General features: G+C 45.8%; 3 protein-coding genes across 4 annotated transcripts; 2 read left to right on the forward strand and 1 right to left on the reverse strand.

Annotated features, from left to right (window-relative positions):
- The first annotated feature begins 6913 nt into the window (after positions 1-6913).
- Positions 6914-199409, forward strand: PIEZO1 (piezo type mechanosensitive ion channel component 1 (Er blood group)). Of its 2 annotated transcripts, none has more exons than XM_066583095.1 (51): positions 6914-7869; positions 69386-69481; positions 95631-95753; positions 96436-96478; positions 97683-97851; positions 100578-100758; positions 102250-102463; positions 118841-119012; positions 120418-120528; positions 121612-121702; positions 127843-127940; positions 139782-140042; positions 140967-141078; positions 141164-141342; positions 141943-142091; positions 143191-143367; positions 146863-146951; positions 150327-150487; positions 150681-150857; positions 151180-151305; positions 152196-152396; positions 153496-153700; positions 153791-153895; positions 155266-155419; positions 156743-156986; positions 158313-158409; positions 159264-159432; positions 160736-160825; positions 161959-162035; positions 164884-164961; positions 166970-167070; positions 168050-168179; positions 168996-169073; positions 170172-170344; positions 172479-172615; positions 172690-172884; positions 173203-173461; positions 173556-173744; positions 176071-176245; positions 177200-177305; positions 178679-178826; positions 178909-179123; positions 179229-179387; positions 179652-179799; positions 185023-185211; positions 185319-185411; positions 186964-187136; positions 188323-188445; positions 188524-188603; positions 190177-190372; positions 198414-199409. In XM_066583095.1, exons 1-51 carry the CDS (start codon positions 7806-7808, stop codon positions 198661-198663), a joined length of 7530 nt encoding a protein of 2509 aa, XP_066439192.1. In that variant the 5' UTR covers positions 6914-7805; the 3' UTR covers positions 198664-199409. The 2 variants fall into 2 exon arrangements, with proteins under 2 accessions (XP_066439192.1, XP_066439193.1); XM_066583096.1 differs by having other exon boundaries at positions 168999-169073.
- Positions 199410-240401: 40992 nt separating this feature from the next.
- On the reverse strand, positions 240402-257644 carry CTU2 (cytosolic thiouridylase subunit 2). The gene is made up of 15 exons (XM_066583125.1): positions 257558-257644; positions 257332-257406; positions 255819-255897; positions 251620-251679; positions 251101-251161; positions 250800-250909; positions 248163-248464; positions 246934-247069; positions 246716-246847; positions 245679-245770; positions 244035-244135; positions 243291-243438; positions 243115-243181; positions 241482-241540; positions 240402-240608 (listed from the first exon to the last, which is right to left on the reverse strand). Exons 1-15 carry the CDS (start codon positions 257614-257616, stop codon positions 240548-240550), a joined length of 1542 nt encoding a protein of 513 aa, XP_066439222.1. The 5' UTR covers positions 257617-257644; the 3' UTR covers positions 240402-240547.
- A 426-nt stretch (positions 257645-258070) lies between these two features.
- On the forward strand, positions 258071-273707 carry RNF166 (ring finger protein 166). The gene is made up of 6 exons (XM_066582485.1): positions 258071-258290; positions 267467-267623; positions 268314-268426; positions 269272-269386; positions 271379-271486; positions 273407-273707. The coding sequence occupies exons 1-6, from the start codon at positions 258124-258126 to the stop codon at positions 273470-273472; spliced, it is 726 nt and encodes a 241-aa protein (XP_066438582.1). The 5' UTR covers positions 258071-258123; the 3' UTR covers positions 273473-273707.
- The last annotated feature ends 14651 nt before the right edge of the window (positions 273708-288358 follow it).

Here is a 288358-nt window from a genome sequence, read left to right on the forward strand (position 1 = left end):
TACAGCAGTACTGAGCAGTGCAGATGTGAGTGCAGTAGCTTTTGAGCAGCCTCTATCTGGAGAGATAAAGACTGAATCTCCACAAGGGACAAGTCTTCTACACCACAAGAGCCGCCCGTCTGTAGAGTAGTCCCCACCGCAGCCGGCCACGGCTCAAACTGTTCATCCTATTAGGAAAGGTTTTATAAATTCTTAGATCAGAATGTCAAAGTTTATACAATCCTGCACTTCTTGTATGGATGTCGGTCCTGTCTGACTGCTATTTGGCGTCAGGAAAGAATTGTTTTGTGTTCACTGTCTCACACTTTGTAGTTTTCTCTAAATCAGTGGTGGGGGGGGGGGGGGGGGACCAAGTCCTAAATAGACATTCCTACTGTTCCCTCCATCCACGTCATTTCCTGACCCTAGGTGACCTCAATGGCCATGCGTCTTCTTCACAAACTAACTGCACTTTGATGTCACCCAAGTACCGTGCATCGTTGGCTGTCCGTGTTGCCTATTGGCTCCTCCCAGCAGCGAAGACGGACACATCGACTTCTACAGACATCTGTGAGTCCACCTTCAGCTGAGAGGAGCCGACAGGAAAGTGGAATCCCCAACACAGGTATGAAAGCACCCTAAGGGGAGCTCCACACAAGCGATCGCGATTTTGCTGCGAGAAAATCGCTTCTTTGCTCCCATGATTTTTTAGCGCCAGCGGTGCTTTTTTTTAGAATAATATCGCTGCCGCCTGCGATAAAACCGCATACATTTCTTATCAATAGTACTTTCTAATGTTAAATTCACAACGCAAGTTTGTGTGTTGCGATGCGATAAAAAAGAAGCTCCCTAGGGAAACATGGGAGATGAAGAAAAATCGCACATCGCGGAAAAATACTGCGTGCTGCGATTTCTTGTTCTCTCAACATCGCATCAATGAAAACATCGCTAGTGGGAAGGAAACCACTGGAAATCATTGGTTTCATAAATCTGTTTTTTACTCACTCTCACATCGCGCAATTTTATCGTCCGTGTGAAACCACCGTAAGGCCTTCAAAACTCAATGTGCAAAATAAGTAGATACATTGCGCCACATTGGGCCAAGAGGTCTCCTGCGGTGGCTTTCCTCCTTCATTACACCACAGCAGGTCAGCAGTAGCAAGGTTGTGTCATATGGGTGCACTTAAAGGGGTTGTCCCGCGGCGAAACGTTTTTTTTTTTTATTCAATAGGCCCCTCGTTTGGCGCGAGACAAACCCAAGGGATGGGTTAAAAAAAAAAAAGGGTTTAGTACTTACCCGAATCCCCGCGCTGCGGCGACTTCTTACTTACCTTACCAAGATGGCCGCCGGGATCTTCACCCACGATGCACCGCGGGTCTTCTCCCATGGTGCACCGTGGGCTCTGTGCGGTCCATTGTCGATTCCAGCCTTCTGATTGGCTGGAATCGGCACACGTGACGGGGCGGAGCTACGAGGAGCCGCTCTCCGGCACGAGCAGCCCCATTCACCAGGGAGAAGACCGGACTGCGCAAGCGCGTCTAATCGAGCGATTAGACGCTGAAATTAGACGGCACCATGGAGACGTGGACGCTAGCAACGGAGCAGGTAAGTGAATAACTTCTGTATGGCTCATAATTAATGCACGATGTACATTACAAAGTGCATTAATATGGCCATACAGAAGTGCTGAACCCCACTTGCTTTCGCGGGACAACCCCTTTAATAAGACATTCAAACACAAGTATATATACTGTGCATTGGAATGTGTGTATATACAGTATATATATATATATTAGTGGTAGGACTGTTAACTGGAAACAAATGTATCTCTCTGTTCCAGATGGCAGGCAGCAGACCTAGTATACATATATGAAGAGCCTGTAATTGTGGCGGTGTAGTCTGGTGTTCTGCGCTCATACATTACAGCGTCAGCACACTTTACATCTGCACTTCTACAATGAATCACAGGGGAAATGATTTCACCTTTTTTAGGGAAATGTAGCTGTCCCCTCCGCGTTCTGCAGGGCTTGTCAAAACACGAAAATCTATTCTGAAGGGACAAACTAATATCTGTACATTCTGGGAATATAATAGGAGTTGTTAAAGGCAAGAACTTTTTTAATCGAAATTAACTAATGTCGGCACTTCCAATGTCGGCCCTGGTATAGTGTCCTTTGCGCAGCATAAATAGAAATGCCGCGGATGAAGGCTGAGTTCACACGGGGCAGAATTGCTGTGCAGACTTTCCGCCTGCAATCTTAAGCCCAAGCCTAAGCAGCAAAGTGGACGCGATTTGCAAAAACCTCGTCCACACCCTGCGGACAGCCCGCTGCGGCCGAGCCGCGCTGAAACTGACATGCCATGTGGGATTCAAATCCGTGGCATGTCACTTGTATCGCGGTTTTCGAGAGATTCCCGCAGTGGAATACAGGTGGATAAGCCGCTTTAAACTCGCTGCGGGTTTTGAAGCTGCCTTTCCTCTGCGGAAATCTCACAGAATGTCCATGCGGTCCCGCTGCGGACATTCCGTGAGATTTCCACCCCGTGTGAACCCAGCTTTGGAATTCACAGCGTTTTTCAAAAACACTGCAGATTCGTTGCCGATTTTTAAAAAATCCCCTGCAAATGGCTTCTGCTGTAAAGGCTGTGGAATTTGCACAGCACAAAAAATTCTGCAGCGCTTGCAGTCCATGTGAAAGTGGCCTTTCGGCTCACACACGCAGGCGGACGCACTTTTGGCGAGTGGAAATCACACCGTTTTCACAGCGTGTGTATGTGAATATTAAGGCTGAATGCACACGGACGGATTTGTATTGCGGAATGCAAATACCTGCCATAAGCATGCAATGTGAAAGCGGGTTTTCATGCCCACGAGTGGAAATCGATTGTCATTTTCCACGCGCAGGTGGAAAATCGCAGCATGCTCTATTTTGAGCCGGATTCCATGCGGAAGTGAATGGAAGCTGTCCAACCAGCGGTCCTTCCGCAATCATCATTGCGGGATCCGCGTCATCGCCTAGCCACGGCACGGCATTCTCTGTACTGCACATGTGCGTCGGCCAGCACTTCTGCAGCACAGAGAAGAGGAATCCGGACAGGTACGCAGAGGTCGCCAACCGAGCACGGCACCAGAATCCGCTGCGGGATCCCACATGTGGAATCCGACCCGCCCGTGTGCATTCGGCCTTAGTGTGGTTTTGGTGCATCTGCGTTTTCTACGTAAGTGTTACATCCATATTCACTGTGTTTATCACGCAAAATTGACATCACTATTTTTTTCCTCGCTGCGTCCTGGTAAAATGTATACAAATGCAGTGAATACACATGCGACTGCATGTTTGCTGCATTTCTGCATAATCCCATGGACTTCTATCACTGTTACGGACCAAATTAGGACCTGCTGCAATTTGTTCTACATTTATAAAATACGCTTGTAACAAATGCTCATCTAAATACCCCAACTCTGTCCGTAAAAAGAACAAAAGCAATATGGACTGAAAATGTGAATGAGCCTCAGGGTAGGTCATCAATAGTTTATTGCTGGGGACCCGCCGATCAGGATTGCTGAAGATCGCCCAGCCCGCTGGACGTGCATCATAGTACACGGGACTAGAAGTGTCCTAGCTGGCTTCACTCCCATTGAAACCAATAGAAGCTGAAGCAGCTACTACACTTCTGGCCCCTCCACCTCCGGCACCAGTTATGGGCGCAGAAATATAATAGCCACTATACCTCCCATTGATTTCAATGGGAGTGAAGCCAGCAAGGCTACTTCTGGTCCCATGTTGTATGGCGCACATTTGGCTTGCTGCATTGATAGTGCAGCGGGTGATCAGGTGATAACCAGGGATCCTAAGCGGCTGGTCCCCAGAGATTAACTATTGATGATCTCTCCCGAGAATAGGTTATCACTAATATTTGTCCGGAAAATTAACCCCTTAGTGACGGCCCTATAGTGTTTTTACGGAGGAGGGACAGCGGCATTTAAATTACCGAACGATGTTTTTTTTTTCACTTCTCATCACTTAGAATTTTTTAAAAGTTTTTTCTGTACATTATGTGGTATAATAAAAAGTACTATTGAAAACTACAACTCGTCTCGCAAAAAACAAGCCTTCATACAGCGACGTCGATGGATAAATAAAGGAGTTATGATTTTTTAAAAGGGAGGAGGAAAAAACGAAAATGGAAAAAAGCAAAAAAGCTCCGTCATTAAAGGGTTAAAGGGGTTCTTCCACTTCTCACTTTTTTTTCCGGACAGCTCCGTACATTGTGCAATGACCAGAGTTGGTATTGCAACCTGAATCCAATTCACTTCAATAAGACTCAGCCTGCAGTACTATCCCAGACCACTGTACAAAGTACGGAGCTGTCTGCAAACAGCCAGAAGTGGGAGAACCCTCTTAATGAATTGAGTGGAGGTTATCGCAACCAAACATCATTCTATACACTCCTGAACATAGAAATTGCGGCTTGTTCTTGGAGTTGTAGTTTTACTGCTGAGGAGTGTCTATGTGAGGATCAGTGATTAGTTCATAGACATCTATGTCACAGACTAGTTCACTAGTGTCCGTTCTTGTGTTCGGTTTCCCCGGACTCTCCGCTCATAGCCATGTATTGTCCCCACATTTGGGCGAGTGCCAACCTCCTGACAGTCCTTGTGCCTCTCATCTGATTGTTCTGTGTGGGGGCACAGGAAGGGGGCACGGGCATGGGACAAGTACTGTTACTGTGGCATCATGGGGCCTTTGATGTGTTGTGTACTGAGAACTTGAGCACACTCTTGTAATATATGCAAGCCAAACAAATCTGATGCCAAGAGTTTGATGTGGACGCCCATTGTCCTGCCAGCTATTGACAAACGTAGGTAATATCCCAAACCGTAGCAGTGCGGACCGGGCTGTGTCATACACTCACCATGTCTTGGAATGTGCTGTTTGTATGTGTTCCTATGTCACCCTTAGGGCTTATTCACACGGGCGTATATATACGCTGCCCCTCTGATGCATTGGCTTACAATGCATTAGTGCACTGAGGCGTATGTGCCAGGCCCTTTCTCCAGCGATAGACGACAATAGGAGTCTCTAATGTTAAAAACGCACCGCACAAACATTGCAAGTGAGAAATCGGAGGCTCCATAGGGAAACATGGGGGAGAAAAAAAGGCTCATCGCAGCAAGATAGCACATGCCGCGATTTTTTTTCACGCCTCATCGCATGAGGGAAGACATCCTGCATGTGAAGGAATACATTTAAAAACCTGGGCTTCATATTCAGCGATTTTACGCGCTCTCACATCGGCAAAAAAATCGAACGATTTTATCACCCGTGTAAAACCGGCCTTAGGATATGTTTACACGGCAGAATTCACCGCAGGATTTTCTACGTGAATTCTGATGCGTTTTTCGCCATGCGCGATTTAGCCATTTCAGTGGCAGAATCCACATACGGAATTCGGACGTGTAAGCCAGCGGTTTTGCGTCAAGAAGTGACGGCACTACTTGACACCGAAATTCAATTTTTTGCGCTTCAAATTCTGCTTGTGGATTTTTCCCGTTGATAGGGATTTCATGTAAATGCTCAAAATCTGTCACAAAGATCCAGATTTTAACACGGTTTTTAGAGGTGAAACACGCAAAAAACTCAGCGGTGAATTCCGCCATGTGGATATACCCTGAGCGTATTTTCACAAATAGTGGACTTTCTGCAATGGAAAAATCCACCCCAGACAGTGCGGCTCGTGTGCTTTGCAGCACTTTTTCCACTATGGAAGGACACCTGCACACGGGCATATCAGCGCTCGTCAAATTTGCGCGCACAATATGTAGAGAATAGATCCCATTGATTTCAATAGGTTTGTTCACATTTCCGTATTTTGCGAGTGCATTTCGGCTGTGCAAAAAAAAAAGCAGCATGATCTACTTTTCTTCGCATTTGCTCGCCCTCCCCATTGATTTCTATGGAAACCAAAAGTCTTCTTAGAAGTCAATGAGGAGGGTGAGCAAATGCACGCGCAATATGTAAGGAGATGCGTAATTCCGTTGGCGAGAGAACACATCCGGAACTCAGACTAATTGGAGATTTCAAGCGGTGCGTGCAAATGAATATGCCCTGCAGGCGGAAAAAGTACAGTGCAATAGACCGATATGCGTAAATCCGTTGAGGCGCACGCAATTACACTTCCGCTCGTGTGAAAGAGCCCTAAACGACTAGATGCTGCAGAATAGCTTGTCAGTGTATAAAGGCACGAGATTATTGCAGTCACTTCTAAGATCTCATCACAGGTTCCGTTTGGAGTCTCCGTCTCAGATTTCCATGATAACCCAGAAGAAGTAGCGCAGCATGTAGCACTGTTTCATCCTGTAAAATGCCAGAGGGCATAGTTGAATGCCCGCATTATCACCCTTGGAAGTTGCTGTACAGACTGTTCTGCAGGCTCCCATAGAAATGAATGGGGATGTGTTTGCACAACCCGGAGCTGTGAGTCTGCTGCAGGTCTGCATGCCAACTTCCAGGGGTGACAGCGCGGGCGTTGGAAGGCGGGTAAGTATAAACATCACCACCCTGGGAACCTGCCCTAGTTTATGGTGCTTGTGGCCGATGACATGTTCCCTTTAATAACTAGAACTACAGTAAAAAGTTACTTGTGTAATAAAGTACATTACTGCAGGCGGGTTAGACAGTTGTGCTCCATTACCTGACAGTCAAGTAGTTAAGTATGTATCATAAGTACATGAGGGCATCACTAGATATTGTTATCAGTACTGAACACACCACCAATCAGTCCCAGTGCAGCAGGTGTGAAATATAACTGGATGGACACTAGAGGGCGCTGTTTGCGAACTTTCTTTTGCTATTTTTGGGGCATGAAATGATCAAAAAAAGTGAAAGAAAAAAAAAAAACAAATAGCCTGACTGGAGCCAAGAGCTGCACACAGCCAGTGACGCAAGGGGCACGGACTGAGACGGCAGCTGGGAGCCAGGTATCCTGGTGACACTGGCACACACAGCATGGGACACTGCATGCCTGGGCACACAGCTGCAGAACCAGGGGTGCAAGCTATAGGAGGAATACCAGCAGATCAAGGAAGACTGGGGAGTCAAGAGAAAGTACAGCAGGTGGCACAGGGGCATTATTGATATTACTGAAGATAGAAGATGCCAATTAGTGGGATGCTACCTTTGGTGTTGGTCTGCTGACACCCTCCTTACACTCAGCCAACGTAAAGCACATGCTGGCAGCAGACTCTGGTAATTCCAAACTGTGTGTGATGAGAGCAGAGGGTGGGGAGTGGGGCAGAGCCTGTGACTTGTGGCTGCTGGCACTGGGGGATCCTGCACACAGCAGCAGCAGGGCAGTGCCCCCTGCACCCCTCACCCTGCAGGGCTGGGACTACTATGTGGGTGTTGTCACAGCCTTTATTTGGAAGGAAGTAGGGGAGAGTTTAGGTAGGAAATGTTAAGGGAGGAGACTGGTCCTGTATAAAGGCAGTGAGTAAGACTTGTGGGGAGTTGTTAGAAGAGGGGGAGCCCCAGTACTGCTGGTGAAGAACTTGGGGGAGTGACCAGGACAAGACTCACAAGCTACACAACTGCTTGAAGGATCCTCATCAGATCTGGAGAAGGAGGTGCTCTCACTGCCCTGGAGGTGACCTGCCCCCTCACCCAATGAGGACAAGTGCCACACAAGCTGCCCTGGGCTTCAGCACTTGGATGGGGACTTGCTTCTGAGTGACACATGGCCTGACAGGGGCCCAACCTCCCCTGTGCTGATCCTCCACGTGGGACTAAACTTCACACTTCCATTGACTTCTGGAAGTGTGGCCATGGAGCTACAGGTCCTGTGTGGAGCTTTATTCTGGGTCCTACTGCCCCTCTCTCTGCTAGCAGGTAATGATCCCCTTCCTGTGCCTGGATTGCTTCTAGTGGTAACATATGTGTCCTTTGTTATGGCTGATAGTATGTTACTGAAGTGGTTACTATGTAACTGTCATTTAGCTGGAGCTGACACTGACTATGTACTCAAAGGGCTGAGCATAGAAATGGGACTAGCTTACTGTTGACTGTTTGTATTCTTGTTTGTTTTATTTACCTTTTAGTTTTTTATTTATTGTTTACTTATTGTATTGCTTGTTTTGCTTTAGTCCCGCACTGACAATGTCATGTATGCAAGAAACGGACATGTAAAAACGGGTTTTAAATCGTATGAGCGACAAATGTTTTGATCCGTTTTTCACTGTAAGCTGTTTTTCTTGCTTATATTTTAAGGGCTCGTTCACACAAGTAGATTTGCACAGTGTATCACACACATCACACATTGAAGAGATCCCATTGATTTGCAATGGGTTCGTTCACATGGGCAGATTTTTTTCACTCTATACTCGGTCACGAGAAAGAAAATGCAGCGGGTCCCATTGTTCTAATGCGCATTAGGCCAGGAAATAGGCCATTGAAGTGAATGGGCCGGCGCAAATAACCTGCGGAATCAATTGGCCCTTTTCTATATTTTTCTTTTTGCGTGTGTAAATACTCTACATATTTATGTGCAGAAAAACCCCGCAGGAGCAGCTAAAAAATACAGGCAATTGGGAAATTTTTTTTTCTGTTTTTTTTTTTCTGTTGCGTATGTGTGCTGCTTATTTGCGCATCTGAAACCCTCCTCCCTCCACGTGAACGAGCCCTCAGGCTGGCGTCACACAGCCAGGAAACGGTGCGGAACGGCAGAAGAAATCCCACCGTGTTTACAGTACAGCATTTCAGAAATCTTCACCCCGGATGGGAATTTTCCGTGACGAATCTACAGCATTTTTTTTGTAAACCGCTGCGGATTCTAAGTTCTCGGCATGTCTCGTTGTGCTGCGCGGTAATACTGCGGAATGGAACTCTTTGAAATACAATGGTTGAATTCCGCAAATTTAAACGCAGCCAAATCTGCAACATTAGGGTGCGGATGTCCTGCGGGTATCCCCTGCGATGAGTCTGCGCAGTGTGAAGGGGGCCTTAAACTCTCTGTTTTCCTTTTGAGGCATTCGACCACAACAGTCGTATACGTTAAACATATGGAAGCGTAAAGCAGACGTTTCATGACGTTTTCCATTGACTGCAATGTTAAAAAACAAAAAGTGTTTCCATACTTTTTTTTTGTGGTGTAGAACAGTGTAGTTGGCCGTGTTTTTCAATCCAGTGGAAATGTATGCCCTGCTAAAAGTAGTCAAATGTATGTATTGAAATGGGATTACCCCACTATAGCGCGGGGGGCCGTTAAACACTACATTTTCTTCCGTTTCTTGGAGTTTCACAGATGTCCATGTGGCCGCGTGAAAGGGCCCTGATTTGGATGACCGTTCCAGAGTTGGGGTTGTGCAGCAGTCACCTGGGGGTAACATTTGCCACTTGGGTAGCAGCAGCTGTAACTATAGGGACCTCTCACACGACACCGCAGATCACACCCAAATCCGTTGCTGCGGAATGCCACACCAAAACCCACGGGCAGCCTGCGGATTCTGGCCTGGAATATGCCGTGACTTGCGGAGCGTGGTGCATGTACATGCGTATTTCTAGCTACTTTCTTATGTATCGTGTAGGAATGGCTGACCTTTTATGTTTTGATGTCTGTAGCCGACCGCAGCTGATTAATGACTATCTGGCACAGTGTTTTGGTTGGTAACAGATGATGGGACTTGTAGTTTCACACCTGCATTGCAAATTACAACATGATTTGCTTCAGGGATTTACTTGGACTCGTAGTTTATATATCTATACCTTCTACTGTAAAACAGCAGCGCAGGCTGAGGGTTGTAGTTCTACCACTGCTGGGGATCCACATACTATAACTCTTACTCCAGGCTCACACGAGTGTATCTCACAACATGCCTGCTGTGAGAGATACATACGCGGTACGCAGCCAGTACGGAATGACCTTGCATACTGGCTGCGTGACAACCATCACCATGTACTAACTTGGCGTGTATTCGTGCGTAATACATGCCAAGATGGTATATGCTGCGTTTTTTCTTGTGCGTCTATTTTGCACAATTCGTGTATGTACCTACATAACTTCTGCGTATGTCTATAGCCTGTATTGGTGCGGATTAGGGCTCATTCACGTGTGTATATTTATGCAGTGTATGTTAGCTGCCCCCCAAAAAATGCAGCATGTTCTCTTTCGGTGCGGGTCACGCACCAATTAGCCCATTTTAAACTTAATTGCCCATTGAAATGATTGCATGTTTTTTTTTTTGCCTGCGCATGTAAAATACACACGTGCATACGCCTGTGTTATTCCGTCCGTATGCGTGTTGTACTCACCAGAATAGGACATGCTGCGTCTTTTTTCATACGTACGGGGAAAAAAACATAGGTTTGAGTGGCCAATAGAAATCAATGGGCTTTCAGTGCCCTTATTCTAATCTCCCAATGTGAAGACAAAGCAGATGTGCCCCACCGGGTAATAATGAGATGATAGAGCCGCCGCTGGCCTGGAGGTACTTGAAGTGGTAGTAAGTTTTCTATAGTGCCAACATATTCTGTAGCGCTGTACAAAACAGAGATTGTATGTACAGTATATTAGGGGTGCGGCCCCTAATCAAAAGAGCTTGTAATCTAGTGGGACATATGGGGTGATACAATACACTTGTAAATGAATGTAACGTATGTGAATTTCATGTTTTCCGTCATTCGGTAAGTCCCCGGCCTCATACGTAAACTTGTGAGCAGCGGCTGCCATGTGTGATCGCTCACATCTATGGAATGTATGTCCCAGCTGATGCGGCGCTGTGCAGGCAAAGGCTTGAATTGAACCAGTAATCCATAAAATAACAATAATTGGCCTCGGGGGAAATTGAACTGCTGGTGAGTCTCACTTCATTATTATGAGGATTGTCTCACACCTCTATGACACCCCATGAACAGGGATTGGCACTCTGCAGATGTGGTGTGACTGTCCCGGCTATCTGTACGGGGCTCGCAGGAACCCAGCTGCGTACCGCCGAAAACGGGCCGCTTCACATAAAGGGAACTGGTTTTTAGTAGCAGAAATTTCTGCGACAAATGTGCTGCGTGTAAATCTACTTTAGGCCGCTTACACACGAAATTTGTGCGTTGTGAGACGCATGAATATGAACCCAATTCTTTCGGCATGCTCTATCTTTACTCGTTCTTTGGAAACCATCGCCCACTGTTTTCAATGGGACAGGGAGACCCAATCCGTTGTGTGCGAGGTGCACACGAGTGCAGTGCCAGGGTTCTCATTGAAAACAACTTGAAACACTTAGGGCGTCCTGCACACTTGCGTTTTTCTTGCGCGGTTTTTTTTTTCACGCGATTGTCAATGGGACTTTCTAATGTTAAAAACGTATCACAAGTTTGTGCTTTGCAATTTTTGTGCGATGCTTTTTTAACATTAGAAAGTCCCATTGACAATCGCGTAAAAAAAAATGCGCAAGAAAAACGCAAGCGTGCAGGAGCCTTTACTGATCCTCCGACAGGGCTGAAAGCCACCCTGGGGGATCTCCACCTTACAGAAGTGATGGGAGGTGTTTTTGACAGAAAAACCCCTCTCTTCCGCGGGTACATCATAGTTCACGATATTGCGCCAAGTTGCACGGACCAATATCGCTCTCGGCCGTGTGTAGGTAACCTGAGGGTACGATCACATATAGAGGATATCCGCCAGATTTCTGCATTACAAATTGCTGCAATATTTGCACCGTTGGTGTGGATTTCTGCCTGCATTCAGCTGTGGATCTGCAGCACGTGAGGGTCTTCTTCTCCCCTCCAAATACTGATCGCTGCCTGCACCATGAGCGCAGCGCACCGCGTCACCCAGGAACCGCTGCTGCTGGTCAGGAGATGCACAAGTGGGTTGGTTGCCACCGGAAGAAAGCTGGCAGCACTCGGTAGCAGTTGCCGCGTGACTCTGTGCGCTAGGCTCTTGGTGTTAGCGGTGCTCCCTATTCGGACATGAGAGGAGCGCAGCATTTCCGCTACATGTTAACGTACCCTAAAGGGGTTTTCCCGTCAAAAATGATTTTTGCCTTTCCACAGGAATGACTGATCGCTGGGGGTCCCACCACGGGGAGTACAAGCGCTTTCCTGTTTTCCAGCAGTTCTGTTGAAATGAATGGAGCAGTAAGAGTGGTTTCACATCTGCGACTGAACCTCCCATCGGTCCAACACAGATGTGAACCCATCGTGTAGCATGGATGTCTGGAGCGCTGATGTGTTGCAGCCCTGGAGTATTGGGATTCCTCTAATGCTGTTCAGTGCGGTTTTGACCATGTATAGCCATGCGGCCCCAGCTGATTTGTTATCTCACCTGCAAAAAGCCTCTTGTGCCCTAAATGACTGCATGCTAAAATGTTCCTGCGCTCGGACGGCCGGTGCTTTGTCACCACAAAGCCGGAGCTCATTCATTGTCCATGAGCTGGAATCCCCATACAATAGTGATGAGGCCGGGGCTCCGCAGTGACATATCAGCCACTATGTATCACTCTACAGTTAGGGTGGGTGTCTGATCGCACCCCGAGAGAAAGCCTATAAGGCCCTTTTATACACAACGATTAGTGCTCAAAATGTGCTCAAAAGCCATCTTTTGAGCGATAATCGCTGCTTGTAAATGTGTCCCCATTGTGCACTTACCGTGTATTGTTCATCCATCGCAACGTTCAGCTTCACTTAAAATCCGTCGTCCCTGATAAGAGGGACCTGCACACTAAGTCCCACTGGAGAGCAAAAGATGTGTATTTAGACAACAGACCACCTGCTGTTCTCTAAATACATGCAAATGAACCTAGTTAACTGCCATAGCCAATGCGAAATGATCACTGAAAACTGTCCGTTTCGGATGAATTTTGAGTGATCGTCTGTGTGTATAAATGGGGCTTTAGGGGTCCGTTGGCTACAAAGAGCGTCTCTTGCATTGAGGATATACAGATGCAGCAAACGTTAACTTGGCATTTAGCCCCTTATGATTGAGTTAGCACGATGCGCCAGCCATGTGCACCATTGTAGATTTGTATGGTGCTGTAGGGGATGGAACACTACGGTTTCCCATGCAGATGACAGCTAATCCTATGTGGGTATACGGACGTCGTAGAGCGGGTCAGTTCAGTTAGCTAACAGCATCATGTTCACTGCTGGACCCTCGTATTAATGTTACACTCAAGGCCCGCGGTCAGAAGCTGGCCCACCACGTCACTTTATGTGGCCCGCCACTGACCCAACTGCCACTTCAATCAGCTGATCGGCAGAGGATCGCAAGGGTTTGCCATTGATTTGTATGGGAAACTTCACATCCCATTCGCATGCACATCACACGCGCCATGTCTTTAAAGGTCCCGAGGAATAAAGCGCCAAAAAATAGAACATACTTCGAGGTTTTATATCGCGCCAAAACAATGGAGTTCATATTTGTGCGTCTCGGAACACACAAACTCGTGCAAGATTCTTACCTGTGAATGTAGCATACAAAATCCTTTAGGCCGGGGGCACATGCTGTGTATCTGCAACCATATCTGCATATGTAACCTGCAGATTGGTTTCACAGATTTCACTCCTCTGCATTGAAGGATGTGGAATCCATGGTGAAATTTCCCAGTAGGTCAGTGGAAATGTCCTGCAGTTTGTGGATGGGATTTGTGGATTTTTCAAGCAGGCGACTGCGATATCGGGCCGTGAACCCCAGCCTGATAACGCGCTCACTGTGGAAGCATTTTTGGGTCATTAGTAAACCACTGGCTCCACTGTGTAACCACCCTGCAAACCTGGAGTTGCGCTATTTCCCCTTTTGTTTCAGGTTTGCCATACGTGTTTCTTTGTTTTGCAATATCAGATCCTGTGCCAGATCCGCCCGGCTTACCTGTCGTGTGACCGCTAGATCCGTCATCTTACGAGGAGCGCTGTCATCCAGTTTCTTTATAGTTGGATGACTCAACATGAATATATAAGGGAATTGTGTAAGTAACAACTTCCTGCCATACGCTTGGAATCAAGGGACGTCCTTGTAGTTGATCCGGGCAGCCGCTGATATCCATACTCCCTGTGTGGCTTCCCTTTATTACTTGCAGCCCCCTTCCCCGTTCAGCCTTGCATCGGGCGTTACAGGTACAGTCACACCTCATAGTAGCGGCTGGAAGTTATGTGCTTTTTTTTTTGTTTTTGCAGTTTCGGAAGTTTTCCCATGAAGGCAGTTGTAGTTATAAGGCCTTGTTCACAAGGTAAAGTTAAACAATCCCAGCGCGCCATTGTGTAGAGGAAGTAAAGCAAATAGGAATGCGAATACCTCCGTGTTGTGCTGACGGTGCGACACGTATCAGTAGCTGCTGCCTCCTCCACACAGACCATAGTGGATAGCCAAGGTACAGGAAAAAGGGAGGATGCTTCAGCGATGAGCCCGGGGTCAGAGGAACGGAATAATTATAGTAACGCGTTTCAGTGCCGAAATTAGTATCTTCTTCTGCTAGCAGCGCCATGCCAGGCTTTATGAGGCTGATGAAGATGCCAATTCAGCATTGAAACGCATCCCTATAATAAAGTACTTCAGTTCACCTGACCGTGGTCTCCGTACTGAAGCTACGCCGATCATCCTCTGCTTTTCCACATCTTCACCCTTGCTGCAAATCTAAATCTCCACGGGCGGAGATCCACAAATCAAGCCGCCCATAGGGAAGCATTGGCCGCCCACACTTCATTTACCACCTGCGGACTTTTTGCAGATGCCACACACAGATAATAAATCACAGCATTCTCCATTTTACCGTGGATTACGTGCGGATGCGCTCTATTCCTCTCTATGGGAGATTATCATCCGCAGTGAATCCGCAAATACATTTGCGGATTCACTCCGGATTTGAAGGTTAAACTCAATAAGGTAGGTGGAGAAAAGGCTGGGATTGTGGGTTTGCAGATTTTTTTCTTATGCACGATCTGCAGTGCATCCATGTACATCCGCGTGGAAAAAAAACGCAATCTGCGATCACCTGCAAGCAATAAAAAATCAATTTAATAATGACTCGCAGTGCATCCACTGCAGAAATCGGCATGAAAAATCCGCGCGTGCCGTAGACATGAGGTCTTAGGCCTCATGTCCACGGCGAAAATCAGATGCGCTGCAGATTTGTAACGCGTATTTGGGCTGCGGATGCACTGTCATTATCTTTTATTTTTCATGCGGGAGATCAATTGAGCTATGTGCTCTATGAGCTCCCGCACGCGTCATCCGCACTAAAATGGAGCATGTCCATTTTTTTTCATGCTCCAGAAATTTTTTAATTACCATCTGCGGGTATTTATCTACCCGCGGGTGGTCAATGCATTCCTATGGGGCGCAGATCTGCATGCAGGAAAAATGCTGCGGATTTTAATTCTTATTTTCTCCGTGGACATGAGGCCCAAGAATTAAAATCCGCAGCGTTTTTCCTGCACGCGGATCCGCGCCCCATAGGAATGCATTGACCACCCGCGGGTAGATAAATACCCGCAGATGGTAATTAAAAAATTTCTGGAGCATGAAAAAAAATGGCCATGCTCCATTTTAGTGCGGATGACGCGTGCGGGAGCTCATAGAGCACATAGCTACATTGATCTCCCGCATGAAAAATAAAAGACAATTACAGTGCATCCGCACAGCATCCGCAGCCCAAATCCGCATTACAAATCCACAGCGGATCTGATTTTCCCCGTGGACATGAGGCCTTGGAGTCCTGCTGCAGCTTAGGCATCCGGCACACTGGTGTGTTTGGGTCCATGTTAATTCACAGACCCATTTCAGCCTGTGAGGCTGTGCACAATGCCGAACCAACGGCCCACATATAAAGGATGAGAATTAGGACGTGTGGATTTTGCTGCGTCCATGGAGGCTAGGGGGAAAAAAGCGCTGCAGAAAATCTAAAAGAATTGACATGCTGCATATTCTAAAACTGCGCCGCAGCTGCATATCCGCACTGCGGCAGTGTGGAAAAATTCCGCCCTGTGAGAACAGCTTTTTGGCAAAACACATTTACACTGCAGACGCAGCAGTTTTGCCGCAGTGCGGATATGCAACGGCAAACCGCAGCATAACTGCACTGTGTGAACCCAGCCTCAAACTGACAGATCCAATGTCAAAAAAATTTAATGAGGACCTGGCAATTCTAAGCCCATGTGAACGAGCCCTTGGGGTAGGTTCACACGGGGACGTTTCTCAGCACGAAAATCCATTCATTGCGGATTTCATCCCTTAATTTTCAATCCCATCCACAATACTTGTGCTGTAAATGCTGGGGAGTTTGCACAGTTTATTTCACTGCAGAGAATCTGCACCACCTCCGCCCCGTGGGAACATACTCTCAGGGCGGTGCTTTCACACGTGGTGGATCTTGGTGTAGATTGTATAACAGCCGGGTGCTCCGTGCAGAAAACAGCTGGATGCAGAAGACAAGTGGGGACACCCTGCTTGTCTTCTGCATCCTCCGTTCTGAGCGCTTGGCTGTTATACAGCCGAGCGCTCGGAGCAGGGAACAGGTGGATGCAGAAGACAAGCGGAGACACCCCACTCGTCTTCTGCGTTCTCTGCTGGCAGTGCAAGGTGATCGCTCATCTTGAATGATCGTCTTGCGCTGTAAATGACACAACGATGATCGCTCAAAAGTCGCTTGAACTACATTTTTTTTTAGCTATAATCGTTGTGTCTTAAAGGGGTTGTCCCGCGCCGAAACGGGTTTTTTTTTTTTTCAACCCCCCCCCCGTTCGGCGCGAGACAACCCCGATGCAGGGAGGTAAAGAAAGCTCACCGGAGCGCTTACCTGAATCCCCGCGCTCCGGTGACTTCTCTACTCACCGCTGAAGATGGCCTCTTCCTCCGTGGACCGCAGCTCTTCTGTGCGGTCCATTGCCGATTCCAGCCTCCTGATTGGCTGGAATCGGCACGTGACGGGGCGGAGCTACACGGAGCCCCATAGAAGACTGCAGAAGACCCGGACTGCGCAAGCGCGGCTAATTTGGCCATCGGAGGGCGAAAATTAGTCGGCACCATGGAGACGAGGACGCCAGCAACGGAACAGGTAAGTATAAAACTTTTTATAACTTCTGCATGGCTCATAATTAATGCACAATGTACATTACAAAGTGCATTATTATGGCCATGCAGAAGTGTACAGACCCACTTGCTGCCTCGGGACAACCCCTTTAAAGGGGTTTACCCATCTTAAGTGTATTGCTATATTTAAGGAAAGACATTCCTTCCCGACTCCAATCAGAATAATCCCCAGATCACCGACCCTTCTGAAGTAATCAGCGCTATAACATGTAATATTATATCGCTCATGAAAGGCGCCCACCCCCTTTTGTACGTTTTATTAAATTTGCCATCACCACGTCCTCAGGCAGAGAGTTCCATCACTGACCAGTTACTTACCTCCTTACATTCTCCTACAGACCAAGCATTCTCATTCTATATACCAAACTTTTATCCGGATCAGTATCAAATGCTTTGGTACAGTCCAGATACACAATATCCAGTGACTCTCCCCGGTCCAGTCTAGAAGCCGATCAGGTTGGTTTGACAGGAGCGATCTCTCGTATACCTCCGCTGATACGGAGTTATGCAGCTTTTTACCTTGAGGTCCTCCAGAATAAGTTCTCTTAGAAACATTTCAAGCATTTTACCCACAATCAAAGTAAGATTTAGCAGCTTGTAGTTTCCAGGTTCACTTTTTGACCTGTTTTATGAATATTAAACCACTTTAGGTGATGTGCGAATCCAGTAGAACAGACCCCATCACTATAGAGTCCCTAAGGGTCCACAAGGGTCTGTGTATCACATTACTTAGTTTCCCTAAATCCCAGGGCTGTATGCCATCAGGACATGGCAATTTGTCTATTTTAATCTTTTTAAGATAACTCTGCACTTCTTCCTGGCTTAGACTGGTGACATTTACGCCTCCTGCACACGGGCCGATCGGACCCCACATGCAGGATTCCCACAGCAGAGTTCAACCTGGTGACCCCTGCGTACCTGTCTGGCCGCTTCTCTCTGCACTGCGGATGTGCCGTCCGGCACTCTGTCATGTATGCGCAATAGCCGCCGGCGCTAGGCGATGAAGCAGATCCCGCAATACTTCCGCAGTTCTCACTGTGGAAGTGCCGCTGGGCGGACGGCTTCCATTGACTTCAATGGAAGCCGTTTGTGCGTAGCCTGCACAGAATTGTAGCATTCTGCGATTCCTTCTCCACGAGCAGAAAATCGCAATCGATTTCCGCACGTGGAGATGAAATCACGATTTGCCATAGTATGCTATGGGGCGAATTTGCTACGGACTCCGCAATGCAAAACCACCCGTGTGCAGGAGGTCTTAGTGGTCTCATCATGAATGGGGCCATGCTACAACTGTCTGTACAATGGGTGGCTGGGACACCGCTGTGTAGTCTAACTCAGTGACTTCATATTACTATGTATCCCCCTAGCTGTAGGACTGGGCTACACTGAGAATTTTTGGAACGCTACCGATTGCTTTTTAACCAATGAATCAAACTTGCAGTCTACAAAGTTTCACTTACATCAGTGTATTTCTTTGCACCTTAACTGGAACCCAATAGTTAATATCAGTCCGTTGCACTACAAAAAGAGTCTCGGTGCGGCGCAGGTCTTACCCAACCCATTCCTACTAAAACCACAAGGTCTGCTAACAGATTTTATATACTCTTAATATAGCTCTCACTTTCCTAAACATCCACCATACTGACAAATGTTGGTGGGCCCGAGTCCTACTGCGTCACATAGGCGCTGACATAGCGGTTTAGTTTTCCATGCCATTCATATTTATCACTGACACAAATGGCGAAGCTTCCATCGCCAGCCTTTGCTTCTGCTAATTTGTTGCAGAACTTCTGTGGGAGGAAATAATCTCCTTTTACTACTACTTGGATACAAGTGCACTTCAACTCCCCATTTGAAGTAAAACTTTTTCCAAGAAGTGAAAAGTTCAAGAAGTCCCTAGCTGAAACTGAACTCTCTATTGGTGATGTAGGAGTTATCGGTCTCTGATCAAACCGCAGGGAGAAGGCAAACAGACTGCGTGTTTTGGGGGTAAAGTGACCACATGAATATTCAGTGCAGTCCATGAAATCTGCAGTTTGTGGTCACAGGTGTTTTTATGCCCTATTTTTGACTTTTTGTCCCGGAAGAGCCACTTTTGCTAGTCGGAGACAAAAACATTGCCAGCGAGCTATTGTTTTTCTAGGCATAGTGATAAGTAAAGTCATACAACACCACATATTTCAGTTTCTTGGCGTGACAACAGATATTGGAGTAAAAGCAGGTCTTCCATCTAAGCTGTTGGTGCAATGAGTGCTTCGATGACAGCGGTCTCTCCCGTCTCCACCATAAATGCATCTGCTGGGGTCTATTGAGTATGTAGGTTTATTTCAATGGGCATTATCAAAGAAGACTATTGTCCTTGGGGTAAAAAAAAGGATCATGCTTGTTGAAATCCTGATTCTGTCTTAGAACTTTTACCATTGGGGAGAAGTGGAAGACCTCTCATACGCGTTAAAGGGGTAAAAGGCCAGCTTAAAGGGGTGTCTGATTAGTAAAAACTTGGTGGTGGTGGGGGGGGGGGGGGGAGAAAGACCATCCCCTCTCCCTTCAAAAAAGGCTCAAAACTCAATAGTTCATACACTTCTTTCTGCTCCTCTGCCACTGTTCCTGTAAAGGCGTTGTGCCAACATGTGCTGTACAACCCCTCCCTGAGTGCCAGGCCCAGGGCACACAGCTGATTGCCCCGGGTTCTGCTCTTGGCACCCCCAGCTAATAACTTGTTTTGCCAGGGAAAACTGTCCGTTCAAGCATTTCACGGCTGCTGCAGGGAAAACGTAGTTTTGCAGAATGGAAGAAGACCTGCCAGAACAGGAGCCACTCTTACTAAGCGGCTCTCTGTTCTGGGTCATAGAGGGGGTCCCCAGTGAGGAAGCCGGCTCTGATGACCGGATGCCATACTTTAGCATATAAACAGGGGTTGTGCTCTTGGTCCGACCACCTTATGACTTTCAGGTCCTAGAAATAGACTATAAAAATAATACAAAATCTTGAGAGTCCGCTAGCAGGAGCGGTTATAACTGAACAGGCGGCAGTAATGTTAACCCAAGCCCTGGAGTAGATAACAGCTCAGTCCGGAGCCACCATGTCTTTGCCCTTAGCATTATGTTTGTTTTATTAGTACACGTTTTAGACTTTCATTCCCAGCTAATTTAGTCCCTTATTAAGTATTGTGCGGCTTCTATGTAAAGATGGTAGCGTTTTAACGTGATTACAGTCTTATTGCAAATGTTCTTCCCGATCTGAACCCCCTCACAACTCCCGTTTAATGACACTCCGATGCATAAATTTGATCTCAATGGGGAAAAAAAAATTTTTTAAATTAATTTATGAAAACTGCCTTGACAGTAATGCCGCCTGCACAGGAACAGGTCGGATTCTACAAGTGGATTTCCACCGTGGAGATCCGGTGATTCATCACGGAAACAAATTGCGAGCGTTTGAGGACGATCGCAGATGTGATTGTTTTTTTGCATGGATGTATGTGGGTGCACAGCGGAAAAAAGATTGCAAGCAGGCGATTACATCAGAAAGTTGCCCGACCCCCTGGAAAAACCCATCTATACAGAAGGTTAATGCCCAGACAACATTCTCTTGTGCGCTTGTGGTGGTGACCGCTTAGAACCGCCTTCAGGACGCCATACTGCTCTCTCGGCTTGGGAGAGCAACGAACCTGCCCATACTGAATCCCCTGGCTACTGCAATCGGCAACGGTGTGTTCTTCTCCTGCATTGTCTTTCCCCGCATTCCTGCTTCCTTTTAATTTATTTTATGTGGTCTCCTAGCAGCCTGCGAATTATCCGCCTACAAATCCACGTCCATCCGCAATGTAACTGTGGATGCCCTGCGATTCGAACGCTCCCATAGAGAATAATGGGGCTTGTCCGCGCGGAATCCTCACTAAAATAGAGCATGCTGAGATTTTTCTTTTTTGCCCATTCCGTAGCTTCTGCTTGAAGCTACGGAAGTTAATGCCTTCCAGTGGGCGAATATTACAGCGGATTGCCTGCGTGGGTGCCGATCACAGATTCCTTAATGCAAATGCGTTTGTGTGCAGGCGGCCTAAGACGTCCTTGTGTCCCAGCCAATCACAGCTCAGTTTTCATTTCTCAAGCTGCTGAGAAGAAAAGCGTGTAAACAGCGGAGTGTGTCCGTGCAAGTTTCACACTAAGTCCTCAGAAATCCACCATCAGAGCAAGCGGAGAATCCGGCGTCCCTCTGCCGCTATGGAAGATTCTGCGCAAACGTTTACATGGTTATGCCTACTGATTGCAATTGTTAATGGCCCTGAAACCGGACGACAAAGCACGGTGATGTTCTTTCTGCGAGAGTACGTAACTGTAATGGAGACCGACCGTTTCATGGAGTCTTTGGTGTTTAGTCAGGAAGCTGCCGTCCACCTTTTGAACGCAGTTAACAAACGTAATGTCAAAATCTGGTGGAAGGAAAACCCACCCGTCTACGTGGAGCGTATGTGCGACTCCCCCAAGGTCGATGTGTTTTGCGCTATAACCTGTACGCCCCTTCTCCTTCCATGAGGAAATAATCCCGGGGATTTCGGACCTGGACCCTATAGATACGGCTTCTGCTGCAGCCGGAACAGAAAAATCCCAGGTTTCATCTTCCAACAGGGTGGGGCGCCCCCCATTATCACAATGAAGTCAGGGTTTGTTCAGTAGGCGACTACCAAACAGATGGATTGGCCGTGCCGGTGGTGACAATAGTGAACTTCTTCTTTGGGCTCCGCGTTCCCAGGACCTTACGCCTCTTGAGTTATGGGGAGGTTCAGATCATTTGTAATAACCCTGTATGTATAATTTGTATTACAGGAAGGCGAAGGATTACACTGTAAGTTTTCCATGTATTGACCCCCTAGTTGTAATTATGGAACTGTTTATGCAACAATTCCCTAAAATGTTTCTGTTATCGGAATCTCTTCCTGGAGTCGGAGTGATCCTATAATAAAGCGAGGGTGAGGTGGGAACATTATGTCCGTGCGGCTTCCAAATACTGAACTGCGCCCTGTATTTGCCAACAGTCAGTCAATATGTAACATTGTGTTCATTTAGTTGCTAATATATAATATACACAATTTAAAGGAGTTAGCTGCAGCTGCCCCTCGATAATCATAACTTGCTAATACCCCCACCAGTCCCAAGAACAGGGGTTTTGTGTCTTCCGTCATTCTCACTGTAGGGTTACTGTACCCCCCCTATCCCCCGCAGTGAGAAGGTAACTGAACGGAGCGCTGGTCACACAAGCATGCTGTCGCTCCCTTCACTTTCAGTGGGGCTGGGGAGATACCCAAGAGCTTGCTGCTCTGTTTCCCTCAGTCCCATTGAAATGAATGGAGTGCCTACCATGCATGCTCGGCCAACACTCCCTTCATTCTAATGTCACCATGGGGGGAAGGAGCAACCCTACAGTGACGGGCAGATGGGGACACGGGACCTCCGTTCTTGAGATGGGCAGAGGTCTCAGTGATGAGAACCTCACCAATCCTATGAATAGAGGATAACTTGTAATCTTAGTACATCTCCTTTAATGTAACCTACCATGTTATTTTTAAGGCACAAAATCCCGGAAGCAAATGGAAACCTGCCAAAATGTTGACCTATTTTGGGGTTTTAAGATGTAAAACCCAAATAGGATCCCCGATATAGATAAAAACGAGATGTGAGCAGAGCCTAGCACGGTTCGCCATATTATTCCTTCCGGTAGAAGTACCAGAAACAAACAGAAAGTCACCGAAATGATGGCAGACGGACCGGGAACAAATCCACTTTTATTATTTTTTGCTGTATAATGGCACCTCTCAGGGGACGTAGTTTTGCAGCAGCTTGAGAGCCGTGGATTGGGGAACCCTGTGGTACAGAGATAATAGTTGTAACACACGCCAGTTATAAGTCTGATATAGTATCCCGATACCAGACGTGTCCAATGTGACTCCGCATCCAGAGGTTTTTGTCGCTCCTCTTGTTCGCAGTCACATACCACATTACCTCTGCAGCATTTCAGATGGACGCTGAGGTTATCACCAACTTGAAGCGTTGACGTGGCTGAGGGTGGCTGTGAAGAAGAGGCTGATGCCTTGCTTGGCATGGGGGCAGCCTCACACATGGCAGGATGCCACTAGTAGGAATTCCCAGATGTGCAGTGAAGACGAGGGCCACTTAATCAGGCAAATATGCCATTTGATATCCATAAACCTAGCAGCTTGTTATAAGAGGGCGGCAGAACGTGTAATCCAGCAGCAGAGAACCGCAATGTGGTGCAGACTTCATCAGTAATATGTTGCAAACGATGTTGCAATTGTAGTAAGGCCAACCTGTAGGGCTGCCAACGCTGCTTCTGCAAAGGCCGTTTCCCAGCTTTGTCTTTCATTCACGGTTATGCAGTGAAACAGTCAGCATTACAATGCTTAATGTAAAGTTTAGTATAATAACTTAAAGGGGTTGTACCAAGATTGCAGGTTAACCCCTAACTTGCTGTACGGTGGGAGTCTCACTGTTGAGAACCCCGCCATTCTCAAGAACGGGGCTTCTGTGTCCCCCATGATCCTCACAGTGGGGTTACTGCACTTCCAAGATCTGTTCCCCCTGGATTGCCTCATGTGAATGACATGGTAGTGCATATGCATGACCACCACTCCATCCACTTCTGTGGGACAGAGAGAGATTCACGCATGTGCACCACTTCATTCATATGGGGCTGAGACCAGCTTAGCAAGCAGTGACAGAACTTGGACAAGCGCGTCAGTTGGCTCTATCTAGCAGTCCGTGGGGGTTGCAGCAGGCGGACCCCCAGTGATCAAGTTCGACATGCCCCTATAACATGCCAACAGTTTTTAGAAAGTGCAATTACACTTAAAGCATGCATAGCATAAACTTAACTTGTTTCCTTCATATTTTCATCATCGGATAGATAAGGGCATTCTAGATGGAAATGGGGGGATTTTTTTGCTGTTAGTCTCCTTTGTTTCTAATTGTCAATTAGAAAAGCTCAGTTCCCACTGCAGTAGCCCAGCCTGGCATTGCAAGCACAGTTTGCTCCCACTGCAATAGGAACTTGGCCTGCAATGCCAACTGTGACCACTGCAATGGAAATGGAGCTGTCTGCTTCCTGCAGAACGGAGCTCAGTGCACAAGTGCAGGAAAACAACTGAACGATGGGGGTCCCTTACAATGGACTCCAGTAGACCTACTATTGATGTTCCACCTTGAGGACAGGTTCTCAGAAGTTTATAACTGGACAACCCCTTTAAGGAATCTCATTCATACAATGTGGTAAAAATCCATGTGAAAATGATATGATTTTAAATCCGCAACTTGTCAATTATTTGCAATTCAATCGTAGTGTGCGAATTAACCCTTACAAAGGCATGCAATGTGAAGAAGAAGTAAAGCCCTATTTACACGGGACGATTATCACTCAAAATACATTCAAACGATGTCTTTTGAGCGATAATTGTTGCGTGTAAATGCTACCAACATTTGCTTTTCGGCTGGACAATGATTTTATGTTGAGTTTAAAATCCATGGTTCTGCCGGCCAGCTGATAGCAGGGACCGCACGCTGTGATTCTCCACGGGAGCACTGATATCATTGTATTCAGCTGCCATCCTGCAGCAGAACAATGGAGCTGTATGCAGATTACAGACCACCTACTGTTATCTGTATACAGCAAAGGCAGCCTCATTTACATGCAAATGAAGCTATTCGGCTACTAATGGGCATTAGTGCCTATTAGCAGCTTATGCAAAATGATCGCTCAAACTGTCATTCTCCCTATCTTTGAACAAATTTTGAGCGATGATCTTTGCGTGTAAACGGGGCTTAACCCTTCCCACCGATGGGCTGTAACTGTATAGGTATGAATAATACCCATACAGTGGAGCAAGCAGTATGTAGTAACCGTGCCATAGTAATTATCCAGGCTCCTGCGCACGGCGAGCACAGAGGCTGTAGAGCTTCATGTGGAGTCCCTGGAGGACCCGCTTGCCCGAGATTTGGAACTACTTGCACAGGAATCGGCCCCTTGTTTTACTGCAAACGGTTTGTAGGGTCCTCGGTGGGAGACCCCGGGGTTCGCGCTGCAGGACAGGATGCAGGTGTCCGGTTTCTTTTCCATGTAAAATAAGAGGAAATGATACTGTTTGAGAAGCGGGTTTTGTATCACATTGTGGGAAGATAGAATTCCTTCAGTAACACCCCACAAGATGTAGTCTGAGTCAGACCAAGTGAGTCAGAGGGTGCCATGCAGAGAGGAAGCAGACCCTTAAAGGGAAACGACCATTACTGGGTCACTGCTTACTGACTCTGAGAACAGGGCTGCTATCTGATTTCTGTGGAATGAGATTTGCACATAAATTATATTGTTAAAGAAGGAAGTGAAGAAACCGGCTTACACTGGAAGATCAAGAAAACTAGGATGATGATGATAAAAAATGTATATTTAACACAAAAACTTGATTTATTTATTTTTCTGATAGAACATTCCCTTTTAAACCGTAGGGTTTTTTTTCAATATAACTCCTCAGTTTCTCCCCAATAGGTAGATCAATCATCAGAAATAGAAGTTTATATCTGGGGGCAAGGAAAGAAACTAAACTTATGTAGCCACTTTTCGGGCTTCTGTCCACAGGTGGTTTGGATTCTGCATGCGGGATCACACAGCTGAATTCGCCCCTGCCCATGGCCGATGTGCCTACTTACCCATCCTGGTCTTCCTTTTTCTGTACTGTGGATGTGTGCAGAGGCACCGACCGGCAGACATGCGCAGTAGAGGTGTTTTGCTTTTTTTTTTTTCAAACTCCAGCTTTCCCGTGGAATCCGTGACCCGTCCGCAGTGTCAATTGCTGATCAAACAGCTTCCATTGACTTAATTGGAAGCTGTCCATGTGGGAACCGCACTGAAATGGAGCATGCTGGGATTGGATTTCCACACCCAAAGGTCCGCAAATCAAATCTGCATGCTTTAATTCAGTTGCGGACACCCATGTTTCCCTATGCAATTCAAATCCGTTAATGGGGCTGTCTGAGCTAAAAAAAAAAAAAATTAAAAATTTAAATCCACTATTACAGGGCAGGAAAATGTAAGAAAAATATAAGTTCTACTAATCAGTCGGCACCACTCCAGTCTTCTCCAGCTTTTTCTTCCGTGCTACAACACTGTCATGTCCATATACATACGTTACTGCTGCAGTCAGCCACGTGTCCTGGGGGTGTCCAGCTCAACACCGCTGGTCGGCTGCAGTGCCCGCTGGAGAGGAGTGATGCAGTGGTGCTGGACCTGTGGAGGATTGGACTGGGGAATAGAGCTGTTGTTTTGGAACATTTTCTGTGCTTTGTGATTTATTGATTATTTTTTTACCAACCTCTTGAACCAGTGGATGGGTGCTTTACCTTCTCTCTTAGGAAAACGTGCCTATGGCCATAATGTTTCTTAGATGTCATATAGGCAGGGACGTCACCCAATAGCTCCCAATATCATAGCCTCCAGAACTCTGCTTTGAGGGAGGTTGGGCATTGTTTTCAGTGGTAGTCCCACCTTAAAGAGTCCAGGAAAGTGCTGAATGGTCTTAGTTGCTGTTTCCATTGAAATTGCCAGGACTTGGGGCATAATCTGAGCTAGGGCCAACATCTAAGGATCACACAGCGTGGTCTGCAATGACTTTACCCTGAGGAGACTCTGGGCGAGATATAAAAGTGACCTATTAGTTACATTACTGTAATATACCTCCATGCCTCTACGCTGCTCTTTAGTTGTCTTTTGACCCTATTGTAACTGAAACCCCAGCACTCCTCTTCCGATGTCACCGGTCTGGTTTGCTGACACATTTCTCTTCTCACTTTCTGCTTCTACTTGTACGTTTTGGACATTTTATATACGCTGATTCATTTTTTCGCTGTTGCTAAGTTTAATGCTTTGGATACATCTCTGTTTAGCCTTTGTATCTAAGCAACATAAGGCCAGGTTCACAGAGCAGTTTTGTCCTACGCATGCTGGGAAAAGCTCTTGACGTACACTAATGTGTCCATGGCCTACCGTTCTTTTGGTAGCAGTCTGGCCGATTTATATAAGAACGACAGCTCACTAATGACGAAGACGTGTATACAGTAAAAAGGAAGCGCACATATTTAACACGGTAGCTTATGGGCAACGAATGCCGTGTATTCGTAAAGCGTCTACATCATGAGCCTTTCAGAAAGATTTCGGGACATATCTGGTAAACAGATGCTGCTATAGCCTGTGGGGAATGAATGCATTAAATCAGCGCTCCACAACCTTTTTCCACTTGCAGCACACTTTGTAGGAATTGTGCTTTATCTTGTAGCACCCGTGCAAACAAAATCTCTATTTCTTCTCTCTCTCCTTCTTTCTTTATCTCTTTCCTGCTCTCTCCCCTGTCTTTCTCTATATTCTATCTCTCCTTCTGTCTCCTACACCCTCTGTATCTTTCTCTCTTTCTGCCCTACACTCTTACCCTCTCTCTCCTTAACTCTTACCTTCTTTCTTTCTCTCCTTTACACTCTTACCTTCTCTCTCTCTCCCCCCTACACTCTCTCTTACCTTCTCTCTCTCTCCCCTACACTCTCTCTTACCTTCTCTCTCTCTCCCCTACACTCTCTCTTACCTTCTCTCTCTCTCTCCTACACTCTCTTACCTTCTCTCTCTCTCCTACACTCTCTTACCTTCTCTCTCTCTCCCTCTCCTACACTCTCTTACCTTCTTTCTCTCTCTCTCTCTCCCCTACACTCTTACCTTCTCTCTCTCTCCCCCCTACACTCTCTCTTACCTTCTCTCTCTCTCCCTCTCCTACACTCTTACCTTCTCTCTCTCCTACACTCTCTCTTACCTTCTCTCTCTCTCCCCCTACACTCTCTCTTACCTTCTCTCTCTCTCCCTCTCCTACACTCTTACCTTCTCTCTCTCCTACACTCTCTCTTACCTTCTCTCTCTCCCCTACACTCTCTCTTACCTTCTCTCTCTCTCCCTCTCCTACACTCTTACCTTCTCTCTCTCCCTCTCCTACACTCTTACCTTCTTTGTCTCTCTCCCCTACACTCTCTCTTACCTTCTCTCTCTCCCCTACACTCTCTTACCTTCTTTCTCTCTCTCTCTCTCCCCTACACTCTTACCTTCTCTCTCTCTCCCCTATACTCTTACCTTCTCTCTCTCTCCCCTATACTCTTACCTTCTCTCTCTCTCTCCTACACTCTCTTACCTTCTCTCTCTCCCTCTCCTCTACACTCTTACTTTCTTTCTCTCTCTCCTACACTCTCTTACCTTCTTTCTCTCTCTCTCTCTATCTCTCTCTCCTATCTTCATTATCCTTCTCTCTTTTCCACGACACCCGTAAGGTCACTCTCACACAGCACGCTTTTTACAACTATTAGTGTGGCGTTTGAAATGCTGCACTAATCGCGATACAACGCCTCTATTGATTTGAATGGAGCGTCACGGACCCGCTCTTGGACACGCGCAATGTTCGAGCGCTGTCTGCTTTATTTCCATGTGTTTGACTGCTTTTTAAAGCCCCTCACCATCCATCACAATGATGGGGTGCATTTAAAAAACACTGCCAAACGCTGTACGGTGTGTTCAAAAATACTACTGGAAATCATGGTAAAATGCTGCGACTTCGAACACAGCGTTTTGTGAACGCATGTGTGTGAGCCCTTAGGCTGGGGACACACGGGGCCGATTTTCAGCAGAATAGCCGCAGCGGTCACATGGTGGGGAGCGCAATATGGGTTCGTGATTCACGGCCCCATAAACACTCGCCAGTGTGAAGTTAGCCTAAGGCCAGCTGTACATGACCGGGTCAGATTCCACTTACGGGATTCTGCAGCAAAATCCAACCATGACCCCGGTTGGCGACCCCCTTGTACCGCAGTAAAAAATTTTTAAAATATATATTTCCTGCGCCATCACAAGGCGATAAGGTGTGCACCCGTGGCCCTTCCCATAATTTCGGATTGGACGGCCTCCATTGACTTCAATGGAGGCTGTCCACGCGGAGTCCACAGGAAAATAGAGCATGCTGCGATATTGTTCTTCCGTGAGTGTGAAGAAAAAAACAAAAGTACATGCTTTTCAATGCGTGTGATTTGCTGCGGATCCCCTGGAATCCGATTGTGTGAAGCCGGCCTAAACGTTTCTCGCGGTACACGAGGGTGTCACGGCGCCCTTGTTGGGAATTACTGCATCAAACGGATGCTTAATCCACGGCGGAAATGTGAGTGTCAAATCTCCAGTGGTTCCATTAGTAGCATAGTGGAGGAAAGGGGTTGTCCCGCGCCGAAACGGGTTTTTTTTTTTTCAATAGCCCCCCCCCCCCCCGTTCGGCGCGGGACAAACCCGATGCAGGGGTTAAAAAAGAAAACCAGATAGTGCTTACCTGAATCCCCGCGCTCCGGTGACTTCTTACTTACCTTGTGAAGATGGCCGCCGGGATCTTCACCCTCGGTGGACCGCAGGTCTTCTGTGCGGTCCATTGCCGATTCCAGCCTCCTGATTGGCTGGAATCGGCACGTGACGGGGCGGAGCTACGAGGAGCCCTCTCCGGCACGAGCGGCCCCATTCAGAAAAGAAGAAGACCGGACTGCGCAAGCGTGTCTAATCCGGCGATTGGACGCTGAAAATTAGACGGCACCATGGAGACGGGGACGCTAGCAACGGAACAGGTAAGTGAATAACTTCTGTATGGCTCATAATTAATGCACGATGTACATTACAAAGTGCATTAATATGGCCATACAGAAGTGTATAACCCCACTTTGTTTCGCGGGACAACCCCTTTACTGCAAAAATGGCAGAAAGTACATCCTGTGTGGATTTACCTAAGGCTACTCTCACACACATTGTCGATGGTTTTTTTTCTTAAACTATGTTGCGAGGAAGAAAAATCACGGCATGCTCAATAATTTTTTTTTTCTGTAGCCCATGTTTTCCTATGGAGCCTCCTTGTTTATCGCATCTCATGAACCACTGATTTTCGTGCAATAGGATACATTTCCCTACCCCTCAAACAAGCCCAAGCTGCATTCCCTGAAGAAAAAAGGAATACTTACCCAGCAGGCTCGGTCTGGGTCCTCCTGCTGCTCTCTGGAGCTCTTTGGGGCGTCCTGCAGTCCTCATTCGCCCACAGAAGATCACTTCATGGTTGCGGGATTCAAAAGTCCTGCCTCCAGGAAGCGATGGCTTTGATTGATTAACTGAGTAGCGCTGGATGAACCAATCAATGTAGCACTCGATGAACCAATGCAAAGGCTGTGATTGGTTCATCCAGTTCTGCATTGATTGGCTGAGCAGAGTTTGAAGAACCAATCACATTGTGGAGGCTGGATTTATGAATTGGCCAATCAATACCGCCGCTTAGCCAGTTCATGGAAGGCCCTGACACCAGTGTATGATGTCCACTTGACATGGCAACCCATCAGTCCTCCTCGATTTCATCTACTGCAGCTGGAGGCCGCGGTCAGTCACGGGATGGCGCCTGACTCTCTTCTGACCCGCACCATCCACAGGATGTAAGTTTTCATCCTGGTGCGTTGAGTGTCCCCCAGTCAGGACTTATGTCCTGTAGCATTAGGGGGTTAATATTAACAATTTTCCCCTGATGAAGTGAGAATTACAGCAGATACTGCACAGGATGCCTGGAGTATGAGGTGCAGTTAATAACATGGCGTACAGTGTTGGGGGTCATTCACACAGATGTAAATACGGGATAAAACGCCTTGATTTCAATGGGGTTTTATCATGTTTTTATTTTTCACGCAACTTTCGGTCACATGAAAAAATACGCAGCATTTCCTATTTTAATGCATATTATGCACCAGAATAGACCATTGAAGTGAATGGAGCTGCACATGATAAATGCGTATTTGCGCATGAAATTAATGTCCTTTCTTGCGCTTCTTCTGTGCCCATATTTGCGTATATAAAAAAGAAAGCAAGCAGGGACGAAGTACGCATGGCTGTGTATTCATGGACCGTAGTAAACGTATGCCCGTGTGAATGAGCCCTAAGGCTGCCTGCACACGGGCAGAAATTCCGCGGCGGGATTTACCGCATGAAATCTCGCACGGCAAACAAATCGCGTCATGTTCTATTTCCACTCTGCGCTGGCGGCCCGGCAGCCGGCACATGAAGGAGCCAGGGCCGCGGAAGCGGGTGTGTGTCACGCTGCTCTCTGCAGACGCTTGGGTCGGGTCCCGCTGCGAGAATTCTCGCTGCCGGATCCGACCCGGCCGTCTCCAGGCGGCCTAAGGCAGAGGAAAACTCCCCTGTGATATAGTTAACAAATGGGAAAGTGGTGGATGGCAGTATGATTATATGTACATGACCTTTCGGTACAGTAAGGTGGCGTTACACGGGGCAACTATCGTCCAGATACTTGCTCAATACAGCGAATCTCAGCAACAGTTGTTTTGTGTAAACATGGCCACCAACCGGGTGATTGGCGGAAATTCGTTAACTGGTCTGTTTGTTTCAGCTCATATAAAAATAGTCATAGCAAGAGATAGAATGTAGAACCTCATTATGATGTCACAATGGAATGTAGAATTGCATTATGATGTCATAATGTATTCATAGCAAAAGTTAGAATATAGAACTTCATTAGATGTTATAATATATTCATAGCAAGAGATAGCATGTAGAACCTCATTATGATGTCATAATGGAATGTAGAACTCAATTATGATGTCATAATGTATTCATAGCAAGAGTTAGAATGTAGAACTTCATTCTGATGTCATAATGTATTCATAACAAAAGTTAGACTATAGAACTTCGTTATGATGTCATAATGTATTCATAGCAAAAGTTAGAATATAGAACTTCGTTATGATGTCATAATGTATTTATAGCAAAAGTTAGAATATAGAACTTCATTAGATGTCATAATATATTCATAACAAGAGATAGAATGTAGAACCTCATTATGATGTCATAATGGAATGTAGAACTCAATTATGATGTCATAATATATTCATAGCAAGAGATAGAATGTAGAACTAAAAAAAAAATAAAGTAGTTATTATCGCTGGTTGATTATAATCGTCTGGTGTGAACAGGTGGTTATTGCCCTTCAGGACTGGCCAACAACTTTGCAGGGAGGTGTGTGCTTCTTCAGCATGCCCCTCCCACCAGACCATGATTGGCTCCAGACTCTTTTTGGACATTTTGTCCTTCCACTTAATTCTCATCGGATTTCAAAAACACGTAAATACGTGTGAGTGATCCTCAACTGAACAGTCCTTGCTGGTCTACGATGATACACTTGCTTCTATGGTCTGGCCTTCAGCGGAACACTTGGTGTTGCGGTCTCACACAGCAGCGAGTGTTCACTCAAAGACCGCTCTCATGTATTTGTGTGCCTTCAGAGGACTCGACAACCAATGAGCAAGTTTTGGGGAAGGATCAAAATTTAAAATTCACGCTCATGCCCCCTATCTAGTCAACAAATGATATTGCAGCCCGTGTAATAAAGTTTTTGTCCTTCCATATGTATCTGACAGATAACCGCGGCATTCTCCATTAGGCTCGTTATGTATGGAGATAATCTACTCTAGAAGCATAGCTGCGGAAACAAAAAATTGGATGTTTCCCAGATCCCTGCAGACGGCTGCACTATGTGCCTTTGTCCATAGTATATATTATATGGCACAAGTTTTGGTTTTCTTCAAAGCAACATAGTGGCTGACCTAAGCAACCTATAGGCATCCAGTTGCATAGATCTGGGCAGACCTTCTAGGTGCCACTCTTCAAATGTTCCCACTCAGCGTGTAGCTTGCTTTGTTCTTGGTCTTCTCTGATGGGATCTGAACTTCCATGAGGACATTCCTCTGCCACATTCTGCTTCACAGGAATACATAAGATCTGTTGGATTATATATTGGCTCATGTAATAAAAAGCCGATCCTGCCCCTTATCTGCTGGGAGACTCTTATCGCAAAGAAATTTCAAGAATTATACCCTGAGACGGTTCTTGTTTGGAGCGTTACAGGAGAACTGGATTTCCTAGATTCCAGCTTGTTGCTGTACACATTCGCATACTGGGTCATACACTGTAGGTCACTGCTGACACCGAGGTGTGATTACAGGTCATTAACCTATTCATATTGCCATACTTATCGCATAGTCATGTCAAAAGTGTATTCTCCAAGGAAGAGGCCTCTTGCTCCTTCATTGGGAAGGAAATCTAGTTATCTCTACAGGCATGGAATACTGAAATAAAACATTTACATTAGAGGCTCTCTTTCAAAATGTCCATCTCATTTACGCTGGTTTCACACATTGTAAGAGAGAAAAATCGCGGGTTGCTAAATATTAACGCAATTTGGGATGTTTTGTAGCCCATGTTACCTTATGGAGCCTCCCTTTCTGTTGCAGCGCACAAAAATGTGGTTTTCATGCGGCGCAATGCAACTTTTACAGTAGGAAAGCCCTAAAATAAGCCCTAGCTGCATAGGAAAACAAATACATCACCTAACAGCCGCTGTTCACTCCGCCGTGTCTTTTCTGCAGCTCCTCTGCATTTGCTTGTAGTTTTCTCTCAGCACTTCCTGATCAGCGGTTCTAATTCCCTGCCTCCAGGAAGCACCGTCTGTGACTGGTTCTCGAGCGCCGCTGCTCAGCCAATCAGAACCAGCGCTCGACTAACCAATCACAGCCATCCATTGAATGACTGTGATTGGCTGTGATGAACCAATCACAGCCATCCATTGAATGGCTGTGATTGGTTCAACAAACGCTGGCTCTGATTGGCTGAACAGCAGCTGTTAGATGATGTATTTGTTTTTTTGCTTTATGCAGCTAAAGCTTATATTTCAAAATTGCGATATCACCACGAGAAAATGCAGCGATATCGCACAGACCACTGATGCGGCAATATGGCGTTGCCCGTGTGACAGAGGCCTTAGAGTTCACAAGGAAGCGTCTCTATCGTTGGTATCTCACTCCTTGCTGCTATTTATCCTACGAGTTCAGATAAATGCTGGAGATGCTCCGGTGGCAAAAGAACCTTGAAACACATTTTTTGAGATTAATGAAATATTAACTGTTTTGGAACCAAACTACATTCCTTCTTGAAAATACTTCAAGTCTTTCAGTATTATGGAGCTGTTGCTTGTAGGCATTACAAGTCTAGCCCCTACTGATAAGACCGTAGTCTTGCATGTTTTAGTAGCAGCAAAGGCGTTGAATGTGAAATTTTGGAAAATCTCTCTGCTATGGGTGAGCTTAAGTGGAAATGTCCGCGGGGAAATTATATTAAATAGCCGCGGATGGTATTTTAAGTGATTTGTGGATTTCACTTGGGTGAAAAAAAACACAACCTGCTCCATTTTAGTGCGGATAATGTGTGCAGGAGCTCATACAGCTCATATCTCAATTGATCTCCCGCATTAAAAAAAAAAAAGACAAATATAGTGGATCTGCAGCAGAAATCCGCGTGGGCCTGATTTTCCCCATGGACATGAGGCCTAAGATGGTTTTTTTCGACGGAACAATTACCATTCAAAAAATAGTTTAAATGCACGAAAGTGATCGATAATCGTTCAATGTAATTGCGAGTCAACGACCAAACAACAAACAGTAACTGTTCACTTTTCACTCATTGTTCATTTTCTGCAGGTGTAAAAAGCATCGTTGGCTCGTTCACTTCTTGTTTGGGTTAAATACCGATCATTGAGTCCTTCTCAGTAACATAAATAGCGAATGTGAAAGACTGAACGATTGCTCGTTGAATGAGCCAACGATGTATCTGCCTGTCTAAACACCCTACACGAGTGAACAAACAATCTCTGATGTTGCTCATCTAAAAGGACCCTAAGGCCCCCTGTCCACGGGCGTTGCTGTATCCCGCAGCGGGGCTCCACCACAGGAGCCGCCGTCCAGGAGCCGCAGACGGATCTCCGCTGTCAGCCTAATCTGACAGATAGGCTGACCACGGAGAATCGGGGCAATTTGCAGCATGCTGCGAATTGCCAGCCCTGAGTGGAGAATCGCGGTGATTCTCTGCTCGTGGACACGGGGCCGGCGCTTTCCATAGCAACGCTATGGAAAGCTTCAGACGGCGTTATTTGCTGGCGATTTACCGCTGGTGAAATCAATGCTGTGGACAGGGCGCCTTACCGGCTAGGTTAGCAATACTTGCACATTGGAGGATACATTAGCAAGTACTCATGGGAACTATGCAAAATATACTGTTCATTGGGGAAGGGGATACAGTCACTACTTTATTCTTCTAACTATACATAAGCTCATTGAGTGCCTAGATATTGGAGGTATTCCATATTTGTAAGCAGCTTATCACCTTGTTCTGTTTATGGGAGTCTTTTCAGCTACTATTATCTTTTGATGAGACTTATGTAACATTATTTAACATTGTTACATTGTAACAATCCTTTCTTGCTCAAAATTTATTTATTTAATTATTTTTTAGAGCACATTCTCCATAATATTGTCTGGCGTCTGGCAACGTCACCCCGATGTAGTGCTAAGTAATTGCTCCTGAGGTCTGGCACTGGTCCTAGGGTTTAGTTATAGGAAAGACTTGAAGCTCTGGACACTTGTATGCTACAGGAGTGCTGTATGCCCAAAATGGGCAATGGAAGGGGTAGAATGTTAGAGTCACATACAGCATTGGCAGCACTTTTTTCCTTTGTGACTGCTGATGTTTTTTAGTGTCAACGGTTTTTATTGAAAGTTTCCACAAAGTAATAAAGGTATACAACCTTCTTAATTCCTCATGCAGGGGGACGATTATCACTGAATACAATACTGGGAAGAAGTAACAAAAGGAGTATAATAAGGGGTCGTCAAGGATCCATATCAATCTCTAATTTTAGTCTACTGGATGTTGAGAGTTGGTTTCTGGTGGGGTGGTTAGGTAGAAGATAAGCTATAATGTAGTCTTGGGACCTGAAAATGGTCAATCCAGGGCTGCCATGTATTTAGGAAATTGGAAGGGAGTCCATTCTGATATCAAGGATCCTTTCATAGAGCATGATTGTGGAAATTCTATTGGTCACCTCAGGAAAAGAGGCTCGGGGTTTTCCATTTTGAAGCGCTATGGATCCTTGCGGCCATACATATGACCTGAATAAGCCGATGGGCTCTGAATTTAAGCTTCGGTTTCACTACAACTAGATGTTATTTAAACTCTACAGGAAATTGTTTAAAAGTCAATATATGCACAACTCCTGGAAGTCTTTTACTGGTGCTGTATGGTAATCCTAAGGCTGTGTTCACCTCGGACGGATTTACTGTAAATTCTCGCGGATTGGTTGCACTGACAGTCCGCGAAAATTCCGCTGGAAAACTGCAGTTGCAGGTTTTGGCCTGCATTTCAACTGTGGCCATCTCTTCCCATAGAGAGGAGAGAGGCCGCTGTGAAAAAAAAAAAAAATTGACATGCTGCGTCTTTAATTTGCACGCCGCATGGCCGTTCCCGCTCAGTTTGGCTGCAATGGATTGGCCACAGCATGTGGTCCACTTTGCTGGCTAATCCCGGGATTAGGAGCCGCATGCGGAATTTTCGTGCGGACAATCCACATGGAAATTCCGCAGCAAATCCGCCCTGTGTTAACCCAGCCTAAGGGTCCTTTTACACAGGCAGATATAATATGTCCATGTTAACAGCCACTGAACAACAATGTGCATGTCGGTCAGCACTTGTTCCCTCCAGATCATCTGCTGTATGGAGGCGGCTGATGGTTAACACAATTGTTTGTCCCCCTACGGCTGTCATTGATTAGCCACAGCATTTTCATGCTCACTTAAATGACGCGATGAACAAACGTTTGCTTGTTCATCAGCTGATCATTCGACCTTTTACACGGTCCGCTTGTTGGTTGAATGGCCATTTGCAAGAATCGTCAGCCCATGTAAAAGGACCTTTTAGGCATGGATGCACTACATGATGACGCATGGGCCCCTGGAACATGGATTCCTATTTTGTGTTGTGGCCCCTGTAAGAGAGAGCATAAACCTCAATTGCAAAACTGAAGAGAAGCATGAGGAGCGGAAATCCGCTTTCCGTGTCTCTCTGTCCATGGGACTGCTGCTATGACTGAAGTAAGGAGGACATACTCAATGTGGCCTTCTTCTACGATAGATGTGGCCTTCTAGTGTCTGCTACGATACATGTATGGAACCATTCAACAGTGCAGTCTTTGGCTGGCACTATCATTGCAGGACCGTGTTAGTGAATGGTGGAGTTCCGATTCAGTGCCGATAGAGTGCAAATTACTAGTAAGACCATAACCCAATGAGAAGACAATGCAAAAATCATCAATGCGTGGGTTAGAATTTGGTGCAATCTCCTCGTTGGAACTATGTTCATTCCAGGGACTTTGAGCTGCTGTGTCCATGGAATCTGTGCAGCAGTGCATGGAGGCTGTACACTACTTATTATGGAGCCTGAAGACCTTTGATGCTACTGTATATTCTCCGATTACGCTAGGATTTTTTCATTAACTATACTTACTGTCCCTGTTCTGCGCCGATCTGCATCCCAGACTAACTGTCACATGACCTGGTTCTTATGCATTTTATACTCTTCTGCCAACGTATTGTCAGTTTCTGTGATCCTCCGTTCCTGTCTGTGGTTTCTTACTTCCTAATTGAATCTTCATTAGAAACTGACCAAAGCTTGCACAGTCCCATCTTCCGTGCTTACAACTGTGCATGCTCCCTCTAGAAGTGCCGGACTCAGACATTAAGTTTGTAAATATATTCAACATGCAATGAGAGGAATATGTTCACCAAAAGGAAGTAACCAACGCATATCGAAGGACATACAGAGCTGAACTGGCCATTATTTTAAAATAAGTTGCAGCCTTGGAAAAGCCCTTTTAAATAGTAGCCCTGTTACAGTATACTGTTACGTCTGAGCCAGACACAAAATCGCCTTGACCAGATTGGACGCAATAGTTATGCAAAAGGATAGATATACACACTATTAAAAAATTCAGCCTAAAAGCAGGACAATCGCCCTGACAAAGGTAACCCTGTGTCCATAACTTGGGGGCAAGCTAGACTGACCATGCATGGGGGGGAAAGGGGGTGACAACTGATAGATGTACAGAACAAGAGTCACAACAGTACTAGGAAGCAAATGTTACAACACCAAATAATAAGTATAAACTTCAGGGACTTATCTGAAAATTAGATGATACCAAGAGGATGTGGACCTGACCAGAATTGCACCACGCAGAGGAATAACCGGTGCCCTCTGAGAGGAGGGGTCAGAATAAATGCACTACAATAATGGTTGATTGGCCAGCTGAGAGAATCACCTTCTTGCCAACCAATCACACCCCACCAGCACATGCGCCCAGCACTGAATGACCGGGCGCATGTGCTGGCACCATGATCACATGGGCCGGGGCTGATGTAGAGACATCACCTTGAACCTTTCTTCGTATTGCGGCTGGAGGGCTGCAATACGTAACAAAGCAGAACCGTAAAATGGGCTTGTGGATCGGAGAATCCTCTCTGGATGACGTCTTCCGTATGTCCTATTAAGGGGGGCAAATGCAAATAACAAAGTGCATATTTATTGAATGTCCAGCATTTTGTTTTTGCCTTTTTTGGGATATTTCTGTAATGAGGGGAGGCGAGGGAGAGCCAACCTGTTTGACATCATTGGAATGTAGATGCTCGGTCCTTCCAGTCTCCGTCCTCCCACCTCCGTAATCTCCGCACCTTATCAGGTTTGTAAACTTTAAGGTATGCCAGGCTGTGAAAGTAGAGAACGCACATAGAAGCCCCCTCTACAGTTGGAGCAGACTTCATAGCGCTTATGTTGTGATTTTTGTACATCTGTATAATGCAGGCGGCAGCTGTTTTTTGGAAATGTATGAGAAAAGCATGCCAAGTGCCGGAGTAAATTACATCCCGTCGCTTTTCTGCCATGGGTAATATTTATCAAAGTTCTTAACAAGGCAAAGAATTTTGCAACCTCTCTCAGTAATGTAGGAGCCGGTCACATATTCTCAGGCACCAATGACAATCTGCGTTGTACTGTATGTGCTAACAGTAGGTCAATAGAGACATATCAATCTCATGACTACTAAGCCATAGGCTAGGGCGGTGGGGTACGTGTGCAATATGACAGCATGTGATATATGAGCACATCCACTTCAAGCCGTAATATTTCACACGGCAACACCTTAGGTTGCTTTTCTAATGTGCCATTGGTTCATACTGTGCAATAATAACCTTAGTTGTGGGTGAAAAGGCACTTTAAGGGTTTCTTGGCAAGACTGAGTTTTTCCACCCTGCACAAAAAATCCATGTTACAATTGGCCAATATGCTCAACTGAAGCTAAAGACTAATTTGTTTAACCCTATTGACATTAATTAATAATTCCCATTAAATCACCGAAGGAAGATTTCTTGTTCTTCCTATATATATACGTGAGTTACCTTGGTTAGTTATCCCTATCTATGTTAGACTCCTGGCCTTTTTTTTTCTCAGATGGTCATGTGATATTAATTCTGACCAGCTCAGATTTACTTGGGTTTATGCTGTCTAGTCAGTTTCACAGTCTGTGTAATGTTGATACATGAATCCTACAACAAAAATTGCCCGGAGAAGGATACAGGCACTCCTGTCACAGTTACTTTTAATCACACAGCTTCTGTCATACAGTTATAATAAAGGAGATCAGAGCTCATCCCCCTGACTGTATACCTATGGTCTGTAGCTTATTTAGGTAAATATAGAAGGTAATGATAATTAAACTGTACCCCCAGCAGACAGAAATAGTATAGCCTCTAGCTTATGTTATACTGATGCATTGTGGGATGGATTTGAAAGTGAAAGTGGCTGTTAAGTATCAGACAAGGGGCTGCACTGCATGCAAGTGACTGCAGTATACAGAGAAGACCTCCAGAGTGTGACAGACAATCAGGTGAGGGGGGGCAGAGATGGAAAAATGGGTGTTCGCCAGACTGGCCCTTTAAAACTAGTTTGTTTGTTTTTTTGTCCCCCAGTGTAAAGATTTAGTTTGGTTCCCACTTTGCCCCCACGGTGTGGTACGGATCCCTGGTCATCAGTTGATTGTTTTGCCCGCTGGCAGTGCAGCAGGGCCAGACATCATCATCGCGGTTGGAGCAAAAAGTCTAAGAGGTGGCTTCACTCCTGTTGAAATCAGTGGGAGCGAAACCACCTATTACACTTCCAGCTCCGAGTTGGAGCTTATTTAGATAGGTATAGTTTCCGTCCGTGTGCCGTCTATTTCACGGACGGCACACGGACCCATTAGACTAGGAGGCTCTTCACACGAGTGCTTCTTCACAAGGACTGATGGATAGTGTGAAAGAAAAATAACAGCATGTCCAATTCTCATCTGTATCATAGATACAATATAACGCATATACTTTTACACACATGACAGGGATACCTGTGCTGCCACTGGAGCTCCATGTGGGCAGCCTGAACAGTGCAGAAGATCCCATATGGGTGCATTTACATGGGCAAAAAAATCATGCGAGTTTTTTCTTGTGTTAAAGGGGTTGTCCCGCGAAAGCAAGTGGGGGTATACACTTCTGTATGGCCATATTAATGCACTTTGTAATATACATCGTGCATTAAATATGAGCCATACAGAAGTTATTCACTTACCTGTTCCGTTGCTAGCGTCCTCGTCTCCATGGTGCCGTCTAATTTCAGCGTCTAATCTCCCGATTAGACGCGCTTGCGCAGTCCGGTCTTCTCCCTTCTGAATGGGGCCGCTCGTGCTGGAGAGCTGCTCCTCGTAGCTCCGCCCATCTTGTGTGCCGATTCCAGCCAATCAGGAGGCTGGAATCGGCAATGGAACGCACAGAGCCCACGGTGCACCATGGGAGAAGACCTGCGGTCCACCGTGGGTGAAGATCCCGGCGGCCATCTTCGCAAGGTAAGTAAGAAGTCACCGGAGCGCGGGGATTCGGGTAAGTACTATCCGGGGTTTTTTTTTAACCCCTGCATCGGGTTTGCCTCGCGCCGAACGGGGGGGGCTATTGAAAAAAAAAAAAACCGTTTCGGCGCGGGACAACCCCTTTAAGGCACACAAAACGAGCTTAAAAATAGAAACCATTATTTGCAGGGAAGGTTCGGTTACTTATGATGACAAAACGCGTCCATTATTATCCTTATAAAGTTTTTTTATATTTGTCGACAGTTTTCTACTGCAAGAGCATAAATTACCTGGACTAAGCATGGGAAAAAAACTCGCATCAGAGATTTTCGATGGTCCCCAGATTAGACTGCTCATAAATGACTCATAAATTCAGTGGACAAAGTTGAGTCTTGTGCCTGATCTGTGCTTATTCTACTTGCCAAGAACTTTCTTGGCAACCATAAGGCAGACAACTACTCTGAATTAGTTGAGGACATGCTCTCCGGTTTTAAAAATCCTGGCTGTAATATGAGCATTGAGATCCACTACCTTCACTGTCACTTGGATTGCTTTCCAGAAAACCTTAGTAACTTCTGCGAAGAGCAAGAAGATAGATTCACCTGAGACCTAAAAACTGTGGGAGACAGAAACCAGCCATGTCCATGTAAGAGGGGTGAGGAGTGCCGCACTCCCCTATTACCAATAACAACGGCTCAGCCCATCTGATCAGCAACTGCTTTGACCATGCTAAGCTCCATCCCTGTTAGACAGGGCAGGGTGGAAGTTAGAAGAGACAAAGCTACCTGCCAAATTCACGTGCACTGAAGCACCAGAAATTGACTGCTGAGGAGAGAAGCCCTGCCCAAGCCCCAAACATGCCGGAAGATTCCCGGCACCCTATCAGTGTACTATTAAATTGTGTGCTTTACCACAGCTGAGCAGCAGTAGAGAGCGCAGGGACTAAAGTAAAATTAGAGCTGTGGTCACTGTACTGAGGAACTGAAGGCTGTTGACTGCAAGAGCAGTTGCAGAAAAGACTACGAGAAGGCTAAGTGGGACCAAGTGTTGGATGGGAGACCTGAAGCATGGTCTGCAGAGCTGCTGCAAGAGAGAGAGAGAGAGAGGAGAATCTTATAGCTCTAACTTGGAGAGGGGTGATCAGAATTGATGAGGAGACTGAGCAGGGTGTGGAGAGGGATACCGCTGAAACTATTATTTCAGCTGGTATCTCACTTGGATAACCCAGCAAGAGTATGCAGAAGACAGCGCTCCAGCTGTCTTCTGTATACCCCGCTTCGAGCGCTCAGCTGCATTCCAGCTGAGTGCTCCGTTAACACAGCAGGAGTATGCAGAAGACCGCTCTCCAGCTGTCTTCTGTATACCCCGCTCAGAGTGCTCAGCTGTATTCCAGCTGAGCGCTCCATGAACACAGCAGAAGTATGCAAAAGACAGCGCTCCAGCTGTGTTCTGCATACCCTGCTCGGAGCACTCAGTTGTATACCAGATGAGCGCTCCAAGAAGACAACAGCTGTATGCAGACGATAGCAGTCCTGCTTGTCTTCTGTATACAGCGTGAGCCTTCATTTACACACTTATGCAAAGTGAAGGCTCAAAACTGTCATTCAAACTACCGTTTGAGCAAATTTTGAGCGGTCATCTTGCCGTGTAAATGCACACAACAATTGTCGCTAAAAAGATGTCTTTTGAGCGATAATAATTGTGTCTAAATGGGCCCTAAATCTGTTTTGCCCTCTTATCTCTTCTCCTGACACGTCTCGCTCTCTGGTGGGAACGTTCTGTAAACTCCAAAACAAGATTCTTGTGTCTCGGAAGCAGATTATCACATTGTGGGGATCATGGACAGACGCATATATCGCTAGCAGCTGTTCGTATTTACACATAGTCCAAGCCTGGTGGATTATGAAAGGAAGGCGCTGGACAAATGTGCAGCGTCGTGTGCGGATTCACTATTTACACGAGATAAAACTGTCACCACGGGAAGAAGCAATGATACAGAAACAGAACAAATCCCAATATGAGGGATACGTGCAGCTTTCATCTGTTTGCCACGCTGCCCCAATCACCCAGTATTCTAGATGGCTTCCTGTGTTAAAGGGGTATTCTGTACACAAACATGTTAAAATCTAATGTATGTCATCACAATAAGTCATTTTTTAATAGGTTCACTGTACCTGTTTTGGCTGCTTTCTTTACTTTTTATGTCACATGAGCCTCCGCTTGAAAAATATCTCCACTTCCTCTGACGTCTTGTCCACATTTGCTACTTCCTGCCCTGTCCATATCTTCCAATGTCCTGTGAGCAGTGCATGATGGGAGGACAGGAGCGGAAGAACAGCGCTGTATTGCTCATGTGCAGTTCGGGTGCCGGAAGGTCCAGTTTGCCTTCAGCAGACTTTCTGGCACTCTGAGTGGCAGGGTTTTTGTTGGCTTGCTCCATAAGTCACTGGCTGCCATTTGTAGCAAGGATACTTTGAATATTGAAGTTTTGGTGATGACGAAGAGGTGTGTAGTGGCCCGAAGTCTATAGATCTGGCCCCTCTATAATTGTCATACATGTCATGTCTTCTATGTGGATGCACTGTGCAAAGTGTCTTGTCTGCTGTTATGTGTATTGCACAGCTGCAGCATGGAAAAGGTTAATGTCTGAAAGTGGCTGGGATATGTCTGGAAAAAGTAACAAGTCTGTCTCGTCACATGATGTTTGTACATTACAAATATGAGTGATGGAGAGTTGGGTGTGGTCCTTCTACTTCAACGGCTGAGAGAGGAGTGAGAGTGCCGGCCACATGGGAGTACTTTCAACCCTCATGTAGTGAAGTTACCCGCCGGAGAATCATCGAGGTGAAAGGAACGGTGGCGTCACGCGTGACAACTCATCTAGTCCACTACACTTATTCAGGTAACCTCCACCTGGCGTTGCTTGAAAGAGGCCAAGAGGTGCCTTAGCCGAAGTTCCATGCATCCCCCCGGAGAGGAGTCTGGTAGAGCCACCGTGACAAGTGCCATCTCTAACCCCGCCAGCTCCTTAGCGTAGGCCTCGTGTCTTGGTCGCCATGGGGCACTACAGGTGCACTGTTTCTCCTAGTGGTGAGCGTTTGTTAATGCACAGTGTTTTTTCAATATGTCACTGGTGGAGGTATGGTAGCGGAGGATGATGTGGGTACCCACAGCCCATATGCATTGTTAATTGTTAAAAAACTTCATAAAGACTCAATATAGCACAAGAGGTCCTTAGATCTTCCTGGCAGCGAGGACCCTATGAACGTGCAGACGTTTTACCAGCAGTTGACCCTTCTTCAAGAAATCTATTGTTTTTGGGTGGATTTGATGGTCCATCACTACGATCAACAAAGGTCAAGCTTGGAAAGTATTCAGTTTTGGCTTCGATATCTTCGTCGATTGTTGTGCATAATGATTGTTAGCAAACGACCGGCGTTGCCATCTACTACTATCTGATTGGCCTCGGGTAGATTTGCAATTGTTTAACCTGTTGTTTAAGCTTTGTGTTCTCTGTGCAGATTATGTTTGCCGAGGCATTGTTCATTCAGTGAGAATGTGCTTTATGTCAACCACAGGAGTGTTTATCCTCCGCATGTTCGGCGTTTACATTTCATGGCTGATGACTTCATAATGGAGCTACAGATAGAGCTAAGGCCGATCTCACGGTACCGGATATGTATTGCAGATTCCGCAATTGGCGTCCGCTCAGCAGTAAAGCACAGCATGGAAAGGCACGCATATTCGATTTTTTTTTTTTTTTTTTTTTTTTTTCCCTTCACTTTTGGGGTACGAATTGTGTATACCGCGAGCAGAAGAAATATCACAGCATGCTCTATTTTACCGCAGAATCCGCACGGATGGCCTCCATTGATGTCAGTGGAGGCGGCCGACCCGCACCCATTGCGTATGCGCTGCCGATACCTAAGTCAACACTAAATGACGGCGTGGGAAATGCAAACAAACAATTAAAAACTGTACTGCACATTACCGCCTGCCTACAGTACCTTACCATATGCAGGTCACTGGCCAAGCTAGCAGCTGGAATCCGCTACGGCCCCACTACATGCGGAATCCGATCTGTTCATGAGAGCCTGGCCAATGCCACTGTCACACGAGCGTTTTTTATGGCGTTTAGCGCGGTTTTGAAATGCCCATTTAAAATGCTGTAAAACGCCTCCATTCAACCGGGCTTCTCAGGCGAGCATTTGAGCGCAGCGTTTCCATGGCCGCACTTATTAAACGCTGTCTGCTGTTTTAGTGCGTCACAGCAGTTGTTTTTTTTTTTTGTTTTTTTTAAAAAGCACCACATCACCCATAGCAATGATGGGCGCAGTAAAAACGCTGTTGAACATGTTTGAAAACACCGTTCAAAAATGCTGTAAAAGCCTCGTTTAATAACGCTCTGTTTTTACTAGCGCCTGTGTGAGACTTGAAGGGCTCATTCACACGGGCGTATTTTCTCCGTGTATTACGCATGGCTAATACGCGGTGAATAGACTCGGTGAAGGTAAACTGATTTCCATTCCATTCACACTCATGTATAGTCATTGCGTATGTCACACGTGTAAGAAAAATCGCAGCATGCACTATTGTATCGCGTATTATGCTCTTAAGAGCCCTTTTGTCCTCCCCGGCCCGCAGTCAGTGTGCCCAGCAGCACTCTCCTCCCCAGCCCCGTGGCCAGTGTGCCCGGCAGCACTCCCCTCCCTGCCGCCCTCCAAAAGATGCCTATGTCCGGCAACTAAGGCGCCCTGTCCACGGGCGTTAAGAAGTCCCGCGGCAGATCTCCACCGTGGGAGCCACCGCCGAATCTCCGCTGGTCAGCCCTATCTGATACGGGAGCAGGAGCCACCGTCGAATCTCCGCTGGTCAGCTCTATCTGATAGATAGGCTGGCCGCGGAGAATCAGGGCAATTCTCGGCACGCTGCGAATTGCCCGCCGCGAGCGGAGAATTGCAATGATTCTCCGCTTGTGGACAGGGGCCGGTGCTTTCCATAGCAATGCTATGGAAAGTGTCGGCCGGCGTGAAGACACATCCGTGGACAGGGGGCCTAACTGTGGGGACAGTAACTGTTGGGACGGCACAACACACACCTGGATCCAATCAGCAGCTAGGGGCATGACCAGGGCGTTACTTCCAGCTAAACCCGGTCAATCCCTAGCTTCCGGTGGAGACAAGATACACCTGTACTGTATAATATGCAATATGGGTGCGTATGATATACAATGCCATTGCAAGTACTAGAGTAGCAGTTGCATTTTCACGCATGTTGCTAGAAAACTTGCTGATGAATAAAAAAAACTGGAAAAATATAATTCTAGGCTTTTTTTCCTGCTTGCTCTTTTTTTTTATTTGCACGCTTAACATACGCTGTATGTATGCAGGTATACGTGTGCTAAAACACACGAATGTGATCATACGCAGGAAACCTTGACGGGAAACACAATTGCTGTGATGTTTTACGCATATGCTCTTGTGAGCAATTCTTAATATCTCATTTCAACAAGGCGACGGTTGTCTTATGTAATGCGGCTAGGGGTTATTTTCGGGGTAGGCCTAATATGTCAAGCCTCCCTGAAAATCCCAAAAATTCATGGTAGGTCTTATTTTCAAGGAAACGTGGTACAAGTGCTTATTGCACTGGATTATATAGAGTTGCTGACAGTATTTTGTGTGTTTTACCATGTAGACAGTGGCCAGGGTCAGTAAACTCAGGGATTATTCACACGGGCGAGAATCACACTCGAGTATTGTGCATTGCAAGGCGCACAAATATGAACTCCATTCTTTTGAACGGACTTATTCACACGAGCGGTTTTTGTTTTTACCTTGCAGCAATGGGAAAAAATCGCAGCATGTTCTATCTTGTGGAGTTCCCGTGGAACGCCTCGCCCATTTTTTACCGTGGATGCCAGTACAGTGTTTCCAATTGAAATCGATGGGAAACACTAGCGATCCTCTGACGCACATGAAACACACGCCTGAGGATCGCAGTTTCACAGTAGGGATGTTTTTGAATCAAAAACTCGTATCGGAACACACATCGGCAAGCGCAATATTGAACCGAGTTTCTCTGTCCGATTTCGCACTTGTCCGTGTGACTTCAGCCTCCTGCAGTAACCTTATTTGGCTCCTTAGTAAATGTCTTCTCTGACTTCTTTTCTACAGAACTTGTCTCTACCTCCAACGCCCCACATATAGTACTATTCACCCTTCCTCTCTCGTATCTCTGTAATCTTGACCGCATCCTTCTTATCTCTTACGATAGTTGGTTGTCTTCCAGGCTTTTGTTTATCTTCTTCCCCTTTGCATACTTGTTGGCAGCAATCGGTTTTCTTCATCGCTCACACGTTGGCTATCAGGTGCTTTCTTAGGACGTGTTTTGTAATAGTTCCCTTTTACATTGTTCTAATTTCCTTTTTAGTCAACACTGTGCAGTAATTAAGCCTCTTCCCCTCCTTCCGCTCGCTTATCAGCCTGCTCCGATCCATGCAATGGAATGAAACGTTTTACCTACACAAGCCCTGACCAACGTACATGATGGGCCATGGGTGCACCTCCGACGTAGAACCCGGCCGGGGCAATGCCTCATGGCTGCAGATACATGACTGGCAGCCTCCTCTTGGCAAGGGATTCCCTTGGCTGTTAATCCCATTGCTGATGCTTGGAGTTGCCAAGAAAACACTTAACACATTCAGCACTGCGGAGTGATGTGTTTCTGCAGACCTCCGCGAATGAGAACGTCTCTAGGTCGAAAATAAATCCTTATGGTGTAGAATACATGATGGCGGGTCAGAGCCGCACTTACCATCGCTTTTTTATTTCCAACCTATTAAAAGGGGTGTATAAAATAATAAAAAGGGGCAGGTTTTTTTTCTTCCAGAAACGGCGCCACTCTTAAAGCTTCCTTGGAGTCACTTCAGCTGTAATATCAGAGATAGCCCATGAATGAGAGTGCTGCTGTTTTTGGAAGAAAGCCATATTTTTCTAAACTTCTTAATCCCTTGACCCCCTTCCTGCTCCACAGCGTAAAACGTTTACAGAGGGAGAGCGCTCTGTAACGTCATCAGTCCTCCACCATGTAGTTGCGGAGTGCCAGTGAGCTGCCGTGGCAACCAAATTCTAGTCCATGGTGTCAGGATCTGCCATGGCGTGTAATTGCTATGATAAACCATAATGCATTGCAGTACAGAAGCACTGCAGTGTATTACCAGAGCGATCACAGCATCGCAGGTTCAAGTAAAAAATAAAAGCCGTGCAAAGAAAAATAGCTCCTTTTTGTGCACTTTCTCCTCATAGTTAAAAAAAAAAAAAGTTTGGTATTGTCGCATCTGACAACACTTGTACAATAAGGCAAACGCTATAAAAAAAAAAAACTGAGCCCAAATTATTTTTTTGTTTATTTTGCCTCCCAAAAAAACTCAGTAAGTCATATCTACCCAAAATGGTACAAATGAAGGCTACAGCTCGTCACCTGAAAAACAAGGCCTCCCAGAACTCTATCGATCGAAAAACAAAACTAGATTTTAGGAAAAACCTAAAAATCAATAACTAATACCTACAGAAAAAATGTATCACGTCATTTATGTTTCACTATAAAAAAATTGCGGTTTTTTTTCCCTGCCCTCCAAAAAAAAATTAATAAAACGCAAAAAATCATAGCAATCAAAACTACCGCTTGCCACGAGAAAAACAAGGCCATGTTGACAAATTTAAAAAAAGATGAAGATCTCAATAATTTGTTGCATGCTCAGGTTCAAAAGAGGCCGCGTCACTAAGGGGTTAATATCGCCATGAGCTACAGATCAGGCTTGATAACTTTTCATTACCTTTTTTGCGCCAACTACTAGAAGGAATGGCCGACTGTACGTCTACATAGAAGTAAATGCACGGTGGTCATGGCAGTTTAAAGCTATGCCAGTCTTTGCTTTCTATTGACCCCTGTGTCGTGGTTTCTAGTCCTCGGTGATGACCTTGAAGTTCTAGTGTTCCTCTCCAGCTGCTGGGATATACCCTTGGATCATCTGCCTTCTACTGCTGTGACAGCAAGCTTTACATGATCAGCCGGTTACAGATTGATGTCTCATGCTCTTCTTTCTACACCAGCTACCATGGAGTGACTATAAGATCCTAGCTGCTCTGTTACTTGGTCAGGTATAATATTTATCACTTGTGTCAAATCACAAATGGAAAATGGAATTTCAGTGCTATCGCCCAAAGGCATAGCCACACCCTGCCACTTTATTAGAGACTCCTGCTTTGGATCACCTTTGGACTTGAGAATTACAACAGTTCATCGTGGCATACATTCCACTAAATGTTGAACTCGTTCTACAGGATTATCGGCCCCTACGGACAGGAAGCTTTTTATAGTTACAGCAAATTAGATGGAGGTGCTGACATGTTCTGACCAGCTGATAAGTAGGGGTCATCGCTTTATGCTGTTTGCACCAAATTCTGACCTCCTGTCAGCACGGTGCAACAGAAATCTGGATTCATCTGTCCTGGCGATGTTTTTGCACTGATACAATCTTGCACCCTTTTGCCCACTGCAGTCTCATGTTTGTTTCTCTTAGACATAATGGCACTGCATCTTGACATCCTCCTCTGACCCCTTTCACTGACGGGTTGTTTACGCCAACAAGATCACCTGTTGCTGGATATTTTCCTTGATCACACCATTCTCTGCATACTCTCCATTAAATAAGAAAACTCCACAAGGTTGGCAGTGAAATCCTGACGTCGGCTAATCTAGGACACATGACCAGACTTGTTGGAAGTGTCTCTGATCGATGGATTTTCCCATCTAATGTGGATTCACACTGAAACTGATCCATGGAAAACTTTGCGCTTGAATTTATCCTGCACTGCACGGTCTAATTTTCATACAGGGAAGCTTTAGGCCTCATGTCCACTTGCAAATTATTATTTAAAATCCGCAGCGTTTTTTCTGCAAACGGATCCGCGCCCCATAGGGATGCATTAGACACCTGCAGGTAGTTAAATACCTGCGGATGTCATTTTTCCCTGCAGACGCGGATCCGCGTGCAGGAAAAAATCCGGACCATGCTCCATTTGGTGCGGGTCTCCCGCAGGCTTCTATTGAAGCCTATGGAAGCCGTCCGTATCCGCAGGAGACCTAAAATCAGAATATACTCACCTGCTGCGGGCCGTGCGTGTCTTCCCTTCTTCCCGGCTGGACCTTTTTGCTTCAACCCGGCGGATGTGCCCAGCGCATGCGTGCGGCACGCAGCCGGCGTGCCGAGCACATCCGCCGGGCCGAAGAAAGAAGATCCGGCCGCGAAGAAGGGAAGACACACATGGCTCGCAGCAGGTGAGTATATTCTAATTTCAGCTCTCATGTCCGCGGGGCAGGAGGGACCCGCTGCAGATTCTCCATGGAGAATCCGTAGCAGGCCTGATTTTCCCCGTGGACATGAGGCCTTAATCATTAAAGGGCTGGGGGCTCTGATAAAGTGGCCATTCAGCCGGATATTTTGTAACTTACTTAGTGCATACACCAGCTTTTGGCATTGGGGTCCATTCAGACAGACTTATTTTCACTGACTTTTTTTGGCTATTCACATGGACCTATGGTCTGTCTGAAAAAGAAATTGCTGCATGTCTTCTCATCCATCCCAATCATTGTCGTATGAATTCTGGCTTGGCTTTCAATTCCCAGTCATTGTTACAAGGCTTGTATAAAGAGTCTAACATTGACTTGCAGGAATGCTGCCTTCCAGTAAGTGGCACTGCAGAAGTATTGTTCCATCTTCATTATTTGCATATTACCCAGAGGAGCATGAATGGCCTTATAAGTTTCCTCACTCACTCACCTTCTAGGCGCTCTCCCTAAGGAGAAAAGATAGCATTCCTGACCCACATCACAAGCCTCTTGCCAGCCAAACCAGAAACCTACTGTGACGCCCTGAAACAGCTGTCTGTGTATGGATTCTGGCTTGGCTTTCAATTCCCAGTCATTGTTACAAGACTTGTATAAAGAGTCTAACGTTGACTTGCAGGAATGCTGCCTTCCAATAGGTGGCGCTGAGAGCTATGGTTCCATCTCCCTTATTGGCTTGTCATCCATTTTCATTGGCAAGAGTGGGAAATGTAGTGAATGAGGCTCCTTGAGGACGGACGGCATCTATGTGCTCTTTGATGATTTTTGTGTGTGAAATCATCAGACCGCACATCGCCGTGTGAATGCAGCCTTAGGCCATTCTCACACATAGCGTCGGCAAAACACCACGATTGTACCGTTGTTTACAGTGCGTTTTTAACACATCCCATTATTGTGATGAGGTGCATTGAAAAGCACGGAAACGCGGCAAAATAGAGCAGAGAGAATTCAAAAATCGCAGCAATAGAAAACACTGCATTCTAACACATGTCTGCAAGTCCCCATTGAAATAAATGAGAGCGTTCTACTGCGATTACCACAGTGTTCAAAACGCCTCGTGAAAAAGTGCATGCATGAGAGGGGCCTTCGTGTCCCCCCCACATCATGTATTATCAAGTGCAAAACTAAAATAAACTTTAATCTTCTCTTGTAATCAAATGAGGCTACAAGTTTAACCCTTTGCAATCCAATTTTGGATTCAGGGTTTCCTAGGGAGTTTTCTCTTTCTGCCATTATACAATGGCGCCATCTGCTGTCTACAGCCAGTACTGCGGTATGGGACATGCTGGAGAAGCCCTGACAACAGAGCCACCAGTAATATACAGTAAGAATACCCTGCCGCACGTCTTCCGACATTGGGGCTGTACAGCCTTCAATCAGAATGTCTTCAGACATCAGACAGTGGATTGGAAAGGGTTAAGGTACACAATAGTAATTATCTCCATATTTGTTAACTTCAGCGCCTCCTTGATGAACTGAACATCGCTGAATAAATGGAAATTATATCAACTAATGGCTTCCTGAGCATAGTACTAATCTCTATAGATCAGGTTACTGTCTTGTATATTTCTGTCTGACTGCTATAAGGGTGACTACCCACTAGCGTTTGCCATTTTTTGTGCGTGAAAAACGCAGCGATTTCGCAGTTGCGCATTTGCGTTTTTCCGGTGTTTTTCATTGCGTTTTTCTGGCTGTAATTTCGCAGCACATCACTGCTTGAAGCGTTGAGTTTTTGCAGCCCTCCATTGACAATCATGGGTGCATTAAGAGAAAAATAAGGAGACATATGCAACTGACAGTTCCTATGTGAAAAAAACCCACGAAACGGAAAAAACAACGCAGATGGACAAGAACACATTATATACCAATGGCTCTGCACAAAAAAAACGCAAAACGCAATTTGGCATCGCAGGAAAAAAAAAACGGTGACTACCAACTAGCGTTTTTTTCTGCTGCGAATTTGCTGCTATTTTTTCTTCCAATTGTCAATGGGACTTCCTAATGTTAAAACCGCGACGCAACGCAACTTTGTGTTTTTAACATTAGAAAGTCCCATTGACAATTGGAAGAAAAAATAGCAGCAAATTCGCAGCAGAAAAAAAACGCTAGTGGGTAGTCACCCTTAAAGGGATTGTCCAGTTGCAAATTATCGATAGGTCATCAATAGTATATCAGTGGGGGCTTCCCGCCCGGGACCCCGACCAATTGACTGTTTGCCATGTCTAGCTAATTTCTGCAGGAAGTAGAGAGCTGTATTCCCACTGCAGTGGCCAGGCTTGGTATTACAGGCATTCAAGTGACTGGGAACTTTTCCTGTAATACCAAGCCTGGCCACTGCATTGGGGATGGCGTTTTCTGCTTCCTGCAGAAATCAGCCTTGTATATGAGTACAGAGAACAGCTGATCAGCGGAGATCCGATCCCAGGCAATGGACTCTCGCTAATCTAATATTGATAGGCCATCAATAGTTTACTACTGGACAACCCCATTTAAAACCAAGTACTTCTTACATCTGCTTTATGTTCCCCATCTGGCATTGTGTATTCAGCCATACTGGTTTGCGAGGTTACCAAAAGTCTGTCAATGGGCACTTTTAACCAGTGACTGTTTAAAGGCAGTCTGTCAGCTCAAACATGGTGCCCAAACTGCAGGCGTCACGTTATAGAGCCGGAGGAGCTGAGCAGTTAGATATATAGATTAATGGGGAAAGATTCATTATAGCTTGTATTGTATTCCATTAGCCACTGCTATGACTTGTATCTCTGCTCATTCTGCGATGAACAGTCCAATGGGCGGAGCTATCAGTGATTGACAGCTATGTGTGAATGACTACATAGACAGGTAGCTGTCAGTCACAGATAGGACCCCCTTTAGTGAGCGCACCACCGCTGCAGCATTTCAGAATAAAACCTACACAGGCGCAATGTGCATACCTGTCCCGTGGTTTGGGCAGTATGCACCTGTCGACAGGTTCTCCCAAGATATGAACTTATCCACAGGATAGGGGATAAGTGTCTGATCGGTGAGAGTCTGACCACTCGAACCCCCACTAATCATGAGAGCAGGGGTCCCTTGTCTCCCTCTTTTGAATTGAAGTAATGCTGGAGCTTATGTGCTGCTGCTCCTTTCAGCTCTTTTGGGCTGTGGAAAGTTACTGAGCGCTGAACTCGGCTTGTTGGCTTATTAATTCATATCTTGGGTTAACCCATTTAAGCCTGTAATATACACTTTGTAGGAAAAAAAACATCCCCCAGAAGGAGCTGACATTTAGCATGCAGTTACATCTCAGGCAGATATGCAAATGATTTGGGTTGTGGTGTGATTTAGATGAATGGTCTTGCCATCTGAGGCCCTAAAATAGGTTCTCCCCTGGGCCTATAAAAGGCTCTTGGAGGCTCCTTGTGTGTAGTGACCTCTTCCGCTTGTGTAGAGCTTGTTGGCCGCCAGACGCCTCTACGATGCAGAGAAGAGATTTCACCCCGTTACCAGAGTCTGAGAGGGGCGCATTATTGGGATGTGAGAAGCTGGATGGTCGTATCCATGAATTGTCCCCCACCGGGCCATTCTGACCAGACTGTTAGGAGGTGTTGGGACCAGTGGATGTGTGAGGGCACACAAGGTGACTGGGCTCAGGACGCCCAACAGACCACCAGTAGAGAGGATTGCCTGATCGTCCAACAAGCACCAGCAGCTCCAACTGTTTTGTTGCCTGACATCCAGAGACAAGTGGCGCCATCGTTACACCCTGGTGTCTGTTGGAACTATTTCAAGGTGCTTGGCTAAAGGATGTTTGGTCTCACAGTGCCCATTACGTCTACGGCATTTGACACCCACCATTGGCTCTGTCTGCAGTGGTGTCATGAACAACAAAACTGGACGCTACGGTTGTGTTGGAACTGGGTTGTCTTTAATGATGAATCCAGGTTTAGTTTGGGCGCTGACGACAGCCGTGTTCGTGTCTGGAGACCTCGGGGTGAGCGCCTCAATTCTGCCTTTGCTGTGGTAGTGAATCGCATACGGCAGTCGGTACGAGGGACAATGACAGCTCAGCGATATGTTCAGGACATCCTGCAGCCACATTTTTTGTATCTTTCAGCATGATAATGCTTAGCTCCACACACAAAGTGGTCACAGGAATGTCCCCACAACATTGTCACACTTCTGTGGCCGCCCAGTCACCAGGTTTATCACCAATGGAACATGTATATGACCATCTGGGATGCCAACTTCCACAGCCCATGAGTTTGCACCATCTAGAAACTCAGTAACAGCAAATGTGGAGCAATATTGTTCAGGATACCATACGGAACCTGTTTGCCTCTATTGCCCGCCCATATCACATCTTGTATACAAGCCAGAGGTGGTACAACAGGGTACTAGAGCCTCCATGCCCACCGTATCACATCTTGTATCCAAGCTAGAGGCAGTACAACAGGGTACTAGAGCCTCCATGCCCGCCCATATCACATCTTGTAACCAAGCTAGAGGCGGTACAACAGGGTACTAGAGCCTCCATGCCCGCCCATATCACATCTTGTAACCAAGCTAGAGGCAGTACAACAAGGTACTAGAGCCTCCATGCCCGCCCATATCACATCTTGTAACCAAGCTAGAGGCGGTACAACAGGGTACTAGAGCCTCCATGCCCGCCCATATCACATCTTGTAACCAAGCTAGAGGCAGTACAACAAGGTACTAGAGCCTCCATGCCCGCCCGTATCACATCTTGTAACCAAGCTAGAGGCGGTACAACAGGGTACTAGAGCCTCCATGCCCACCTGTATCACATCTTGTATCCAAGCTAGATGTGGTACATCAGGATGCTAGAGCTTCCATGCCTGTCTGTATCACATCTTGTAACCAAGCTAGAGGCGATACAACAGGGTACTAGAGCCTCCATGCCTGCCCGTATCACATCTTGTATACAAGCTAGAGGCGGTGCAACAGGGTGCTAGAGCCTCCATGCCCACCCGTATCACATCTTATATCCAAGCTAGAGGTGGTACAACAGGGTACTAGAGCCTCCATGCCTGCCCGTATCACATCTTCTATACAAGCTAGAGGCAGTACAACAGGGTACTAGAGCCTCCATGCCTGCCCGTATCACATCTTGTATCCAAGCTAGAGGCAGTACAACAGGGTACTAGAGCCTCCATGCCTGCCCGTATCACATCTTCTATACAAGCTAGCGGCGGTGCAACAGGGTACTAGAGCCTCCCTTTAAGGGGTGAGTTCTCCACAATAAATGACCCTTTTGCTCTGATATTGTAATCACTTGCTTACGTTACAATCACACAGAGGAAGTTTCATTCCATTCCGACAACTTCTAGGGGAGTGATTTGCTTTTGACGATGAGCGCATATTGGGTCAAAAATTTATTGCGGTCCGCTTTTAAGTAGCGAAGTTTTGACAAAGCGACTTCAAAAAGTTTCTGCACCCCTGGTATAACACAGTAAAAATCCAGTTTTGCATCCCGGCTCATCAGGGGGTTGACTGACAGTGTGGTCACGCACATGATTGTATGTTGGAGGCTGTATCATTAGAGGAGTATACTGCTATAGTGCTGTAATACATTCTGCGTGGTGATCACAGGGTTCAGCTGCACTTTGCAATATGAGGATATGAAGGAGTTAAGATATACGTTTTGCCCAGGATTATACCTTCAGCGTGGTTTCTGCAAAAATGTTCTACTGCCTGATGTCATACAATAGATGTATCAGGGTCCAGGGTGGTGTTCGTTGGGTGGGGTCTAGTGCTAATGGCATGTTGCCCCCTGACAAATAGGAATTTTCCATCTTCCTGTCCAACACCAGGAAAAGATCCTATAGAACAGTGCCGCCTCTGTGGGGAGGGGGGCGAGTGTCACGCTGCGTTTCCGTGTTTTTAATGTGTTTTGTGAATTAGGGGTTAAATACTAAAGACACAGATTTACTTTCCTAGTTCAGATGTGAAACATAAAGGCGATGGGTAGGGATGATTCTTAGGTGCGGAGCGCGTGAGCTTGCACAAACTGGATGTGTTCGCTGTGGAGGACGACGCGGTCCCTTGGCGTTCTGCAGGACAGATCCTCAGTGTTCTGCATGTAGGATTCCTCTAACAGACCCCTTAGTGTTTGTTGCAAGGTACAGTGCAGAAGGCAGTACAGTAAACCCCTTTAATCGGACCGCTTTAAAAGGCTCTGATAAAGGAAACAATTGTCTGACCATTGGAAATTCTGGATTTTCAGGTCCGTATATGAAAGGCAATCTACTGTATAAGCAAAACAGTTTTGTGACCACCGGAGTAGCCTAGAACAGAATATACAGTAGAACCTCAACTAACGTCATGAATCCGTCTGGAAGCAATGGACTTTAGTAGAAATCAATGTTAGTTGAGGACATTATTTCCATAGGAATTAATGTAAATCCAATTAATTGGTTCTAGATGTTCTAAAAAAACACACCAAACCCCATTTAATAGAGAAAAAAGCTGGTCTTTAATACCAAAAACAATAACAATATTGAATGAATATAAAACGCAACTGTAAAGAATAAATTAACATTTAACAGGTTTTTGGACATTTAGCATACAGTGCATTGACATAGGACTGCAGGGTCATCATTATAGCAGTACGTATCACTGTGTTATCTGTAGTTTGACATAGGACTGCAGGGACATCATTATAGCAGTACGTATCACTGTGTTATCTGTGGTTTGACATAGGACTGCAGGGACATCAACCTAGGTTTGTTTATGGAGGGTAAGGAAGCTTTGCGTTACCCTGAACTCTCCTGCATTCAGAGTCATAAAGAATGAAGTCAACTACTTTGTGACTTTATTGTGGGAACCGGGATTGGACGGGTCAGTGAAGCTGAATCCTTTTATAATGAAAGTTTTGCAAGTCTCGGCTTTTCAAATTCCTCATCTCTGCGGTCAGTGAATGGGAATATCCTTGTTTTACACCCAGAGGCTGAAAACCCATAGACAAGCTGAGTCCCCTGAGAATGAAGACAACTCTCATACTGGCACTTTATTTCCGTTGTTCGACTCGATATGTTGCAGATCCAGCTGATCCCGCACATGCCAGCCACAAACAATCTCTGATGGACCCAATTGATTATAATGAGGTCCATTAAACTTCCAGCATCCCCCCTGGTAGTGTTGAGTAAATCAATCCCTGATAAAAGGTCACAGTTAACCCGAACGATGGTGTTGGTTCCTGTTCTCCTGTGACTTATTGGTTAGCACTGTTTCTTTGCAGTGCTGGGGTCCTAGGATCAAATCTGACAACATCTGCATGGAGTTTGTGTGTTCTTCCTGTGTTTCATAATAATTACCTTTTATTTAACTCCATGCAGATGTTGTTGTCCATAGTATTATTTATTTCCATATGTTAATACATAGTGGGGCTCCTTTTGGCCCTAATGACATCGGATACTCTCCGTGGTATACTTTCTACTAACATCTGATACAGTTCAGCTGGTATTTCCCTCCATCCATCCTGCAAACATCTGTCGAGTTCTCCCAAAGAAGACGAATCAGTCCATCTACAGGGCTGCAAGGATCATCATCATTGGATAGTTGAGCAATAGAAGAACATTTTATGGAGTGACGAATCACGCTATTCCATCTTCAAATCAGATGGACGTACCTGGGTGTGGAGGACGCCTGGGGAACGCCTTTTGCCTGAGTGTGTTGGGCCGACAGTTAAGTATGGTCTTGGTCTGTTTGTTGGAGGGTAAGAGAACCATGAACATATAGGTGGACCATTCTAGACCATAATGTGCTACCGACAATTTGACAATACTCTGGGAATGGTCAGCCATACTTCCAACAAGACAATGTACCTTGTCACAAATCCAATGCTGTTTTACGTTGGTTTAAGGAAATCGATGTACCACTATTGGACTGGTCTGAACCCTACTGAACATCTTTGGGATGAACTGGAACATCGGGTCAGAAAATATAAACAGTGTCCATCTTTTTTGAGAAAATGCACTAGATATTTGTAGGATGAATGGAGGGAAATACCAGTGTATCAGACATTAGTAGAACCTATTCCACAAAGTGTCCAATGTCATTAGGGCCAAAGTAGCTCCACTAAGTATTAACCTATGGAAATAAATACTACGTTTGATTCTTGCTCCGATGTCCAACTACTTTTGGTAGGATAGTATATGGCTGAGTGGAAATAGCCCCCCTTAGCAGTTATTCCCCACAGTGGCAGCTAAGCCTGCAGCCCTGGTAGTTATGTCCGTGTCTCCGCACATTTTACATTGTATTCTCCCAAAGAAAACAAACAAACTGGATAAGCCAAAAATAATTCTTTATGCTTAAATACACAGACACCCTGCATTCTAATAGCAGGCCTCCTGCAAACCTCCCCCCATCTTCCCTTCAGCCCACGCACACTGTGATTTCTACTGTCTATATCATTTCCTGGCAGGATGGTATGAAGAAATCATTTGGGATTTGTGTGTTATACTTTTTTTTGTGCATGTATTTATTTCTGTAGTCCTCCTATCTTTGTGTCTCTTCCCCCGTGGCCGCTGCATTGTGGGTTCTAGCAGCCGGACAATCTGTGAACCAAACAAACTTTTACCGGATTAAAGAGGCTGTCAGCTACTTTTGAGCCCTATAAGTTACGTTTATGGGCTCAAAGTAGCTGGCAGGCTGAGTCTGGGGATATAGGTTGTATGCTAACCTTCCCCACCGTCTACCCACCTTGGCAATGGTGGGGAAGAGAAGTATAAAATGTAAATCCCCGGACTCCGCATTTCAGCTACTATGAGCCCATGAGCTTAGCATATAGGGCACATAGTAGCTGACAGATTCCCTTCAACCCTTTCCAATCCAATTTGTATCCGGGTTTTCCTAGGGGGCTTACTCTTTTACTGCTGTTATACAACAACGCTATATGCTAGCTAAAGCCAGTACTACATGAGGTGACATGTTGGATAGGCTCTGACCGCAGAGAGGCTGGCAATATACAGTAAGAGAACCCTGACGGACGTCTTCCAACATAGGAGCCGTACAGCCTTAAATCATAATGTCTTCAGAGGTCAGACAGTGGATTGGAAAGGGTTAAAGGGGTTATCCGAACTTTGAAAATTCAAGGTCTAGCCGCAGCTCTGGCCATCGATGTCCGATCCGTGTGGGGCCGAATCCCGGCACCCTCGCTGATCAGCTGTTTGAAGGGGCTGCGATCTCTGTTTACATTTGATGTATGACCTTTTTTGTACTCGACGCTCTCGATCAGTATCAAATGTTGTTTTTTTATCGGTGTACTGTATCTAGAATAATAAATGCAGATACATTTGTCTTAAAATAGCTCAATGTCTTTTTTTTATGTCTACAACATCTATGTTTTTATTAGTGTTGAACAAACCAAAACACTTGAACCCTGTTTTGGGTTGAACTTTGCTAAATAAATCTTGTGTGGTACGTCCTGGCTGAACCAGCGAAAATTCCTCCTCTTCCTCCATGCTAAATGTGCCTTGCAGTATCGGGATCCTAGGTTCAAATCTGACCAAGGAAAACATCTGCATGGATGTGTGTGTGTGGTGGTGGTGGTGGTGGTGGGGGGGGGGGGGGGGTTTCTACAAATGGTCATACAAACTCCATGCAGATGTTGTCCTTGGTCAGATTTGAACCTAGGACGACAGTGCTGGAAAGCAACAGTGCTTACCACTGAGCTACCATGATTTTTTTTCCTCAGGATGGAATCTCCCCCTTCCTCCATCCTCTTCTTCTTCCGCTATCCTTTTCTTCTTCTTCCTCTTCCTTCCTTCTCCCAGTAGAACTAGTCATATATTCACTTAAAGCTCTACTCATTCTGGCCTTAGGAGTCCGGTGGGCGGTCCTTCTCCGCTAACTCTGCAGACTTTTGCAGGGAAGCTATGAGTCACGGAGTTGGACCGCCCCCTGGACTTGTAAGGCCTGAATATGCGGAGGTTTAAATGAATACATCAGAAATTCTACTAAATCTTTTCCCACAAATATAAATCCATCCACTCCCCCCCCCCCCCCCCCCTCCGCTACACCTTATAACATTCTGCCCGCAGAGGACTGTATTTGCAGCCCGACGGGTTCCCTTTAAGATCTTTGCTGTACAAGTTGACCATATTTATGCCAATCAATATATTTTATTCGGCATTGTATCCTGACATTTACACTTCACTTCCTGTTTATTTTTCCATGCGTGGTTCCAGTTTTTGACTTAGGAAATGAATAATTGATGAAGTCTTTTTTTTTTTCTATTAATTTCAGCTGTCCTATCAGTATAATATTTATTTTGATTTAGTTCCAGTGGCAATTTTGAATGCATTTTGTGCCAAAGATCAGCATGGGAATAGGTTTCATTTCAATGAAATCCAGAGTCTTAGAATTGGATTATGGAAACTGCTCCCTTTAATCTTGAACAAGGGAGGAAATCTACAGAAGCCTCCCGACAGACCAATATCTATATATGACATTCTATATTCTTTGCAACAAAGCGTCAGGACCGCTCTATTAGTGGGGTCTCATAGACTGCTCTGGCCCTATTTACAGCAGCCTTGGTGTTTGCATTGTTAAGGTCACAGAGCATGTGTGCAACACTCTGCCATAGTTGTCAATGAGTCTCGGCCAGTCTATTGTGTCCTAGAGGCCGCTGTACAGAACAGGGAGTGTTGCCCATTAAAGCGACCCTCTGGTCTTGTAACAACAAAGCTGGCCGCACCACTTCTCGAACTACCTGTTGAACATTCTGCATATTATGCATCGCTAGTCTACAACACTACATACCGATCTGACTGGCCAACACTGTTCACTTGAGCAGCACTAGCCAATCAAAGCATCGTGTAGTGTCTTAGACTAATGATGTGTACAAGTGCACAGTATGTATCCGGTAGTCAGAGAAGCGATGCGCGGCTATCTTTGTTTGTCCCGGATCGGAGGGTCGGTTTAACCCCTTAGTGACGGAGCTTTTTTGCTTTTTTTCCATTTTTGTTTTTTCCTACTCCCTTTTAAAAATCGTAGTTCCTTTATTTATCCATCGACGTCGCTGTATGAGGGCTTGTTGTTTTTTGCGGGATGAGTTGTATTTTTTAATGGCACTATTTATTGTACCATATAATGTACTGAAAAACTTTTAAAAAATTCTAAGCGGAGAGAAATGGAAAAAAAACCCCGACATTCCACCATCTTTCGGTGCGTCCTGTTTCTACGGTGCACAAACTGCAACAAAAACGACCTGATATTTTTATTCTATGGGTCAGTACGATTACTACGATACCAAACTTATATGGTATTTTTTTTGCTGTAGTACTTGCATCTTTTTTTTTTAGATATTTAATTTTTTTAAATTATTTTCCGCGGTCATATTGTGCGCGCAATAACTTTTTATTTTCGTCGACGTAGTTGAGCAAGGACTCATTTTTTTGCGGAATGTTCTGTAGTTTCCGATAGTATCAATTCGGAATACATACGACTTTTTGATCGCTTTTTTTATTGCGTTTTTTCTGGGAGACAGGGTAACTAAAAAAGGGTATTTCTGGCGTTCTTTATTTTTTTTTTTTCGGACGACGTTCAACGTGCAGGAAAAATAATGCGCTACTTTGATAGATCGGACTTTTACGGACGCAGCGATACCAAAAACATATTTTTATTTTTTTATTTAGATTTTTTAATAATAGATATGGCAAAAGGGGGTTGATTTAAACTTTTATAACTTTTTTTTTTTACCATTAAAAAAAACTTTATAGATTTTTTTTATTCTTTTAATATTTATTTAATTAATTTAACATGCGATGCTTTGATCGCTCCTGCAGTATGATGTAATGCTATAGCATTACGTCATACTGCTACTTCACAGGCAGCCTATGAAGCTACCCCACGGGCATGGGTTGATAGGCAGTCTGTTAAGGCATGCCATGCCCCCGGCTGCCATGACACCTGCACGGCTCCCTCGATCTTACTGCGGGGGGGGGGGGGGGGTGCGGGACCCCCAAACAGCGTTCGGGGCATTAAAGGGTTAATAGCCGCGATCAGCCGAACGTGGCTATTGCCCGCGGGTGTCAGCTGTAATAAGTAGCTGACACCCGCGCTGTATGGAGGGAGATAGCGGCGCCTGAGAAAGACCATAGACACTTTGGTCGAAACGTCGCTCTTTTTGTGGAATACGATTAAAGAATGTATTCTGTCATTTAACGACTGGTAAGGAGATTCATTCCTACGTGCTGCCTCTCATCTTGATAATACTTATATTTTCTACGGGTGTCTGGAGTCCGACATCCAGTTTGGCGTGCACTGGACTGTTTTATTACTCCCGCAGCAATCGCTGGTTTGTTTATGCTGCAGATCCACTTCTGTATTTACTGATCTCCCTCCATACACGTCCTGCGACAGCAGGACGTAGAAAGACGATAGCGCCGTCACTAAGGGGTTAAGCCTATCAACAGTTTGAGTGAAACATGCAAGATATTGGGCCTGTTTATTATTACTATCTAAAAAGTTACACAATGCAAACTTAAAGGGAACCTGCCTACTACTGCAACATGCAGTCCAAACTGCAGGCATCAAGTTATAGGAGTTGAGCAGATTGATATATAATTTTATGGGGAAAGATTCAGTAGAACTTAAATTTTATTCATTTATATCTCTGCTCATTCTGAGCTTAGGGGTCCAATGGGTGGAGCTAAGCTCTAAATAAACAGGGGAGGTGGGAGGAAGGGACTTACATAGTAACATAGTTTGTAAGGCCGAATGAAGACAATGTCCATCTAGTCCAGCCTGTCTAGCCTCCTGTTTTGTTGATCCAGAGGAAGGCAAAGAACCCCAAAAGCAGAAGCCAATTAGCCCTTTTGGGGAAAAAATTCCTTCCCGACTCCCTAATGGCAATCAGACTGTTCCCTGGATCAACCCCTAATAGTTCCTACCTGCCTGTATACCCGGATTAACAAATAACCTTAGATTTATAGCCTATAATATCCTTCCTCTTCAGAAAGACATCAAGTCCCCTTTTAAACTCCTCTACGGATTTTGCCATCACCACGTCCTCAGGCAGAGAGTTCCACAGTCTAACTGCTCTAACACTAAAGAACCCCTTTCTGTGTTGGTGATGAAACCTGCTTTCCTCTAAACGTAGCGGATGCCCTCTTGTTACCGTTGCAGTCTTGGGTGTAAACAGATCATGGCAGAGATCCTTGTATCGTCCCCTCATGTATTTATACATGGTTATTTGGTCGCCTCTTAACCTTCTTTTTTCTAGAGTAAATAATCCCAATTTTTCTAGCCTCTCTGGGTATTCCAGTCCCTTCATTCCATGTATTAGTTTAGTTGCTCTTCTTTGAACCCCCTCCAATACCGTAACATCTTTCCTGAGCACCGGTGACCAGAACTGTACGCAGTATTCCGTGTGAGGCCTGACAAGTGCCTTATAAGGGACTTGTTATTTGTATAGTGCCAACGTATTCCGCAGTGCTTTCAGGTAATTTATTTATTACATGCCACTCCCCCAGCAAGCTGGGTATTCATTTTACATGCATGCGACATCCCGACACAAAAACCTCGTAGCGACTGTTTCCCCTAAAATAAGCCCTAGCTGCATTTTAAACAAGAACAATACATTACCTAACAGGCGCTGTCCGTCGACAACACTTCTCCTCCGAAGCTCTGCTGCACTTGTTTGTAGTCTTCAGCCGCTGCTTCCTGGATAGTGGGTTCATGAATCCCGCCTCCAGGAAACACTGGTCTGATTGGCTGAGCCACAGCGCTTGAGAACCAATCAATGCAGCGCTCAATGAACCAATCACAGCCGTTCAATGTGTGTCGCCCGTGTGAAAGAGGCCTCGCTCTGAGACCACGAAACGAGTTGTCATGTTAATTCTTTTTAGTTTTTCCTTTTTCCTCCCACAAAATATGTTTCAAAATCCACACGTGAAAAAAAACTATGAAGCGGATTTTCATAGCTTTCAATACAATGCTAAAATGATGCGGATTTCTTTGCCACAGATTTGGGCGTGAACTCTACGCAGCAACATTCTGCCATATGAACAAGACCTACACCTGTGCACAAGATTAAAGTCGCTGATTTGGGCACCATTAGAGGGTTCAGCTGACCATCTTATTCATGTGGGAGCCTCCCAACACTCTTCTGGCAGAAATAAGGAATAGGCATGTTGGGTCTGGCAGCGCCATATCCCCCTGACCCCATTGAAATAAATATCCATCTTTATGATGGAGTTGGGACAAATAGCTGTCAAACAAGAATGTGCATGACCAACTCAAACCCAAGTAGTATTTGTTCATATAAGGCAGTTATCGGCTTTATTTATTGTCATCCCTGCTTTGAGCCCGAAGTTGTCCTAAATTAGCATTCACATGTGGTCAGCACTATCTCATAGCAATCTTCAGAATTCTTACTTTTTAGGAGTCTAAAGCTGAATGAGGACTTTAATTAGGTGCACAGCTGCCTCGTCTAAAATTATCTGTAAGAAAAACAATATCTCGTAAACAGCCGGGCTGCCAGCGTCACCGGTTCCCAAAAAGTTCTGTTTTGTTTTCCTCAATATGTGTCTGTTTTGTGGTTGCAGACATCCTCGGAGTTGATAACCCAGTCCCACATCACCATCCTTCCTCTGTGTTTGATGCCTTTCTTGGTAGTTTTCAGAACATTAATGTTTGTCTTTACTAAACAAGGGATGATAAAAAGGAGAGATCTGTAACTAGGCATTTTTTTTCACCTGGGGCAAAGATTCCCTGTGGTCTCCCCCCCCCCCCCCCCCCCCCCATCTACACACAGACGCACACCTAGGACTTGACTAAATGTCTCTCCCTATAGACTGTAATGTAGCATACATACTGCTGTGCCACACACATTCATAGTACTACACACATGTATAGTTTTGTTGTATGGTACACACATTCATTGCTCATACAGTACATACAAGCATACAGTACAGATACGTATAATTAAATGTATTAAACATGCTTGCCTCTCCTGCAGAGTTGTTACATCCCAGCAGTGGTGATCAGAGGACAGAGTCTCTCTGCATACCCTCCCTTCCCTCCTATGGGTGTCCTGAGAGAGCTACTGCCTGGATCAAGTTACAACAGCTTGTAACTTAGGCCCCCTGTCCACGGGCGTTGCGGGAGACGCTGCCCGGGAGCAGGAGCCGGCAGGTGGATCTCCTCGCTCAGCCCGCTCTGACGAATAGGCTGACCATGGAGAATCGCGGCAAATCGCAGCAGGGGGGAAGCATTCTCCAAGCAACGCTATAGAGACCTTTCACTGCGTTCCCCGCGGCCGGATTATCGCCGCGGGGAATGCAATTTAAACTCGCCCGTGGACAGGGGGCCTTAAGGACTCCTGCACACGGGCGACAAAGTCGCACAATTTTGTCGCGTTGCTGCAATGCTACAAATCACATGTATGTGAAGCCCATCCTTTCTTATGGGTTCCTTCACAAATGCGATGTTTTGTAGCATGCAACAACCCAACACATAAACCTTGCGGGTCCGGCAATATGCCCGCGATACGCAAAGTTTTGTAGCCCATGCTTCTCTATGGAGCCTTCCTCTCTGTTACATCGCATCGCAAGAAAACGCGATTTTCATGCGGTGCAATGCAACTTTGACAGTAGGAAATTCCACTGTCAAAGCTTAACCTAAGCCCTAGCTGCAGAAAAACAAATTTAAAAAGACACATCCATCTCCTTCAAAGTGCCCTCCGACGTCGCAGCAGCTTCTCCCCGGGTCCCGGAACTGCTTCTCTTCTTTATCTTCTGGCCGGGGATTGAAAAATCCCCGGCTCCTAGAAGGGCTGGCTGTGATTGGCTGACTCTTAGCCAATCACAGCCAGTGCTCGATGAGTGGCTGTGATTGGATAAGAAAAATCCGAAAATCCTAGCAGTATTGCTGCGAGAAGACACAGTAATATTGCATGGACCAGCGATGCGATATCGCTGCGATTTTCTCGCGGCAATGTCTTGTCGCCCCTGGGTACTCCTTTATTTATCAGTCAATGTATTTTTGAATTTAAAGACTTTTTGTAATTTTCTTTTTTTGAATTGGTGAAGGATATCAGGAGGGCAGACAGCAGAGCACAGAAATCTTCTATTACAGAGTAATAATCAAAGAAGGGTGTCAGCAGCACTCAGGTAAATGCCAACAAACAATTGGCTGGAGCTTCAAAGTTTGCAGCCCGAACCAGCAGACGGATCCAAAGTCTGCAAAGTAGCAATCCAGAAGACAAAGGGTGTCCCGCTACAGTAAGGGGTACGAAAATAGCTTTATTCCTCCATATACAGATACAAAATCGGCAACATTTCAGCTCGTTTCAGCCTGGAGGCTTGAGAAAAGCTCCTGCATATGAGCTGAAACTTTGCCGTTTTTGTATCTGTATATGGAGGAATAAAGCTATCTTTGTACCCCTTACTGCTGCGGGACACCCTTTGTCTTCTATTACACAGGGCTGTAATTCACTATGGTTGAGTTTCCTGCTCTAATCTGTAGTGAGGAGGAATTCGACCAGCAGCTACTCAGAGAGAGAATGAGAAAGAGATAGCTGTGTAGTATTGAGTGGGCGTGATAATGCTACACAGCCTCTGAAAGAGAAGAGAGGTAGCTGAGCTTGTGCTCCTTCATGAGACAGACCAGCTGATCAGTGCTAGGAACCCTTGAATATAGGAGAGCCTACAAACCAAGTATGAGGTTTTCTAAGTGCATGAAAAGGAAAACACAATGCAAATAAACAGATAAGTGCATCATTTTTACAGGGCTGTAATTCACTATGGTTGAGTTTCCTGCTCTAATCTGTAGTGAGGAGGAATTCGACCAGCAGCTACTCAGAGAGAGAATGAGAAAGAGATAGCTGTGTAGTATTGAGTGGGCGTGATAATGCTACACAGCCTCTGAAAGAGAAGAGAGGTAGCTGAGCTTGTGCTCCTTCATGAGACAGACCAGCTGATCAGTGCTAGGAACCCTTGAATATAGGAGAGCCTACAAACCAAGTATGAGGTTTTCTAAGTGCATGAAAAGGAAAACACAATGCAAATAAACAGATAAGTGCATCATTTTTTGCAGTGACTTAGTAAAATGTATGTATTGTATTTTCATGCACAAAGGCTTCCATAGCATTTAAAGGTGCACAAGCAGAAGAGGAAAGGGAAAGGCAGGGTCTCCGAAAACATGTTTATCCTTCACTACTAACTACACCTCTACCTGACTGTGTCCAGGAAAGGTCTGAATGCTTTCCTGAGATTAGAAAAAAAAAGGGGCTATATGTACCCACAGGCTATGTCTTGTATTGCACTTTAGGCCCTTTAACATGGCTGAAAAATCCCGTGGCCAGCTGTAGTCTTAACAGTGTGAGAGAAAAAGATTTCCTGCGCTACTAATGTGCCTGACGTTTGGATATGGTAAAATAACTTACTTCACAGGGGGGACATGAATACCCCCATATCCCCCAGTCCAGGTTAGCTGATATATGATTGCTTGCAGGATCTAGGAGTCTTTTCCTGTCATTTATTCCAGTACAAGCATACAGTTAGGGGTTAGAAGCACTACAATGTACAATATGACATACGTAAAAGAAAATTGTTTCTTATAAGGTAAAAAGGTAGCTAGACAACGCGTTTCGGGGCTATATTAGTCCCTTTCTCAAGCCTAATGGAACGTTCATCCAAACTTACTAATATAGGAGTAGAGGCATCGGGTATAGCCGGGGCGGGCAATTATGAACGCTCTATTAGGCTTGAGAAAGGGACTAATGTAGCCCTGAACCGCCTTGCCAAGCTACTTTTTATGCTGGAATCCCCATATTCTCCCAACAGATACCACAGCAACTACAGGAGGTTCCTTCACAGTACATACAAATATACTGGAATTGTAGGTCCTGGCCAGAAGACGCCATAGTAAAAGATGATCTTTCTTTTTTCATCCAAATGTAGCATAATCCATACAACGAACAAAATATATGATGTGGATAACATGTTATGTGTATGAGTGCGATTAATTTTCAAATATGTGCTGAAGTGTAACTTCAAAAAAGCCCCATAATGCTTGGCGTTACTAAGCACAAATAATAACTAGTATTTTATATTGTTGTAGAAGTATTGAATTCTATTTTATGCCGTCGTGTCGTGTGCTTAATATTTGTGCCATGTGTATAGCAAGAAGTATATGTGCCGAAGACAGGCATTGTAATGAAGTTTTACTAAAGGGGTCTCGGACGCTAAGCATGCAGCTTTGTCATAATTAACTTTTGTAATATTTTACTAAAAGAGAAGTATCACTCACTGCAGATTTATGATTGTTAACCTTGTGGGGGTTGCCACACGATATTACCTCTTGCATTGGAACAATAAAATAAAAGGACTACTAAAAAATGTTGTTTGTGTTGTTTCAATGTTGACTTCTTCAGTGCACCGCCTATAATTTGGATTCACTGACTGATGAGGCTTCGATACCCCTTGAGCATCACTTAAATCAGCTGATCTGTAGCTAATTTAAATGTAACGATTGTTGCACAAAATTCATTGAAATGAACACATATACACAATAATCGTTACGTCTAAACGCGAAGCCATCGTGCACTATTCGTTTTACTTTTCATTTGTCGCTCACTTTCAGCTTGCATGAAAATCATTGCTAGTTTGCTCACTTCTCGTTACGTCACATAGAATGTGAAGCACTGAGCAAGAAGATAGCGATTCTCAGCAGTGATCTGCCTGTCTACACATTCTGCACAAGCGAGAACAACTAGCGGTGACGTCACCCGCCCGTGCGCTCGTTTACACGAGAGTCGATCCATGTAAATGGGGCATTACTCTATCATTGCAGTCCGTGCTTCCACTTATTCTCTACTCTTCACCAGTGCTCAGTAACCTGTGGCTTCCGCAAAACCACTGTACCGCTCTCAGCACTCCTCGATAGGCCCAGGATGTCAGGGCATGATGGGAGTTGTAGTTTTGCAGTGCTGGTTGAACATGTTTGGCTTGCATATTGTTGCATACAGAGAAATTAACTGTCTTTTATCTTTTTTTCCACAGCCTGCCTATTTCGTTACAACTTATTGTCCCTGATCTACTTGTTATTCCTGCTACTGCTACCATGGTTCTGTGGTCCAACTGCATACAGCATGAGAGGTAACACAACGCCTTATACATATATATCATTAGTATTGTCTCCTTTTTTCCCAGCCTCGTTCTCTGTACAATGTAAACGTATAGAATTTTCCAATATACTGTTTCATTTTTACATGTTTATAAGATCTACATGGATTCCTGCAACTTCATTGTTTCCTTCCAGAGGATGAGAATGTGTTGTGGTGATGTGATGATCACAGGGGTGGCCGGCTCATTACAAGACAGACCTCTGATACTGTAATGTACCGTATCGGCGCTGCTCCTGTGTGTCCATCACTTGGGAAGTCAGCCGGGAGTTTTCTACGGCTGTAACAACGCTGCTCTATAGATAAGGTGTTAGGAACCCATTGTTACATTTGATTCCTTTAGACCGGGGGTGTCAAATTCATTTTTACCGAGGGTCACATCAACATCATGGTTTACTTCAAAGGGCCGTTTACATGGGCGTATTCGCACTCCGTATTACGTGCATATTTTTTTACACACGTAGTAATTACAGCTTAATCCCCATTGATTTGCATCGGGGCATTCAGACATGTGTTTCACAGCATGTTTTATTTTCACAATTGCATAAATACACATGATACATACATATGTAGGGCGGCTTCACAGGAGCATAATTTGCTGCATGCCGCCCACATCAGACAGTCCCATGGCACCTGGCAAGTTCGCAAGCTGCCAATCGCCATGCAGTATCTGCGCGCATAGATAGAATATGCTCCGATCTTTATTGCACGTGTATTTCGCGCAATATATGTGAGCAGCAACATGGGAGCCTACGGCAGATTGGTAAAGCATATAGCGCATGAAAACCCGCGTGCGTAATACACTGTCACCACACGTTCATGTGAAGGAGCACTAAGGCAAGAGAAATCTATGAGACCGTCTTGATTTATTTTTTTTGTGCACGAGAAAAATGTATTGAGATGAAATCTTGTAGATATGATACCTTTTAATGACTATCAAAAAGACATGATGATACAGCAAGCTTTCGAACCTCCATAGGGTTCTTCCTCAGGTTTAATGGAATGTAGATATCTCATATTCTTCAATGATGCATGAAGCCACCTGAGATGTTGCTGCCTCTTTTGGGTGTCAAAGATGGTTATAAACTTGTACTTCCAAATTCTTCTAAGATGTTGAGATTTGAAGTTGCCTTTTAATATTGTGACCTTCATATGTTCAATGTTGTGTCCGTGACTAGAAAAGTAGTCGGCCACAGGTAATTCTGTCTTTCTTTCTTTAACCCCTTGAGTGGCGGGTTTCCTACCACCCTGTCGTGCCCACCAGGGCAGGTTTTTTAAAATGGTCTAATCATTGAATTTCAACTAATTTTTCAGTTGCGTCTCAAGAGCCATAACTTTTTCATTTTTCCATTGACACAGCCATATAAGGGCTTGTTTTTTGCGGGACAAGTTGTGATTTTTTTAAACAGGGGGGAGGAAAAAAAGAAATGGGGGAAAAAAGAAAAAAAGGGGCCATGTCATTAAGGGGTTAAATAATGTATGAACTGCCTTCTCTGGGTCATTACGTCGCATGGATACCACATGTGTGATTATATTTTTGATTTTTTTACAAAGTAAAGGGAGACAAGTGTTTTTATTATTTTTTTTATAATTTTTTAACTTTTTTTTTTTCTTTTGTCCCTTTTAGGGGACTTCCACAGGGACCCATCAGGACCCCTGATCACATTCCGGGGGTCCGATGGTGACAGCCCTTTACATGCTGCAGTGACAGCCCTTTACATGCTGCAGTCACATAGACTGCAGCATGTAAAGGGTTAACACAGCAGAGATCGGAGGTTTTCTCTGATCTCTGCTGTAAGAGCTAGTACCTAGCTGTCCCCTGACAGCCAAGCACCAGCTATCCCTGCCACAGAGACCATCGGCTTGCTTCTGACAAGCCGATGGTCTCTATGGCAACCTGTAAACAAACCAGTGCAGGAGATTGCCGGCATGTCGGCAATATCTTCTGCTGGTTTTTCAAAGCCCTTGCTTTGTTCTCTGTGGGTCTGTGCAGGCAGAGCACAATGTCACAGCTTGTGGCATTGTGCTCTGCAGCTCCCATAGTGATACATAGCCCGGAAATCTTCCGAGCTATGTCGCTATGAGCAGTGGAGCTCGGCCTGGAAAATTTCCGGGCGTGCCACTCAAGGGGTTGATTGTGTGGCGGTGAGACCTCATTCTCGCTTTAAGGTTTTGTCCTGTTTCTCCAACATAAAGGCCCGCCCACAGGACATCTACTGTACCTGATCAGGCACACAACAGCGGGCATGGAACATGTGAATGTCCCCGGGATCTTATAGTCCCGTAGTTTGTTGGATTTTTATCTTGTCTGTGGTTGCGTGTAACACAGAAGCGGAGGGTCCGGGAATATGCTTATCAGACGGTCATCCTTGTGTAGGGTATGGTGGAGTTTCTTTGCGGTTTTCCTTAGTATCTCTAGCTGCGGATTGTAGTTCACTACAAGAGGTACACGATTGTTTCCTTCCTTCTCAGTGTATTGGTGTAGTTGATTCCTGGGTATCCTGGTGGGTCTGGTGATTTGGTCATCAACTGAGGTGGGATGGTAGCCCTGATTTATAAATGTTCTTTTAAGATAGTATAAACCTTCATCCCTGCTGGGCTAGTGCAGATCTAGTTGGATCTGATGGCCTGGCTGTAAGCAATGGACTTTTTGATGTGCTTAGGATGGGAATGGTCCCATCTGAGGAATGTGGGCTGATTTAAATAGGTTTTCGGTATAGGGGTGCCTGTATTAAGTTGTTTTTTATTATTTTAATCGTGGTGTTCAAAAAGTTGATTTCTGTATACGAGTAGCTTAAAGGGGTTGTCCCGCGCCGAAACGGGTTTTTTTTTTTTTTTTAAACCCCCCCCCCGTTCGGCGCGAGACAACCCCGATGCAGGGGTTAAAAAAACAAACCGCTCAGCGCTTACCTGAATCCCGGCGGTCCGGCGTCTTCATACTTACCTGCTGAGGATGGCCGCCGGGGTCTGCTCCCTCTGTGGACCGCAGCTCTTCTGTGCGGTCCATTGCCGATTCCAGCCTCCTGATTGGCTGGAATCGGCACGTGACGGGGCGGAGCTACACGGAGCCGGCATTCTGCACGAGCGGCTCCATTGAAGAGAGCAGAAGACCCGGACTGCGCAAGCGCGGCTAATTTGGCCATCGGAGGGCGAAAATTAGTCGGCTCCATGGGAACGAGGACGCCAGCAACGGAGCAGGTAAGTATAAAACTTTTTATAACTTCTGTATGGCTCATAATTAATGCACAATGTACATTACAAAGTGCATTAATATGGCCATACAGAAGTGTATAACCCCACTTGCTGCCGCGGGACAACCCCTTTAATGTCAGGTTTATAGTGGGTGAAAAGCATTGAATCTCCCATGGAATTTTATTAGCTCTTATTCTGAGTTGGTCCGGATGATTATGATGTCATCAATGTAGCGGATGTCTGCCAATGGTTTGCTCGGGCAGGAGGCCAGGAAATCACTGTCTAGTTTTGCCATGAAAAGGTTGGCATATTGCGATGCCATTTTACTGCCGTGTGTGTGTGGATGAATCTTGTGAGTTGTAACACAGATTCAGAGGCAAACCCATTGGCCTTGGGGTGTGCCTGGCAGGCGGTCAGTCCATCTTCGTGTGGGATGTTGAAATATAAGGATTCCACATCCATGGCGGTCAGCATGGCGCCCTTGGGGAGGAGACCTTTGGTTGACAGTATGTTCAGTAGGTCCGTGGTGTCCTGCAAGTAGCTGGTTGTATTTCTCACCAGTGGTTTGAGGACACTTCTACAAATCCTGAGATCCTTTCAGTGAGGGTTCCTACACCTGAGATAATTGGCCTCCCTGGGTTGCCAGCTTTATGTAGTTTAGGAAGCATGTAGAATATTGTAATCCTGAGGTTCTCCGGTATCGGGTCCAAAATTTTGGTGGAGCCCCCAGACAGGCTTCCGATGACCCTTCTCATTTCCCTCATATATTTTTGAGCCTGGTCTTGATCCAGTTTGGTGTAGTATCTGGTGTCCGTCAGCTGTCTATCTGCCTCTTTTATGAGGACTGTAGCACCACCTTTATCTGCAGGCTTAATGGTGATCTCCTTGTTGTTTTTGAGGGTGTAGATGGCTCTTGATATTGATATTAAATGCTTCCATTTTCTGCTTATCCAGTTCATCTAATCACTTGCCAAATCTTCAGTACATAGCAGTGTACTCCTGCATGGTGGCTCCCAGAATTTGCAAGTATTACAGTCATGACCCTGATATTTGTTTCTCTTAGGGCTAATGCCCACAGACGAATTTCTGCCGCATTCCCTGCAGTGGAATAACGCAGCTATTAGGTTCTGTTGAACCTAATGGCTTTTCTGCCTGTCAGTGCCCACATGCGTGATTCTGCTGCAGATTTCCGCTGCGGGAAAAAAATCGTGGCATGTTCTATTTCGCAGCAGCGGAGGTCTCCATTAATTTAGTATTCTTGGATACTGCGGAAAAACGCGCGTTTTTCTGCGGTCACCAGTGGGGACTTTTTGTTTTCCACAGCGGTACTCCCGCGGCGTAAATCCGCGGGCGTATCTCGCTCCGTCCGTGGGCATGAGCCCTTAGACTGGATTTGTCTCATGTATTACACTCATTCACACTATATTGAGACTGATTGTTTTTTTTAATTCATTGCTACTATAATGTATTTCACTGTATATCAATAAAGGTTACTTTTTAAGGAAACCCAATTGTGAGTTTCAGTTTATGACAAAGGCTGTTTTGGGATTGGTTACAATTTAACCCTAGTGGGCCCTTGAGCCCCCCAAATTTTTGTTCGTATCCAGTATAGTAGACGGCACCACATGTGTAAAGGAGTCTATATTTGTCCAAAGTGGGATTGCACCCAGGAAGGGGGTGTCCAATGAGATTTCTTCTTGGCCCCTAAGTTCTTCTGTGTTTGGCTGCTCAAAAGCCCTGTGACCTCTTTGTCATGGAAGAACTCTTTCAGTCTTAGTCTCCTGAAATATTCCTCTATGTCACTGCAGAGTTCTGTTTTATCAAGCGGTTTAATAGGACAGAATGGAAGTCCCCCCCGGAGAAGACACTCAGCTCCACATTAGGGGGTTGTGAAAGGACAGATTGACAACACAGCTGATTCTACCTGTGTCCTTTTGGGGGTTCTGTTCTATCCTGACAGACTCAAGTCCTCTGTAAGCGTGTTGCTTAAAGGGGTTGCAGCGTCCTGTAGGGTGACCCCGGACACATGGCATACGCTGAGGAGCTGTGAGGACAAGATGCTGGCTTGTCACGCTGGCACTTACCAGGCTCCCTCCCGGAGGTACACACACAGACAAGGCCAGAGCAGAGCTGGGCCTCTTTCGGACAACCCTAGAATAGGGATGCCCAATAGATGGTTGAACAGGGATTGCGGTTGTCATAGGTGACGCCTCCGTTCCGATATGCACCGGCATTAGTCTCGGCAGAGAATAAATGAGCTGCAGACAGTAATAGAGTACCTCAGGTCCCTGAGAATGGTTAGGGCCTGGAATAACTTTAGTGGGTAACAACTCCAACAATGCATGGCAAAAATAGGCCGTATTCCAAGTGCAGGTAGAGTTATGGATATATACGGACAGACTTGAAGATTAGTACCTCCATACAGCTATCCCAGACTTCAGGACGCCCGTGTGCATGACAATTGTGGACTCGTACCTCCACCCAGTGTTCCCAGACTTCGGGACGCTGGAGTGTAAACAATTAAAGGAACGAAAGAGTACTTCTGCATGCTTGAAAAAGACCTCATTGAGCGTCGAAACGTCGCCGCTTTAACATGTTTTTTGCTGAGAAATAAAGAAGTTGGATTGATTTAAGTTCCAGTGTGCTGATCCTACCTGCTATTGCCCTAAATGTTCCTTGTGGCTGTGCGCCTCTATGCACTATGATGGCGTTTCTCCCCTTCCACCTCTTTTGTACCGAGCTTCCTACCTTGGAGGGTGGCTAGGATGCCCGGGTAAAGCTGTCAGAGCTGTGCCACCCACTGGCGTAACTATAGAGGATGCAGGGGATGTGGTTGCACACGGGCCCAGGAACCTTAGGGGGCCCATAAGGCCTCTCCTCTCCATATAGGGAGCCCAGTACTATGAATAAAGCATTATAGTTGGGGGCCCTGTTACAGATTTCGCATTGGGGCCCAGGAGCTTCAAGGTACGCCTCTGGTGCCACCACCTGTGAGTTGCTGAACAGAGCGGAGTTGAAGTGCGTGCTCGAGCTCAGAATCCAAGATGGCGCCCACTACCTGTGCTGGTGCCGCCTCTTCCAAGTGCCGGCTGCATACTCTGGGCAGAATGGAAAGCCGGTCCTTCTACAACCGGACCTCGTTATGAGCCAGATTCAGCCTACGGCCCTTGAATTTGACACATGTGCTTTAGACCAGGGGTCCCCAACTCCAGTCCTCAGGGACCACCAACAGGTCATGTTTTCAGGATATCCTATGGTAAGAACACCTGTGGCAATGTGTGAGGCACCGACAATAATTACATCACCTGTGCAACACTGAGGAAATCCTGAAAACATGATCTGTTGGCGGTCCCTGAGGACTGGAGTTGGGGAACACTGCTTTAGACGGTTCATTGACATAATGCAATTGGTTCCTGATTTTTTTCATCGTTTCCTCTTTGGACAGTAGCAAAACACTTCCAGATATCTATTGCTTATAACAAACAAATGTGCATTGATACCATCTGTCCGTATAAGACTGCCAAAAGAGGAAACGTTCACAGATTCATTTTTATTTCTTAAAGTTGTCTACTAATAATAGAATCTTCCTCTTTTATAAGAAAGCATCAAGACAAACCAACACTTGTGTTAACCCCTTGAGTGGCACGCCCGGAAATTTTCCGGGACGAGCTCCACTGCTCATAGTGACATAGCCCGGAAGATTTCCAGGCTATGTATCACTACGGGAGCTGCAGAGCACAATACCACAAGCTGTGACAGTGTGCTCTGCCTGCACAGACCCACACAGAGCAGTTCAGGACTTTGAAAAACCAGTAGAAGATATTGCCGATGTGCCGGCAATCTCCTGGTTTGTTTACAGGTTGCCATAGAGACCATCGGCTTGTCGGAAGCAAGCAGATGGTCTCTGTGGCAGGGAGAGCTGGTTGTTAGCTGTCAGAGGACAGCTAGGTACCAGCTCTTACAGCAGAGATCAGAGAAAACCTCCGATCTCTGCTGTGTTAACCCCTTACATGCTGCAGTCTATGTGACTGCAGCATGTAAAGGGCTGTCACTGCAGCATGTAAAGGGCTGTCACCATCGGACCCCCGGAATGTGATCAGGGGTCCTGATGGGTCCCTGTGGAAGTCCCCTAAAGGGACAAAAAAAAAAAAAAATTATAAAAAAAATTATAAAAACACTTGTCTCCCTTTACTTTGTAAAAAAAAAAATCAAAAATACAATCACACATGTGGTATCCATGCGTCGTAATGACCCAGAGAAGGAAGTTAATACATTATTTAACCCCTTAATGACATGGCCCCTTTTTTTCTTTTTTCCCCATTTCTTTTTTTCCTCCCCCCTGTTTAAAAAAATCACAACCTCCTCCCGCAAAAAACAAGCCCTTATATGGCCATGTCAATGGAAAAATGAAAAAGTTATGGCTCTTGAGACGCAACTGCAAAATTAGTTGAAATTCAATGATTAGACGATTTTAAAAAACCTGCCCTGGTGGGCACGACAGGGTGGTAGGAAACCCGCCACTCAAGGGGTTAAAGGAGTTTTCCTGACTCAGACATTAATGATATATCCACAGGATAAGTGGAGGTACCATTTCTCGGACCCCTTGTCCCTTATTGTACATTAAAGGGGTTTTCCAGGTCAGATATGATTTTTTTTTTCAAGGGGCTATATATGCCCATCAGTTGACCACAAACAAAGCCTATTAAATTTTTTCAAGAGCTCATGAGCCGTCATCGGCGAAAGCAATGAAAATTCAAGGGTGGTGGGTCATGTGATGGAACCCCGAAAATGTCTGGAGTAGATAGTAGACCCACATTATGTAAAGTTTTATTGTACCAAATTCTGGTAAGTGGTAACATTCCCTCTTAAGTGGCTGGCCACGTCCAGGGGGAAAGTGAATAGAACTGCGGCTGCTCGCGTTCCGCTCTCTCCATTGACATCTCTGAGAGTTGAACAGCTGAGTAAACTTGCTACCTCTGATTCAGTCTCTGCCCTGATGCTGCCACGTCTGCCCATCTCTGCTTGCAGATTGAGGCTCATGGGACTTTCATCTCCACCAGCGATGGAGGTCTCCTCCTTGGGACTACCACTTATCACATATTCATGACCTATCCTGTGGATAAACCAAAGCAGAGAGCTGCAGGAGAAACTTCAACTTGTTGTAGTTGCCCCACTTAACGGTGATGACCTATCATGTGGCTTCTAGGACATTTATGTGATATCACAGTGTAACATCCAATGATGGGGCTGCCAATTTTTTTTTTTTTTTTTCCGTTGTCCTTTAGTATTATAAATTCAGGGAAGAGAAAAAAAATGACCTACCTATTTCCCTATTTTATTTTTCGGGTTAAGAAAGTTTGGAGCAAAATAAAAGCAAAAAAGTCACTGGTGAACATCGCTTTGGTCAAACCTCAGTTAACACGGTACTTATATTAGGGACCTGGCAGGACGGCCTTATGTCATACGAGGTCACATGCAGATCTCCATGCAGTGAGGTAGGAGTTGATTAGTAGCTGTCATCCCCCTGTGAAAGACGACTTCTCGCTACCTTTAATTTTCTACGTTCCTTTGTTTAGTCAATGTTCTTGCTTCTTTTTATACCTTCTGTTTCTCATTTGCAGTCTCTTCGCTCGTTCTATATACGTCTGTCTCCTCATTTGTGGCCGCAGATTCTCTCTGTCTTTATTACTCTCTCTTTTTATCTCTTCTATTCGCCACTCTCTCTTTTTCTCTCTTTTGTGTGTCTTTGTTTTCGTGGTTCTCAAGTGATGTTTTTTGTCTTTCTGGTTTTATCAGACACTCTTTGGATAGTCCTCCCCTGTCACTGTGCCTATTCTCTACGCTGTGCATCGCGCCCCTCTAGTCTGCTTCTCGCCCTCTCTCGCTCTCCTCCTCTTCTGTCCGCTCTGCCAAGCTGCTTCTTCATATAAACCTTTCCTTGTTTGATTTCTTCTCCGCTTTCCTCTCCCGTGTCCTGCAGCTTTCACAGTTTATCTTGAGTAAATACGACTTTCTTCTTTGCCTACATCAAGATATGACCCTGTATGATCTTTTCCCACTTCTGGGAGACGCTCTTTTACTTGGCTCTACACTTGCACTTGGCCTGCTACTATCCCACCGAGATTTAACAAGATCTTATGAATAAAGTTGACCGTTTCATCTCCTGCACAGCCATGATTTACCACATAAATTCATAGACTCAAACGAGCGGTAAAATTCATGAGCATTCCACCCAAAAATATTTAGACATGGCGCTATAGTCGGCGTCTGGGCATAAATATAGCTGCAGGTCATTTTGTTCTCATCTTTGGCCTATATTACTTCCTCCCTTAGGAGGAATGCATCATCCCGTCTGCGCTGTCATGTGGGAGAACGGAAGCGGCAACGACAGCAGTTGACTTTTAGCCTCTCGACCCTGACCGTAGCGGAGAGGGCCAACAATGCCGGCTTTCTTACTGCTGATTGGAACATCTTTGTGGTTCGCGTGTTGCTGTACGGGTTGGTATTTACAATGATTGCTTTAGTTTGGCATCAGACAAGCAAAGCAAGATTCACTCAATGGTGAAAAGTTCTGCAACTTGTATAACACTTCTCCTTTCAATCCGTCATCATTTTTAAGGTGTCTGTTGGTTGTTTTTTTTTTTTGTTTTTTTTTTCAATAGGATGAAAGCTCCTAAATCTCTAGGCAACATCTACATGTAGCGAAATTATGGATTTTAACTCAGATTCACCACAACTTATACCCACTCATGTGAAAATCCGCAGCATAGATAGACATGCCGTGGATTTACACCCCGCACCGCGGAAGGGCTTGCCAACCTAACTTTTTTTTTTTTTTAGCAACTTACCCGAAAATCAAGGGCAGCCAACCTTTTTACGGACGCACTGGAAAACCATAATTATGTTTATAGGTCAGATGCTGATATGAACTCATTGCAAGCATTTAGTGTGAGCTGTAATAGTAATAATCTGCTTAAGTACCACAGGTCTCAAAAAACTCACGGACACATTGAATATCTTTTCACGGACACTGGAAAAAGTGCCTGATTTTACGGTCTGCCCATGAATTCCTGGACGGTTGGCAGCTCTGACTGCAGATCAATTTATGCCGTGGATTTTTTTCAGCAGCATGTGGATGACATTTCTTGAAATCTCATCCAGACTGTATGATGTACAACACATGACTTAGATCAACCCTGGCAACTGCAACCATCTCGGCTACTCAGTCTTGTACAAACTTTCCTCTCGGAACTACCAGTTGAGCGTAGATCACACCACAACACAGTCCATACACCCCAAACTCTGGGGTGACCTGCCAAGTGACCTGCATGCTAACACCCACATTGTTCTGTACTGTCACACGTTTTTTTTATTTCCCCTGCATAAAGGCTTATTCATACGAATGCATTCACCCTGCATATTACAGGTGTAAAATGTAATGCCCATTGCATAAATGTGCACATAAATATGCTTACGTCTGTGTGAAGCTGGGTTATAACAGTTCTTGGGACGTTTCTATGGAGCCTTAAGCTAAATTATACAATGACTATGCTTTATATATACTCATTGTCAGATCCATACCCCCCCAGAAAAAGCTGTCGGAATGGAATGAAACTTCCTCTGTGTGATTGTAACGTTGATATAAGTAAGAGATTACAATATCAGAGCGAAAGGAGAATTTATTGTGTAGGGAGGCTCTAGTAGGCTCTTGTACTCAGATATGAAATGTGATACGGGTGGGCATGGAGGCTCTGGTATCCTGTTATACCACCACTAGCTTGGATACAAGATGTGATACGGGGGGCATGGAGGCTCTAGTACCCTGTTGTACCGCCTCTAGCTTGGATATAAGATGTGGTATGGGTGGGCATGGAGGCTCTTGTACCCTGTTAGACCACCTCTAGCTTGTATACAAGATGTGATACAGGTGGGCATGGGGGGTCTAGTACCCCGTTATACTGCTTCTAGCTTGGATACAAGATGTGATATGGGCAGGCATGGAGGCTCTAGTACCCTGTTGTTCCGCCTCTAGCTCAAATGTAGCATGTGATACGGGCTGGCATGGAAGTTCTAGTACCCTGTGGTACCACCTCTAGCTTGGATACAAGATGTGATATGAGTGGGCATCGAGACTCTAGTACCCTGTTATACCGCCTCTAGCTTAGATATAAGATATGATCCAGGTGGGCATGGAGGCTCTAGTACCCGGTTGTTCCACCTCTAGCTCAAAAACAAGATGTGATACGGGCGGGCATGTAGGCTCTAGTACCCTGTTGTACTGCCTCTAGCTTGGATACAAGATGTGATACCGCCAAACATGGACAATGTTGTGGAAACATTCCTATGACCCCCTTGTGTGTGCGGTCGGGCATTATTCTGTTGGAAAATGCTTCTTGGAAGCCGCCATGAGAGGAACACATGTGGCTGCAGGATGTCCTGAACATATTGCTGAGCTGTCATTGTCCCTCATACCACTACTAGGGTTGACCGACTGTCATATGCGATGGCCCCCCAGACCATCACACCAGCAGGGGGCAGTGTGCTGCTCCACAGCAAAGGCAGGATTGAGGCGCTCACCCCTAGTTCCACTGGTCCCAACACTTAATAGTCTGGCCAGAACGGCCCAGGTGCCGGACATTTTGTCCAATAATGCGCCCCTCTTAGACTTTGTTAACTGGGAGAAATCTCTTCTCTGTGTTGTAGAGGCGTCTCATGGTCAACAAGCTCTACACAAGCCGGAATAGAGGTCACTACACACAAGGAGCCTCCGAGAGCCTTTAGATTTAGAAGTATCAGCTGATGCCACATTAACAATATCACAGTATTCTTTACTGACTAGTAGTGGCAGCCAATATCACAGCCTCCCATTCTGCATAACATCGTCCAATACACAGCATTAGGGGGAGGTCGTTCTGTGCAGCCATTGTCACACAGCATTAGGGGGAGGTCATTCTGTGCAGCCATTGTCACACAGCATTAGGAGGAGGTCATTCTGTGCAGCCATTGTCACACAGCATTAGGGGGAGGTCATTCTGTGCAGCCATTGTCACACAGCATTAGGGGGAGGTCATTCTGTGCAGCCATTGTCACACAGCATTAGGAGGAGGTCATTCTGTGCAGCCATTGTCACACAGCATTAGGGGGAGGTCATTCTGTGCAGCCATTGTCACACATCATTAGGGGGAGGTCATTCTGTGCAGCCATTGTCACACAGCATTAGGGGGAGGTCATTCTGTGCAGCCATTGTCACACAGCATTAGGGGGAGGTCATTCTGTGCAGCCATTGTCACACAGCATTAGGAGGAGGTCATTCTGTGCAGCCATTGTCACACAGCATTAGGAGGAGGTCATTCTGTGCAGCCATTGTCACACAGCATTAGGGGGAGGTCATTCTGTGCAGCCATTGTCACACAGCATTAGGGGGAGGTCATTCTGTGCAGCCATTGTCACACAGCATTAGGGGGAGGTCATTCTGTGCAGCCATTGTCACACAGCATTAGGGGGAGGTCACTCTGTGCAGCCATTGTCACACAGCATTAGGGGGAGGTCATTCTGTGCAGCCATTGTCACACAGCATTAGGGGGAGGTCATTCTGTGCAGCCATTGTCACACAGCATTAGGGGGAGGTCACTCTGTGCAGCCATTGTCAAACAGCATTAGGGGGAGGTCATTCTGTGCAGCCATTGTCACACAGCATTAGGGGGAGGTCATTCTGTGCAGCCATTGTCACACAGCATTAGGGGGAGGTCATTCTGTGCAGCCATTGTCAAACAGCATTAGGGGGAGGTCATTCTGTGCAGCCATTGTCACACAGCATTAGGGGGAGGTCATTCTGTGCAGCCATTGTCACACAGCATTAGGAGGAGGTCATTCTGTGCAGCCATTGTCACACAGCATTAGGGGGAGGTCACTCTGTGCAGCCATTGTCACACAGCATTAGGGGGAGGTCATTCTGTGCAGCCATTGTCACACAGCATTAGGGGGAGGTCATTCTGTGCAGCCATTGTCACACAGCATTAGGGGGAGGTCATTCTGTGCAGCCATTGTCACACAGCATTAGGGGGAGGTCACTCTGTGCAGCCATTGTCACTTGTCCTCCTCGTTTTCTTGCAGTGAAGGCTCCAGGGATGCACTAATTCATGAGACGCAGGTTTTGTTTCTTACCATTTGTTTCACATGAAAATCTTCCCATAAAGAGATATTGTGCTTTCCCTCTCCTGCCATTCAAGAACTGTACTATGGGTTATCCATTAATAGTGGTGCAAGAGCTCAGAGAGTGAGTATTAGAGGACCAGAAATAAATGTGAAAAGCCTTAGTGGCCAGAAAAGTTGCATCACTATATTACTATTACATCATTATGTCCCTTCCCGTCTATATTATACAGTATATTTAGGTAAGGTCCACCTTAATTCATGTTATAGACATCACCAATTCTGCAAATGGTTGTAGGGCCAAAGAGTGCTCTACAGACCACCATAAGAATGGGTATTTAGGGACTCGGTGGGGATCCTTTGCTGATGGATCTTCATTGATGTCATCTTTAACCCCTTCATGACGCGACCCTTTTTTTCCCCCCATTTTCGTTTTTTCATCCCCCTTTTTAAAAAATTATAACTCCTTTATTTATCCATCGACGTTGCTGTATGAGAGCTTGTTTGTTGCGGGACAAGTTGTAGTTTTCAATGGTGCTATTTAAAGTACCATATAATGTACTGAAAAACTTTAAAAAAAAATTCTAAGTGGAGTAAAAGGAAAAAATAACGACATTCCGCCACAGTGCAACAAAAACGACATGATATCTTTATTCTATGGGTTGGTACGATTACTACGATACCAAATGTGTATAGTTTGTTTTTTTTACTATACTACTCTTTTTATTTTTTCAAAGACATTTATTTTTTTTCAATTAGTTTCTGCGGTCATTTTGTGCACGCAATAACTTTTTAATTTTTCTGTCGACGTATTTCAGCGAGGGCTAATTTTTTGCGGGATGTTCTGTATTTTCCATTAGTACTAATTTGGAATGCGTACAACTTTTTGATCGCTTCTTATTGCAGTTTTTTTGGTAGACAGGGTGACTGAAAAGGTGCATTTCTGGCGTTCTTTATTTATTTTTTCGGATGACGTTCACCGTGCGCGGAAAATAATGCACTACTTTGATAGATCGGACTTTTACGAATGCGGCGATACCAAATACTTATTTTTTTTTAATTACAGATATGGCAAAAGGGGGGTGATTCAAACTTTATTCCTTTTTTTTTTTAACAAATAAAAAACTTTATTGATCCTTTTTTTAACTTAACTTTTAAGTCCTCCTGGGGGACTAGAATATGCGATACTTTGATCGCTTCTGCAGTATGACGTAATGCTGTAGCATTACGTCATACTGCATTCTGACAGGCAGCCTATCAAGCCACCCCACGGGGATGGCTTGATAGGCAGTCTCTTAAGGCAGCCTTGGCCCCCGGCAGCCATGACACCTGCACGGCTCCCCCAATCTCACTGCGGGGGGAGGGGGGCATACGAGGCCCCCGAGCAACGTTCGGGGGCTTTAAATGCCGCTGTCAGAATTGACAGCGCCATTTAAAGGGTTAATAGCCGCGGCCTCTCTGCATACATACCCCGACGCTCCAGGTCGTAAATGTACGTCTTGGAGCAGGAAGGAGTTAAAGGGCTTGTCCGACCTATTCAAATATTATATCAAGTTCCCCATGTCTAAAAATGGCAAACCAATTTGTATTCTTCTCTCCCGGCTCCCCGCTCTATCCAGAGCCACCACCTCGGGTCTTCCCTATGACGTATTTATTACAGGCTGCAGCAGCCTGTGTATGGGACATCACAGGCAGCTGCAGCAAATCACAGAGCTCCGAGACCAATTACTGAGCTCTGTGATAGGCTGTAGTAACCTGTCACATCCATACAAACGCTGCTGCAGCCTGTAATTTTGCCCTCCAATGAAATCGTTTTGATTTAGTGCGGTCTAGGACTGTTTTGTTCGGGATCTTGGTGGTCCAAGGAATTCGTAGGAGTTTCCTCCAGCACCAGAGTTTGAAGGCATCAGTCTTCCTCCGGTTTGTTTTCCTCAGTCTCCGACTTTCGCAGCCATAAGTTGTGATTGGGAAGATGACTCCTCTTTATTACTTTTGTGAAAAGTTCTGTGGGAACTAATCACATGTTGTTTTACATGGACGTCCAGTCATCTGAATGGCTGCCATGTGATTTTAATGGCCAGACAAGATTTATTCAGCGAAAATCGTTGCTTACTAGGGTTGCCACAAGCCGAATCAATGGTGATATGTGATCGTTGTCCACAGTTTCCATATTTTGAAAGGTCTGCTTTCCGGCCCCTGCGGACAGGAAGCTTCATGTAGTTGCCGCAAATTAGATGGAGGTACTGACCTGTTCTGACCAGCTGACAGGAAAGGGTCATCGATTCATGCTGCTGCACCAAATTCTGACCTCCCAGCAGCGTGATGGAACAGAGATCTGGCGTCTTCTGACCAGGTTATGTTTTTCGACTGCTCTAGTTTTGCTTTTTTGCCCCTGGAGTCTCGCTTTTCTGTTCCTCTTGGACAATAATAATGCTGGAACTCGTCTACTGTTACAGCCCATCCGTGCAAAGGAATGACGAGTTGTGCGTTTGGATACATTAGTTGTAGCACTAGCGTTGTATTTCGTTGCAATTTGCTTGACTGTGCAGCGCCTGTTCATCAAAACTATTTTTGACATCCTCCTCTGACCCCTTTCAGTGACAAGTTGTTTCTGTCCACCGGATCCCCTTTCGCTGGATGTTTTCCCTAATCACACCATTCTCAGTATACTCTCCACACCACTAGATGAGAAATCCCACCAGGTTGGCAGTGAAATCCCGACCCCGGCTAGTCTAGCACCGATGACCGGGCCTCATTGGAAGTCGCTCAGTGGATTTCCCAATCTAATGTGAATTCACACTGAAACTGATCCACGGAAAACTTCTCCCTTTATTTTATGCTGCTCTCCGGGGACTCCTTTCCATAAGGGAATCGTGAAATGGTCATATCTCTAATAAATTGGTAATTCAGTGTATATGTATCAGTAACGAGGGGTCATTGGTGTTATAACGTTGGATGACCAGCGCTTTTCTTTCTTTCTCTATATTGCTGGAACTAGTCCTCTATGATTCCATAGATAAAGCAACTGACAAGCTAAACCTGAGGCGACACAACTTTTGGAAGGGAGCGAGGGAACCTCTAACACACTTTATTCTATATTGGGAAGCTATATGATAGGACTTGCATCAGCGGGGAGCCCGACATCTGCAATATTAGTTATGGCAGCTGTAAGCTCGGGCGTGCTATAGGCTAAAGCATTTATCCTCCAGCTCCTAATAAATGTATCCGATGCCCCGGCCAGGGAATACACACACATACCGCCGTCTGCTAGGAAACATGACATGCCCTTACTCCCTCCCCGCTGGGATTTTGGCTGCAGGCAAGGGAGTTATGTGTAACTTAATGAGCAGTTGGATCCGACCTCCAGGGACTTTATGTCAAGACCCCAGTCCCAGTCCTCTAAAATAAGAAAATCTGTGTGTGATGACAGTTGCCATCTTCGTTAGTTGGTGAATGACGCCGATCCGCCTTCCTGCCGACACTTGAGAAGGCGATCATGTCTCCATATCGTGGCAGTGAAAGCGGAGATAGTGAAGTATAGTTGCTCAATATCATAATTGGCATCTGTCAGTAATATTATGGGGATTTACGAAGAGCTAGTAAGGCAATGCTAAAAGCCGTAGCCACCATCCAGGCCTTAGTGGTCATTGCCAAGCAGTATTGGTGGTTACGGCGGACCCTGATACTTTTTCTCATTAGTTTTTATTCTTGCCCTCTACTGTGTTCATGTGTAGTTGTCTTGGGTTAACCACATTTGGAAGTTCACAAACCACAGATATTGCTGGTATTCTTAAAGAGAAGTCAATTGTGCTTTACTATTAAGGCCCCCTTCACATGAGCGCATGCACAGTCGTGGAATGAACAATGCTTCTTCGAGCGCGCGTTCACGTATTTTACTGTAGTTTGTGCCCGGCAAACAAAGCTGCACCGATTGAAAAAGCTAATTAGTCTAATTGCTTCCAGATGTGTTCTTTTTCTTGCACAATTACGCAATGCTTCACACATATCCAAGCGTCTTTTGCATGCATTTGCGAATTATCATTGACTTCTATGGGGACTTTTGGTGCACAAATGCTCAGGAAAATAGAGTATGCGGGGGTGTTTTGGTGTTTGGTTTGAAGCAACCGAAACGCGCAGGTATTTCGTGCATGTGAACGAACCCTTTGAAATCAATAGATTCTATGATATGCATATTTCACGTGCAAATGTTGGTGGTTTTAGCGCACACAAATGAACAGGTGATTTCCAGCTATTAAGTCTTGAGCTTAAGTAGCTGTGAAATTGCTCGCTCACGCGATCGGGAGCTGCGTGGTGCGTGTTATCCAGCTCCCATAGGAGTCTATAGAAACTCCTGCACAGCACGCACCAAAGATGGGTCAGGTCTAGAGATGAGCGAGCGTACTTGGAAAAGCACTACTCGCTCGAGTAATTTGCTTTATCCGAGTATCGCTGTGCTCGTCCCTGAAGATTCGGGTGCCGCTGCGGCTGACAGGTGAGTCGCAGTGGGGAGCAGGGGAGAGCGGGCGGGAGAGAGGGAGAGAAAGATCTCCCCTCCGTTCCTCCCCGCTCTCCCCTGCAGCTCCCCGCTCCGTGCCGGCACCCGAATCTTCAGGGACGAGCACAGCGATACTCGGATAAAGCAAATTACTCGAGCGAGTGGTGCTTTTCCGAGTACGCTCGCTCATCTCTAGTCAGGTCCTATCTTTTCTCGCACCACGGACTTTAGATGCAAGTTTTGCAATCACATGTGCTATCTTTGCGGGGGTTATATTCCTTCATCTGAATATTTCTAAAGACAGCTTTGAGCAATTATTTTGCTTTAAAAATAATTGGTATTCAAGTAGCTTCTTAACTACTTAAATGCCAATAATGTATGATAATGAAGCCTTCACTGAGCACAGGCTAATAGCCCAAGGGTCAGTGAAGGCTTAAGATCCAATGTTCTCCACGGGGGGGGGGGGGGGGGGGAGGTGAAAAGAGCCGTAAATGCGGGTGCCCCGCGCCCATTTACACGCACCGATTATCGCTAAAACGATCGCCGATGAGTGAAGTTTTAGCGATAATCATCCAGTGTAAATGGTCCTTTACAGCAGCACAAACCTGATTGAGCTGTTCTTGTACCGGGGGGGGGGGGGGGGAGTTAATCATTTCCCGGAGACCATTTTTAGCCATGGTATCTACATGTCATATTATGTAGTCATTCGTCGGCACTAAGACTTTGTTATGATTTGCTACTTTTAGAGAGATGCCCACCATGATTGGACACTTTGCCTTTCTTTGTTCTACTTTGAACTTCTTGCCGATTCTAAATTTAAAGGTGTACTCTAAAAGGTATAAAACTGCACAGCCAACAGATGATCAGTGATAAATCATTAAATTAATTCTGATTGGATCTTTATTGCAGACTTAAAAATCATTGTTCATCTGCTGCAAATTCTTTCATGTGAATGGGCATAGTAACGATTTGCTGACTTGTAAGAAGTGGCAGAAGGGTTGACTAGAGGCGGGGTAATGATGCAATAAATGATCAAAACTACCCAATTGTTACATGCTCCTTCCAATTTGTCTTACGGGCACATTCACACGGGCGTGTACACAATTGTGCCACAATGCACAAATCGTGCGCGGTTTCCTGGCCCCTTTTGTGAAGGCGGCCTCAGTGTGTTGGTCTGAGATGTACATGATACGTCTGTTGGCTGAATAAACGCTCAAAAATGCAAATTCAACCTATAGTCTTTCAGTGTTATCATGGCCGCCGACAGGGAGACGAGCCAGAAGTCATTAGTGGCTGTAGCTTACCAAAAATAGTTGCTGATTGATTAAAAGTCACCTAGTGTAAAGTCACAGTTGTTCATATTTAAACAACTTGTGAACAAACTTGCATGGAGATTCCTCTATAAACAATGTCAGCAAACAACTAATGAGCAATCAGCGCTGCGTGTAAAGCAAACACATGACTATTGTTTGAACTCTTCAACAACTTTTTTGAGCTCCCAGCTGCTCTGTGCAAAGATACCTTCAGGTTTACATTAGACAACCATCATCCGAATAGTCGCTCAAAGTAGTCATGAAAGTGAGTTGTTGGCACCAGAATTACTCTGCTTTTACAGAGCGCCATTGTTGTTCACTTGTTAATTTTCGGGGTCGCGGAGCGCACATCTCGCCGCAAAGTTATTACCGACTGGTTGAAAGACGAATGATTATCTGTTTGCACCAGATGATAATTAATCAGCCAGCGACTATTTTCAGGTGAGTTGCAATACAGCGAATATCAACTAGCGAATAAATTTGCGCTAATCACCCTGCTGGTGGCCGTGTTTACGCGGAAGAACCGTCACTTACACGTCATTATCCGGACGATAGTTGTGCTTTATGAAGCTACTCTTAGACTCAGAATTCTTTGGATATATGAGAATTGGTACCACTAAAGAAATTTCTGCTTCTTCCATAAAATGAATCTCCTTTCAATCAGCACTCAAGCCTAAAATGGTACAGGGGCCACGAAATGGCATTTAACCCTTTCAAATCTGCCGTCTAAAGACATTATGATTTAAGGCTGTACAGCTCTGATGTTAGAAGACGTCCGTCGGGGTTCTCTTACTGTATATTACCAGCCTCTCTGCTGTCGGAGCCTATCCAATGTGTCACCTCATGCAGTACTGGCTTTAGCCAGCAGATAGTGCCGTTTTATAATGGCAGAAAAAGAGTAAGCCCCCTAGGAAAACTAGGATATAAATTGGATTGGAAAGGGTTAACTATTTTCAAAGATTGCAGGTTACAGTCATTGTCCCCTGCTTGCAGCACATGCATGCTCTCCATTAAAGTCTATGGGGATACAGACAAACATGAGCGCTCAGCTGTTCCCACATCACATATTAATTATAATGGTGTGTGACTACATGAGCTCTCTTCTGTATGCAGGGAACACAGGACCCCCAGGTGGTCTTACAGATTGTCTGGTTATTGGATGATTTTTTAACTATAGCTGTGAATGTGTTAAAATAACTTACCTGTCCTCTTCCTGGCGATCCAGCTCTGAAGCTCTGCTGTCCTCCTAGTCTTTGTCTAGTAATGGATACCCCCTGACCACTGCAGCCAAGGAGAGGCAACCGCATTTAGGAGCCATTCTCCTTGCTCTGATCCAGGAAGCTGACCGCTGTGGCCTCTGATTGGCTGCAGTGGTCAGCTGGTAGCCATTGAGAGAGGACGCTAAGAACCGCTGCTTTTGTTATTTATTTTAACACATTTGCAACCATAGATAAAAAATTGTACAACTATCAGACAACTCCTTAAAGGTGCCAATACCCCATTTAATAGTTGTCAACAGGTATTTCTTCTGATGGCCTTGAATGCTCAGTTCAGCCGAGCGGAAAAAGTCACAGCCAAACGGATATGGCAGTGGCTTATCCACAGAGATTGGGTTTTAAAATTAATAAGCTTGATTGATCTTTTCCCTAACATTATAGTATATGTCGCAAAAAAGTCAGAAGGCACTCATGCATATATGAGACCCACCCAGTCCCACTGAAATTGGCGTGTTTGGATAATATTACATGCCAAATAGGACATGCTGCATTTTTTTCATGTGCGTAATAAGAACACAGGTGTGAGTGGCCCAATAGAATTCAGTGGGCTTTAAGCACAATGTATCACACTCGTGAAGAATAGATGTGTAATAAGTGGGACCCATACGCCAATGTGAGCGAACCCCTAAAGGGGTTTTCTAGGGAGAATACTATTGATGACCTATCCTCAGTTAATCGGCTGGAGTCCATCGCTTGGGCCCTCGACCGACCAGCTGATTGTGCGCCCGCTGACAGCACGCAAATACACAGGGATCGGAGCAGAAGTCTCTGCTTTCATCTCCGTGAAGTGGCCGGCACTTGTAACTGCAACTGAAATCAGCGAGAGCTGTGCCTGCAGTTACAAGCAGAGACTTCCACTCCAACCTCTGTGTAACAGCAGGCGCACAATCAGCTGATCGGTTGGGGTCATCAATAGTATTCTCCCTGGAAAACCCCTTTACCGAATCCCATCCACATCCAAGTTTCAAACCTAGATCAACCTTGACATCAGATTCACCAGCCAGACAAAGCGAGCACCAAATAGAGTATATGTGGGCCAAAGCTACAAAAGTATCACATAAAAACACTGGCAGTCCTCTTGTTCTTCTTAGAAGAATGTATCAACCCTTCGATGAACATCATAGATCAAAATCACGGGAGAGAAAAGGACCAAAACTCCAACTACGAGAGAAAGAAAGGAGAACATTAAAACAAGAACTGATTTAAATAACTTACATGGTATGTATTCAATAAGTTGTAACATGTCGAATCCGCACCCAAGGATCCATAGAGAGGACGGGCAAAGGAACTCTTTCAGGATCTGATGCCACAAGATCTGATGTGAAAATCAATATATTAAAGAATTCAATTTATGTATCAATTCTATCTTCATAACTTTTTCTAATCTATTCCCCCTCCCCCCTCCCCCGAAGTGAGGAACATTATAGAAACTCTCAAATCATTAACATTCAGAAAAGTGTTTTGTGTTATGATTATTGATTCCCTTTCTACATTGTAAGCTGGTTTCCCCCAATATAACTTCTTACGGGGGTAATGTTTCCCTTTTAGAAGCTGGAAGACTTACTATTACTCTATGAGATAGTAAATCCCTTCCTGCACCCGTATTTACTGTGGCACCATCCAGCTGTCATCACCAGCAGGTTCCCTTCACAGACATAACCCAAAGTACTGACTGGGGTTTTATGCTTTACTTAAAATACAGCTTTCTGCGGCCCTGAGGCCCAGCTCTACATTCCTGCCTCCACCAAGACTCCGCACCTCTGGCCTTTGTAAATATGCAAGCAAGAGCATCGCTCTATAGCACGCTTGTAGCAGGTCTGGCCTTTACAGTTGTGAGGTGCACATTACTGGCACATGATATCTGCAGGCTAGTGAGAAGTGAACCTTTGAAAAGTTTGGTTCTTTTGCAAAAAAGTTAGTTTCAGGCTAAATTATTTCTAACCGAACTGGAAGTTCACCAAAACTCCTAAAACTAGTGTATAACCCTGTCTAAAAGCCATAAAATACATGTATAATACTGTGAGAGTGCTGTAGAGGGCTTTTATGGCTTTTAGACCGCGTTATACAGCAGTGTTGAGTGAACCGAACTAGTAGAACCATTTTGGAAAAAACTTTGCTAAAAGCTCAGTTCGGGGTTGACTGTTTTAACAAAGTTAGACCTGAAACGGGGTTCTACTGGTTCTGTTTGCTCAACACTACTGGAGACTTCGGTTTATAGGCTTTTCTATTCTAAAATCAATCCAGCTCATGTTCATTGTCTGCACCCAGCGTCTATCATGGGAAAGGAAAGTGGAGTCCCAGCCGGGGACAGATCTGTCCTGTGATGGAAATGAATGGCACAGCATGAACCCTAGTGACTATAAATAAGGCTGGGTTCACACGGGCGTATTCCCGTCGGAAATCTCGCGGTTTGGCCGCAGCAAAAACCGCGAGATTTCCGCCGGGAGAACCGCAGCGGCTTTGAAGCGGCCCGGCCGCATGCTTTTCCGTTGCGGCCAGCGCTCCCATAGAGGAGAGCGCGGCCGCAACGTAAATAAGCAAAAAAAGGAAAGTAAACAGACATGCTCAATCTTTTGAAACCGCGGTGGCCGCAGCCGCGGTTTCAACCGGATTTACCGCAGCAGATTAGCCGTCCCGTGTGGACGAGATTTCTGAGAAACCTCGAGCGGTTTTGCCGCGGGCGGATCTGCTGCGGCAAAACCGCGGCAAATCCGCCCTGTGTGAACCCAGCCTAATGGCGTCCGCCAGGCTTCCGTCATGCCGTGCTCGATGATATGGCGCAGGGCCCCAAAGCAGTCGCGTGGTTTGCCTCTATAGTAGGTACACCCTTGCTTCCGAAGTACAGGAGCACTGTATCCATTGGGCTTCGTTAACCCAATGGTGGCCTAAAGAGTGTCCGTTTGGCCTCTGCCCACCTGGTATGTGTTGGTATGCCATGAAAAAATACCATGGACTGGCATAGCAGATTGCGGTTTCACATAATTGGGTATATCTTGTTCAAGGCAGCACAACTCAAAAGTGGATATGTGGGTGCAGTATCTTGTAGGGTAACCTCTTCCCATACAGTCCAATCCGAAGTGCAAAGAGATTGAGCAGCGCTGGAAAGAAGATGCGTCAACAATTTTATTGAATCCACAGATCAAGTAATACCACTGATGTACAGTCATTTATGAGGGTGCAACAGTCATTTATGAGGGTGCAACTGTTTAGGTAAGGTTAGCCTTCAACAGGCATATATTAGCCCAACAGGTTAAAGGGGTTGTCCAATTGTAAATTTATGATAGCTTATCCTTAGGCCATCAGTAGTTTACAACTATCCTATCCTTACCCTCTAATATCCATCAATATTAGATTGGCGGGGGGGGGGGGGGGTCTGCCACTCGTATCTCGTATGATCAGCTGTTAGCTGACCTGTTAGGTTCATGCACTGAGCTGATTTTTGCAGAAGGCAAAGAGCTCCGTTCCCACTGCAGTGGACAGGCTTGGTATTACAGGCAAAGTTTTCACTCACTTCAATGGAAACTTTGCCTGCAATACCAAGCCTGGCCACTGCAGTGGGAACGGAGTTGCCTGCTTACTGCAAAAATCTGCTCCGCGCACAATCACACTGGCCTGGCAGATCGGTGGGAATTTTGAGCCGTAGACTCCTTCTGATCTATGATTTATGGCCTATCCCTAGATAGCCCATTTATAGTTTAGAAGTGGACAATCCCTTTTTAGATACTTTTTATATTACAAGAGTTGTTATCTTTGAGATTTGAACCAGCCTTCAGAAAGTCCCAGCAACATGCGTGTTTGACAGCACTTAAAAGACAACTTCTTAGATATTAGTGGTACAATCCTAAGGCTATATTTACATGAGTCCGATATGGGTCTGCGGAAATGTGACCTGTATTGCACTCATTTATCCTGCGACTTTCATGCTTCTGCAGTGTGATTCTGCATTAAAAACCCATGATTTACATTGCAATACATCTGTATTTACACCCGCATTGAAAAAACTTGATGTTGTTCAAGGAGATTAAATGGAAAAAAAAGCATCGTAGCACAATCGCTCAAAAATAGGACATGCTGCAGTTTTTTCAATCTCACGTGATCTGTGCGAGCGAAAAATCCCACATTTAAATTAACCCATTGAAAATAATGATTATTTAAATGTACAAATTCTGTGCTTCTCGCACTCGCACAGAGCTCGCACGTCATCGCCCATGTAAATGCTAAGGGCACACACAACATATCTTTGGCCTATTGTTTTCTAGATACAGACCTATCTAGTAATAGAAGATACTTTTGTCATCCGGACATCTCGCTGGGTGATTTTGGTTTGGCAGCGGGTTCTCTGCTTTTGGCTCAGTTATCTTTTAGTATACTTTATTATTCTTCGCATATATTTTTATTGGCTTTTCATCTTTTTGACACCCAATTCACCTTCCCTTTTAGTTTATTTTTTTCCCCCATTTTTATTAGCATCTTGACTTTATTTTATTTTGTGTCATGGGTAAACCAGAAGATCTTGATTCATTTCTCGTAGAAGACTCTTGTCTTCGCTAAATATTTGTGTTTGCTTTTGGCTCGCAGAACTTTTTTGCTGAAGAAAGCAGCTTTTGTATTGTTTATCACACAGAGCCCCGTCGGTTGGCAATGCTGACTAATCGTCATGTGAGTGAAAAAATAAAATCATCCACTTATGCAATTTGCAGACCGCATCCAGTTGTGCAGATTGAGCAATGTTCATACAATTTTTTTTTTTAATCTCTTTACAAATCCCATAATTCAGCCGGACGCCGGAGCATTACTGGAAATACAAGCTGTTGATTTATTTCCACAGAGTTGATACTTTTTTGCGACTTATTGCTCTTTCACACTGTTAGGCTGGGTTCACACTCAGCGGTTTTGCCGCAGCAGATCCGCCCGCGGCCGCTAATCTCGGAATTAGCCAGCCATGTGGACGAGATTTCTCAGAAACCTCGTCCACACGGGACGGCAAATCCGCTGCGGTAAATCCGGCTGAAACCGCGGCTGCGGCCGCCACAGCCGCGGTTTCAAATGAAGCAGCATGTCCATTTACTTTTTTTTTTTTTGTTTATTTACGTCGCAGACGCGCTCTTCTCTATGGGAGTGCCGGCCGCAACGGAAAAGCATGCGGCCGAGCCGCTTCAAAGCCGCTGCGTTCTTAGCGGGGCTATCCCCTAACGGACCCGGCACATATATTACATGGACAGCCATTCATTCCTCCTGTGATATCAGCTTAGCGAAACTTCTTACTACCAGCTAAATGGGACCCCTCTGTTAACCCCGGCACAGGGGTTCTTGCCCGATATTCGAGACATGTAAAGGGCCCTAAAGCTGATGATCAATGTATTCTTTTTGCCAGCTCATGACAAAAGCAATACAGGGAGGGCTCCAGTCCCAGGGTGATGTATTGTATGGGTTATGTGCTTGGATATAGATGTTCTACATGTTATTTCTCTATGGCCTTCTGTTTTTTGACTTATTGTAACTTTTTACTTGACTGCAAAAGTATCTGTACCATCCATCTGGTCCAAATAGTGAAAGGGTAGCGCTATGTTGGCCCGTCTTGTCGCACTGATCTAACAGATTGCATAATGTCCAGTTTGACTAGTTGCATAATACAGTAGTTGCCCCATTTTCAGTATTCTAGCCTTGGTGATATGTGTTGCTTTTCCCCTCCAGGTCATACAGGTCGGCTGTTGAAATCTCTTCTGGCCATCAGCATCATCTTCCTGTGTTCACACTTCATATTCCAACTCTGCCTCCATACAGTCCCGGGACTGGATGACCTACTAGGACACAACTGTACGTACTCAAAGCATCCTGGATGGGGGTGATATGTTATGGGTAAAGGTGCTCTTAGACGGAACGATTATCAATCAAATGAGCGAAAGTGCACGTGATCATTCAGTCTGAGCTCGGGCCAATGACCCAACGCTAATGGTTCGCTTTTTTGCTCATTGTCCATTGTATACAGACATAAAAACTATTGTTGGCTCGTTGACTAATCATTGGGTTTACACAGCGCTCGTTCAGTCCTTCTCAGTCACTTATACAGCCAATGTGAAAGACTGAACGATTCCGAATTTCTTGTTTGAACTAGCCAACAATGTATCTGCCTGTCTGAACAGAGTGAACCAACCAACAATGGCGTTATGTGCTCGTTCGCTCACTAAAACGATAAATCGGCTCATCTGAGAGGGCCCTAAAGTTGGTGATTGCAGATGTGGGATTTTCCATCTCGATGGTTAAATAATTGGAGGGTGAATAAAGAGCTGGGGAATGCATTTAAGATCTTGGAAAATGTTAATGCAATGATCTGTTTCCACACCTCTTCAGCAGATGGTAGGGCTTCCATTGCATTGCCGGGGTGTCAGTGATGTCTCATTATGTATGGGAAGCTCTATAATTAAAAGATATTGGACTGCAACTATAAATATCACTCTGTTTGGTTGCCTAAACCTTATTCTTGTTTTTACTTATTTAGGTAGTGACTGGGAAGTTCTGGCTCGCCATGTAGGTGTCACCAGGTACGTGCGCATTATCTATTTGTCCATACACAATTTATAATGTAGCTTCGCTATTGCAACCATAACACTGTGGTAAATGGAACCAGACACGCCACTTTGATGGCTCCTGTACCTGCTCATCCCTGACAGCTGTGCTTCAAAGGAAAAGGAGCATGCATGGTCTTATAAGCCTCCTCACTCATCCCTCCCGACTCAAAGAAACTTGTCACAACTTGTAGTTCCAACTCCACCTCCAAAGTGGTCTCCTCATACTTTAGCTCATCTAAACCCTTTGCCTGTTTATCAGTGGCACAACACTTGCAAACCCAAGTTTGGAAATCTCCAGCTTTCTCATCTGTGACCCAACCCATCTTTCCCTAATTAATGTGGATGCCTCCTCCTTCCGGGCACAGAATGTAGATGGGAATTGGCGCATGCACAGATATATATTAAAAAAGATATTACAATCTATTGCATATCCACAGGGTATGCCATATATGTCTGATAGATGTGGGTCACACTTTTAGGACCAACACCCATCGCCAGAACGGTGGTTCCCCATTCCAGCTTATTACTGAGGCTACTGGTGTCCAGGATTAAGATGCTCATATAACTTCAACAACTATTGGATGAACGATTATCCATCCGACAGCTGCTTCCATCAGCTCCCCAATACAAGCAAACACCTGGCTTGGCCGAGCATTCGTGTGTTAAGGGAGATAAGCCACAGCCAGACAGCTCTGGTACCAGCTTACCTCCTAAAGAACAAAAGGATTGGGTGTTGAAATTCATCATCCCCTATCCTTCTTCTTTCCCTGACATCATCTATCACATATCAGAGAGTCATCCATTTCTGCCTTTATCGACTAAAATCGAATGTGTATGGGAGCCTTTGCAGGAACGGCATATAACGAGTAGTTCGACTGATTTCATTATCCGGCCACCTCGGGACAGGCTGGTATACCCATGCAAATACCCCTTTTAAACTCTCTGCCCACAACAAAGTGTTCCCGATGAGCATGCCTGGGTTCACCGCAGTATACTGCAAGGGCTAGATGAAGAAGTCTTTGGATCATGCCGAAGACCTCCTCTACATAAGTCAGATCCCCAGAAAAGAACAGTCTTGATTAATCCTGATTCAGGCGGGTATAGTATTCCTTAAGGCCTCCATGACGTAATGGTTTTTTTTGGTTAAACAATCCATTTTTTTTGTGCTTTCTTCTAGGTTGGATATCTACGACGTCTCCAATACAGTGCGGATGGTGGCCCCAGATTTCGGCATGTTCTTGGTGTCCGCTATATGCCTTGGCCTATGCAATCGCCTATTGCGGCAACCACAGAATAACCAAACCCCACGTGAGCGGCTGAGCAGATCAACAGAACTCATCGAGCAGGTGGGATCTGGGGGGAAACCGGACAAAATAGAAGTTAAAGGGCTGGCAATGTCGTCTTGTTGCTGTGTGTCTATTACGCCCGCGCACTTCCTCTAACCTCACTTCTCCAGGGGTTTTTATACCAACCTTTCCATAATATATAATTTTCTACACCCCCATGTCCTGATTTATTAACCATCCTCTGTTCTCGGCAGCTGCAGCTTGTCTACACCAGGATCGGGTTATATGTGGGATTATTCAGCAGGCACGGTGTAACACAACGGTTTACTTTCAGTTGTCCCTCGCTGTTATATTTATTTTCATGTCATATTTCATTTTTGGCTACTCGCTTCTCTCCTATCAGCCCCCCCTTCTGTTTCCCTTCCCCTGTACTTTCCATTGCCCCCACCCTCTGTGCATGTGCTGAGATGTCCGGCAGGACTCCCAGGCTTGTTTTCTTTTTCTTTGCCCAATCTCTTTATTTACATTGATGTTGGCAGCACAAGGCGGGCGCAGCCAGCTGTGCCAGCTCTATGACCTCCCTTATCGTCATCAACCCTTCACCCGGGCTGTTCGGTATGAGCAGATGTTCTGATGTTTAGGCACGATCTAATCTACAATGAAGGCCGTATTTTATTTTTATGTATATATTATTATTTTGTGTATATATTTCTTTTTATGCCTAAAAGCCTGCTCTGGGGTATAATGGTATGGCGATTTGGCTCCTTCCTCGCTGGGTCAGGACTTGGAGTTCTAAAGAGACGCCAGAGTGGAATTAGAGCCGTGAGCGGCAGATGTGCATTGTGTGACTAAAGGGTGCTGGAAATTCACTTAGTTCCAGGGGAAGCCAAGAACTGCAGAGATTACTAACCCTTCACCGGTTATGCTGTGGATTAGCCGTTATCATTGTCCTTTACTGTGAAGAATGGAAGCTGCTTTGGTTCAGACTTGTTAGTCTTAAGAATGTTGGCATAGGATGCCATCTAGAAATGTGTAGGTACATGTTGTGGTATTGACTTTTTGGCCTAGGGTTTACTGAATAGTTTCTTAGATACATACTCAAAACTCTGCCCTTTGTGTTCCTTAATTTGGACAATCCCTACTTGTTACGAGGGCCCTTTAAAAAGAAATCTATCACAAAATAGTCTGCAGCGATCAGCTGCAATTCCTGGGGGAATCTGGAAATAAGTGTTGGATATTGCTGTAGTGCCCCCACTGGGGAAATTAATTATTACATAGTGTCCGTTAAAAGGCTATGTACATGTTTTGTACTTTTTTTCTGTTAATCAGTGTGTCTTTGGAAATGCAGAGTTTTTGTAATTGGTTTTCATAAAAAATGTCTGATTGTTTGATGTCTATGCTTGCATTGTTTTCTAAGGCACTGCAGACTGGAGGACTGAAATCTTAGCAAATTCTGTCCAAGTAAACTGGCGGGTTGTTTCGCATCTCCTACCCTAGCCTGCTCCCCTGTTTGGAAAGACATTGAATGCATATTCACATGAACTATTACAGAGGGCTGTATGACAGTGCTGGGGGATAGGAGGGGAGAACAGCACAGAGAAAGCTACTATTACAGAGGGCTGTAATTTACTCTGGGTGAATTTTCTGCTCTTATCAACAGAGAGCAGGGAACAGGACCAGTAGCTACTGAGAGAAAGGATGAGATATAGCTGTGTAGTATTGAGCGGGCATGGTTGTGCTACACAGCCTCTGAAAGAGGGGAGGGGGAGCTGAGCTTATGTGCATTAATGAGAGAGATCAGCTGATCACTGGTACACTCTGAAGCCAGAAATGTGAATAGAGCAGAGCCTGCAAACCAAGTATGAGGCTTTCTAAGTGCATGATAAGGAAAATTAAATGCAAAAAATGTCTACGTGCATCATTTTTTTTCTGTAGGGATTTGGTAAGATACATGTGTAATTAATTTTTCATGCACAAAGGCTTTTATAGCCTTTACATAAATGGTTTGCATGCGTAATGCAAAACTGATGCTTTAGAGCAGGCATCTTTATTTGTAAGGCCCTGTTCACATCACAGATATAAAAAACCATACATATACCACTGTATAGTCCATAGATTAGCCACAATGGTAAAAAAAATAATATATGTGTGTGTATATATACACATAATGTAATAAAGTATGCTGATGCTTATCACCATGATTGAAGGCTAAAGAACACTCCTTTGGTCTGTATCAGTGGATGGGACATATACCTATGTTCTAGAGGAGGTTCTCTCTGCAGGACCCTCATCTCTTAGACAGAGTAAAGAGAACTTAAAGGGGCTCTCCAGGACTTTTACTACTGAGGATTTATTGTCAGAATGGGTCATCAATAGTTGATCATCAGGGGTTCACTGCTTGGGATCAGCGCTGGACGCAGATAGGGCTTGCCTTATTGCAGCAGCCTGGTTTGGTACTACAGGCACAGCTCCCAGTTAATTCTGCAATACCAAACTGGGTGCTGCAATGTTGACAACACCATCTGCTGCCAGTGCTGTCCACACCGACAGTGAGCACGGGGTCAGCTGATCGGCGAGGATCCCTGCCAATCAACTATTGATGAACTATCCTGATAACAGGTCCTCATTAGTAAAAGTCTCAGAGAACCAGGATCCTGCAGAGAGAACCCCCTCTGTTAGCTGAAAATTACCATATAGGGAAAATAGGTTTTCTAAACCAGACAACCCTTTTACAACATCTGTGCTGATAACTATAGCATGCCCAAACCTTCTCATTCTCCTAACAGGTAGAAGAGGAACATGAGGCAGAAGCGACTGGAGATGGAGACACTGAGGATGAGGAGGATAATGAGGACATTCAGGTGTCTCCGCAGGATGGGGTGCTGGCCTCGCGGATTAAGGAGGCTGCCCACAAACTACTGGAAGCTGTGGGGAAAACACTGGCTCTGCTGCTGCTGGCACTGGCAGGTAAAGAGGCGCCACTGCATGCCATGCAAGGCATATTATATTAGTGCCTGTTTTAGTCATAGGAAACTTTTAAACAGAAGTTTCTACAGCGAGCTATGAAGCATAAAGGGCAGTCATGAACCGTTGTCCCTCTGACTCGGCCACCGCCAGGGTGGGCAATATTCCATCCAAGGTGAGCAGCCGTCTGACCCCCATACAAGTATAATGCAGCGTCCTATTCTGATTACTAAGAAATGTGCACAAGAAAAGTTGCAAATTCTTGTGCAAATCTAGATTTGAGCAAACATTTGCGACCGTTTGGATTTTTCGGGCTGGCATAGCCACTTAAGTTAAGCTTGGGTGGGTGGGGCTTGTTTGGAGGAGGCGTGGCTACATAGACCAACAGATCTATGTATAATTTACACCAAAACTGGCCATAGAGGTGGCGTTGGAAATGTCAGGCTTAGTACACTTACCCCATAGGGTACTATAGTGAGGTGCATGGGAGAACTAATTGGAAAAGATTTAGGTTACTAATATGAGGTGCATGGGGGTTACTTACAATTAAACTTTACTCACAGGGGGTGTTTTGGATTTAGTAAAAAACGTACCAAAAACCACATCTGCAAAACCGCACACATTTTTCCTGTTTTTGGTGCGTTTTTTCCAAATCTTCCCATGTGAATATAGCCTTTAAGGTGAGCCACATGTAGTTTTCACTTTAAAGGGGTCGCCCAGTTGTAAACTATGATGGTCTATCCTCAGGATAGGTCATCAATAGTAGATTGGAGAGGGCTCTGTAGACCGGCACTCAGCTGATCTCTGGGCCGGTGCACTCATTCGCTGAGCTGATTTCTGCAGGACATAAACAACTTTTCCATTCCCTCCTCAGTGGCCAGACTTTATTACTTGATATTGAATTCACTTTTTTTTTTAATTAGATATTTTTTATTGAACATTTCCAACTCTTCTTTTACATATTTCAAATATATTATCAGTCATCATTGTGATATTGCATTCACTTTAATGGGAACTTGTTCTGCAGTACCGATTCTGGCCACTGCATGGAGAACAGAGCTGTCTGCTTCCTGCAAAAATCAGCTTATGCACGAGTGCAGACTGGTGGGGGGTCCTAATCCATGGAACCCCACGGTCTACTATTGATGACTTATCCTGAGTTTAGGCCATGAGTAGTTTACAACTGGACAACTGCTTTAATGACCCATATGCCTCACATTAAGAGCAAGTAACCCATCCTACACCTCACATTATTATACCTAATATTTGTTGAAATAAAATTAGATACTTAACTTATTAATTAGTCTTTCATTTGGCTACAAACCCTGCAAGGTTTTTTTTTTTATCTCCTGCAATTTATTATGCCTTGGGCCCGGGGCTTTGGTTTTCCGCTCCTTGGCTCAGCTTACTGTAGGTCTGTGTCTTTCTTTCATATGTAACACAAATTAAGATGTAAATGCAGTACTAATGTGTCCTGTTTTCTTTTTCTTACAGGCATCACTGTGCCTTCCGGTTTTTCGGCTGTCTATTACCTAGTCTTTGTTGCCCTCTGCACTTGGTGGGCATGCCACTTCCCCATCAACTACGTGGGTCTGAACACCCTCAGTGTCATGGTTGGCTTTTTCGCAGGAGGTCACATAATCTGTCTATACGGTTACCAGTCTCCATTCATTCAGAATATTTTCCCTCCGGTGGAGCTGTGGGCCAGGTACGCCACTCACTATGATTACTGTATATTTTAGCTAATGATAACATATAGACTTTGATACATTTGCATTAAGCTTCTTTGACTAAGATAGTGCACACACTAATTTTTCTCCTTTTAAGGCCGGGAGGCCTAATGTGGGAAACTTGCAGCGGATTCCGGCTGTGAGCCCGGCCGGTGATCCAGTGTATCTACCTTAACTGAACTGCGGTTGACCGCGGAGGCTCGCAGGCGGTCATGCGCAGTACAGGTTTTTCTTAGTTTATTTGTATTTCCCGCGCCGTCTCTTAACAATGACGCAAGTACCCACAGCCATACACAATTTTAATTGTGTATGGGCTTTGGGTTGGATGCCTCCAATAACATCAATAGCAGCCGTCCGTGCAGATTCCGTGGCAAAATAGTTTTCCGCAGTTTTCCTTCCACCCGCGAAATACGCAATCCGTATCCGCGAGTGTGAACGAAATATTGAAAATGCATGCCTTTTTAATGCCCATGTATTACCGCAAATCGTCCGCACGGATGGTGATGTTAGAATCGGCAATTCAAATCCGCTTGTGTGAGCTGGGCCTGAGGGTGAGTTCACACCCTCTAAAAATTGTTTTTAAAAAACAATTAACATGACAGATACAATATAAATGAAGTGGATTCCAGAAGTGCCCCACAGCCAAAATCCCAGTGGTCGCCCTTTATGGTGGCAGATCGTACCACTGAGGACAGCAGGACTTGTGTCTGCTTCTCCTCCGCACACTTTCCTTGACTAACTGAAGACTAACGGAAACCCCTGACATAATCCTACAGAGTAGTAAAAAGCGCTTCATAAGCGCTTCATATGTCAGGGGTTTCCCTCACAGTTGCCAAAAACGCCACTGTAACAGAAACTCTGAACGGAAAGGAACAGAAGCATTCACTTGCATTAGTAAAACGGGCCGCTGAAGACGGGCCCATCTAGCGATAGCCACAAGGAGCCGAAAATGGCCGATGGAGCAGGAGCGCTCCGAAGTAATAGTGCAGGTACTCTTTAAGGACTGTAACTATCCATGAATGAAGGAATGAACCCATAGTAAGAACCTTTCTTATTTAGCGCAGTCATAGTCAGTTATAATATGTCCTTCTAAAGTGATATGCAGAGAAAATATTATGGCATCTTCATATGAACTTGTTACTGTGTTTGCGGGTTGTGGAAGGAAATCATTATACCAAGAGGAAACCAACATTGTGATAAGTAGAGTGCACAATCTTCAACACATTGGGGACATCTTGCAAATTAAATCAAAGGTTCCTAAGGGGTTTTGCTAAGATGCCAATCTCTATTCATAAGTCCTATTAGGGCATATGAACATCGGAGAGCGGGGTACCCAGCTTGAGACCCTCCTCTAAAAGCCATTCCTATTCTGGGCAACCTTGTGCTGTCCTTGTATTACAAAATAAGCTTTTTGCTGGATCGGGGAGATCATGTGTTCGACCATACTCTGAAAGGGGTGTTCGCTGATAAGACAACCCCTTTTAATGTTCTTCTATAAACAATCTCCAATAGAGCTAACACAAAGAGCATAAAAATGGCGTTCATTGTGGGGGTGACTTGCTAGTTTCCAGTACGGCTTAGTATAAGTCGGCAGAGAGATTTAGAATAACATCCATCAGTAAGACCAAAAACCACAATGCATGGGCCAAACGTGTCTAACCTGGAGAAAAATAAATGTTCTATTCTGCCCAAATTCACACGGACGTCTTTTGAAAGCTCCTGACGATCATTTGGCTGACAGCTGCCTCTTGTAACTCACTTATAAACTTTAGCGGGTTTTAAAGGGATTGTCAGCTTTGGACAATCCCATTCTTATTTCTGATATTGATTTGGGTTTGCGATCAGTTCTAACCTCTGGTAAATCTGGCCAATTTTTTGATGCATCGTGAAAAATCAGCAACCGAAAACGGTTGCCAATTTCACATTTTGACGGTGCAAATTTTTTCACACCCCCTAAAATTGGTCATGTGAATGAAAGCATTGGAATCTATACACTAAATAGCCACGTAAAAACCCTCGTGTGAATGAGGCCTGAGTGTTTGATTCCCCTGCAGCAGCACGTCAAGGTAAAATTAAAGGCTATATATATATTTTCACTCATTGATGAGGAGGACAGAGAGCAGAGGAAGCTACTATTACAGAGGGCTGGAATTTCCTCTGTGTGAACTTTCTCTTAGCAGTGAGGGGGAACAACCAGCAGCAACTCAGAGAGAGTATGAGATATAAGGAGAAATAGCTGTGTAGTATTGAGTGGGTGTGGTTATACTACACAGCCTCTGACAGAGGAAAGGGGAGGGTGTGCTGAGTTGGCATGCTTTCATGAGGGAGCAGCTGATCAGTGCTGGGAACACCCAAGAGCTAGAAACTTGAATGTAGGAGAGCCTGCAAACCAAGTGCGATGCTTTCTAAATGTATGTCAAGGAAAACTGAATGCAATAAAACAGATAAATATATCATTTTTCCCTGTGTGGACGTAGTAACATATCTGTGTACTGATTTTTCATGAACAAAGGTTTCCATAGCCTTTAAGCATTATACAGATCAATTGAAAGCATGGATGTCTGTGTAACACCTGAATGTGCTGGGCCTTCTAGAAAAAGGTGCTTTTTGTAGCTGCTCCCTAATTTCCCTAATGCAGAAAATGGGTTTTCTAAATCAGATTTTTAGGTTTTGTGCTTTTCATACTTTTTATACTACAGTTTTCAGGTTGCTTCTTTGCTTAGGCAGCAAATTGGTGAAGCCGTGAAATGAGCCTTTGTGGCTCATTTCTACCATCCATGACCTTTACCTGGAGTTCTATAGTTCAGAGAAATGGCCTTTAATGTCTCTACCCTTTGGATTACTGCTTCCCCCATGTTTACTCATGGTTTTCATGTATCTTTCACTACACTAGGCTATGCAGAAAGATATGTTGACCCATCACAATGAGGGGCAATTAGGATGTTGACTTATTCTTTGTCTGATAATCCCTTTCATTATAAGCTGGTTTCACAGTATGTGTATGGAATAGAAGACCTTCACACTGTTGACTTCATGTTGACACTTTGGGCTGCTCGTAGTTTGCAAACCTGTAGGAGGCGCATATAAAGCGTGCCCACCCTTTCAGGTGACTTTGCAGAATACGCAGCCGTGTGTATGAGGAACAATACTATTGATGGCCATTATATGACTTTTATCCTGCATTTATCACCACTTTTCCGCTCTACAAGCTGCACCTCAAATTCTTAGCCAGTAGACTAGTTGCTATAATGTTGTTATGGCTGCTGGTTGCGGTCGATGGATTCCCCTCGCTCCTGACAATCATGGCCAGCAGCATCTCCTCTTGTGTCTGTGCCGCAGACACTGCACCATCACTGTCATTGTGCCACCCGTAGGGTCTGCATGGGTGGCCAGTCCATCTCTTAAAGGGCTAGCGCACACTCTGCTTTCTAATCCGGATTTTCCTCTGGTACTTGAGGCATCCTCCCCCACTGCAGAGTGCCTGAGCAGCAGGTTCTGTTTGTTCCTACAAAGGTATTACGGATTTCTGTGTGACTCTTGGTTTTACCCTGTGCCTGTTAACCTAGAGCTAAGACTAGATCCCGCTTGGAGGGATTAAAGTGTGAAAACCAGGGAACCTCTAGATACAGCTATCAGGTGTAGCCCAAAGCCTGCACATTGAGAAGCGATGTAAGGAGGGGTGAAAGTTGCCACTGTTTAATGTTAAATATAATGGTGTTTTTTATTATTGTACTGTATCTTTAAGAGGGAGTGGACTGAAAGAACCTGTGTAAGTAGGAAAGGACAGAAGTGGAGAAGTGCTGAGGTTGTAGACTGGTGTGGTATGGAAGTCTTGCTGGGTAGACCATAATAGTCTACTGGACTGAAACCCTCCCGGGATGATTCTGGACATTTGCAAACTATTTCTTGCAAATTTTCCAGTAGAACAGACTATAATACAAGTCACTGTTGTACAACATTGATTTCTCTGCTCCTCCCCCTTTCTCATTCGGCCCATTGCAATGGGTAAAGAGACTTTCGTTCAGATTGATTAATTAACTATTTCAAAACCAGTTCGTCACCTGAACCTGTGTGGCAGGAACTGGGCCACGATTAATTAATGACACAGCTGCAAACCCATGTAGAAGACAGGACTTTAATCCTGTAGCTGAGAAAACTCAGAGAATGCAGCACCCTATAGAGATCCTGCTACCCTATCATTATCATATACACTGACCGCATGGAAGACATTATAGAGAAGTACTGAGCAGTGTAGATGTGAATGCAGTAACAGTGCGAAGATAAAACACTTAGCTACTGCAGTGAATGTATATCTCTGCTTCTTGTTCACTCCACTGCTCTACAAACCTCCCTCTCTACATGCTGCCCATAGACATTTATAATCTGATTTGTCAGTGAACTGTTAATTCGACTTGTCTATCAAAATCGTGTTTGGCAGTTTGACAGAGCAAAAGGGGGGAGGGGGGGAGTATCGGGGGAGAAAGAAACCTATTTTTTCTGATTAGATATATTACAAAGTTTATTCTTGTATGTACTATTTATTTATGTGAAGCTTGTTGGAAGCGCAGTGCCTACGGCAAGACCAGGATATGGTGAAAATGTCTGTGTTGTTCCTACTAGTAGTTTTTTGTTCATTGGCTGATTTGTCATTAATCTACTGAGAGAACTGCATGTATACAGTAACTACTTCAGCCAGTATACATGCTATAAGTGCTAATATTAAGAGGAGGACAGACAGCCCAGTAGTTGTCTACTGAACTCCTGACCACATTTACCAACATGACTTATGGGGGCTGATCAGTTTTAATCAATTTACCGTGGGAAATCCTCCCTGAGGTCAGAGATGATGCGTTGCCAGACCACTTGGCCATTGCCAGCCCTCACTGGTTTCTTCTCTCATCAGTAGTGAGGACAAGGGACAGCGCACCACAAATAAAGGCATTTTTATAAATGTTCTTTACATTTTAATGAGGTCCATTTCTGGAGAGGACGACCATATGGGGGGGGGGGGGAGGGGGGTCTCTGAATTTAATGCTTTACTATGTGTCCAATAGCCAGAAATATTTCACCACTAATACATGGGTTATTTTCAAGGAAATGAAAAGTGCAGCACACTTCATATACTGCAAACCGCTCACAGTATGTGATAATTACTACATAAATGCATATACTGCAAACCAATCACAGTATGTGATAATTACGGCATAAATGTATATACTGTAAACCAATCACATAGCGTCATAAATATTGAACTAATCCGTGATGATTAGTAGTTCATTTCTTTTCAAACTAACATGAGATGTTTTAGTTCCCCCTGTTGTAAAGTAATATCGTATCACTAGGATATGCCATCACTTCCTGATTGGTTGGGGGTCCAATCATCACAAGAGCAAAGGGCCCCCATATATCTTCAACAGCCATCAGATAAATGAACATTCGTACCACAGCTGTTTTTCCCGGCTCTCCCATACACGTCTGTTTAGGTAGTTAAAGGGATTATCCCAAAATCTAAAGTTTTCCCGTATTCACGGCATAGGGAATAACTATATGACCATTGAGGTCTCACTGTATAGACCTCCATCAATCTTGAGAATAGGGGTTCTTTGTCCCCCTCTCCTCCTCACTGTAGTCTTACGGCAACCCCCGCAGTGGGGAGGAGACTGAATGGAGCGGCGGTTGTGCATTCGCGGTGCCACTCAATTCACTTTCAATGGGACTGCGGAGATGGCAGAGTTCAAGCACTTGGCAATTTCTATTAGCTCAACATACTGCTAGTGTTCGAGTCAGGACTAACTCCTAGGGTGACGTCACGTTTTCTTGGCCCAGTGGTTTGCCATTACCTTCCCCAAATCCCCTTCAGGCCACAGCCAAACAGCTTTGGCGGCGGCTTATCTTTCAAGAAACTAAACGATCAGCTGATGGACAGCGGTGCCAAGTGGCGGACTACCATCCATCAACTACTGATGACCTATCCAGGGGGTAGGTCATCAGTGAAAAAATGAGCAGACAGTCCCTTTAAATCCTATCCTTAATTCCGCATCGAAATCTGCAGGTAGCCCTATAGATTTTGGTGCAAAATTCTGCAATGGCTTTTTTAAAGGGCTTATACCAGAATCTCACAGAATAGGAGATAACTTGCTGGTCGCTGGGGGTCTCACCGCTGAGACCTCCGCCGGTCTAAAGAACAAGGAGCCCGTGTCCCCCTCTGCCTGTCACTGCAGGGTCGTTTCACCCCCTTCAGTGTCATCAGAGGGAATGAAGCACTAGGTGATCAGGCGTGGTCTGTGCTCCATTCATTTCAGTCGGACTGACAGAAATACCCGAGACCTTGCTGCTCGACTGTCTCTGGCAGTTCATTGAACGTGAATGGAGTGCAAGTGCACTTTCTTGTCCATCACTCCATTCACACGCCTCTCTACTGCGGGGGGTTCAGTAAACCCACTGGGAGGAGGAGAGGAGACACAGAACCCCCATTTTTGAGATCGGCAGGGGTCTCAGTCGTCTGAGACCCCCACTGCTCAGCAAGATATCCCCTACCCTGTGGCTGGCAGATAACCTATCATTCCAGTACAACACATTTTAAGCTGCGTCTTGCAGTGTGTCCTGGCAGAACCATTCTGCTTGTATAAAGCCCCCTTAGGGTCCCATCAGTAAGACCCCCATTGATTGGCAAGTAACGGAATACCTGAACAATGAAATGGTCAAGTCTGTCACATACAGCTGCATTGTCTGCATATAGAAAATGACATTAGAAATTGTGTGAAAAATTAGTCCAAGGAAATATTCTTAGAATCCCTTTTATGGGAAATCTTACTTTTTACATGTAGCTTTTCCCACTGAAGTCAGAAATCTGGAAAAAAAGACACAATCACATAAAGTTGGCTTCAAAATGTGAGCTTTCCCTTATACGGGTAAGTCGGTGCCTATTGTTACATGTTCCGCTCCGTAGATAGTCCGGCTGTAAAGCATTATATACACTGGGAAACAGATTGATAAAAGCATAGCTGTCTTCTCTGAGCAGCAGCCTAATTACTGTCTGCTGTACTGTATCACACGCACCACTGCATTACTTCCGGGATATTCCGCCCAGATGTTACATATCATGGACAATGGGGATCGCTCAGTTGCTTTTATTCTACTGCGCAGCATAGAGGAAACCAAGAAAAGAATTAAGTGTCCAGGGGAAAGTCTGTGTCCGACTATTAATGTAGTAGTAATGACTCAAGTGGTTTATTTGTGTTCTTTTGGGGAATGAGGCTATATTTTTTTTATACAGAAGTCCAGCTTCTTAAAAGAATGATTACAAAATACCACAAATGCTGATGTGTGGCAGTGGAACCACTAATGATGCTCGATTCAAGTGCTGATTAAAGGAGGATCGGTTCTTTTTTTCTATTACAGACTTTCTGCGAATCGCCCCTTTTTTCTTCTCTGCACAGAGGTTAAAAATTTGTCTACCTGCAGCCACCACTAGGGGGAGCTTAGTAGCTTTCTGAAGACAGTTATACAATAATAAATCTGTCTTCATCAAGCTCCCCTGGTGGTGACTGCAAGCACACAGGATTACGTGATTTTAATTCTATGTCCATGTGAAGGAAAGCAGTAAATTTGGATCTTTGGATGAAAGAGAAAAAAAAGCTACAGCTCCAGTAAGCCTGATTACAAAATCCAATTGTCACAGCCACCTAAAGCCGACTGTGAACAGAAATTTGACTTGAGTTTTTTAGCAACATTTTCTGTGCATAGCAATGGAACCGTGTAATGAGGCTGCATTCTGCTGCTGATTAACCCCCTAAGGATCAGAGAGTTTTGGTCTTAAAGGACCAGACAGCTTTTAGCTATTTTATGGTCCTATTTTTGTTTTTCTTGAGAGCTGAAAAAATGATTTTTGCTTCACTCTTTTATGACATGTAGGGTTGTTTTTTAATACATTTTTCACTGAATAATAAACACATTATATTTATACTAAACATTTGGAACTTTTTATATGTAACTTGCATAGTCTTGAATTACTAGATAGATATGGCAACAGTTTAGGTTGGCATGTCAGGTGGGTTTTTTTTGTTTATATATATATTATATGTATATAATTTTTTTTTTACTTAATTTGCATTGTGCTCTGTATTTTTTTTCTTCTTTTTACAGGGAAAAACATGCCCTAGTGTGACAATTAGTCAGTGGCAGGGCGGGACTGAGGTTTGCTAAGACCCTGAAGCTCTGCCTTGCCAGAGGTTGGTGGCAATCACGTGATTGCCATGTCCCATATAGTAAAGACCACTGCTGCTTCCTCTATTCTCTACATAGTGCTTATTCAGCACTATGTAACCTGCAAAAGAAAAGGCAAAACTGGTTTTAATCTTCTTCCGTCTTCTCCTCAGGGTCCTCAGCTGTCTCTTCACCTGCTTCTGCATTACAGGAGCTTTAATGCTGTGCCCTATTTTTATTATTGGGTGGGATTAAAGCCCTGGACCAAGAGCTGTATATTTATGGTCCTTAATTGGTTAGAGGAAGATCTTTCCATATTTTGTACCTTTTGAGGATACAATTTCATGGAGTTTAAGTGTAATGAAATTAATTTTAGTAGTAAAAAATATCTCCAATACGTAATTTAGCAGGATCAAGTAATAAAGCTTTATGGGAAAAGAGGCGTTGGAATCCCTAATGGTTATGACTTTGTTCATATATCTGTCCTAAGAAATTAGAGTGGAACATGTAGACTTTTCACACGCTGGTGCGATGTGAAGACTCGCTGCTCATTGTAACATTACACTGACATGCTGTAAAGGGGTTGTGTGATCACCATTCGTGTAGCGTAGGAGGCCTCCGATTTTATTAAATGAATGCTAAAACAGACTGGCTTATACAATCCCTGAAATATGCAGACCTGTTTCCACACTATGATTGAAGCTCAAAAATTCTTAAACTGCTTATGTTGGGCGTTTATTGGTAGCATTGGACAGAATTCAACATGTAAAAAGTAGAGGGGCACTAAACCAAAAATTGCAGCATGTGAGACATTCACACAAAGCAATGTTAAAGTGGACTTTTCAAAAACTAGCTAAAGGCAGGGAATGGACTAAAATAATGAACTATGCAGTATTCACCCATTAAATGTCCCACCGCTGCAGCCCTGTAAGCTCCTGCAGCAATCACATGCTGTTCATTACTTGCAAGGATTTAGTGGTCATGTTTACATGAAGAGCATGTAACAGCTGAGGCTCGACAAGTGGTCATAAATAGCTACACCTCCAAGTGGAAGAATGTCTCAAGTGGGGTACCACAAGGCTCTGTCCGGGGCCTAGTGTTCAACAATTTTTTAAATGATCTAGAGGAGAGAATTGAGGGGAAACTGATCAAATTTGTTAATGACACAAAGTTAGGAGGGATAGCTAGCACTAGGGAAAAAAAGAGAAGTTTCAAAAAGATCTAAACTAGCTTGCACAGTGGGCAGTGACTAACAGATGGTATTTAACAAGGAGAAATGCAAAGTCCTCCATCTGGGCAAGAAAAATGAAAAAAGCCCATACAGAATGGGCGGAATTAAGCTATGCAGCAGCACATGTGAAAAAGACTTGGGTATACTAATAGATCATAGACTGAACATGAGTCAACAGTGTGATGCAGCAGCCAAAAAGGCAAATGCCATTCTGGGATGTACTGAGAGAAGCATACAGTCTAGATCTCTTGAGGTAATTATCCCCCTCTACTCTTCCTTAGTCAGACCTCATCTGGAATACTGTGTTCAGTTCTGGGCCCCCACTTTAAAAAAGACATAGACAAACTGGAGCAAGTTCAGAGAAGAGTCACCAGGATGGTGAGCGGTCTGCGAATCATGTCCTCTGAGGAACGGTTAAAGGATCTGGGAATATTTAACTTGCAAAAAAGAGGGCTGAGAGGAGACTTAATAGCGATCTACAAATATCTGAAGTGCTCTCACAGTGCAGAGGGATCAGCCCTATTCTCATCTGCACAAGGAAAGACTAGAAGCAATGGGATGAGACTGAAAGGGAGGAGACACAAATTAGATATTAGACCATGCGGGTGATCAATGAGGGGAACAGGTTACCACGGGAAGTGATGAGTTCCCCTTCAATGGAAGTCTTCAAACAAAGGCTGGACAGACATCTGTCTGGGATGACTTAGTGAATTCTGCACTGAGCAGGGGGTTGGACCCGATGACCCTGGAGGTCTCTTCCAACTCTACCATTCTGTAATTCTATGACATGAATGATGATCATAAAGAGTATGGGGGAGATTTTTATGGGTTTATTGTCTGTCATCACATTAAAATGCAGTACACTCACTGGAAAACATGGATCAAATAACTGCATTCAACTGCACAGGAAATGTGTATCTTTCAAGATTTGGTACCATAATTAATATATAACCTTGATCTCAATGGGAATATGTCACATTGACTGCGTAGTCTGATGTATCTGCAGCATGTTATAGAGCAAGAGGAGCTGAGAAGATTGATATGTAGGTTTGTGGGAAAATGTTCAATATAACGACCCTTTTACATGGAATGATTATTATTTAGATTCTTGCTGGATTTGCTTAGAGCCTTGTGTGGCGCAGGAATGCAGCTCTCACATGGGACTTGAAGGTTGTGAGTTCAATCCCTGCGTGGTTAAGGTAGCCGACTCAAGGTTGACTCAGCCTTCCATCTTTAGGGCTAATTCCCGTGGGCGGATTTCCGCCGTGTGACACGTGGCAAAAAATCCGTGGCGTTGCCCTGCAGCTATTAGGTTCTATTGAACCTAATAGTGCAATGCTCACGGTGCAGAATTCCGCCCCATGAATTCACCCGTACTCACCCGCGGCATGTTTTATTTGTAGCACAGCGGAAGATGGCGTGAAAACTCTTCCCCGTCTACCACCGGCCACGTCATGTGACGCTGTAAGCGTGTCATATGACGCGCCGCCCGCGTCATGCGCTCTACTGCGCATGCGCGCTGGAGCGTCATGCGGGACGTCAGGCGGCGGATCCGGAGGTAAGTATGGGGTCTCTGGGGGGGCGCCGTGATGGGCTCCGCTGCGGAATTCCGCTTGCGGAGCCCGTCACGGCCGTGGGCACTAGGCCTTATGCAGTTGGTGAAATGAGTACCCAGCGCTGCCGAATAAGTTGGCCTATACAAATAACAAGTTTTATTTTTTTGTTTATCTTTCAATCACTGGTGGGACCGCCCAGTGGGCTCATAAACGCGCAATGTGCAGTAATTTCTATATACCCCTCTGGGGCTTACGGATGTCATAGAGCCGTATACCCCTCTAGGGACCTCTATAATTTTATCAGGTCAGTCACTCTCGCTGCGGCGGCCCCGGCCTGCTCATGTTACATCGGATATAACATTTCCCTTGCAGCAGATCGCCAGGAGTTTTAATTACATGACATATTGTGTAATTGGAGAATATGTGAAAGTAATAAAAACATACAAAAGGATCTGTATTAAGACCCAGGTGTGGATGACACACATGGAATGTTACTCATAAAAGGTCTACTTTTAACATATTTTCAGTAAGCCGTCTGTAGATATTTGTGTACAATATGAAGACGTCTTCAGAATGACGTCTCTTGTGTGTTAGTGCCAGTAGAAGTCTCTGATACTTGGAGCGGACCCGCTGCTATCTAGCTGTTACTTACAGTGTATGGCGGTATTATTAGGGCACACTACTTCATTTTTACTCGGCTACACTGGAGCTCTATGGTAGTATTATTTGGATACGGGACTTGTCTACTTTATGGTAATCTATAAAGGTTATTTTGATTGTTCCTCTGTTTGTACAGCTGTAATATATGAGGGGTTTACAATTTTACGCCTTTTCACCTTTACCCTGCTTCTCCCGAGCAGGGAGGGCATCCCATGTAATGTTTGGACCAGGGAGCTCCTCGGACTTTGATCTTCCCCGTCTATTGTTAAATACCATTAAAAGCATGAACTAAACCTTTAATCTCATATTATAAATGAGCCTGTTAGGAGTGGAAGATACTTCTCCGCCACCAGTCTCCTAAACGTTATATAGTACCTTCTCAGACCTTTACTTGTACAGTTTGTGGAGCCGAACTCGTCGGACAGTTACGTTTCATAGTTATCTGGCAGGGAACGAAGAGTATATATCACTCATAAGGATAACGCCAATATAGTGAAGTGCTGTAATTAACCTGCCAAAAGAGGTAATAAATATGTCTACAGTAACGTAACCCAGGGCCAAGGTAGATGCTCCAACTGAAGTATAACCCTGGCTGGAACCTTCGGTAGCCGCTTATATTTAACGCTATCTGACATGATGATTATGTTCCTTGAACACACATACAGTATACAGCACTTGCACTCGACCTTCCATTGTGACATGCAGGGATAGGCTCTCTTGGTACCCAGGTTTCAAAATGTATCCCCTTATCCTTGGTACTTGATGTGCACCATGGTAGCATTTTTGGTTGACCCTGTGGTATGTCAGCATGTGTAATGATGTTTGTGTTTATCACCCATACCGTGCAAAAGTTTTAGGCGGTTGTTAATTGACAAAATAAACTTTTTAAACTTCTATTACTGAAATCATTCTCACTTTTTAAAGCATTTTTTCACAAAGTGCAAAGTGACTGAACAAAACAGAAATGTAAATCCCATCAATATTTAGTGTGAACGTCCTTTGCCTTCAAAACAGCATCAATATTTCTACACTTTCACACCGTTTTTGATTAAGTTAGGCACGGAGGTTGTTCCAAACATCTCGAAGTACTAACCAGAGATTTTCTGTGGATCTAGACTTGCTCAAATCCTTCTCACTCTTCATGTAATCTGGGACAGACTGGATGACGTTGAGGTTAGGGCTCTGTCATCACTTCCAGGACTCCTTGTTCTTCTTTGCAATGAAGACAGTTGTTAATGACATTGGCCTTGTTTCTCAATTGAAGGCAGTACTTAATGGCACATTTCAGTAACTTGGCCTTGTTTCATCGTGAAGATTTGGCTTTTTGGCTGCAATTCTTCAATGAAGACCACTTCTGGACAGACTTCTCTGAACAGTAGATGGGTGTACCTGGGTTGCACTGGTTTCTGCCAGTTCTGAGCTGATGCCACTGCTGGACAGCTTCTGATTTTGAACGGAAGTAAGCATGATGTGTCTTTCATCTGCTGCACTTTGTTTGCTTGGCCGACCACTACATCTATGGTCCTCAATGTTGGTCATTTGTTTGTAATTTTGAAAAGTGCTTGAACAGCACATCTTGAAACTCCAGTCTGCTTTGAAATCTTTGCCTGATAGATACATTGTTGATGCTGTATAACTACCTTGTATCTTATTATTGTGCTCAGTCTTTCCATGATATATGACCTGTGACATGAAACTGTCTTCCACAACCTCACCTTTGCAGCAGTGTTTGGCTGTTCCTTACCCAGTTTTAAACTTCATACACAGCTGTTTTCTGTTTCAGCTAATGACTGTGTTTCAACCTACATGAACATGATCATCATTATAACCCGTTTGGTTTAATAGGTTTATCTTAAACCTAACTACAATTCTTCAAAATCCCCGACTTTGTGCAAGTGTAGCTAGAAGAATTGATGCTGTCTTGAAGGCAAAGGACGGTCACACCAAATATTAATTTGATTTAATTTCCTTTTTGTTCATTTACTTTCTATTTTGTTGATTGACCAAAAAACTATAAAGTATTTAATTTTTGAAAGCATTCTCAGGACTCAGTCAGACGAGCGTTTTTTTGTGTGCACCTATGTTTGCCAAAAAAAAAGCGCTCCACACATTATCAAAATGCGCGTGACCATAGCTCCTCGCCCATTGCTTTCAATAGGGCCAGCACTGCTGCCGCCGCCCCATTGTGAGCAATGGGATGCAGGCGACCCCCCGCAGTGATTTTCGGGGAAGGGTTTGAAATATAAGCCCTTCCCTGAAAATCATACCTAGGTGTAGGGGGAAAAAAAGCATTAATCACCTAGCAGCGCTGTCCGGGCTCCAGAGCGTCTTCTCAATTGCATGCCGGCACTGATCTAAAGCACTCTCTTGTGGCCGGGGATTTAAAAATCCCCGAATCTTGAAAGTGCTGGTCTGATTGGCTGAGCTCTCAGCCAATCACAAGCAGCGCTCAGCCATTCCTTGAATGACAGCTGAGTGCTGCCTGTGATTGGTCACAGTGCTCAGCCAATCAGAGGCAGCGCTCAGCCATTCATTTAATTCAGTGATGAGGGAACTCCCCGTGGGGATTCAATACTGAGATAAGTGAATGGGAGGCTGGGAGAGGCGAGGGCCTGTGCTATGGGTGTTTTAGGTTTACTAAATACAGTTATATATTACAATTATACTTTTTTGTTATTTAAACTATAAATATCGCGAATTTATGGATTTTTTCTCGAAGTGACACACCACCCGCGTTATGCTCGGCTTTTTGACGAATTTTGGCACACCGTGCTCTAAAGGTTTCCCATCACTGGTATATGATCTCCAAGACAGCTCACAGGCAGGTGTATCTCTTAGGACACTGGGAAGCTGTCATATTGTTCATTGCCTAAAGGCTGCCATAAATTACTGCATACAGTGTACAGACAGCAGCTTCTTTCATTTTTTCCTGCGATTTAACTTCTACGGGCAATTTAAGCAAATTTAATAATAATACATGCGGAAATAAGCGATGCAATAAATACAGGCAGTCCTGATGTTCCCTCGCTGTGATATTTAATAGCCGTCATTGGTGAGGCTGAACAGATGAGAGAAAAATGAGTTATGAGATTCAGTTGGGAATTGGCGTCTTTATTGCTCTCTCCCTGGGGTTTGTCAAGTTTAGCTGCCAATTTATAAACTTTGTGCAGAAAGTGGGTGAGTTTGCCAATGGCATTAGATACAGTAGGATTCATTTCAAGTGTGTAGATTGTGAAAGACCAGAAAGTTCTGTGCACATGGTTGTATTATTTCTCTGTGCCAGAGCCGTATACTTAGCTGGAAGGATGCTTTGGAATAGACTTTCCTGATCTCAAAAGATGCAGTCCTTAACACTAATGTCAATGTCATTAATGTATGGCACCTATATAGAGCCTTGAGGCAGTGCCGGCCTTGGTTTAGTTGGCACCCTGTGCAGAGTTTTCTTTTTGACAACCCCATCCTCATAACGAAAAAAAAAGTATATTTTTCACTTGTAGGCAATCTCTCCTGTATTTTGCTTCTTCAGAATAGCAGCTAGATACAGTAACAGCCTACTCATACCAGAATACCCCAGTGAATAAGTACAGAACCAGAATCTGGTTCATAACCTAAATACAGCACCAGAACCAAGCTCAATGCTTAAATACAATACTAGAACGAATCTCCTAACACAAATGAAGCACCAGAACCAAGCACAATGTATAAATATAATACTAGAACCAAGTACATAAGATGAATACAGCACCAGAACCAAGCTCATAACATGAATGCAGCACCAGAATCAAGCGCAATACTTAAATACAATACTAAAACCAATCTCATAACATGAATGAAGCACCAGAACCTGCACAACATATAAATATAATACTAGAACCAAGTTCATAACATAAATACAGCACCAGAACCAAGCTCATAACATCAATGCAGCACCAGAATCAAGCACAATACTTAAATACAATACTAGAACCAATCTCATAACATGAATGCAGCACAAGAACCAAGCTCTGTTCATAAATACAGTAGCAGAAGTAAGTGATTCTGCTGTGGGTGCAACAATGGGCTGCCAATGGCACCTTGGAACATCAAAGAAGAAGAGATGGCGCCAGGAAGGGGATGATTCATATAGTTCCACAAGATGCTGCAGCATGGAGAAAAATCATCTCCATCAGCCCACCACCACCACCGGGTGGCTGGAGTCCTGTCTGACTGCACGGGTCACACATAGCTTAGGTCAGCCATGCCTCAAGGAGTTCCCAGGTATTGGATTACCTGACCCAAATTATTTTTGTAACATTGGATATCATCAGGGGCGTAACTATAGAGGATGCAGGGGATGCGGTTGCACCCGGGCCCAGGAGCCCCAGGGGGCCCAAAGGCCTCTCTTCTCCATATAGTGAACCCAGTACTATGAGTAAAGCATTATAGTTGGGGACCCTGTTACAAGTTTTGCATCGGGGCCCGGGAACTTCAAGTTACGCCTCTGGCTATCATTATTCATATCTATGAGCGCCGTCACTTTAGCCATTAAGACAACTGTTGGTCTGTGCATTTTCTTCCAACTCACATGCTTGCTTTACATAGAGGGCTACCTCTCTTAGTCTATGACTAGATGTTTCTGTGATGGCTAGTTGGACACTTTATTGATGTTGATCTTTTTCCTGTGTCCCTGTGGTTGATACATTCCTGGATTTATCTTGTTGCAGGCTTTTTGGTCTTAAAGACTTTATTGTCCACTCCAATTGCACGGGTAGTGTCGATGATCTCATTCTCAACCAGACTCATGACTGGCCAGTATATGTCAATCCAGGAATATTGCTGCTTCTATACTATGCCGTAATTTCTCTACTGAAGCTGAAGAACCCCAACACAGAAAGGGTAGGTGGCCAGAACGGTTGTATTAATAATATGTTGGTATACTTGTACAGGGGGAAGTCAAAAAGATGGATCCATCGTTCTATCACAATGCTAATGTCTTTATATTGACCAAACAATAGTGTACTTGAATAGGAATCATGGATGCGCTGCACAGTGGTCATAGTGCATGTACCCCTGGGGGCCATGGATTTCAATTTAGTGTCGTGGCCCCTGTAAGCCTTTGTTCTTGCAGGGCGGAAATCTCGGGGCTTGGCTGCAGCGAAAAGCTGCAATATTTCCGTGGAATAAGCACAGCTTCAAAACCCATGGCCTTTAGCCGTGGGTTTTGGAGCAGCTGCATCTCCGCTGCAGCCATCTCTCCCCATAGAGAGGGGAGAGGCCACTGCGGAAATGAAAAAAGAATTGACTTGCCGCGTCTTTGTTTTCCACGCAGCATGTCCGTTTCAATGCGGCTTGGCCGCAGTGTGTGGACGAAATTTTTGCAAAATCTCGTCCACTTTGCTGGCTAATCCCGGGATTAGGGGCCGTGGGCGGAATTGCTGTTCGGACATTCCGCACGGAAATTCCGTGGCAATTTTATCCCTTGTGAACCCAGCCTAACAGAGAGTAAAACCCAATTACAAAGTTGAAGAGTAACATGTGAGAAGCAAAAATCCGCTTTCCACGTCTCTCTAAGTCCCGCGGGACCGCTGCTATGACTGAAGTAAGGAAAGCGTACTCAGCGCTGCTTCCTTCTGCTCCGATACATGCACGGAGCCATTCAACAGTGCCGTCCAGGGCTGATGCTATCATTGCGGGACCAGCTTAGTGATCAGCAAAGCATCGATTCAGTGCAGAGGCAATGCAAATTACTAGTAAGACCACGAGCCAATCAGAAGGCAAGGCAAATCTTAGCGTGAACGTATGTGTTGGAATTTGGCGCGATCGCTTTGTAGTACTTGTGTTCAGTCTAGAGATTTTCAACACAGATCAATACCTGAAACTCCTGTAGACGACGATGGATGACTTCCTGGATGATCTTCCCCGATCACAGCAGAAGGATGACACTTCCAGTACGTTTTCCTTACTTCAACCATAGCAGCGGTCCTACGGGACTTAGAGATGGATTCCTGCTTCTCACATGCTACTCCTAAACTTTGCAGTTGGGTTTTACTCTCTATGCTGTACAGGGGCCACAACAGAAGATTGAAATCTATGTTCCGGGGGCCCCGTGCGCCCAACCATCACCCATGCCTTCCTATGCAATTATTATTTCAATATGGAAGACCAGTATTGAGATATAATGCTGGAACGATCTTCATGACCACACCTTGTAATGTCTAGTGAGATCGGGCAGAACATGATCTGTAACAAGTCCAGCTAGTCTAAACATGGACTAATAATGGCCACATCTTGTATTCCTCAGAAAGCAGATGGGGAAAGAGGGGCCCTGGAAAAGGCTGCATGCAAAGACCTGGAAATGGCAGAAGCAGAGTCATGGTCCAAAGAAAGAGATAGTGCGGGCGAGGAGACAAAGGTAACCTAATCTGATGCCAGTGGAATTTTTGGCTTGGGGAACTAGAAGTTGACTTGAGTACATAGTTTTTTTTTACTATGGTGAAGAACATCACTACCAGCAGCCATACTTACTGGTATGTGATACACGGGCAGGTATAGACACCACATCCCAACAGCATACAGACAGGGGAATATGCCTTGTATCTTTGTATCGGTCTACCAATATGGCCGCTGGCACTGATCTTTTTAACTTGATATGCCCTTTTCCTGTGATAGAAGATTAAGCTTCAGTCTGCTGATGGGGGAATGATATCAAGAAATCAATCAATCAAAGGAATTCCAAAAAGACACATTTTTGACTTAGAAGTTTAAGAGGTTGTCTAGTTGTAAGTTGTTGAGGGCCTATCCTTAGAACATAACAAAAATCCCAAAGACTGGTGGCATGGCGCAGCGCTCCACAAATTATGTGAATAGTTAAAGAAACAACTGGATGAAAATGTATCCTTTAATTAATATACCAGACAACCAGCACAAAAAAAAGCATTTCGGGCAAAACTCCCTTGATCAGTTTAGCTGGATTAAATACAGTTGGAGACCTAGGCAGGGAGAGGTCCTAACTGTGGAAGATGACACCGGGATGTCAGTGGGAAACTCAGGGACAAGGGGCTGTCAGGAGAAATGACTCATTGATCACCCGTTTGTCAGACTGCTGATTTCTGCAGGAAGTAGACAGCTCTATTCCCACTGCAGTGGCCAGGTTTGGTATTACACATAAATCTCCAATTCACTTCCGTGGGAGTTTTGCCTATAATACCAAGCCTGGCCACTGCAGTGATAACATTGGCTGCAGTGATTGCATTGGTCCAGCAAAGAGCTGATAGATGGAGCTCCCGAGCGGTGGACGCTACTGATCCACTATTTATGGCCTTTTCTTCGGATAGGCCATCAATTTATTTACAACTGGACAACCTCATTAAAAATAAAATTAATTTTTATTGGGTTTTAATATCTACCAACAATACTTGTCATCTGTATGTTGTTGGATATGAATCTAGTTGGAGACGTACAGCTTGTATCTCATGTGTTTGCTTCTATTAAACAGCCCATGTTGTCACGGAGCAGTGAGGCTGCAGAGACTGATCCACAAGGTTGCACAGTCCACATCATCCAGCCCGGGTCCGGACAGACTCCCGGTATGTAATCTTTGTTTCTATAAACTTTAACCCTTTCCAATCCGCTGTCTGACGTCCGGCAGGGTATTCTTACTGTATATTACTGGCCGCTCTGTTGTCAAGGGCCTCTCCAGCATGTCCCATACCGCAGTACTGGCTCTAGGCAGAAGATGGCGCCACTGTATAATGGCAGAAAGAGAAAGCCCCCTAGGAAACGCTGAATCCAAAATTGGATTTCAAAGGGTTAAAGTGCCCTTCCAGTTTTGAGATAAAACTTTGTTGTTGGATTGGAGGGGGCAGTTACTTTACCGGCTGTTTGTCTTCTGTGCTGATAACCCTCCTATCTGCTGGTTCGGTTTTTAGCTGTCCAAGATGTCCGATGCCATCTTCAGACTACCTAAGCCCCGCAGTCCATTGCGGTACGAATGCGCTACACCTGCTCTCTGATTGGCCAGTGCTGCATACATGATCAGTGCTGGCCAATTAGAGAGCAGTGCACATTGTGTATTAGGTAGCTAAGAGATTGGAATCTCCATCTTGGAATTCTGAAAACTGGGTCTCCAACCAGTGGATTTAGAGGGACCCAGGAGAGAATTTTATCTAGAAACCGGAGGGTCGTTGTAAGTAGGATTACTTTACGTTGCTATTTATTATACACTTCTGTGAGGTATGGGAAACGGAGATTCCTAATAACATTGTGAGAAGCTGTAAGGAGAAGTGGCTACTGGGACAATGTTGTAGCCGGGTGTGTCAAAAAATAAGGTGTGTCAAAAATACATACCTGGTATTTAGGATGCTGCTTCAAAAGCATCGGTTTACTCAGTAGGTAATCACCTGGTCCTACACAGGACTGAAAATTACTTGTCTGACTTCAAAGAACGTGGGCTGTATACACCTTACTAATGACCCTATATATGCCATCCACTGCAGAACTAAATTTAAACTCCTCTACCTCACTCACAAAGCTCTGCATGGCGCTGCACCACCATACATTGCCTCCCTCCTGTCAGTATACCACCCAGCGCGCTCACTCCGATCAGCTAACACCCTCAGACTAAACACCCCTGTAATACGAACCTCTCATGCTCGCCTACAGGACTTCACCAGAGCAGCACCCATCCTCTGGAATGCTCTACCCCAAGGCATCCGGACAATTCCCGATGCACGAAATTTCAGACGTGCCTTAAAAACGCACCTCTTCAGGGAAGCATACCAAATCTCCTGACCTAGTCCCCTGCCCCTCACTATGGTGCTCCACCCTGTTTGCCTTCTGATAAATGATCTGTACATAATATTTCCTATTGCCTGTGTTCCCCACCCCCTGCACCTCCTGTACCACCCTCAACCCATTTGTGTCTAACCCAATGTACCTTATATTGTAATTGTTGTATTGTTTTGCATTTATCCATGCCTGAAAGCGCTGCGGAATAAGTTGGCGCTATACAAATAAAGATTATTATTATTATTATTATTCATCTTCCACAATATAACCATTACAGTAGAGTCTGAGCTGCTGGTTTGACCTGCTTAGGCCTAAAGAGGGTATGTGGAGTTGTGGTCATAGTAAATATTATACAAAAAATTGGGGGGAAAAAAACTTTCATTTGTAGCTTTTCTTTTCTTTTTTTAATTCCTGAAGGCATATTTTTTGTAAATTTTAGCCTTCGTCTGTATTTACACCCCAACCACATAAAAAACCACCAATGAGGATCCCCGGCGATCAGCTGACCCTCTGGGCCGCTGTCAGCATAGTGGAGCTGGATGTCCGCGTTGGAGTCAGAGCTGGAAGTGTACTAGAAGGCATCACTCCCATTGATTTCAATGGAAACAATGCCTTCTATTACACTTCCACCTCTTTCCCCATGTGAACATCCAGCTCTTTTGCACTGACAGTGGGCTGGAAGATCAGATGTTTAACTATTGATGACCTATTCTGAGGACACTTTAGGTCATCGATAGTAAATTCCTCGAAAACCCTTTAGCCCTGCCCTTTCCAATCCAATTTCCCTGCCACCCGCACCCTCCCCAGCTGATATTTATTTAGGACGAAATTACTCAACAGAAACACATAAAAATGACGTCATGATGATTATTAGCAATTTATTGAAAATTAAACATGAGTTATGAGTGTTTATAAGACTCTATATAGTTACATTTTTTTTTAGATAGATAGAGAAATTAAAAAATGAATAGAGTCTGCAGAACATGGCTCCACGGTGGGAGGCTGACCTGCATAGTGTAATATACATATGCAAAACAGTTTCCAACACCAGAGAGCTGTCCTGCATAGTGTTAGAAACATGTGTCAGACCTCGCCCGACCTCACAGCCATGCAGGGAAATCTGAATGTTGGACAAGGTCCGACACTGGATTGGAAAGAGTTAAAACTTTGCAAGTCCTAGGGCCATTAAAAGAGTTTTCCCACTAAATACATTTTATCACATATTCACAGCTATTCAACTGCTGGGAACCCCAAAGAACACAAGAACAGTGATCCCCGGTCAACGATAAGTGGTGCTCATATGTGACCACCATTCCATTCACTGTCTATGGATATAGCACAGCAGAGTGCATAGAAGTGAATGGAGCGTGCACAACACCACTCCATTCACTAGGAGGGCTCTTTTCTAATGATCACTGGGGGTCTTAGTGGTTGGATGCCCACCAAATCATACATCATATAATAGGTGATAAAGGGGCTATCCCACCAGATACATTCAAGAGGCTTTTGTTAGACTGGAAAGTTGTACATTCTCTACTGATCGTGGTTCACACCTGCTGGGTGTATAGTACGGTTGGTTTGGTGTAGGTAGTCAGCATTGGCTCACGGACAGTGAAACCCCTTTGAAATGTGTGGGGATACTTAATTGGCATTCAATTTTTTATATATTCCACCATACAGTGCCAGTATCCTATTGTGCCTATGTGATACTACCATGCAGTGAACACTTCGAGGGGTTGTGCCTAGGTATAAAGTTATCTCCTATCCACAGGTTAGGGGATAACTTTATGATTATTAGGGTGTCAGACCATTGGGACTCCCACCAATCCCAAGAACGGGGTCCAGTCAGTTGCCGAGTAGAGATGAGTGAGTATACTCGCTGAGGCACATTTCTCGAGCGAGTAGTGCCTTAGCCGAGTATCTCCCCGCTCGCCTCTAAAGATTCGGGGACCGGCGCGGGTGACAGGTGAGTTGGAGCGGGGGGGGGGGGGGGGGGGAGGGAGAGAGAGATCTCCCTTCCATTCCTCCCCGCTCTCCCCCGCCCGCCGCCGGCTCCCGAATCTTTAGAGACGAGCGGGGAGATACTCGGCTAAGGCACTACTCACTCGAGTAGTGTGCCTTAGCGAGTATACTCGCTCATCTCTACTGCCAAGTGAATAGAGCCGCCGTTGAGCAGGCGGACCACCACTCTACTCACTTCAATGACAGCGCTGGAGAGTAACGATTTCAAGCCCTTCGCAATCTCCGGCGCTGTCATTGAAGTGACGCACCTGCATGACCTCTGCTCCATTCATTCAGCAACCGACTGGACCCCTGTTCTTGGGATTGGTGGAGGTCCCAGCAGTCGGACCCCCACCAATCATAAAGTTATCCCCTGTCATGTGGGTTGGGCATAACTTTATAACTTGGTACAACCCCTTTAAGTGCCAAAATACCATGTATGTACTGCCTGAGCGGTAATGCTACACATTACCCACAACACCATGATGTAAGCTCACCTGTAAATGGCAGAGACCCCTGTTGCCCATCTTGTAATCCGGCTCTGACCTCTTTTACCGTTTCCCCTGGATGTTTATTGCTGAGGGAATCTTCCCATGGCACTTGTTTTTTCCTTGATTAGTTTTAATGGTATTTTTCCACTTTCCAACTTTCTGCAAATCCCTGTGACTGCCAGCGCATTTCTTCAGCGGTAAACAGTTGTCACGCCTCGGTTCACAGAACTGGCTGCAAATCTTGTTTTATATGGAAGAAAAATGGAGTACATAATTACCATGAGTTTTCCTTCTTGACATCACGGTTAGACGACCTGCGTGCATCTTCTGTAGGAAATTCCACACTATACAACCGATACGTAATTAATGGGGGAACCTGCTGCACACATGGGGCGGATTTATGAACCTGTCTAAAAGAACAACTGTCTTAGTCGCCCCTACCAACCAATCAGAGCTCTGCTTTCATTTTATCAGAGCAGAATACAAAATGAAAGCTGCGTTCTGATTGGTTGGTAGGGGACGACTAAGACTGTTGTTCTTTTAGACACTTTCAGAAAACTCCCCCATTGTCCCTTCACTTTGGTAACCACCACCGCACCACAAGGAAAAAAACACATCATGTATTTTTTTTTTTTTAAACAAATCTGTGGCTTTATGCTAGATTTTATTTACAGGCGGTACATTAGAAAGCCTGACAATAATCGAGGCAACTTAATTCCTATGGGATGCATCGGGGCCCCCGCTTGTCAACCAGCTCTGAAGCGAGTCAGACGATGATTGCTACCCAGCTATTATGTGCACTGCCATACGCACTCTGCTTCACCTCCATTGTTAGTCGACTTAAAGGGGTTGTCCAGGTATAAAAGAAAACAACTCTAAATGGTCAGGCATATGATAAAATTTTTTTTTTTAAAGCTGTACTTACCTCCCCTGACCCCCCGGCCCCTGATGGTAAACAGCAGATTGACTCTGGTGAAGATCCCACTGTCTACCCAGACCAGACGTTCCGTGACCACTGCAGGCAATCAGAGGCCGCAACATCACCTTTCCAAATTCCCGTTGCCGACTATGTGAGAACTGATGTCAGCAGGTTGGGCGGTGACCCCGTAGCCTCTGATTGGCTGCAGCGGTTACCTGACTTCCGGTCTGTCTTGACAGTAGAAGCCGCTCCGCTGTTTCCTGGAGGGAGGAGAGGGTTAAGTGCAGCTTCTTTAGTTCTTTTATCACATGCCCCACTGTTACAAAAAAAAAAAATATATAATATATATACTTGGACAACCCCTTTAATATCAACCCCACTGAGACCTGCCATCTTTCTCGGACGGTGTCCTTCGGGCAGCAATTGTATACTGTATCGCCAGCTTAACATCGGTCCGTTAATTGCCGCATTGGCACCAGCCTGCTCACTGGCTGATCATTGTCCCTTTGCCACATCACCAGCTTGGTTATTGTTTTAAAGGGTCAGGTTCTCTTTAACATTGATCCAAGTAGGCCCAATTGGACCCCTGCGTGGCACCCACACAGGTAATAGTGCCATCACTGACACAGGGCTACTGTACCTGCGAGACATCTCAATTTGCCTCGTCCCGGGATTCCACAGGGTGGATGGGCGAGTGGGAAAGCGAGCTGAAACCATCTAACATTCCCTTCTCTGGGCACCATCATGCCCAAGGTCCCCTACCTATTTCCATCACCGCCAGCCTCTGCCAGGCGCATGCTCACCTTTTTCGGACCCAAACAAAGGGACATAAACTGAACCCCCCCCCCCCCCCCACCCTTCTAACTGATGATGACTAGGCCATCCTGAAGACTACTGATACCACACTGTCAAATGGAGATGTTTTCAGCCTCGTCTCCTTTCTTTCCAATGACCCCACAGTGACCGCCCCTATGGCTCCTTGTTCCTATTTCTTGACTGCTCTCAGAGCTTATTCACATGGGCCTATTTTGCGCATATTTTTTACGTGTATAATACGCAGTGCTGAAACCACATCGACTTGCATTGGAGTACTCAGACCTGCATTTTTCACGTGCATGAAAAAAATGATGCAGCGTGCCCCGTTATGGTCTGTATTATGGACCAAAGTCATTGGGATTGTGTAAAAACGCAGTGAATACGCCTGATACATGCATTTATACTGAATACTTACACGTTAAATCAATGGGGCATTCTTATAGCTTTGGCTATGAAAAAGATCTGTCATGGAAATGATACTATGTGGCAGCCATGGTGATTCTGTAGACCTGATCGGGCATGTAGGACTTTTAACAAAAAGACCAACTACATTATCTTGACATTTTTAAACCTGTGATTATAGAAACTTTAGACAATTAGTTGAAGTTGTATTTTCCATCTCAGCGTTTCATAGCCTTACTGATGAATGTGCTGACCCATCCGAAGACGGAGGAAACCGCGATCTGATATCTTATGTTCTGTCTCTAAGCAGATTCTAAAGCAGATGCCCCCAAGGAGCAGTCCCCTCTTCACCTACTGGGTCACGTCATCCTCAACCAGAGCTACATATGTGCGCTGATTGCCATGATGGTAAGTGGTGATTATAGACACTCCAAATATTATATATAGCCCATTCACTGCGATCAGCCATAACATTTGGGCGTCTATAGCAAATATCTGACTGCACTGTGAAATGAAATACTGTAAAGGGGCTGTACAGGATTAAGAAGAGGGTCTGTTTTTTTTTACTTCCTTACAGACAAAGTGCCACTTGTATCCATGGGTTAAGTCTAGTGTTAAAGTTCAGCCCCATTCACTCGAGTGAGCTGCAATACCTAACCTAACCAATGGTCAGGGGAACTGCTGCTTCTGGGGTGGGGGTATATAGATGAGAGAACACCAATCCCCATTGATAACCACTTACTTGCCACAATCAATGTTGATCGCGACATATAGGAGGTTTCTTCTTATGTGACGTTGTCAGCCCACCAACGACATGGCAACGGTACACCAGGTAATGGAGTCCGAGTCTGCCATTGCTTGTCATAAGCAGGAAGAGTGATAATACAATGCAGTATAAAAGTACTGCAGTGCATTATCTGAGTGATCTTGAGATTGCAGGTTCAAGTCACCTACAAGGGCATAAAAAAAACCCAACTTTTTTTCCACACTCTTATACTTTTCTATTAAAGTGGTATCATCATACCACTGGACCACATAACAACCTGGACAATAAATTGAACACACTTACTTTTTACCTGCAGGCAAACACTGGCAAAAGCAAAAAAGAGTAAAAATGCTTTTTTTTTGTTTCTTTTTGCCTCCCAAAATACACAATAAAAATTAATTAAAAGAAGCCATATGTACCCCAAAATGGCACCAATAAGAACTGCAACTCGTCGTGCAATTAAGAGGTCCATTGCTGGAGAAATAAAGTTACGGGTCTTTGAATGCGGCAATAACAAAGACAAATTATTCTCCCAAAAAAAGGTTTTTTTTATGTGCAGAAGGGAAAAACCCTAAAAAAGAAATGATTTTGGTATCATTGTAATCACACCGAACTATAGAAAAAAGTAATCATGTCATATACTCTGCATGATGAATGCTGTACAAAAGTGATTTTTTTATTTTTTTTTTGTGCAGCCTTCTCAAAAAATAACACAAATTCTACAATACATTATAGGTACCACAAAATAGTACCAATACAAACTACATGTCACCCTGCAATGAATGAGCTCTCAAATGTCAACCGAAAAAGAAAGAGGTTATGGCTTGTGAAAGTGGAGGTGAAAATCCCTTAAAAATAGGCTTGTCCTTGATGGGGTTGTCCAGTTGTAAACTGTTGATGGCCTATGTTCAGGATGGGCCATCAATAGTAGATTGATGGGGATTCATTGTCCCAGGACCCCCTTTTAATGAGCTGTTTGTGCTTGTGCACTCAGCCTATTTCTGTAGGAAGCAGACAGCTTCGTTCTCACTGCAGTGGTGAGTGCTGGTATTACAGGCAAACTTCCCACTGAAGTGAATGGGACATTTTTGACTGTAATTCCAACCCTGGCCACTACAGTGGGACAGAGCTCTCTATTTCTTGCAAAAATCTGCTCAGTACACCAGCACAAACTGATCATTAAAATGGTCCTGGGCGCGAACCTTTACTGATCTACTGATGGCCCATCCTGAGAGTAGCCCATCAATAGTTTTTCAGGACTTAAAACTTGTATGGGTAGCGAATGCAGCAAAATAAAATATAAGTAAATGTGTAGTACTCTCCTCTTAAATGTCCTGCTGCTCCAGCGTAGCCTTTCTGGTCCCTGCTGGTCAGGTCCCGTAGGCTGCTGCAGTGGCCACATACCATTCTTAGCATTGTCACTTCTGAAGCCAGTGATTGGCTGCATTGGTCATGTGAACAATGAACGGCACATGGCCGCTACAGCAGCTTCCAGAATCGGAACGGCAGAGACAGGGGTGTTTTCGTACTAGACTTGGGGGCCCTTTAAGAGATGAGTACTGCTTAGTTTATTGTTTCACACCATTTCCTGCCCAGACATTTCTTTTTACGTCTCAGGAAACTCCGTTCTGATGCCTGAACCATTCACGTTCTACTCATAGCCTGCAACATTGCATTTAAAACCCCCAAACTCCCCCTGCTGTTATCCAGAGCCATGCACTACATTGTTGAGTTTTATCCCGGGTGTCTTTGGGCCTTTAAAAAAGACAGATGAGAATTTCAGATTTCTAGACCGGAAATTTTTAGTGCTGGGAAGGAATGACTGTAAATACCTTTATAGTATAAGTCTTGCTTCATAGACTGCGCAGATGGGGCTGGCTACGCTTTACGGGCCAGCAGAGCCGCTTCTGCGCTGGAAAACCAAACACTGCAGCTCTTGTGTCTCATTACGATGTCTTTATGATACTAGTGGTGTATGAAACTCATAACCATATTGGATTCTTGGTTTTATATCAATAGAGGTTTTGGCCATAAAACTTATTATACTCCAATTATATAAACTAGTGAGTCCTACGACTAGTGTCTGTCAGGGGGTGCAGATATAAAAATATCCATTTCAAGTGCGATTTATCTGTAGGTGTTTGCTGGTGGAGAATTTACCAGGATCAGCAAGCAGAATATGGGATATTGTACACTATTGTATAGACTTCATATATTATACACTGAATGGCCTCTTTATTAGAGACACCGACCCTTTCACGATCGGTGCTTACCTCTATGCAAATTAGATACAGGAGTTCATCATAAATTCACGGGACGAGTTTTCTGTGGATCAGTCTCAGTGGGAATCCACATCAGATTGAAAAATCCAGCAATCCTAACAACGAGGCCCGGTCATCGGTGCTAGACTAGCCGGGGCCAGGATCTCACTGCCAACCAAGTGGGGTTTTCTCATGCAGCGGTATGGAGAGTTTACAGAGAATGGTGTAATCAAGGAAAAGCATCCAGCGCTAGGGGATGCTGTGAACATAACCAACTCATCGCTGAAAGGGGTCACAAGAGGATATCAAGAAGCATGATGAACAGGCCCAATCACCTGAATTCAAACCCGCTGCTCCAATTACATGTCTGAATGTGTGTCATTTCCTAGCACAGATTGGCTATACCAGCAGACGACCCGTTCCGGAACCATTTCTGCGCTCACACGGGCGGATTTGGATTACGCGGTCGCCGTCCATGGTAAAATATGGGCATTGAAAGGCATGCATTTTCGCTTTTTTGTTCTCACTCGTGAATGCAAATTGCATATTCCGCAAGTGGAAGAAATATTACAGCATGCTCTATTTTCCCGTGGAATCCTCGTGGACAGCCTCCGTTGATGTGGGTTGCGGTTACCCGTGTCATCGCTAAGCGACAGTGCGAGAAATACAAATTTAAAAAAAAACTGTCCTGTGCATGACTGCTAGTGAGCTGCCACGTTCATCCATAATACAGCAATGGCAGGTACACAGGGTCGCTGGTCGGCCTCCCAGCCGGAATCTGCTGCGGGCCTCCCGCATGGGGAATCCAACCGCTCGTGTGAACCCGGCCAAACTGAAACATGAGACTCCAGCGGACAAAAGAGTACAAAAATTGGATCACTGAGCAGCAGAAGAACATCGCCTGGACAGATAATTCCAGATTTCTGTTGCACCGTGCTGATGGGAGGTCAGAATTTGGCCAAGCAGCGTGAATCGATGAGCCCTTCCTGTCAGCTGCTCAGAACATGCCAGCACTTTCATCTAATTTCTGACAAGCAGCTTCCTGTCCACATGGGCCGATATTCCTGCAGAACAGCTTTAGAATCTAGTGGGATCTATGCCACAACAAAGGCCAGAGGAGGTCCAATGTGCTACTCTATGGAGGTCTCTAATAAAGTGGCCATTCAGTGTATAAACTAGAGGAAAAAAGTGTCTGCATACTGTAAGTACATAACAGAATGGGATGTTGGATTAGATTTTCTTGGGAAAAAGCGAGGAGGGATTTTATGACTTCAATGTCTCGGAAGTTTTTCACTTCTAGGTAATTCTTAAAGATTAATGCCAAACATCACAGTCAGTAGCCGCATGGCGCCAGCGCTGCGAGGATGTTCAGAGGAGCTCTTGACATGGCTTTGTAATGGAAACTGTAGTGTAATGTTGGGTAAGGAATAGTCATTTGCTTCCTTGAATTGGCACCTGGCAGAGCGGCTGCTGCGCTGGGCTCTGTTGATACCTGCTTATAGGAAAATAAGCGTTACCATGTTCAGTTCATTCTATTCTGCTCTGTGTGACATGTAATGGTGAAATGTAAGAGAGGGAGAGTGAAAGAAAAAAACATTGCTTGGTCTACCGTAAACTACTGATTAGAGATGAGCGAGTATACTCGCTAAGGCACATTACTCGAGCGAGTAGTGCCTTAGCCGAGTATCTCCCCACTCGTCTCTAAAGATTCGCGGGCCGGCGCCAGTGACAGGTGAGGAGCGGGGGGGGGGGGGGGGGAGAGGGAGAGAGGGATCTCCGCTCCGTTCCTCCGCGATCTCCCCCGTCGCTCCCCGCCGGCCCCCGAATCTTTAGAGACGAGCGGGGAGATACTCGGCTAAGGCACTACTCGCTCATCTCTGCTACTGATACTTTATTGGCTTATTATCTACCCGGTTTTCATTATACAAGGGACGGATCCTTGGCTTCGACCACAAAAAATGGACATAGAACAATGAAATTTCACAGTTCCTCTACATAGTCCACTTACTTATATCAATGCACTTTTGACTGCAAAGTTCAACCCATCCAGATAGACTTCTATGGTTGGATGGCAAACTAGGCATCGGTAACTGCAATTACTTCAGAGATGGAGGCAGATTTGGTTCGAAGTAGAAAACAGATGATAGTCGGAGGGTGCCAGATCAGGGAATAAGGAGGATGATACAGCACCATGAAGCTCAGGTCAACCAGTTTGCTTTGGGTGATGGTCGCTATGTGGGACGAGGCAATGTTGTGCAAGAACATGTCACTTTGGATCAACTTTTTGTACCTTTTAGACTTCAATTCCTCCTTCTATTTATCCAGAAGTGTTGTGTAATACACAGCAATTACAGTAGACCACTTTTTAGGTTCCTCCACAAGTAGTATCCCAACTTTATCTCAAAAGACAGATGCAATCAACTTGGATGACAACTTGTCCTCTCTGAACTTCTTTGGACGTGGGGAACCACTGTGTCTCCATTCTTTTGACTCGGGATCATACATAAAAACCCACGTCTCATCTATCATCACCAGTCAAGCAAAGCACTTGGCAGGCACCTTCATCTTGTCCAGATGATCATGAATTATGGACCCATCTCTTTCTTTGGAAATATTCGTCTTAGCTGAAATTCACCGGTCTTCCAGAATCATGCCATGGATGGCATCTATGGTTTCTGGAGGTCTTCCAGAACGGTCTTTATTGTTGGTGTTGAAGTGGGCAGTTTTGAATTGGGCAACCCAATTTTTCACTGTGGATTTCACCATGTCACCGTGAATGTTTTTGGCCAACGTCCCTTTCAGAAACAGGAGTTTCATCACTACTCTGCTCTACTTTGCTGTGAAATCTGCTGCAGGCTCCGTCATGTTCAAATCTACATAACATTGGCCTCAATTCCCATTTAGACTGGACGAATGTCGGGCAAATAATGCCCAACACTTGTCCCCGCACATTCCTCGCTCCCGTGCTGTTGCACAAAAGCTAGTATGGCTGGCTCACAGCGGGGAGGCTGGAGGAGAGTTCACTTCTCGTGCTTCCCCCGCCCCTCTCCATTGACAATACTGAACAGCTGCTTTTTACACTGAACGATGATCGTTCAGCTCATCGGACATCGTTTATGCAGCATAAAAACGATGGACGATTCGCTGATCGTTCAGTGTAAATAGCAGCCGTTCAGTACTGAACGGCCACTATGTTAAGTCAATGGAGAGAGGCGGGGGAGTGCGTGGAGAGAAATCTCCTGCAGCCTCCGCGCCTCCTGCTGGCCGCTCTATGAGCGAGCTAGCACTACCAGCTCTCATGCAGGAGCACGGGAGCGAGGACACACATGGACATTTGTCCAATCTAAATGGACCTTAACTAGAGATGAGCGAGCATACTCGTTAAGGACGGATACTTCAGTGAGTATCGTCCTTTTGGAGTACCTACCTGCTCGCTCGCAAAGATTCGGGTGCCGGCGGGAGGGGGGGGGGGGGGGACTTCTCACCATTTTTAAGCTTTCTGATTCGTCAGTTAATAAAAACATTCTTGTACAAACCTCTTTTTACTTTCACCCAGCTAGCACTGGTTACAGTGTATCAGTTTAGGTAACCCTTTGTGCACTAAAGACAGCATTAGATGCCCGGCCAACGCTACAGGCTGATGTCTACTGCACTCACATAATATAACCAGCTGGAACTACAATGTGTGAAGAGGAGGTGAAGGACTGAAAGGGAAATTAGTCACTTAATGTAAGCAAGAATGTTCCCGCTCTGGAGCAGTAAGCAGAGATCTTGCAAAAATGAAAAATTAGGCATATAATTAAAAACGAGTCTTTTCATTATACCCGTATTGCATCTGATGCCGCATTGTATGTAACACTGTACATGTACTCCTGCACGTTAGTGTTCTACACTACACCGCCTCACAGAGAAAATGCCACACCGTCAAGATTTTATCACAAGGGTATGTTCAGACAAAAAAGTTATGCAAATTGTGCAACTTATGCAGTTTTGGACAAGTCATGTGATCTGGGAATGTGATAAAACTAGAACCAGTCTGCCAAGATAACTCTGACAACGTTCTCATGCTGATGGAAGGCACTTTGAGGCTTTTTTTTGGCATCTGCATAAAATTAAGAGGTGAAGGCGCCTCTAAGACGCCGATGAGAGCCACTTCATCAAACGGACGAGTGTACTGAAGGGTTTAACAGAGTTTTGTACAACTGGTTAGTTTTTGTGTTATAATACATCAGAAACTCAACAGGATGCCACAATTGTGGGTCTAATGTGGAGACGGTGGTCAGCAGAATGAAAGGTACGTCATCGTAGTGGGGCTGGAGCACCGAGATGAACATCGCAACGCACAGATCAACTCATCCGGCGTCCTGTAGTGGAGGCTCCACAGTCCACGGCTGGATAGTGTAGACACAGATTTGGATGCTCCAATATCAATGATGACCACTTTTCAAAGACTGGTTGACACAGGTTTATGGTTCAGCCATCCAGTGTGAAGACTGCCCCTCCCACAGCACCATGACAGGGGTGCCACTACAGATCTGTCTGGCAGGTTGGATTGGCATAATGTGGTGGTCAGCAGTGAAACAAGATTCTGAGTGGGTCTGTATGACATGTGGCAGTTTAAATGATCTTTCCATCATTTTGGAGCACCACACAGCTCATCAACATGGAAGTCAAGGTTTGGGGTCCCATCAGCATTAACGGCCAATCACCTCCAGTGCACATCAAGGGCACATTAATGGCATGCCCTTATATTGATGCAGTGCTGCAGTCTGTCATATGTTCGAGGCGTACACAACTCCATTTTCCAGCACTCTGACCCTGCACAGCGGACATCAGCAGGCACACTTTGCAAGGTGTCCAGGTGGTTCCTTGGCAGCAAAATCCCCAGATCTCTCTCCAGTCAAGAATCTATGGGACTCAATTGCACGTACATTGATCGTTCTCCCCCATCCAGTAATGCAGATGAACTGTGGACTGCAGTCAATACCCCACAGTCAGCACCACCCCAGGACGGTAATTCCAGCGCTCACTAAATCAATGCCACATTGTAATAATGACTGTGTCGCCCAACATGATTGCCAAACCACTTACTGACCATCCTCGTTATTGGGCCGCAGGAGACGTGGAAGTGTTTTAGATTATAATTCATTGTTCAGAACAGCTGGGACTTCACATACTATTTGCAGCAGGGGGGGGGGGGGTTGCAGCAAGGGTTAGGGTTTGGGTTATGACTGTGGGTTAGGGTAAGGGTTTGGCTTAGGGTTATGATTGTGTGTGGGAAGCAGCTGGGACTTGGGGACCGCCGGTGCTGACACCCGGGACAGGCGGGACGTTACATGGTCTGTAGGGAGCAGCCACTACACTGTTGGGGGCGTGCCCTGCCCCCTCCCCTATAACTCAACCCACCCAACCCTTGTCTCCACCCTTTCTTCCGGTGGAGACAAGATACACCAGTACCGTTTAGAACTTCATTCTCTGTGCGTGGAGTTGCATTTCTCCATGTTGTGGTGTTTTCTCTGTTTGGCACTGTGTATTTTGGGACACGTTTTTTGTTTATGTATATATTTTTGCATTAACATTTACAAATAATCCACATAGTTTTTAACAGTTTTGGGGGTTTTCAGCTGTTGTGGTATTACAGTTCCCAACATGACATGACAGTTTTGCCAGTCAGTTTATACTGGAAGTTGTACCTTACTGCAATGTCTAATCCTTTATATTGAGGTTCTTTAAAGGGAAGTTTTTCAACCCCATGAAAGTTTTTATAAACCTCTTGCAAAAGTATAAAATATCAAAACAAGTAAAACTCACTTTACCAATCGCTTCCGCTCCCTTGCCAACACTTCCCAGTGCCCCGCCAGCCTCTATTCCCATAGCTCCAGTGTTGGCAGGTCAACACAGTTTGTGACTGCTGCAGTGACCTGACTGACTGCAGTGGTCACACGTCAACGTGCCATGTCATCACTGGAGCCCGTAAACAGAAAATGGTGAGGAAAGCCCCTGTAAGTGAGTGAATGAACGCCGTTTTTCACAATGGCGGTTTATTCAGGCTGTAATATTTGGTAGTTCTCCTTAGGGCTCATTCGCACGACATATAGGCAATTTCACTTTGTGAAAAACGGACCGATTTCGCTGCATTTGTGTTGCGTATGTGTATTTTTTTTGTAAGTCTTGTGTGCAAAAAACAAAGTCTAATCAATGTAACTTTTTTTATTTGTCTCCTGGTAACATTTGGTTAAAAAAAAGCACAGTACGCGCATATGTAACATCCGTGTGCGCTACTTTTTTTTTTTACACTCCCGTAGACTTTCATGAGCAATTTTGGTCTGTGCGTACGAACGAAAATACGGCACGCTGCGATGTGTGTATTTTTTACACGCAACATCAGTGTACAAAAATGCGCATCTGAATACGCCAATTTACATTAATGGACCCGTGTACTGTCCATATTCAGTCAGTAAAAAAATACGGACAGCAAATACGCCTGTGTGAATGACCCCCGACTACACGACAGATATCACCCACAAGTCCTAAGAATAAGACGCTGCGATTTTATTGGCGAAGAACCCATAAACCGCGCCGTTGCCGTCCCGTCAGCCTCTCGTCGCTCTCACCGCATTCCATGTATTAATAACTTTTATAGGACTCGTCACATCCAGACAAAATGGAATCCTTCGCCCTGAAGGGCCAATAAAACATCTAATGTTATCCTGAAGTCCAGATGTGATCCTCGGATTCTCGGTCTGTTTACGTTTTTTTTTTCTGTAATGGACCTCCTAATTGTTTTTCTGAAGGTCCCGCTGGTTTTGTAAAGGAGCAAATTAACTTTTAACTGCGCTATAAATATATTTGTTTCTTGAACACAAGTCACCGGAGGGGAGATTTAGAGGTGCAGCGTTAAATAATGTCCCCCTCCCCCACCCCACACAGTATAGCAGCTGGCAGATGTGATGCGGGCAGCGCTTTTTTTTTTTTTCTTTCTTCATAAAATTTGGCAGCAACCCCTGGAAAGTTGAGGCGGCGGAGGACAGAGCCGCACGTGTAGAATCGCCTTAGAGAAACCCCCTGTCTAAACCCAATATCTACCGAGAAAAAAAACATCTGCGTCCGTGCAGCCGACCAATGAGAAGTTGCCTTTGGTATGACATCACTCTGCGCTTTGACAGCTCTGTGGAATGTACGTGGTGTAGGAGGCGATGTGCGCATGGAATAGACGGCACTTCACACAAGTAGTGCTCTGTCAGGTCATGAATCACTCGGGTCTGTTGGAAAGGTCTGCAGACCAAGTGCTCCCCCAAGTGTCGGGCCATCGCTTTGTCCTGGTGGCTGCTACATTTTTATACAGCGCGCCAGGCTTACTGTTATTAAGCCCAGTTTTCCTGTATAGGGTGTGTGCAGCTAGCGCATATATGACAGATCGTCCCGGAACGTCCCATAGAGAGTTTTCCAATACTTTGAGGCTATGGGAACTATGACTGCACGGCTCAGATCACGGTTGAGCGCTACAATGCAAGTCGAACCAAAAGTGACCGACTTTCATTGTAGCAAAAGTGAATGAATCGTTCAGTCTATAAGCATGCCAGTGATTAACAATAATTATCGTTAGTCGTTGGCATGCTCATAGACTGGATGATTATCATTCACTTTTGCTCGTTTTAATGATTTTTTGAACGATTATCAATCAATTTAAAAGGGCCCTAATACCATTTTTAGTGCAGATTGCAAATATTCATAGACTATGAATTCTAAGATAACGATAATCTATACTCAAGATGGTGGGGGTCTGCTGCTCGTGACCACACCGATAAGCGTTAGTAGAAGCTGCTACTTCTAACGTAACATCACATGACCTGAGAACAACTCAGTCCTATTCAAGTAAATATGGTTGAGCTGCTAGACCGGGAATAGCCACCAGGGGCGTAACTATAGGGAATGTGGGGGATCTGGTTGCAGCCGGGCCCAGGAGCCATAGGGGGCCCATAAGGCTTCTCTTTTCCAGATAGGGAGCCCAGTACTATGACTAAAGCATTATAGTTGGGGGCCCTGTTACAGATTTTGCATTGGGGCCCAGAAGCTTCAAGTTAGGCCTCTGATAGCCACTATGCAGTGGTGATTCAGGAGCTCTGCAGTCAGGCAGTCATTTAGTTCGGCAGTCAAGCCACATCCTTAGAGTCCGTGCCTTAGTCCTCCGGTGTACAAGGAGTTGCGCTCGCTCTTATTTGTGGCAGCAGTGGGGCACAAAGTAATGGCAGGCGTTGGGCTCTTCAAGCAATACTGCCTTCATCTGTTCGGGGGTTCACCACAAGGCAACAACTCCTTCCGCAGAACGCACAGGCCGGATCCCAGCTCTTGTATGTAGGTTGTGCCAAAGGGCCTGGTACAGAACCCAGCTGGCAGCCATTCCTTCCTCTTTCTTCAGCATGGAAGGGAGCCTGGTAAAAAGTTCCCACTGTCACATGTCCACTAGCGTACTCTCTGCCATAACGCTATGTACATACGCTTTTTACTAAGTGCCCAAGAACCTTTTCAAAATAGTATACATTTACATTGCAAAAAAAAGCAGTAACACTGAATGACCACTAGCGGTCAGACTTCAAGGTTAACACAAATATATCAACCTACCATATCTGAAAACAGAAAAACAAATGTTGCGCGTTCCTTCACAACCACCCCCCTTACACAGTAGACCCCCACCCATCTGATATTGATGACCTATCTTGAGGATTGGTCATCAGAATCTTAGTCCTTGAAAACCCTTTTAAAGCCACAGTCGTCTTCGGGGTCTTCCCTAAACTTGTATAGAAGCGCTCACGCACAGGTTTCTTAAAAAGAGTCAGATTTTTGTGCCACGTGCTAATTTCAGCGGGTAACAGCTCTGAATCTGTTGATGTGATACTTACCTTCTCTGCCGTTCGCCTACGGTGTAAGCTGCCACTGAATGCATCTGGCAGACTACATAGAATATGAGAAATAGTCCTCTCGTTCTGTGTATACCCCAAGTAGTCCGCCGGACGCATTCAGTGGTGGCTTCAACCTCACACAGCGGGGGGGGGGGGGACGGCAGGGAAGGTAAATATAAGACTCCCGTCCATGGATTCAGCACGTCAGCTACTACGAGCCATACATAAGTGTAGCTTATGGGGCCTATAGGAATGAGAGAGTCCCTGTAAGGGTTTTATATGGTGTACGTTGTGTGATAAATCCTGTTTATTACCTCCCCAGGTATGGAGCATCACGTATCACAGCTGGCTGACATTCGTTCTACTGCTTTGGGCCTGTCTCATCTGGATGGTGCGCAGCCGGCGGCAGTTTGCTATGTTGTGTTCTCCATTCATCCTCCTCTACGCAGTGACGCTCTGCAGTTTGCAGTATGTCTGGAGCATGGACCTAGAGAACGAGCTACCCAAGCAGCTAGGCTTCATGAGGCTATCGCAACTGGGACTTGCCCGAGCCCCTTACCCCTGCCTCAACCTTGGAGCCATGGTCAGTATCTTTATGGTAATGTATAGTCCATGCTTAAAGTGAACCTTTGGTTCTTGGACAACTTGCAGTTGTTTTTCTCTGCCCCTCCTTCAACCCGCCAGTTTCACCCGTTCAGAATGGCTCCAGCAATTTTCTAACTACCTAATGGACACTATGCACTGCTCTCTGATTGGCCAGTGCTGATCACATGAACAGCTCTGGCCAATCAGAGTATGGGTTTAGTGCAGCGGTACAATAAGGAAAGTGCAAAAAGTCCAGCACTTAGATGATCCTGATGCAAACTTTATTAAAGATCATATGTAGAAACTGGGGTAACAGAAAACCGAAGTAGAAACACCTACATGTTTTTCAGGCTATCGCAGAGTCCTAACTTATAGGCTTTTTTTTTTTGTACTTTGGTTTTCTGTTACCCTTGGGTTTTGCATGTGGTCTTTAATAAAGTTTGCTCCAAGATCATCCGAGTACTGGATTTTTTGCATTTTTCCTATTGTTTCAACACGTCTGGCTGAAGGTGGACACATGCTACTTGTGGACTGCTACATACAGCTAGCTGGATATCTGTAGTATAACACAATCAATGCACTGTGGAGATCAGGTAGTCTGAACGCTGTGTCGGCCATCTTGGTTGCCTAAAACAGGACCTGGAACTGGTGGATTGGAGGGATGGTGAAGAAGAGCTGCAGGCAATATACCCCACCTCCCCCGCCTCCTGTCCTGAAACAGAATTTTGTCATGAACCGGAGGGTCACTTTAACAATAGTACATTGTACTATAAGGCATGGGAACATGATGATTTTACTGCACCCTCATGACTTTTGGCCCAGGAGATTCTTCTGATCAGGCCTTACTTATTTTGAGCAAACCAGGCTGGTTCCATAGTTACTTCTACATATTAAACCATCTCCACCATTCTTGCCCCTGCAGCTTCTTTACACTTTGACTTTCTGGCTCCTACTCCACCAGTTTGTCACAGAGCAACTCCTTAAACGAAAGCGGGTGACGGCTGCTCTGGTGGAGGTGACTGTGCCGGAATCCGGTGAGTGATTCGCAGTCACACTTTGTTCCTTACGCTCCCTATATCATCTAACTGCAGTTGGAGCATAATGTCTCTGTCGTCACAGGTCAGTCCGCGGAGAAGAACCTGCTGAAATGTTTTGGGGAGCAGGTGATGAGCTTCTATGCCAAGTACTGGATATATGTCTGCGGAGGGATGTTCATAGTAGTCAGCTTTGCTGGACGCCTTGTGGTTTATAAAATTGTCTATATGTTCCTTTTTCTTCTCTGCCTGATCATCTTCCAGGTGAGCGCACAAATATCTAAATGGTCCTGATTATGTAATATTGTAGACTTTATATTCTAGCACAATCCTGTCTCCATATAATAGCATTGTGCATAGCAAATTAGTGCATAATTAAAAGTATAGAATTGGCCCATGCTAAGAAAACCAATAAAGCCAGGGTCCTCCCCACTACGGTAGGCATGAACATGGTTTCACTCCTCACTAGAGATGAGCGAGCACGCTCGTTTAAGGCTGATGCTCGAGCGAGCACGCTCGTTTAAGGCTGATGCTCGAGCGAGCATCAGTCTTTTCGAGTAACTGATTACTCGTCTGAGCACCATGCGGCGGGGGGGGGGGGGGGGGGAGAGAGACCTCTCTTACTCCCCCCCCACCCCCTCCCGCATGGTGCTTGATCGAGTAATCAGTTACTCGAAAAGGATGATGCTCGCTCAAGCATCAGCCTTAAACAAGCGTACTCGCTTGAGCATCAGCCTTAAACGAGCGTGCTCGCTCATCTCTACTCTTCACTCTTATCACAGGTATAGCATTCAGCACTCTTTAGACAATTGTTTTGTCCAAGTGACTCTCATAACAGTCCTTTCCCTGTCTGCATTGTCCTAGGTGTATTACACACTGTGGAGGAAGCTGCTCAACTTCTTCTGGTGGCTGGTGGTGGCTTACACAATGCTAGTCCTCATCGCCATCTACACTTATCAGTTTGAAGATTTTCCTGTGTATTGGAGGAACCTGACTTCGCTAACGGATGAACAGTATGTGTCTTCCTTGCTAAATAAAAACTGGACTACCATATCTGCTGTTTACTACAGTAGTCCATTTAAAGAGATTGTCCACTTATAAATGACTTCACCTCAGGATAGGTCATCAATAGAAGATCGGCGATGGTCCTGCAGCATGGACCTCCGCCAATCAGCTGTTCTCCAGGCTGGTGCGCTCATGCATGGAGAGCATTTCTGCAGGAAGTCAACAACTCTGTTTCCGCTGCAGTGGTGAGGCTTTGTATTGCCAGCCAAGTTCGTGAAGAGAGGTCCAAGGCTCTGGCATGACCTGTTGGCGTAAGTGGATTAAAAGCAGATAGGCTGATGAAAATAACATTTTTTTTTAAACCAGCATGTAGAGATACCTGTTGGTTCGAAATAAAGTGTTATTTTCATCAACACCATCAACCTACTTGCTTTCTCTGACATAAACAGGTTTTTCTAGAGCCTGAGTTCCCCTACACCTCCCTTCACTTCAGGTTAATCGAAAGCTATAGTTGACCAGCATAGTACGCTAGCTACACCTATTGAACATTCACCCCCAAAACAGACTCATTTGCACACTACTCCTGCTACCAAGGTTATTCCTCTTAGGGGTGCTCTGCCCAGCTCTCTCTTCTCTTCTGCTATATGAAGCTCTCATTCATTTCAATGAAAACGTAACTTGCAATACAATGCCTGACCACTGCAGTGGAAACGGAGCTGTCTGCTTCCTGCGAAAATCAGCTCAATGCATGAGCGCACCAGTCTGGCAAACAGCTGATCGGGGGAGTTCCCTGGCCATCGACCCATGCCAATCTACTATTGGTGACCTGTCCTGAGGATAGGCCATTAATGTTTTACAACTGGACCAGCCCTTTAAGAGCATTTCTTAAACAGCTCCAATATTGTCCGTGGGCTTTGCATGGTTTTGCATCTTGGCTGCAGTCAAGTAAATGGAACTGAGCTGCAATACTGCACACAGCCCATGAAAAGGTACGATGGGGTTTCTGATGGTGAAACAGCCTTTTTTTCTTATTGCATACGACTCCTTTGACACGTTGAACATTTTTCTGTTGACTTTTTCACACATTTTTCCTGTTCCTCAATCCAGATTGAGTGCTATGGGGCTGGAGCAGTTCAGTGTCTCAGAACTTTTTACCAGTATCCTTGTACCTGGCTTCTTCCTCCTGGCATGTATTCTTCAGCTCCACTACTTCCACCGGCCATTCATGCACATTACAGATATCGCTAGAGCTTCATCTCTTGCCAACACCCCCTACAGGAGCAAGTGAGTACTGAAAGAGCTTTAGATATGTTTGTACTCGTATTGTGAAAAGTTATGCAATTTTCCTATATACGCTGTGTATTTAACTTCTCACTGTTAAGAGAACTGCTTGTGGTCATTGAATGGGAGCCTTCATTGTTAACCTTCAGAGGATGGAAATCTGTCTTGGACTTGTGATGATTACCATATATACTTGGGTATAAGCCGACCCGAGTATAAGCCGAGGCACCTAATTTGGGAAAACTAGGTGCCTCGAGTGTAAGCCTAGCTAGACTAGGTTAAAAAAAAAAAGCAATACTCACCTCCCAGCCGGTGTCTTTGTCCCTGGCGCGATGGTCTCTCCAGCGGTTCGGCAAGATGCTATGTAATTCTCCTCGCTGTCATCTCTCTGCTCGGCTTTGAATTCCCCTGCTGTTAGCAAGTAAGCGTTGTGATTGGATCGAGTGCCAGCCAATCATAGCCGGCGCTTCATGAACCAATCACAGACATTCAGTGATGTCAGTACTCGAGTACATACGGTACTTTTTTTTAAAAGTCTATTACCACATTAAAGTCCTGTGAAGGTGTAAAGCATTGGACAATTAGAGGGATCAGAAATGCGTTTAACCAGAACACAATGATATTAATGGCCTAGGTTAATATTTGGTCATGTTCCTTTCCATCTAAGATAAGTGGTCTCATGTGTTTCTGTGGTGGCCCAATCACTATATCCTTTATGGCTTTTTATCTGAAGCTTTGATAAGGTTTGTAAGATAACAGACCAAGCTTATTAGTCATACACCGCCATATTGTAAAGTGCTGACGGTCACAATGTTGTGTGTAGTTTTATGCTTTTAGCCTTTGCTGTGTCAGTACTAACCTCACTGACCACACTATTCCAACCTTCTCTGTCTGACACTTTCTTCTTTTTGTGGCTTGTTTTGTGCAAGATTTACCCGCCTCAAGACCAAGCCTGTTTGTGCCTTAATGACCAGGCCACATGTTGGAAATCTGTGTAACTTTACCTGAGAATAGCTCTGTAAGGGCTCACTCACACGGACGTCTTTGTACAGCGTTTAGCGCTGCCTTTTCAGCGCTGCGCTAAACGCCGTACAACCCTCCCATTCATTTCAATGGGGCTGTTCACATGTGTCAAAACGCTGCGCTTTGACAGCGATGCATGTCCTATCTTTGACCATTTTCAACCGTGCGGCGACCATTGAAATGAATGGGCAGCGATTCCAGCGCTGCTGAAAACGTGGCACAACTTAGTCCCACGTTTTCAGCAGCGCTAAACGCAAGCGCCAGCTGCATCATCAAAAAAAAAGGCTGCTGAGCATTTGTCATGGCCGACAAAGCATCTATTGCTAGTGACGGGGATTGAAATCCTTGCCTCCAGCAAGAGATTGCTCTGATTGGCTGAGCCAGCTGAGTGTAAGCTGGCTCTGCCAATCAGAGCTGGTGCTCGATGCACCAATTACAGCCATTCAATGAATAGCTGTGATTGGTGAATACAGCGCTGGCTGGCTCATCTGACTCAGCCAACCAGACCAATCTGTTGCTGGAGGCAAGGATTTCAGTCCCCGTCACTGGCAATAGATGCTTTGTCGGTAAAGGACAAGTGCCCCCCGGCAGCCTGCACGGAGATCAGTGGCGGGGACCCAGATAGCACCACCTACGCGAGTTGAATTTTTTTTTAGCATTCTTGGCTGTGTTGTCAAAAGTACATGACAACGCAGCTGAAACTGCAGTAAACACAGGCCTCACTAACATTGGGCATATTACACAGTGCTTAAAGCCCATTGATTTCAATTGGGTCACTCACCCATTTTTTTTCAGAAGTGTAAAAAAACCCCGCAGCATGTCCCATTTTGGTGCTAATTATGCAGCAATATGGACTATGAGGATTTAAGATACTAAGCTAACAGTATGTACTTGCTTTGTAATGTGCATTTTACCCACATCAAAGATTTGCACATAATACATGGGACACAAGGCTTGTGTGAGCACTAAAGGTTTTACACGTCCAGATAATCCTGACATTATTGTTTCATCACATATTATTCTTTATTTGGTAGTAAAAGTAGACCAATACTCGACAGATGTCATCTTCCTATGTAGACTTGTATATGTACGAGGGACAATAACAGCTCAGCGATATGTTCAGGACATCCTGCAGCCACGTGTGTTCATCTCATGGTGGCCTCCAAGAGGTATTTTCCAGAAGCATAATTGTCAGCCGCACAGACAAAGGGGTCACAGGAATGCCTATACAATATTGTCACACTTCTGTGGCTGCCCGTTCACCAGATTTATTGTCAATAGAACATGTAAGGGACCATCTGGGATGCCAACTTCAACAGCCTACCATCTAGAGGCTCAGTTACAGCAAAAATGGGGCAATATGCCACAGGATACCTTACGGAATCTGTGTACCTTCATGCCCGCTTGTATCACATCTTGTATCCAAGCTAGATGCGTCCCAACAGGATACTAGAGCCTCCATGCCAGCCTGTATCACATCCTACATACAAGCTAGAGCTGGCCCAGCAAGGCACTAGATCCTCCAAGCCAGGCCATATGACATCCTACATACAAGCTAGAGCCGACCCAGCAGGGTACTAGAGCCTCCATGCCTGCCAGTATCACATCTTCTATGCAAGCTAAAGGGGTGGCCCAACAGGTTACTGGAGCCTGCATGCCCGCCCGTATTACATCTTGTATCCAAGCTATAAGCAGTACAACAGGGTACTAGAGCCTACATGGCCACCCGTATCACATCTTGTATTCAAGCTACAGTCGGTACAACAGGGTACTAGAGCCTCCATGCCCACCCGTATCACATATTGTATCCAAGCTATAAGCAGTACAACAGGGTACTAGAGCCTACATGGCCACCTGTATCACATCTTGTATTCAAGCTAGAGGTGGAACAACAGGGTACTAGAGCCTCCATGCTCGCCGGTATCACATCTTGTATCCAAGCTAAAGGCGGTACAACAGGATACTAGAGCCTCCATGCCCACCTGTATCACATATTGTATCCGAGCTATAGGCGGTACAACAGGGTACTAGAGCCTCCCAACAAGGGGTCAGTTCTCCACAATAAATGATCCCTCTGATATTGTAATCACTAATTCATATCAATGTTACAATTACACAGAGAATGTTCATTCCATTCTGACAACTTCTAGGAGATGCGTCTGAGAATGAGTGTACATAGACAGCTGACAGGCACATTATAAGTGAATGGGTTTTTTTCCCCTCTAAGAAACCAGATCCTCATAGAAATAGCGCCACCCCTGTCCATGAATTCTGTCTGCTATTGCAACTCATTCACATTCAAGTAAAAGGCTCTCAACTACAATACCAAAGCGGCCAAAGCTAACCCTTGTTTCTAATCCTCGATATCCCCTTAAAGTCACTTATGTATTGAGAGTGAACGCAAGGAGCTTATTAGATTATTTGAATATTCATCCATTTTTATGAAATTTTAATTTTTTTAAATTTCCTTGGTAGTGAGCCAAAGGAAGAAGAGGATGCCGCTGCTTCTGCCAGTGAAGGAGAAGAGGAAGAGGACTGTACAGAAGATGAAGGTTTGACTGAAGGTGAGAACTCTAAGAATTGTTACGCCCCATTCCAGTGATTATTTCATTGGGGTTTCAGAGCCAAAATGTTACTCTGAAGCTCCCTCTGCAGAGGATGAAGAGCATCATGGAGCAGGATTGCATGGTACAGATAGACTTCTTGGGTTCTCCTACAAGATTTTTGCATCTGGATTCTATTTCAGTCTTCGTGAATGTGAAGAGGAACATGTCCATGACGAGTATTCAGTATGCAGAAAACTTTATAACCTGGCACTACGCACTTAGTTTGTGAAGCGTTATGCCTAAATAGAGATCAGCCATAGGAGTCGGGGGGCAGAGGCCGGGCTCTCTGCCTAAACATCAGTATTCTAAATGGCACATGGCAGTTGGGGCCCGGTGGCAGATTTGGTGTTTGGGCAACGGAATACTGATGAGTGAACTTTGGAAAGTTTAGTTTGGCTGGGCTAACGTTTGCAAAAAATTAGGTATGAACAGAACCAGTTCACCAGAACCCCTAAAACTAGCGCATAATACTGTCGTGTAAGAGCCATAAAAGCCCTGTATAATACTCGGTTTTTAGACCGTGTTATAGACCAGTGGTCAGGACTTGTGTTGAGAGAACCGAACCAGTAGAACCCAGTTTCAGGTTGAACTTTGCTAAAACTTTGACGAACTGAAGTTTTAGCAAAGTTCAACCTTAAACTGAGTTCTACTGGTTCGGTTCGCACAACACCACCCAGGAGCTTTCTGTGTGATTAGTTGAACTTTTTTTTCCGATTTGGTTTGCGGACTTTCATAGATTGTGATTGCTATGCGCATCAAGTGACATTACGCTGGAACATAAATTTCTGGTGTCTTTGTAGTCTTACAGACAATACAGGCGGACTGAATGTAATGTACCTGGGAAAACAATACATCCAGATCAACAACGGAAAGCAATTGTTACCAAATGAGTCAGAAACAAATAGCTGTCCAGAATAGGGTGTATGCAGCATGGCAGGAATAGCTATTATATTCACTCACTAAGCACAATGGCCATTCTTTGCTGCCTTAGGTGCATGGAGACAATGGCTGATCTGTATTTAGGGTTGGCGCAGTGCCTCGCAGTCTGGGAATGGTTTTCTCTGTGCTGGATCCCCATGTCTATAATTACTGATTGTAGGCTTAGAATAAAGACGATAAAACTAATGACACTCCTCTACACATGGTATCTGTGTTGCAAGAGATGGCATCTAAATTAAGTAATAGCTCTGAGTAAGGGCTCTTTAACACAGCCATAGGTGTTTTTACGTGCGACCGCCGGCGCCGTAGTAACGCGTGAACAGGCGCACAAATCTAACGTTTGAGCGCCCGTTCAGACAGCACAACCCCGACGCATATACGCCGAGGCCGCAGTCCCGTTGGGTGTGGGGAGACAGCTTAGCTATCTTTCCGGCCCGGCGCTATATTGGCCCGGCCAGGCGCTTTAATGCTGCGGGAATACAGCCATGTGATCTGATGCATTGGAATCCAATGCATCAGATCGTAGCATATATCGTCTGGCTGTGAAAACAGCAGACGGTATACGTTTGGGTGAAAGAGCCCTAAGGGTGTTTTTAGGTGTAATGAGTATTGTTCAAAAAATTGTTAAAGCAAGCCAAAGTGAATGATAATTGTTCCATCTAAACACGAGAATCGTCCGCTTTTCTTTCGTCATTCATTTCATGCAGATATAAAAATCATCATTGGCACGTTCGCTTACATTCGGTTTAAATGGCATTTGTTACGACCTTCTATCTTCGATTCTCGTTCAAACAGGCTGCATGGGTGCAAACGAGAATCGTTTCAGCTAGAAGGACCCTAATCCTGGAGTTCAGTCTGGGGTCCTGGGTTCACATACTTCTCTTCCAAGTGCTCTATATATCTCTCACACTCCAAAAACATCATTGGGATGACAAAATAGCACAAGATTGGTTACTCTACTAGGGATAACTTTTTTTTTTTTACGATTTGGATTTCAAACCCTGTTTGCCTAGTTTATAAAAAAACAAGAACATTCCAAAAACATCCTCCAAAAATCAAAATCCTAGATATCTCTGATGTGCTTAAGGGGAAATCCTTGTAGATGCTAGATGGAACTGATGCAAACTGAACCAAACTTTGCCTAATGAACCCCCTTGACTGTAATGGGGTCAGCTTGGTTCCTGCACTTGTCCAGCCTTTTTTCCAGACTGTCTGGCATTTCATGCTGGATCGGCACTGCGGCCTTTGGCACAAATGTGAATACAGCCTAAGGCCTTAGTCAGACGGGCGTTTTTTTGCGCGATTTGCGGATCGCATGACGGATGCGCATCCGCAAATCGCGTGACCGGTGCCCGAAAATCGCCCGAAAATCTGCTCCTAGCCGCGTTTCATTAGAAACGGGCCGGAGCTGTCCAGCGCATTGCATTCAATGGAGCCGGCAATACAGCCCGCTCCATTGAAAGCAATGCGCTGCGGGCGAGTGTGGGATGAATTGTCGGGAAGGGCTTAAATATATAAGCCCTTCCCTGCAATTCATCCAGAAAAGTGTTAAAATAAAAAATATATATATACTTACCTGCTCCCGGAGCCGCACGGAACAGCTCTGCTGTTGAATGTATCTATCCTACTGTGTCATGTGATACAAGTGAGGTTATAAATGAGAGTGTCTGAGAGCCGAAAAGGGTCTTCTATCTGTGTTGGAGCAGGGTTCCATCTTACCTGCTGCTCGGAGCTAACACGGAGCACCATCGGCTCCCATGTTGGAGAAGATGGAAGAATAGGAACGACATCCCGTAGCACATGTAAAGTGGATGTAAACGGAGTGATGGTAGACCGGGGATGAATAATGGAGGAAAATAACCCCCAACCCAAACAAACAAGCCCCTGTTCAAAGCAACAAAATAACAAACATTATCCCCAGCCTTGATGGTAGAGCGAGAGAAAGAGAGAGACCGACCGACCCCCCCCCCCCCCAAAAAAAGGAGCTCAGGATCTGCCGTCCCACATACAAAAATGCTCGAGACTCCCATTGTAGTCAGTGGGGTTCATTACTCGAGTAGAGCTCTCGAATTTTACGAAAAGCTCGACTCTAATAACGCGGACCCGAGCATTTGGGCGCTCACTCATCTCTAGTCATTCGTAGTACAAATCTTCTCAAATAGGACAAAGGGCTCCTTTGGTCACCACGGACTCCAGAGCCCTTGCACAACCACGGACTCTGCACCCGCTAAAGTTAGGCCTCTGGTCTTGGTGCACAAGCATGTGCCTGTAACAGGTGGATTAGGGTGACTTCATATGTTCCCTGTTCCAAGTAGTATTTGTTAAAACTATATATATCTGGAGTGTAGCTAAATAATATATCTGCTGATTAACAATCATCTTCTCATATTCTAGTCACCCTCAGCAAGTGGGATTTGGTTGCCCAGCGTCTCACAGTACTTTTCTACAAGTTCTCAGAACTTCTTCACCAAGTGCAAGTCTTCCTCTGGCGGCTACTGGAGCTCCATGTGATGAAGCTGGTGGCTCTGTACAGTGTTTGGGTGGCCCTGAAGGAGGTGAGCAGAACTACAAATAATACATATTATAAGAAATGTTTGACAATCAAAGGGGGTTAGGCGTGGGCGTTTTATATATTTTTCAGTCATCACTATATAAGTGTTTTTTAAATAGTATAGATAGTACTAATATCATGTGGGTCATTCCTGATGACAGACAGTTAAATACCATATATGTTCTGACCTTTCTTAGGTAACTGTGATGAATTTCCTCTTTGTGATCCTGTGGGCATTTGCGGTTCCATTTTCTCGCTTCCACCATATGGCTTCTTGCCTCTGTACCATTTGGACATCCATAATCATTGTGTGCAAGATGCTCTATCAGCTCACCATAGTGAATCCTGAGGACTACTCTGTGAACTGCACACAGGTAATATAACATACATAGTATGTAAGGCCATTACCCCCTAATGTTGATCCAGTGAGTCTAATGCGGAGAGCAGCATTATATCCCAATTCTAAGGGTACCTCCACTGGGGATGCAGCTAGAGCAACCATTTAATCCAACAGCCTCTTCTGCACATAAGTTGTAAATTGAACTTCTACCAATTTAGGTAAATAACATAATTTAGGGGTAGGCAGTAGAACACTATTGAACTATATGCCATTTAATGGGGTTGTGTTTGCGTTTACTCATATCTGGTCTTATGGAAATTTCTCATAGATTAGGCTAATTCTTTATTATTGTTTAGCCACTTCCTAACGGCACCAATCTCCTGGAGGAAGAGATCCAGAACTCAGCATTGTACCGTGAACCAGTTGATCCTGCTAATTGGTTTGGGATCCGCAAAGGTCATCCTAATTTGGGCTACATCCAGGTATAGGATCTTCCTGATATAAAATTACTCTTGAATATTGGTTTCTCTAAACATGAAGCTGTCTTTTCTCAAAGTCTGGTTTCAATTGCCTGCCTGCATCAGTATATCTTCTAACTGAAACAATCATGGATTGGTCATTGAACATTTGCAGAGCAAGTTGCAGTTGTTAATTAGGGAATTTTCTGGTTTTGAAAGCCAATTTTGAAGTATCCAATTCTTGCTTAAAAACTGGGGTCCCCTCTCCATGGCCCTCACCTTCAGGGTAATTCAAAAAGAATGGTGCAGAAGTAAAGCAGATTTCATATATGAATTTTACATACAACCTCCAGAATGACATGGAAAGATAGAAGAACTTCAAGTTTTTATTGCACCTTACAGAAGTTTGATTCGGGCGCGGCTGGTGACATGGCAGATGTCAAGTAGTCAGTCCAGTTCTGCCCAACGCCTCCTGGCATATCCTCACATATTGATTCTACTGTAGCGGAGATGTGTCTAGTGTCACCAACGGCGCCCACATCAAAATTTGTAAGGTGCAATAAAAACTTGAAGAGTTCTTTTATCTTCTCATGTCATTCTGGCTGTTGTATGTCGATTCATGGATGAAGAAAGATCATTCTGTATTATGCGGAGTGGAGATAAACTCCAGAGGAACCGGCATGTCTATACATTACATAGACCGCATACTGATTTCAATGTAATGCCTAATTTCTCCTGTGGTGGTGCTACAGGCTTACTGAACACTTCCTGTGGGGTTCCACAACACCTAATCGTTGGGAGATCTTGTAAGCAGCTTATTGTCTAAAGTGTTGTAATATCAAGAACTGGTTGTCACATTGAAACATATGACATACATTTTTCTGCATAATGTTGTTTTATGCTTGTATCCACAGAATCATTTGCAGGTTCTTGTCTTGCTGACCTTTGAGGCCATAGTATACCGTCACCAAACCTTTTACCGTAAACGCTACCAACTGGAGGTACCCCGCAACCAGACGGTGTTTCCAGACGTGTGGCGAGAACATCTTGACCACAGTCTACTCAACTGCATCAAATATTTCATCAATTACTTCTTCTATAAGTTTGGCCTGGAGGTGAGGTCTTATGGGAAAGCCATTACAGTTATTATCCTCATAGCTGAGGAAGCAAAAGGGCTTCATGGTTTTCAGTTCTGGTTACATTTTAACATCAACAACTGAGTTTCTGCACTTAAAGAGAAACTATCACTTACATATCTATTAACCCTTTGCAATCCAATTTTGGATTTAGGGTTTCCTAGGGGGCTTTCTCTTTCTGCCATTATACAATGGCGCCATCTGCTGGCTAGAGCCAGTATTGTGGTATGGGACATGCTGGAGAGGCCCCCGACAACAGAGCGGCCAGTAATCTACAGTAAGAATACCCTGCCGGACGTCTTCTGACATTGGAGCTGTACACCCTTCAATCAGAATTAGAGATGAGCGAATATACTCGTTTCGAGTAATTACTCGATCGAGCACCGTGATTTTCAAGTACTTCCGTACACGGGTGAAAAGATTCGGGGGGCGGGGGGAGGCGTGGCGGAGCGGAGGGTAGCAGCGGGGAACAGGAGGGAGCCCTCTCTCCCTCTCTCTCCCCCCCCCCCCCCCACTCCCCGCTGCAACCCCCCACTCACCCACGGCGCCCCCCCGAATCTTTTCGCCCGAGTACGGAAGTACTCGAAAATCGCGGCACTCGGGCAAAAAAGGGGCGTGGCCAAGTAGGTTCGCTCATCTCTAATCAGAATGTCTTCAGATGTCAGACAGTGGATTGGAAAGGGTTAAAATAAGAACTCAATATTACCCTAATAGAGTTAAGGTGCCCATAGACCGAATTCTTGTTTAGCCGATAGCTATTCCTATGGACCCCTATACACATGCACACTCAGCTTGGGCGAGTATACATGTGTTCTCAATGGGGATAAGAAGGTTCTTCCATGAGAACAGAAGCTTGGGTATGTTGAAATCCAACCTGTCCGATCCTTTTTAATCCCAGACATCTGTCATTGTTGCAGAACCATTGCACATGAACCAATATTTAATGGTTGGCCGTTCTCGCTGAAATCAGCAGATTCGGCTGCCATTTATTTCATGTATATGGCCAACTTTAGACTAGTGTGTGATTTTCCGATTTCATGCATTCACTTATCTTCTATATCTCTTTTCGGTATCTCAGATCTGCTTCCTCTTAACTGTGAATGTAATTGGCCAGCGAATGAACTTCATGGTTATCTTCCATGGTTGTTGGCTGATTGTAATCTTGACCCGGCGTCAGAGAATGAAGATTGCCAAAGTGTGGCCAAAGTACTGCTTGTTTCTCATCTTCTTCCTCCTCTGGCAGTACCTGCTTTGCCTGGGTATGCCACCTGTGCTTTGCATAGGTAAGTGCTATCTGACACGGCACATTCTGCACCATTGTAACCATTGTTCTGCTATTGTAATTAATATATCCTTCCACGTTCTGCTGACAGAATATCCCTGGAGATGGGACAAGTTTGTTCCTGTGAACTCTGCTTTGATAAAATGGATGTACCTTCCGGACTTCTACACTCCTCCCAATGCTACCAACCTGATCAGTAGGTTATATTATCTAATTCAGTGTTATGGTCCTTGTAAAGGTGAACGATGTCCGAGTTCGCTCTCGGGCCGCCTGGTTATACAGGCAGATGCATCGTTGGCTTGTTCAAACGAGAAAATGTTCAATTGCTTTACTTAAACCGAACGATTAGTGAATGAGCCAGCCATGATTTTTATGCCTGCATAAAATTAGGGAAAACAAACGATTTATCGTTTATCATTTGATCGTTGGCTGTTTTTTTTCACTGAATAATTATCATTCATTTTCGGTTATTTGAACATTTTTTTTGTAACAATAATTGTTCCGTGTAAAGGGGCCTTTAAAGGGGTTCTCTGAGAATTTTACTATTGATGACCTTTCCTTAGGATAGGTCATCAATAGTTGGTCAGCAGGGGACCGCCACTTAGGATCCCTGCCCGTCAGCTGATTGCTGGATAGCACTGTCCGTGCGCAGTGGGCCGAAATTGGTACTGCAGGCACAGGTCTCATTGAATTCTAACCTGGAAAATATATATTCACCAGCAATATCCTCACATTTCTTTCTTTTTCCCTTTCCTTTCTCTCTCTCTCTCTCTCTCTCTCTCTCTCTCTCTCTCACTCTTTCGCTCTCTTTTTCTCTCTCTCTCTTTCTTTCTTTCTCTCTCTCTCTCTCTCGCTTTCTTTCTCTCTTTTTTTCTCTCTTTCTTTCTCTCTTTCTCTCTCTTTCTCTCTCTTTTTCTTTCTCTCTCTTTCTCTTTTTCTTTCTTTCTCTTTTTCTTTCTCTTTCTCTCTATCTCTTTCTCTCTTTTTCTTTCTCTTTCTTTCTCTCTATCTCTCTTTTTCTCTCTCTCGCTTTTTCTCTTTTTCTTTCTCTCTCTCTTTTTTCCCCTCTTTTGCTCTTTTTTTCTCTCTCCTTCTTTTCTCTCTTTTTTACTTACACCAGCTTGTATCCCCATCCTCTCAAATCTGTTACATGAGCTTTCAGACCTGATACATAATGGTGACATCATTTACTCTTAGTTGTTTGTTTACGGGTCATTAAAGCAGGAGAAAACAATATGTTCCATGTCTGTTCTTCTCCTTTAATCATGTGTCCTTACACGGTCTTCCCTTTATCATTGTGTTCTGTATACCAAACTGTTAAACTAGTTATTGAAGATGTCCAGCCTGTATGTATTTAGTAACTAGCCGGGACTCCCTATTGTAAACCAAGGATCACTCCACTTCAAAGTGAGCTTTGAACATTCAGTGTAACCGAACTGAGTGCATTAGACACATGTGGATTCGGCCTCTCCATACAATCTCTTGAAGTTCTGCCAGTTTCTTCACCTGGTCAGTTTCATCCTTCTTATGGGTTATTAGAATAAGTTGCTGATCTTTCTATTCTAGGTGACTTCCTCCTGTTGCTGTGTGTGTCTCAGCAGTGGAAAGTGTTTGTTAATGAAAGGAAGGAGGAGTGGTACACCGTGGCCGGGGAGAACACCGAGCAGATAGAGTTTCCTGGAGACAGGCCCAACTTGGTCCCAAACTTTATCAACTGTCGGTAGGTTCCTTCACATCTAATCCTTTAGAAAAACAATTTGAGCAAAACGGGCTGATTTACTAATCCTCTCTAATAATCATAATTAGACAATGCAGACTTACAGTTTATCACAGTGACTCTACTGGATGATAAATGGGGCACGTCTTTAGAAAACTTTGTGTAACTTTATACCAAGTCTCAGTTGGCATAGTTTACACCACTTTTTGTACGAAGACAAGCCAAGCATTTCCCTTTCATGATTGCTGCAGAGGAAATGTGATATTACATGGCGTTCGTTCAGATGAATGCAAGAATGGGAGGACTCTGTCCGTATGGGAGCCATTCGTAGAGCTGCCCTCCAGTGCAGGCATATGGACCGGGGTTTGTCTTCATGAGACAACCCCATTTAAAGGGATCATCCAGGTTTAAAAAATATGGTTGCTTTCTACATAAAATGACTCTATACTAGTCTATGCTTGTGTCCTGTATTGCAGCTCAGCCTCATTCAGCTCAACTCAGCTAAACTGCAATACGAAGGGACTGATTAAAAGGGTTGTACCGAAATCACAAGTTATCCCCTATGCACAGGATAGGGGATAACTTGCTGATCTGTGGGTGTCTTACTGCTGAGACCCTCACTGATGACGAAAATGGGGGTCACATGTTCCCCTCTGCATGTCACTGGGGGGATGCCTCACCGCTCGCAGTGATGTCAGGATGAATGGAGCACTGGCTGAGCATGTGCAGTCACCGCTCCATTAATTTCAATGGGGCTGACAGAAATACCCAAGCGCTTGTACTTGGCTATTTCTGGCAGCCCCATTGAAAGTGCATGGAGTGACAGTGTGCTTGCTTGACCGATGCTCCACGATGTGACGTCACCCTAGGAGTCAGTCATGACTCGGTACTTCCACCAGTCAGTCATGACTCGGTACTTCCACCAGTCAGTCATGACTCGGTACTTCCACCAGTCAGTCATGACTCGGTACTTCCACCAGTCAGTCATGACTCGGAACTTCCACCAGGGAAGTCATGACTCGGTACTTCCATCAGTCAGTCATGACTCGGTACTTCCACCAGGGACCTTTTACCAGTGGTTGGACCACCCAACGTTATACCCTATACTACAGGTAGGGGATAACTTGTGATTCTGGTACAATCCTTTTAATCACTGTACCATGATAATGTAATAATGAGTAAATGTTACTATTCTATTTAGCAAGTGCTAAATGAACTTGTTGGGCAGGAAGAGGTCTTCTAATAGCAGGTGTAAATGGAGTAATAAAGCAAAGTTGCCTTCGTTCTAAAAATTGGTCCTGTAAACAATAATATCTGTAATTGCAGGTCATATCTGGACATGCTGAAGGTGGTGGTTTTCCGTTATCTATTCTGGTTTGTCCTGGCCATTGTGTTTATCACAGGATCCACTCGAATCAGTGTTTTTGGACTTGGCTACTTAATGTCCTGCTTTTACCTCCTCCTCTTTGGCACGGCCCTTCTTCAGAAACCTGTGAAAGCCAGACTGGTGTTATGGGATTGTTTAATCATCTATAACATTACAGTCATACTATCCAAGAACCTGTTGTCGGTAAGAGTTCAGCTTTACCTAGAAACTATTTGAATTATGTTTTGTAGCTTTGGTGAATATCAATCCCTATCAATGACTTAAACAGCTTTGGTTTAGGCTCCTTGTGGACTAGCCAATTGTTGTCTACATGAGAGATTTCATTGTGGGGGGACTGCTTGGGACCCCCAAACCCTGATTGGGACATTTAAATATTTAAATGCCGCTGTCAGAATTGATAGCGGCATTGAAAAGCTTAAGAGCTTCAATCAGCGCTCACGCTGATCGTGGCTGTTGTGGTTGGGTGGCAGCTGTCAAAGATAGCCGGCACCTGAGTTGTATGGAGCTGGATTGACCCTCTATCCTGCTCCAAACAAAACCCCAAATCTCCATGATATCTAAAATAAAAAAAAAACTGAAAAACACTCCATAGTGCAGGATCAGCGGATTACAGGCATAGGGAAAATGGCAGCATTCACTTGTAATGGTTGTGCAGATGGCGCAACCCATATAGAGACCAAATATGCACTTTTCTTGTCCCTGTATTTGGTCTGATGAATACGCGGTCTGGCGCTGAAACGTGTCGCCCAATAAAAGACTGTTCCTCCATTCCAGTTGGTCTTCCTTGCCAGCAGCGCTGGGGGCCTTCTTTTCTCCTCTTCTTCCAAACCTTCAAGATGTAACTGTATGTCATGGAGTGTTAAGGGGTTAAACAGCAAAGCGTATGACATAAAGTACTTTATCTAGAGCCTGTGGCCAGCGAAGGAATGAAAAAGAATGTGAAAATATATCTGAATGCTAAGTTCTCATAAAATGTTCTCTTACTACAGCCAAATAAAGTATCTGTCCAAACACTTATTAGTCCTATCGGCTTAGTAAGGCTTGTTTCACATCTGGGTCGGAACCTTTGTCGCAGATCCGGCTGAAAATACCGGAAAATATTCTGTCCAAAAGTTAGACGGAAAGTGGGCAGACCCCATTATCATCAATGGGGTCCGCTCGGCGCTGTTCAGTTCCGTATAGAGACAGAACCGTTTGGCCACGGGGATTCCCCTTTCCTGCTCCATGAACGGAGCAGAAAAGCGGAATCCCCAGCGCAGATGGGAAACCACCCTCATCTGTTTTCTCTACACTATGTGCACTCCGCATGTTTTACCAACATATGGTCAAATCCAATATGCCTTGGGTTTATTATTGGTCAAGATCGAGGTGGGTGTTGTCAGCCTATGAGTGACCTTACGGGGTCCGCACTGGGTTACTTTATCTGGCAGGTACTATGATGCCCCTTTTCTATTCTTTACACCGAAACTGCTCTGTTTAGTATCTCAGGATCTTCTTTTTTTCTTCCAGCTCTTGTCCTGTGTGTTCGTCCAACAAATGCAGAACAACTTTTGCTGGGTAATACAGCTATTCAGCCTGGTGTGCACCGTCAAGGGCTACTACAACCGTGAGTACCGCCAACCCAGATCAAATGCCTAATAACATCAAATGCCTATAAAACTTGGAGTTCAAAATTATTCATGGATCTAATCCTTATGAAAAAGTGGCCGGTGAACGCATCAACCACTACCCTCTCCAGTTGACCGATTAACTCTGCACTTGTAGTTTCCCAATGTTGGCTCTTACAATAGAGTACAATATTGGGAAGATCCCTCATCCAGAAAAAACTTTCAGAACCAATTTAAATAATTCCTAAAGACTTATCTTCTCCAACCTTTCACGCTTGTATTAATGGAGTTTTTTAAAGGCCCATTTACACGGCCCGATGATCGCTCAAGCGACAGTTTGAGTGACAGCTTTGAGCGATCATTTTGCATAAACTATTAAGTAGCTACTCAGCTACTTCATAGCTATTTAGTGTGCAAATGAAGCCTTAGCTGAAAGCAGTTAAAAGCCCGAGGGCTCTTATCTGCTTTCAGTTCCCTTGTTCTCCAACGGGAAACAATGCTATCAGCACTGCCTGCGGAGAACTGCTGATAAGGCTGAACAATGAGTTTTAGGTTAGCCTGAATTTAATGATCAACTAGCAGTGCACGATGGCCGCTTGTTTAGACGCAAAGATGATTGCTCAAACGATCGCTCATTAGCTCCGTGTAAATAGGCCTTTAATGATGTATTTTTGGAAGAATTGGATGAGCTTTTCCTCATTTCTCCTTCCAAAGTTGATAATATCATACTATAAGCCATGGACATTGACTTTCTCTGTGCAGATCATTCAGAAGGCACGTTCCTCACCATTTCTATTTCCCAGCGGTGTATGATTCACCATTTAACTTCTTCCTGTCTTCTTTCTCTCTCCAGCTAGGGAAATGGACAAAGGTCATGACTGCCCGCTGCCTGTGGAAGAAGCCGGTATCATCTGGGACAGCATTTGCTTTTTCTTTCTCCTTCTGCAGAGAAGAGTCTTCCTCAGCTCTTACTTCTTACATGTGGTCTGTGACCTCCGCGCTTCCTCCCTGCAGGCCTCCAGGTCTGATTTCCTACCCTGCATACTAAACAGCAGTGATATAAAACATGCATACAAAAATAAACGACATTGAAATCTATTTCCTGTCACAAAGTGCACCCTACATTGTATATTATAGTTTTGTAGCACAAGCCCTTTGTATTTAAAGGGAATAGGTCATTTTCTTAGGACATATTCCATTTCAGTCTTGTTTTTGTATTTAACGTTTGTTTTTTAACTGTTGAAGACTTTTTGCCATGTCATTATGCAGGATATCAGGACTGGGTTTTTTTTTTTTTTTTTTTAATCATCAGTTTTTACACTAAGACTAATAATAGTGATACTTGCGGTTTTGTACACATCGGTTTTCAGCAGTCATCTCATTATCATCAAATGCCCAGATTACAGTAACCAGAAAGGGCCCCCTTCACACGGGCCGATAAATTATTCAGATTCCTGCATCGAGCGGGGATCTGAACCAGGGGCGTGACTAGAAGGGATGCCGTTGCTCCCGGGCCCAAGACCCTTAGAGAGCCCATAAGGCCTATATTCTCCATATAGAAAGCCTAGTAGTATGAATAAAGCATTCTAGTTACAGATTTTGCATTGGAGCCCAGAAGCTTCAAGTGATCCCTGATCTGAACGATTGCTGTTCGGCGTAAAGGCACGCCCTGACTGAATGTCGAACAAGAATTTGTTCGCTTCTTGTTCATCATTCAATTTTTGCATGCAGAAAAACTGACCGGCGGATCAGCCTGTGTAAACAGGCAGTTCTTCATCTATGAATGACTGCCTGTTTACTGTGAATGGAGGCAGGTGGACCGGAACAATTCCTGGCACACCCCGCCTCTGTTCATTAGCGATAATCGTTGTGTAAAAGCACAGGAACGATTATGGCTGGGACGACCAGTCTGGGCATCTGCGCCTGGCAGGTCGTCCTATGTAAAAGGGGCCCTTACTCCTACCGTATATATAACATTCATAATAGGTGCTACTCACAGCTCACCTCCTCCCCCTCCCTGCACAGGTCACAGAACATGCCCACAACAATCACTCATTGTAAACTTAACGCCCAGAATGAAAACGGCGAATAATTGGGATTTTAAAATTTAAATAGTGACATGAAAGATTTAAAAATATCACCAATAATTAGAAAAATAAGTTTAACATAAAAACTTGAACAATAAGTTGTTTTCTGATGACGCATGTGGCACATTCCAGTTACATCATTTTAATAGGCAGAAAAAATATCATCTTAAATTCTATTCTGCAATGTTGTGAGGTCTTCTATATGATGTGATTTATACCTATTTGATTTTCTCCGTAGAGGATTTGAGCTGTTTATGGCCAGTATTAGGAAAAACATGGATTTTCGCCACGACACAGAGAGAAGATCGCTCAGTCAGCTCAAGAAACAGTAAGTACCCATATTATCAGGCAGCGATACAGGCAATGGAATAGGCAAAAAATATGCTGCTTTGCCTTCTAAGGGGGTCATGCACACAGACATATACAGCTTTCAGATAAGGTAGAAAGTTTATAAAACTTTTTGTTGTCCATAGCAACCAGTTCTAGAGCAGTTTTTGAAAAAAAATAAAGGGCGCGCTGTGATTAATTGGTTGCTGTGGGCAACAGACAGTTTCCCTTTTTAGTTTTTTTACATATTGCCCCCAAGGTTATAAGGCATATCAGTGGATTTTGGTAAGAACGTCTCCCGCATCCATGTATTGTATGATCAGCCAGCTGTACATTCCCACAACTACCAGAGCTTCCATTTGATAAGCAGTTGTTTTCGCCGGACATCGTTTGCTCCCTTATTTTGTAGGTCTGAGGGGGAATAAAGTTTCTCCTTAAGCAGAGCGCCAAGTTGGTGTAGGGAATCTTCTATAGGCCATGCAGGTGCTTTTCCATAATGTATTTGCATACTTTTTCCCAGGGAGCATTGCATGGCCTATATATGCCAACTTGGTATTGTCCTCAAGGAGAAACTTTATCCCTCGCAGACCCACTTTAAAAGTCATTGACCCAGCCAACCAGTACTCTGCTCTGCATTGTTGAGGGGCAAACACCCCAACACAACCCGCCTGCAGATGCGTATCTCTTTCCTTCTAGAGAAGACTCTAGTTTGGCTTATATCCCTAGTCATGTTGTCGAGGCCTGTTTAACCCTTCCCAATCCACTGTCTGACGTCTGAAGACATTATGATTTAAGGCTGTACAGCCTGATGTTGGAAGATGTCTGTTGGGGTTCTCTTACTGTATATTGCCAGCCACTCTGCTGTTGGAGCCTATCCAACATGTCACCTCATGCAGTACTGGCTTTAGCCAGCATATAGTGCCGTTGTATAACGGCAGGAAAAGAGTAAGCCCCCTAGGAAAACCGGGATACAAATTGGATTGCAAAGGGTTAAAGGCCAATCATTGACTGATAGGAAAGTCCCCTTCCAATAGATGGCGCAGTGCAGGTACTTTTCCATCCTTGTTTTGCATATTTTGAAGACCTAAACACGTAGATCACTGTGATTAATGAACATCCAATTGTTCTTTACAGAATGGAAAGAATTCGAGCCAAACAGGAGCGTTATCATCAAGGAAGGAAACAGAGTGAAACTGACCAGGAAAATACAGGTACAGCTAGTGAAATAACTTTGTGCACTGTTATACTTTTCCATATGTGTATTGGTAGGTGTCCAATCTTATGGAGCCCCTAGCTGTACGATATGTATGCAAGTGTCCTTCACTGAAAGGGCTCTTCTTTGACAATTACTGCGATAAATTAGTAATTGTATACAAAAGGTGAAATTTAAAAGGGTTGTCTGCCCTCTTTTCCACCTATCCTCCAAGTAGGTCATCAGTAGTTGATGGATGGGGGTCCGCCGCTCAGAACACATGTCCATTAGCCTTACGGACATTGCCGTCAGCGGTCAGTAAAGAAAGTGTGGGCACCAGCTTCACCCCCGTTGAAATCAATGTGAGAGCATCACTGCTACAGCGCCTCCTCCTTCTCTGCTGGTCAAGACTGGATGTGACGTCCTGATCAGAAGAGAGGCAGGATGTGGAATAGCAGCACGACTCTCCTATTGATTTCAATGGGAGTGGGGTCGACGGCTGCATTTCATCTGCTGATCGCTAATGACAACGTCCAAGCCCGCTGCACTGGACCAGACGTTCAGCTTATGGACACCCATTCGTAAACTACTGATGACTTAGCTGGGAAGATAGATTATAAGTGGCAGACAACCCCTTTAACCTGCTCCACTTTTTTTTCACCAGTTTTGCTAATCGCATACAACCAGTTCTTGTTTTGCAAATTAGAACTTGCAACCTACGGTAAGTAGTTATTGTGGTGAACCGCTCCACTTTAGCTCTGCTAAGGCTTTATTAATGATCCCCAGTATTTCACTGCCCTTCATCACTTATCATGTTAAAGAGATTCTGTCACCAGACTCATGAGGTATGACTCGGAGCGGAGTAGTCCCGGCCACTCCCCAACTTCAGCATGCAGAGTGACAGCTGTCTTTCTATACACAAAAGTGGAGAGAGCTGTAAGTCTGCATGATGCGGGTGGGGAGAAGCCAGCACGGCTCACCTCCACGATGCGTCATTTCAGAGATCAACTTCATCAACCTGATGACAGAATCCTTTTAAAGACCCTCTTCTATTCAGTAAATATGCCCTATTATGTGACCATATGTCTTGTTAGATGCCTTCAGACTGAATCCTATGAATAGCCTATATTAACAGGAGCGTATCTATAGGGGATGCAGAGGATGCGGATGCACCCGGGCCCAGGAGCCTTAGGGGACCCATAAGGCCTCTCGTATCCATATAGAGAGCCCAATACTATGAATAAAACATTACATTTGGGGTCCTGTTACAGGTTTTGACAGCAGACAGTTTTAAATGTAGATTATGTTATTGCAACTACATGCTTCTTCTCTGAGTAGGCCAAAAAAACATTTGGTATCGTGTTAACTAGTAGAAAAAAGTAATCGCTCTCGGTAAGAGAAACAAAATAACTCTAGCTGCTGCCTTTAGCCAAGCCATTAGGTATTTAAATGCCCCAATACAGGGAGCTCCCTCTGTCAGCTGAATGGCTTGTTCATGACAAGATTGCGGGTGGTCGTTCATTCATTATGGCACCCTGGGGCCTTATAAAGGCCGCTGGGTCTGCTGTGGATGTTAGCCTGTTATGCTCTCTCTGTGGCATGGCCTAATAGAATGCCTCTTAAAATACAATATACTGCAATACGGAAGTATTTAAGTATATTTTATAAGTGATCAAACAATCGCAGGTCCATGTCTCTCATAGGAACTAAAAATAAATAAAGATAAACCCCCAAAACAAAAAAGCAGACATAATATTTGGTATCGCCATGTCCGTGAAAGTCCTGTCTATTAAAATGATGCATCATGTATCCTGCATGGTGAACGCTGCAGGAAAAATTATTACACAGCATTAGAAATATGGTTTTTTTTTGTGAACCTGTCTCCAAAATTCAAATATTTTATAAAGGTCGATTTAAAAAGTTGTATATACCCTAAAATGGTACCTATAGAAACTACAATCATGCTGCAAAAAACAAGGCTTCACACAACTCCATCAGTAAAAAAAACTAAACTGGAAAGTCATTTTTTTTTAACCCTTTCCAATCCTATTTTCCTGCCACCCAAATCCTCCCCAGCTGTTATTTATTTGGGGTGGGAAAGCTCATTGTGGATTCCATGGAAACAAATAAAAATGATGTCAGGATGATTTTATTAGTCTTTTTAATTTTTTTTTTATTTTGAAAATTAGCAATTTCCAGTCTAGTGTCAGCCCTCATCCCACATTAGGATTTCCCTGCATAGCTCTGATGTCAGAAGCTGCTCTGTATATGTATGTTACAGTATACAGGACAGCGCTCCATCGTAGTGCTGTCCTGTATACTGTAACAAACATATACAGAACAGCCCCCGACACTGGAGCGCTGTCCTGCATACTGTTAGAAACATGTGTCTCACCTCGTCCGATATCAGAGCTATGTTGGGAAACCTTAATGTCGGACAAGGGCGAGGCTGACACTGGATTGAAAAGGGTTAAGATATTTTATTTTTTAACCCTTGTGTGGTACCATGGGATCTATTTGACCTCAGCCTTGTCCATTCCAGTTCTGTACTTTGAAACAGGTACCACACAACAGTTAAAAGGAATGTAACAAAAAACTATAAATTTGGTATCACTGACCAACAGAATAAAGTTAAGATCCTTTTCCTCACACCATATATGCCGTTTGTCAGTACATTATATGATACGACTGCAAAAAACAAGCTCTCATACAGCTATATCAACTGAGGAAGAAAGTTAGGATTTTTTTTAAAGCAGGGAGGAAAAACAAAAATGAAAAATGGCCGTGTCCATAAGGGGGTAACAAAAATAAATGATGTCTTACCTATTGCCAAGCAGGGTGATAAAGTTTCTCTGGTTCATTTCTAGGTGGAGAGGATGGTGGTAAAAAGGTCTCATCCAAAAAGAAGATTCATTGGAGCCGCCCGTGGTTGGATCACGCTTCAGGTAGGTAGTGCACTGCCACAATGTATTGTAGGAAGAACCCTCCACTCCTACCAAGAACTGTTAGAAAATGGGAATAATCCTTAAAAATATCTATATTTTTTAAATGTGGTCTGTAAAAGGAAGCAATGAAGTAAAAAACGGGCAAAACAGATTGAGCTGATGTAACCATACATGATGATAAATCTGCTGGAGAGTATAGAATAGCTCTGTGACTCCGCACTGTAAAACTAGGACTTCAAATACCTAGATAATTACACATTTAAAAGGGGAAGTATCACCTACTTCTTTTTTTTAAGTAAGTAAAACCACATAGTGAAACATTCTTTAATTTTTGTATTATTCTGGTTGTTTTTATTATATTTTCTGTATATGACTATGTTGGCGACCATCTTGTCTGAGCTGCGACTTAGAGAAATACTTGACAGCAGAACTCATGGGCCATGTTGTAGTAATAATACTATAAATGTGTTACTTATATCAGCCTAGGCAAACATATATATATATATATAGGGTATATACATATTTTCATATATCCCCCTTCATAGGAAATAGCTAGCAGTTAAATGGTTAACTAGTAGAGATGAGCGAGTATACTCGCTAAGGCACATTACTCGAGCGAGTAGTGCCTTAGCCGAGTATCTCCCCGCTCGTCTCTAAAGATTCGGGGGAGGGGGGGCGGGGAGCGGCGGGGGAGAGCGGGGAGGAACGGAGGGGAGATCTCTCTCTCCCCCCCCGCTGCAACTCACCCTGTCACCCTCGCCGGCCCCCGAATCTTTAGAGTAATGTGCCTTAGCGAGTATACTCGCTCATCTCTATTAACTAGCTCAATATTATAGGTTGGTATGTACAAGTAGAAGTTGAAGCTCCCACCTACGGTTCCCATAGCTCGCTAGCAAGGGGAGGAACTTCTTCTCTCTGACAACATACTTTCGGTCCAGATTGGAATATTAATAAAGTCTATGCTACTTGGACATATAGGAATTACATGTTCACATAGTGACATACACCTGGGGCATAAACATATGTTAATCATTAGCGTCATTACATACTAGGCCACTCATGAGTTGTTATGATGTTGGGGGCATGCATGTAATTGGTGCATCATATTCAGTATATCTGTATTGTACTTTCTTGGAATAAACCAGAAGGGTATTGGGGGCTGACGGAGCGCATCCGTCAGTTCAAATACATATATTCATGCATGAAGCTTCTCATTATAACCCATCTGGAGCAAACCAGTGAAATCTTCTGGAATATGATTTATTCCTATAACAGCCATTTAGACAATGGACAGGAGGGTACTCATTGACTTTTATGGAGAGTGTTCGCATCAATGTTATGTGATTTGTGCAGGGGTCATTGTGCAGGGAAGGGGGAGGAGGTGAGCTATGATTATCATCTATTGTCAATAGTGGATCCTGTGTTATTTATATATAGGTGCCACCTTCATTGTAATCCTGCCTTTGATGATGATGAGATGACTGTTGAAAAGTTTTTCTCTCCAGAACAGGAAGTTAGAATATTTTTAGGTTTAGTGCTGAGTGTGAGAACTGCAAGATTTCAGGATTTATCTTTTTAATACAGAACATGACATTGAAAATGTGCAAAAAAATTTCACCAAAAATTCCTAAAGAATGTGCGCAATGTAAAAACTTGATTTACACATCAGGGCATTTTCTGATGACACATTCTGTTCAACCTCTTCTTGCCATGTCCGCCTTCCCTCACCCATACACAGCTGTGTCATACGCTTTTCAGGATCATTTCACCCTGCCACTGACTGTTCCCTTTACGTTTCCATCGCTGCTTTCGTTTTTAAAAGGAAGTCTTACAGTTCTGTTATAAGTCACTGCTAATCTTCAAGATATTTTGGGATCCATTAAAATTGGAAACCAAGACGCCAGTGTGAGCAGAAGCTCACAGAACCTTGCAGAGGCACATATACATAGATGGTTTTTTTTTAGCCAATACTTATTACCCATCGATATCTTCTTTGTGTCTTTTGTAGTTCTACATTCAGGAGATTATTATTTATTTGAGTCGGACAGTGAGGAAGAAGAGGAGTCTGCACTGGAGGAGCAGAGACCACGTAAGCAGAGCGCCTTCCAGGTAGGACCAGACTCAGACACAAACCTTCATCCCGATCAGATAATAATTATGCTAAAAGCAAAAATCAGCTCAAACATTCCCATTTCCACATGTAGTGAACACTAGAGGTATTGATACATTGTGCCATAGTACTGAAGCTTCCTGCTATTACTACAGCATACTATATTTCATTACCATTACTACCCCGATATCCTAGGAATATGCATATCAAGGTGTATGGTCTTCCCTCTTGAATGTTATTAAGAATATACAGATGTGGATTCAGTTTAAAGGGCTTGTCCAGTTGTAAGCTATTGATGGCCTAGCCTTAGGATAGGCCATTAATAGAAGTTTGAATGGGGTCTGTCACCAGGAACTTTCGCTGATCAGCTGTTTGCCAGCTTGCCGTCCTCATCTACTGCACAGATTTTTGCAGGAAGCAGACAGCACCGTTCCCACTGCAGTGGCCAGATTTGGTATTACAGGCAGAGATCCTATTCATTTCAACGAAAGATTTTGCTTGTAATACTAAGCCTGACCACTACAGTTCGAGCGAAGCTGTCTGCTTCCTACAGAAATCAACTTCGTGCACAAACACACTGGCCTAGTGAATAGCTGATCAGCAGCGGTCCCCGGCAGCAGACCTTTCTGATTTACAATTGATGGTCTATCTTGCAGGTAGGCCATCAGTAGTTTACAACTGAGGAATACTGGAGCATGTGTATTTATACTACCAATATGGAGTTGTAATGCTGCATACTGTGCGTCTACTGAGCAATGCCAGCTTATAACTCATCACAACTTTTTATGAAGAAAGGCAGCAATGCTCTCTTGTAACCAAGTCATGTGGGGTTCCGATATAGATTAGATGTACATATACTATCAAATCCTGTACGCTCTGACATTGCTTTACACCATTTCTTTGTACATTTGTGAATGATTGCCTATCTGCTGTGTTCGCGGTTGAGCCGTATACTTCTACAATGCTTGTATATTTTAGTTGGCGTATCAGGCCTGGGTCACCAGCGCCAAAACTGCGCTGAGAGAACGAAAAAAACAGCAGAGACAAAGAACTGAAACTGAGAAGATGAGACCAGCGCTGAAGAAAGGGGCGTCCGTCGAGGAAAGAGGTGGCGGTTTTATTTATTTTGCTGTAATTATTCTGACTTTTGTACTTCCCATCTAAAATCAAATGTGCTGACCCCCAAGTAACTTTACCTTGGAGTGGTTGCCAATTTCGGTTAATTCTAATAATTTGGTGAAATTAATACTAAGAGGTAATTTGCTACTCCTGCAGCTAAGGGATCCCATGCCGTAATCTATAAGCCACAGATTTCAAATCCATGTTCGGAAGAAAAAAAGTGACGTCACTTCTTTACGTAAATTCTGTGTTGTTGCTGTGCGGAATCTGTGTCAGGAATTCCATTGAAGAGGGCTAAATCCAAGTCTGGATCCGGGGCCGTACAGCTGCATAGCCGCCACAGTTTTTAGAGGTGGAACCCAAGTGGAAACATTCCTTAGGGATCGCCTATAGTGTAAGTTCACACGTGGAATCCGGCGCAGATTTTCCTACATAGATTCCACCTCTAAAAGCTGAATTTCTGCCACAACCATGCAAATTCCTGTGGTTCTGCTCATAGAGTAAGTCCTTTGCAATGGGTAAATCCATGTGTGGAATTCCCAACACTAAATCCACGTAGAATACGTGTCAGGAAGTGACATGCATGCAAAAAAATCCCGCCACAGAAAGTAATGGGATGCAGATTTGCCAAGGAAGCAGTGCATATGCCACGCAAAATTTCACCAAGTGAACATACCTTAATAGGTGGCACTGCCGAGGCATTGTACCATCTACTATTTACAGACTATACTGTGTTTTATATGACATCTGTCTTATTTGTGTTTACTTGAAGTCTAATCTGTAGTTTTATGGCTTTGGTCTCAAGTAGGAGAGCCGGCAATTGAGCACCCGGAAGATCCATTAACTTTAACGGAAGAGGAAGAGGTTCCGGATGAGGAGCATGGTGAGCAGGAGGTTACACGTGTGTGTATGCACTATATGTCTATATGTATGATATATAATATGATGTGGGTCGGGATCGCTATCTTTTCTCCTTAGGGAGAGCACCTAGAAGGTGAGTGAGTGAGGAGACTTATAAGGCCATCCATGCTCCTCTGGGTAATATGCAAATAAAGGAGATGGAACAATACCTCTGCACCGTCTCCTATTGGAAGGCAGCTTTCCTACAAGTCAGTATTAGCCTCCATCTCCGTTATTTGCATATTATACGATGTAACGTCATTGGTATCACATGACTTCTGTTATTATTGTGAAGCTACACTTGTATTTAGTAGGAGCTAGTAGTAAAATAGACCTTTTTATCTAATCCAGAGCAACCCTTTTAAGTTAAAACACATGTGAATGTAAAGATCCCTTCATATATGTCCTCCGCACATTACTTATATGGCACAAGTTTCAGTATGTAACACACCACATAATGTAAAATAAAAGATACCACTCAGCCTTTGCCAAAAATAACAATTCTTGCGCAAAGCGGCGTTCTGAGGGAGGCTGAACGCGTCTCATGCTGTCATAAATAACTAGCCCACGACCGTGTCAGCACGTCCTCCGGATTGTATGATCAGAAGCCACTAATAACACGTGACGACAACTACTTAATACAATCTTGAGTCAGTGACTGTTTTCTTTGTCTCTGCACCAAATTCTTAATTTCGAGACCCGTTCAACTGCTGCGTCTTTGGAGAGAGATAGAAGACTTCAGTCTGAAAGTTACATTTTAAAGTCATCCGATACAGAAATCGTTACCGAGCGAGAAGCTCCAATTAATGCGGTTTTATTGAAATATTACTGAGCTTAAACGCGATTCAAGACAGGATTAGAAGACTCCATAGAATCCCACGCAGGAGGATTAGATTCGGCGGATTACTTCCCCACAAATTCTGACTGCAGATTATTACAGGATACGATGGCTTTGCGCACGACGTGTCGTTTTTATGGCTGTCTGGAAGTTAAAGTTATAGGTAGTCGTGATGAATTATTGAGCTTCGTTGGGTTTAGCTCTACGTTTGAGCTCTCTTCTCATTTGTTCTTTCTCCTCCAGGTGGAAGTAATGTGGTACAACGTATACTGGACATATTGAAGTTCCTCTGGGTCCTCTTTCTTGCCATGTTGGATGGTCTCATTGATTGGCTGGGTACTCTTACCAAGCAGTATGTGGACATGTCCACCGTCTTGTGGGTAGAGAGATATATTTTAACCCAAAAGTTGTCGAAGGTAAAATTTTATGTTCCATAATGAAAAAGTAAACTATGAGATCACATAAAGTATAAAATAGAATTGTAATCATACAGTCACCTATAACTCATTGCTTATTCATTGAAGTGTCATATTACCAGCTTCTAGACAATTTATGTATTTATACCTTCACTATGCTTTACACTATCTTATCAAAAGTATTTTGACACCCCCGTCCGTAGAATGGATTGTGTCCTAAACCATGCTACATAAGATAAAGACCCTTGGAGGTGTCGGCCATAGTTTGTAAAGGGGACTGCACGCTATTGGATATATGGGTTATACTGCTGCACACAAGCCATCCATTACAAAGCTCAATGCATCGGGCCGTCTATAATGGTGTAAGGCGCGTCATTAGAGATGAGCGAGTATACTCACTAAGGCACATTACTCGAGCGAGTAGTGCCTTAGCCGAGTATCTCCCCGCTCGTCTCTAAAGATTCGGGGGGCGGGAAGATCTCTCCCTCCCCCCCCCCCCCCCCCCCCCCCCGCACCCCGCCGCAACTCACCTGTCACCCGTGCCGACCCCCGAATCTTTAGAGACGAGCGGGGACATACTCGGCTAAGGCACTACTCGCTCGAGTAATGTGCCTTAGCGAGTATACTTGCTCATCTCTATGCGTCATCATTAGACAGTTGAGAAATGGAAGAACGTTCTATAGAATTATGAATCTCGCTACTCCATCTTATTGGCTATTACATCTTTATGTGGCATGGTCTCGTTCCGTTGGGTGTAGCAACAAGATCCATGAGCCAAAGGTGTACCTTAACATTCTAGACAGTAATGTGCTGTAGACAGTGTAGTAATACTCTGGGAATGGTCGGCCATACTTCCAACAAGACAACGCGCCTCGTCACAAATCCAACACTGTTTTATGTTGGTTTCAAGATATGGTTTGAGTTCCGGCCTGAACCCTACTGAACGTCCTTGGGACAAATGGAACGTCTGGTTAAGAAATATGAACAACGTCAATCTTTTGGAGAACTTGCTCAACGTTTACAGGATGAATGGAGGGAAATAGCAGCTGAACTTTATCAGATGTTAGTAGAAAGTATGACACGGAGAGTATCTGATGTCATTAGGGCCAACGGAGCCCCATTAAGTATTAACATATGGAAATAAATACTATTTTCAGTCTTTCTCAGGCGTCCAGTTACTTTTGGTAGGATAGTGTGTATTAGCTTAAAAGACACCTAGCTTTTCAGAATAAGCCGTGTGTGTTCACGAAGAATAACAATATTTCTGGCCACTATATAATTTGTGTATATAATTTTCTGCCAGTTTTCCTCTCAATAGGCTGTATCTTTAAATCTCAGTTTTTCTTCAGTTTGTGAGTGTAGACTACTGCTGTGATGTTATAGGGGTTGGCAGCATTCCCTACAACTTCCGCCTGCCAGTTGTGGCCAGCCGCGTTCCCTCTGGTGTCTGTGCTACAGATGCCTGTCTTTGTCAGTACCACCCGTATTATTTCCCTTTTTTGAGTTGTTGGATGGGTAATAGTTGCTATGATGACTCCATAAAGTGCACACATAGGGGAGCAAGATATCTTTTTCTCTATGTCTCTGTAGCACACTCTTATGAGTAATACAACAGGATGGAGTACACTATAAATCAGCACTGAACAGTGTAGATGTGATTTCAGTAGCTGTCAGAAACAGCAAACACTTACTATTAGCTGCAGCAGCGTGTCTGTTAGGGTCTGTGTTTCTCTCTCCCTCAGCAGTTGCTTCCTCCTCCATTCTCACCTCTCCATAGACTTCTACAAGATGCATGAGACAATACCCTCCCCTACTTCCTGCTATCTGTCTTGTTATCTCTGTTACCAAAGATAGCCTTCAGGTGACAGTAGGCAGTAAACAGAAAATTGGAAGGGAGACCTCTAGTGGTTAGCACTTCAGAGTGATTTTTCATCAGAAAAGGTCAAAATCCTCACCATTGCTGCAGTTTTTTTTATGTGGATCCGCAACAGATTTCATCCTTTCAATTGAAGGACAAAGTTAGCTGGAAAATCCAAGATTTTTTTTAATGTCGGAAAACAGAGGAGGAATTTTTTTGTTAGGATCTCAATAAGGTAAATTGCCAGTTCATTATGTTCCCCCCATAATATTACAGGGTGAAGACGTGACTCGAAAGGCTCTCTCCTTCCTTCACGAGACTGGGCAGGACAAGAAAGGACCTGGCACATCACCTCCGCCCGCTGGAACAACGTTTGATAAGGGAGTTGATTCGCAGACTAGCATGGCTTCAAGGTTAGCAGAAGTATGAATGTTGGGTATAAATGGAGTAAGTTGGCACCGTGCTCATACCGGCTTCTTGTCCCTAGTGGCTGTGAGGAAGAGGAGGGTCTCAGCAGCATGGCGGACTGTACAGACCTAATCACGCCACTCAGTACCGGCTACAACACACGCACTAACAGTATGGAGCAGGTCGGCTGGGAGGAGAGTCCATCAGATAAAGGATCGCTGGAAATCCAACCTACAAAACGCTCTCGTACTGCCAGCGAGCTACTGGTCTGCAGGTAAACCGGGATAAATAGCGCAGTCATGCCTGTTATGTCTCCAGTATTGTTCTCTACCGGGCAGAGGCGTAACTTGAAGCTCTCGGGCCCCGATGCAAAACTTGTAACAGGACCCCCAACTATAATCCTTTACTCATAGTACTGGGCTCCCCATATGGAGCAGAGAGGCCTTATGGGCCCTCTAAGTATCCTGGGGCCGGGTGCAACCGCATCCCCTGCATCCTCTATAGTTACGCCCCTGCTACCGGATTATTTCTTCATCCACTTATCCTTTCTTTCATGAAGCGCCTCTCAATATTAAATTTCTCCATCCAACAGGCCGCTAACGTTCCCTGAACTCTCAGACTCGCAGCGTTTCTTCAGGTCTCAGACACGGCCATTAAGGCTTTTGTTTGCCCTCTACCACTTGGTAGCAGGACACTCTGAATTACTTTGCTACTTCATCATCATCCTCAACAACATGGTGAGCGCATCGTTCATCTCGCTTTTCCTCCCCATCTTGGTCTTTCTGTGGGCCATGCTGTCCATACACCGGCCGAGCAAACGTTTCTGGATGACGGCTATTATTTTTACTGAGGTATGTCCGCAGTGAGTTCTGTTATAAATGTCTTACTGATTAATGCTGGTTTTCTTATTATGAGATTGTTATCATCGTATTCTTCATTCCGCAGATAATGGTGGTGATTAAATACCTCTGTCAGTTTGGTTTCTTCCCATGGAATAGTAATTCAGTACTTGTGCGCTACGATGGGAAACCGTTTTTTCCTCCTCGCATTCTTGGGCTGGAGAAGAGTGACTCCTACATCAAATATGATCTGATCCAACTTCTGACGCTTTTTTTCCATCGATCTCTGCTCATGGTAAGGAAGTTATCATAAACATACCGGATATATTCCACTAAGCCTACTCTTTTCGTTGCATACATACACCACTAACTACAAAAGCACCGGTGCCAGTCCACTTCTGGCAGAAACCTAGCAGATGGGGTCTGGTATAAAGAATATATTAATGCCAGTTAGTAGCGTCTCCTGATAAGTCTAAAGGCCCATTTACACAGAGCTATGAGGGCTCAAAAATCCCTAAAAAGCAATCAATTGAACGCTAATCGTTGTGTCTAAACGCGTGGCCATTGTGCACTTTTCGTGCACTGCTAGCTGATCGTTAAATTCAGGCCAACCTAAAAATCATTGTGCGGTCTTATCAGGACCGCACACGGAGTTCTCCACGGGTAGTGCTTATAGCATTGTTTCCCATCAGAGAACTAAGGAGCTGAAAGCAGATAAGAGCCCTCTGGCTATTAACTGCATTCAGCTGAAGGCTTCATTTGCACGCTAAATAGCTATTAAGTAGCTGAGTAGCTACTTAATAGTTTATGCAAAATGAGCGCTCAAAGCTGTCAGTCAAACTGTCAGTAGAGCGATCTTTGAGCGATCATCGCTCTGTGTAAATGGGACTTTGAGCAATTTTGACCCAAGTAATTTGGGTATGTAAGGGGCTATCCTAAAGGGTTAAACTGTTGCTATGATAATGGACTGTTAGATGCACCAAAATTTACACCAAATTTCAGCACAATAGAATTGAGCATGCTCAAGGAATGTTTTTGGATTGGCTGAAGCTCTCCAATTAAAGAGATAAATTTTTTGCTGTGCAACAGGAGAGCACAGAGAGATGTATAGAGAGCTAGAGGTGCTGCTGGAGCGCTACTAAAGAAGGGCTCCGTAGTCTGCAGAGGAGATGCTGCTTGTGAGAGAGGAGCAGCAGTGAATTTCAGAGACTGTGAGAGAAGGGGCAGCTTGTTGAACTTAGCAGGTGCTGCATTTAGGAATCAGAGATTACCTTCTACCTGGAACCAACAGAGGAAAAGTGAGTGGATGATCTATAGCCCCAACGTGGTGGAAGACACTGAACTTCAGCAAGGGGCTGTGGAGAACAACTCAGTAGAGTTTGGATAAGCCAGTATCAGTAGTAGCAGTGTTTCCTGCCCAATGCAACTGTAAGTGAGGCCGGCCTCAATTTCAATATGTGTGCACACTGATAGGGACAAAACTAGTTAAGTAACTGGTGTGTTGTGTAGTGAGGTACCACCCTAAAGAACTGGGCCTATATAGAAATTTGTCATTGCTCATGGTTCTGGACCTACACAGTGTTATAGGAGTGCGTACCTACATAATAGTCTAGAGTTTGAACGCTTCCAGCACTGTTTTATATTGTGTACAAATTAGTATCGTACTAGGATTTTGTTAGCCATAGTTCACAACAAGGTATTCTAGAATAAAAGTTTAATTGCTTAACCATTATTGCTATACTTTAATTGTTCATCTCCACTTCTGTGTGTTATAAATAAATATTGTAAACTTTGGTTACTCCATCTGCTGCATCGTATCCTGAATCCTGCTTCGCTATACTACCACTCGCGACAGCTAAATGCATCGTCACTATGGCTGTAAGATCCCTACGATGCTGTCAGTTCAGCGCATTAGAGTCTTGGATTGGGCCGGGATTTGCGGAAATAATCTGTGTATTTAGCATAAAAGGACCGATGTTTCAACTTTGGCCATAAGTGTACATAGCATTTGAAGGCTAAACTAAAGCAGTCAGGGGCTACTTTCGAATGTGCTGAAGATACTTGTCCTTAAGGCAACCGGGATCTCCCTCTGCTTTACTTGTGGAAGATATTTGGACTCATCACCAAAGGATATTCCTGAGAAGCTCTTTCAGTACAAAAAACAATAGCGTTGAAGTGGATGGCGGCCAGGTCACCCTCTAAAACACAACGGAAAAACATGATAAATGACACATGGATGTAGGAACAGGTGGCTTACAAAAATAGAAAATGTCCTGAAACGTTCAGGAAGTTTTGGGGTCATTGGTGCAATTTTCACTACACATCGTTAACATCACACGACTAACGGTGGTTATTAGATACCTAATTTATCCAGATATACGGGGAAATTACTCTATGCCTTTTTGCTTGATTTCTCTGCCTGTCAGCATTATTGTACGGGACGATGACACATATTCTAATGTACGCAGTAAATACTGTGTGTTTTTGGACATTTTAGGTAATTTGTATTATCAGTTGTTTTAATAAACAAAGTTAAAAGAATTAATAAATAATGTAAAGCAGCCAATACCAAGTTTGGCCATTTGTCACGGAGTTCCATGTCATAATATATTCTCTTTCAGAGCTATGGATTGTGGGATCGGAAAGATTTGGAACCTGTAGAGAAACCTCCGAAGGAAAAGAAGGAGAGTGAGTCTGAAATCCAGTTGTCTGAAGACCCAGATGTCAAGGGAAGCTCGAGCTCGTTACTGCGTCGGCGTAAGAGAAGACAGTCACAGACAAGCGAGTCAGACAAAGGTGGGCATCTTCATGGCACAGTTTTCATACTGATCATATGGTTTTCTATTAGTTTTGCAGTTGGCAGAAGGGTCAGACTGACTCACAGGGAAATAGGTGAATCCCTCGGTGGACCCGAGCCAGGAGTGGCCCCCAGTCCCCACACAACTGGTGCACAGCACAGTAGACTTGCTGCAGTACAAACAAATAGGCAGCATGTCAGGCACAGCCTAATACATAGTAACATAGTATGCTAGGCTGAAAAAAAAAAGGTCCATCCAGTTCAGCTTGTTTCCAACTATTTTCCCAAAAAATAAGACACTGTCTTTTATTATTTTTTGCCCCAAAAAGGGCACAGTGTCTTATTTTCTGGGGGGGGCGCTTATATTTACCTGGTCCGTGGCGTCCCGATGGTCTCCGGCGGCGCTGCGACAATTATCCTGCCCATCTGCCTGCTCAACTTTTTTCTGACGACAGGGCTTTAAATACCCCGCCTCCAGCAAAGCGAGCGCTGTGATTGGCTAATCTCAGCGCCGGCAGCCAATCACAGCTGGTGCTCGATGAACCAATCACAGCCATTCAGTGATGTCATCCACTGAATGGCTGTGATTGGCTCCTCAAGCGCCAGCTGTGATTGGTAGATGGCGCTGAGATTAGCCAATCACAGAGCTCGCTCTGCTGGAGGCGGGGTATTCAAAGCCCCGTCACCAGCAGAAGCTGAGCAGGCAGACGGGGAGGACTCAGCCATTTGCCGCAGCGCCGCCGGAGACCATCGAGACGCCGCGGACCAGTTGAGTATTGATTTTATTTATTTTGAGGCACCTGAGATAGGTCCTATTTTCCAGGGAGGCCTTATTTTTCAAGCCTCCCCCGAAAACCCAATAGGTCTTACTATCGGGGTGGGACCTATTTTCGGGGGAAACATGGTAGTTATAATGATGCTAAATTCTGACCTCCTCTTTAATTGTGTCCTAGATCCATCAAAGGAAAAGCAGCGAGATCCAGAAAAGAAAAAAAAGAAGGCGGCAGCAGTGAGAATGAAGATGGTCGGAATGAAGATTGAGATGTTCTTCATCCGCATGTAAGTGGCTGGTTTGTACTTTGCATTATTTGCTGGTTTGTAAAACATTCCAGATACTAACATTCCTATACATAGATATTGGCTATTATACCACTTTTGATTAATTTGGGCCTAAGTTAAAGGGGTTATTCAACATTAGAAAAACAAGGCTGCTCTGGCCATGGGCTGTATGTGGTATTGTTGCTCAGTTGCAGTCATTCCACACAGTGGAGCTATGCTGTAATACCAGACACAGCCAATGGGCAGGTGTAGTGCTGTTTCTGGAGGAAAGCAGCCATGTTTTTTATATCCAGGACAACCCCTTTAAAGGCTATATTCCTTTGTGAATGAAAAATCAATACACATATATCTTACAGTGTCCCTGCAGAAAAAATAATGCACTTATGTGTTTTTCATTGAGATTTACTTCTCATGCATGTAGAAAGCTTCATACTTGGTTTGTAGGCTGTCCTACATTCAAATCTTGTGGCTAGGGAGGTGGCATTCCCAGCAATGATCAGCTGATCTCTCTCATGAATGCACACAAGCTCAGCTTCCCTCTCCCCCTGCTCTTTCTGCATAACCATGCCCACTTAATACTACACAGCTATCTTTTCTCTATCTCAACCTCTGTCTGTATAGCTGAGTCCTCTGTAATAGCTCAGTGTAAACTAAGTGAATGCATGTTCACAACAGGGGTGCAGGCTGAGGAAGGAGCTATCTGTTTACACTGACAGAATTTGCTAAGGTTTCAGTCCTCTAGTCTACAATATCTTGGAAAACAATACAAGCATCGATACCAAACAATCTGACATTTTTAATGAAAAGCAATTATAAAAAAGTCTTCATTTCCAAAAATACACTGATTAAAAGAAAATAAAAGTGCAAAGGTGTACACAGCCTTTAAGTCTCAGCTAATGGATTGCCATTTTACAGTATGTTGGGACAAATGTGACTCATTTGATAAATCTCTGAGTGTGAATTACTGGTATTATTCCAATTTGCCAGATTAGAGTCAGGAAGGATTTTTTTCCCTTAAATTGTCTTCTACCTCATTGGGGGGTTTTGCATTCCCCTGGAGCAACATTGGGGGCTAATGGGCTGAACTGGATGGACATATGTCTTTTTTTGGCCTTGCATACTATGATACATCATACTGGCTAAAAGTACAAAAGCCATGCCCACTTTTCACTCCACTTTTACAAACGGACATGCATGGTGCAAATGGATCCTTTTGTGGTGCAGATATTTAATAAACGTGTCCCACAGTAGAATCGATTAATAAACACGGCCCATAATGTGTAATGTCAGTACGCTGGTTGTGATGCTGAGAATCCTTGTGCTTGGAAGGTCATTGCAATACTATGAGAGCTTTCATAATGTTCTTGTTGTAGGGTGCAGGGAGTGTACAAACCTGTGAAGGCGTTCTTCCACGACATCCTTCATACAAAGTACCGGGCGGCCACTGATGTCTACGCTCTCATGTTCCTCGCTGATGTGGTGGACTTCGTCATCATAGTCTTTGGGTTCTGGGCATTTGGAGTAAGTGTGACTATAAGTTGACTGTAATGATACCGTGGTCTCGATTGGTGATTTGGTAACTATTATCTCCTCTCGCCTCTAGAAACATTCAGCAGCTGCGGACATAACCTCATCCCTGTCCGATGATCAGGTCCCGGAAGCCTTCCTCGTTATGCTTCTGATCCAGTTCTCCACTATGGTGATAGATCGAGCTCTGTACCTTCGGAAAACAGTCCTTGGGAAGCTGATCTTCCAGGTGATACTGGTCATTGGTATTCATGTGTGGATGTTCTTCATCCTACCAGCAGTTACTGAAAGGTGAGGAGCATCAATATGAGGTACAAAGAACCATCATGAGTAGTTCCATAGACCCAGATAACTGATACAACTGGATGACTTATCATTGTTTCTCCTCTTCCCCAGGATGTTCAGTCTGAACACGGTGGCACAGTTGTGGTATTTTGTAAAATGCATCTACTTTGCCCTGTCTGCCTACCAGATTCGCTGTGGATACCCAACCCGCATTCTAGGCAACTTCTTGACCAAGAAGTACAACCATGTAAACCTCTTCCTCTTCCAGGGGTGAGATATTGTAAATGTGTAAGATCTTGATATACTAACTAGTGAAATGGTGCTCTCTGATGTGGCAGAAAATACGGCCATGGACACATCTGCACCAAAATCTGCATGCCTAACTTGCTAATTTTTCAGCTAATTTGCCGAGGGCGAAATCCACATCAAAATCTGTATTTAAATGTGAATTTGCCTGTGGCGTAATGTTCCACCGCGTGTGACTACATGTAAATAGTACTGACTGTACGTTTAACAGATTGCTTTCTATTACAGCTTCCGTCTGGTGCCCTTCTTAGTGGAGCTGCGGGCGGTCATGGACTGGGTGTGGACCGATACCACCCTCTCTCTATCCAACTGGATGTGTGTGGAGGACATTTATGCCAACATCTTTATTATAAAATGCAGTCGTGAAACTGAAAAGGTAAAAATAGGCCTTCACAACTACATTAATCCATAAAGATGGGGTCATTGTCTCATTAGCACCAGCCTGTTCATACATTTCCTATATAGACATCAGAGAGGGAGTCCCCTATTTGTGGAATCCCCATTATGAGCCAGAGCTGCTTACAAAGCCCACTACATAGTTGGTCATGTGCTCTGCTATGGCCACTTCCAGAAGCCGGACCCATGAGGCAGCTGGTACTGCAGGATGAGTTGTTTATACTCATGTCAAGCCACTAGGAAAGAAAATTACAAAGGACTACATGCCTTATGGCCCTGGGGCACTTATATTACTTTTCGGCCCCTTTTATAGTTTACCCATGGCCGTATAATAAGCAGTGCTATAACTCCATGCTTGTCTCTGCAGTTATACTACACTATCTTACCAAATGTATTGAACACCTGAGCAAGAATCAAAAGTAGTGTTTATTACCAAAGGTTAATACTAGAGATGAGCGAGCACCAAAATGCTCGGGTGCTCGTTACTCGAGTCGAACTTTCAGTGATGCTCGAGAGTTCGTGTCGAGTAACGAACCCCATTGAAGTCAATGGGTGACTCGAGCATTTTTGTATATCGCCGATGCTCGCTAAGGTTTTCATTTGTGAAAATCTGCAAAACACAAGAAAGTGATGGAAACGACACAGAAACGAATAGGGCAGGCGAGGAGCTACATTTTGGGCTGTATCTCAAGTTCCCAGGTCCCACTATTAAGCCACAATAGCGGCAAGAGTGAGACCCCGTACGCGGGATGAATTGTCGGGAAGGGCTTAAATATATAAGCCCTTCCCTACAATTCATCCAGAAATGTGTAAAAATAAAAAATATATATATACTTACCTGGTCCCGGCAGAACGATGTTAGCCCATTGAATTTAATGGAGCCGGCAATACAGCCGACTCCATTGAAAGCAATGGGCTGCCGGCGATCGCGGGATGAACTGTCGGGAAGGGGTTAAATATATAAGCCCTTCCCTGCAATTCATCCAGAAATGTGTAAAAATAAAAAATATATATATACTTACCTGGTCCCGGCAGACGGAGTTCAGCGCGGCAGGCTGCAGTTCTCCTGAACTGCTCTGAACAGCTGTGAGTAGTATTCAGCAGCCGGGGATTTAAAATCACCGCCTGCTGAATGAGAGGCCTCTGATTGGTCACAGCCTGACCAATCAGAGGCATCCCTCACTCACACCCATTCATGAATTCATGAATGGGTGTGAGTGAGGGATGCATCTGATTGGTCGGGCTGTGACCAATCAGAGGCCTCTCATTCAGCAGGCGGGGATTTTAAATCCCCGACTGCTGAATACTACTCACAGCTGTTCAGAGCAGTTCAGGAGAACTGCAGCCTGTCACGCTGAACTCCGTCTGCCGGGACCAGGTAAGTATATATATATTTTTTATTTTTACACATTTCTGGATGAATTGCAGGGAAGGGGTTATATATTTAACCCCTTCCCGACAGTTCATTCCGCGATCGCCGGCAGCCCATTGCTTTCAATGGAGTCGGCTGTATTGCCGGCTCCATTGAATTCAATGGGCTAACATCGTTCTGCCGGGACCAGGTAAGTATATATATATTTTTTATTTTTACACATTTATAGATGAATTGCAGGGAAGGGCTTATATATTTAACCCCTTCCCGACAATTCATCCCGCAATCGCCGGCAGCCCATTGCTTTCAATGGAGTCGGCTGTATTGCCGGCTCCATTGAATTCAATGGTCAGTGCTCGTTTAATCGAGACGAGTACCGCGTGGTGCTCGTCTCGAGTAACGAGCATCTCGAGCACCCTAATACTCGAACGAGCATCAAGCTCAGACAAGTATGCTCGCTCATCTCTAGTTAATACTTAATGGGGCTCCTTTGGTCCTAATGACATTGGATACTCTCCATGGCATACTTTCTACTAATGTCTGATACACTTCAGCTGGTATTTCCTTTCATTCATCCTGCAAATGTCTGGTGAGTTCTCTTAAAGAAGATGGACGCTGTTCAAATTTCCTGAACTGACGTTCCAGTTTGTCCCAGCAATGTTCAGTAGGGTTCAGGTTGGGACTCTGTACAGCCAGTCCAATCATGGAACATCCATATCATCAAATCAACATTAAACTGCAATGGATGTGTGACAAGGCTCGCTGTTTTGTTGGAAGTATGGCCGACCCTTCCCAGAGTATTACCACATTGCCAGCAGCACATCAGTGTCTACAATGTCAGGGTACACCTCCGTGTTCATGGTTCTTGTCACGACAACCAACGGACCGAGACCATGACATGTAACACATTCCAAGACCATAACGGAACGTTCTTCCGTTTCTCATTTGTCTAATGGCAGCATTGTAGATGGGTTTAGGGTGCCAGCAGCACAATCTTCAATGCTGAACTCAGCAGGGCAAAATATGGATGCATGGTCACCAAAAGGACTTGATCCAAAGTCCAACTACTACACATATGGAAAAGATGTGACAGCATTAACGGCGCAAGTAATTGCTTCTTTATTCCTCCCAGATGAATAAAGAAGCAATTACTTGCACCGTTGATGCTGTCACGTCTTTTCCATAAGCATTGTAGATGGGCTGATGCATCTTGTTTGAGAGATTTCACCAGGCATTTGCAGGATGAATGGAGGGAAACACAAGTTGAAATGTATCAGATTTTAGTAGAAAGTATGCTACAGAGACTATCCAATGTCATTATAGCCAAAGGAGCCCCACTAAGTATTAACATATGGAAATAAATACTACTTTTCATTCTTGCTCCGATGTCCAATTACTTTTGGTAGGACAGTGTAGAAGTGATTGCCATCTAACATTTTTCATAGTTTAGTTGCACAAATTGTATAAAAACAGATTCTGGGACTCGTTCCACTGCATTACTCAGATGGGCTTAAGGTATAATTACATTGTAAATTCCTGTAACACGGCTCCGGAGTGCAGACAGAGGTGTGACCCCTCCGGCTTCCCATTATCAGGATATTTACGGGTTGCGGAGTATTTATGACTGGCTCAGGGCTTAGTGCCACCGTTTCTAGAGGAGTTTGGAGCGATAATGTGGCGCTGCCTGATTTATATCCCAGCGAGGATATTTTTTTTCGCATGGGCCGGTGCTGACAGCACATCACTAGTGTATAAAGCCATTTGCGAAACTACAAATATACGACGTGACTTGTATTTGTCAGACAGGAAAGTTACCGTTGCTTTTTACAGACACACCCTCATAGCAGGGAAAATCTGTCTCATTGTCACCCTGACGGCTGAGTCATAATTTTTTGTCTAAGTGTAGACTTTTAAAAATGCCAATTGGTAAGTGACCTTTACTGCCTGACAGTACTGGAATACACCAGGTTAATGCTGGGTCCCAAACTGAGTCACACCACTCACTTCTAAGAAGCACTGGTTATGTTAATGCTACTTCTGCTTTCAATTTGAGAGTTTTGCTAATGATATATATATATATATATATATATATATATATATATATATGCGGTTTTGTGCATGGGGCAAACATAGAACGTGGCGAGCTTGGATGCAGCCGATCAGCTCTAGTATACCTATAAGCATGCCGTCATCTTATAACAGATACCAGCTCTACCCAGTGATGGTGATTACAATGCAGTTACCTCCAGTGATAATGTGGAAACATTAGTTGTAGTTTTTGCTCTTTATTTTGGCCCAGACCGCCATAAAGATTTCTTCCAGTCAAAACACGCCTTTGTGCACTCCTCCCATTTTACCATTACTTTCCCCCCATACTAATAGTGTTCCCCCTGTGGACCCTGAAGCTTTTAGTGCTCGCTCCATGGCTTCCCTTCTCCTGAATGTCTGTCCAGCAGCAAATTACAGTCCTACTGCTTACTGTGTAGTAGTGCCGGAGAGAGGAGGAAGAGGATGAAGCCTCTACACGGAGGGAGCAGAACAGCGTCCGGACCAGCAGGACTGAAAGTTACAAGGAGAGTTGTGTTGTGCTGCTGGATGGACATTCAGAGGAAAGGGGCGAGTCAACAGTGGGGCAGATGACATTTGGCCCTGAGTTCTTCCCTGTTCCACAGTCACATGACCTACATACTGTTACGATCGTGTGGGCAAACTAAGCACGAGGCCCACACGATCGTGACCAAAGGAGGACTGGGTACGCACACGGGTCACACAGCTGGCCCTGGCTATCGGAAGGTTGACCTGGCCCTACCTAAGCGGGGACATTGCCCCAATAAGGGCAGCCCAGCGGTCTTTGGATTTGGGCCCTAGCTTATCCTAGGAGCCACGCACCAGAACAGGACGCATTCACATGCCACATGACAGGGACTGAACAACAGGACACACAGAGCCAGAATACACAGCATACAGCAGCCAAAATGCAACCACTAGTAACAGATGATAAGCTGAATATAAATACCAGGTATTAGTTGAAATTTTGTACAAAACATGAAAGTTAGCAGGCCACTTCACGGCTCCTGGTTATACCGCTAGTCCCTACACTAACCAGGAGTCCAGCAGCACCCGACACAGTTCACACAGCAAGCTGCAACAGGACAGGACACAGGTCACACAGCAAGCTGACACAAAACTGACAGAATATAAACGAACAAACGGACATGAACCACCAAGACACAGATCACACAGCAAACTTCAACAGACAAGGATTCATGACTGCTCACCCTGAACACCAGACAGAGACTGACCAGGAGCTGGGTTTATATGTGAGCACAGACCCAGGAGATTGGCTAGCAGGAAGTACCACACCCAGCCAGCTCAATCAATTAACCCTAAGAGGGCTGTGCTGCTAGGAAGCTTAGAACTACAGATCCCAGCAGCACACGTAACACATACATTGGCGGCACGCCACCGCCTTTGGTTTCAAAGTATTTAGATTAACAAATTTATAGGGTATGTGCAAGCAATAAAGCAATATGTATTCAGAAGTAAGAGACAGATGGAAGTGTATGACTGCAAGATCAGACTACAAAGGGTTTGCTTGTAGTCTGTAACCATGGAGGCACATGGCTCTGCTTAGGAGTTGTATACACAAAATGGTAGATTTTAAATCTAGACTATTTGCAAAGTTTTTTTTCTTTTATTTTTAGGTGCAATTGAGCAATGCAAACAATTAATTGTGAACAATAGCCAAATCTAAGTCACACCAAGCACTATTAGATGTCACAGTCTCTAGACTAGAAATCCAAAAGGTGATTGCCAATTTTTTTTCCTCAGAAATACCCACAGCCTAAAGGACAGAAGAAAAAGAAGATGGTGAAGTATGGCATGGGCGGTCTGATCATTGTTTTCCTCATCTGCATCATTTGGTTTCCTTTACTCTTCATGTCTTTGGTGCGATCGGTTGTGGGAGTTGTCAACCATCCTATTGACGTGACTGTAACCTTCAAGCTGGGAGGATATGAGGTATGGAAGACAAGTAGGTGTATGTAATACTAGGGGACTAGGTGAACGTATCATTTCTTGTATTTTCTGTTCTGTCCACCAATTCCATTCTGTGCTTCTCCCTCCAGCCGCTCTTCACCATGAGCGCTCAGCAACAATCCATCCAACCCTTCACGCCTCAGGAATATGAGAAGCTCACTAGTGAATTTGATAGACAGCCGGTAAGCAGGTAGTGCAGGCGTGATGTGATGAAGACGCCATCTAGGCTTTGTGCACGCTGCGTCACAGCCCTATGTTTGGAGTATATGCCAGGAAAAGCTCCTTGCGTATATGTCAATATGCAACAAAAAAACACAAAGTCGGCACATCCAACAAATAAATGCAATGATACAGTACAAGCAGAAACATGTGGCAGCAACACTCATATACACTTAAGACCTGAATAAAAATACATAAGTCTTGTATATACTAACTACACAAAATTGTAAGGTGCTTGATCAAAGTATGGTGGACGTTGGCGGATGGGCCCACATGCTTTGATCAAAATATGTGCTTAGAACCTTGCATTTATGTGCGGTTAGTATATACAAGAGTTATGCATAATTATATAGATATTAATGTGTATAAGTGCTGTTGCCACGTGTTTCTGCTTGTACTGTATATATCAACATGTCCGTAAAGTGCCCTTTTGACCGCCATCGGGCTCGTAGATGTCTATACTGTATAGTACAGCACAACAGACATTAATTGCCTATACAATTGGAATCAATAGGGACATTTTATAAAACATTTTATGCCAGTTTCTGGGGTAAAAAAGTCACATAATTTTGTGCAAAGCTTGCATGCACTAAAATTTTACAACGTTTGAATGTCTGCGCAGCTGACACTTTACTAAAAAGGGGTGTGGTTAAATGGGAAGGCATGGCCACACTGGCCAGACACATTTACGTATATTTGTGCCAGAAAGTGGCATAAAGTATACCAGAATAGCGTGATTGTTCTCAGTAGGAGAAACCAAGTAATCTTGTAGATATGATACCTTTTAATGGCTAATAAAAATACATGATGTTAATGCGAGCTTTCAGACCTCTGAGGATCCTTCATCAAGGCATAATGAAATAAATCCAAAGAGGCTTGCATATTTATACACACATACTTCTGACAAGGCACAGACATGGTGGGATTAATATGAACTTAAAAGAATACTACAGCAGAAAGACAAACATAGATGTGAAGGTTTTATGGTTCTTGAATTAGTGTTAAGAGATCATCAGGTCAGCAGTGTTATCTGTGTTACAGATGTCTCATACTTCCCAGTCACATATGAATCCTTTTGAAGAATTTAGCCCTCTGTTGAAAGTGTCAAAAGTTGTTATAAATTTGTATTCCCAAATTCTTCTATGGCTTTGTGATCTGAAATTTCCTTTCAGTATAATAACTTTCGTGTCTTCCAAAGTTATGTGTATAACTAGTATACCAGAAATGTACACCAAGTTGAACCTGGCATCCATTTTTGTTTAAGCGTATGGAGGTGCTGAGACGTATCTAAAATATGAAGAGGGATGTGCCTCTGTACATATTAGGCGCATGGTGCAGTGGGGCAAATAATGTTATGTTGATGAACTTCCCCTAATATGCCTATACAGTGGATGTCGGAAATATACCCTGGGAAATCTTCATCCATCTATTAGCTTTGTGTCACTGAGGCTTACGATCTTATGTGTTACTGCTCAATATACTTATTGCACCTCACTTTCTCCTGTCTTGTTTCAGACGGCCATGCAGTTTATTACACTGTACAGTTATGAGGACATAGTGACTGCACAAATAGAGGGGAATTCCGGCTCTGTTTGGGGGATCAGTCCTCCGAGCAGAGAGCAGATGAGGAGGGAACTTAAGAATGGATCATCCGCTATTACCCTTCGATTTACCTGGGACTTCCAGAGGTAAGATATGTAATGGACAGGCTACAGATATGTTACCCAAGCTGTCTCCCCTTAGGGCATATTGTTCTGTATGTACTTCCTGCAACATACAATTTCCACCCAAACTGGGGAATTGGCCATCTATTAATAAAAGCACTGACCATTTTGGCCTTCGTTTCGCATCTGTAATATGGAAGTGCATTCCGGCCTGACCGCAAGTCTCCTGACCATCATATGAATGTGTGATGCTCCACATTCAGGTCAGGAGACCTGTAGTCAGGCCGGGACACACTTCCAATATTACGGAGGCCAAAATAAGCTAGTGTCCAGAGGAGCAACTCATCCTTGTAGAGAACATGTAGTACCACACTGTACTGTAGAGAGGCGCTAATGGCCAATCAGTGCCTGCACTTCAGTATTACAGGTGTTGTACCCGTGAAAACTACTTGCTAAATGACTGGATTTTCCAGCAAAGTGCTGTAGAGGTGACCCAGTGGGGCTATGTGGGGCTTCCCCTGTCCCTCAGATTTGCTGATAGCCGAAACTGATGAGGCGCTGATTGAACACACGTCTGCCTGGACCTGTGACTGCACTACCAGCAGGGTCATCTTTCTCTTATCCTCCATTGTGGGCAACAGTGATATTAACCCCTCATGCCCAGGCTCAGACCATGTGAGTGCTGGGACTGGTCAAAGGGATAGCTCTCTATATAGACTTTGAGGGAATGGCACCCAGCGAGACTTTCGAGAAAAACGTCTATACTCGTCCATCTTCTACATGCTTAATAAACATTGCAGCACTGGCTGCTCCTTTGCAGCATACGCCCGGACGGCAGGATTTGGCTGGTCACTCAAGCATACACCAAGCCCTCCTATAGTCCAATCTCAACTCCCACAGACACCAGTGAGGAGACCCCACTCAGGACAGGATAGAGCCGTCACACCCTGAAGGACTTCACTGTATTCTATTAAAGCAACAGTCGTAGCAAGATAATAAACATAAGATTGTCGCCTGAAGCCATTATATCTTGAGGAACAGAGATCTCTACGTAAAACGAACGACTAAGTTTGGCAGTCATTGCTCTACTTTTAAGGCTGTATGTACAGAGCCTAATGCAAGTCACTGTGTAGGATGAATGCGAACATTGAGGGAAGAAAAAGCCTCTTGCGTTACATGGTGAATCCATTGCATAATCTGTTTATTGCAGGGACTTGGCAAAAGGGGGCACTGTTGAGCACACATCAGAAAAACACACTAAGGACCTGGAGCCAGGAAGTGAGGAGCGGATGCAGCTGGCGGACCTCTTAGAAGGCACACGAGATGCCGCAGTGTAAGTGTGCCCAACCATTACTGCTATAGGAAGATGAATGCAGAATGCTCAGTTCCATGGATGTGCATCTCTTCACAGATCTGTCCCACACTTGTTTCCGAAGTACATACGAGCCCCCAACGGACCGGAGGCCAATCCTGTGAAACAGTTGCAACCAGGTAGGAGAATTTAGAAACAGGAAAGATTCAATATATTTGCGCCAATCCCCACGTCCTGTATATAGTACTAGTGTATTCCGTGTAATTCCTCAAGTGATTTGCATGCAAGTGTGATGCGTTTTTAAAGCAGATCACTATGAGGACCTCATTAAAATAAAACCAGGAAGTGAAGAGTAGAGAAAAATGTGCAGTAAAATTGTGCATTTTTAACATGTTTGAGAATTGCCCGAAAATCAATCAGTTTTTGTCTGACCAAACTTGCAGTTGCCGGTGTGAATACAACCTCAGGGTGTAACTCAGGATCAGTACAACATCAAGGATTGTAATTTCTGCAATACTTCTAAAAGAAAATTAAGCAACTTTGTAAGCAGTCTAAATACCCTACCGTTAGGTATACAGCTCCTTAGCAGATCTACGTGTCTCCATGGTATCAGAACTCAAACAAACCCAGTGTGTAGCCTGATCCTGCAGTCATGTGTTATTTACACCCATGTGTCCCCTCTACTGTCTGTAGGTTAGCAGGAAGAGGAGACAACGGGAGAGGAGTTACTTCTGGATCGGACCACAGTTTCATCCTGACTGTAGACTGTAACCATGAAGTCATACGTTACCTTAAAGGGAATGTCCAGTTATAAACTGTTGATTGCTTAGACTCAGGATAGGTCATCAATAGTAGATCAGTAGTGGTCTGTCACCTGGGAACCCAGCCTATCAGCAGTTCTCTGGGCCAGTGTGCTTGTTCATCCAGTTGATTTCAGCAGGAATCGGATAGCTCCGTTCTCACTGCAGTGGGCAGACGTTGTATTACAGGCCATTCACTTCAGTGGGATCACCAGTCTACTGACCTATCCTGAGGAAGGGCCATCTATAGTTTACAACTGGACAACCCCTTTAATTTAATTTGGAAGTAGGACAGCTTGGATTAAAACTGCCTGCAAATCTGCATCAAAGTGGTGCAGAATTCTGCAGAGGCTGCTTAAGGCCCATTTAGACACAATGATTATCGCTCACAATTCGCTCAATAGAATCTTTTGAGCGATAACCGTTCTGTCTAAATGCACTGACATCGTGCAGTTTTCGTGTACGAGTCGTTGATCGCTCACTTCAAGTTTGATTGAATTGAGCGATCAGCTGTTATCAGCCAGCTGCGCTGATAAGATTCTCTCTGCTAGTTTCTCACTATGAATTTACAGCGGGGACAATGGCAGTCAGTACTGAGAACAATACAGCTGTTTGCTTATGGAAAACAGCTGTATTGTACTCATAGTGGCTGCTGCTGTGTCCTGCTCCGCTTGCATACTCTATAGTAGCTAACTGGCTAAAAATATAAAGTATACAAAGATGATCACATAAAACTGTCACCCAAACTATTGTTTGAGCGTCTATTGAGCGATCATCCGTGTAGATGGGGCTTTAAACCTGGTCTTGCGGAGTGTCCTGGTGGAATAATTTCACCCATGTGAAAGATGTACAAGAAGGATTAGGTTGAGGCAGGTTTTCAGCCTCTGAACATATACCAGATTATATTCGTTCACTTAGGCTGCAGACTGTAAATCTATTCTCTTTTGCCCAGATGAGGAGGAGAGTTACCTGAATGTTACGGTGCACCTGAACCGCCAGAGGATAAGTGAGGGTAACTCCAGCAGCAGCTTCGTGGAGTGGTGGGTCATCAAGCTGGAAGACTGCAAGAAAGACTGCAGCATCCTCCCAATGGTTATATTCAATGACAAAGTCAGTCCCCCCAGCCTGGGCTTCCTCGCTGGCTACGGGTGAGTGCAACGCTGCCGAAGGAGGGAAAGTAGGGCAACATTAAGAGGCTTGTTCATGGTGTTCAGATGTTGGACGGATACAGGTGGGGCACATGGAAGCCGTCTGCTTCAAACGTTTTTGGGGGCACAGCAAGGAAAGGTCAATGACTGTTTGAATACTGTGAATGAAGGCAAGCATGGATAGATCGCTCCCCGGCTGCTCCGCCTCCATGCCGGCAGCGTTGCGAGCGATGCCAGTGATATTCGCTCCTGTGTAAAGGCACTATTCAGGTTTGTTCATATGGGGGATTCAAGTTCTGCCTCACAATCCTGGACCAGAATCCCCCAGTAAAGCCGCTTCAATCTTCAAAGAGATTTGCCCCAGTTCAATGGGTCAAATCCTTGCGCTGGTTCTGCGTCACACCATGACATCACGTTCCAGCGTGCCAATTTATAATCTGCGCTGTATAGAGGATTGTTTGGATTCACATTAAAACAATTAGGACAATTTCTGAACGCTGATTTTGCCACAGATTTGATGGATAATCGGTGCAGATTCCACGTCAGATCTGCCATGTGACCGCAGCCTCGGGCTTCTAGCTGACATTTTTTAGCGTCAGTGTTTGAGACTTACTCAAAGACTTTTTTTTTCTTCCCTTTCACGCGCCATGTGAGAATCTACCTCGAGTATACGGCTACACGGGGCAGAATATCTGTGGGTCTCTGCAGCATTTACAGTAGCAGTAAGGTAGATGAGCTCTCATCAAATCTCATCCAGGCACTTTTTTTCTGCTGTACTACTTTTAAAAAATAAATATCTTTGGAAAAAAATCCAATTTTCTGCCGCCATCTTCTGACAATCAAAACACTTTTTTTTTTTTCCCGTCAACATAGTTGTGCGAGGGCTCGTTTTTTGTGGGACATATTTCTACTGGTACCATTTTGGAGTACATATGACTTTTTGATCACTCTTTATTACACTTTTTCTTGGAGACGGGTGACCAAAAAAGCCCAATTCTGACATTGTGGGGGTTTTTTTCTGATGACGTTCACCATGTGGGACAAATAATGTGTTACTGTGATAAATCGGACTTTCTCGTCCGTATCATTGGGGGCCACAGCCTAGACCATGGGATATAGCCACTGCCCTAGGAGGCGACACTAAGCAAAAAAAGTGTTAGCTCCTCCCCACCTGGCTATATCCCCCCTGCAGGCAATCAGCTAATTAGTCTTTAGCTTAGTGTCTGCTAGGAGGCAGACGTGGAAAGAGCTATTCACGGGAATCCGGGGAGTCGGGGCTTTTCCCTGGCTCTACTGGCCTCCCGGGGGAGACGCAGGCAGGGGGTGTCTCCACCACTACTGCGGCGTCTCACCCAGAGAAGAAAAAGGGGCCCGACCATGCAATGCGCATCTGAGTCGGTTACCCGCCAGCCATAGGGCTCCCCCTCCCTGGAGTAGCGCACTGTCTGACGGTGACGCGTAGGGGGCAGCACTGCTGGAGCAGTCGACGCACAGGGCAGGCTGTGGCTCCCAGGACAGAAGACACCCCGCTTGGGACTATGACAGCGCGGCAAACATTCCGGCGCCACACGGACAGCGCATACCTTAAGGAGCATCAGGACGGCGGCAGCGGCGATGGCAGCGGCGAAGGCAGCGGCGAAGACAGCGGCAGCTCTACCGTCCAGGGATAGAAGCTTGCGTGTTGCAGGACGCCGGGACGCCGGCCGGCAAGCCACTTCCGGGCACGGCGCTCCGGGGGGCGGAGCGCCGTCGTCACGGCCGGAAAGCGTCACTTCCGGGTCGCGGGGACGCTTCCGGGGCAGGCCACGCCCCCTCCGACCGCGGCGAGTTGAAAAGGGACCGCCGGACAGAGGAATGGCTGCTCTCTATGGGACACTTCGTTTGTCTGCACCAGCACCTGCAGCTCTCTGAGCACACAACAGCCTTCCAGCCGTTCAGCCCTGCAGTCCTGCAGTTTCCGTCTACAGTTTCCTTCTGCTACGGAGAAAGCACCCGGACAGCAGCAGCACCTCCTGTCTCGGGCACCAGCAGCAGTAACAACGCCGCAGCAGTCCCTGCCACAGCACCTGCCGGGTCACCATGCCGCGAGATCGTGTGGTACACCAGCGTCGACTTCCGACAGCATACAAGCGTCAGGACCAGAGGCTCCAGCTGGACCGGGGGAACCGCAGAAACAGCTGCTAGACCGGGTAAGCCCTGCCCAAGGCAGCACTTTGCGGTGTTCTCCCCTCGCCCTCCCCGTCCCCCCTGCAGGCTTTCCTGTAACGGTACGTAGCTTACCCGCTACCTGGGAATTGTTGTCTGTTGCCATGTCTGACCCTAGATCAGAGGGGTCCAGCCCGGCCAAGGGGAGGGTGAAGCATTACGCTTGCACTACCTGCAGCGGTAAGTTCGCTTGCGGTTAAGTCGACCCCCGCTGCGCTAGATGTGCCGCGGTGCGTGCAGCTCCAGGGACCCCGGTGCCCCCCGCCTCCCCTGTGGAGCCAGGGCCCGAACCCCGATGGGTGAGGTCCTGGCCGCTGCTGTTTCTGGCTTGGCCACGTCCTCTGCGGCGATTTTACGCCAGTTAGAGCCCAGCTCACACGCGCCCCCCGCGGAATATGCACGAGGGAGGGCACACAAGAGGAGGAGGTCCCGTAGCAGCGAGGACACTCCCCATAGATCGCGCCACACCGGGAGGCCGTCTAGACCCTCAAAGTCCAGACGATCCAGGGACTCTCATGACTCTCATGGGTCCAGGGAGTCCATGCATACTTACCAGAGAGCAAGGCACTATTCACGGTCCCGGTATTCTGCGAGACCAGCCCGGGCTCGCCATGAGTCCCTTCGAGCATCTTGCGCATGGGCGTCCCAGGACACAGCCCAAACGGCAAGCGAGGGCAGTGGGTCTGAAGACTACGACCACTCTGCAGGCTCGTCAGTTTCGGAACTAGACGAGGAACAGGTGTCGCGCCTAGCCAGCCTAATCGACGGCCTGGTAATATCCATAAGGGAAACCCTCCAAGGAATGGAGGAACCAGTGGAGACGCCTCCTTCCGCGGTGTCATTTAGACGGCAGAAGAGATCACGACAGGTCTTCTCAGATTCGGATTTTTCGGAGGTCCTTAACAAGGATTGGCAGAACCCGGATAAGAAGTTTAGGCAACCCGGGAAGACTTGGGAAATTACATATCCGTTCCCCGGGGGCCTGGAAAAGGGTTGGGCGGTACCTCCGGTAGTTGACCCGCCAGTGTCGTGACTGTTTAGAGGCACAGCGCTGCCAACAGCCGAGGTAGCAATGCTGGCTAATCCTCAAGACAGGAAGCTGGATACGTTGGCAAAAACCGTGTTTCAAGCCACAGGCACCGCCTTACAGCCGATTTTTGCGGCCGCATGGGTCAGCAAGGCATCCATAGCCTGGGCCAAGCAGCTACAGAGAGACATTGTAGCAGGCGCTCCACCGAGTGGGTTGCTCGAACTGACAAACAAATTTGTATGCGCAGCAGAGCTAGACGCAGCCAAGTTCGTTGCCCGGGCATCCGCTGCATCGGTCGTGGCAAGGAGAACCCTCTGGCTGAAAAGCTGGTCAGCAGATACAGCATCCAAGATGGCCCTAACAAGATTGCCATTCGAAGGAACAGGCTGTTTGGATCTAAACTAGATGACATGATAAAGGACGTTACAGGCGGCAAGAGCACGTCGTTACCACAAATGCCGGCAAGAAAGGAGAAGGTTCCACTAAAAAGGAAACCGTTTTTTAGATCCTTTCGGCGTTTTTCATCCCGTCCAGGGTCAGGGCAGTGGTCCCAGTCTACAAGGACCCCGACGCAAAGAGGGGCCCCTCTCTCAAAACAAGGCAAACATGGCGATCCCGACCCGGATCATCTAAAACGGCGGGATCAAAGAGCGCGGCATGAGATGCTGCCCCCACCCAGTGTCACCAGGATGGGGGGCAGGCTCTCCCAATTTCGGGAGACATGGGGGAGGCGCGTGAGCGACAAGTGGGTGCAGGAAAGTGTGACATCCGGTTACGCAATCGAATTCACGACTCTCCCACGGAATTCATTCTGCAGGTCCAGAGTGCCTACCACCCCGGAAGGAGTAGCCAACCTACAGCAGGCAGTGCGGAACCTGCTGGCACAGGGGGTTGTGAAACCGGTACCAGGGGCACAAGAGGCAAGGGTTCTATTCGAATCTCTTTCTTGTACCCAAAAAGGGACGGCAGAGTGAGGCCGGTGCGGGATTAAAAGAGGTGGAACCAATTCATCAAAACAAAACATTTCCGGATGGAGTCAATCAAGTCCGTGATAACCTCCATGCAACCGGGCGAATTTCTGTCCTCAATAGATATCAAGGACGCTTATCTCCATATCCCGATTCGGGAAACACATCAAAAATTCCTTCGTTTCGAAACACAGGGAAGGCATTTTCAGTTTACGCCGCTGCCATTCGACCTGTCTACCTCTCCAAGGGTCTTTACGAAGGTACTAGCAGCAGTGATGGCGCTACTCCATGCGGAAGGTAGATCAGCCATTCCATACCTGGACGATATACTAATAAAGGCACCATCGTGGGACGGCAACATCAAAGCCTACACGTCACGATGAAGATTCTAGAAGAGTTCAGCTGGATAGTGAACCGCGAAAAATCATGCCTAATACCGACACAACGCTTGGAGTTTTTGGGCATGATATTCGATACCAGCCAGCACCGGGTCCTGCTACCCCAAGCAAGGGTAGACAAGCTCCGGCAGGGGGTTCGGTCCCTAATACAGGGGAAACCGTTAACCCTCAGACACTGCATGGCTATCCTGGGCCAGATGGTGGCAGCATTCGAGGCGGTTCCGTTCGCCCAGTTCCGGTCAAGGAAACTACAACACTTGATATTGTCACGCTGGAATGGGTCCCGGATGACCCTGGAACAGCGAATCCAGATAACCCCTCAAATCCAAAGGTCACTGAAGTGGTGGCTGGAACCTGGGAGGCTTCAGGCGGGACGGCCTTTGGGCCCAAGTCGCTGGACAGTAGTGACGACGGACGCCAGCCTTTCAGGTTGGGGCGGAACACTAGGGGACCGGTCTGTTCAAGGAGTGTGGTCTCAAAAAGAGACAAGGCTACATATAAACATCCTAGAGTTGCGGGCCATCTACCTGACTCTCCGACACTTCGGGCCCAATCTCAAGAGAAAAAATGTACGTGTTCAGACAGACCACCGCTGTGGTGTTGTCCATGTCAACCGACAAGGAGGAACACGGAGCGTGTCGGTAATGAGCGAGGTAGCAGGCATACTAACGTGGGCGGAGAAGCATCTGAGCTCGATTTCCGCAGTCTACACTCCCAGAATAGAAAACTGGGTGGCGGATTACCTAAGCCGGGAAACAGTGGATCCCGGCGAATGGGGGCTGCACCCAGAAGTATTTCAGACGATATGCCGGAAGTGGGGCACGCCAGACGTGGACCTCATGGCGTCCCGACTAAATTACAAGCTACGCCCGTTTGTGTCCCGAGCGGGATCCACAAGCAGCGACAACGGATGCGCTGACCATTTCGTGGGGGGAGTACAAGCTCCTATACGTATTTCCACCAATCCCTCTCATACCGAGGATCCTAGGGAAAGTCAAGCAGGAAGGGCGACCAGCGATATTAATAGCACCAGACTGGCCGAGAAGAAGCTGGTACGCGACCATCATAGAAATGCTGTTCGACACACCGTGGCATCTTCCAGAGCAAAGAGACCTGCTATCCCAGGGGTTTTTCTACACCCGAATTCCAAGTCTCTACATTTGACGGCTTGGCCGTTGAGACCGAGGTGTTGAGGAGGAAAGGTTATTCGGAGAAGGCTATCCAGACTATGATACGGGCCAGAAAACCAGCCTCATCTGCAATTTTTCTGGAAGCGCTTCTTCACCTGGTGTGAGGAGAGACGGGTACAACCGATGCAATTTTCGGTGGCCAGAATTCTTGCATTCCTACAATCAGGCCTCGAAGTAGGATTGAGGGTAGGTTCGCTAAGGGGACAGGTGTCGGCATTAACGGTACTGTTCCAAAAGCCAATCGCAAATAGGATGGCAGTACGTACATTCCTGCAAGGAATCGCCCATACGACACCCCCGTTAAACCCCCGGTCCAAACTTGGGACCTTAATCTCGTGTTTGGACACTATGACGGGCCAGCCGTTTGAGCCGCTGAAGGAGATTTCTATGCGGCTACTGACCTGGAAGGTGGTATTCCTCGTCGCCATTACGTCAATTCATAGGGTCTTTGTCTATACAGGCGCCATATATGACCTTCCACCAGGACAAAGTGGTGCTGAGGTCATCACCCGAGTTTCTACCAAAGGTGGTATCACAGTTTCATATTAATGAAGAAATTGTCTTGCCTTCTTTTTGTCCAGATCCAGTACACAAAAAGGAAAAGATGCTGCACCACCTGGACGTAGTAAGGGCGCTGAGGAGCTATGTGAAAATAACAAAGGAGTTTCGTAGGACCGACACCCTCTTCGTTATTCCGGAGGGGACCCGAAAGGGCTTGGCAGCCTCAAAAGTCACCCTATCCAAATGGATAAGGTCCCTGATAACAGAGACGTAGCGCACCTCAGGGCGCTCGCCGCCATTCCGGGTTACGGCCCACTCCACACGGGCGGTAGGGGCTTCCTGGGCAGTCCGTCGGAGCCTCAGCCCTTCAGGTGTGTAAGGCAGCCACCTGGACTTCCTTACATACGTTCTCAAAATTTTATAAGGTCCACACAGCTGCATCATCTGACGCCGCTCTTGGCCGGAAGATCTTGCAGGCGGCGGTCGTTGACCGCACAGCCGAACTTTGAATGCCCACCCAATATATTGTTTCGGGACTGCTTGTGGACGTCCCATGGTCTAGGCTGTGGCCCCCAATGATACGGACGAGAAACAGATATTTTTGGTATAACTTACCGTAAAATCTCTTTCTCGTCGCGTTCATTGGGGGCCACAGCACCCACCCCTTATTTATTTAGGCGGTTGCTGGAACTTTCTGTTCTTCGGTCATGGTTCGGCAGAAAATTGTGCCAAAAGTTTGTTTTTTGGTATGTATAAAACATAGTATGTATAATTTTACTCCCACTGGCTTCCTACTGCTTGCAGACAGACTAATTAGCTGATTGCCTGCAGGGGGGATATAGCCAGGTGGGGAGGAGCTAACACTTTTTTTGCTTAGTGTCGCCTCCTAGGGCAGTGGCTATATCCCATGGTCTAGGCTGTGGCCCCCAATGAACGCGACGAGAAAGAGATTTTACGGTAAGTTATACCAAAAATATCTGTTTTATGGATGCAGCGATACCAAATGTTTTAGGGTTTTTTTTTTGTTATTTTGATGTTTTTAGTATAAATATCTGAAAATGGTGTCTTTTTAAAAACTTTTATCACCTTTAATATTTTTAATAATTTAATACAGCTTGTTTTTGCTCATTTTTACATGGTTTGATCGCTCTTGCAGCATATTGTAATACCACAATATTATATTACACCGCAATTAGAGATGAGCGAGCCTGCTCAGATAAGGCAGTTACTCAAGCGAGAATCGCTCTTCTGAAGTAACTGCAATGTCGTCCGAGCAGGCTCGTAGGGGGGGGGGGGCGGGGGCTCTTTCTCACTATCCCCTCCTAAAAGGTTGTAGGTACCCGCTTACCTAGGCACTCAGCAACAGTGTCTTTCATGTCCAACAACCATTCATATCCCATAGAGAGCAACAGTCAGGAAAAACCTCATATGGATGACCCCTATGCTTGATAAGGGCGTTCTATACACGCCGAAATGTGTTGCATCTTGTTGTATGGCAAGTTTTTTATGGAAATTTTGGACTTGGATTTATTTTTAGTTAATTTTATGTAAGAAATAAAGAACTATTGGATCTGATGATATTGACCCTTGCTACTAACACGAGGACCACAACACAAGCGCAAAAATTTTTTTCTATCATCTCTATAATGCAAAAAATTAAAATTGTGGCAAATTTATGACAAAAAATGCACCGTTTGGATTTTCAAGCTATGGAAGGAATCTAAGATTTTCCCCTTTTGTTCCCCGCAGGATCATGGGTTTGTACGTTTCAATCGTCCTGGTTATCGGCAAGTTTGTGCGCGGTTTCTTCAGCGAGATCTCCCATTCTATCATGTTCGAGGAGCTTCCTTGCGTGGATAAGATCCTTAAGCTTTGTCAGGACATCTACGTGGTGCGGGAGCGCGGCGAGCTGGAGCTGGAAGAAGAGCTGTACGCCAAGCTTATCTTCCTATACCGCTCCCCTGAGACTATGATCAAGTGGACCGTAGAGAAGGACTAAGTATGGTGACACTAAGCTGCGAGGTGTGTACTGGATGCAAATGCTGGACGTACGTGAATGAAGGGGAACGTGACATGAAGTAGGACGAGCGTCATCTGCTCTCCAGAAGGAAAATTATTTATGTGACCGAGTGCAGAAAGTCGACACTACCCTCTAGTGCAAGGAAGGCAACAGGTGACGGCCGAGAAGCCTCGGTCAACATTTCTTCCTAAACTCAGAGCCTCAAACACTGATGCAGTCTCCTGCTGCCACCACAAGAGGGCGGAAACCCTAAGTCTGAGATGCTGCCTTATGAGAGTCTATGAAAGTCTCCAACCAGCCCAAGAGTCTTCATCATTAGACCTATATTGCTGCTTAATATTTGGGGATCCTGCGCTGCACAGAGGATCTTGCTGGGATGAACTTCTTATGACTGACTTTTACTAAATGTTTAACATTTGGAACTTTTGACCAAAGTTCTGGAAAGACTTTTGATAAATGGAGCTATTTATATACTGTAAGACTTCTTGTAGTCACTGTGGGGAGCACCATGGTGTGCGGCCGCCGTACACTACCTGACGATTGGAGGGGACCAGTCTGTGCCTCACATTTATACTGTACACCAAAGAGGACCCCCCCGATGTGCAATATCACAGAGCAGGACGCCACCCGGGCTCCCAGGTCATTTTCTGCTTTCTGAACAAAACCAAGTAAAGTTTTCAGAGTTACTTGTTTTTTATTATTAAACATGGCATCTGTGAAAGAAACCGAATCTTGTGGTCAATGTGTCGCCAACCGGCCCAATGCAGGATCAGTCAAATGAGAAAGATGGAACAATACCTCTACAGCGCCACCTATTGGAAGGCAGCATTCCTGCAAGTCAATGTTAAACTCCATAGACAAGCCTTATAGCAATAACTGTGAATTGTAAACCAAGCCGGAATCCATACACAGACAGCTGTTCCGGGGTGGAGAAGGGTTGCACCTCATCAGTGTGCAGTAGATTTCTGGCTTGGTTGGGTGAGAGGCCTATAGACATTGACTTGCAGGAATGCTGCCAACCAGTAGGTGGCACTGCAGAAGTAATGTTCCATCATGCTTATTTGCATATTTCCCATGAAATGTGGATGGATGGCTTTATAAGTCTCCTCATTCACCTTCTAGGTGCTCTCCTTAAGAAGGAACAATACCCCTCCTGACTCGCAGTCATGAATGGAAGCTACGCTGTATGTGACCAGAGCCCAACAATACTCTGCACTTCAGAAAAAAACCAGCTGCAGCGATGGGATAAATCGCTGGAAGGGCGGCTTCACAAACAACATTTTGGTGAAAAATGACATTTTGTAGTCGCCACAGATCGGACGGCTTCCATTGACTGCAATGGAAGCCGTCCGTGAGATTTTCTGCACAAAATAGAGCATGCTGCGATTCTCCCATGCGAGCGGAAAAGTGCAGTTGATTTCCACTCGTGGGCATGGGAGAATCTTTTAACATGGCATGCTATGGACGGGCATTGCTGTGGAATAGGCGGCAGGCACCTGGCCGCAAATTCTGCATCGTTAATCCGTCCGTGGGCATTTGGCCTAAGGATGGGAATGTACTGCAGTGCTGTCATGGGCTCATTGTTTCCCCCTATGTTCATGACAGCACCAATTAAAGAATAAGCGAGATTCTCACTAGGGGATGACCACCACCTGAGCTGGATTAGCCCCCCTGAAGAAGGGATATAGAGGAAGATTGTGTCATTGCCACCATTTTTCCCGATGCCTGGTTAGTTGAGGCAGCTGCTTTGACTACATAGAGATATGAGACTTTCTTACGCTACCCCCTACACGGACATCTTTGAGTCCCCATTCTCAAGGACTTTATACTTTGTTTCACAGCAGAGAGACTTTCTAATAGAAAAGAGGAGGCTCACCTGTCGGCGCGTGGAAGACCCGGCTGTTTGTTCTAGATCTTTAATTTAATTAAAGGGGTCCTCCATATAGAATACTATTGATGGGCTATCCTCAGGATTGGTCACCAATAGCTGATCGCATATAGAAATCAAAAGTCTGCACATCAAATAAATGAAGTGTGAAGGAGCATAATAAGCCATGGCTGCAAGCAATATAGCAACAAACATGGGCTTCAGCACTCGTGCACACTTAATATCTGCAAACAGATCCTTGATGATTTTTTTATATTAACCACATAATTAGGTGCCAACCAATTTGGAGATAGAACTGCTGTTTTAGGGCTAATGCCCACGGCTGGATTTCTGCCACGTTATGCCACAGCTATTAGGTTCTATTGAACCTAATAGCTCAATGTTCACGCTGCAGAATTCCGCAGCGTGAAAGAAAACTCGGCATGCTCTATTTGCCGCAGGAATATGCGCAGCCGTCTTCCATTGTAGACAATGGAAGCTAGCCGTCACGCTACACTTCTGCTATGGCACAGCGGAAGTTTTGCGTGATTACACCGCCGCATCAGCCCGCACTGCTGCCACAGCACACGGTGTACTACGCATGCACGACGGCTCACCAGGCGAGATGCGCACAGCGGATCTAGAGAGGTGTGTATGGGGTCTTTAGGGGGTGCTGTGAGAGACTCCGCTGCGATATTCCGCGGGCGGAGTCCGTCACGGACGTGGGCATGAAGCCTTAAGCATAGTAATTTACTAGAAAACTATGTGCAAATATGCTTTGGTTCAGGGAGGGACCACATATTGCAGCACTATACTAGCCAACTGGACTGGTCTAGTGGCATAAGCGATAATAACTTCCATATCTACAGAAAACCACCCAAACGTTTGTTGTCGGTAGCAAATATCAAGGTCAACTGGTTATTACGCCCTGGTTGTGCTAAATGTTTCTTTCTTCTACCACCTCCCCAATTATGGCCATTAGTTTCAACACCAAATATGTAAATTAGTGAATAATTTGTCACATGGGCTGTCTCTAATGCCCAATGGGAGGTAACATCCCATTAACAAGGATGTGGATCCCGCTTTGGATGCTTTATATTAGTAAATTAATGACACTGATCACAGACCAACATGGATGCTAGAGGGAAAATAATACATAGAATCAGTAAATAGGCGGCTGTAAAGTAATGTAGGCAGTTTCAGTTGTGAGAGGACATGCCAAATCCTACTTCTAGGGCCTCATGTCCACAGGCGGATCGGATTTTGCAGTGGAATCTGACCCTGCCCGCGGCCGGCCACCCTGCGTACCTGCACAGATCTCATTGCAGATGTGTGCGTACCTGCCTGTGTGCATGCGCAGTAGAAATTATTATCTTTTTTTTTTTTTTAAATCTCCATAATCAATGGATTGGACGGCTTCTATTTACTCCAATGGAAGCCGTCCGTGCAGGAACCGCAGCAAAATGGAGAATGGTGCGATCTGCATGCTTAAATTCAGCTACGGGCGCTCATGTCTCCCTATGGATCATCTGTATGGGTGCCAAGCAATTCAAATTTGCCTGTAGACATTGCGCCTTACAGGTGTTATGGCCTTCCTGTTATACAGGCATGGCATACATTTATCTGTCCAGGGATGTTGATCCAGGGGTTATTCTGACTGCCATTATGGAGTTAGAAAGGATTTTTTTCCTCCAAATGGGCTAATTGGTTTCTGCCTCATTGTTTGTTTTTTTTTGCCTTCCTGTGGATCAACAAGGAAGGAGGGGGGGGGGGGGGGCAGAAACAGGCTGAACTAGATGGACATTGTTTTAATTCAGACCAGCATACTAGGTTACTAAGCAAAAGTTACGACAGTGGTGCCTTGGGTTAAGAGTTTAATTTGTTCCGTGATGGAGCTCTTAACCCAAAACACTCATAAGTCAAATCAATTTTCCCCATTGAAATTAATGGAAAAGCCATTAATTCGTTCCAGATCTCCCACTGATTTTTAATGGGGATGGCCCCATTGAAAGCAATAGTGATTTTCGGCAAAGGGCTTTAAATATAAGCCCTTCCCTGAAAATCATCCCTAGCTGTAGTAAAAAAATAAATAAAAATATATACTTACCTGTCTGCCGGGGCTCAGGCGGGTCGAGCCGCCGCTTGTTCTCCCTGCACTGCTCTGAAGCTTTTTAGTAGGCGGGGATTAAAAATGCAGGGAGAACAAGTGGCGGCTAGACACGCCTGAGTCCCAGCAGCAGCGGACTGGTGAGTATATATTTTTTACTACAGCTGGGGAAGATTTTCAGGGAAGGGCTTATATTTAAAACCCTTCCCCGAAAATCACTGCAGGAGTTACCGGCAGGCCATTACTTTCACTGGGGCCACCAAGTTTTTCTTTTAAAATAAGAGCAAAAATTCCAGAGAGAGCCTGCTTTCAAGTCAAAAAGCTTGTAAGCTGAGGCACTCTTAACCCAAAGTATCACTGTATTTCTAAGGTGTTATTGATTCCTAATTCTGACAAGTGCCTGTTCACCCAGCTTAACCGGCTTCTCCTGTCCTGAACTTGGCTTGTCGTTTGACCATGTTTTGCCTAGTTGCCCCATGCTTTGACTGTCTGCTTATCTTTCCTTTTATGTAAGAAATCCGCCTGTCCTGTCCTGTCCTGGGCCTATGTATCAACTAAGTTTCTGCCTCTCCTTCTGGTACCGAACTACAAAGCTTCTGACCCGTCTGCCAGCTGCCATTGCATTGAGACTACTCTTGAAGTGGAGTTCCCTGCAGCTTGGACCATATCCCGCTTGAAGAGGTTAACGAGTGAAAAACGGTGGTCCACCAGGGCTGCCCTCATGAGCAGCCCAAAGACAAATCGGTCAATGGCACAGTTGGTCTACACCTGCTGCGTAACAGCAGCTATGCCTCAATTCACCTAATATAAATGCTTGAAATGTGTTCTTCCTTTTGAGATCAATAGACTCTACTTAAATGGCGACCAGGATTGGGACCATCCTCACCATGTAAGAAGGGTAATGCCAAGCCTGTACATTGTTTTCTGTAAACCACTTACTCTTTAAAGCAGAAAGCTGCTTAAAAGAAAAAAAAAAAGGAGCGTCCATTACTCTGGCATACCTGGCCCATCCATACACATGGTAAGCCCATCATCCGAACATGTGACATGTAATGCTAAAATACATGTATAGGTGCCGGCAGCAATAACAGCTGACTGATGGGAGTTTCTGAAGATGGAACTGTGGAGATCCGCTGAGGACGAGATGTAGAAAAAGATGAATATCATATTCCATTTTGCACTGATAAAATATTTTACATTGCATGGTCTATAGCGCAGGCACATCAGCTTGTCAGACACATTTAAAGGGCAAGTCATACTGAGCTAGCCGAGGACTGAAAAAGTACTGAAAAATATAAAACACTGCAGAAAATGTTTAATAACGTTTGGCCCGATGTATATGTGTATAAATCGTGTCATTTGGGAACCAGGAGCTCATTCCAGGCATGTTAATTGCACTGTCACCTATAGATACGGTGTTCCTAAACCTTTCAGCATTATTGTCACAGGCTGGATGACAATGACAGGTAACCCCTATATATACACACTCAAAATAATCCGTCCCCTAGAAGGACTTTGCTGTAAAACTCAGCATGCAGTTCCATCTCAGGTAGATATACAAGTGATGACCGTTCTGGTGATTAGATGAATGGTCTTGACACCTGAGGCCCTAAACGTGGTTCCACCCTTGGCACATTATTGGGATGTGAGAAGCTGGATGGTCGTATCGATGAACTGTCCCCCACTGGGCCGTTCTGACCAGACTGTTAGGAGGTGTTGGGACCAGTGGATGTATGAGGGCACACAAGGTGACTGGGCTCAGGACGCCCCCTACAGACCACCAGTAGAGAGGAGCGTCTGACCAGACTGTTAGGAGGTGTTGGTACCAGTAGATGCGTGAGGGCACACAAGGTGACTGGGCCCAGGACGTCCCCTACAGACCACCAGTAAAGAGGACCATCTGACCAGACTGTTAGGTGTTGTGACCAGTGGATGTATGAGGGCACACAAGGTGACTGGGCTCAGTGCAGCGTCTCAGAGGGAGACCCCAGACACCTGACATACGCGGGGAGCTAGGAGGGTAGTGTGCTGGCCCGTCATGGTAGCACTTACCATGCTCTATCCAGGAGGGACACGTGCAACCAAGGTCAGAGCATCGCTGGCCCCTTACCCGGACACCCCTAGGAGAGAGATGGCCAATAGTTGGGTAAACTGGGAAGTGAGATTGTCATGCATGAAGCCACCATTCCTGCACACATACACACCGGTATGAACCTCGATGGGGAATAAAACCTCAGTCTCAGACAGTTCGGTAGTACCACTGGTCTCTGAGAACAGTCAGAGCCTGGAATAAACTTTACTGAAGATATTGCAAAAATAGTTCAAGACAGTTCAATTAGTAGAATGTACAGTGCAAGAAGAAATAAACAGTCTTTACAGATTAGTACCTCCAAACGGCTCTCATAGACTTGCAGATGCGTGCGTGTGTAGACAGAGTCTATTGACTTGTAGTACCTCCACCCCGCTTTTGAATACGGTTGGGCGTGTAGAAGAAAAGAGTACCTTTGCACAGGCCTTGAATTAAAGAACAAATCAAGAATTCACTGATGCTCTCTCACTCTTAGGGGCTCACTCCATCATACATCTGATTCACTTGTGATACGGGAAGCTCTACTCCTCCTCCATGCTTCAAAATATGAGGGCTGAAGGTGCCCCCATATGTCTGGACCTCCTGAACACCAACACTCCCAAAGACATGGATTGGACCCTTTCCCGCTCTCAAACACTCACTTTTATAAACTCTGTCATACCACATGACAGTACATAACTGATACATTTATAGGCAGACTCCAAGCACTGTGATCATTTAACCCTTCACCCCCTGCAGCTATGCAATACACATAACAAAATGACAGGACACTTTGCACAGCACATCTACAAAAGACATACATGTATGACATTTATGGAGGGGGCCAGTAAAGCATATTCTGGGCCACTACATCAGGACGTCCCCTACAGACCACCAGTAGAGAGGAGCGTCTGATTGTCTGACAAGCACCAGCAGCTCAAACTGTTTTGTTGTCCACCATTCAGAGACAGGTGGCGCCATCGTTACACCTGTGTCTGTTGGAACCATTACCAGGTGCTTAGATGAAGGCTATTTATCTCATGGCCCCCATTACATGTACGACCTTTGACACCCACGGTTGCCTTCATTTGCAGTGGTGTTGTGAACAGCAAAACTGGACGCTACGGAGTGGAACCGGGTTGTCTACAGCGATGAATCCATGTTTAGTTTGGGCGCTGGCGCTGGCCGTCTTCATGCCTGGAGACCTCGGGGTGAGCGCCTCAATCCTGCCTTTGCTGTGTAGTGGCACAGTGCCCCTTGCTGGTGTGATAGTCTTAGGGGCCATCGCATACAACAGTCGGTCACCCCTAGTAGTGGTACGAGGGACAATGACAGCTCAGCGATATGTTCAGGTCATCCTGCAGCCACGTGTTCCTCTCATGGCAGCTTCCAGCAGGATAATGCTCAACCGCACACACAAGGGGGTCACAGGAAGCCTCCACAACATTGTCACTTCTGTGGCCGCCCAGTCCTCAGAATTATCACCAGCCTACAAGTTTGTACGATCTAGAGCAGGGGTGGGCAATTAATTTTCCCATGGGGCCACATGAGAAATTGGAATGGTTTTAGAGGGCCAGACCAACATACGAAGGCTCCATGCACATTGCCTTAATGGGGCCGTATTCCAGCCGCCCGATTTGCGGCCAGAATACGGCCGCCATTGAAAATGAATGGCGCTGTAATACGGCGCAGTGAACACCCGGTGTTTCACCCCGTTTTACGGCGCGGCCCCCATGTCTGCCAATGGAGAGGGGAGCGGTAAGGAGCACTCCCATCTCCACTCAGAAGTTACAGTGGCATCACTTAGGGCTCATGTCCACGGGCAAAATGAGATTTAAAATCCGCAGCGGATCTCCCGCGCGCGGATCCGCACCCCATAGGGATGCATTGACCACCCGCGGGTAGATAAATACCTGCGGATCGTCAATAAAAGGGATTTTAAAAAAAATGGAGCATGAAAAAATCTGGACCATGCTCCATTTTCGTGCGGGTCTCCCGCGGGGTCGGCTCCCGCGGGCTTCTATTGAAGCCTATGGAAGCCGTCCGGATCCGCGGGAGACCTAAAATAGGAATTTCAAGGATTTACTCACCCGCAGCGGGCCGCGAAGCTCTTCTCTTCCTCACGGCCGCATCTCCCTTGCTTCGGCTCGGCGGATGTGCCCGGCGCATGCGCGCGGCACGTCGACGACGTGTCGGCGACGTGCCGCCGGCGTAAGGAATTCATCCGCCGGCCGAAAAAGAAGATCCGGCCGTGAGGAAGAGCAGAGCTTCCCCGCCCGCTACGGATAGGTAAATTCCTTTTTATTGTTATTTTCAGCGCTCACGTCCGCGGGGCAGGAGGGACCCGCTGCAGATTCTACATGTAGAATCCGTAGCGGGCCCGATTTTCCCCGTGGACATGAGCCCTTAGTTTCGCTGCTTCCCGTTGCTGACACCGGACTCATTGGTGAGTCACCAGGACACTCTTTGCGGGCCGGTCCGAGCTATTCAGCGGGCCGGATGTGGCCCGCGGGCCGTGCTTTGCCCAGGTCTGATCTAGAGGCTCAGTTACAGCAAATGTGGAGCGATATGCTGCAGGTAATAATAGTGACATCCCACAGCGGCCCCAGTAGTAAGAGTGACATCCCACAACAGCTCCAGTAGTAATACTGACAACCCACAGTGGCCCCAATAGTAATAGTGACATCCCACAGCGCCACCAGTAATAATAGTGACATCCCACAGCGCCCCCAGTAGTAAATATTGACAACCCACAGCGCCACCAGTAGCAATCGTGACATCCCACAGTGGCCCCAGTAGTAATAGTGTTATCCCACAGTGGCCCCAATAGTAATAGTGAAATCCCACAGTGGCCCTAATAGTAATAGTAAGAGCATAGGACTAAGAACTGTGTCATCCCTCAGGGAAAGGAGTCCGGTAAGTGCCACCATGACAAGCCATCACTTAACCCTCTCAGCTCCCCACATATATCAGGTGCCTGGGGTATCCCTCTGGGGTGCTGCACTGGCATCTCCTGGGTAGAACAGGCCCAGGATAGGCTTTGGATCAATCTCAGCCTCTTCCATTCTGGACCACACAGAGTAGATGGTGTCTGTGTGGCTCACTTGCAGAACAGCACTCTCTCTAGCTCTTCTCTCTTGCAAGGCCAGAACAAATCCCATCTTATCTCCTCATCCTCATTCCCATCAACCTCCTGCACACACCTTGCAATCACATTTGGTATTAGTGTATCTTGATGCCACCAAGTATTCCTGGTGGAGCCAAGATGGACAGGGGGGTGACCCCCCCCCCCTGTACCTGATTGGCTGACAGGCTGTGGAGCTGCAGGTCCTGCAAGGCCAGTAAAAATTTTGCAAAGAAGCATACAATAGCAGGCTGCGCTGCAGCCACTAACCGCCCTGAGCAGGTGACTTACCCGGCTGCCCCCCTTCCCTAAAAGTGGAAAGGCTGGGCGCCATTGGAAACATGGACAGAAAACGCAAATTAGATTACTCGGGAGCCGGCGTCAAACACCACTGCCGGCGTGCAGGAGGGACTTGGGCAGAAAACAGACAAGTCAGCGGCCGGCGACAGACAGCTCTGATGCGTCTGACCATATGGACAACACTGCCGCTGGCCGGGAATGAGGCACCGCACAAAAATAATGGCCAAGCGGCCAGCCGCACGGCTGCACCGCCGCGGCGTCACACAGCTGTAATTTGCCCGGTGGAACACAGATTACTGCCGGCGCCCGTGTGGGAGGCATCACAGCAAACTGACAGGTGAGCGGGCGGCCGGGACGGAACACTGAGCCTGCAGCCTGTGCAATGATTTGTCCCAGCGCTGCAGCCTACGCTGACACTTACTATGGTTCTTAGGCTGACATTATGACATGTAGATGGTGGCATGTTACAGCTGTAACATGCCAGCATTTACAGGTAATAATGTCAGCCTAAGGGCTCCCACCCACTTGCAATTTTTTTTCCTTTGCGTTTTGCGTTTTTTCTGAAGAGCAATTAGAATTGAATGTGTTCCTGTCCACTTGCGTTTTTTTTTTTTTCGGTCCGTTGCAATTTTTAACATAGGAACTGTCAGTTGCATATGTGTCCTTATTTTTCTCTTAATGCACCCATGAATGTCAATGGAAATTAACGGAAAAGGCGTGAAAAAGCCGCGAAAAACGCTGCGTTTTTCACGCACGAAAATCGCAAACGCCAGTGGGTAGGCGCCCTAAGAAGTATTGTAACCCTCAGACTAATTAAGGCTCCAGCGCTGGGACAATCTATCCACACAGTGTGCTGCTAGAACCTATCTGCCTTGAGCCAATTGGGAGCTAGGGGTGTGAGAGGGGCGTTCCTCATGTCAAACCCCTAGTTTCCAGTGGTGTCAAGGTATACTAATACCTTCACATTTAAAGGGACATGGTCACATTGTAGTGACCTATTACATGCTTTCCTGGCCCCCTCTCCATAATGTCATACATGTATGTATTATGTTGATGCTCTGTGCAAAACTGTCCTGTCATTCTGTTATGTGTATTGCACCAGCAGCAAATGAGAGATTATTTGTCTGCAAAGCCTGGTGACTGTCTGCAAATGTATCAGTGTATGTCCTGTCACGTGGCATGAGTGAGATGATAAATGTGAGTGCTTGAGAGTGGGAGAGGGTCCATTCTTCAAGGAGTTCCATTTCTTCTGGGTTCCCATCAAGGAGCGCCAGCTACATGGGGGTACCTTCAACCCTTGTGTAGTGAACAATGGAGGAGGAAGAGAGGTTTCCCAAAGTGCCTGTTTCCAATGTAATGGAGTGAGCCCCCACAAGAGAGTAAGTGAGCAACTAATGAGTGAAATTTTCTCAAAGCCCAGTGCAGTGGTACTCTTTCTTTCTCAACCGTTCATGCCCAAGCGTGTTGAAGTCCAGGACCGCTGGGTGGAGGTACGCCTCTTCAATTGTTTCACACACGGGTGTCCTGAAGTCTGGGATCACCATGTGGAGGTACTATCATTGTTCTCTGCTGATTTCCTGCACTGTCTATTCTCTAAAGTGTGCCTTGTATTTATTCTAAAAGTTTACCAAGTAAAGTTTATTCCAGGCCTTGACTGTTCCCAGGGACCTGAGGTACTCTATTACTGTCTGCGGCTCATTTATTCTCCACTGATGTTCATACCAGTGGGTATCGGAATGGTGGCGTCATCCGTGACAAACCCTGATCCTGTGTTACCGTTTATTGGGCATCCCTATCCTAGGGATGCCCGGAAGAGGCCCAGTGCTGCCCTGGCCGAGGCTACGTGCATCCCTCTGGGAGGGAGCATTGTAAATGCCGCCGTGACAAGCCAGCATCTTACCCTCCCCGCTCCTCAGCATACGCCATGTGTCCAGGGGCACCCTACAGGATGTTACAACATGACATATACACAGATACATTTTCCTGACAGTCAGCTCACACACCAGACATTAACCCAGTCAGTGTTGCAAAGGTGTAATACACATCACATTCATACAATAAGCATAAGACAAATACATTCACAATGATGGAGGGGCCCCACTAACTCTGGGCCACTACACCTCCATGCCCCCCCGTATCACATCTTGTGTCCAAGCTAGAGGCGGTACAACAGGGTACTAAAGCCTTCATGCCCCCCAGTATCACATCTTGTATCCAAAATAGAGGCGGTAAAACAGGGAATTAAATCCTCAATGCCTGTCTGTATCACATCTTGTATTCAAGACAGGGGCGGTACAACAGCATACTAGAGCCTCCATACCCACCCGTATCACAGCTTGTATTCAAGCTATAGGCGGCACAACAGGGTACTAAAGCCTCCATGCCCCCCTGTATCACATGTTCTGTCCAAGCTAGAGGTGGTAGAACAGGGTACTAGAGGCTCTATGCCCACCCGTATCACAGCTTGTATCCAAGCTAGAGGAGGTACAACACCGTACTATATCCTTCATGCCCACCCGTATCACACCTTGTATTTAACCCCTTAACGACCAGCCCATAGTGTTTTTACGTCCTCCCGAAGTGGGCTTTATTCTCTGAGGACATAAAAACATGCTTCCTGCAGAGAATAATGCCCCTCGGGCTGTGGACGTGACAGCTCCATGCTGTTGGTGTCCGCAGGTAGCTGACAGCATAGAGCTGTCATCCCGGGCTGTTCAGAGCCCCCCCCGGCATTGCGATCGGCGCTATGCAATGGATAGCGCCGATCGCAAAAAAGTAAATAAAAGTGCAATAAAAGTTAAAGATTCAGCTGCTCTGATGGATCGGATCCATCGGAGCAGCTGAAATTACTCACCGAGGTCCGCCGCACGACTCCCAGCTGTCCCGATGCTCCGGGCGCCGTAGCCGTCCTTCTGCACATGCGCGCCAGGCGGCATTACGTCAGCCGCATGCGCAGAAGGCCCGGCGGCGCTGGAGACTTAAAATCTCCTGGCTCCCGGCTCCTGTAGGTAGCCGGGAGGCAGGAGATGTCAGCGGGGACTGCGGTGAGCGGTCCCCGGTACCGCGATCGCCGTTATCCAATGGATAGCGGCGATCGCAAAAAAGTTTAAAAAAGTGTAAAAAAAGAAAAGTTTCACCTCCCCTCATGGATCGGATCCATGAGGGGAGGTGAAAATACTCACCTCAGGTCCGCCGATGTCCTCCGGCCGGTGTCGGGACCCCCCCGCTGGCTTCTGCGATGTGCCGATGCGGCGCGCATGCGCAGAAGCCGGCGAGCCCGGCAAATTCAAAATCTCCCTGCACCCGGCTATCACAGATAGCCGAGTGCAGGGAGATATGACAGGGGACCGCTGTATGTGGTTTCCAGTCATATGATCACCGTTATCCATCAGATAGTAAAAAAAAAGTAAAAAAAAAAAAAAAAGTTAAAAGTTAAAAAAAGTTTAAAAAGATAAAGTTTCATCTCCCCTTATGGATCGTATCCGTAAGGGGGGATGAAATTACGTACCCAAGGTCCCGGATTTGTTCCCTTGTGGGATGTTGATCCGCGGATCTTACCCCAGCTTCGGCGCATGCGCCCGTCAGCATGATGGCGGACGCATGCGCAAAAGTGAAAGATTGCCCAAGAAATATAAAATCTCCCTGCTGCTGGCTACCAAAGGTAGCCAAGAGCCTGGAGATGTCACGGGGAGCCGCGGTATGCGGTTACTGGTCACATGATCGCCGTTATCCAATGCATAATGGCGATCACGTAAAAGTTCTTTAAAAAGTGGCAGTTTCATTTCCCCTCACCGATGCGATCGGTGGGGGGAGATGAAACATCTTCTCGGAGGCTTCCGCATTTGAATCCAGATGCGATTATCCTCCATGGACCCTTTCGGCTGCTGCGCATGCGCCCGCCGGCAAAATGCCGGACACATTCGCAGGAGCCGGGAAGCCCAGGAAATTTTAAATCTCCTTGCTCCCAGCGACTAACGGTCGCTGAGTGCTTGGAGCAGTGACTGGCGGCCTCGCTGAGCGTTCCCTGGTCACATGATAAAGTAGCGAACTAACATTAGGCTGGTCACACATGACCGGAGAGGAATTACGGGTTCTGCATGCGCTTGATCAGCGGTAATCCACGGATCAATCGCATGCATTGGATTACACAATTCCCCCAATTAGCGAGTCGGAATTACGTAATCCACTCGCAGAAACAGAACACAGCATGCTATATTTTACCACGGATATCTGCGCCCTAGAGCCCTTTGTGCTCTATGACCGCGGATATACTCGCACCCCATATGCAAACACATTGTGTACGGGCTGCGGGTACCCGAGTCATCTCTAAGCGACGGCGCGGGAAATGCAAACAAAAAAACGCCTGTGTGAGTAGGCAGTTATGTGCAGTACATTACGCAACCGTACGCAGGGTCACAGCCGGGCTCACAGCTGGAATCTGCTGCAGGCCTCGGCAAGCGGATTCCGCCTACGGTTACGTGAGCACGGCGTTATTCAGACCGCTACCAGTAATCCGTAATTTACAAGAAGCCCTGGGAACGCTCGCCTTCCTGCAGTTCCAGGAGCAGCTTGTTGAGCGCCTTCTCTGTGAGACCGCTGCACCGCAGCAAGATTACAAAGCCTCACAGCGCCACTTTCTACACCCCATCCCCGCCGCTGAGGTTACGAAATACCCCCCAAAATACATGAGAGGAGGGGGGGGGGGGATACCCGGTTTTCTTGCCCCATGTGCCCAGCCCAACCAGCCTCCGTAATTACCCCTGTCTTCGGACATAAAACGCAGTTTATATTATTACCTTTATCTAATATTTAGGGAATGCCAAAAAATGGGGGTGGCAGGGGGAGGATTATTTTTAGGAAGTCAAGTTTTTTTCCGTATAAGTGGGCAATGGGGCCTGGAATTTATTCAGTTCTGCCCTGAAATCCAGCGGGCATTCCCTCCATTATGGGCCTAGCCATGTGTCCTGTAAGTAGATTAGGGCCACAATGGGTATGTTTCTGAACAGGGGACAAACAGGGGTATCCATTTTGGGGTGAAAGTCTTCATTCCTATGTACACTGTACAAAAAAAACAGTTTTTAAATTGACAAAATTGCCAAACAAATGAAAATCGTAATTTTTTCCTTTTGCTTTGCTTAGATTCATTCAAATACTTTAGGGTCAAAATATGCAGTGCACCCCTAGATGAATTTGTTAAGGGGTCTAGTTTTTAAAATGGGTCATTTGTGGGGGTTCTTCATCGTTTTGGACGCTCAATGGCTCTACATGTGGGCAATGGGGACTGGAATTTATTCCGTTGTACCCTGAAATCCAACGGGTGCTCCTTCCATTATAGGCCTAGCTATGTTTCCTTTAAGTAGATTAGGGCCACAATGGGTATGTTTCTGAACACGGGACAAATGGGGGTATCCATTTTGGGGCGAAAGTCTTCATTCCCTTTGTACACTTTCCAAAAAAACCCAGTTTTTAAATTGACACAATTGCCAAAAAAATGAAAATCGTAATTTTTTCCTTCTGCTTGGCTTAGATTCATTCAAAAACTGTGAAGTCAAAAAAGTCATCATACCCCTAGATAAATTCGTTAGGGGGTCTACTTTTCAAAATAGGGTCACTTGTGGGGGTTCTCCATCGTTTTGGTCACTCAATGGCTCTACAAGTGGGCAATAGGGCCTAAATCTCCTTCAAGCAAAATTTCTGTTCCGAAAGCCACCGGTTGCTCCTTTCATTTTGGGCCCCATTGTGCTTATAGACGTAATACTAGGGCCACAATGGGTATGTTTCTGAGCACAGGACAAACAGGGGTATCCATTTTGGGGTGCAAGTCTTCATTCATATATGTGCGGTACAAGAAAAACTGCTTTTGAAATGACAGAATTACCAAAAAATGAAAAATCGTATTTTTTTTCCTTCGGCTTGGCTTAGATTCATTCAAAAACTGTCAAGTCAAAAAAGTCATCGTACCCCTAGATAAATTCGTTAAGGGGTCTACTTTTCAAAATGGGGTCACTTGTGGGCGTTCTCCATCGTTTTGGTCACTCAAGGGCTCTACAAGTGGGCAATGGGGACTAAATCTCCTTCAAGCAAAATTTCTGTTCCGAAAGCCACCAGTTGCTCCTTTTATTTTGGGCCCCATTGTGCATCCAGACATATGATTAGGGCCACAATGGGTATGTTTCTGAGCACGGGAGAAACAGGGGTATCCATTTTGGGGTGCAAGTCTTCATTCATATATGTGCTGTACATAAAAACTGCTTTTAAAATGACAGAATTACCAAAAAAATGAAAATTGTAATTTTTTTCCTTCTGCTTGGCTTAGATTCATTCAAAAACTGTGAAGTCAAAAAAGTCATCGTACCCCTAGATAAATTCGTTAAGGGGTCTACTTTTCAAAATGGGGTCACTTGTGGGGGTTCTCCATAGTTTTGGTCACTCAATGGCTCTACAAGTGGGCAATGGGGCCTAAATCTCCTTCAAGCAAAATTTCTGTTCCGAAAGCCACCGATTGCTCCTTTCATTTTGGGCCCCATTGTGCATCCAAACGTAAGATTAGGGCCACAATGGGTATGTTTCTGAGCACGGGACAAACAGGGGTATCCATTCTGGGGTGCAAATCCTAATTTTCATGTGTACTATAGAAAAAAGTCCTGTCTTTAAAATGACATATTTGCAAAAATATGAAATTTTTGTTTTTCTCTTCTAAATTGCATTGACTCCTGAAAAAAAACTGTGGGGTTAAAATACTCATGACACCCCTCAGTGAATACGTTAAAGGGTGTAGTTTTTAAAATGGGGTCACTTGTGGGGGTATCTATCATTTTGACTCCTATGAGCCTTTCCAATCTTGGATTGGTGTAGGAAAACAAAGTGTTCCTCAAAATGCTGAAAAGTAATGTTACATTTGTACGTCTCCTAAATGGTTAAAAAAAAACGAAAGTTTTTCCAATGTGCGCCTAAAATAAAGTAAACGGATGGAAATATAAATCTTAGCAAAAATTTCTATATTGTGTTTGCACATATTTGAGATATTGCAGTTGGAAATGTGAAAAAATGACGATTTTTTCAAAATTTTCCTAATTTTGGCGCTTTTAATAAATAAACACAAATTCTATCTGTCTTTTTTTCCACCTAAATGAAGTACAACATGTGGCGATAAAACCATGTCAGGATCGCTTGGATATGCAAAACCTTTCTGGTCTTTTTCCATGCTAAAGTGACACGTGTCAGATTTGCAAAATTTGGCCTGGTCATTAAGGCGTAAACAGGCTTGGTCACTAAGGGGTTAAGCTAGAGGCGGTACAAAAAGGTACTAGAGCCTGCATGCCCACCCATATTAGATATTGTATCCAAGCTAGGGGCGGTACAACAGGGTATGAAAACACTGCCCGCCTGTATCACATCTATCCAAGCTATACGCGGCACAAGAGTATACTAGATCCTCCATGCCCGCCCGTATTACATCCTGTACCCAAGATAAAAGCAGTACAACAGGGGTACTGGAGCCTCTATGCTCACCTATATCACATTTTGTATCCAAGCTAGAGGCAGTACAACAGGGTACTGGAGCCTCTATGCTCACCTATATCACATTTTGTATCCAAGCTAGAGGCAGTACAACAGGGTACTAGAGCCTCCATGCCCACCCGTATTACATCTTGTATCCAAGCTAAGGGCGAGCACCCACTGGCATTTTTTTACCTGCGTTTTGCGTTTTTCCTGCACAGGCATAGAGATAACATGTGTTCCTGTCCACTGGCGTTTTTTTTGCGTTGCGTTTGCGTTTTTAACATAGGAACTGTCAGTTGCATATGTGTCCTTATTTTTCTCCTAATGCACCCATGAAAGTCAATGGAAATTAATGGAAAAGCCGCGAAAACGCCGCGAAAAACGCGCGGAAAAATCGCGGGAAACGCGGTGAAAACGCTGCGTTTTTTTCCCCGCGGAAAACGCAAACGCCAGTGGGTGCTCGCCCTAAAGGTGGTGCAACAGGGTGTTAGAGCCTCCATGACCCCCTGTATCACACCTTGTATCCAAGCTAGAGGTGGTACAACAGGGTACTAGAGCCTCCCTACAAGGGGTCAGTTCTCCGAAATAAATTTTCTTATTGTCTGCTAATGTAGTCACTTACTTATAGCAACGTTACAATCATACAGAAAGTTTCATTCAATTCCACCAACTGCTTCAAGGGGAGGGATTGTGTTTGACAATGGGTGTAGACAGCATTGGATCCACTCTTCACAACAGGTGATGTCACTGCTCACCTCCTCATCCTCCCTGCACACTAACTTTTGCGGGGATAAAGGAATCCTCCACCACAGCTGCCACAGCTGTGGCAGAAGTCTGTGATGCTATCCTTTTGCTTTCAATGGGGTCAGCACTGCTGCAGCCCCATTGAAAGCAGTGGGTTGCAGGCAACACCCGCATCAATGATTTTTGGGGAAGGGCTTGAAATATAAGCCCTTCCCTGAAAATCAGCCCTAGCTGTGAAAAAAAAAATTCTACTCACCTAGAAGAGCCGTCGGGCTCTTGTCTCTAGCACAGCAGTCTTCTTCTGTGTTTTGGAGGCTGTGGATCAAAAAATCATCGCCTCCAGAAAGCACTGGTCTCATTGGCTGAGCGCTCAGCCATTGAATGACAGCTCCCCAGTCCCCGCGGGGATGAAGAAATCCTCCGCCAGAGCTGTCACAGCTGTGGCAGAGGTCCGTGATGTACTCCCTATGTTCTCGATGGGGCTGGCGCTGCTGCCGCTGCTGCCACCGGCCCCGTTGAAAACACTGAGCGATATTGCAGATTTTTTCTCTGCGCTGCAAGGCTTGAGAGTTAAAAATGCAAAGGAGTATGAAACCGTTGAAATCATTGGTTTCATAATCATCGCTCTCGCATCGCAAGAAAAAAATATTGCTTGTGGGTAGGCACCCTTACGCAGCTCCGACCGTAGACCCAGGGCCCACAAACTGAAAAGTTGTTTTGCATGATGGCATGGCCTCTTAAATTATACATCTTAAAAATGCATAGTAGATGCCTGTGTATCTCCTGAATTCAATTATATATGTACAGCTGGTATAAGTTATACATCTCCTATATATGGTGATATGGACTATGCTGGTATAACCTGGGCATCCTCTTTATGTAATTGCACACTTAGCACACGATTAAAAGATGCATTAAATCCACATAAGCTTTTCATGAGTGTATGCAGTTTCTCAGAAACGTATCGGGTTATTGAATACCGCATGCGTTTTTTTACATTGTGGCTCAAAAATACAACAAAAAACATGAACATAGCCTAAGCGGCTACAAGCAAATTCTCATGTAGTCCAGGAAATAGAGTCATGTTTGGAAAACTTATGCCAAAGTGCCAGATCATGTATGTAAATTCATTTTGCAACTGTATGCAGAGTGATTTAGGTATGGGTATGGGTACAGGTACATGTGGAAATGGGGCTCGAGCTGAACTTTTGCACCTGGGCCCCTGAGCCTTTAGTTACGCCCGTGCTGTACATAATTATATATGTACAGCTGGTATAAGCTATACATTCTGTATAAAGTGATATAGAGCATGCTGGCATAACCTGTATATATAATTATATGTACATCTGGTAGAAGTTATACTTCTCCTGTATATAGTGATATACCCAGGTTATATCAGCATGGTTGATATCACTACATACAAAATGTATAGCTTATACCTGCAGTACAGGTATAATTATGTACAGATGATATCCCGGTTATACCAGTATTGTCTAGATCACTATATACAGGGAGATGTACATCCCCTGTATATAGGAATATGGACCTAACTGGTATAACCTGGATATCTACTGTATATAATTATATATGAACAGCTGGTATAACTTATACCAGCTATACATACATGATTACATGCGGTACATACTTGGTTACTCCGCTGACTCACTCCCCACCTCTGCTATCAGCCATCGCTGGTAGGACCAGTCACGCATCCGGCAGTACACTGATATATCACAAGACAGTATCTCAGTGGAAGGGAGGACTACACACCCGGGAGAGTCTGCAGCACAGGATTGGCTGCCCCGGGTAACAGCCCTCCCCTCCTGAAGCATTACTTGGAGGCGGCCGCAACAGCGGTACAGTACATGGCGGGAGGCCATGGTCAATCATTCACTGACTTAAAAAGTTTAAGAGAATGTTCAAAAATATAAGAGACATTGAAAAACTCCAATTTCTTATGTAAGATCTGTAAACGGAAACAAATATAAACCATAAAAGTCCATTTTAAAAATAAAATGAGAGAATTTCGGTTTTTTTGCCACTTTCTTACCAAAAATATGGAATAAAAAAGTGCTTAAAAAATTATATATACCTGAAAATGGTAGAAATGAAAACTACAGCTCACTGGCAAAAAAACAAGGCCTCATAGCCTCATAGAGGAAACTAATAGAAAATGTTTTTCACTCCCCAAAAATGTTTTAAAACTTTTTTAATGCATTATGAGTTAGTTTTCATTATTCTATTAGAAAATACATCATCATTCAAAACGCAAGGGAAAATCAAAAAATGTATCACTGCCAAAACTGGCTGCAACAGGAAAGGGTTAAACATTCTATACATATGTGCATGTATGAATATCATATAGGACAATCATAAAGCGACGAAAGGTCAAAGGTGACCCGCACAGTGAGAAGTGATCAGACGACCAGTAATGTCACTGTCATGATGTCACAGTGTTCCATAAGTAAGAACAATCTAATGATGTCACAAATTACCAACATCCATAAATTCCCAGTCGCCCAAAGTTCCATTGAAGGTCTTTGTAGGAGTTTGTGGAGTGAGGATCCTTCTGTGCAAGTTTGGCTATTATGTCAAAGCGAAAGCATTATATAATTGTGTCCAGTTCAGAGGACGAGGACGAGGAGATCCAGCAGGTGAGCAGAGGTTTTTTATTTTTTGTAAACAATATTTTATTGAGTTTTTGACAAGATTTTTGATAAAGAAAACAAAGTCCTATTTCAGTGTCGGCCATGAAGTAACAAGTAAAATTAAACTGGTCAAGCTGTGATTTTACAAATCACACATAGGAAATATCTCAAGAGGTCAAAGGTAGACAAAATATCGCTAGAGAGCATCATATCTATACAGTTAGTTAATTCTAATACATGGGGGGGGGGGGGGGGGGGTAAAACTCTTAGAAGATGGAGGGAAGGAGATGACCAAAAATATTCCGGACAGCCTGGATGATGTTTGCAGACTAAAGTCCCCCTCAGTGGGGTCATTGTGACTACAGGTCCATGTGCAGGACAGAGATTAGTATTGTAAGAGGCCAAATAAATGTCACCCCCAACCCTATCCATACCATAACCATAGCCGAGCCCCTCACACCCTGCATACACTACATATAGGGCGATGATAGAAGTCAGTGGGGTATGTACCAAGATGATTTATTCCAGAAATTAGACAATCATGTTTTCGGATTTTGTTTAATATCTTTTCTATGTTTTTCCAGCCCCGTCCTAAGAAGCCGACTACCAGCTCTCCATACGGAGGTGAAGATGGTGGCTTCGATTACCACCCATCTACTTATACCCCAGGTACGCCACTGATCCAATAACGCTCCTGATAGGTTGATGCTTGTCTTACTGTGTTTTGTAATTACAATCTAGATTTATGTTATTAAATATAGAAAACTGCTCTGTTCTCTGTAATTTATAGGCATCCGGACGGATACTGGGACTCATCGTACGTATATACCGCTGGACTCGCCAATAACCATCAGCGACGATGAGGACGATATATATTTTATATCAGACAGTTCAGAGGAGAGGTGAGTCCTGTTACATATATTACTCATCTCTATGATTTTGATGTGAAGCAATGTTTATATAGGATTCCTTATTCTTCCCAGGAGGCCTCTGTGTAACATCCATGGCTGTTTCCTTGAAGAGATCACATTGCCAACCTCCATTTACACCACCAACTTCCAGGAGACAAAGCAGGAGCTGGCAACCAGGCTCTACCAGCTCTACAACAGCACCATATTTGAGAACAAGGTATCTTATCATCGACTGATCCAATATGTCCTCCCTCAATAATTCTAATTGGCCTGAAATTGTAAATCCCAGACCCTTAGTCAATATTTGGACCCTTTAGAATCATTTATATTTTCATTGGTTTGGAGATTTGGGGTCCTGGAGTACAAGGGGGTCCTGAAGGTCTTCTGCCCCTTATAAAAAAAAAAAAGCTATAAATAAGAGTTGGGCAAGTTAAGATAGAACTGCAGATTTATTGGACTTTGTCTTCTCTTCCTTCTTCTTTAGCTCCCCGACAACATGAGCATCATATGGAACAAGAGGCTAACAACGACCTCAGGTTATTGCAGTCTGAACGGCCAGGATGACGATAGTTACTGCGAAATCAACCTATCAGATAAAGTCTGCGATTCTGCAGGTAGGTCTCACATCACATCCATCTGTACATCTTTATATACGGGGTAAGAAGCTGCCAGGAAATGCCCCGTCTGTGATAGAAGTGATAGGCTGGTACTGGGGATGGAATACGTCTTTTATGCTCATTGTACATATAAATGCTTTTCTCTTTAGACCGAGTAAGAGACACATTAGTCCACGAAATGTGTCACGCTGCCTGCTGGCTTATTGACAAGCAATCGGACAACGATCACCACGGTCCATTATGGATGGCACATGCAGCGAATGTCACCAACATACATCCTGAGCTGCCAGAGGTGCGGGCCTACCATGACTACAACATCAACTACCCGTTCACCTACCAGTGCAGTTTGTGCCAATGCAGGTAAGACTGGTCAACATTTGGGGCTGATACAATCCATTCCTATCCTGTAATGATTTGTGTTCTTCTCCGTTTCCTGTCTATTAACCAGTATTTTCTCTGTCTCTATAGTGTCGGCCGCTACAGAAAGATCACTAATGAAGCCGTTTACTGCAGTTCCTGTAAGAGCAGGCAAAATATGACCACCGGCAGTAAGGATGGATCTCCACCTTCATCCTCCATCCGCTGACAGCTAGAGCTGTATCCCTACCCCCACCCAACACCCTTACCCCTAACCAATAATCCTACCCTATCCCCCATCCCCCCCCTCCATGGATACCCCCTTGTCGTGGGGGAGGGGCTTGCGTGCTCCGCTAAGGCTGAAAGCTATGCTGGTGGTAGTGTATTCTGCCGGTAGGGTCACCCATGCCAGACAGGTTTCAACCGAGGAGCCAGACAAAGCGTATCCACCCAGATGACGGACAAGCTGGGCTAGCTCGTCTTAGATGGCAACCAGCCTAAGACAAGGACAACTCGGGTCTACAAACCTACGACTTGGGGACCTCAGCGTCCCCGTCCTCGCTACACTCTGGGTTTGACTGCTGCAGGGAGACTGGGAAGTTGTTAGCACTTCTCTTACTGCACTGCAGCCCTCTTGCATCAGGGATAATGTTCACACTACACAGGCACGTACTTCTCCTTCCTACAACCAGCCAGTAGGGGGAGCTTTGCAAATTGCCTATCACTAGTGGGGCCCCCAGCAGCATCGGCCCTGTAGCCACTGTGAGGTCCGTCTGCATTGTAGACACGCCACTCGATAGTTGTTGAAATACGGTGCACTGCCCATAAGTTACCGAACAGTTGGCAACCCTAATCCAGGGGCAAACAAGTACACCCCTTATATAAGTAACACACACCTACATTTATGGCAAATCCCTCAGGCTACAATCACGATATTGTATGCGAGAGGATGCATTTTTGTTTAAAAGCGCATTACATCACTTCTGCCAAATTGCAATTTCCAGACACGTGAAAAGAGCCCAAGTGCTTCCCATAGACTTCAATGGTAAAAAAATAAATAAAAATGCACTCGCATGCCTGTGGTGTGGCGTGGCGGGATTTTTAAAAAAGAAAGAAAAACAAAAAGGTCCCATAGGAAATAATGGATGATTCCTTCTGATGGAACACCTGAAAATAAAATGTGATTTCTTTTGCCCACGGCATCCCTGTGAGAGAAAAATTTGCGCATGTGAATAGCCCACTGAAAAGAATGGGTTTCTTATTTGTGCGAGTTATGTGCATCTCGCATCCTTGTAAGACTCTCACCCGTGTGAAAGAGCGCCCACAGCGTCATTTTGCAGCATCAGTCAGCCATAAATATCCCTTTCCAATTGAGATTCCCCCGCATAGGACAAGAACCGACACATTACTAACGCTATGCAGAAGAGAGCTGCGATGTCGGATCACTCTCCTGCATAGTGTAATATACACATATAATATTAACTCATCTTAATTGTTTTTTAGGATGCTGATAAAATTTATCCTGACATCATTTTTATGTGTTTCTGTTGAGTAATTCCAAGGAATCCACAAAGCGCTCGCCCACCTAAAATAAATAAGAGCTGCCCTGATGCCCCTCTCCGGTAGAAGTCGCCTGGGTGATATGGACTCACTCTGCGGCCTCCAGATCTCCAATCAGTTTAAATACCTGGGGATACAGATAACCAACGATGTGAGAAGGTCTCTAGAGCTAAATGTATACCCCCTAATAGATCTATTCAAGTCTAAGTTTAAAATACGGGGCTCCCTGCCGCTCTCAGTGGCGGGGCGCATTAATCTTATCAAACTGATAGTATTGTCAAAGTGCCTCTATATTATACAGCATGCATCGGCACATATCCCTTCCCGTTTCTTTAGATCTATGCATTCCCTGAGGTCCTCCTTTATATGAAGAAACTCCCGTCCCAAATTACAATTCTCTACGCTTCAGCTGCCGAAGCAAGGGACGGGTGCTGCCCTGCCAGATCTGTTTCCATACTACGTGGCCAGTCAGCTAATTCATTTGAGAAATTGGTTAGGTGATGACCCCCTCCCTAATTTGGAGGCACATTTGGCACAATACCTAAAGATCCCTAGCCTGTGGCCCTACTGGAATCTCCCTCTACTCTAACAGGTAAAATGGTACCAATTCATAGATTGGCCTCACAGGACTGGCTGCAGGCCAAGTCAGTTAGCTGTTTTAAGGATATTCTAGCTGACACTCCCCTTTGGCGTAACCCTGGACTCCTGTAAGTCCCCCAACTGGAGTATACTTGGGTTTGGGAGCAATATGGCATTGGTACCCTGGCAGACCTCTATCCACAGAACACCCTGTCCTCATTTGAGCAGCTACAGAACAAATATGATCTACCTCGCTCCCACTTCTATAGATTCCTCCAGGTTAGACACACGTTACAGGCGCAGTTACCACTGCCTAGACATGCTATTTCTCATTATCCCATAATAGGCATCCTCTGTTCCCAGGGCCTCATATCGGCACTGTACAGTCCACAAACTGTATTAGGTGCTCCTGCGGGTATTCCGATTTTTGGCACATGATGTGGGAATGTCCCGTTATTGAAGGTTTTTGGGGGGCGGGCACTGGTCTCCTCTCTGAACTTGTGGGGGTTCCTGTTCCGCCGAGTCCAGAGATTTGTCTTTTTGGAATATTAGATAAAGAAAGCTGGAAAAACCACATTAAAATGTTTCTGAAAGAGTCATCATTGTTCCTTGTCAGGAAGACAATTGCATGTGGTGGATGGATTGTAAGAACCCCTCACTCTCAATGTGGAGGAAGTTGGTCAATTCGGTAGTGCTATATAACTATATAGTCTACAAGGGACATAAGTGTCCTGGTAAATTTGACAAAGTCTGGGGACTGTGGTGTAACTCCCCCCTCACGTTATGTTCACCCCAATTAATGTCTTCATCTATTCTGGAGCTCCGACGCACCCCCTAGTGGACCTATATTCTGAGACGAGACCTGTGGCCTCCAGGACTTGGCCTGCTTGTTGTTAGATTTTAAAGAATCATTTTGCTATATTTTTGATGTATCAAGGAGACTAAACCTCCCTACTGCCCTAATTGTGTAGTAATGTGTACTGTTTATGTACTGCACCCGTTTGTGTTTGTATGTTTTTGTGGTGAACAACCAGTAAAAATATATATGTTATCCTGTTCGAGACGACAACTTCAGCGATCCTGTACGCGAGGCCAACTTCTGTAACGGGCAAGTTACAGATTTATATACTGTGAGGCACTGACAAACAATTGTACATGGGGCCGAGGTATAAACTATATACAAACTTTCTTGTTACCTGAAATGGCAGGCAATGATGGGGGTTGTAGTTGTCAGTTCGTGATGCTACCGTTCTATACACCGGCATTCACACACAGCGCATTAATCACACTGGACAAGTGTATAGTACCTCGGGTCCTCTGGAACGGTGAAGGCCCGGTAAAACTTTACTAGTGACGTTTCCATAAATTACAGCAGACTTCAGAATGCAGAGTTTACAGTGCAGGAAAACTAAGTACATATTCAGTAATAGTTGACATAATAGTCAATGGCCACAGAATGGCAGTAATGATCACCCCGCTCTCATAGACTTCAGCACGGGTGGGTGTCAGTTAAGAGTGTACCACTATACGGTGATCTATACATCAGACGGCCGCATAGGAATCAATCAATAATCTCAATATTATCTCCAGAGGTTCGGTAGACTTCTGTACTGTTATTAGCTGTATAAACGTCTCGTCACTTGCAAACGGTAGTTACTCACTATGTCTCTCTCTTGTGGTGGAACTTTTAGGGGGAAACATTTAGGCTCACTCCCATGCGCTTCACATGCGGTCCAGTGGTCTCTCCTTTTCCTCAATCTTTATCGACACAAGGGCTGATGGTGCCCTCATTCGCCTGTGTGGTAGCAAACCCTCAGGTGTTAGATGGGTGCTCCTCTGACAGATAGGCTTACCGTGGAGAATCGCGGCAATTCTCAGCATGCTGCGATTTGGCACCCGTGAGCGAAGAATCGCTATGATTCTCCGCTCATGGACAGGGGGCTGCGCTTAGCATAGCAGCGCTATGGAAAGCTTGCACTGTTTCCCCCGCGGCCGGATTATTGCTGCGGGGAACGCAATGCAGAAACGCCCGTGGTCAGGCAGCCTTAATGATTAGATGCTGCTGACTTGCTTCACTGCTGCCTGATCAGAGTTTAATCTGTGTCTCTCCTCTCTGCTGCAACCCAATGGACAGACAGCAACATGTTCCTCAGTGGTGGGACTTCTGGATTTGGGTGGGCTGCTGGGAATCACTAGCAAAGCTACACACAGTCGACGCTTTTTGTACAAAAGTAGTGCCGCTGCGACACAGCCCTCCTTTAATGCCACATGGCACGTCTTATACTCATAGGCAACAGCTGCTTCTGAAAGACTAAAGAGAGCCTGCATCCCACGGCACACCCAGTAGTAATCGTGACATCCCAGAGTGGCCCCAGTAGTAAAAATTGATATCCCACAGTGGCCCCAGCAGTGACATCCCACAGTGGCCCCAATAGTAATAGTGACATCCCACAGCAGCTCGCGTAGTAATAGTGACATCTCACAGTGGCCCAAATAGTAATAGTGACATCCCACTGTGGCCCCAGCAGTAATAGTGACATCCCACAGTGGCCCCAATAGTAATAGTGACATCCCACAGCGCCCCCAGTAGTAATAGTGACATCCCACAGCGGCCCAGTACAGGTGGTCCCCGACTTGCGAACAGGTTCCGTTCCAGGAGCCTGTTCGCAAGTCCATTTTGTTCGCAAGTCGAACAAATGGTTGTATGGAGGGGATCGCAGGTGGGTCCTGCTCCATACAACGTCGTGTGCAGGCTGTTCTTACAGCGGGCACCCGGCGGCAGCAGTTCCGACGAGCCGCGCCGCTCGTCAGGACTGTTAGCACTTTAAATACCGCTCTGACAGAGGTATTTAAAGTGTTAACAGTTCTGACGAGCGGCGCGGCCCGCTGTAAGAAACAGCCTGCACCCGACGTTTAGGGGGCCCGTACAGCGTCCCACGATGAGATCGCGGGACGCTGTGTGGTTGCTGGGCAGCCGGAGACCTCCTGAAAGGCCCTAGGGCTGCCTATGCAGAGTGCCCATCAAGAGCACGGCTTGATAGGCGCTCTGCATAGACAGCCCTAGGGCCTTTCAGAAGGCCCCCGGCTGCCTAGCAACCACGATCTGACCGGACTGGCTTCTATCAGGCTTGATAGAAGCTTGTCCAGTCTCTGCACAGTATGGTGTCATGCCATAGCATGACATCATACTGTGCAGGACAGATAGTTCGTATCTTGCGAAATTCGTAAGTCGAATGTTCGCAAGTAGGGGACTATCTGTAGTAATAGTGGCATCCCACAGCAGCCCCAGTAGTTATAGCGACATCCCACAGTGGCCCCAATAGTAATAGTGACCTCCCAAAATGGCCCCAATAGTAATAGTGACATCCCACAGTGCCCCCAGTAGTAATAGTGACATCCCACAGCAGCCCCAGTAGTTATAGCGACATCTCACAGTGGCCCCAATAGTAATAGTGACCTCCCAAAATGGCCCCAATAGTAATAGTGGCATCCCACAGTGCCCCCAAGTAATAATCATGACATCCCACAGTGCCCCCAATAGTAATAGTGACATCCCACAGCAGCTCCAGTAATAATAGTGACATCCCACAGCTCCCCCAGTTGTAATAGTGACATCCCACAGTGGCCCCCATGGTAATAGTCACATTCCACAGCGCCCCAGTAGTAATCGTGACATCCCTCAACGGCCCCTGTAGTAATAGTGAAATCTCACAGTGGCCCCGGTAGTGACATCCCACAGCAGCTCCAGTAGTGGTAGCGACATCCCACAGTGTCCGCAATAGTGATAGTGACACACCACTGTGGCCCCAGTAGTAATAGTGACATCCCACGGTGGCTCCTTTAGTAATGCTAATACTTCTAGTATTAGCATTACTAAAGGGGCCACTGTAGTAACAGCACCCCCCTGATAACCATATACTTACCCCCTCCTCCTCCTTGTCGAAGCGCCGTTGCGTCTCTGCTGGCGCTGATCCCAGGTGCACACTGTTACAGCAGTGTGCCGTGGGACGCCTCCTCCCCTGCTCTCGCCGAACTATGGAGGAGGCATCAGGGGAGGGGGGGGGGGGAGGATCCGCACCGCTAGCAGTGCCACTGAGTGAATACCTGCTGAGGAGCCACAGCACACCTGCCATGGTGAGCAGCCGACTGTGGCGCGTGCCGCCTCCAGCACGCATGCTATAGGTTCACCACTGCTGTACCAGATGCTCCATACCTGCCCGTATCACATTTTGTATCCAAGCTAGAGGCAGTACAAGAGGGTACTAGAGCCTCTGCAGCGTCCGAGGAGCGGGTCCTAGCCTAGGTGGCTCTATAGTCTCCCACTTGGAGGGAACCCAGGGACACGTCCAAGGGGCCCAGGGCAAGCTATTAAATAGGGGAACCCACTGGTGGATTACCTTAGTCCTTTACGTCACGTGTGACGTCACCGTTCCATCCTCTGCAGTTAATCAAGTTCTTGGTAATAAAGAGTCCATACACAGGGATTTAACTTTTAGAGCTAAATCGGGAATGGTCGGTGAAGCTCATTTACTTGAAATAACTGGTAAAATTCAGCAATACACGCCAGCAGGAAAATAGTGTAAAACTCAGAGTGGTGTGACAGGGAGGATTCACGGGTAGACGGAAGCAACCACAGTCCTGTTATCTGTGGGTCCTAGTCCCGGCAAGACACTTCTTTCTCTCTCCAACTCTCGAGCAGTCATCACTCACATTTAGCAGTAGGAACGATGCATAATGGCTCCTCATTCTTCCTTTTTCCCTCTCTCAGTGTTTAAGGGTAACACTGGTGTAGTGCCCCAGTACATCATCCTGGTCCCCTCCATAAATGTCATACATGTTTGTCTTATGTAGATGCATTATGCAAGCCTGTCTTGTCATTTTCTGTGTGTGTTGCACAGCTGCGGAGCTTGTGAGGTTAACTTCAATAAAATCATTGCCTGCATGTAAATGTATCAGTTTGTCATGTCACGGGGTATGAGTGAAGGTATAAATAGGAGTGCTTGAGAGCAGGAAAAGAGTTCCATCAAGTGTTCAGGAGTGATGTCTATCTTGTCTGCCACCTAACACAGAGCCAAATGGAAGCACCTTCAGCTTCCTTGTGGTAAAGATGGAGGAGAAGAAGAGATATCCCGAAGCGACTGTATTCTGGATGTGAGTGGAGTGAGCCCCAAGCATAAGAGAGAGCATTCGTATGTAATTCTGTAAGACAAGGTCCAGTGCATAGGTACTAGTTAAAGTCTCCAAGTTTTTCTATGCGGCCGTACAAAGATAGGATCCCCGTGTAGAAGTACACTACTGAGTTACACCCACGCGTCTCCAATGCGGGGTGAAAATACTGAAAAGCCAATAATTGCTGCCAGAGTGTCTGCGGAGTGACCCCTACCTCATTCCTCCTCTGAAGGGTTCCCTTCCAGGAGCGGTTCCTGACAGATAACGTGGGCTGCAGAACCGGTGTCATCCTGTGTTTCCTCCCTGACCTCTGATCTCTTCTCTTGCCTGCACTGTATAGACTGTACCTCAAATTGCCTTGTGATAATTGTTTACTGCAAGTTTTCTTAAAGTAAAGTTTATACCGGGCCCTAACTGTTCCTAGGGACCCGCGGTACTAAGAAACTGTGTCTGTATTCTCTGCTGTGTAACATACCAGTGTGTAGGAACGGTGGCATCACTCGTGGCAATTACTACCCCCATCTTTCTGTTTATTGGCATTCCCTATCCTAGGGGTATCTTTGGTAGCCTGCAGTTACATTCTGGCTTTAGCTGCGTGTAATCCCTCAGGGAAAGGAGCCTGGTAAATGCTGCCGTGACAAGCCATCATGTAACCCTCCCAGCTCTCCATGTATATCAGGTATCCGGGATATCCCTCTGGGGTGCTTCACTGGCATCTCCTGGGTAGAACAGGCCCAGGGTAGGCTTTGGAGGTATTCGTGTATCTTGACACCACCAAGAAGTCCTGGTGGAGCTAAGATTGACAGGGGGGTTACGCCCCCTGTACCTGATTGGGTGAAAATGTGGTTGGCCTGTAGGTCCTGGAAGGCCACTAGGATTCCCTGTCCCTGTTCCCCTGGAATGCCACAGCAGCATTAGAAGCCGACAGCAGCTATCATCATGATAGATGTGGTGGCCGGAATGCAGCTGAGAGACGGAAAGTAGCAGAGAGTATGCGGCGTGTGGCTGCACCCACTACCGCCGGAGAACAGACATGAGCACCGAAAAGATATCAAGCGCTGAGCAGGGGAGCATCTGACAGGGAGCTGAGAGGCTGCTGCAGGTGAAGGGACACAGCAGTGAAGCGGCGGACCACAAGGCCGACCACAGGCAAGATCGCGGTGAGCTGGGGAGTGTTCTTTCATGGAGCACAGGGCCTGCTGCGGCGGGTGCCAGTCGGGAGGCAGGGACGGTTGGTCGCTCACTGTGCTGACAGCAGCAGTGTGTGTATTGCTTACTGCGTGCCCTGCTGCCTTAGGCTCACGGACTGTTCTCTTCTTAGCCTTACATTATGAGATGTTAATGCTACCATGTTACAGCGGTAACATGGCGGCATTAACGTCTCATAATGTAAGCCTAAGAACAGAAGTGACTGCTAGCCTAAGACAGCAGGTCACACAGTAATTAGTGCACACGCTGCTGCTAGGACCTTGCAGCCTTGACCCAATCGGGAGCTGAGAGTGTGACACCGGTGTTCCTCCTGTCAAACCCCTAGCTTCAAGTGGCGTCAAAATACACTAATACCAGCTTTGGATTCCTCTCAGCCTCTTCCATCCTGGACCAAACAGAGCAGATGGTGCCTGTGTGGCTCACTTGCAGAACAGCACTCTCTCTAGCTCTTCTCTCTTGCAAGCCCAGAACAGATCCCATCTCATCTCCTCATCCTCATTCCCATCAACCTCTTGCACACACCTTGCAATCATATTTAGAGAACAAGGTAGTGACCTATTACATGCTTTCCTGTCGCCCCCCTCCACAATGTCATACATGTATTATGTTGATGCTCTGTGCAAAACTGTCCTGTCATTCTGTTATGTGTATTGCACAGCTGCAGCAAATGAGAGGTTAATTGTCTGCAAAGCCTGGTGACTATCTGCAAATGTATCAGTTTATATCCTGTCACGTGCTATGAGCGAGATGATAAATGTGAGTGCTTGAGAGCTGGAAAGGGTCCATTCTTCAAGGACTTCCATTGCTTCTGGGTTCCCATCAAGGAGGGCCAGCTACAAAGGGGTACCTTCAACCCTCATGTAGTGAACAATGGAGGAGGAAGAGAGGTTTCTTGGAGTGCCTGTTCCCATGATGATGGAGTGAGCCCCCACAAGAGAGTGAGTGAGCAACTAATGAGTAAAACTTTCTCAAGGCGCAGTGCAGAGGTACTCTTTATTTCTCAATTGTTCATGCCCAAGCGTCCTGAAGTCTGGGACCGCTGGGTCGAGGCCCGCGTCTTCAATTGTTTCACACACGGACGCCCTGAGGACTGGGATCACGGTGTGGAGGTACTATCATTCTTGTCTGCTGATTTCCTGCACTGTCTATTCTCTAAAGTGCGCCTTGTATTTATTCAGAAAGTTTCCCAAGTAAAGTTTATTCCAGGCCCTGACCGTTCCAAAGGACCTGAGGTACTTTATTGCTGTTTGTGGCTCATTTATTCTTCGCCGATGTTTATGCCAGTGGGTACCATTACGGTGGCCACACCTGTGACAAACCCTAATCCTGTGTTACCGTTTATTGGGCATCCCTATTCTGGGAGTGTCCGGAAGAGGCCCAGCGTTGCCCTGGCCAATTCTACATGCATCCCTCTGGGAGGGAGCATGGTAAGTGCCGCCATGACAAGCCAGCATCTTACCCTCCGCTCCTCAGCATATGCTATGTGTCCAGGGACACCCTACAAGACATTGCAACATAACATATGAACAGATACATTTTCCAGACAATCAGCTCACATACCAGACATTAACCCAGTCAGTGCTGCAAAGGTGCAATACACATCACATTCATACAGTAAGCACAAGACAAATACATTAACAATGATGGAGGGGCCCTAAAACTCTGGACGACTACACCTGCATGCCCGCCCATATCATGTCTTGTATCCAAGCTAGAGGCAGTACAGCAGGGTACTAGATCCTGCATGCGCACCCGTATTACATCTTGTATCCAAGCTAGTGGAGGTACAACAGGTTTTTTAAAGCCTCCATGCCCACCTGTATCGCAGCTTGTATCCAAACTAGAGGCAGTACAACAGGGTAGTAGATCCTCCATGCCTGTCTGTATCACATCTTGTATGCAAACTAGAGGCAGTACAACAAGGTACTAAAGCCTTCATGACCCCCGTATCACATCTTGTATCCAAGCTAGAGGCGATAAAACAGGGTACTAAAGACTCCATGCCCATCTTTATCACATATTTTATCCAAGGTAAGGGCGGTCCAACAGGGTACTAGAGCCTCCATCCCCACCTGTATCACACCTTGTATCCAAGTCAGAGGTGGTACAACAGCATACTAGAGCCTCAATGCTCCCCGTATCACACCTTGTATCCAAGCTAGAGGTGGTAAAACAGGGTACTAAAGCCCCCATGCCCCCCCCATATCACATCTTGAATCCAAGCTAGAGGTGGTAAAACAGGGTACTAAAGCCTCCATGCTCATCCGTATCAGATCTTGTATTCAAGGTAGAAAAGGGTACTATAGCCTCCATCCCCGCCCATATGACATCTTATATCCAAGCTAGAGGAAGTATAACAGAGTATTAGAGCCTCTATGCCCACCAGTATCGCAGCTTGTATCCAACCTAGAGGCGGCACAACAGGGTACTAAAGCCTTCATGCCCGCCTATATCACATCTTCTGTCCAAGCTAGAGGCAGTAGAAATGACTACTAAAACCTCCATGCCTGCCTGTATCATATCTTGCATCCAAGCTAGAGGCGGTAGAACAGGATACTAGAGCCTCCATGCCTGCCCGTCACACATCTTGTATCCAAACTAGAGGCGGTAAAACATGGTACTAAAGCCTCCATGTCCACCTGTATCACATCTTCTATCCAAGCTATAGGAGGCACAACAGGGTACTAGATCCTCCAAGTGCACCTGTATTACATGGCCAACTTCACGGCTCCTGGTTATACCACTAGTCCCTACACTAACCAGGAGTCCAACAGAACCGGACACAGATCACACAGCAACAGGAACAGGACAGAGATCCCAGATCACACCGCCAGCTGCAACAGGAACAGGACAGAGCACAGATCACACAGCCAGCTGCAACAGGAACAGGACAGAGCACAGATCACACAGCCAGCTGCAACAAGAACAGGGCAGAGCACATGATACCTGTTTACAGGCACAGGCTAACAACAGACTACAGCATATAGTAGAAACCACACAGACTCCACCCAGAGCTCACATGCACACAGATGAAACTCACAGCAAGTCCATGTGTCCTCATACAGGGCAGATAGACAGTCAGCCACACAAGCTGACATAGGGAACTGTGTCAGGGATCCACCATCTGACACACAGAGTAAGACCCACTCAATCAATTAACCCTGTGAGGGCTGTGCTGCTAGAAAGCTTAGAACTACAGATCCCAGCAGCACACGTAACAGTACTAGAGACATTATGCCCATCTGTATCACATCTTGTATCCAAGCAGGAGGAGGATCATATGGAACAAGAGGAGGTACAATCGGTGACAGGAGTGTCCATGTGCACACGTATCACATCTTGTATCCAAGCTAGAAGCAGTGCAACATGGTACTAGAGCCGCCATGCTCACAGATATCACATCTTGTATCCAACCTAGAGGCGGTACAGCAATGTACTAAAGCCTCAATGCCCGCCTGTATCACATCTTCTGTCCAGGCTAGAGGCGATAGAACAGGCTACTAGAGCCTCCATGCCTGCCCGTCACACAACTTGTATCCAAGCTAGCGACGGTAAAATAAGGAACTAAAGCCTCCATGCACACCTGTATCACATCTTCTATCCAAGCTATAGGCGGCACAACAGGGTAATAAATCCTCCATGCGCACCCGTATTACATTTTGTATCCAAGCTGGAGGCGGTGAAATAGGGGTACGAGACCCCGCATACCCACCCCGTATCACATCTTGTATCCAAGCTAGAGGCGGTACAACAAGGTACTAAAGCATCCATGCCCACCCGTATCACACCTTGTATCCAAGCTAGAGGCGGTACAAAAGGGAACTAGAGCCTCCATGCCCACCTGTATCACATCTTGTAGTCAAGCTATAGGCGGTACAACAGGGTACTAAAGCCTCCATGCCCGGCTTTATCACATCTTCTACCCAAGCTATAGGCGGAAATATCATAGGAAATATCTCAAGAGGTCAATGGTAGACAAAATATCGTTAGAGCGCATCATATCTATACAGTTAGTTAATTCTAATACATGGGGGGGAGGGTAAAAGTCTTAGATGATGGAGGGAAGGAGATGATCAAAATTATTCCAGACAGCCTGGATGATGTTGGTAGACTAAAGTCACCCTCAGTGGGGTCATTGTGACTACAGGTCCATGTGCAGGACAGAGATTAGTATTGTAAGAGGCCAAATAAATGTCACCCACAACCCTATCCATACCATAACCACAGCCGAGCCCCTCACACCCTTCATACACTACATATAGGGCGATGATAGAAGTCAGTGGGGTATGTACCAAGATGATTTATTCCAGAAATAAGACAATCATGTTTTCAAGTTTTGTTCAATATCTTTTCTATGTTTTTCCAGCCCCGTCCTAAGAAGCCGACTACCAGCTTTCCATACGGAGGTGAAGATGGTGGCTTCAATTATAACCCATCACCTTATACCCCAGGTACGGCACTGATCCAATAACGCACCTGATAGGTTGACGCTTGTCTTACTGCGTTTTGTAGTTACAATCTAGATTTATGTTATTAAGTATAGAAAATTGCTCTGTTCTCTGTAATTTATAGGCATCCGGACGGATACTGGGACTCATCGTACGTATATACCGCTGGACTCGGCTATAACCATCAGCGACGATGAGGACGATATATATTTTATATCAGAAGGTTCAGACGAGAGGTGAGTTCTGTTGGATATATTACTCATCTCTATGATTTTGATGTGAAGCAATGTTTATATAGGATTCTTTATTCTTCTCAGGAGGCCTCTGTGTAACATTCATGGCTGTTTTCTTGAAGAGATCACATTGCCAACCTCCATTTATACCACTAACTTCAAGGAGACAAAGCAGGAGCTGGTATCCAGGCTCTACCAGCTGTACAACAGCACCATATTTGAGAACAAGGTATCTTATCATCAACTGATCCAATATGTCCTCCCTCAATACTTCAAATTGTCCTAAAATTGTAAATCCCAGACCCTTAGTCAATATTTGGTCACTTTAGAATAATTGATATTTTCATTGGTTGGAGATTTGGGGTCCTGGAGTACAAGGGGGTCCTGAAGGTCATCTGCCCCTTATAAAGAATAAAACTCTCTTGGCTATATATTATGATAGAACTGCAGATTTATTGGACTTTGTCTTCTCTTCCTTCTTCTTTAGCTCCCTGAGAACATGAGCATCATATGGAACAAGAGGCTAACAACGACCTCAGGTTATTGCAGTTGGATGAACAAGGGTGACGAGAGTTACTGCATCATCAACCTATCAGATAAAAGTCTGTGATTCTGCAGGTAGGTCTCACTTCACATCCATCTGTACATCTTTATAAACGGGGTAAGAAGCTGCCAGGAAATGCCTCGTCTGTGATAGAAGTGATAGGATGGTACTGGGGATGGAATCCGTCTTTATGCTCATTGTACATATAAATGCTTTTCTCTTTAGACCGAGTAAGAGACACATTAGTCCACGAAATGTGTCATGCTGCCTGCCGGCTTATTAACAAGCAATTAGACAGCGGATCCCACGGTCCATTATGGAAGTCATATGCAGCGAATGTCACCAACGTGCATCCTGAGCTGCCAGAGGTGACGGTCTACCACAACTATGACATCAACTTCCCGTTCACCTACCAGTGCAGAGTGTGCCAATGCAGGTAAGAATGGTCAACATTTGGGGCTGATACAATCCATTCCTATCCTGTAATGATTTGTGTCCTTCTCCGTTTCCTGCCTATTAACCCGTATTTTCTCTGTCTCTATAGTTTCGGCCGTTACAGAAAGATCACTAATGAAGCCGTTTACTCCAATTCCTGTAAGAGCAGGCAAAAAATAACCACCGGCAGAAAGGATGAATCTCCATCATCATCCTCCATCCGCTGACAGCGAGAGCTGTATCCCTACCCCCACCCAACACCCTTACCCCTAACCAATAATCCTACCCTATCCCCCATCCCCCCCCTCCATGGATACCCCCTTGTCGTGGGGGAGGGGCTTGCATGCTCCGATAAGGCTGAAAGCTATGCTGGTGGTAGTGTATTCTGCCGGTAGGGTCACCCATGCCAGACAGGTTTCAACCGAGGAGCCAGACAAAGTGTATCCACCCAGATGACGGGCAGGCTGGGCTAGCTCTCCTTGGATGGCAACCAGCCTAAGACAAGGACAACTCGGGTCTACAAACCTATGACTTGGGGACCTCAGCGTCCCCGTCCTCGCTACACTCCAGGTGCGACTGCTGCAGGGAGACTGGGAAGTTGTTAGCACTTCTCTTACTGCACTGCAGCCCTCTTGCATCAGGGATAATGTTCACACTATGCAGGCACGTACTTCTCCTTCCTACAACCAGCCAGTAGGGGGAGCTTTGCAAATTGCCTATCACTAGTGGGGCCCCCAGCAGCATCGGCCCTGTAGCCACTGTGAGGTCCATCTGCATTGTAGACACGCCACTCGATAGTTGTTGAAATACGGTGCACTGCCCATAAGTTACCGAACAGTTGGCAACCCTAATCCAGGGGCAAACAAGTACACCCCTTATATAAGTAACACACACCTACATTTATGGCAAATCCCTCAGGCTACAATCACGATATTGTATGCGAGAGGATGCGTTTTTGTTTAAAAAATGCATTACATCACTTCTGCAAAATTGCAATTTCCAGACACGTGAAAAGAGCCCAAGTGCTTCCCATAGACTTCCATGGTAAAAAAATAAATAAAAATGCACTCGCATGCCTGTGGTGTGGCGTGGCGGGATTTTTAAAAAACAAAAGAAAAAAAAAAAAGGTCCCATAGGAAATAATAGATGATTCCTTCTGACGGAACACCCGAAAATAAAATGTGATTTCTTTTGCCCACGGCATCCCTGCGAGATAAAAATTTGTTCATGTGAATAGCCCATTCAAAAAAAGAATGGATTTTATATTTGTGCGAGTTATGTGCACCTCGCGAGACTCTCGCCCGTGTGAAAGAGCGCTCAAAGCGTCATTTTGCCGCATCAGTCAGCCAGAAATTAACCCTTTCCAATTGAGAGTCCCCGACGAGGACCGACACGTTACTAAAGCTATGCAGGAGAGAGCTGCGATGTCGGATCACTCTCCTGCATAGTGTTTATATATTGTGAGGTACTGAGGGGCGTGATAGTGGATGGTCGCTACATCGCCCCTAGGTTCCGCTATTATGCCTACTAGGGCTGGAGGAAGTGCATGTCCCGCTGTTTGAGACATGAAAAGCCAGGAGGGCAATGTAATCTCCAGCAAGTACTTGCTGGAGGTCTTTTCATTAAAAGTATCTGGGCCTGGTTTTTTGGAATGGATGTCAGGTTGGTAGTGGGGCCATCCATTCCACTTCCTCCACTCCAGGTTGTGGCCGAGGTCAATCAGCACAGGTGCTGAGGCTGAGCCAGGCTAGCGGGTAGATAAATAGCAGTGTGCACGGACACAGGGGGGGAATGAGATGGTTGCTGGACCCTGGCAGCCTGTGATACCTGCTAGAGCTGGAAACCCTGCTATGTGGTGCACCTGCGGAGCGTGACCTGGTCAGGCAGGGACTGCCTGTTGTTATTGCTGGACTGTTACTTTTGTGCCTGAAGCTAAGGCTGCATTTGTGTTAACTATTCTGGACTGAAATAAACGCAGGTCACGCCTGCTCTTGGACTTTACCCACTGGTTTCCGCCTTTGACTGCCGCCAACCCGCACTCTACCGAGTAGTGAAGTACTCGAAAATCGCGGTGCTCGATTGCGAAATCGGCCTTACCGAGTACGTTCGCTCATCTCTAGCTGTTAACAATGACATGTTGTACAGAGTGGATAAGGTGCGCGGGGAAGAACTGGAACAGCTGGTGGTACCCCAACCCTATCGCCGGATAGTCCTCGACCTGGCACATAAACATGTACTTGGAGGTCACCTGGGGGCGAAAAAAACTGCGAACGAGCGTTGCAAAGGTTCTATGGGCCCGGGGTCCATGAGGAGGTTAAGCGGTATTGCCCCTTATGTCCTATGTCAATTAACAGCCCCTAAACCTCATTTCAGGAGTCCATTGGTGCCCTTACCCGTTATCGAGGTACCATTTGACCGGATTGCCATGGATTTAGTCGGTCCAGTAGTGAAGTCCGCTAGGGGACATCAGTATATACTGGTCATTCTAGACTATGCCACGCGGTATCCGGAGGTAATTCCTCTGAGAAACACCTCCTCCAAACTCATTGCCCGAGAGCTGTTCCAGATGTTCTCCTGCACCGGTATTGCCAAGGAGATCCTTACCGATCAAGGAACTCCATTTATGTCAAAAGTAATGAGAGAGATGTGCAAAATTCTAAAGATTAAACAACGGCGTACCTCAGTATATCACCCACAAACTGACGGCCTGGTCCAAAGGTTTAATAAAACGTTGAAGAGTATGTTAAAAAGGGTGGTTAGCCAAGATGGGAAGGAGTGGGATTGTTTGTTGCCAGCCTTGATGTTCGCAATACGTGAGGGTCCCCAATCCTCCACAGGTTTTTCTCCGTTTGAACTGCTGTATGGTAGACACCCACACAGTCTCCTCGACCTCGCCAAAGAAACTTGGGAAAGTGAACACACCCCTTACAAAAGTGTGGTAGAACATATTTCAGTAATGCAGGACAGGATAGCAACTGTCATGCCCATTGTAAAGGAACACTTGGAACAGGCACAAGTGGCCCAAAGTCGAGTCTATAACCGGTCGGCCAAAGTCAGAATCTTAGTGTTGGTGCCTACAGTAGAGAGCAAATTCTTAGCCAAATGGCAGGGGCCCTATGAGGTACTTGAGCGCAGAGGAGAAGTCAATTATAAAGTGCACCAACCTGGCAGGAGGAGGCCGGAGCAGGTATACCATGTGAATTTGCTTAAACCCTGGAAAGAACAAGAGTCTCTGGCAGCGGTGAATGTGCCGAGCAGCCAGGTTTTTGTGAAGTCCATGGACAAAACTCCTGAGGTAGCTATCTCAGGGTCCCTATCTAAAGTGGAGAAACAGGAGGCAAAGGAGTTGGTGCTTCGAAACACGGATGTGTCTTCGGAACTACCGGGACGTACGTCAGTGATCAAACATGACATTGTCACTGAACCTTACGTACGGGTCCGAGTGAAACCCTACATAATTCCTGAAGCACGTAGACAGGCTATATCAGAGGAAGTAAAGAAGATGTTGGAACTTGGAGTCATTGAAGTGTCAAAAAGTGATAGGAATCAGGACAATGGCACTAGACCAAAGCCCGATGGCACCTTGAGGTTTTGCAACGACTTCAGGAAGTTGAATGAAGTCTCTAAGTTTGACTCCTACCCGATGCCACGAGTAGATGAGCTAATAGAAAGGCTAGGACATGCTAGGTTCTTCTCTATCTTGGACCTGACTAAAGGGTATTGGCAGGTACCACTTACCAACGAGGCCAAAGAAAAGACTGCCTAATCTACTTCCAAGGGACTCTTCCAGTATGTCTGCCTACCTTTTTGGCTACATGGGGCCCCAGCTACATTCCAAAGAATGATGGATATCATTCTGAGACCTCACCGTCGGTATGCCTCCGCCTATCTGGATAACATTATATTTAGTAATGACTGGGAGAAAGTATCTGGGCCAGGTTTTTTGGAATGGATGTCAGGTTGGTAGTGGGGCCATCCATTCCATTTCCTCCACTCCAGGTTGTGGGCGAGGTCAATCAGCACAGGTGCTGAGGCTGAGCCAGGCTAGGGGGTAGATAAATAGCAGTGTGCACGGACACGGGGGGGGGGAATGAGATGGCTGCTGGACCCTGGCATCCTGTGATACCGGCTAGAGCTGGAAACCCTGCTGTGTGGTGCACCTGCGGAGCGTGACCTGGTCAGGCAGGGACTGCCTGTTATTGCTGGACTGTTACTTTTGTGCCTGAAGCTAAGGCTGCATTTGTATTAACTATTCTGGGCTGAAATAAAACGCAGGTCACGCCTGCTCTTGGACTTTACCCACTGGTTTCCGCCTTTGACTGCCGCCAACCCGCACTCTACCGAGCTGTCCTCCCACTATATTATATTATATATATATATATATATATATATATATATAATTATTAACTCACCTTAATGGTTTTTAAAAATGCTAATAAAATCATCCTGACATAATTTTTATGTGTTTCTGTTGAGTAATTCCAAGGAATCCACAACGAGCTTTCCCACCTAAAATAAGAGATGGAAGCGCTGCGGGCGGTAGGGAGGTTGGGTTGGAAAGGGTTAATGATCAGAAGCTGCTGACTTGCTTCACTGATGCCTGATCAGAGTATTATCTGTCTCTCCTCTCTGCTGCCCCTCGATGGACAGAGGGCAACATGTTCCTCAGTGGTGGGACTTCTGGCTTTGGGTGGGCTGCTGGGAATCACTAGCAAAGCTACACACTGGTTCTTGCTTGGAAGTAATGCTGCTGCAACACGGCCCTCCCTGACGCCATGTGGCACATCTTATACTTGTAGGCCACGGCTGCTTCTGAAAGACTAAAGAGGGCCTGCATTCATGGTGGGAGGTTTGGGTGGGCATTCTGTGAGATTTTCGGAAAAAAACCCCTGCAATATGACTTCAAACCCTTTGGTTCGCAGAGAATCCTCTAGACTGGATAACTAACTATTCCTCAGCCTCCGGCTGTAGACTATGAGTGTTTCCATTCAATGACAGCAAGCAAAGATGTGAAATCCGTTTCAGTTCTCAAAAATATAACAAATTTGTAGAACCTCATACTTTATTGTGAAGAATATTTTTACTGAATTAATTCAGAGGATTCTGTTAAAACAAGATACGCCTCACGTATCAAAACCCGTCCTTGATGCCCATGATGCCCACTTTCCTAGGATTAGCTTCATGGGCAACAAAACTAGTTTTCCTGCTAATTAATGAGGGTTTTAGTTCACATTGCTCTCTGTGAACCCCAAAGCTAAAAAGGTTTTTATGTAAAAAAAACTTACAATAGTGCAGAAGATGATAAAAGGTCAAAGTTTACTTATAAATAAATGTCCAATTAAAACTAAAAGTTGATAAAAGTCCCTCTGGCTGGTGCTGCCGCCCGCGAATGATGGAACCTCCAGTTCAGCCGGTCACTATACAAGAACGTGGCAAAGTCTCACATGTCGCCGCCACCTTCATCCAGCAGAAACTCCTGTATCTCTCTTCTCATCTCCAACCTAAACAGATATAGCAGAGGTAATGGAAATACTGGGCGATTAGTTCTATTGTGTTTCCCTGAAAAGAAGACCCTGTCTATTAATTTTTGCCCCAAAAAGAGTCACTAAGGTCTTATTTCGGGGGATGTCTTATTGTATTTACCCAGCAGGCTCAGTCCACGTCCCTGAGACTCGGCATTGATTGGCCAATTCATATATCCTGTCTCCACAGTGCTTGAGAACCAATCAATACAGCACTGGATGAACTAATCACAGTCATCGATTGGTTGATCGTGCACTGCATTAAATCGGCTGAGCAGTGCTTGTGAACCAATCACAGCCGTCGCTTCCTGGAGGTGGGATTTATGAAGCAATCTTCTGTGGGCAGCCGAGGACTGCAGGAAGCCTGCGGAGCTCCAGAGAGACGTTGACTGAGCCTACTAGGTACTGCTGGACATCCTCCATACTAGAATGGAGTTATATTACAGGTCTCTGCATCCCTCCAATCCATGCAACGTTAGGACAAATTCACGTCACTGGATTTTGGCTGTGGAATAGATGCCGAATTTCCTTGGCAATGTACAGTACCGTGTAAGTGAATAAGATTAATAAACCCCAGTCCCTTACAGTAGTAGTAATCTGCAACAGAAGGCAGATATGCTGGGGACCTCTGCAGCATTCTCTATTTGTTGACTGCATTGAAGTTCTGCAGCATATACTGCCATGCTGTAGGCATAATCTGCACTCCGGGTCTGCGGATTGTTTCTACAATGTGTGGATGAAATGGCTTGTAAAATTCTGCAATCTTTCCGCAGCGTTTGATACGTGTGAACATACCCTGCAGCTTACAGTACACTGCACAGCCCACATTATACCTCAGTCTGCGACGCTTACCTGCGGCTCCTGTGCTCGGCCTCCTTCAGGATGTACGGAGGGAAGCTGCTCACAAACGTCTGCCGGGAGAGGAAGCGATCAGAAAAAACGGCTCAGGATATGTAAAGCTCATAAGCCCAGTAAATAGTGCATCTAATAAGGGAAATAAAACGAATTCCAGTCCATCTACAGCTCTGGATGCCCCTTTGTACTGCAGGAGGGCATCTGGCTGGGTATTTCCCTACCCACAGACTGAACTGCACCCCTAGTGTAACTGAAGCCATTTTACACGCTCCTCTAATGCACATATGTGAAATGGTCTATTTCTTTCATCCAAACATTCAAATTTGTACACAGGGGGGGGAACTAATTAATTTCATATGGAAACATACAAGAACACTCAGTGCATAAGGATTAATGTGGGCTGTGGATAGAATAAAGGGTTTGGAAAACTAATTTTCAGTACCCTATTGGGTGCTGTACAGGTGTTGGTAGTATACCGCATTGTAAAACCGCATGTCGTTTTACCACAAATTGCTACAGTGGAGCTTCGAGGATTGTACGGGTCAAACATATTGGACCCACGTGCTTCAATCGTAGAAAAATGGCCAAAACTGGTGATAAAACTGCATACGTTTTTTTCCACACTGCTACATTGTGGTACCCTTAGGCTAACTTCACAAGGGTGAGTGATATTGCACTCGCCAACATACGACATCCCCGCGAGGCGTTTTTATATCAAAACGTTTATATGAAAACAATGGGCGATGCAATATCACACCCAAACATAAGTCGTGTCACGATTTGTTCCCGCATCGCCCCCAGCCGATTCAAAAGAGTGGGGTTCATATTCGTGCATCTCATGCGATTTTCTCAGCCGTGTGAGAACGGTCTTGGAGAATTGTGAGTTAATATACTTTGAGGAAAGTGCATTCTAAATGGGAGGAGGGGTTAATAATAATAATCTAAGGCCGGCTTGACATGCGTGTCAAAATCGTGTGAGATTTGTGTGTTGTGGGATGCACAAATATGAACCCCAATCTATTGAATGGGGTCATACGCATGAGCAATGTTTTCCCGCATGGCACCATGATGCAGTGCTATGCAGGAAAATCGCAGCATTTTTATCTTGCTGCGTTCTCCCACAACACCCATTGTTTTCAGTAACAGGACATCCTGTAATTAGCTCAAGGAATGCTGAGAGTCTTATCGTCCAAAAAGGAGAACCCCCCCCCCCTGTAAAGAGAACCTGGCAACAAACAGACGTCTTGCAAAGAGGTATATAAGTTGTATAGCACCAACTTATTCTGCAGCGCTTGAACCAATATCAGTAAGCTGGGCAGGAGTTTCTGAATCACCGAGAACTAGCAATGCTACCTTCACTCTGCATTTTGCAGTATCCACCATAGGTATATGATGCAGGATGCTTCTATGGAATTACAGAGGACTGCATTACTCCATACAGCAAGAAAGTAGGTATACCAGCCTGGCAGAGGCTGACAGTAGGCTCTTGGCATTCTTCAAGTGAGTGGAGCCCTCTGGATACATTTGCCATATATGCCAGGAGCTTACCTAGAGCATACGGCAGAGACAACAAACCCGTGTGAATGCACCCTGACACTATATTCTGGCCAACAACTGATATTCCACTTACCACATCCTTGACGGTCACCCTGCAGCTGTAGCATAGCAAAGGCAAGAAGTCTTGTGTGCCGGGAACACTGGAAGGGACAGACCGATAGTATGTGAAGAAAAGCAGCATTGTGGTAAATATATACAGATACAGCGGTCAATGATAGATACAGTCGGACGACACGACGCAGCACTCACCTGCTGGAGCAAGACGCTGCGCTCTCACAACACTGGCCGCTGTTACAGCATTGCTTCTCACTGTGTCTTGTGGGTTCTGCGTTGTTCTTCGGCCTCCTTTGAGAGAGATGCTGAGATACTTGTGTCGCACAGAAGGCGGAGGATTCGCCTGTCACAACAACAGCATATAGATATAAGAGACCGGCATACAGGTCGCTGCAAGTACGGACTTCACTGCCACAATGTGTCACTAAGGATAATATCCATATGGGCAGCATTTTTGGTTCCTGATAGAAGTATAGCTTAAAGGGGATTTCCATGGAAATACTATTGATGACCTATCATCAGGATAGGTCATCAATTGTTTTTCGGCCGGGGTCCGCTGGTCAGGACCCCGACTGATCAGCTGTGTGGGCACATGCCGTCAGCGCCAGAATAACACAGAGGTCAGAGCGAAAGCCTCAACGCCGACCTCTGTGTAGTGGCCGCACTTGTAACTATAGACACGACTCTCTTTGATTTCAATCAGAGCAGTGTCTGCGATTACAAGCGCCGGCCACTATACCGAGGTCGGTGCGGAGGCTTCCGCTCCAACCCTTTGTGTTTTTGCGGTGCTGGTAGCATGCGCTCACACAGCTGATCGGTTGGGGTTCCGAGCAACAGACCCCGGCCAATCAACTATTGATGGCCTATCCTGATGATAGGTCATAAAGAGTATTTCTATGGAGAAGCCATTAAAGAAATGACACCCCCCATAGTCCTCACCAACACGCGTGTCTAAATTGCACATGCAGATCAGGCATCTTTCTTGCTGGACGTTCTCGTCTGTAATTTCTTTCCTGGAAATATTTAGCTTCTCACTGGTCCTGAAATAAAAATCTCAATTTTATCCATCATATATACTACTGTGCAAAAGTTTTAGGCAGGCGTGGAAAATGCTGCAATTAGGTGGGAGCGCCGTTACTTTTACAACAGCATCTGTTCTTTTAGGTACATTTACACGCTGGAGATTCCTTGCAAGGTTAGAGCGGAATTTCAGCAAAGGGAGTTGGGGATTTGGTCAGAATTAATAGTGTCCTCAATGCAAGGAAATGCAGGCATATAGTTATCCATCATGTAATACCATCAGGGAGGCATCCGATTGGCTGGATGTTTGGGGTGGTTGTCCTGCTGCAGAATACATTTGGAGTCAATGTCATTAAGAACTCTCTACGTTTGGTGCTTCTACTTTGACCACCGTACAGCGGGTCCTGCCCTGATGATTTATATATGCGATGGCCGTCGCATTGGGGTGTGAAGCGTTGAAGCAACAGTGAAATGGCCTAAATTTCCAACACATTTATCAAGAGGGTAGTACCTTGCGCAGTGCGTTTCTGTAATGTACCCTCCCAAACCGAGGAGGCTGGCTTCTGTGGTGAGTCAGCGAAGAGTCAGAAGTGCCCCATATGGATCCATGGAGAGTCCAGCCACCAGAGAAGGGAGCACTGAAGTTACAGAGACAGGCAGGGGGCTGGGCAATGGTGAGCAGCACCGCCTAGGGTAATGTCCAGCATCCAACGGACGAACACGCAGAAAGGAACCATAGCAGCCGACACTGTGGCGTAACAATGTTGCAGCAGTCCCTAAAAAGGAACAGGCTGCAGAGGAGGATGAAAAAGCCACCTGTGCCCCCTAAAAGGTATGAGGATATCCGCAGAGAGGGGTCCCTGGCAAGCCAAAAAAAATCGTCCCCTATGTGCATGGGGGAGTAGGCTAGGGGAAGGGGTTCGTAGTGTTGATGGTGTTGGGAAAAAAAGGATGAGAATGAGAAGGGTGAGAAGTGGAGGGGGGCTGAATACTCACCCTCATTTAAAGAAATACTTACCCCCTTCCACCATGGAAAACGACTCAAGAAACACCAGCAGTGTGCGCCGCTGTGTTCGCCTGCCTTTGGATAGGAAAGGAGGGTTTCAGTTCGGGGAGAGCCACTGTGGCTGGTGGGTCAAGGTCAAACTAACAGTTGACCGTGCACCCTTGTCTTCTAGAGTTAGGGCCGCAACAGAGTGGCTAACACCAGTCTGTTCACCCTCCTCGGTTGGGTAACAGGGAGAGTCCAGGACCAGCCCAATATGCTCAGATATAAGTTGAAGACCGGTAAGCAAAGAGGTCTGCCTCCTACCACTGGTTAAGCTTGGTGCCTGCAGGAGGGGTATAGCTGGTAGGAGGAGCTAACACTGTTTTGCTTAATGTCTGCCACCTAGTGGCAGTAGCTATACCAACAGTCTTCAGCTGTGTCCCCCAATGACAGGAACAAGAAACCAAAAATGCCTAAGATAATATCAATTCAAACCCGTGTGGACAGCCGGGAGCTGAGAGATTTTCTGTCCATATAGAACTTTTTACAGAAATAGTTCGTCCGGAGCCCCTCACCTGTACACGGTGCTCACGGTGGACGGGAAGTCCGCCTGCAGCTTGGTTAGAAAAGCCTCAGAGAGGTGCTGGATGCTGCTGTTGTCAGGAGCCTGGAATACAGACAAGCATTCACACTATTAAGTTAAATTTTATTAAGCTTTACTGCAGAACTGGTGCAGATGTTGTCACGGATCCACAGTAGACGTCACCCCTTCATATGAAAGGCTCAAATCTGCTGCAGCTCCGCTGCAAAAACTGCACCAAAGTCCACACCAATGGTGCAGATTAAAATATGCAGCTGCAGATTTTGGTGCAGATCCTGACCAAAATGTGCTACACGTGAATGCACCCTTAAAAGGAGTTGTTCAGTTATGAACTATTGATAGTTTAAGCTTATGACAGATCGTTAATAGTAGATTGGAGTCGGACCATGGCCTGGAACTCACTGATCATCTGTTCAATGGGCCAGTGCACTCCTGTACGGAGCTGATTTCAATAGGAAGAGGACAGCTCCATTCTTACTGCAGTGGCCAGGCTGGGTATTGCAGGCAAACTTCCCATTGAAATAAATAGGAACTGTGCCTGCAAGATCAAGCCTGGCCACTGCAGTAAGAACGGAGCTGTCTACTTCCTACAGAAGTCACCTCAGGACACAAACATGCCAACCCGGCAAACAGCTAATCAGCGGATCTGAGTGACAGACCTATGCCAATCTACTATTTAGGGACCTATCCTGTGGTGGTAGTAGTCATTGTTCAGCCCTAGCTCTCCCTATCCAGTAGCAATCACGATGCAACCTTAGACCCCCATTCAGGAGTACTAATCTTGTAATCTTACCCCCATTCAGAAGCCACTGTGCAGCCACAGCCTCTCCGAATAAAAGTCATTGTACCACTTTAGACCCCCACATCCAGAAGAATTCATGATATAATCTTAGACACCCCCTCTTCAATTAAGAAGAACAGATCCTGCAACCATAGCCCCTACATCCAGAAGATGACACCCTCCAACCTTAGCTTCTCCTGCCAGAACACAACTTAATAGCTAATTTTTACCTTAGTTTCCATTGTGGGGATGAAGACAGAATGTACACCGAAAAGTCTATTATAAAAGGAAACTTCTTTCGCTGAATATTCCCGCATGGGCCGAACAATGACAACGTCTCCGTAGCGATCATCAGAGAAACCCTGCCAAGTAAAATCACAGTAGTGTAAGGATATCCTGTAAGCATGTATGGTACCCCAAGCACGTCCCTTTTACACAACATGCTCACCGTGTCCAATGGAAGAAAGGCCCCGCGTCCTAATGATATGTTAGCAAGCAGACGAACGGCGAGACGCGAGCAGCTTTCACCACTCATCACTTTGGAGTATCCACAGGTACGCGCCACGTGCAGGATAAGGTGACTCCTACAGAATAAGCATAAAGGTGCAACTTTACACCTGGAGAAGTCACGGATGTACCCAATAGTGGTCTTCTGGTGTCAGAGACAGGAGCTCACATTTCTCCTAGCAAGTATGTGGCGGTAATGCAGAAATAAAGAAGTCCCACATCCTGTACTGTTACAGCATCTTTAAAAGGGGTTTTCCATGTAATTTCTATTGACGACCTACCATTAGGATAGGTCATCAATAGTTGATCGGCTGGGGTCTGTGGCTCAGGACTCTTGCCGATCAGCTGTTTTGGCGCACCACAACAGTGTACAGAGTGGAAGCAGATCGCTCTGACCCTTGCAGTGGCTGGTACTGGTAATTGTAGGTGTGGCTTCCATTAAAATCAATGAGAACTGCATCTGTAATAACCAGTGCCGGCCACTAAACAGGGATCAGAGCCATCTGCTTCCGCTCAGTACCCTGTGTTTTCCAAGTGACAGCAGGTGCCCAAACAGCTGATCGGCCAAGGTCCTAGTAGTCCATTTACACGTAACGGTTATCACTCAAAATGCATTCAAACTAATGAATTGAAACGATAATTGTTCAGTGCGAATGCGGAAAAATAAAAAAATTGTAACAAAAAAATAAAAAATGCTCACTTGTCGTTCACGGTTGTTTAAGCTGACTTTTCAGACAGCTTAAAAATCTCATTGGCTTTTCGTGCTGTTTAAACGCTTCCCACTTCCCATAGAGGGTGAAACACTGAGCAAGAAGCAGATGAGAACCCCGCGATCCAGCGGCAAGTCTGTGTAAACACTCTGCACGAGCGCTGACTACCTTAGCAGTGACAGTGGCGTTGTGCAGTCATTTGAAAGACTGTCGGCCCATGAAACGGCCTAAACAGACTCCAGCCGATCAACTATCAATAACCAATTCTGAGGATAGGTCATCAATTAAAATAGCCTACAAAACCCTTTAAGACATTTCTTGCTTATGTCATAAAGGGGCAGAACTCATTGAGCAGTAAAGCCTTGAGTGCAGTACTGCAGCCAGTAATGACAGTAAGCCGTCACACCAGCTTCAGGATTTGGCGGACCGATATTCGTTGCTAGACAAGAATGCAGCTTACCGGAGAGATTGCAGCAGCTCCAGTTTGGCTGTCAGAGTCCTGGCAGAGTTGAAGATCTCCATTAGTGCAGAGGTGAGCTCCGCAGGAGGACAGCTGTATGAGCTGCCATTAGCCAAATTGTTGTCGCATTCATAGCCCGTAATACGAAGCTGTGCCAGCTCATCAGCAATGCCTGATAGCTCATTCTCTTGATGTGCCCTCTGCTGTCCCAGAAAGCTGTTCACTGCCTGCTTGTAATTCTCTGCATGCTGAGCGTTCCCTGGAAGAGCCGACTGCAGAACAGATCCTGGAAGAAGGAAAACCTGCGGCCAAAACAAAGGAAAGTTGGAAAAAAAAAAAGTTTGAATTATGACTCAGCCTTCCTCAACTTTGGTGCACCTTATCACTGACAAATGTGTCCTACATGATTGGAAGGCAGTGGAAGTTGGAGTACTCTCTCCCAGTCTGCCCTTAGAAATATTAAATATACCGCTTCCAGCTGTCTCCTATTCCTTCCATTTCATGTGAATGCAGATTAACCCCTGAACAATACGAAGCTCTGCAGCTGGCGAATATATGTGGAGGGAAAACTTCCTAAGCCTGGCATTTCAAACGCTGGTCTTCGGGCTCATTCACACAGGTGTAGGTGATTTTCGGTCAGCCGTGCCACAGCCACAGCGCGACCCCAAAATAAATAAATAAATAAATAAAAATCGTGTGAATGGGCGCACAAATCTCCCGTTTGTGCGCTCATTGAAACGGCCTGGTCGGGCGAGTATATGCCAAGCCCAGGAAACTGTCAGGTGGGGAAGAAGGGGGTCTTCCCCTCTCCGCCCCCTTGCCGGCTCTTGGCAAAAGGAGGGGTCTGGAGCTAGTGTGCTAAGCAATGCGAGGGGCCAGCACAGGGCAGTAGCTTAGCAACTAGCTCCCGCCCTGTCTAGTCCCCTCCCATTGCAAACAGCCAGCAAGGGGCGGAGAGGAGTAGGGAAGAGGGTGGGAGTTTAGTAGACACGCTGCTAAACTCCTTCCACCTCCCTTCTCTGGCAGCTCCCATAGGAGTCTACAACAGCTGCCGCTATATTCCGGCTGGAAGATAGTTCCTGAACTATCTTTCCTCGCAGGCGTAAAAGCACCGCGGGAATACGCCCATCTAAACCAATGCATCAGATGGGCAGCGTATATCAGCCGGCCCAGAAAGCCTGGCCCATATACGCTCGTGAATGAAGCTTTAGTATAACTTTCCAGGTGCACAATACTTTTTAAGATCTCCAATTTCTGTTATTTAGAACCAGATGTGAACCCTCCCCCCCCCCTGACCAGAAATTTCTCACTATTGAAGGGGTTGATACCGTTACATCCAGTCTAGAAAGTCCTCTGTATGTGAAGTACATCAGCAGCAGCTGCACCAATACTTCTACTGTTCTGATCTAATTACTCCAATGTATCAGTTCAGATCATTGAGAATTCATCAGATTAGATAAAGTATATATACTTCTGGGCATTAAGGCCCTTTTATACGGCCCGCTTATCAGACACACATGTTCTGTGGAAGGTTCGTTCACCCAATAATCAAACTATGTATAAAGGCATATAATCAGCGGACGAATGAGAGAATGCGTGTTTGTTGGCCGATCGCTGATTTTCAGAGAGTATAAAGATGTGTGAGCAGGGAGAAGCACAGATGGCATTCTTATACATCGGGCCAAGCAGCTCATATAAAAGGAACTTTAGATTCTGTTCACACTGACAATAAAGAGCTCGATGTATATAGCGCAGATGATCTCGGGAGTCCTTAAAGGAACACTTTTGAGCAAAACAGAGCGCATCAGATGAAAGACTGTTATGCATGGGGAAGGGTTCAAAAATCACTGCCAGCGGCCATACTTACCCATATACTGATACAAAGATACACAAAGGCAGGTACCAACACCACTTCCCTACAGAATGCAGACTGCTATAAGGCCTCATATGTCCACAGGCCGGTGGAATTCCGCATGTGGGTGCCCACAGCGGAATCCCACCCTGCCAGCGGCCGATGACACCATTTTACCTGTGCGGATCCCTGTGCGGCTCTTCTGCGTTCTGACCACATCTTCTTTCTTCAGGTGCAGGAAGGAGGTCCCCCCCCCAACGCCTACTTTTCAGCAGATCAGACGGCTTCCATTGACTTCAATGGAAGCCGTCTGTGCGGGGGATCCGCAGTGAAATGAAGCATGCTAAGATCCGTTTTCCGGACCAAAAGGTCCGCAAATTAAATCCGCATGCTTTAATGCATTTGCTGATGGCCCATGTATCCCTATGGGCGGCTTGACTTGTGGATTTTCCGCGGGGGTCACCCACATGGATTCTGCATATCAGAAGGCCTAAGGAGGAGCATTGCACAGGTGCAATATACTGACGGACAGCCACTCACACACCGACCACATATTGTGGGGAGTTGCTGCTTATTATACTTGCACATAGATAAGGAATACAAAGCGTCCAAATCCCACCGATACATGTGGTGCACCATGCAGGCTTACAACCTACTGACGCCACATGAATCAGCCCCGCAAGTTGCCCTGCACCTCACATTGGCACTAGCAGGGTTCCTATAAGAAAAGCTTGTAATCCCCTAGTGACCCTACAGGGGTGCCCCGTGTGTTCATCGTATCTCACCTGCTCCAAGGGCACAATATGGATGGGAAAACTGGTTTTCTGTAAAGCCTGTTGCATTTCGGATACATTCTGTTCTCTCTGCTCCCAACTCTGTCCACACAGCGCACCTTCTGTAATACAAGAGAGGGATACAACCGCATGAAAAGCCTAGAAACTCCCAGCTGGACGAGATGCAGAGGAAGTGGCAGAGTAATCAGATCACTTCGTATGTCAGTGAAGACAGCGGAGCATGTGGATTTGTAAAAAAAAAAGGACATTGGAAAAGGTTAACAGATGGGCCTCTCCAATTCTACTCACTCACCATCGACGAACACAATGCCAGGAATGAAGCGCAACTTTTTCGGAGCGTCACGACTCAAACCCTGAAAAACACAAGTCACAAGTAACGAGCGTCCCTACAGTAATAATAATGCGAGTCCGCGGATCCTCCTCTACTCAAACAAGAATTCAAAAGTCAAATGTTGGAGCTCCACAGACAGAGGAAGAAAAAAAGTTTGACTATTAAATTGACTGAGTGCCGCTGTACAGATGAAGTCCATTCTCTGGTCATTGAGGGTCCCAGAAGCGAGATCCCTACTGATCATAGTGTTGCGGGACATCCTAGTGACACATCATTACATTACAGCAACGCCCCTACTATCTGCGGGGGCTACATATACAACTGCGGAGAGTGGTCACCTCTACTTAGATCTGTTAGATGACTGCCTATGATATGTGAGATACTCCAGTGCTGGTTCATCAGTAACATTAGCAGATCTAAGCAGGAGAGGCGATATTCCTAGTGATAACATATAAAGGTGGAAATCCAGGGAATTCTGACCTCTTGGACTTGCTGGATCATGGCGCTTGAGGAAGGTCCACCGGAATAAGCCAAGAGAACCTGCAATAGAAACACATGCAGTAACCACTATGGGAGATCACAAAAATCCCTGATTTTACATTTTAGGAAACCTTCCTATGTGAAGCTTTTGATCTGAGTCCTTTTTGTAATCACCCCCTGCAGGGCACGGCCTGCGCCCCTTGCCCCCCTGCAGGGTCCTTTTTGCAATCGTCACCCCAGCAGGGCGCGGCCTGTATCCCTGGTTCCCCGGCAGGGTGCGGCCTGCACCCCTCGTGAAATGGTTGTAAAAAGCATTAAAGCTTATTTCCAGATAGAACCTCACCTTAGGATGATGCCATAAAGGAGGGTCTACCTGCACAGAACTTGTTTTGTAGCTCTAATGCTGCATTTCAGTCTTAGGTCTAATTCAGATGGGCACATTTGCCGCCCCTGTGCTCTCCCTGTATCACACAGACACATTATAGACTATGAGGTTATTCACATGAGCATTTTTTCACACAGATTGACAGTCTATGTCAAAAGAAAAAAAAACATTTTTGCATGTCGTATTTCTCTCCGTATTACAGCTGAGAATAGGACATACAATGCGCAGGGTCCCTGCAGAAAGAACAGCGCAGGGACAGATGCAAGTTGTGACCAAGATTCTCAGGTGCAACTCACAATACAGCCATCTGAATGAGGCCTTATTCGTTAAAATGACGTGAACTGCAATACCAGACAAAGCCTGTGGATGGGAGAGGCGCTGTCTCAAGAAAAGAAAACAGATCCTTATTTGTAATCCTGGACAATCCCTTTAACTGCGGTTTCTTCTATTTAGTATTGGCTGCTTTTTAGTTCTGTTCTATTTAGCACACAGCGATGAGCGTTGCCTACTGGAAGCCCAGGATAGTGTGAAATGTACCTCCAGCTCATCAATGGCTCTGCCTGCTGTTCTATCCTCCCCCATGCTTTACATTGCAGCTGTGCTTGATTAGAAGTCTATGTATGGATATAATGATAGTTAATCCCTTAACACTATAAGGCGTACATTTATGTCCTGGAGAGTCAGGGTTTGTATGGAGGGCAATTGGGGGTTGATTGCGCTCCATACAATGTGGGTACCGGCTATTTCTTACAGCCAACACCCGCCTACAACAGCTTTGATCAGCAGCTGATCGGAGCGTTTAAGACTTTAAATTCTGATAGCAGCATTTAACCCCTTGAGTGGCGGGTTTCCTACCACCCTGTCGTGCCCACCAGGGCAGGTTTTTAAAAATGGTCTAATCATTGAATTTCAACTAATTTTGCAGTTGCATCTCAAGAGCCATAACTTTTTCATTTTTCCATTGACATGGCCATATGAGGGCTTGTTTTTTACGGGACAAGTTGTGATTTTTTAAACAGGAGGGAGGAAAAAAAGGGGCCATGTCATGAAGGGGTTAAATAATGCATTACCTTCCTTCTCTGGGTCAATTTGACACAAGGATACCACATGTGTGATTGTATTTTTAATTTTTTTACAAAGTAAAAGAGAGACAAGTGTTTTTATTATTTTTTTTATAATTTTTTTAACTTTTTTTTTTTAAATTTTTTTTTTTGTCCCTTTAGGGGACTTCCACAGGGACCCATCAGGACCTCTGATCACATTCCGGGGGTCCGATGGTGACAGCCCTTTACATGCTGCAGTCACATAGACTGCAGCATGTAAGGGGTTAACACAGCAGAGATCGGAGGTTTTCTCTGATCTCTGCTGTAAGAGCTGGTACCTAGCTGTCCTCTGACAGCCAAGCACTAGCTCTCCCTGCCACAGAGACCATCGGCTTGCTTCTGACAAGCCGATGGTCTCTATGGCAACCTGTAAACAAAGCAGGAGATTGCCGACATATGGGCAATATCTTCTGCTGGTTTTTCAAAGCCCTTGCTTTGTTCTCTGTGGGTCTGTGCAGGCAGAGCACAATGTCACAGCTTGTGGCATTGTGCTCTGCAGCTCCCATAGTCATACATAGCCCGGAAATCTTCCGGGCTATGTTGCTATGAGCAGTGGAGCTCGTCCCGGAAAATTTCCGGGCGTGCTACTCAAGGGGTTAAATGCCTTGATTGAAATTCAGGGGGTGCCATACAGATGCCATGATAGCTGGGGGGGGGGGGGGGGGGGGGGGGGGTGTCTTCTGAAAGCCATGTGTAATAGATTGCCTGTCAGATCGCGGTATTATATAATACTATGGAATTACATCAAACTGCAGGAACGCTCAAACCATCGCAAGTTCTTGTCCCCTATAACGACTAGAAAAAAAAACACCTTTTTGCCATATTTCTAATTTAAGAAAGCTACATTAAAAAAAGTGTTATCGCTACGTCCATAAAAGTCAGGCAATGGTGAACATTGCCAGAAATAAAATAAAAAGCAAACATCAGAATTGCACCTTTTGGTCACTCAGACTAAGAACAAATTAAATAAAACGTGATCAAAAAGGTGGCATGTATTCCAAAATGATACCAATAGCATCTTGAGGACGTCCCACAAAGAATGAACCCTCGCATAACTAGGTTGACAAAAAAAATTTAAAAAAATTATGCCTGTCTGAAGATGGCGGCAGAAAATAATTAAAAACAAATAAAATATCTTCAGAAAAGAATAAAACAAAACTATATAAATTTGGTATCATAGTAATCGTATTGACCCGCAGTATTTACACTGTAGAAACAAGACGCACCCAAAGTTTTTCAATGCATGAGGCCTCATTCAGACGAGCTTGTATTCACGCACATAAGTGCGCACAAAAGCACGTGTCCACGGACATGCCAAAACACGCGTGAATGAAGGACCATGTCATTGCTTTTAACGTGGTCGCCGCTTCTGCCGGCAACCCCTGCAGTGATTTTCAGGGAAGGGCTGTAAATATAAGCCATTCACTGAAAATCATCCAAAGCTTGTGTAAAAAAAAAAAATATATATACTAACCTCTCCGCCGCCGTTGGGGCTTAGGCCTGTCTAGCCGCTTGATCCCCCTGCACTGCTCCGAAGCGCTTTCAGCAGGCGAGGATTTAAAATCCCCGGCTGCTAAAGAGGCTGTGTCTGAATGGCTGAGCGCTCAGCCAGTCATTGAAATATATAATCACCTCCCAGACGCGCCTTCTCTGCTTGGTCTTCGGCACTGTACTGAATCTTTTTCAGCATGCTGGGATTTAAAATCCCTGCCTGCTGAAAGGGCTGAGTGCTCAGCCATTCATTGAATGACAGTTGAGCGCTGTCTGTGATTGGTCACAGCGCTCAGCCAATCACAGGTATTCATTGAATTGATTTTCTTAAAGTTGGGAGGAAAAAAAAAACAAAAATGAAAAAAAAAATGCTGCATCCTTAATGGATTATTTTATATAGAACCCCCAGTCTACATACCCCAGTAGGGTACAAGGACTTCATAGATGGGGGTCCACCACTTTAAAGCCCCCGCCTCCTAAATGGTAGAACAGAAAGCAGTCATGTCTTTTTTCTTAATCTTCTGACTTGTCATTACTCCACTCCTACTGTCCCCGGACCATGGTAGGGACATGTAGGGCCAGCTCAGAGATCGGGGTTGCCCTTCTCAGGTAGCTGTTCTGTGTGATAGATGTGACAGTAGCATTTATTAGGGTATGTTTACTTGTCGGAATCTAATGCAGATTTTTTAAAGCGTGTATTACACCTCTAATAACCTAGCAGAAATCCATGGCTGATGTCTGCTGGAGTGCTGCGCACGTATACTTGAGGATCTGCAAACGGATTTAGCCCTTTTCAATGGGCAAATCCACATGCAGAATTCCCGCCATGGATTGTGCACAGACAGAGGGGACATGTCACATGCGACACGGTACAGACTATGGAAGTAATGTGATGCGGATAGGTCACAGATTGGTCGCAGAATCAGCTGGATTCCATGTCAAAGCCTCCCCGAAATTCCACCGTATAAACATACCCCTAGGGTTGTCATTCGTGTCCAATAAAAGTGCTTCTGGTCTGATATTTTTTCTTATGAAAGGAATAAAAGTTACATTTTAGGGATATATCGTTTTTTGGGCCGTGGTTGACTTTTCGGCAATTGCTGATTCTATCCTACTGGCCATTCCAAGGAGAGTGTCAGTCTTTGGAGCGTCTCGTGGCGATAACAGCAGATACCAAAGAAGTTCCTTTTAAAATAAACAATTGTGTCTGCCGCCGTTACCTTCTCTCCTGGATACACGACTCGGTTTTTCCCAAGCATGGCTCGGAACTTGTGGACAAAGTAGTCTTTGAAACAGGATCTACAGGAAGAGAAGAGAAGGGAAAGCGCTTGGGGTGAGCAACTCCAGAGGACGTCATAGACTAACATATGGGAGACACTGATGAGTGATCAGCTCAGATAGTCAGAGCGTGGGACAATGTGGCTGACAGGTGAGCAAATGGGACACTTTATATTAACCACTTAAAAAGCAAGCATGGTAAATATACGGAGCTTGGTCCTGGGCTTTAATCCTGGCTGAGAACAGAAGTACAGTGTGGGATTGAAGCCTCTGCTCCTGCAACCAAGTAGGAGCCGGTCGGGTCCTCAGCTATCAGACACAGCTGAGAACCCGTAGAAGAAGAAAAAAAAGCGGCCTTTAACCGCTTCCGCCTTCTCCTTTCCCAGATACATAGCACTCAATGATGGCTATGTACTACAGAGTGAAAGTGAAAGTTACTTCCACTATGCAACCCAGTGATCATGTGACCGCTTGGAGCCCCCTGCTACAGCAGAGCTGCAGGATCCTAGCAGAACCGATCAGCTCTGTTAGTGACTACTCCTGTAACTGGGGCTCCTATGGATGCTCCAGCTACAGTGGAAAAGTGTGGTGAAAAAGAGAGACAATGAGAAGGACCCCCAGGTATCTTATAGGATGTCATGGGGTACATAGATGGCAAAAAATATATAAATTACAAAAAGGAAAAGTTTAAAAAAAACAAAAAAACTACAGAATAAAATAAAAATATATACATAAAAAAGAAAATGGCCGACCAAAACAGTCGCCATATGCGCCCTGTAATCCCAAACTATACATATTACATGTCAAAATGTCTGAAACAAAATGAGGAACCTATCGCCAGTGAAAAAAAGATATACCCCTCCGCTCAAAAAAAAAAAACAAAAGAAAAAAAAACCCTATTTGCCACGAAAAAAAAAAAAACACAGCAAAACTAGTTTTGGTAGCTGAAAGGAAAAAAATTGGGCAATAGAACCAGCACATGGGTAAAATCCCTAAAAAGTGTCTGGTCCTTAAGGGGTTAAGAAATCCTATACATGTTTTTCATATAACATATATGCATAGTCTTAGACAAGAGAAAGGAAAGAATGAAGTTCCTAAATGGGTTCCTCCACTGAAGACATTTATCCTCCATCCACAGGATCAGTGGGACCCCCAGCATAGAGCGCTCACTGCGACGCCCCATTAAACATGGCGGTGTTGTGTGACCGCATTCTCTCCTACGGACCGGAAAGAAAGCGATGCTCAACAATCTTCCACCATCCCATAGCAGAGGAAGAGCGGCGGTCCCACATACACAACACCGCCATATTCAGTGGGCTGCAATCACAAGGTCTGTGGGGGTCGCAGAAATAAAAATCTCTAGCAGGAAAACCCCCTTTAATAGCCCTGGTGGCCAGTGTGACATCGGACCCCCGTGACGCCCTTCCCCCGTCTACCAGCGTCTCATCTTCTTACTTGCAGAAGGCGTCCCCCACACGGATGACGAGGACGGCAGGCGCTTCCTTACACTTCATACATGACCGCCCCAACCTGCGGATAGAAAACAAGTCCGTTATTCCCTTCATACCCTGCAGTAAGTCACATATTCACTCAGAGATATGGAAAAGCTGGGTGAACCGTAATGGCGGCCGCTCTGCTTTCCCAGACTCCTGCATGGCGGAGAGCAGAGCCAACTTCTCACCTGCCCCCCTTCTGCTCTCCCCCCAGCTCCATGTCACCCCCGTCCTCCACTTCACACATCCCAGCAGCTCCCAACCAGCGTGCAGCCTCAGCAGCTGACAGCCACTTCCGGCGCTGACAATGACGTCATATAAGCGGTGACGCCTAATGTCTGCGCAAGGGCCTAGGAAGCCGTTTAGTGACATTAAAGTATAGATAAAGGTTTAATTGGGGTACATCAGTAATACCAAGGCTTCCGGTAAAGAAGCGCGATACAAGTCCCGTGTTTTAGTCTCGCCAGCCATGACTTGCCCTCACTTAAGATGGCGGACTCTGTCTGCCTTCACCTTCTATACACAAACTCTGTCTGCCTTCGCCTTCTATACATTATTGTCTCTCCTGGGATATAACAGGTCATGTTATGCGGTCCGGGGTGGTAAATAAGGTGTTTTTATCCTTCTGAAGCCTATAGGGGTCTCCATGGGGACGCGCGTCGCGCCTGTGACGTCACTCAGCGGCTGAGAGTGATGACGTGTAGTGTTTATGTCCTGCTGAAGCCGCGGAGGTGACGGGGCTTGTGTCGCGGTCATGGCTATGTTCCGTAGCCTGGTGTCCTCGTCCTCCCAGCACCGGCAGCAGCACCACAACCACCAGAGCTCCCCGGCCTCCGCCGACAGCCTGGAGACGCAGTATGGCTGCCCCATCTGCCTGGAGGTCTATTACAAGCCGGTGGCCATCGGGAGCTGCGGGCACACGTGAGTGATCACCTGTATGGGCATGGAGGGCTGCAGATGGGAGACTTAAAGAGGAGCTGCACTATGCAAAATCCTGATCACATGGGAGGGGTCTGTGAGCTGGGAGCCCCCCAGATCTGTGCATGGAGGGGATGGTGGTGCTGGGAGCCCCCCAGATCTGTGCATGGAGGGGATGGTGGTGCTAGGAGCCCCCCAGATCTGTGCATATAGGGGATGGCGGTGCTGGGAGCCCCCCAGATCTGTGCATATAGGGGATGGCGGTGCTGGGGGCCCCCCAAATCTGTGCATAGAGGGGATGGCGGTGCTGGGAGCCCCCCAGATCTGTACATGGAGGGGGATGCGGTGCTGGGAGCCCCCCAGATCTGTACATAGAGGGGGATGCGGTGCTCGGAGCCCCCCAGATCTGTACATGGAGGGGGATGCGGTGCTGGGAGCCCCCCAGATCTGTACATGGAGGGGGATGCGGTGCTCGGAGCCCCCCAGATCTGTACATAGAGGGGGCTGCGGTGCTGGGAGCCCCCCAGATCTGTGCATAGCGGGGGTGGCGGTGCTGGGAGCCCCCTAGACGTGTGCATGGAGGGGGTGACGGTGCTGGGAGGCCTCCAGATCTGTGCATGGAGGGGGTGACGGTGCTGGGAGCCCCCCAGATCTGTGCATAGAGGGGGCGTCGGTGCTGGGAGCCCCCCAGATCTGTGCATCAAGGGGGCGGCAGTGCTGGGAGCCCCCCAGATCTGTGCATAGAGTGGGCGGCGGTGCTGGGAGCCCCCCAGATCTGTGCATATAGGGGGTGACGGTGCTGGGAGGCCCCCGGATCTGTGCATGGAGGGGGTGACGGTGCTGGGAGCCCCCCGCATCTGTGCATAGAGGGGGCGGAAGTGCTGGGAGCCCCCCAGATCTGTGCATAAAGGGGGTGGCGGTGCTGGGAGCCCCCCAGATCTGTGCATATAGGGGATGGCGGTGCTGGGAGCCCCCCAGATCTGTGCATATAGGGGATGGCGGTGCTGGGAGCCCCCTAGACGTGTGCATGGAGGGGGTGACGGTGCTGGGAGGCCTCCAGATCTGTGCATGGAGGGGGTGACGGTGCTGGGAGGCCTCCAGATCTGTGCATATAGGGGATGGCGGTGCTGGGAGCCCCCCAGATCTGTGCATAGAGGGGATGGCGGTGCTGGGAGCCCCCCAGATCTGTACATGGAGGGGGATGCGGTGCTGGGAGCCCCCCAGATCTGTACATAGAGGGGGATGCGGTGCTGGGAGCCCCCCAGATCTGTACATGGAGGGGGCGATGGTGCTGGGAGCCCCCCGGATCTGTACATGGAGGGGGATGCGGTGCTCGGAGCCCCCCAGATCTGTACATGGAGGGGGATGCGGTGCTCGGAGCCCCCCAGATCTGTACATAGAGGGGGCTGCGGTGCTGGGAGCCCCCCAGATCTGTGCATATAGGGGGCGGTGGTGCTGGGAGCCCCCCAGATCTGTGCATATAGGGGGTGACGGTGCTGGGAGCCCCCCTGATCTGTGCATATAGGGGGTGACGGTGCTGGGAGCCCCCCAGATCTGTGCATAGAGGGGGCGTCGGTGCTGGGAGCCCCCCAGATCTGTGCATCAAGGGGGCGGCAGTGCTGGGAGCCCCCCAGATCTGTGCATAGAGTGGGCGGCGGTGCTGGGAGCCCCCCAGATCTGTGCATATAGGGGATGGTGGTGCTGGGAGCCCCCCAGATCTGTGCATATAGGGGGTGACGGTGCTGGGAGGCCCCCGGATCTGTGCATGGAGGGGGCTTCGGTGCTGGGAGCCCCCCGCATCTGTGCATAGAGGAGGTGGCGGTGGTGGGAGCCCCCCAGATCTGTGCATAAAGGGGGCGTCGGTGCTGGGAGCCCCTCAGATCTGTGCATAGAGGGGATGGTGGTGCTCGGAGCCCCCCAGACGTGTGCATAGCGGGGGTGGCGGTGCTGGGAGCCCCCTAGACGTGTGCATGGAGGGGGTGACGGTGCTGGGAGGCCTCCAGATCTGTGCATAAAGGGGGTGGCGGTGCTGGGAGCCCCCCAGATCTGTGCATAAAGGGGGCGGCGGTGCTGGGAGCCGCCCATAGGGGGCGGCGGTGCTGGGAGCCCCCCAGATCTGTGCATATAGGGGGTGACGGTGCTGGGAGGCCCCCGGATCTGTGCATGGAGGGGATGACGGTGCTGGGAGCCCCCCGCATCTGTGCATAGAGGGGGCGGAAGTGCTGGGAGCCCCCCAGATCTGTGCATATAGGGGATGGCGGGGCTGGGAGCCCCCTAGACGTGTGCATGGAGGGGGTGACGGTGCTGGGAGGCCTCCAGATCTGTGCATGGAGGGGGTGACGGTGCTGGGAGGCCTCCAGATCTGTGCATAGAGGGGGCGTCGGTGCTGGGAGCCCCCCAGATCTGTGTATAGAGGGGATGGCGGTGCTGGGAGTCCCCCAGATCTGTGCATATAGGGGATGGCGGTGCTGGGAGCCCCCCAGATCTGTGCATATAGGGGATGGCGGTGCTGGGAGCCCCCCAGATCTGTGCATATAGGGGATGGCGGTGCTGGGAGCCCCCCAGATCTGTGCATATAGGGGATGGCGGTGCTGGGAGCCCCCTAGACGTGTGCATGGAGGGGGTGACGGTGCTGGGAGGCCTCCAGATCTGTGCATAGAGGGGGCGTCGGTGCTGGGAGCCCCCCAGATCTGTGCATATAGGGGGTGACGGTGCTGGGAGGCCCCCGGATCTGTGCATGGAGGGGGCTTCGGTGCTGGGAGCCCCCCAGATCTGTGCATAGAGGGGATGGCGGTGCTGGGAGCCCCCCAGATCTGTGCATAGAGGGGGTGGTGGTGCTCGGAGCCCCCCAGACGTGTGCATAGCGGGGGTGGCGGTGCTGGGAGCCCCCTAGACGTGTGCATGGAGGGGGTGACGGTGCTGGGAGGCCTCCAGATCTGTGCATAGAGGGGGCGTCGGTGCTGGGAGCCCCCCAGATCTGTGCATAAAGGGGGCGGTGGTGCTGGGAGCCCTCCAGATCTGTGCATAGAGTGGGCGGCGGTGCTGGGAGCCCCCCAGATCTGTGCATATAGGGGATGGTGGTGCTGGGAGCCCCCCAGATCTGTGCATATAGGGGGTGACGGTGCTGGGAGGCCCCCGGATCTGTGCATGGAGGGGGCTTCGGTGCTGGGAGCCCCCCAGATCTGTGCATATAGGGGATGGCGGTGCTGGGAGCCCCCCAGATCTGTGCATATAGGGGATGGCGGTGCTGGGAGCCCCCCAGATCTGTGCATATAGGGGGTGACGGTGCTAGGAGGCCCCCAGATCTGTGCATGGAGGGGGCGACGGTGCTGGGAGCCCCCCAGATCTGTGCATAAAGGGGCCGGCGGTGCTGGGAGCCCCCTAGATCTGTGCATGGAGGGGGCGGCGGTGCTGGGAGCCCCCCAGATCTGTGCATGGAGGGGGCGGCGGTGCTGGGAGCCCCCTAGATCTGTGCATGGAGGGGGCGGCGGTGCTGGGAGCCCCCTAGATCTGTGCATGGAGGGGGCGGCGGTGCTGGGAGCCCCCTAGATCTGTGCATGGAGGGGGCGGCGGTGCTGGGAGCCCCCTAGATCTGTGCATGGAGGGGGCGGCGGTGCTGGGAACCCCCCCCCCCCAGATCTGTGCACTGAGGGGGCGGCGGTGCTGGGAGCCCCCCCACATCTGTGCACGGAGGGGGCGGCGGAGCTGGGAGCCCCCCACATCTGTGCACGGAGGGGGCGGCGGTGCTGGCAGCCCCCCGGATCTGGGAGATTGCTGCTGTCTGGGTGCATCCGGATGATTAGTACATCTAGAAGACTCCATTGGTGCAGATTCTTGCTGGCAATGCTTATGTATATAGTCAGGAGGTGTCGGTAATAGGTGCAGGAATTTTATGGGGTACATAGAACGCCCCCCCTAAGCAGGTAAGGCCTCGCTATCTGTCATTACTTATGTATATAGTCGGCTCCCGCCACAAAGAAGAGCCGCCATTAAAGGGCCTTAGGTAGAATGCAAAGTGTGTAAAGTAAAGAAATACGATTAATGGGTAATTTAATGTTTATCATGCCCCAGAGCTGCACTCACTATTCTGCTGGTGGAGTCACAGTGTACATACATTACTTATCCTGTACTGCTCCTGAGTTACATCCTGTATTATACTCCAGAGCTGAACTCACTATTCTGCTGGTTATTGGTAACAGCCAGGAAGCTTGTGGTCAGACACTCCCTCACTACTTTGATCTCCTATAGTACAAGTAGTGCAGCTCCCGATGTTCGGATGCCACTTCCCAGCATGCCTATGACCAGGGTATTGTCCAAAACAGTCCTTCCTGACCTTTATAGCGCTGCAGAGCGCCTGGAAAACATTATCGGGGTCCTCCTTCAGGACTTGCATGCTTTGTGTGCAGCACATCTGATAGGTGAAGGCTTGTAGCATTGGGTTGTTGTGACCCTCGCAGGCTCTGATGGTTGGGAATCGCCAATCTAGAAACTGAACAAGCAGGGAATGCTTCCAGATTTCAGCTCTGAAGACTGCAGAATTGTGAATGTAACTGTGTCGTTTCCATACATTCTGCATACATGTGTATTCCGGGCAGCTTCATGGACCAACACTCTCCAGTTTCCTTCCTGGGGCTTCCGGCAGGGGACAGCAGGACGCGGTGGCCGTTCCTTCATCTGTAGCCGATCACCCGCACGGCGGTGACAATGCCTCACTTTATATCCAATTACGTCGTTTTCTGTAATTAATCTAATTTCCGCAATAATCACATTTCTCCAGCGCCGCATGTAGAGGTGGACCTTCTGCAGTTTCCTTATAAAAGCCGACCGCCCGTCTTTACCGCTCCTGGGCAGCCATTTTTTCAGCTTTTTGGGAAAGCTGAGTAGGGATAACTAGTACGGATGCTATTACAGCTGCCACTCAGCTTTCCCGGACCCCAGCATGCCGTTACATCCCCAATAACATCGCACCATAAAGCAGATCTGCAAGTTTTTAAGTTTTCCGACACTTTTTAAAGTGCAGTTTTAAAGAGTAGCTGCAGTTTTTTTTACAAACGTATGACGGGTCACAAGTGTTGATGATTGGGGGTCCCGCTGAGAGCGAGGGGGCTGGGGGTCCCGCTGAGAGCGAGGGGGCTGGGGGTCCCGCTGAGAGCGAGGGGGCTGGGGGTCCCGCTGAGCCCTGTGCGTCCCCACTGCTTGCTGGCTGCTCTCGGGAGCTGAAGACGGGCGTATAGAGCTCTGTAGGCATCTTCTATGAGGTCGTATAACACGGGGAGTGCGAGAAGCTTGGACCAATATCGCATTTGTGAGGCCGTCTCACACGGGCAAGAAAATCACGCGAGACGCCAAATGTGAAACCCATTCTTTTGAATGGGATTATACACGAGCGATTTTTTTTTTTTATTTTTATTTTTTCTTCCCTGCATCGCGGCATGCCCCATCTTTTGGGCGTTCCTTTGGAATGCATTGTCCATTTTTTTCAATGAGGCCGGCAAAGCATCGCACGGTGTGCAGTGGGGAACATTCCCCGATCCCTCCGCTGCATCCGCTGGGACATCCCATGTTGGTGAGCGAGATATCGAGCCGAGTTACAGACGAGCGTTCTGGCCAATAGCGATACGGATGGAATTGGCATGTGAAAATAACACATTAATTTCAGCGTGGTAATTTACACGGACAATTTTTTCTCTTGGACCGAAATTTAAAAAAAAAAATCGTAGTAAGTCTTATTTTTTGGCAATCCTGGAACAGAACCGCCAATCATTTCCCATGGAACCAAAAAATACATTGTAGTCAAAGGAGGCGGGGGGGGGGGGGGGGGGGGGGGCGCCCAGGGGGGGGGGGGGGCGCCCATAGGCTTACAAGTAGGATACTGGACTGATATCGCATTCGCCTGCTAAACCTGCAATAAAACTTTTTTTTCTCTCTCTCTGCAATTGTGATGCGTTTTGTAATAAAAGTGCCCGCCATCTCTGTACACGCGGCGTCCATGTGTGCGAAAATTGCATGTTCCAATACCAGTAATAAAAAATCACGTCGCACTCATCAAAATCGTGTTTACTTGGAAGTGCGATCTTTTTTTTTTTTTTTTCCCCCCTCTGCTCTCATAGGAAATAATTATAGATTCCAGAACGTAATCGGTCAAAAATAGCGCCCGCCGCGACTACTTTATCCGTGACCGTCGGTCCGAGAGAACAATCACTCCTGTAAATAAACGCATTGCGATGGTTGTGTTGTTTTCCCGTTCGAGTTCCATCCGTCTCGCTATCAGACGCAACTCGTGCATGAAACTCGCCTGTGTACATACAGCCGCAGTCCGTCTTCAGCTGCTAGGATAGACGAAGGGAAATAGTGCGGGGTTCAGCGGCCGGACCCCCACCGATCAAAACCGTAGGCATGTCAAAAGTTTGTAAAAAGTTTAGTAACTCTTTACGTCTATTCATCAACAGGTCTGTCAGGCCGCGCCGGTAGTCGCACCCCAGCTGCAGGCCTCTGTTGTAGATTCCACTCCATCTATCGCACGTAGCAGCCGCTCGTTTTGCGCAGTTTATGAATCATATGTAACGACGTGAGCAACTCTTTTATACCCCTATTTCGTGCTGCGGGTGCTAAATGGCTCCTGGGTACTTCAGGGCGTTGCTCGGCTCTTACACGCCGCGTCCGGATGAGAGGTCGTCCCTTTATTTCCACCCCTCAGCCGTGATGCATGGATGGCGAGCGCGGCCGCGGGGTAAGTTATGAGTCTAGTATTTCATCGGAGCGCTGGTAATGTGATTGCTTTATGTTTGTATTATGAGCGCGGTGACGGATGCCGTCTGCCCTCATTATGTTCCTGCCAAACGGAACGTCTGCGTTTCTGAGGATTTAAAGCGAACCGGGTGTTATTACGGTGCTCAATCTTGTACAGCGCGGGCGGCGCGGTTTATTACAGGCTAGATGGATGGAGGCGCACTGTGAGCCTGTAATACTGTGTGCTCGGCTGCTTTCTCACCTGCGTTAAGGTCCCCCCCCCCCCCCCCCCCCCTCCTCCTCCTCCTCCTCACACACATTGACTTCAATGAAGTTTCAAAAAACAGAAAGGCTTCCGTTTCTTTGGATGGGAAAATAGCATTTTTTTTCATCTACAAAAAAACGGAAAGTTGACGGAATGGAAGTTTTTGGTTTTTTTCCCTTTACCGCATTGAAATCAATGGGAGGGAAAAACACGGATCTGTGATTCCCCCCCCCCCCCCCCCCCCCATCTTATTTCAATTTCTTTCCTTCAAAAATGGAGCAAAGAGACCTAACGCCGGGGTTCTTACAAAACCAGTGTGCTATGTAAGGGTTAATAATCCCCACACCATCCTATCTATTCCTGATTCCTTTTTTTTTTACAATGTATCACCCCTCTTCTGCGGCCACTTTATGGGGGGTTGTCCCATTGAAAGAAGTTTTCCACCTTCCCACAGGGAAGGCGATCTGATTGGAGGGGGTCAAACCGCCATGACCTGGTCCTGAGAGCAGCGGTCCTGAAGGTCCCTGAATCAATGGAGTAGTGGTCACATGTGCGCTGCAACGCCTTGTATTTCAGTGGGACTGCTGGACCTAGCCCAGTGCATGAACTTGACAGACTTGCAGGTAGCAACTTTGCTAACACCGGACAAGGGGCAACTGTGTTTTTTTTCTTTCTTTCTCTTACACTTGTTGCCATGCAGCCGCCTCATTCACATCGGAGATTCGGAACCTCCATCCATTGAAAACAGGATGAAATAATCGCTTTTATTATATGATAGACCCGTTCGGCACTGGGCGCCATTTTTCTGCCCCATAATGGAGCAGGAAAACGGAACCCAAAAGCACAGATGTGAGCGAGCCCTTAAAGGGGATGTAGTACATATATGGACACAATATATATATGTATAACATTTTTTTTTTTCTTAAGTAATTGATTACCAGGTAACGAACCATATATCTTTTTTCTAATCCTTTTTTATCTTCTGGTCGTAGTTTATTATTTTTTTCTTCTATCTATGACGCTGGTGCCGGCCGTCTTGTCTGAGCTGCAGCTAACAGCATTCAGAGATGTGCTTTACAGCAGCTTCATGGGCCGTAGGTGCAATAGGGTTGTTTTTACTTCTGTAAGGCCGTGTTCTAGGGATGTTTAGTGACTTGTGTAGAGGTCATTGTGCAGGGAGTGGGAGGAGGCAAGCTGTGACCAACTCCTATTGCGAATGGTGGGTCCCATTTTCTTTAATGAGAGGTAACACACACACATACATATTATATATTACAAAATACATTTATTGTGTGTGTTACGTCTCGTTGTATTCCTGCCGATGATGATGATGAAATGTCAGCCGAGACCTTTTCTCCACAGTTTGACGGGTGTGATTTTACCACGAAGACCCTCAGCAATCCTGAAAACTGGGTCCGGTGTCCCCCTCTTCTGTGGGGTCGCCTCTCCCTCCTGCAGGGACATAACTCTCTGCAGCCACCGCTCCATTCATTTCAGTGGGGTTGATGGAAATCGCCAAGTGTTTGTATTCCGCTATCTCCGCAGTCCCATTGAAAGTGAATGGCGCGGCCCCGCACACGCACGACCGCCGCTCCATTCAGTCTCCTCCTCACTGCAGAGAGTGCAATAAGCCCGCAGCGAGGAGGATGGGAGAAGCGGGACCTCCATTCCTGGGAGTGGTTGGGATCTCAACTGTGAGACCCCCACCGATCATAGGAGGTAACTTAAGATTTTGAGAGAGTCCTTTTTAAATAAGACATTTAGGACGTGCTTGTAGACCGCCTTCCTACTTAAAGGAGTTCTCCAGGGGGAAAGAAAAACTTGCAGAGCTGCTCACTGGTACAATTCTATATAAGATGGCACACTCTTCTCACCCAATTTTCCGCTTTGCTGGTGCCCCACGCCTCTACTTCCGGCTGCATCAGAGCTGATGTCCCAACAACAGGACATGCAGCGTAAGCCAGTGATTGGCTGCTGCCATCACTTGTGTCAGTGACGTCATCACCAGGTGGCAGTGGGTGATTGGTTGAGGAGGGTATGGCTTCTTATATATTATTGATTACAGTAAGCAGTTTTGCAAGGTTTTTATATTATTGAATATTCTGCCTTACCCATAAATTAGTCTTGGGATGGTCTTCATGGGCCAAACACATTAGTGTCTGACCCAGGGCTGGTTCTCTTTCAGGTTTTGCGGCGAGTGCCTGCAGCCATGTCTCCAGGTGCCATCTCCTCTATGCCCACTCTGTCGTATGCCATTTGACCCAAAGAAGGTGGAGAAGGCCTCCAATGTAGACAAGCAGCTCTCTTCCTACAAGGCTCCCTGCAGAGGCTGCAGTAAGAAGGTAAGTCCTGCTATCTGCATAGTCCATTGCCTGGAGTTGATTGACAACCCAACGTCACCCTTTGAGAGTGAATGATGGGCAGTGCCCACCTGACAGCGCTGGGAGTCCATCCAGCTGAAGTGGGGGGGAAATGGAGATACGCGTTGGGGCTGTGGCGAGCTAAGCAGCGAACCCTGCCGAGTTTAGCCTGTGACAAATCTTCCTTAAGGAGTAACTGCACTTTTTAGAAACTTTTGATGTGTCAGAGAGACATATAAAAAGTTTTGATTAATGAGGTTCCTGCTGCTGAAACCCCAGCTGGTCACTAGAACTAGGGGACTGCAGCGCTCACCCTGTCTTCACTGCTTTTCGACTCTTCCCGGCAGCGGAAGACGACCACATAGAGGTCTATAAAAGCTTCAACAGACCTCTATGCTGCCATCTTTAGCTGCCGGAAGAAGACTAAAAAAGCAAAGACAGCCGAAGCGGTGTAGTGCTTGGATGAGCGCTGTAGTCCCCTAGTTCTTGCGACCAGCAGGAGGACCCTCACTGATCAAAACTTTGGACATGCCAAAAGTTTCTGAAAAGCGCAGTTACTCTTTAGGTATTAATGGACCGCCATTTTTACTGCTACAGAACATTCAAACTGAGTTTGTATCATTACACCCGGAAAACCGCATGTCTGATGCCTCTGTGTCTTGGTCCGTGCAGGTGACCCTCGCAAAGATGCGATCCCACATTTCTTCATGTGCCAAAGTCCAAGAACAGATGGCCAACTGTCCAAAGTTTGTTCCTGTAGTTCCAACATCTCAACCTATTCCCAGGTAAGTACTCTGATGGTAACAGACACCATTATCAATAATTCCCAAATACCATATTATTTTAACATTCGGGTTTCCACTATAAATGAGCCCATCAGATTTAATAAGCCATCACATCACTGCCAAGATTAGCAGTACTGCCACATACAATCTTGTAAAGTGTCCGTATCATCAGACGATTAGCTGCAGCCTTTCCAAATCTTCACCTAATGATATCAACATGAACTCGAGGTTTAGCCAAACATGTAGGGTACTTAAATAGCCCAGAGGCAATAATAGCCCTCTCCTATTGGCCAGGTATTGGGCTTGAACGTTCCTCCAAACACTCGTTAACCCAACAGGTGGGCTGTGTGAAAGGACCAATGATCAGCATGCAAACGCTTGTTGATCAGCTGATTGTTCAGTTTCAGCAATCATAAACATGCTTGCTGATTGGCTGCACATCTCCCTATGTGAACGGGGAGATGTATAGCCAGCCTATGAAGGACGAACAATCATAATTATGATCATTTGTCCCCACAACTGGCCTGTGTGAATGAAAAAAAAAAAAAAAACGCCAAAAGGACCTTTACTGGCTGCCAGGCACTCATGGAGATAAGCAGCAGAAATGGATGTGTGCGGTAAAATAGAACATGGATTCTATTTTCCGCCAGTGGATTACGCAATTCCGAACCGCCATGGTGAGCAGAATTGTGTCATCCAATGCATTTGATTGATCAGCCGTTCAAACGCTCATGGAATCCGCGTTTCCTATCCGGTCGTGTAAGACTGTCCTTAATGTGGTCCTACTTGTAGTGTTACTTGACCGCTTTCCTTTAAGCAATACACTGTTGTTTTTGCTTTCTCAGTAATATTCCAAACCGTTCCACTTTTGTGTGTCCATATTGTGGAGCCCGAAACCTGGACCAGCAAGAACTTGTGAAACACTGCATGGAGAACCATAGAAGTGACCCCAACAAAGTGGTAAGTCTTGTGCCGCAGGGTAGGAAAGGAGAAGTATTAGGAAATGTCATAACAGGTAGGACCCTTATGATTACAAAATAATGTGCCTTTAGCACTCGGACATCGGACCGTCCCTGGATGGCTATAGACACGTTATTCTGCAAGCATAGCAGTTCACTTACTGTAGCTTTTATTTTATTACTTTTTGGGGAGGGGGATCACAAGGTCTGCCACGATGAACTTGATGAATGTAAGTGGTTGTCCAGCACCTTCGGGCACAGTAGATTCAAAACCCCTATATATGCGCCTGTGAAATACAGCAGTTTGCAGAACAAGACCCGTCTGTTTCCCATCTGTCAGACAGTTCTGCTTTTGCTCTCCCAGACACTTCCTGTTTGATGCAGATAAAAGTGCAATTACACAAACTTAACGAAGACCAGATGAGCAGTTTTACAATGAGGCTTCTTCACTAGCATCTAAACTGACTGGTATGTAGCCATACTTATAGTATATTGATGCTGCTATCGGGTCACTTTGAAATGCTGATGCATGCTCAGATCATACGGCTTGACCGGTAAGTGTACAGCAAAGACTTGTAATCAAATGTCCATCAAGAATGACCACAGATCTCCATCCTGACCTCCATGAGCAATGCAATTTACAACTTAAAGCCAAATAAATAGCAAGTACTTACCTTATTGCTGCAATCGTCTAGTGCCTGGTGCTGGATTGTAACTGTTGGCAGCACATAGAAATATCCTCCTCCTTGTCCTGTATAAATGGGGAGAGCTGAACAGGACAGCCAGAGTTACCTTGCAAGCAAAAATCAGTAATTATCCAATAGGGTCCCCTAAAATAGGTTGACTACCTTCACCTATCCTATTAGGATCCTCTAGCTCTGGAGACACAAACATGGCCAAACAGTTTCTCTGATTACCTGCTGTGCACTAGTATGCATTGATAGGCTAAAGCTCCATTTACACAACCATTATCGTTTGAACGAACAAACAACTGAACCAATTAACAACTTTTTTGCAAGGAAATGGTGAGCATTTAAATGTACAGAAAATCGTGTGGAATCCTCTCCATTTCCCTCATTCGCTAAAGTAAACCCCATATATGATGTTTGCTCAGATGGGCGTGTGTTTATGCGAGGAATCTCTGGCCAGCAGGGTTTTAATTAGTGTGAAGAAAATCCATTGCCTTCTGCCGGCATGAGTAAACAAGTAGTCATTGTGTTTTGGAAAAGCAAACAATCACACCTCCCCTTAAGTTGTTCAGTCTTTCAAAGACTGAAGGAAGGGCATTTAAACAAAGCGAAAAGCAAGCAAACTAAGGACCATTTTTATAGTGCACTATGACTTTACATTTAATGATTATTGCGCAAATTTGTTAGTTTGAACAAATTTTAAGCAATATAATTGTTGCGTGTAAATGGGCCTTAAGGCACTATGTATTGCTCTGACTAGTCATCACTGCTCATTTGGGCAGCACCAACTAATCAAGCAGCATGTAGTGTCTTGGATGAATGATGTATAATAATGTACAGCGTGTATTGGGTAGTCGGAGAAGCAGTTCGGCCATGTTTGTTTCTCCAGGACCATGGAGTCATTTTAAGGAATTTTGAGTTAACAGCGGAGGGATCTGAAATTCGGGACCCATCTTGTTTAGCCAGAACAGCTACAAAGAGGTGGAGGACCTGGAATGTGAATGATGAACACAGACTAGTCTTGATTTTAATGGGTCCTGTGTAATGCTTCATATCCCTGTTGCCATTTTCGTACAGTTTACAGCTGATTATTGAGGGTCCCCACATTTGGATGCCTGATATCAGCTAATTTGTTTGGGGTACCTCCTAACAAATTGTCAACTGCCTCTATAAGGACTTCCTAGTGCATAGCTAAAAACTGGAGGGTCGCATAAGAATTTACTAAAATCAAATCCCGGATTCCTGCTTATGACAGCTGTAGTTCCTGCACCTTTTATAACTTCTGTTGTCTTAATGGTTTGCAGGTTTGCCCTATATGTTCAGCAATGCCATGGGGGGATCCCAGCTATAAGAGTGCCAATTTTCTTCAGCATCTTCTTCACCGGCATAAATTCTCTTACGACACATTTGTGGTACGTATACAATGAGCACAATGTTCTCATATGGTCACAGCGCAGACTACTTTTATCACCATAGGTAAGCCAGTTTCAGTTGTGCGTATTGTCACAAGTCCTTAAAGGGGTTGTCTCACGAAAGCAAGTGGGGTTATACACTTCTGTATGGCCATATTAATGCACTTTGTAATATACATCGTGCATTAAATATGAGCCATACAGAAGTTATTCACTTACCCACTCCGTTGCTGGCGTCCTCGTCTCCATGGATCCGTCTAATTCTGCTGTCTTCTGGCGTTTTTAGACGCGCTTGCGCAGAAGGGTCTTCTGGCTTCTCTTCGGTCCGGCACGAGCGGCGTTCTGGCTTCGCCCCCTTTTACGCGTCATCGCGTAGCTCTGCCCCGTCACGTGTGCCGATTCCAGCCAATCAGGAGGCTGGAATCGGCAATGGAACGCACAGAGCCCATGGTGCACCATGGGAGAAGACCCGCGGTGCACCATGGGAGAAAACAGCAGTGCATCCCTGGGAAAGGACCGGCGGCCATCTTGGGGAGAAGATCTTTTAAAGTTCATATTTCGTCGGATCGGTGAGTAGCAAGCGGCTTAAAAACCGCTTTAAATTGCTATTTTATGCCAGGGGGGTGACAGTGGGAATGGGCTAATGTAAAATTTTGACGTTTGCCGCGAGACAACCCCTTTAATATGGATCCGTAATACGGGCGTTGTACAGATACAATTGCAACCGTACGTCATCAGTATTTGATCTCTACTTGCCTCTGTGTTTGTGGTCATTGGTTTTATTTCCTACAGAGCAAATATGGATTCGTATTTGCCCAATAGATAATAATACCAATGAAGACAAAAATGGCGTTTTTAAAACATGGCTGTAAAAATATGGCCATACGAATAGATACATCGATTTACATCAGCTCTGGATTACTGTTCGCAAAACCGACTTGTCTAAAAGCGGCCTTACTCTAGAAGCTGGAGCAAGGTAAGAGGTCAGTTGACCCTATGAAAAATCCCACCGAAGCTGCCATCCCCTCTCCCCACCAGGATCTATGGTTCCACAGGTGCTACTATGTACTGATCTTCAAAGAGAACAGAGGAAGCTAAGGATACTCTCATACAGGCTGACAATCGCCCGGATAACTGCTGAAATGAGCGACTGTCGTCCCGTGGGACCCAACGGGCAATTGAATGAGAATTACTCACTTGTCAGAGTTGCTTGGATTTCCGTTCACCTAAAAACCGAGCGACTGTCACCCTGTGTAAACAGGCAGTCATTTATTTATGAGCAACTGCCTGTTTACTCTGAATGGAGGCGGGCAGCCGGAAGCGATCTGCGGCCCACCCCACCTCCATTCAGTGAGCGTTCATCAATCCTGTGTGAAAGCACAGAAGCGATAATAGCTGGCATGACTGTAGGGCGCTTAAAGGGGTCATCCAGGCAGCAACCCTCAGGATACACTGGAGTCAGAGCAGAAGCACTACTCCGACCCTTGTGTAGTGGCCGGCACTCGTAATTGCAAGCACAGCTCTCATTGTAATCAATGGGAGCTGTGCTTGTAATTGCAGGCTGGGTTCCCATTGATTTCAGTGAGAGCTGCGCCTGCAATTACGAGCCACGGCCGCTCCGCCTCGGTGTATCCTGGCGGATGCTGCCTAGTTAACTTCTTTTTTAGCGCCTGCCAATCATCCCATATTAAAAAAATTTTAAGACCTTGTCCAATTTGGACTTCCGCCTCAGATAATGAAGCAGCACTGGCGGCTCATGTTGATGTGGACATTGAGAGGAATGGTGATTTGGATGCACACAGGGTCTCTGATAGCCCTGAACTTGACATGGGGAAGTGATGCCATGAGATCACCGGCTGCTGGCGAAGAACCTTTTACATAGGTCTCCATTTTAATGCATTGTCTTTCTGTGTGTTGCAGGATTACAGCATCGACGAAGAAGCGGCGTTACAAGCAGCCCTCGCTCTGTCGCTGTCCGAGAACTGAAGATTTCTGTTTAGACGCAAGGTTTCCCTTCTCGGTGTTGTCACCCACGACCGAGGCTTGTACATTCCTTCCAAAACTAGCTAATCACGTTTCCTTTTCCCCATGCCTTTCTCTAGTAGTGTTTTTATTAGTAAGGTGGAATCTTTTAGGAATTGCTAAGTTAAATGGTCAGGCCGGATGAGTGGCTTGGTGCAATTGGACAAGAAAGTGGGGCACAAGGTGCCAGGCAGCACTAATGGGGTTTTTTTTGGGGGGGGGGGGGGAGGGGGATGCTTTCCATAAAGTATTCACAATCGAGATTCCATGGGAGATGGGATCAAAGGGAAATTTAAATATTCATCAGTCAATGACAAATGAGTAAAAAAGCAGGTTGGATGGGTGTCAGGCCTCAGCAGCTGATCGCTGGCACGTGGGCTTCACCAAAAGTCACAAGTTTGTTCTGCTGACCAATTAACTACATTATGTTTTGGCCGCTGTGCAGGTAGACTAACCGCAGGAAAAGGCGCAGTAGGCAGAAGCCATGGAGAGCGCACTATATTGTACAAGGCTACATTCACACGGGCGAGAACCTCGCACGAATATGAGCTCTGTTCTGTTGAATGGAGTTATTCACAGGAGCGATCCTTTGTTCTTTTTTCCCCCCTGCGAAGATGGAAACCCTCGGTACACCTCGCCCATTGTTTTCAATGGGACTTTTATAGACCTTGTATGGCGCTCACACGCCGTGCGATGCTTCCTATTGAAACACTTGCGATCCTCTGATGCATGTGAAACACGCCTGTGCAGATCGCAAGTTCGCAGAAGCGAGGTGGTTTTGAATGAAATGCGCCTCGACCCACGTGAAAAACGCACGTTGGCAAGTGCCATATTGGACCGGCTTCCTCGGCTCGATATCGTGCTCACCCGTGTGAATATAGCCTAAGACAAGGAGGGGCTACAAACGTAAAAGAGAGGTGGGCTGAACTTCCTTAGAACTCATCAGCCATTCCTCTGTTATCCATTTTGGAAACTTTAAACAGCTGGGTGTTCCCTCTCCCCTTGTGAATGGAGCATATCTCTACAGTCTTATACGCTGACCTTGCAGTATGCCCAGCGCTTTACATTAAGCATTTCTAGCCAGTGAGAGCAGTAAAAGAAATGAAGCCCGGTCAGTCTGGGAAGAGGATTGGTATTTAAGTCAGTGACAGTTTCCATATTGCTTTAATATAGAAAATAGTTGGCGTGATAAACTCCATAAAAAGGGTTTGTGAACTTTTACAGTCATTTCTTTTTAAATTGCTCCATTACATCTAATATTAGGCAACTTTGAACTTCTGTCCCCTGCTTGCTTATATTACTAAGAAGTTGGAGACTGACAGAAAGGAATAGGTCGGTTACCATAGTAGTGCAGAGGTCTATGTAGGAGTTGTATACACAGGGGTAGGAGATATTTAATCAAGATTAGTTTACAAAGTTGCTTAAAGAGCCACTTGTGTGAAAACACATTTTTCCATCCCTGAGCCGATTGCCTATCGCCTTCTAGAGGTCTCGTATGTATATTGCAGTCACTTCCATGCAGTGCTGCCTCCTGTCTGATGCTTATCGGGCACCATATTGATGTTGAGGATTGTTCTTCCTTTCTCTTCCACTATTCTGTGCTATAAATCCCATGATTTATCAGCACAGCATTACATGAACAGCTAGAGCCCATACCATTTCTGCCTGCAGGGTGGACAGTGTGATTCTCAGTACTCTGTATATTCACACACAAAAAAAAGCTACAGACCTATAAATATAAAGTCAGGAGGATGAGCTGTGATCTCCTTCATTTTAATGAAGGAGTTTACAGTAGAGATGAGTGAGCACCCAAATGCTCGGGTCCGCGTTATTCGAGTCGAGCTTTTCGTAAGATTCGAGAGCTCTACTTGAGTAACGAACCCCATTGACTACAATGGGAGACTCGAGCATTTTTGGATGTGGGCCGCCGGGTGCCGTGCTTTTTTTTTTCTTAGTTCGTGTGTTCTTCCTCTCTCTCGGCCAGCCAGCCAAAAAATTTGCCGTTGACGCGCGCACTGCGTTGCAGCGGGGAGGGGCCAAAACAGGCACGTCACGGCAGGGAGGAGCCAAAAACTGGGGCGGGGTCGAACACGGCTTGATGCTCGTTCGAGTAACGAGCACCATTGAGTATGCTAATACTCGAACGAGCATCAAGCTCGACAGAGTACGTTCGCTCAACTCTAGTTCACAGTTCTATTGAAGGAGATCACAGCTCATCCTCCTTTATTATAATGGAGATCACTGTTATAATGAAGGAGATCACAGCTCATCCTCCTGATTTCATACTTATAGGGGTCTCTAATCATCAGCAGTAACTGTGTGATAGGAGTGTCTGTCCTCCTCTGGTAGGGTCCATCATACAGGAATTATGCTAACTGAAAAACTGGACTTTTTGAGAGAACATAAAACCAAGTAATTCCCAAGTGCTCAGAGTGAGATCACATGACCGCCTGAGAAGACGGACTCCAGGAGTTTCAGATAGAAAGGAATAACTAACCAGGTAATACTAGCTCACCCATATTTACTGAAGGGTTAGCTACATAATGAATGAAAAAAAATTCGCAAAAGTGTGGCCCTTTAAATAAAAAAATAAAAAAAATTAGATGTAATTGAGCAATAATGATGGCTGCAAAGTTTATTTGTCTACTAGATGGTCAAACCATGCAGACTGAAGTGCCAGTAGGAATCCAGGGAGATTAAGAGCAGCACCTACACGGAGAATATTTTCTAAAATGCGCAGAGGAGGGACGGGTAAATCTGTCCAAGTTCGGCTGTGATTGGATTCTGGCAAGCACTACAATTAGCTAATTCTGTGAAGCTTCCACCTTGATGCAGCTGCAGTACCGCTGTCTGGATAGGTGCTTCTGTACTTGGGCAAATCCTGAACTTTAAATTACCTGGGGTCGTACAGTTCACCTCTACAGGGGGTGTAGCTCCGCCAATAGCTAACATCACACCGGTACAAGATTAAGGATAGCAGTGGGTTTTAGAACATTGGTACTCGCCAATTAAAACAACGTCATTAGAGGTCGAAGATCGTGTCCAGATTTTACCTCCATTCTATAATAATGTGTGATGATGACTAGAAGTGGAGCTACCCTCTAAGTATGGATACAGCAGCTGCCACCTTTACTCTCTGGGTGATCAATTCCTAGTCTGGGGTTCTTGAGTGGTGAAAACTGAGGAACTCTCTAGAGCACTGCAGGAATAACTTTTTTTATTCTCCTCCTACAAATCTGCGCTTTCTTTCCAGAAGGAAACGAAAAAAGAAGAAAAAAAAAAAAGACTGATTGTCTAGAAACTGCGCCATTCTTGCTGATTTGGCTGTGTCCAGTATTGCAACTCGGCAACTATCCTGAACCACAATGCCAGACACGGCGCATAAACAAGAGAGGCAAGCAAGTAGCTCTGGTAATTTAATCTTGTACAACCCCTGTAAAGCTAAGGATACACTAATAAGAGTATGTTCACACGTAGTGCATTTTGGTGCCTATCAACCGCAGAATTAACCCTTACTGGTGAAGGCTGCTGCAGATCAGTGTCCAAATCAACACCAATAGTGCGGATTTTCCACCGCGCAAAAAATTCACCCCAATTCCACTATGTTCAAATGGGGGATTTTTGCTGTAGAATTTAACATAGAAGCCACATCCCATTAATCTCAATGCGGATCCATGCTGTAGTCTGTACTGCACAGATTGTCTCTGCGGGTGGATTTCAAATCCCCGTGCAGAGGAAAAAGTGGCAATTCTTGACACAGATTCCAAATCAGGAGTTCTGCGTGTCGATTTGCCTATTAAAAAGGGCTACATCCGCGGCCAATTATTTGATTAGCCACGATTTTTAGGAACAAAATCCGTATCCGATTCCGCCATGTTAACATACCCCAAGAATGGCATCATATGCTGCGCGCTCCTGCCAAGGAAAGTAGGAAATCACTATTTGGCGCATCAGAGCGTATGCTAGTAGTAATGCTCAAAGGGGTTTTACTATTGATGACCTGTTCCCAGGGTAAGTCACCAATAGTTGATCGGTGGGGTCTGCCACTCGGAATCCCCACGGATTAGCAGATATCGGCCCGGCTACTATTGCAGACACAGCCGGAAGCAGGCAGCTCAGTTTAGTATTACAGGAGACATTATAATGGGACGCTTCACTATGAAAAGAGCTGTCTGTCCGTAACCAGCTAGCTTGATATCAGCGGATCGATAGGGATTAGAGATGAGCGAGCATTGCCCTTAGCGAGTACCTGCCCGCTCGAGAGACAAGTTTCGGGTGCCGGCGCGGGGGAGCGGTGAGTTGCGGCAGTCAGCAAGGGGGAGAGAGAGATCTCCCCTCCGTTCCTCCCCGCTCTTCCCCGCAGCTCCCTGCCCGCCGCCGGCACCCGAACCTTGTCTCTCGAGCGGGCAGGTACTCGCTAAGGGCAATGCTCGCTCGAGCAATTGCCCTTTAGTGAGTATGCTCGCTCATCACTAATAGGGATCCCACGTGGCGGACCTTCGCCAATCAACTATTGATGACCTAGCCTGAGGATAGGTCATTAATAGTAAAATGACGGACAAGCCCTGGGAGAATACTACACTTAGCTCCCCCTATTAGCCCAAAACAAAACCACCCCATTTTCCCGTACCGTGTGGTCGGTAACTCAACTCCTGCAGTGCTGTAGAAGAGGGTTAAACAGAGGAATAAGGGTTATTACATTTTATACTGGCTTTTAAAATCAATAACTGGTTTGGCATTTTTAATGCATCAGTGTGAAGCTTTGCTATTTTCTAGTGTATACAAATGATGTACTATAAATTACGGGAATCACTTCGCTCTCCATAACGTCTGTGTTTGAATTAGTAATAACAGTATTTGTACGGAACAGACGATCTGACGTCGGTCATCTCTAGGGATCGCTGGGGTCGAGTCTGGTACGGCACTAGGATAACGAGCCCCGTATTTCATTGTGGGGTTTTTAATTTTCAGTAATATCTGTCATTTGTTTTTTATATTTTTGAAGCATTTCAAAAATTTGGAATCTCCATTGTAACAGTCCGTGTAATGTAAGCCCGCCCCGCTATCTGGATCAGAAGACTAGCTGCCAGATATATGAAGATACTTGTAGTTTAGGAATCGGACTGGTTGAAATCCAACCTCTTCATCCTCGCCCATCCTGATGGGTGATGCCAGTCGGGCTGTGGACTCTTATAAAGATGGTTATGATCCGCCAACAAATCGCTAGGAGGCCATTTTTGTGGAATGAATATAAAGGGGTTATTTTGGGCTTTTACTAGTGATCAGTGGGGTCTGCTGCTCTGGATCGCCGCTGATCGTCCGCTGTCTTCAGTGGTCAGCACTGGCGTATAATAGATGACTTCACTCACATTTACATCAATGAGACTGCCTCCTATTACAACGTACGGCTCCACCGCACTGACAGCGAGCCAGAGGATTAGCTGGTCGCCAGTGATCCCGAGCCGCAGAATCCTGCCGATCAACTGATGACCTACTTGGAGGAAAGGTCAGCAATAGTAAAAAAAAAAATGCCTGAAATACCCCTTTAATAATGGCAATGAACAAAAGACTAAAGCCGTCCGATTTCAGTTACTAGCATGAAGGCCATATCCGGGGAGGAAAAAATGGTTTCCAATAGGCCCAGAGTGATGGAATAACACAAAGGAAGCCATGCTGTTCTCCTTGGTTCCCGTCCCACCGTCTCTATTCCCGGTTGTCTCCGGTTCCGGCTATAGTAACAGCGACCTGACAACAGGATATGTGACTTCTGGAGTTAATCGATGGCCAAAGTGAGCCAGTGATTGGCTGCTGGCAGTCACATGTCCCTGGAGTAGGTGATATCACTGATTAGTGGAGGAACAAGAATGACGGGGAATGAGATTATGACATTTGTATGTTATTCACCTCTCTGAGGCTATTGGGGGAAAAAAAAAGTTTAGTATCAAGAGGTCCGGTCCAAGATCTGGGACCCTCTCTCTTATTACGGTGCAATGGGGTCCTAGGACTCATTTCAAGAATGTACTTACTGTATGTGGGCATCTCTCCATTGATATTAATAGGACGTATGAGTGAAAGCGTGTGTCGGGTTTGTAAATCCAAGACATGTATTAACGCCTTGTTTATGGCTATGAGACATCTGCGCCAGTTCTATGAAACGCATAGGATCACTCAAGTGTTAAATCATTAGAGTAACCATGAACACTTCCACCCAATTACTAGTAGCCCCATACTTGGCTCGACTAGGCATATCTGAGCAAGTAAAGCTTGTCACTGCAGCAAACGCTCCAACTGTCTTAAAATAACTAACGGAGAAGTACTTAGCCCGGGGATCCAACGCTGTTGCCTCGCCATCCTCCTGGTGATTGTTGTGGAAGATGATGTCATCGGAAATCCCCTCACCACTGCAGCGTCGCCACCCGTTCTCCTGGCATCAGCCCTCACATCCTGGGCACCATGATGCCAGGAGTCCAGAAGTGAGACGCTGCAGCGGTCAGGTGACTTGCGCTAATGTCATCTTCCACAACAGTCACCAGGAGGATGGCGTGGCGACAGCGCTGGATCCCCGTGGCAGAGGATGGGCAAGTACCGACCGCTCTGTTATTTTAAGGCTACGCCCACATGGGACGGATTTGCCGTATATGTTCCGTGCAGACCCTCCGCATGAAAAATCCATGGCATTTACAAAAGCAGCAAAGTGGGTGATATCTTATCTTCAGGCTGCGGAAATTGACCTGCGAAACAGAGTTTGGGTTTGCTGCATGGCCATAGCCCCAGATTTTCCATGTAGATTCCACATTTTCAAACGAGGGGGCGAATTTCGCTCCAAATTCTGCATAAAAATCCACATCAAGTGGTACATTTTTAATATGGATTTTCCACTGCAGAATGTCACTTGCAGCTATCACACAGCAAATCCGACCCGCGTGGACGTAGCGGAGCAACCCCCTTAACTCCTCCTTAGAGAGGTAGTTGTACATGTAGGTTTCTGTAAGGTCTATGGACATTGGGTTGTCGGGACCTTCTGACCTATCTCAATGATACAAGTCCACGGATGTCAAGGAAGGGGGGGAGTTGGGGTGGTACGACTTAAACCTCCTGCACAAAGTTGTGTTGTCCGAACCCGCTGATAACAGGAGTTGGATGACTGTATGAGAGCTCAGCTTTTCCCCGATGGATGATATCAGGGGAAAGAAGAGTCAGTGGTGTTAATTTTCAACACCTGATTCCTTGTTTCATGGGAGATAAGCCTGAGCTGTCTAGCTGCCGCTTACCTCCCTAAACACATGAACGTTCAGTCGAGCCCAGTGCACGTATGTATGGGGAAGCCGGTGGAAACTGCTGTCGAACTAACCGTTGTTTAAGGTGTGTGAACAGGTTGGCATCCAAAAAAGTTGCATTCTACATTCGGAAAGGCCATGACTCTTACTAGTGAGACCCTTTCCCTTCTCTCAAACTTTTTTTATTTTTAGTGTTCATACGATGACGTTCACCACAGCGACCGGTAAACTCTCCATATACAATCATTTCACAGATCACAAACCCAACCTGAGCGTTGCATGTGGCCTGCATGCATCCCCTATATAAGCATGGCTAAAGCCCACCTTCTACCATCCGCACCTACATACATCTGTTGCTCCACGCTGGTTTTTCTGTTACAGATCGATTCTGCCCCGATCTGTTAGTTTAGTAGCATGTTTATTTTATTTCATGTATTATTATATTTCAGATATTGCCATTTGCACATTTTTAGTGTTTTTTTTGTTTTTTTTTGTGTCGCTGGCTGTCTTTTCTTAGACCTGCATGTTTCCTCGCCGTCTCAAGGCTGGAAGTCCCTTATGGAGTATGGGTATAGCGGCGGAGTAAAGGCTCCATTAACTTTTTTTGATGGGGCATTACATTTCAAGGTCAAACTTTTTAGTTTTAAGCTCCTGCCATCCCCAGAATTTAATCCCGAGGGTGCATTCACACGGGAGAGCCCGATATCAGTCTAAGAGGGGAATAAGTTGGGACGCCATTGATGGATGGGGACTGAATTAAACTTGCTGGTTAGCCAAAGGGTGCAGGAGAAATGTAGTATTACAAGACCACCATCCGCATGAACGACCACCCTGTAGTACAAGGAGGACACAAAGTCCGCAGAACGGGGGCCGCTCTGTAAGATCAGGGGGGCCTAGTAGAACCGTGAGTGGGGGGGGGGGGGGGGCGTAGTTTTCGTAGCCCCTATTAATGCTGGCCCTGATCTTACGCAAGTGCTGACCCAATTATCCATATATCTATTTTAGAGGGTATTATTGCTTTAACCCTTTAGGCTACTATCAAGTTTTCTTTGAAACCTTCCATCTGCATAAACTGTTCGGTAACTTTGCTTCTGTTCTGATTCTGTCCCCCCCATTTATATACATGAAATAGGGGAACGGACAGTTTAGCTGCACCCTGCTGGCAGACATGAGCTCTGACTGCAAAATGTTTCCTCCCATAATGCAGTGCTCTCTGGTGATAGGAAACTAGAATTCTGTATTCGGCTTTAGACCTTGCCTTGAAGCCAACATTGGAAATACGGGATCTGGCAGACCCCACTGAGAACGAGTGCACTCACATGGGCGACCGCAGTATCAGTCTGATATCGCACTCTTAAACCTACGATTTTTGCAAGCGATCGCAATGCGTTTTGCAGGAGAAATACATCGTATCGCTGCACTATGTAAAAATCTCCATTTTCCATATTAGCAAAAGAATGGAAATCCGAGGGTTTTTTTTGCAGACTTTAACGGTGGGATGTTGCCTATTGTTAGTCGGAAGCAAAGTTCTGCTATCAGATTATGCTGCCCGCATGCCGAGTCCCATCCATCCTCCTAATCATACATGCACTAACATCTCATCATGTAGTACCCTTCATGGCCCTTAGAGGGCGGCAGAGTTAGCATGCAGAGTTGTATTCCTTTCTTTTTTACCTTGATGTTTACAGGATGGCGGGGGTAACTTCTTTGTTACGTCATCCGCTCTCGTCTTACACAGTGCGTTAGTTATACATAGACTTTTTGTTTGCAGTCAAATCCGGGTAAGAGGCCACATTCCGGCCTTCCTACACCAGTCCCTATAGAGAGCGTTACCGTCCCGGGCACACGAAGAAACAATCTCTTACCTCAACCGAACAATGCAAATACGTCTTCTTCTCATTGCCGTGGGTCTTTTACTGTTCTTGATCTGTCCGTGGTCATATCTTTTACTGTAAAGTAGTTGGGGGTGGTGATGGGGAATAAGTTGGGACGCCATTGTTGGACGGGGACTGAATTAAACTTGTCGGTTAGCCAAAGGTTGCAAAGGGACCATATGTTTTTTGCATTGGGGTAAGCACATAAAGAGTATTTCCCCTTTAATATATAACTATACATTATAAGCATTGAGTTGTTCTTTGCTAGCAAGGTGATTACAATCCTGTTTAGCTGCTTCACAGGCAGAAACGGCGCCACTCTTGTCCGCTGGTTGTGTCTGGTATTGCTGTTTTATCTATGTCACTTGAATATTAGCTGAGGTACAAAGCTGGACTACCAGACCTCGTCCATGGATGAGGGGCGCTGTTTCAAGGGGGGTGATTGGTCTAATCTCAGATCCTTCAAAAGAGTTGTCCAACTATTGATGGTTTCGATCGGTAGTGGTCTGCTGCCCAGATACCATGCTGATCAGCTGTTTACCATGCACTGCGCTGATTTCTGCAGACAGCTCTGTTCTCTCTGTAGTGGCCAGACCTGGTATTACATCCATCCATTCATTTCAATGGAAACTTTGCCTGTAATACCAAGCCTGACCACTGCAGTGGAAATGGAGCTGTCTCCTTCCTGCAGAAATCAGCCCATTGCATGAGCACGTCGGCCCAGAGAATAACTTATTAGCAGGGATCCCAGGCAACAGACTTCCACCAATTGATGACCTAGCCTAAGCATAGGCCATCAGTAGTATGCAGCTGGACAACTGTTTTTTAAGACTGTGTTCGCACAACAGATTTTCACGCTGAAATCCACCCAAAAAACACGACTCCCATTGAGTTCAATGGGAAACTAGCAATGACATCAAAAATTTGCACATATATATGCAGCTTTCTTTTTGAAATCCGTATCAGATTTTTCCAAATGACAGAACTGTCATGTGACTATAGTCTTAAGATTTTGGGGCAGATTTCCTAATCCCGTCTAATAAACAGTGCAAACTTAGGCTGGACAGTCTTTAAATGTGCTGGACTTAGAACGGTGACTATGCTGGATGGGAAATCTGGGGTATCTGTAGTCCGTCTAACTTTATACCACCTATTAGTTGATGAAGTTTACACCAAAAATTGCACCAACCTTTTGGTGCGATTTGGAACATTTAGGTCACGCCCCTTTGCTGGACTTGTAAAAAGTGTGTAAAGCGCATCACAAATGTGGTGCGACGTATGATAAACACTTTTTGGTACAATTTGCACCAGAAAACGCTTGATTTCTTAATAGCAAACCTGCCCAACTGTCTGTTCCTGGGAAAGCAGGGTGACAACCGCCGACTCCAACCTCTCCACATGACTAGTGATTATGACTGAGGATCACTGTGGGTGCTTTCCTCGAAATCTCCTACATACATCCCCAAATAAGGGAGCTGGAGACGATATTTGGCAAGCTTGCCCTCCGTTACATCTGCTGTTGTCACCCAGCTTTCCTAGAAAGTGATAGAAGAGGGTGTTTGATCATAATTTAAAGGAGTTGATCAAGGTTAGAAAAGCATGGCTGCTTTCTTCCAAACACAGTGCCACGCTTGTCCACGTTTGATATTGCAACTCTGCTCCCATTCACATCAGTGGAGCTGAGCTGTAATACCACACACTACCTTTATGGACAAGGGCGGTGCTGTGTTTGGAAGTAAGCAGCCATGTTTTTTAACCCTTTAAGAACCACAGGGTACGAGGTGTTCGGTCACAGATCAGCAGGATTGGTGGCCATTTGCGGATTAGGTTAGTGAATGTAGTCCGCTCAATCTGTATTTTTTTTGCTATGATTAACCCTTTCATTATCACCAATAGATTTGATGGGTCTGCGACCAAATGTAAGTCCAAAGTTTTTTTTTTCTTTGTTTTTTTTTGTTCTCACTTTATGGAGCAGTGCATACCATGTACTCTAATCCAGATAAGTCACTTTAATACACCTGATCTGGACAGGTGCTGGGGGTGGGGGTGGGGGGTGAGGAGGGGGGGTGTCTGTATTTAAGGGAGGGATGGGGTGCATACTGCAACAAAAATCTTCTTTTCGGAGCCCTGTATCCTCCAGATTGTGTGGATTGTAAGGAGGACTTGCACATGTGAATATATTGTCTGTCTGTGTGTAGTTCTTACACTGTGTCTCTGTTACTTGTTTTATTTTGCAGAACATGCTGAATACTAGAAGTTTTGATGATAAATAACTGTTTTTTGGAAGTTAAAACAATTTATTATGTATTTGTAGCAAAACCATTTTTCTCAGTAAAATGCAGTTTCATTCCACCAGCGTGTCCTTGTCATTTATTCCACTACAATATGTGAAAAGACCTGAAATCAAGATGGCAGAAGGTGATTTTTGCTTTTTTTTTTCCTAGTGTACTTGTTTTTTTTTTTGTTCCGTTTTTACAAAGGACACAACAAGTCCTAAAGGGTACGTTCACACGGAACAGAATTGGCGTAGAAAATCTGCACCATTGATACGGATTTTTGACACTGATTCACAGCAGGCTTCAACTGAAAGGGTGATTGATATAAGCTGCGGAATAGGGTCAAAAATCCCATCAAAATCCACAGCGGAGATATGCTGCAGATTTTAGTGCAGAGCTCCACCAAAACCCCCTACGGGTCAACGTACCCTAAAGGGTTGTCCCACCACTTCAAATTGCTTCACAATCACTTTGTCTGTTCTGGTTGCTGCTGACCAGGACATGTGACTGCTGCAGCCAATCACTGGCCAATAATGACCTTCTATAGCCAGTGATTGGCTGCAGCAGTCACATGTCCTGGTCAGCAGCAACCAGAATGGACAAAGTGGTTGTGAAGCAATTTAAAGTGGTGGGACAACCCCTTGGGGTGGTATCAAGTCAACTTTTATTATCTATAGGATAGGTGATCAAAGTTGATCAATGGGGGTCTCGCCACTGAGACCCCCCCCACTGATTTCAAGATTGGAGGTGCTCTGTTCCCCTCTTCTCATCACTGTAGGGTCAACAGTCCAACTAAAAATAAAAAGAGTGACACTACGCATGCACAACCGTTGCTCTATTGAATCTCCTCCTCCCTGCATGGGATGTAGTAAGGAGGAGAGAGACACAAGACCCCCGTTCTTTGAATCAGTGAGACCCCACCATACTCTTATAACCTATTCTAAGGATAGGTGATAAAAGTTGATTCTTGTACAACCCCTTTAAATATGTGATAATCTAATCCACAATAATCAGGATAGGTCATACTTTCCAGATAAGTAGCAGTCCAACTCCTGTTACCCTCTACCAATCAGCTGTCTGAAGGGGCCACATAACTTGCCCCCACATCCTTGGCCTGTGATGTCTTGTTCATTGGTGCCATTGTCTATGTGCAATTTAGTCACATTTAAAAATTAATTGGATTGAGCTGCAGTACTAGACACCACCACTACACTATGTACAGCACTGTGTATAGAATGAAGAGACCACCGCTTTTTGCCCCCCAGCACTACTTCCCATTCAAATAGCTGTTCGGCTCGGTTGCTAGCAGTTGGCACCCACCAATCAGGTATTGATATCTCATTTTTAGGATAATCCCAGAAAATCCCTTTAAAGATTTAGCATTGTGTAATCTTCCCTTCCAATAATCAGTTGCTGATTAAACATCAAAGGCTGTTGTCCACCTTTGTAACCAAGCATCTAAATTAAAATCTAAGGCAACTCTTCAAGTAGGAACAAAAACAAATCTACCATTTTTCATCCTGAGCTCCTGGCAGACCAATGTCTCCCCCTGTTTACAGACTCCAAGCAAAGCTTGTCTGTACTTTGATCCTGCAATCATGTGTCAAGGCCTGTTTACAAGAACCAATAATCTTCACCATTCAGTCGTGTTCAATAACAATGGTCGCTAGTGGGGATTGTTTATCGACATTTACATGGAAAGTCTTAGTCCAAGCAGGGATATGACATATTGACTTGTTGAAAAGTTGGCATCTTGTGTCAGTGTTAGGGTGAAGTCACACGAAGGTATATCGGCTCGGTTTTCACGCCGAGCCGATATACGTTGTCCTTGTGGCCAGGGGGGGGGGGGATGGGAGGATGGAAGAGCCAAGTGCAGCCACTGAGCTCCCGGCCCCCTCTCCGCCCCTCTGCACTATTTGCAATGGGGAAAGGTGGGACGGGGCGGGGGCTAATTCTCGGAACTTAGCCCCGCCCCCGCTCCGCCTCTTCCTATTACAAATAGTGCAGAGGGGCGGAGAGGGGGCCGGGAGCTCAGTTCCTGCTCCTGGCTCTTCCATGCTCCCCCCCCCCCCCCCCCCCCCTGCACACGAGGACAACGTATATCGGCTCGGCGTGAAAACCGAGCCGATATACGTTCGTCTGAATGCACCCTTAGGGTGCCATTAGCCCACAAGACGCCACTTAAGCTGTCAGTGCGGAATTCCATGCGAAAAATCCACACGGTGAACTATGGATTTTTATGCAGAATTGTAGGCAGATTTACGCCAATTTCAATTCCACATCAAAATCTGCAGGTAGCCTTGCCAGTATTGGTGTGGAATTTGTGGTACAGATTGTGAACGGAATCCGCCTGTGTGAACGCACCCTTAGGGTGCATTCACACGAACGTATATCGGCTCGGTTTTCACGCCGAGCCGATATACGTTGTCCTCGTGTGCAGAGGGGGGAGGATGGAAGAGCCAGGGCCAGGAACTGTGCTCCCGCCCCCTCTCTGCCTCCTCTCCGCCCCTCTGCACTATTTGCAATGGGGAGAGGCAGGACGGGGCGGGGCTAATTCCCGGACCTTAGCCCCGCCCCCGTTCTGCCTCCTCTCATTGCAAATAGTGCAGAGGGGCGGAGAGGAGGCAGAGAGGGGGCGGGAGCACAGTTCCTGGCCCTGGCTCTTCCATCCTCCCCCCTCTGCACACGAGGACAACGTATATCGGCTCGGCGTGAAAACTGAGCCGATCTACGTTCGTGTGAATGCACCCTTACACTGAACAGCCCCGAGCTTTATGGTGATTAAAAATGTAACTAAAAAGGCCGTTTAATGTAAATGGTCCTTAATGGTTGGTGGTCAGTCCTTTCTGTTTACAAGGAAGTAATCTGATCCAAATAAATTGACTCACCTGCCACTTCAGTGCTCTCCTCATCTTTGATGAAACACTGAATGGCTGCTTTATTGGAGATACTAACCCGTTCACGATTGGAGCTTCCTTGTATGGAAATTAAAGCCATGAACCCTGGAGGGCAGCATAAAATAAGGTTTCCGTGGATCAATGTGAATCCACATTAATATGGGAAAATCCATTGATTTAAGCGACTTCCAACGAGGCCTGGTCATCAGGGCTCCACTAAATTAGCCTAGCCGGGGCCCCAGGATTTCTCTGCCAACCTTTTGTGGTTTTCTCATGTACTGGTGTGGAGGCAAACATCCAGCAGAAGAGGATCCTATGAATCTGAATAACTCGTCAATGAAAGGGGTCATAGGAGGATGTCAAGAATTGTTCTGCTGGGCAGGTGCTACACCGTAAAGAAAATTGCAGCCAAATACGATGATGGTGCTCCAATTCGTCATTCCTTAGCACGGATGGGCTATAACAGCAGACGACCAGTTCCACCACCATTGTGTATAAGAGAAACAGAAGCAAAATAAAGCAAAAA

This window comes from Eleutherodactylus coqui, chromosome 11 (genome assembly GCF_035609145.1).
Source record: "Eleutherodactylus coqui strain aEleCoq1 chromosome 11, aEleCoq1.hap1, whole genome shotgun sequence".
Lineage (NCBI taxonomy): Eukaryota > Metazoa > Chordata > Amphibia > Anura > Eleutherodactylidae > Eleutherodactylus > Eleutherodactylus coqui.

Bases quoted from the DNA above. Each gene is read 5' to 3' on its own strand.
- PIEZO1 (XM_066583095.1), top strand. From the start codon at position 7,806: ATGGAGCTACAGGTCCTGTGTGGAGCTTTATTCTGGGTCCTACTGCCC. The intron at 172,616-172,689 runs GTTAGCAGAAGT...TCTTGTCCCTAG, and splicing joins CAGACTAGCATGGCTTCAAG to TGGCTGTGAGGAAGAGGAGG. The intron at 176,246-177,199 runs GTGGGCATCTTC...ATTGTGTCCTAG, and splicing joins GACAAGCGAGTCAGACAAAG to ATCCATCAAAGGAAAAGCAG.
- CTU2 (XM_066583125.1), bottom strand. From the start codon at position 257,616: ATGTGTGAAGTGGAGGACGGGGGTGACATGGAGCTGGGGGGAGAGCAG. The intron at 255,898-257,331 runs GTAAGAAGATGA...CTCTTCCTGTAG, and splicing joins GTGGGGGACGCCTTCTGCAA to ATCCTGTTTCAAAGACTACT. The intron at 240,609-241,481 runs GTAAGCGTCGCA...ATATCTGTTTAG, and splicing joins GCCGAGCACAGGAGCCGCAG to GTTGGAGATGAGAAGAGAGA.
- RNF166 (XM_066582485.1), top strand. From the start codon at position 258,124: ATGGCTATGTTCCGTAGCCTGGTGTCCTCGTCCTCCCAGCACCGGCAG. The intron at 258,291-267,466 runs GTGAGTGATCAC...GTTCTCTTTCAG, and splicing joins ATCGGGAGCTGCGGGCACAC to GTTTTGCGGCGAGTGCCTGC. The intron at 271,487-273,406 runs GTACGTATACAA...TGTGTGTTGCAG, and splicing joins TCTCTTACGACACATTTGTG to GATTACAGCATCGACGAAGA.